At 41.1% G+C, this 288,358-nt stretch overlaps 6 protein-coding genes and 2 long non-coding RNA genes across 23 annotated transcripts; 5 read left to right on the forward strand and 3 right to left on the reverse strand.

Moving 5' to 3' along the window:
- Positions 1-772: 772 nt before the first annotated feature.
- On the reverse strand, positions 773-33,923 carry PKM (pyruvate kinase M1/2). Its single transcript, XM_072627949.1, has 12 exons — positions 33,796-33,923; positions 25,828-25,926; positions 19,737-19,900; positions 18,768-18,859; positions 15,031-15,162; positions 14,272-14,458; positions 13,286-13,556; positions 10,623-10,773; positions 9,777-9,929; positions 6,438-6,601; positions 2,648-2,829; positions 773-1,766 (listed from the first exon to the last, which is right to left on the reverse strand). Exons 1-12 carry the CDS (start codon positions 33,846-33,848, stop codon positions 1,660-1,662), a joined length of 1,755 nt encoding a protein of 584 aa, XP_072484050.1. The 5' UTR covers positions 33,849-33,923; the 3' UTR covers positions 773-1,659.
- Positions 33,924-35,318: 1,395 nt separating this feature from the next.
- LOC140517067 (uncharacterized) lies at positions 35,319-36,381 on the forward strand. The gene is made up of 3 exons (XR_011971463.1): positions 35,319-35,504; positions 35,879-35,950; positions 36,082-36,381. It is a non-coding gene; the product is annotated as an uncharacterized lncRNA (long non-coding RNA).
- Positions 36,382-37,280: 899 nt separating this feature from the next.
- On the forward strand, positions 37,281-43,934 carry LOC140517066 (uncharacterized). 2 transcript variants are annotated; one of them, XR_011971462.1, is made up of 4 exons: positions 37,281-37,360; positions 38,103-38,199; positions 40,358-40,427; positions 43,705-43,934. It is a non-coding gene; the product is annotated as an uncharacterized lncRNA (long non-coding RNA). The 2 variants fall into 2 exon arrangements; XR_011971461.1 differs by lacking the exon at positions 37,281-37,360 and adding an exon at positions 37,488-37,793.
- A 10,851-nt stretch (positions 43,935-54,785) lies between these two features.
- On the forward strand, positions 54,786-79,385 carry PARP6 (poly(ADP-ribose) polymerase family member 6). Of its 4 annotated transcripts, none has more exons than XM_072627950.1 (23): positions 54,786-55,174; positions 58,878-59,068; positions 59,996-60,073; positions 60,722-60,816; positions 61,273-61,333; positions 61,654-61,744; positions 62,198-62,264; positions 63,202-63,351; positions 64,467-64,677; positions 65,283-65,336; positions 67,371-67,466; positions 67,967-68,059; positions 68,208-68,333; positions 69,329-69,394; positions 69,945-70,012; positions 71,540-71,588; positions 71,878-71,990; positions 73,458-73,530; positions 74,275-74,344; positions 77,211-77,290; positions 78,200-78,263; positions 78,505-78,589; positions 78,985-79,385. In XM_072627950.1, the coding sequence occupies exons 2-23, from the start codon at positions 59,066-59,068 to the stop codon at positions 79,085-79,087; spliced, it is 1,896 nt and encodes a 631-aa protein (XP_072484051.1). In that variant the 5' UTR covers positions 54,786-55,174; positions 58,878-59,065; the 3' UTR covers positions 79,088-79,385. The 4 variants fall into 4 exon arrangements, 1 of the variants encoding a protein (XP_072484051.1); XR_011971465.1 differs by lacking the exon at positions 74,275-74,344 and adding an exon at positions 55,631-55,716 and having other exon boundaries at positions 55,060-55,174; XR_011971464.1 differs by lacking the exon at positions 74,275-74,344.
- A 6,400-nt stretch (positions 79,386-85,785) lies between these two features.
- CELF6 (CUGBP Elav-like family member 6) lies at positions 85,786-202,112 on the reverse strand. 7 transcript variants are annotated; one of them, XM_072627957.1, is made up of 13 exons: positions 202,020-202,112; positions 193,543-193,596; positions 168,590-168,672; positions 111,741-111,789; positions 108,439-108,567; positions 108,026-108,105; positions 107,545-107,688; positions 107,095-107,236; positions 106,519-106,668; positions 105,680-105,760; positions 105,365-105,508; positions 103,603-103,755; positions 85,786-92,514 (listed from the first exon to the last, which is right to left on the reverse strand). In XM_072627957.1, exons 4-12 carry the CDS (start codon positions 111,787-111,789, stop codon positions 103,628-103,630), a joined length of 1,047 nt encoding a protein of 348 aa, XP_072484058.1. In that variant the 5' UTR covers positions 168,590-168,672; positions 193,543-193,596; positions 202,020-202,112; the 3' UTR covers positions 85,786-92,514; positions 103,603-103,627. The 7 variants fall into 7 exon arrangements, with proteins under 7 accessions (XP_072484058.1, XP_072484053.1, XP_072484052.1 ...); XM_072627952.1 differs by lacking the exons at positions 193,543-193,596; positions 202,020-202,112 and adding an exon at positions 180,787-181,357 and having other exon boundaries at positions 105,680-105,757; XM_072627951.1 differs by lacking the exons at positions 193,543-193,596; positions 202,020-202,112 and adding an exon at positions 180,787-181,357.
- Positions 202,113-219,933: 17,821 nt separating this feature from the next.
- HEXA (hexosaminidase subunit alpha) lies at positions 219,934-239,648 on the reverse strand. Its single transcript, XM_072627958.1, has 14 exons — positions 239,210-239,648; positions 232,061-232,150; positions 231,017-231,082; positions 229,507-229,553; positions 228,596-228,706; positions 227,643-227,744; positions 227,039-227,171; positions 226,208-226,388; positions 224,944-225,027; positions 224,380-224,452; positions 222,825-223,008; positions 222,500-222,590; positions 221,454-221,558; positions 219,934-220,175 (listed from the first exon to the last, which is right to left on the reverse strand). The coding sequence occupies exons 1-14, from the start codon at positions 239,481-239,483 to the stop codon at positions 220,112-220,114; spliced, it is 1,605 nt and encodes a 534-aa protein (XP_072484059.1). The 5' UTR covers positions 239,484-239,648; the 3' UTR covers positions 219,934-220,111.
- Positions 239,649-243,877: 4,229 nt separating this feature from the next.
- Positions 243,878-258,689, forward strand: LOC140517073 (transmembrane protein 202-like). Of its 5 annotated transcripts, XR_011971469.1 has the most exons (6): positions 245,180-246,902; positions 247,176-247,431; positions 255,218-255,364; positions 256,225-257,286; positions 257,476-257,545; positions 257,893-257,981. XR_011971469.1 is itself a non-coding variant. In XM_072627962.1 (5 exons), exons 2-5 carry the CDS (start codon positions 247,203-247,205, stop codon positions 258,126-258,128), a joined length of 744 nt encoding a protein of 247 aa, XP_072484063.1. In that variant the 5' UTR covers positions 243,878-245,157; positions 247,176-247,202; the 3' UTR covers positions 258,129-258,689. The 5 variants fall into 5 exon arrangements, 2 of the variants coding, with proteins under 2 accessions (XP_072484063.1, XP_072484062.1); XM_072627962.1 differs by lacking the exons at positions 245,180-246,902; positions 257,476-257,545 and adding an exon at positions 243,878-245,157 and having other exon boundaries at positions 256,225-256,356; positions 257,893-258,689; XR_011971468.1 differs by having other exon boundaries at positions 257,476-258,022.
- Positions 258,690-258,788: 99 nt separating this feature from the next.
- Positions 258,789-282,304, forward strand: LRIT1 (leucine rich repeat, Ig-like and transmembrane domains 1). Of its 2 annotated transcripts, none has more exons than XM_072627959.1 (4): positions 258,789-259,036; positions 276,119-276,585; positions 279,332-279,637; positions 280,418-282,304. In XM_072627959.1, the coding sequence occupies exons 1-4, from the start codon at positions 259,017-259,019 to the stop codon at positions 281,428-281,430; spliced, it is 1,806 nt and encodes a 601-aa protein (XP_072484060.1). In that variant the 5' UTR covers positions 258,789-259,016; the 3' UTR covers positions 281,431-282,304. The 2 variants fall into 2 exon arrangements, with proteins under 2 accessions (XP_072484060.1, XP_072484061.1); XM_072627960.1 differs by lacking the exon at positions 258,789-259,036 and adding an exon at positions 270,108-270,258.
- Positions 282,305-288,358: the final 6,054 nt, after the last annotated feature.

Raw genomic sequence — 288,358 nt, forward strand, 5'->3', positions numbered from 1 at the left:
ACACCATAGTCAAAACTTGGTGTGAACCTTGGAAGAAAAATTAAGCAAGGTTTTAAGCTGGCTAGTGGGTTCTTCAGAATACATTTCATACCCATGTTTTACGTTTTGTCTTTAAACTACAAGAATTACCTCACTCAGGTGATAAAGGGAAGTTTGTCACCACCTACACCAAAATTGGTGACAACAATAATTATGAATTGCCACCCTCTAATGACCAGCCATTAGAAGTACATCAAATCTCAAGAAGGGATGGACTTCAATCCTGGATACAGATACCCTTCCTATTTCTAGGTTTTTTATAGGAAATATATAGCAAAGAGTGGAAGAGAAAAAAAGTACATTATCTTGAGAACAGGGAAAAAATAGCCAGTGACATGGAAAACCCACAACATAATCCCGAACAACAGATAATCAAAACTAAACTTTCAAAGATTTAAAAATTTTCCCTATAGATTTGACTTCTGCTTTGCTAGGAAGATAATTTATTAATGAATAATAAACATACCAGGTGTGATACATTTATGATAGTGACTTTCTGGTAAGGGAAAGTCATGACTCATGACACTAAAAATGGAGGTGGTATGTAAGGGAGCATAGTGTGAAAAGAGGCTGAGTTTGTGACAAATTTAGGAAACAGACATCTGGAAAAGACCATACTATCATAGTGTGGCCAGTCATTGTAGTTATGAATCCAAGTTCTCTGATCTGTTCCCTTCCCTACTGCAATACCCCTCCCACCCCAAACCAGATGTTGGAAATCAGACACGAAAGATAGGTCCACCAGTGCTTCAGCTTGTGTTTATTGACAAATGATGTACTCTACAGCCAAATACAGTACAATATGAGTGTGGGTTTGTTCCAGATTGAAAATAGAAGAGAAATATTGGAGGAACACAGACACTCACAATGTGAGAAGGCTGAGGGGCAAGGAGTGTAAGTAAGCCCTGCTGCTTGGGACAGTGGGGACTATTCTGTGAAGAATTTCCTTTCCGTCCTAGGCTCCCTCCTTGAAATGGAGGGAAAAAACTGGCTTATGACTGGAAGCTTCTTCTTCCCCCCAAGATAAGAGTGCCTTACCAGAGGACACCATTGCTTATTCACTAAAATGTATTGGTTTTCAGCAGCTGGATTCAGCTTCTATTTAATTTTTAACTTAATAAGTGTGTGAAACAAAGACACTTTCATTTACAGGATGGAGGCGGGGAAAGGGAGGGTGGTTCCTCTGGTCAGGAAAGATGTAGAGGCCCATATACATTGAGGACTTGTACTTAAAGGGACTGTGGCTAGTGCCTACTTGTGTGTGCATGAAGGATATCTGGATCAATTTAAAACACAATACTGATACATGTTACTTTTTAATCCCCTATGTCAAAGATGATTTGCAGTACCCCAAGCTAAGCCACAGCTGCTCTATCTTTACACACCACCAAGGGTGTGCTAAATTGATACTGATGTCTCTAAGTAGGGAGGAAAAGCAAAGTTTCTTTAAGAAGAGACTTTAATCTTTTTTTTTTTGGGGGGGGGGATGTTTTAGCAGTATAAAGCCTCTAATAGCTAGGAATGGACAACACCAATAATAGCTGCAGATCTAATGGATGCAGGCAGGGAAGGGAAGGGAGGATGCTGAAGTCACCCACAAGAAGGTCTTCAAATGCCCTTTTATGGAACTGGCAGCACACGCATAGTGTTGGTGAAACCTGGACCTGGGCGCCAACCATTCAGTACAATGACCACATCATCTTTCTTGAAAAAGCCACGAGCTTTGCCTAAGAAAATGGATTAGAGAGAAAGTATCATAAATGGAACTCTCAAAGCTGAGGTTTAGGAAAACTCAATCCTTCCCCTCTGGTTAGCTAGCTCAGATCCACAATAAAATTGCCAGCCAACAGTTGTTCAGGAACTATTATTTACAGTTTAAACATGAGTCAAGTTTCCTTCGCCAGCAACATTTTTTGGCCACAAGGTGGCATTAAGCCTGGGGCTCAGGCAAAACCCAAAGAACATACAGGTGACATTTTCTGGTATATGAATGAGATAATCTAAACATAAACTCTTCCCTACATACTTTTTCTTGAATATTCTTGTTTCCTCTTTGGACTATCCAAACTAAGAGGAACCACAGAGATCATCTGGTCCAAACCTAGAGATGCTAAAAGACTAAAAAGTAATGGATCTTATTCTCAATCACTAATCTTCCTGACACCAGGTTTCTCCTTTACTTTTTTGCTCCAGAGTATTAGATAAATATATATGTGAATGTACAAGGTTGTTTCAGTTTGTACTGTTGGACCACCTTACTGTCATTTCTAATCAATATTCCCCTTTATCAAATATCTGATGCTACATTGCTTCAATGAATAAAGAATGGAGACCCAGTTGAGGGATGGCCAGAACGAGCAGAATGGACTCTGAACTGTTCCTGCTCAGTTCCACTCCTACCCCCAAAAGCCACCCTTTAGCTGTGGGATTTTGTTTTGATCTCACTCTAGGAGGCTCCAATTACTGACAGTTGTAGTGTAGTCTCTTTAGAGTCAAAATTAGTTTTAATCTATTTTCATTTAAAATGTTTATGTGACACACACAACTACACCAAGGACAGCAACCATATCAATTATCCTGGTAATGCAAAGCTAATCCTTTTACATACCAACTTCCATGGCAAGGTTAACCCTGAGGTCCACATCTTCAGCCCATGACTCATGAACAGGGTCCTTGCACAGCACAGGAAAGACACCCCGGTGGAGATGAGCTTGACGTGCAGCCTGAGCAGAACGAGTAACAGCTATGATGGGGGCCCGAGGACGGTACCTAGCTACCTGATAAGCAGACCTGGGAGAAAGAAAAGAAGTTAATTAAGATCCTAGGAGCCAAACCAAACTACCTCAAAATTCCCTTCTCCAATATTTATCTTGCTATTATCAATTCATACACATATTGCTCTTTTTTCTAAATAGGTTTCTTGAGGGAAACTGCCTTTTCCTATCTTCCTTGACAGTACTATACCCGATTCTAGGCACAAAAATGCAATAATAGTTCAAGATTGGTGGATTGTTTGAGTTTGGGAGTTCTGAGTGCTAAACCAATCAATGCTTGCATTAAGTCAGCACCAATATATACGGAAGCCCCATTCCCTGCTAGAGTGAGGGGATATCAAGCTACCTAAGTAGAGGCAAACAGGCCCAGGTGACAAATGGGACAGGTCAAAGCACCTGTGTTGATCAGCAATGGGACTGTAGCAGGTGCACTTCAAGCCTGGGCAAGATAGGGAGACCAAGTCTTAAAATGCTACTAGTTAGGGAAATGAATTTTCCTTAATCACTCTCTACATTATAATGGAACCTTATCTTCAGGTCTTTGAAGTCAAAATGAGAAACCATTTAAACCTTTTGTGAATGCCACCCCAAGCTCTTACTAGAGTTCAAAGGGGTGGGAAGTGTATAAGGATGGTGGTCAAAGTGAGTCCCAGGCAAAGCATTTATTCTTTTTCATTCCACATGATGAATATGAAGGTTAAAAAGGTTTTGAAATGTTGTAAGCTACTGAGTTCAGACTACTCCAGTCTTCGGTTCTTCTACCATTCTCTTCCTGTTCTTCCTGAAACTTTCACTAATGCCAAACTGATGATTCAGTAGTCAAGAGGAGGAGGAGGAATGCTTGTAAGTCATCTTGGTTTGCCCCTAGCCTGTGGCCTCATTCACCATACCCTTTCACTCACATAACCGCCAGGCAGAACTTAAACCACAACCTGCTGGGAAGCATGTGAGCAGAACCCAGTTCCTATACTCAGCTTAGTACGCTACCATATATATCAATCTCTGCAGGCAGGAAAAACTCAAAGTCATCGTTTTGACACAGGGCTCATTGCCTCTTTGGACATTTACCTTAACTCCAGTGCTTCACTTAAGCTCCCTGCACTTTCCTCCATCAAAATCAATTTATACAGGTGGCACCACCTGCCCCATAACTGTCTGTAGTACGTCACTACAAGTTATTCCCTGGTGACATATATAGGTATATTTTGTCTGACTTTCCAGCTACTGGGGGAGAAAAGGGTCCCTAAAGCCAATACTTGGCACATAAGAGATGTTGAAATGTGACTGAATGAATGTTCCAAAATCTCAAGTATAGGAGGTACCCAGAGAAACTAGATAAGGTTAGAGTTAGAGTGCTAAGCAGTTTAGCTGGTCAAAAAGATATTCCATAACCTACCCTAAGCATATTTTAAGTGGCCTTATTAGCCATGTATAGAAACAAATCTCCTGACTCTCTGGGGACTTCTGTCCACTAGTACAACGGGAAGTTCTAAGTGGTGATGGAGAAGTCAATGCTTTTCCTGGGGCTAGAGAATAAGCAAGGACTGTCAGCACAGCAAAGTGATTCCATCACTGCTCCTATGCTGGCTCAGCAGCACCAGGCTAAATATAGCCAATCAAGATGCAGGCATCAGTAAAGAACTCAGGGAGGGGCTGAAGTGGAAATCTCAGAAGACTGAACAGCTAAAAATAGTCAAATAGCAAAGTTCAGGCCTCTTCAACAAAGGTCAAATCCAACTTGACCATGGCTAGAATCTCAATAAAAATGGGAAGGCATCAATCATACAGTTGAAAGGAAAAACAAGTATGATTTTCCCCCAGGAGACACATTAGAATGCTCTCCTCTCTCCTGCATTCCCTAAATAGCTCCTTGATCCTTGTGACTGGACCAATGTGGAACCAACCCTGTACAGATCTCCTAACCTATTCTGTTCCCTAACAAGTGGCCAGAAATCATCCTGTTTTGATTGAAGTTTCACTTAGCATTTCCTAAGACTCAGGAATGCTGGGACCAGGAGACATTAGTCCATCACCATACTTCGTATTTCAGATTAATTATAGATTTGAGGTGGAACAGAGACTAATCTAAGTGAAGTGTACATTAGAAAATATTTTTAAAGTACAGTTAGGTTTTAAGTACATAATTTGTTGTTCAGTTGTGTCTGACTTCTCTGTGACCTCATTTGGGGTTTTCTTGGCAAAGATATTGGAGTGGTTTGCAATTTCCTTCTCCGGCTCATTTTACAGATGAAGAGATGGGGGCAAACAGGGTTAACTGGCTTTCCCAGGATCATGTAGCTAAGAAGTGTCTTAACTCAGGTCCTCTTGAATTCAGGCCCCATGCCCAGTGCTCTATCCACTGCACCATGGAGCAGTCTTTAAGTATACTATCTACTGATAGGCTTATCTGAGTTCCTAATATGCCTGATTAAAGAATGCATGATAAGGCGCTATTTTAAATGAATAGAATGGAAGATGTTTTTATGTAAAGAGATGCTTAAAACTATTTTACAGGCAAGGATACAGTGAGTGGTGACATAAAAACAAGAAATAGACATAAAATGCAAACCTCCTCCCCAACAACAAACAAACAAACCTGTTTCCTTCTTTCAAGTAGTTACCAACAAGCATCCCTTCTAATTTGGTAAGCACCATACATATTTTTCAGCCTAGATCCTTTAAGTTCAAAATTTTCACATCCACTGGTTTGTTGCAAAATTGCTCAGCACTGGCAGCCTCTTGTTTTGCCCAAAGCACCGTCAGAAGCATTCACATTATAAAGGACAACCAAGTCTCAGCTTTTCAAACCTTAGTTGAAGATGAAAGCATCCAGTCCTCCAAGGGAACAGCTCAGATGTTATCTTACCTTCCATGAGTTTGAGCTTGAATTATCTTTAATACGTTGGTTACCACACTTCTGAAATTCCTTGAGGACTTTGGCCTCCATCACAAATTTGTTTCCTTTCATCTTGGCCTTCCCCAAATGACCTGCCACCTCCTACCTTCCAGACTTGGTGAGAACGATAATGGCCCCACTGCAACACTTGAAGGAAGCATCTACGGCACCCACGGCAGCAGCTTCAGTGGGATCCTTGGTTACGGGGGCCAGGCGGCGAAGCTCCTCAAACAACTGCGTGTGAAAGATGGCGGCCTCTGCCTCTCGGGCAATCTATAAGAGCAACACCCATCCCATCCAAGGGGACAGAAGAAGGGAGGGACAGACCACATCTTTGTCAGAGCTTCAGTGGCAGAGGAAAGGAGGTATGGTGACACAGGCACAGGTAGTGAGAATTAGGTTTTTACATTCAAGGGGACTCATATCTGAGTCCAGATCAGAGCCTAGAGCAAGCATATATCACATATGCCTGTGATATTGTTTCCTCTACTGTGTTTGTAAGTAATCAATGAATTGTCCTTTAGACCTATATCAAGGGATTCTTGCCCTACTGCAAACTCTCTGGATGTTCTCCTGGCATTTCTGAGCTAAGCCCAAAAATTCAGGGCAGGGAGTAACAAGACATCACTCTGACCTTTTGGAAGGCATGGTCATTATTCTTGAAGACTTTCCTCTTAGGAATAAACAACTTGTTATCTGTAGCTACTACCTTGCCCTTAGGGCCCTACCTGCCACTCTCCGTCAGAACTATCAAAGCTGGGGATAAACACTTATAAGAGGCCTCTACGGCACCCACTGCCATGGCGTCTGCTGTATCTGTGCACGATGAACATCGGAGAAGTGATTCAAAAAGAGGTCGGTGGTATATGGCTGCTTCAGCCTCTCGAGCTATCTGCAGGCCAAAGTGGGGTTGGGAGGGAGAAGGGAGACAAAGAAAGGAGGGAAGAATAAAGGGGGGAAAAACAATAAGAAACCACAGAAGGAAAGATAGAATGAGTTTAGAAAGGAACATAATGCAACTCTAAGTTAAGTGACTAATTTGATCCTCAAAATTACAAGAGGCAGCGTGGTGAAAACAGTCCCAAGAATTCACTGGGTCAGCAAAAAGGTGGTAAATATGGGAGAGCTTTAAATTCTGGTTTTATCTGTTACAAAAACAGTTTCATTTTTTCTTCAAGGACTCCTTTGCAGAGTGACTTAGCCCCAGTCAAATTCTGTTTAATTTGCAGGTTGGAAGTGGATAGGGCAAAGACAATGGATAAAACCAAGATGCTGCTTTGGGACCCATCCTAGCCAGTACACCAGCAACACAGGCTAACTTCTTGCTGGTTTGAAAAGATATACATTTGTTGGAGATGCATGGAGTCCTAGAGCTTAGCTAGGTGTTTCTTTGCTCTGTGACATGTTTCACCACATTGCCTTCAAGACAAAGCATAGTTAACCAGAACAGGGTCTCTTTACATGGCTGTTTTGCTCCCTGCTCAGTTTCCTTTCCAGGGATACATATATATTCAGTTCTGGCCAGCAAACCACTTCCTAGAACCTTTAGAAAACCAACCAAGTAAACTAATAAAATGTTTTCTTATGGTTCCCCAAGGTTTGTGAAGTCTGAGGTTAAACAAGGGCAGTCAGCTCTCAACAGGGCAATAAGAGAATTTTGATGAGGTGGAAAGTCCCCTTGTTTTAATCATAAGTTAAAGATAGGCAGACTCACAGATGTAGTTCAGAATTTTTCTTAATGTCTTCTAGCAAGTAAACAGTCATCTAAAGAGACACCTACGGAGCCATTATGGTAGCAAAGCATGCAGAAGTTTACCATTCCATTTAACTTGAAATTCTTATCTAATGATTAACAAGTCTGAAGCACTGAATGAAAGAGAAGTTTTAGTTTAAATGATTGACTAGACCAAGAATTAAAAAGTAAATTTCAGTTGTAGATTATATTGCTAATAATTAGAAAGACTTTAGGGAATGGAGACCAAGAAGGAAGAATCAGTTCTACTAATTTAACTGGTCACTGCAAGCAGAAGTATTGCTGAGAGTTATTAGACTGATGGACTTCATTCTGCACTAGGAACAAAACATGAAATCCCAAAACATGGAAGATAAATTCATGAGCATCACTACACCTAGCATTCCCTGAGTCCTTAACTCCTGTGTCAGTAACCTTGAACAACTAGAGAAGGAGAAAAAGCAGTATTTAATATTGATTGAAAATAACATTTACTCTTAAATTTGCCAAATCTTAACTACTGAGAAAGCTCAATAATGTCTGGATTGACATTAGCAGTTCATTTATAGGTAAGTAAAATTTTCAGTGAGTACAGATACTTACTAGTCTACCTTACCCCTATAAAAGGAGTTTAAATAATACTGTTAAACAATCACAAAAATATTGCCTTTCAGGAGGTACATGGGGAATCTGAAAATAGGCACAACTGGAATGATTATAGGGCAAGTCAGATCCCAATTCCATCAGGGTGGCACTTTGAAAATGAAAGCTTGTGAGCCATAGTGAGGGAACCATTAGAATACAAACCAGATATACAGTTGCTAAGTTTAGATGAAATCTCAGTCTTAATCAAGCAACTGCCATTCAGACTGGCTCCTTGCACATCCTATAACCTTTTCAGAATTAAAGGCTTAGTTACCTATTCACTTAAATAACTAACATTTTTAATAAGGTGATGATGAACAATTGATATGAGTCCTACCACCTTCTGGCTGTCCCCAAGAAGCATCTGAGAGATCCCAGACACCCTTAATTTCTGTCACCAGATATGTACTATTTATTTGTATAATTTTGTGCTAGACAGAAAGATGGGAGCAGTTAAAAATTAAAAATAAAAACAAGCTTAAGCTGTCAGATGGAAAGGGCAGCAGTTCAAATGATAGGATCTCTGGGGCAGTAAGAAGTTTATCCCTCTATACTTACAGAAGACTATACCTAATGGCTTTGTTTGTGGGGTGGGGAGGCGGCAAGTACTAAAAAGAAGCCACACCCTTACTTTACCTAGACCTGGAATGGAGTCTTTAATATACAACTACAAACACAAGGGTTTCCCTCCTCCCTCCCTACTGCATGCAATTTTAAGATTAGACGAAAGAAATTAACCTAATTTTCAAGGTTTTTAGTATTTAAACTTAGGGCAGTAGCATTAGGAAAAGCAGCATTTATATGCTGCACAGTCCAGAATTTAACTTGTTCTCAATCAAGGGAAGTCTTTGGAAAACAGGCTAATGGTCCATGGTCCAGTTTGAAACTCAAAAGCCCATGATACTGGCTACTAGATGGCATTATATTCAAAGGCCTCAGATAGACATAGTAATTGTCTTAAGTTCATGAGAAAGTTCAAGATCTCTGACATTCACTCAAATGTCCTCAGTCAGTGTCCTCTGCTTTTGCATAGTCACTGAAGTCCTATCACTAACACTGACCCCAGTCCTGTGGGGAAATCACTCACATCACCCCTTAACTCACCACACAATTTAAGAGGGACAAATAATGTCCACCAGGAGAAAAGCAGTTCCTGGCAATCTTGACATGAAACTATTCATCATTAGCTAAGAGAAGACATTCAGTCCCAAATTAAAGTAACTTCCTTCTATCAAGGGGATAGAAGGAGGCAGGTAGTTAACTTGATGAAGTTTGGTATAATAACCTTTCCAAGAAAATATACTAAATATACTAAAGTAAAATAACTTCATCTGTCTGCCCAAGCCCAATAGAGAGATAAGAGGATTAAGTCCCTAGGGAAAGCCATTTTGACAGGTGTCCTGGAGACCCAGAAAATTATCAGTAAAGGAGCACTGTGAGCATCTAAGACAGAAGTGAGAAGGGCAGAAATTAAGAATGGGAGCAGGGCTGTGGAGAAGGAAACATCACTCAAACATTTAAAGAGAACATGGGGGTTATTGGCCTGGGATTGAGTCAGGAATCCATGCGAACCTCTCTTGAGAGTGTCCCTCTTCCATTTAGACTTGCCATCTACAAAGCCCAGGGTGATGGCTAAGTAAGGGCTCTCTAACAACCTTCCCTTGCTCTGAAAAGGACAGGGTTCACTCACCAAGTGTTGCATCCGCACAGCTTCTACTGGATAGTCCCCTTTGGCAGTCTCCCCAGACAGCATGATACAATCAGCTCCATCCAGGACAGCATTGGCTACATCACTGCCTTCAGCCCGTGTGGGGCGTGGCTTCTTAATCATGCTCTCGAGCATCTGAGGAGATATCAGAATGGTGACACTTGTCCCTCTTCTGCCTACCTCCAAACCCCCTTCCCCTAAGTTTGGACATTTAGATAAGGAAAAAAAAAGTTGCACTTGAGATTTCTTTGGTATAGGGAACCACTTGTGAGGACATAGGCTCTAAACAACATAGATTGGTAACTAGTCTGTAACTTATAGTCATAGACCTGTCTATACAGCATGGAGACTTAGTTGTTTCATCAGTGACTTGTCCAGGGTCAAACATCCAGCTTGTGTGGGAAACAAGATTTGTAATCAGCTCTTACTGACACGAAGGCTTGCTTTCTATATGCTATCCCACACTACATCTCCAAAACATGCTAAAGTTAATTTTTTTCATCTGACTTCTAATGTCTAGGATATAAGGAGACCAGAAAGTTAAGTCCATGGGGAAACCCATCTTGACATGCATCCTAAATGTCTAGAAAATTATAAGAGTAGACAGACTGAACCAAATAAAATCAACCCAGCACTCAAAAAGTGCTTCTGTCCTAAACAATTTATTAACCCTGAGATGAGTCAGACAATATCAATAATGTACTATTGCTTTAAGAAAGTCCCACAAATAAGGTCTGTATTTAACCAAAAATCTATTCTTAGAGGTCTCACTGCCACTAAAGGGTGAGGGTGGAAAAGCAAAAAAGAAAAGGGAAATGAGAAGAATACCTGAGTGGCACAAATAACAGGTTTCCCAGCTCTATTACACCTTCCAATCATCATCTTCTGAGCAACAAAGACCTTTTCTGCAGGGATCTCAATACCTAGGTCCCCCCGAGCAACCATGATGCCATCACTGGCTTCCAGGATCTCATCAAATCTGACATCATAAAAAAGAGAAAAAAAGTTATTGTTTTTAAGGCCATAGAGACAATACGAATGTACAATGGTAAAGGACAGTAGAGATCATGCCAAAGCAGGAACTGAGAATGTGAGAAGCCTGTGGCAGTGAAGGCTGTTTATTAAAAGGACGAGATGGGCAGTAGGTCTCATTTTCTGGCTGCATGCCCCTGAACAAGATTAAGGTGACTAAGGTGACTTGGTGCTTGGCAGAATAGTCTTTAAAGGATACAATATTTCTCCCTTAATTGAGGGGTAGGGAGAAAGGAAAGTGTAGACTGGACAGAATCCCTTTAGAAAGTAAAACTAGTCATTAATTCATTCCTTTTATTATCTCAGGTGTCCAACTGGGTCGTTTTCTCCACCACTTCTATGACAGGAAAATAGCCTGATTTCACACTAATACTATGGTAGCTGTCTCTACAGTTGTTTCTAACCCTATTTCACAAAGTATCTTTTAACGCTTTTTCTCTGCTGATTCTAAAGCAAGGGTGGGGGAGCCTGTAACATCAAGGCCACATGAAGCCCTCTGGAGGGCTAAGATCTTCCATTAATAGGTCTAGGTGACCATGTTTTCCCTTTTTCCAGGTCTAAAGGTACACAGGTATTTCAATCATGGGAAATCTTGCTGCTTTGAACCTCAGCTCAGTTAACAGCTGTGACACATCCTGAGTCACACAGAGCCCATCAGGATGGCCCTGAGGAGGAGCTTGCTTTAGGGAGAGGCTTGCTTGCAGGAAGGCTTTCGTACCTTTTGGTACAGAGCCAGTTAGGCACTGAATCCCATGAGTTGTGATGCCTTCTGACTCTGAGCCTATTAGCTGAAAACTATGTATACTGGGAGGTTGGTATTTTACTTTGGGGCTCACTAATGGGAAGAATGTGTCTTCGTGATTTGGTCAGAAGAGACATTGGGTAGCTATTACTAAGGGGACCCCTGGCTTCAAGAACCCAGATGTTAGTGCTATCTGGTATGGAGGATTATGTATTAATTACTTTGTTTAGACAGTTGAAGCCCTATGTTTTGGATTCTTTCTTGGATACTCACTTCTTTCTACATATCTATCTGCATTGTTTAATTAAAGTAAGATTGTTAATTGCTTTGAAACTGTCTTTCCTTTAGAAGAATCTGTGCTAGCAGCCCTCCTGTGTGCTGGTGTTACTGGTCTTACACCTCCACAGCAGCTGTAAGTAGTGTTCCCTCTACACCCTCTAGGTCCCCAAGCGCAGCTTTCTGACTGAATCCAAACTTCACATCATGCTGTAATGTTTGAACTCAGTCAAAAAGCTGCAACCAAGGAACTAGAGGGCCACATGTGGCCCCAAGGCTGCAGGTTCCCCATCCCTTTAGAATCTAAAGGTTATTTAACGATTTCCATCCTTTTTATCACCACTTCCAGGTTCTAATCTGAAGCTAGGTCTGACACCTTGGTCTCATCATCATTCGATCTATCCACTGTCCTGCTCAGGATGGTTCCTTTTGGGATATTAGGCTAGTGAAACAGAGTAAACCTCACACCTGAACCAAGGCAAGTTTTGAGTATCCGTGGGTTATCAAAATGACAGAAAAGATGCTATTAACATAATAAGTAACTGCTTTGTAAGAGATTAAATGATCAAAATCAGGTTTAAATAGTACCATAAATTCTTTTCCTCTGGAACAAATGTGATCTGAACTTTTTCCTATTTGTTAAAACTAGAGGATTTTTTTTTTTTGTTTTTTGCCCTTATCACTCTGACATTACACCTCAGATTTGTGTTTCCTTTTGGGCTCATTTATGAGAAAAGGCAAGCATTTGTCATATGGAGGGGCTAGAGTACGGAGAGTGAATCTAGAACTGGTACTGTGGAAAGAATAATGAATTTGGAGTCAGAAGACCAGGACTCATTTAAGCTCTGCAGTTTACTACACCTATGTGGATTTTGTGGCTAGGCCTTTGTTTTCTCATCTGTAGGAGGCCTATGTTAGACCAGATAATTTCCAAGATCCTTTCCCTTTAAGCTTTAAAATTCTATGATCTTATTATGCCTAAATTAACTAGCCTTTGTAGGAAAGAATTAGGAGGTCCTATGCTTCAGGTTCCTAGAATTGAGGTGAATAAAGTGAAATGCTAGCAGGGATAGCATTAGAATTTTCCTCAGAGGCTGTTCGCTTCCAGGGAAATAGGGGTTGCAGGGAGTGAAGGGGTTTATAAAGACACAAGGGGTCAGAATTTACTACCAGATGTCCTTTCTACCCTATAACAGGGAAGGGCACTATAGTAAATCAGCAACTTCAGGTTAATTATTAGGGCAAGAAAAACCAGCATAATGATATTAATCCTAGCTGCTATTTATATATATTTTCCTTAACAGTCAAACAAAGTCCTCCTTCAGCTAGCAATACATTCTGAGCAAGACAGGAAAGTGAGAGTTAAAACTTCCTCTGACAGGACCAACCATCCTGGGAAGAAAAAGATAGTTTTCTTCTCCTCGGGGTCCCTTCCTCTCACCTTCGGACTCCTTCGTGGTTTTCAATCTTGCTGATGATCTTGATGTTTTTGCCTTTCTCTCCCAGGACCTTTCTGACTGCATGGACATCATCTGCCTTTCGGATGAAAGATGCAAACACCATATCCACCCCTTGCTCTAATCCAAAGTGAAGATCTTGGATATCTTTCTGAGACACAGCAGGCAAGTCGACAGCTGCCCCAGGAAGGTTGACACCCTTCTTGCTGCCCAGCATGCCTCCATTCTCCACCTCAGTGATAAGGTAATTGGCACCTAGCAACCAATCAATAAACGTTTACATCTGCTATGTGCAAGGTGCTGGGGAATCAAAGATGAAAATGAAACAATAGTCCCTGATCTCAAAGAGGCCATATTGTATCAAGAGAGGCAACATGCATAGGTATAAAATAAATACAATGCATCATGGTGAGGAATACAAAATAAGAAGATAGTTCTAATTCCCAATTCACCCATCCCAAATCTAGTCTGCTTTTAGGCCCTTCCTTGAATTAAGTCTAGTAATAAATCCAAGTCAACTGCAAGTCATGTCACACTCCTGATGTCATGGCCCTCTTTGAGAATGAAGGACAAACACAACAACCAGTAAATCTAGTAACAGAATGACCACTGTTTGTTTTTGCTATTCTGCCCAACTGTGAAAACATATCATTTGTACAATAATTTAGCACAAAGATTCTGACACGTTCATCCCTTCCCCTCAGATTCTCTTTATGTTGATAAACAGCAAAGACTGGTATCTCTTATCCTCTCCCAAAGAAGTAGAAGGGCTATGGGGTTAGCCGAGATTAAGTTATATCTCATGGCTTTGTGAAAGAGAAATTGTAGGCTGCCATCTAAATACAGGACAGATTTCATACCACTCAAAAGGGCTTCCCATATACTTGGGTCTACGCTATTTTGGAGGCAAGCATGTTGGGAGCTTATGGCAACAGTATTCTACCAGACTCACACCCCACCCAGAGCATACCTTTCTCCTTCACAAGAAGAGAAATGAGCCCATCATCCACAAAGACTTTGCTACCAACATCCACCACCTTGCAAATGTTTTTGTAGTCTAACCACAGGACATTTTCATCACATTTCTCCATATAGGCTTCATCCAAGGTGACCTTCAGAGTGTTACCCTTCTTTAGCTCTACTTCGGCTGTGCCACTCTGTGTATATAGGAGAAACTGATTCATTAGTCTGCTCATTAATGAATTTCTTATAGTTGGGCCTTATAAAACAAAACCCCACTTTTCCCCTCTACAGGCAGCAATGCTTGTAAGCTAGAGACTGAGAATGCACTTGTAAATTACTGGTCACAAATCTCACCCAGCTTTACAAATGTTTTAAGAATTGTCACAGGCACTACTAAGCTACTAGGAAAATAAAAAAGCCAGTCCCCCTTTCAGGGCATCAGATCCTTAAGAAGAAAAGCCCAAGGATTCTTGGAATAATTTTGACTAAAGCAAAAGGTTCTTAGTGTTCCTTGTGTTTTTCTTTCTTAGAATGATGCTTTTAAATGCATAAAAGAAAATATGTAGGATTGGAAAGGAAGATAAATTGAAATGCAGTTATTATAGTAATATTTAAAAACAAGTCCATAGCACCAGGTTATGAACCCCTAGATTAATGCAAGTACTATCTCTCTCTCTCTCTCTGTATGGGACTGGTTACTCATCGCAGAAACATTCACCAAACTGAATGCCCATTTCAGCCTGCCTTCACATCTCTGGATACTCACGCCCTTGATGAGTCCAGTTCGGATCTCTGGTCCTTTGGTGTCCAAGGCTATAGCAATAGGTCGGTAATGGACAGGGCTAGAAGCAAAGCTCTCTGTGGCTGTTCGAACATTTTTGATGGTTTCAGCATGATACTAAGAAAGATAATGAAAGAAATTCAAATAAGAGCCTTAATAGAGATTATTACCAGCTTTCATTCCTACTCCTCCCCCACCCCCATTGTCTTCATAGGATCCATAAAGGCTATCAAAGTTATGGTCATTTTAGACAGTGTGTATCACTCAGGAATTAGAACATAATGTATAAGACACGTTGTTGCCACTGCCTCTTAAATAACCCTTCCCCAGGACAGATTTTGATATAAGAGATATGGGATTTTTTTTTTAAAACAGAGGCAGGGAGGAAGGAGGGAGACTAGTAAGTACACAGACCTAGATTACTTTTCAGAAGTTACAGAGGGGAAAAAAGATGACCAATTTCAACCTTTTTTTGTGGAACTCTCTAGGGAAATATTAAATATTGTTTCAGTTTACTATAAGGAAAGGCAGTTTATTAAAAGACAGAAATCTTGCTTTGGGGATGAATTCTATATTGACCCAGGGACACAGAATTTTATATCTTGAATAAATCCTATGTCTCTCAAATGCCTTCTATGTCAGCTATCTTTAAAGGAGGTGGAAGGAAAACTAGACATATCCTCTCATATCTTCTAGATTCATGAGTTAGTAACTCAATGGAACAAGAAGCCCTTTAACTGAAAATAAAGAGCTACACGGGAACTAAATTCTATAAATTACAAAACCATGTTCTTACCGTTTTACTAGGAAAACTACAATGGTAGTACTACTGTTATGATTTAAGAAGAAATCTTGTCCCATTCAACCATTTTTATTTATAACTAGAGTTTAATTATCTGTTAGGTATCTTTACCCCCTCACCCTGTAAAGTTGTATATGTTCATAATAAAAAAGTCTGTATGCTAAGACAGTTATCACAAATTGGATATTAAATTCTAGTTCTTGACTTTACTGACTTCATTTTTGATCAAAATGAAGGCATAGTGTTCACTCTGCATAAATCAATGAAGTCACATATACCTGAGTTTAAGAGTAACAGAAAGGTAAATCACACATCCTATGTTGTTCCCATGATTATGTATGTTTAAGAGTTATTTTCTACTCAACAGCCTCTTATTTTGCCTTTTCAGGTCCTCTAACCCCTTTCATTCGAACTTAGATTAGAAAGAGACTCAGAGGCAAAATAAAAGGTTGAAAGAGTCTCTTGAGAATGGAGTCAAAAGCAAACTGTCTGACAAGAACATTTAATTCAGCATTTTCCCACCTGCTAACTTTTATTATTACCATCCATGAAAATATCACATGCAATGAAAATAAACTCCTAATAAGGTTTTATGAACAGAGTCACTGAGTGACCTCAGAGAAGTTTCTGTGGTGGATCCCAAAAATCGATATGCAACTCTGGGCTCAGGTCTTCCTTCTGTTTGATCATTTGATAAGACTGCTTGTTTTGAAGTAGCAGAAGAACTTCACCAAGGGCTCTATTTTTCTCAAAGTTCTACATTTAACTATGTAAAAGCAGACACTTCTTAGACCAACAGGGTGCTAAGCTACACCCAACTTCAGCACTGAAACTGCTCCCATGAACTGAGGGACATGAACTGCAGGGGCAATATGCTACCATATACGTGATCATAACACCAGTTACTCCTTAACATAAGAAGGGGGGGGCACTTCAGTGTGTGCTCAGAAGAGGATTCAAAATTGGCACAGCTCAACGGGTGTTTCTTGGCCTTTATTCTGTGTTGCTTAGTGTTCAGACCCTTGGCAGGGAGTCAGACAAACTGTAAAAGGAACTTAGAGACAGCAGGTGCAGCTTAATTTCCATATTCGATCATAAACTCTAACCCTAGCAACAGCCTTTTCTCCCCCCTTTTGATTTAAAACCTCTTTACATTGAGAGGATAATATTTTAATTTTTATAAAATGAGCAATCAGGGTTCTAGACCCTAAAACATTAATTAGTCTTTAGTTCCATCTCTAAACATTTCTAGTATTTAGTAGAAAGGCAAATTTAAGGCAAATCCTAATACAAAGGGGGAAGGTCTAGGCTCATAGAATAAAACACAAACCAGAGGAGATTCTGAAGTATCATACATTTCAAATCTATTTTAGCTCCTACACTCTACGTGTAAGATATTTGCTAAGACAAAAGTCAAAGCCTCTAGGAGGCAAGGATCTAAGCCTCAGTAAAGCCTTTATAGTTTTCCTTTAAATGCAAAAATAACTTTTATAAGCAGTCAACTCTATTCCTTTGAAAGACTTCATGCAATTTCTCTCTTTCTCTCTGTTAGTAACCCATAACTACTCAGTCTCCATCACTTGAAGCTACAGCTCATAGCTCATGACCTTTACAAGGCCAGATGCCTGCCAAGCCATAAGCTGTTTATGGAATGATCCCACAACGAAAAGCCTCCTATTTCTAGATGGGAGGAGTACTCACTCTTCACTGGTTTCATTTCTTGTGATCTTATTCTTAGCTTGAACTTAATACCAGTTTCTAAATACCAGAGGGTGGCTATGTACAACTCATAGGTCAGTATGATTCTGCTGATCAAGGAGATCAGGAGAGTAAAGGAGAGAAAGAGGGAAAATGAGTTTGCTTTTAGGCTGCTCTGAGCCCCAGAGGTAACCAAAAGGTATGCATTTAGAATGGGTTCTTGGTCCTCCATGACCACCAGCTCCTAAAGATAGACTGAAAATGCACAATCTTTATTTCACTGTCTAAGAACCTTCCAGAGAGGGAAGTATGCTGATCAAGCTAGAAAATTAACTACAAGAGTGTTTTAGTACAAAAAGACACCCAGCATCTAATAATGGTCTTAAGGCTTCATTTTATACACCTCAAAGTGGCAAATATGAGAAAAGATGAAAATAATCAATGATGAAAAGACTATAGAAATGTACTGGAATACTCCCATTCAATAAGAAATAAAGCCTATTAAGGAAGTCAGAGAAAAGTGGGAAGACACATGAACTGCTGCTGAGTGAAGTCATAACATACTGACTCTGAAACCAGAGGACCTGGGTTCAAGTCCTGACTCTGCCATTTATAAACTCTACTCCCAACTTCCATTCCCCAGGTTAATGTTTCCTCACTGAAATTACCTTCCCCTTGCTTGTAAATACCTATTTCATTATAATATGAAGTCCCTGAGAACCAGAGCTGTTTTTCACTTTCTTTATATACTCAGCACTAAGAGTGCCTGGCACACAGCAGTAAACATTTAATAAATGCTTATAAACTAATAACAGGAAAAATATACCCAATGACACTAAAAAAATGTTATACCAAACTCCAAACACTAAAAAAACCCTAAACACGGAACTCTTAATTGTAATGATGAATTTTGGTTTCAGAAGAGATAATGAACCATATCCCCCACACTTTTCAGCAAAAGGTGGGATGGGAAGACTTAACAGATGCAAAAATACTGTATATACTTGTCAAAATCAGTCACTGTTTCAGTTATTTTAAATAGTTTTCTTTGTTAAATGGGAAGGTTTAATGGAAAAGCCAGAAGAGGTGATTATCCAGAAGTGTCATTTTTTATGTAAATCATCACCTTCTTCTTCTTTTTAAAAAAGATCATTGGATGAACTAAGCAGCACAATTTAGGAAGGGACCACTCCTCAGCCCCCCAACCCACTGGTATCCTTACCTCATGAGTTCCATGGGAGAAGTTTAGACGAGCCACATTCATTCCAGCGTGAATCATCTCTTTTAACTTGTCCACAGATCGGGAGGCTGGGCCTACGTGACAAAAATAAATTAAAAAAAAAAATTAAAACCATGAATAGTAACTAATTATATAGTTAAAAGTCATATTTCATAATGCTTTAATGCTTTAAACTTTCTTTGACACATCTCTTTTCTAAACTTTCTATTTCTGTTATCTGCCAATATCAAAGACACTCTGCTTCTTTTGACTCCCAGCCCCCACCTCCTCCCTCCTGCCTCACTTGTACCTTCTTTCTCTCTTTAGTCGGGACCAAAAGCACTGGATAAGGCTTAGTCATAATCTAGAGAAGGAATCTTAGACATCATCTAGTTCAACATTTTCAATTTTACTTATATGGAAAACTTGCTCCCCAGAGAGATGAAGTGATTGTCCAAGGTCATACATCTAGAAAGTGACACAGCTAGGATTCAATGTCTATCCCCTGGCAAACCCAGTGTTCTAATAACATTCTGTGCCATGTTTGCTCTCATTGTAGCCCATCTTGAAAACATCTCCAGGTCCAACCTACTGCTGTACACAGTATCTCCTTCAAGCAGAGTTTTCAGGGCCTCTAGGAAAAGTAACTTGGGAAGGGCAGAATCTACAGGCTGCCTTTCATGTTTAATACTCAAAGGAAGAATAAATCAGCCACTTTCAACACCAATATTCTAAGCTCAACTTCTTCAGGTTTTCAAATTCCCTTTTATTTTCACCAGGTATTTAAAACAAACTCCTTTTGTTACTGAAGTTTGCAATTTTATTTAAATGAGTTGAGAAAATTCCTCTCCCTTTAACAGTACATGCCCTACCAAGCCTTTGTGGCAAAGGGAAGGTAGGTTCTGAGAGTCTGTGGCAGCTGCATTTTAGTCGAGGGACTGGGACTCTTAAGTGTGAATTAAATCCACTCACCAATGGTGCAGATGATACCAGTGTTTCGGGCCATGATGGGCTCTGAGTCGATGTCCAGACGACACATATGTTCCAGAAAGGTGTCAGCCATGGCAGCAAACAGCTGCTGGTTTTGAGGAGTTTTGAAGGTCATTTCACTGCCTACTTTGCCAACCTCCATGTTGCTGAATCAAAAGAAAGCAAAACTGAGTCAATGAGAAGAGAAGTTAGGTACCAGATCCTACGGTGCAGGATTAATTATGCTTGGTGCAGAGCATTCTGGGTTATAATATTAAAAGGAATATGCAATTACACTGCCCAAATTACAACAAATTAAGCCATGTGCTGGGTGTGTGGATACACCTCTCCTTGTACAGCAGTTTTGGTCAAGAAAAATTTTATCTAGTAGGAATGTAGGTTTGGAAAGAACTCTGGATGTTATTTAGGCCAACCTCCCTCGTAACATCCCTGCTGGGTAAGTCATCAATTAGCCTGGTCATTTTACAAAGAGAGTTTGTGACTCTGTAAGGCAAAAGAATTTTGCATATCCAGTCAAAATTGGCCTCCTTTAGCTTATACACCCTACCTTTAAAAATGCAATAATTCTACATGTACTATTGAGGTGGTCTATTAACAGAGAGCCAAAATTCTTCAGTAACAGAAATGAATACTCTGCTACTTTGTTAGTTTTTAATATTTGCATCCATGTGTAGCTTTTTAAAAGTAGAGGCTACAAACAAACCCTTGATACTCCTTAGCTTCCTCCAAAAAATGACAAGTCATTCTGTAGTCTAGCTACCAGCATTAGCAATCCTAGTTATTCTTTTGGCAGCATAGCTCAAACTCATTGTCACAGCTCTAGAATGTCATCACACTTTCTTCCCTGACCTTTACTTTTCTTTTGTTACAACTAAGCTTTCCTGTTGGTTAAGAAGTTGATCAGAGCCAAAAAGCATGCTGCTGTTAAGATAATCTATGGAAGTGCACAGGGATAGTTTTTGTACTACCCAAAGAATCCTTTTTAGCATACAAGTGGAATTGTTTGAGAGATCATGCTGATACAAATTTAATAGAGAAGAGCATTTCTCCAACTGCCTATCTTAATTCTTCCAGAGGTGCAAATTTCAGACCCAAGACACTTGTTCTAAATAAATTATATTTGATCTTCACAACAGGTAGGTAGGTATTATTATGTACTAAATGAAGTAGGTACTATTATTACAGATGAGGAAACTAAGGCAAACAGCCCAAGGTCACACATTGTGACCACATTCAGGTCTGTACTATATCCACTGTACCACCTGGATGACTTAAAATATTTGTGACCTTTTCCTTCCCAATATTAATAAAGTTGAAGTTTATGTCCTTGCATATAGGTCCTTCGAGGCCCCAAAGTCAAATATCCAGAACTGCTCTAATTATATTTGGTCCAAATTCAGCTGCTTTTCCCACCTTTGTTCTCTCAAGTACCACTTCTATCTCTTCTAAAAATCTCAATTTGGACTGTAACATTAGACTTTCACACTTTATTCCTGATGAAGAAATTTGTTAAAATTGCTGGAAGATTTTACAAATCTTTTTATTTTTTCCATTTTTCTTTTTCATTCCTGAATGCACCTGGGATGCTTTGCATAGCTGGATATCCTGTCAATTCTTTAATAGTTACCTCTTTCTCTTTGGCAAGTAAATCAGCACCTTGTTGCTAAGGCACTTTCTGAACACTTTGGGGGTCTCTGTTGTAGCAATTAACTTATGTGAGTAACTTCTGGATGAAATCACTATATTCTGTCAATGTCATTTCTATTGCCCATTTCACTTTTTTCTTTCAATTATGTTTAAATAATTCAGTTGTTTCACTTGTCATGTATTTATCATTATTCTTTATATTTACTTATTGATCTTATTCTAGCTCTGATGAGTTAGACAGTTGACTTGGATAATTCTCACATCAGTAATTAATTTTTTCCTATTAATGTACTTTAATACAGACTTTCATTCTTCAGCGCTATTCAAGGCTCATTATGTCTAGTGCCTAATCCTTTCTTCAAAGAAAGCATTCATGATATAAGCCTAAAGTTTCTATAGGTCTTGGGCCTCTATCATTCCTTCTTCCCAAATCACACTTTGCCATTCACAAAAGTTTTTATTACTATCTTTTGCTTTTTTTACATCATCACCTCTAATATCACCATCACTACCTCTCTCCTCCCAAGTTTTCCCATGTAACAAGTTATTTTTTTTAAAAAGAAAAAAAACACAACTCAACTGATCAAACCACATTTAACAAGTTTCCAAAAATGTGCAATTATGTGTATCACATCTGTGCACCTCCCATGGGGTAGAAGACAAGAGATGTCCTCTCATCTCTTCATTTGAATCATGATTAATCTTTATAATTTTATTAATCTACTTTTGAATTTTGGGTGTGATCATTTTTTCCATTTACATTATTGTTATTGTGTATACTTTTCCTTGGCTTTGTTCGCTTCATGCTGTATCAGTTCAGGTAAAACTTCATGCTTCTCTGTAGTCATCACATACATCACTTCTTATAGCACAGTAAGTAGTAATCCATTACATTCATGTTCCACAATTTGTTTAACCATTTCCCTATCAAAGGGTACCTTCTTTGTTTTCAGTTCTTTGCTACCACAAAATGTATTGTTATAAATCTTTTGGTGTACGTGGGGGCTTTCTTTTGTCAATGGTTTTCATGGGACAAAGTCAGTAATGGAGTCTTTGCCATTTATTTTTTCCCATCCTACCTTTCCCACCAAGTGTTCAAGTCACTAATATCAAGTTCAAGTATGTTGACAGGTTTTGGTGGCAAGTTTTCTGTAGAACTCCTCTATAATTTTATCTGCAGCAACTAATAGTGGCAAACGCTCATCAAATTCCAATGAAAAAAATGTTCCTCATTGCCTCTGGGAGCATAATGAATTCCATTCACCCCATCAACTCTTTTCTTTGCCTCTAGTATCTGTATGTCACCCTTCCATTTACCTACACCTTCCTTCTTCTTGTTTCATTTACTTTAAGAATATCAAGACTGAAATTATTTCAGCTCCTCTTGAAATACTGCCCATTTACTTGACCACTGGACAAGAAGCTCAAATTTAGAGGACACCAAGAGTAAAACTGAAGTTTCAGACTGGCAGTCTACTAAAAACTGATCTTTCCCCAGCACTCTGCCACTATTGCTGCAGAAATAAAAGAATGCTCTAAAGACTTGTTTTTACTTGCTGAAGAATGTTTTTGATTTGCTTTCATTTTGCCTGTAAAGGTAGTAAAAATATACTGCAAGTTTCCTTAATAAAACAATTTGCAAAGTTAGTGACTATATTTCATCATAGGCAGCAGGGACTTATCAATACCTAGCTCTATATTTGCACAAAGTAGATAAGGTACCTTAGACATACGCAGGGTTACATGTCAGTTAGCTTCAGGAGGAGAAGTCTTCTCTCAAGGCTATTTCTCCATATGAGCAGCATTAATCATTTTTATTCCAGTTGTTTCCCCATACTTCTTGGGCAACAATATAGTGGACTAGAACTACTACAGTACAACCACATCTCAATATTTATCAATTTGATTATTCCTATATGTAGTCAGGTCCCAATTTCAGAAAAGAACACTTCAAACCTTCTAAAGCCAGAAGTTTGAAAGTGCTGGGGAGAAAACCTAAGCCATCTTCTACTAGGAAATGTTTCTGTGATTAGTAAGTACTAGCCTCTAACCCCTGAATCTTCCCCTTGTTGTTAGGAGTACAGCACTGTTTCCCCAATGAGTACAATATGATTTTGATTTGTTATAATATTCCAGTTTACTCTGGGGAGGGGGCAAACTTTGTGACTTGCTGGGTTTGAGTGTTAACCATTAAGAGAGGAGAAAAAGGACAGATACATGCATACGTAAATACAATATAGTGGGTGATGGTGAGTCATACACTTTATTCCAGAGAATGAGTCAGAAGAGACCTCAAGTAATCTAGTCCAATTCGTATCTGAATAAAGCTCTTCTACAGCATCAACAAGTTGAGTCATGGAGCCTTAGCTTGAAAACTATTCTTTGACCATCTCCCCAGGCAACCCAGCTCTAATTGTCATTAAGTTTTCCCAAAACATCAAGCATAAACTTGCCTTTGTATAGCTCCTGCACATGATGGCCTTTCAAATACTTTAAGACATCCAGCTATCATGTCCTATCTAAGTCTTCTTTTCTCCAAGCTAAATATCCCAAATTTCTTTATTCTCCTAGCTTGCCTAATTCCATTTTGTCAACTTATTTCCTAAAATGCGGCATCTATAAGTGAACATAATACTCTAGATATGCCTTGACATCAGGGCAGAAGACAGCAAGACTATGGCCTCCCTTCCTCCTTCCTTCAATAGACTCTCTCTTTAATACAGCCTCGCAAGATCTTTTTGGATCCTGATTGCTATTCAGCACATTGGCTATTGTTACCAGCTTTCTGTCATGGAAATTTTACAAGCATGCCATTTATACCTTTATCCAAGTTCTTGATAAAAACATTAAACAGCATTAAAGCTAGACATAGATTCCCAGGACAATCCTTTGAAGCTGATGTTGTCTCATTAATGATGCTTTGGGTCTAACTTTTAAACCCATTCCAAATCTACTTATTATCTTTCTAGGCCTATCTCTTTCTGTGTCTTGTTGACCAAAACACCTAAGAAATGCTTGGCTAAAAATCTAAGTAAAACTCTATCCACAGTATACATGGTAAAGTATCAGGTAAGAAAGAAAACAGTAACAGTAACAATGAGTCACTAAAAATGGAAGAGCAAGAACAACATTACAGCATTTTGACTATTCTGGTGGTATAGAATTCCTTCTGCCAGTAAGACAGTGTGTAGTCTGCTCTTGAACTGAAATGGTCATGTAAGTAACTCTTCTATTTTCATAACAGATTGTGACTATCTGCTCACTTCTAAGACAGCAATTAATTATCTTCTTCCTTACCGTCCAAGGCTAAGCGATTTAACACCTTAGTGTGTTATTCAGGACATTTGTCATATCTCCTTTTCTCCCTCTCCTCCACCCCATTATTTTATGTGTATCTATATACCTATATATTTATCACTTTATTGCATGTCTGGCTCACTTCAATGCACTTAAGTTTTTTTCCCCCAAATCAAAGGTTTGTGGAAATCTTGCATTGAGCAAGTCTATCACCAAATCTGTTATGGTGATCTGTGAACAGTGATCTTTGATGTTAGTATTGTAATTGTTTTGGGGTACCATGAATCACAGCCATGTAAGATGATAAGATTAACAGATAAATGTCTATTAAGTGTGCAATAGCATTATGTATTTAAAAATGTATATACCTTAATTTTAAAATACTTGATTAGCCATCATCTTTTTGTGGGTAGAGGGTCTTGCCTCCACGTTGATGGCTGCTGAGTGATCCAGGTGGTGGTTGCTGAAGGTTGGGGTAGTTGTGGCAATTACTTAAAATAAGACAACAACGAAGTTTGCCACATTGATTGATTCTTCTGTTCACTTGAAGACTTAGAGGCCATCACAGGGTTATCAACTGACCTGTTTCAGTATTTTTGTGTCTTAGGGAATAGGGAGGTCTGAAGAGAGGGCAGATAGATCAATGGGACATTTTAAAAATACTTTACAAATTAAAAAAAAAACATTAAAGTGTTAAAGAGATTTCCAGGGAGGTGCCGAGTAATTTTCTTTTTTTGAAAAGGAGGTGGTAGGTCAAATAGGTTTCGGAACCTCTAGACTAGACAGATACCCCTCCCAACTGTGAAATGTGATTCTGTGAATGGCCTGCACTGATACCCTACCTCCACAGAGATAATGAGCCTACCTATTTCAGTAGTACAGAGGCAAGATTACTAAAGGAATGGTTTAGTATCATTAGGGCTACACATTTGAGATAAATAATTCCATTCTTACAATTTTCCCCCTCACTAGGTTTAAGGTGACTAAGTTCTAGAATGGGCAATGAGATGCAATCTCATTAAAAAAAAACACAACAACCATACTGCCTGATCCTTGCATCTTACTTAGATGACAAAATAACCCATGTGTTGTAGTGGCTGTATATATGCGCAAGGGAAATATTAGATACCTGTGATCTTCTAGATTTTTCTTACTGCTTCTACTTAAACTCTGTGACCCAAACTGTAAAGTATACCTCGCTGAGTAGAATGAGCTGTATCTTGAAGAGCTGTAAAAGGAATGAAGCAATCTTAGTTTCTGAAATGCATTAAAGGTTAGATATTGAGATTGTGAGGGAATTGTCTTACTGATTAGGTGGTCCATGGACTGCAAGAACAACTATCCCTAGGGTATTAAAAAGCTGGACATATTATTGCCTAGTCACCAAGTATTCTGTTAACACTGTCACTTATTACCCTCTCTTCAACTCTATCCCTTATCCTGTTTTTTTTTTCAGATGTAGCAGGAGGATCACAGCACCAGCTGGCTAAGAGCTACACAATATACTTTCCAACTTATTCAATTAAGTAGGACTGTTTACCTACTAACATTATGCTTACAACTCTTTTGTGATATTTTCTTTGGCTGTTTGTCCTATTTCTGACATTTTTGTATTTAATTCCATTAGAGCCATCAGTGACTATTTTAACTATTATCAAATGGTGATTTGATCCCACCAGAGATGGCCCTAAGTAATAATAATTTTAAAAATTCACCTAAGTATTTCAACTTACTCCTTAAACCAAATTCTTATGCTATTAGGAAGGAGGAAAATGGAGGGAGAAATGTTCCTGTTCTTGGTCTCCATCATAGGGACCCCAACAAATGCTTTTCTTAAGGTTTGGTTTCTACAATGTATGCCTAGTATTCAAATTTGTGATTAACCAAACAGCATTCAGTTTCTCATTTGATTTCTATTGTAATTGTCTCCTAAATCAGGACTGGAAAAATCCCATAAACCAGGTCAGCATGGAGACCAGTCACACTTCACCTACTGGCTTTTTTTTTTTTTTTGCACTATACAAGTACATGCCACTTTTCTCACTCATTCATATTTGCTATCACCAAAATAAAGACAAAATATACACAATACTACATCCCATTACCAGCCTAATCTTTCTAAGACAGACATGACTTTCATCATATAGATCTGAAGAGAATTAATAAGCCTGACAGTGATAGGATAAAAAAACATAGGTGAAAAGAACCTTAAGAGGTCTAGAACAACTTCATTTGATAGCTGAGGAGACTGAAGTCTAGAAATGAAATGACTTTCCAAATAAAGGACAAGTCAATGCCAGAATTATGAGTAGAACACAGGTTTTTCAACTCCCATTCTTGTACTCTCTTCTCTACTTCTCCCCATGTCATCCCAGCTTCTAAATACCTCAGTTTCAAACTGCTTCACAATCTTATTTCCATCCAACCTATCCAATTTTATTTTTCACTATTCTCTAACTCTAAGCCATATTAACAGACCCCCTTACTATTTTTAGAACATGTCTGCAAACTCTTTGTCATGCTAGTGTCCCTAACCTAGAATGTCTTTTCCCCTCCCCAAGATCTATCTAAATTCTATCAATATTTTGGAGCTCTAACTCAACTTTCATCTCTCATGAAACTTTCCTCAACCTCTCCAGACTTTTAACTGATGTTCAATAAAGCTGGAAAGGACCCCTTTTCCCCAAATTCTTCTAATATTTATAACTGATTGCAAAATTGAAGCAATAATACATTAGCAAATTAGTGCATTAGCAATAAGTGACAGTACATAATTATCTGAATAGACTGAGTTCTTTGTTTTTTCCATTATCCAACATTAAGTAAATCCCATATAATTTAGCACAGTACTGAATATTCAGGCACTTGCATATTAAGCAGATTAAAATCCAATTTGTCATTACTAAGATGTGTTACTAGATGTGTCTGAAGGATTTCTTCTGGGTTATGGTCTTCTAGCAGTTAACTAGCTTTTTGTGTTTCTAACAGAGAAAAATTACCAAATCCTCCTCTCTCCCTCCACTCCTATGCTTCCCCTGCCCCCAATCAAGTTTTGTGGGAAGCCAGAAATATGCAATATCAGAGAAGTTCCCTCTGTAGTTCACTTCCCCTCTCCATCACCAGGCAAGACTTCAGAATAGCTTCCTACCAGCACATGCAACATGGCTTATCAGGAAGCTGACTCATTACTACACCCTCTTCAAGAGGCAAAGACATGCAGAATCCACCTGCACCTAGCAGTTATCCAACTTCTCCATTTATAATGGCAAAGGATCTTTCCTGATACTGATGCCCTAGTCCGAAGCCTGTGCCACTGCAACAGGATCTTCCTGAAAGTCATGGAGAAGATACCTTTACAAAAAATGAGATTTTTCCATTAGAGCCAGCTTCTATCATATCTGTCATTTTAATCCACAACATATCAAGAATGGGACTGGTTAAACCAGGAGTAGGACAAAAAGGCACTTACTAGGCAATTTTAATCACCTGCCCATTAATTAATTTGTTCCAAAACTTACAAGAACCAGGCTCAGAGCTCTTCAGGAAAAGTAGAAAAGGAATTGGGGGGGGGGGCAAAGGGAGAGTCAATACTCCTTCTGAATCCTTAGTTGATTTAGGAAAAATTGAGGAACATTTACTATATAATGTGGAATAAATTACTAAGTCCAAAGAAAAGCAAATTCCTCCTCTTAAGGGTATCCACAGGTTCCCAAAGTGGGCAATACCACCCCGCAGGAGGTGCTGGAATGATCCAGGCAGGCTACAGTAGCCTTGGATGTAATTGGGGGGTGCTGAATAAAAAATAAAGGGGTGATGGAAGCATAAGGAAAAGTGAAGAAAATTTTGAAAAATCATTCATACAAGTTTCATTTGTTGTGTAACAAGAGTTAAAGTTGTAGTGATTACATTATTTTCCAAATTAACACATAAAATCCAACTTATAACTGATCAGTGGTCAAGTCCATTGATAGGTCTTAACAAGCAAATGTTGGCAAATGTGTTGTGCATTGTCAGGAAGTCCAGAATGCATCAGCAGGAATATGTGACTGTTATGAAAGATGTGTACAATATGATGCTATACAGTTACATGACACAATACGGCATCATCAAAATTTCAATGCAGGAAAAACCCCACAAATTTACAATTATTAAATTTAAGATGCATCATTTAAAAAAATTATATATTTTTTGAAATGACACAAAAAAAACTGTTAAAGGATTTAAGAAAGTAGATTTACAGGGGGGGCACTAAGTAATTTTTTTTTTTAAAAAGGGGGCAGCAGATCAAATAATTTAGGAATCTCTAGTAGACCCTTAAAGATTCTTGGACTCCTGAGGACCCAATATAAATACTTACTACTTTCCCTAATGCACCCCCAAAAATTCCCCTTCAAACCTATGCTTTATAGAAATTACCCAGTCCAGGCTATAAGTGATTATCATTTTGATGCTGTTCGGAACTGTCATTTCCACATTTCCTTCTTTCTCTTATCCCTCCTACACCTACACACACACACACACATTTTATGAAAACACCTACCACAAGGCCAGAGTTAGTCTTAAAGTAGTTAAATCTTAAAGTTTACAGACTTAGAAAACTGCAGAAAATGTAGGTTTTAGAGGTCTTCTCATTCAATCCTTAATTTACAGATAAGGAAACAGAGGTCTAAGGAGGTTATATGTCTAACCCATTGTCACAGAGAATAAGCATCAGAAAAGTCAGTGTTTTTTCCATTGCACCCTATAGGCTAACTTGCCACTTCATTTTTATATACTCCTGGGTTCTCTAAACTATGTTTTCCCTGTTCTTGAATACAAGTAATATTGATTTGCACACCAGTTAAGAATAAATTTTTAAAATTATTGGCATTTTGACCAACATGGAAATGTTTTACATGATTGCACATGTATAACCCATATCAGATTGCTTAGCCATGATGTGAGGAGAGGGGAGGGGAAAGACAGAACTTGGAATTCAAAACTTAAAAAAAAAATGTTTAAAAATATTTTAATATGTAGTTGGGGAAAAAAATAAAATATTTAAAATTATAAGCATTTTGTTTTTTAGATCCTGCATCACTCTGTAAGTTCTAAACCTAACTATGGGTGAGGAATGCTCAGCTCATTATTTGTTCTAACTCAATTTCATCAAGTCCTAAACCCTTCTTCACCAATCAACATGCCTGACTAATCCTGGTTCCAACTTGCAGAAAGTCTTTATCCAACCAGAAATTCTAGACATAATTTATATGGTACCAACCAACCAATCAACCCTAACAGGATCCCCCACCCAATAGATGAGTTACTGGCAGAAATTCTACAAACCATTTGCCAATTACTGGCAATGATCTGGAAATAAGAATTCCCAAGGCATCGTATTTTTAACAGGAAAGATACTTAAGAAAAAAATATATTTCCATCCACTACACTATAATGAACCCCAAGGGGCCAGGATGACACACTCTTTCAGAAATCTGAGGTCCAGCATGGCCTAGTGGAAAGTGTGATAAATTTGTAGGACCTGGTTTTGAATCATGGATCCAAAGGAATTTACAACCTGCCTGACCTTTGACAGGTCACTTAACTTCCCTTGGCTTCAGTTTCCTTATCTGTAAAAGGGGGGAAGGTGGAATAACTGACATTCAAAATCTTTTCCAGCTTTAGACATACCTTAATGGGATGCAGGCAGAATTCTGGTCAGAAACCAGAGGTATATAATAGAATGGATCTGCTCTGGATTTTGGTCAGACAGAAGCTTCACCAAAGGGACAATAAACTGGGAGTTTTAGCTCTGATAACATTTGTAGGAATAAAAATAGATTTTCCTAACTAATCTTAAGCAGAAACTATCTTTGTTCCAGAACTATTTCACACAAGAATAATTCTAAAGAATGTTTTTATCTATAATGTAGGTGGAAATGAAGGCTAAGCCCTCTGAATAATGCAATTCTTTCTTGGAAGAACTACATATCAGATTGTATCAATAAACAGTACATATGTTCCTTCCAGAAGCAACTTTCACAAGTAGTTTTAAGCCCACACTCTGAATTACAGACTTCAGAATTGAATTCAACAGGCCACTCCATTAACCCCCTCTTTCCCTCCCCCCAAAGCAGCATTTTAGCAAATGTTACTAGTCATCTAGCCTTTGCTTGAAGACTTCTGATAAAGGAGATGAGACCATTATTACCACCAGAAGCAGTCCCTTCCACTTCGGGACAGCTCTTAATCAGTATTTCAAGAAAGTGGGACTCAGAAATGAGCCTATGACCTCCCTGATTTGGAAGTTCTCTCCAGTGATGCATATTACAACCCCCTTGCCACTGCATACCCAACCCTTTTACAATATGGCTCTTACCTGTCTTTCCAAACAGTTTTTATATTACTTCCCCCTTCACAATTCATTATTTTTCATCACCTACCTACCTCTCTTGCCTTTGCATAGGTTGTCCCACATGCCTGGAAAGCTCTTCCTTCCCCACCAATGTGCCTTTAGGAATTCCTAGTTCCTAGTCTTTCAAGGGTCAGCACAAGTTCCTCTTCTTTCCTCATCATTTACTTCCTGCCCCCATGAAATTAATGTGTACAGATTTTATGCCTGCACCAGTGGAGCACCTATAGAGAGGGTAAGGACTGTTTCTGTCTTATACAGAGCCTAGCACAGTGCTTGGCAAACTCTTTAATATTTAAAATTCTCATCTAACATGGACATAAACTGACCAAAGAGATTCAAATTGATATTTTCTTGATATCAAGTTTAGGTTTCTCTCTTTGTAACTTCCACCAACTGCTCCTGGTTTTGGTCTATGACCACAATAAATAAAATCAAATAAATTCTTCTTTATGACAGCTGTCCAACTTGAACCTCAAGCTTCTTTTTCCCAGTACTTTCAAATGCTTTTTATATGACATATGCATTCAATTCAATAAAGTAACTTACTCTTTCCTGAAATCTGACCACCATTTTATCACAGCCAGTTCACTACATCTGTCTTTAAAATCATGCCTAACTGGCCCTGTGAACCAGTCTACTTTCTAGCTCTAAGCAAATGGCTTGCCATTCATTTAAAGCTTCTACAGATCAGCTGCCCCATTTCCCCTCTCATTAAATTCTTCCTGGATTGTTTGGCTTCCTGTCTTTGCTGGCCACTGGTGGGTACTGCAGTCTCCCTACGTGCCATCCATCACACCACACTGCAGTTCAGCTGCCAAAAATAACCCTCCAAAGCTGCTCAGTCCTCTCCCCTCTTTGGGAGGCAAAATAGAGCAATCTGTTGTTTCAGGATCCAAGCTTGAAAAGACACTAAAAGGTCACTGAATGAATTTGCACCTCACAAAGTAGTCTAAAATCAAAATTTTTGAATCAATTTTTTTTCTTTAAGCAAATCCAATTGTTCAGAACTCTCAATGAACTGGAATTTCCCAGTAATAAGGTCATTAGAAAAAGGAAAAAGATAAAGTCATGAGAAAATAAGATATTAGATGTTTTGGTAACAGCTATATATGCCCTTTAAAAAGGTTCTAGATTCTATCTAGTCCCTTACAACTTCAAGATCTCTATAAGCAATGTTTTACATTGTTGACTGTGAAAATCTTGCAAGATCATTTATGAAAGACTGACTTGATGCTTTTTATAAAGACATTCAAACAAAGGCTGAAAAACTCCCTCCCCATACCTTAAAGAGGTTATTTGAAAAGTTCAGGAAACCAACAGTAAAACTTGAAATGAAGCATTTTCTTCTATGTTTACCTGATTCTCCTCAATTAAGTCAAATGTACCCTGATTTCCTTTTAGGAGAGATTAAAGTAAAATTAAAATTGAAGCAGGGTGTTACAAGTCAAACTTTGCACAAGCATTTCCCCCCAATGATTCTGCTTCCTCATTTTCTTGTTAAGAAATTAATGTAGTTAAAGGTTCTCTCCATGGACCATGTTTAATGCTATGGGTTCTAGAAAAGTGGAGGCAAACAATTCAAGGTACTGCATGGATTTATATTTTGAAACTTTTAAAGTCATATTATGCACTTCAAAGGGACAATGAAAATTTTAACAGTTGTAATAAACTCCTTTATCAACTAAATTATTTCATTTTAATGCAATAACCAAATTGGAGAAGTATATGCTGGAAGTATTAGGAGAGCAACCCTAATGAATAATCCAAATATCATAATTTAGGCAATTAAATCCTACAATTTCATCCCCTCTCTTTTCAAGTTTAAGTATTGGATGTAAAAAGCTGGTTTTACATAATCATTTCAAATACATGAAAAAATAGTGGGGATGAAACCTAGATACTTTACTTAGTAGAAATAAGAGAGTCATGTCACAGAACAAATGCTTAAGGATTTGTTATGGGTCACATGTGGCCTCAAGGCTGAAGGTCCCCTTACAACCCCGCCCCCAGCATAATCCCTCAATGTTTCCATCATCCAAATGTTTTTACTTATTTCTTTTCCATCTTAATACTTTTAACTTGTTTTCCTTTCTTGTCGTACCATACTGTGAGTTTCTCTAATCTTGTTCTGAATGAAGGCCTTAAGAGTGATCACTATTTTGCATGCCAGGTAAAGTTTTGATTCACTTTTTTTTGATTATTTAAATTCTATTTGTCTTCATAAATCACATTATTCTTCATAATTTGTGGATATGAACACACAAACACATTGTTTAAATAATAATATAATATTCTATACATAATATAAATACTGTTATGTACAATAATAAAAAAAAGAAATAAGAGGGTCACTATCTAAGTCTCAGTTTTCCCCATTTGTAAAATGAGGATATTTGTCCTACCTACCTCACATGGTAGGAAAGCTCTTTAAAAACCCTAAGTATAACATGAAATTGAGTTATTAATAACTATTCCCCATCATCCTATCTTAACTAGCAGGGGCAAAATGTTCTGCTCTCTTATCACTTACTTTACTACATGGAAAGGAATTTGGAATCTAGAACAGAGGTTGAATTTAGTTAGGATGACTATTTTGCTTCAAGAAGTGATTTGGGAAGATAAAACAATTCACTTTGACTCTCTGAAAGAGAATCAGAGGGAAGCTTTTAAATGTGCAAGGGTCATACAAATTTTGCCACTTACCCAACAAAAATGAAAGTTTTCTCATAAGCTGTTATCTTGAATGGATGAGACATCTTGAATAAACATTACTCCTCAAATTTATAATGACAATTAAAAAATCATCCCTTTCCTCTGAGGTAACTTGCTTTATTTCATCATCTCTGATGATTGTGATACTGACAACAATACCTTTGCAACCAACAATCCAGCAGGGAATTTTTAAACCCGCCCTCTTCTGTGCTTTAGGGAACTGGCACACCCTTGGATACCAGAAGGGACTTGGACTCCACTACTCTCATTTTAGTTGTAGCAGGCAAAGTAATTAATTCATTTTATCCACCACCAGAAGCTGCATTACATATGTTATGGAAGCAGGCAAATCTAAGACCCACTATCTTAAAGTCATACTAACATAAAATCAATTTAAATATTTATTTAGTAGCCTAGCACATCTAATGGGATGCCTTAAAGACTGCTCTGGCCCTCAAGGGGTTCACATTCTATTGTACATAGAAAAAGACACATAAAATTATAAAATAATAATTTACCATACTATAGAAAAAATACACATAGAATTGGTAAATGGGGACAGCATGGAGAGAAGTAAAATTCACTTTTGCCAGTTTAAGTGAAGTTATAATTATGGTAATGTAATCTCAAAAAGAGGACAAATCCTGATTCTTATTCTGCCCAAACACAACAGATGCCAGTTCACTAAGAATTTCATGTCCCAATGGAATTTGTACAGATATTTTCCCAATATTATTAGCTGTCTTGTAAACAATGCACACATCAGATTAGTTTTTCCTTCTGAGGTCCCCTAGGGTTTCCAGAAGATATTAGTTAATTGAGATAACACCAAAATAACTTTATTTCACAGAAACTTAAATCCAACAAGCATTTATTAAGCACTACTGTGCCAGGATAGAGATTTAAAGATAGGAAGTAAACAGTCTGTGCCCTGAAGGAGCTTACAATCTCCACAGTTCAAGCTTGAGTTTTTGCCCTAAATCAGAGGAAGATAACAGAGTTCCTTGAACTCTTTTTCAGTTAACAAAAATCATATCTGGAAGCTTCAGTTCTGAGCAACATTAGATTTAACTTTCTGTAACACGCTCAGGGAAATGGTAATAGCTCATTAATTACTACTATGCTGGAAATCATACAGTGTGAGGAATCACCGCATGTATCCATATTTGAGGTTTTTAAAAGAAAAAATATAAATATATCAAAATATACAGGCATTCAGTGGTTATATACAAATCTTCTTTGCCTTCTTGTTATCCTCACCCCCAAAAGGATGCATATGAGTCTTTGCACCAAATGAACATATTCAATATACAAGAGGAAGTAACGGAAAGTAAAGAGAATGAGTGGAAAACTCCACCAACAGATTTGTCTGGGACACAAATGAAAACCTTCCCTCAGAGATTTCATGATCTCTTCCCAACCTAGGAGAAGTGAATCATGAGGTGGAAGTGATGCATAAAACATGAGTAACACTTCCTAAGGCAGCCAATCAGCAAGAGGCAGTCACCCAGTAACCAGAAGCTACGTGCATGGGGAACAGAGAGAGATGGAGAAGTCTGGTCCAGTCAACTCTTACTTAAGCACTATGCAAAAGCCCTATTGTCTGGCTCCAGGGGGAAAGTCCTAGGACCAAATCATATGGATGCCCTTTTCATGTTTCTACAACTTACCTAAAAAGGGAAAGGAGAATTTCAAACCAGGTAAATATAGCCCAGACTAAGTCTCAGATTCTGTGACAAGACATTGGACTCAGTGCTTTCTCCCCATAGAGATCAAAGAAAAAAAAACAGGAAATTATGAAACTTTTAAAGAAAAAAAGTGTTAAGAAAACACACCCACCTTCCCTTCTCTTCCCTAACGGAAAAGATTATGTAATTGTACCCTATTACATCACCGGCAATAATCAGGGGCAATTCTCCTTTCACCTTTTAACATCCCCAACTTTAACGTTCAGCAGGACAGGATGCTTTCTACGGGTGTAACAGTAGCACGTGGTAGAGGTGGGGAGGGGGGGGGAAGAGAAGCTTCTATCTGGTGAATCACAGACTCAGAAGGGCCCAAAACTACTTTATAGTCTGGTGGCTGTTAACACCCAAGAAGAAGGCGAGAAGGGAAAAGTCCTGCCTCATCTTTGCCATTACTGAAGGTAAGGGAGCATTTGTTGGGGGTCTGGATGAGCCAGGCTTCAAAGCTGAGGCAGAGTCTGAGATGCTCTCACACAAGGACCAAAGAGCTTAATTAACCAGGTCACTTGGCTTCAATGTCTGTTATCTCCAGGTCTGCCAGTGCCTTGAGGTCTGTCTGCCTACTTTGGGAAGACTCTTTCCTCTGAAGGAGCCAGTAACCAGCAATGAGATTGCCAAGGGTGGGGACCAAACTAAAAGCTAAAGTGGAAAGAACATTCCTCAGAGATGAGGATGAAAGGGAGGAGGGGAAGGATATGCTCTAAGACAGCGGGGATCGGATGGGATCAAGGGAGGGGGCAGGGGAGTGATCAGATGGGTAAAAGCATGCACCAGGAGGGCAGAGAGGGGATGAAAGGGGAGGGAAAGAGCACGTACCAAGCAAGCTGGGAGGGGGAAGGAGTGGGGGAGGGGAAAAGCACGTATCAAGAGAGCTGGGAGGGCGAGGAGATGGGTAAAAGCAAATACCAAGAGAGTTGGGAGGGGGATAAAAGGAGGGAGAGGGGGAAGAGCATGCACCAAAAGAGCTGAGAGGAGGAAGTAATGGGGGAGGGGAAGAGCACGTACCCAGAGAACTGGGAGGTGGAAGGAATGGGGGAGGGGAAGAGCATATACCAAGAGAGCTGGGAGGGAGGGGTGAGATGGGTAAGAGCATGCACCAGGAGAATTAGGAGGGGGATTAAGGAGAGAGGAGGAGGAGGGGAAAGAGCAGGAGCTGAGTAAAGGGGAAGGGGAAGAACATGTATCTAGAGAACTGGGAGAAGGATGGGAAGGGAAAGAGCATACACCAGGAGAATTGGGAGAGGGATTAAAGGAAGGGGAGAAAGGTTGGGGGGGAAGAGCAAACACCAAGAGCTGGTGAGAAAGGGAGAGGATGGAAACGGAGATGAGACACACTAAAGAAACGGGAGGGAAAGGGTAAGGAAGAGACACACTAGGAAATAGGAGAAAAATCAAGAAAGGAGAGAACACACACGTCAGAAGAGATAGGGTGGGTGATGAAAAGAGTGATGAGATGAGGAATGCAGATGGTGAAAAAATACACCAGAAGGGATGAAACAGGGTGGGAGAGGAAGCATGAAAGGAGTTGAGATGGAATAAGATGAAATCAGGGTAGGAGAGAAGGTGTGGGGGTCAATGTGGGACGGGAAGATATATAGAGTGAGGGGAGTCGCCTAGCCTCCCCTCATTCTCATGGATTTCAAAAATATACATCTCCTGGACAGGTCTGAGTGTAGGTTAGGACAAAGAGGAGATTGTGATAGGGGCCTCACCTCGGGGCGCAGGCGTCTCCTTCTAAAGAGCAGCAAATACGATGTCTCCTACTCTAAAGCGAAGCTCCTTCTGCCGCCTTCCGACGCTGCAGTCTCAAGGTGATTCCAGTGTCGCAGCACCACCGCAGATCCATCCGCAGTCCCCGCCTCCGTTCCCCTCCCCCTCTCTGGGTCCCATCCTCCCTTCCCCATTTTCGCTGCCCTGTGCGTCTTAGACCTTCTTTTGGTAGTGTCCTCTAGCTAGGCGAGTCAAGGACCGGGGAGGGGCAAAGAGAGTAGCTCTTTCCGGAGGGATTTAATTTTCTGGTGGAAGGACATGTTGCAGATTAAATACAACAATGTCCACGACAGCCAATGGAGAGGCCCCTGGGGTTGCGGAACCAGTTCTCCGCCAGCCCTGGGCCGCCCTCCCCTCTGTCCGCAGACCCCTCGAGTTGTACTGATTTTAAACCGGATTACAGTCTGGTGTAGATGAATAAGGAGAAGAAGGAAGTCCTTTTACTTTCAGTCCTTCCACTGCCCTGCCCTGCTAGTGCGTACTATTTCAGAATTTCTCTTCTTTCAAAACTACAAATTCTAATAGCCTAAGGTCACCACATCCCTCCCTGCAGCCCCAGCAGCAATCCTGACCTTCGAGGCTCTGCACCTTGGGCTCGGATCATCCCCACCCCACACTCCTTCTTCCCCCTGAGCAGGTCATAAAGGACATAGTTTTACATCTCACTTCTTTTCTTTCTCCAACATCCATCCCTTCTCCCATTTTAATCTGGGACTCAGTGAATCTAATTGTGTGGACTTTCCCCCCATTCCCTCCACCATCACTCTTCTTCCCATATCCCAGGCAAGAATTCTTTTCTGCAACTTGGAGCCCTGTGTTGGAGGACAGGATGTGACGGAAGGGGATGATGGTGGAGGACAATGACTAAGCAGACAGATAGGTGGGTATCTGAGACCCACATGTTACTCTTATGTATGGACATGGACTGAGTTTCAGTGGGGGAATTTTTCGGAATTAGTGAATATGACCCTGAGAGTGGCTCTCGGATGTCAGAAGGAAACTTGAAGCCCAGAGTTGATAACTGATATTTTTGCTCTTAGGACAACTTCAGTAGTCTCAGTATTTGATTCTCTCCCTATAAGCCAAAGCACGTCTGTCTGTGCCTACGCAAGGAAGTGAGATTTCAACTCTAGAACCTTGAGAATATTTCCTCTTTGCTATAGGGAGGTGGGCGGGGGTGGGGGAAGGGGTGGTGGGTGGTGGTGGAGACTGTGGAGTTCTAATCAGCATGGGAGGGGAGGTTATAAATGAAAAGGATTAAGGTGGTGGAGAAGAGAGAAGAGGGCGGGAGGATGGGAACTGGAAGAATCTGCTTGGTATTGGATCGCATATGTTTATAATGCCTTTGTCCTCGTAGCACAGGGGTTCTTAAACTTTTTGTGTGTGTGTCTTGGACCCCTTTGACAATCTGGTGAAGCCTATTGACTTTTAAATACTTCAAGGAAATGCTGAATTTCATATAGAGGATAGTGAAAATAAAGATTTAATTTATTCCCCCATTCAACTTCACATCCCCATGAAATCTATCCGTGGACCCCAGGTTAATTAAGAATTCCAACTGTACCAGCCTAGATGGCAGAACCTTGAATTAAGCTTGGGAAGGAAGACTACTAAAGAAAAATCCAGAGACCATGGTGTCTATACTGAAGAATCGACATTGCTGGAAGGTTTGGGAAAGGTAGAATCAGAGGCAGATAGATCTGAGATCTGAGATCCCGACAAGCAGGAGCCAGAAAAAGTGATACCACTATAAAGGCCAAGAAGAAAACAAACAGGATAGATAATTGCAATATTTATAGCACTTTGAAAGGATCTTAAGACCCTATTATAGGGTAGGTATTTTATAGATGAAGAAACAGATTCAGAGGGGTTGTAAATGACTAGCTTAGGACTGCAGTGTTAGAGCATGGACTTCAACCCACAGCCTTTTGTCACCATTGTTGGTGCTTTCCTTTGTCAGTCTTCATCCCCAGGTCACAGATGGGACAGAAAGGGCTGGTAGCAATCAAACTACAGGTTCGAAAGAAGCAGCTGATTAAAGATCGAATGAGATTGAAATAATATATGTAAAGCACTATGCAAAACTTAAAGGAATGTAATTTATAGATATTTTTGATACTATTGTGTGTGTGCTGACAATTCTGTTCCTAACCTCATATTCCTTCTAGCACTAATATTCTATTACTTTAATGGATTCTCAATGTAAGGAAGAAGTTAGTTGCTTTCCTTACCAAGAATAATGTATCAATGGAAATAAAAAACAATCAGCCCTGAAAAAAGGCATTAACCCAAATATAGTTCATCCCCCTACACCAGTAGACTCTACCCATTTTAATGCGTTAATAGTATTTAATGAAGGCAGCAATCAGCAGTTGAATAAATAAAACTTGAATCAAAAACAGAACTCACAATACTTCAATTGAAGTTTGAAAGAACTAGCTTGCAGTATGGCATAGTGAATAATCAATAATAGTAGTAATAATAATAAGAATAGCTAACTTTCACATAGCTTTACTATGTGCCAGGCATGGTGGTAGATATTTTGCAGTTATTATCTCATTTGATTCTTACCACAACCTGCTATTAGTATGAGGAAACCAAAGGCAAACAGAGGTAAAGTGATTTGCCCAGTCACTTAGCTAGTGTTTTGGAAAAGAAAATTCTTTGTTCTTGATTTTGTCCTGATTAAGGAGGCAAAAATTTAGGACAAAGAGAATTAGCCCAGCAAGGGATTCAAGGAGTCAGCTTTTATTGATAACTTTTGTAATGAAATAAAGATTATTAGGATAGATACAGTTCAGTAAAAGAGGATGGCATCTTAGTTCTTCATGCTTATGCGTGATTTTTGTCAGGTACAAAGTGGGGTAGCGGGGCGACTTGGTACGTGACAAGGAGCAGGCAATACAAAGCAGCACACTGGGTGACTCCTCCCCCAACAGTGATTGACAAGCAGGTCTGGGAACAATGGATCACTGAGTTAGACTAACTTTCAATAGTGTCTGGAGGTTAGGTTTGAACTCAAGTCTTCCTTTCTGCAGGTCCAAGAAAAGGAACACTAAAGAATTAGGAGACCTAGGTTCTAGTCCCAATTCTGCCGCTATCAAAAAGGTATGTGTCCATCTCCACTAATAACCAAGTCTGTGACACTGGGCAAATCACTGTATCTCTTTCAGGGCCTTAGTGTTTTCATCTATAAAATGGGGGACTAACAATCACCCTGTTCCCAATTGTAAAATAATTGAACTATGCTTTCCTATAGCACATCCTGGTCTTTACTCTGATCTAAACCCCAAACTTATCTATCAGTTATGATTTGAGAATCAGGCACCAGTGTCAACAACAGCCTGTGTGTTGCTGATTAACATGCTCTGGCTAAATCATTTCAGGTGTCTGTTAGCCCAGATAAATTGGGAGAAAGAAAATGAGCAGATTAAAGTAGGAGAAGGAAATACCAGAAAAGCAATTTCCTGTTCCAACTGAGTGGCATTTTCTCCACCCTGCTTTCCTTTTAAAAATCCTTTTGAGTTCCTAAAACTGTACCCTTAGATATTATTCAGAGAGAATTAAGAGTTGGAGGAGTTTGGGAGGTAAGAAGCCTTTAATGTAGGGTTCCTAATTTTCTATCTTGGACACCTTTGACAATTTGATGAAGCCTATGGATCCTTTCTCAGAATAATTGTAAACAATAACAACATATAATTGATCCTAAATTTCAGTTAACAGAGATTCAATTTTTTTTCTCCTTCAGATTCATGGACTCCCTGAAATCTAGCCACAAACCCCTTGGGGATCCATGAATTATAGGTTAAGAACTTCAGTCTTAATATATTTTATCTGAGTAAGGTGTTAGAAAAAAAGAACAGTCAGTTTTCACCTGAGGATTGTTTAGATTCTATCTTCCATGAAGGCAAGAGAATGGATCAGCAGACTAAATGACTTCTTGAGGTTTCCCCTTTCTGTCAACAATTTAACAAATTCATTCCTCCCATAGAACTGTGCTTGCATCCAGCTCCTACTTCCATGTAATTTTTAAGTCATGGCCCCTTTGGAGTGCTTCACTGTTAAAAGGAGACAAAAAGAAATCTATCTGTGAGGGAATAAAAAATCATTCATACACATTGAGGTCTTGCCCTGATTCCACATCAATAAATAGTTTGGTTTCCCTCCCTTTTCCTTGATCCATGATATTATGGTTTGTAGGGAAAAGGGTTGTCTTTGAAATCAACATACTGGTTTAAATCTTGGCAGAAGTCATTTATTTGAGGAATCTTGGACAAGTGACTTTACTTCTCTGTGCCTCAGTTTCTTTGGCTGTAAAATAAGGGGTTTGGAATAGAAGTTCTCTATGGATAATCTCATGATTCCTTTGATTTATAGGCTAATTTCAGGACAATTTACATTATATACCTCAAAGAGATAAAAGAGAAAGGAAAAGGACCTATATGAACAAAAATCTTTATACTAACCCTTTTGGAAGTGGCAAATAATGAGAAACTAAGGGAATGCCCATCATTTGGGGAAAGGCTTAAGGGATGATTTAACTGACACCTAGGAAAACTTGTATGAACTATTGTAGAGTGAAGTGGGTAACCAACAATTTTACAGTAACAACAACATTATAGAGTCAAACAACTTTGAAAGATTTAAGAGCTCTGAATAAAAATGACAATTCTATCTAAATTAATTTACGTAATCAGTGCCATACCAATCAAACCATACCAAAAAATTATTTTATAGAGCTAGAAAAAATAATAACAAAATTCGTCTGGAAGAATAAATGGTCCAGAATATCAAGGGAATTAATGAAAAGAAATGCAAGGGAAGGTAGCCTAGCCATACAGATCTTAAACTGTATAATAAAGCAGCAATCATCAAAACTATTTGGTACTGGCTAAGAAATAGAGTGGTAGATCAGTGGAATAGGTTAAGCACACAAAACACAATAGTCAAAGATTACAGTAATCTACTCTTTGATAAACTCAAAGACTCCAGCTTCTGGAATAAGAGCTTACCATTCAACAAGAACTGCTGGAAAAACTGCAAAATACTATGGCAGAAACTGGGCATAGACTAACATCTTACACCATATACCAAGATAAAGTCAAAATGAGTACATGATTTAGATTTAAAGGCTAATACTATAAATAAACAGAGAGCAAGGAATAGTTTACTGGTCAGATTTATGGAGAAGGGAAGAATTTAGCACCAAACAAGAGACAGAGAACATTATAAAATGCAAAATGGATGATTTTGATTACATTAAATTGAAAAGTTTTTGCACAAACAAAGTCAATATAACCAAGATTAGAAGGTAAGCAGAAAGGTGGGAAACAATTTTTACAAGCAGTATCTCTGATAAAGGCCTCATTTCTAAAATATGTAGAGAACTGAGTCAAATTTAGAAGAACACAAGTCATTCCTCAATTGATAAATGATCAAAGGATAGGAACAAGTAGTTTTCAGATGAAGAAATTAAAGGTATCTATATGATCTAAATAAAAAATGCTCTAACTCACTGTTAATGAAAGAAATGCAAATCAAAACAACTTTGAGGTACCACATCACATCTATCAGACTGGCTAAACATGACAAAACATGGAAATGATAAATGTTGGAGAAGATGTAGGAAAGTAGATATAGAAAAACTAACACAATTTTGGTAAAGTTGTGAACTGATCTAACCATTCTGGAGAGCAATTAAATTGATGGATGCCCAAAGGGCTATCAAACTGTGCTGTGAGAAATGATGAGCAGGCAGACTTCAGAAAAACCTGGAAAGACTTGCATGAACTGATGCCGAGTAAATGAAAAGAACCAGAAGAACATTGTGCACAGTAACAGCAACATTGTGCAATGAACAACTTTGATAGACTCAGCTCTTCTCAGCAATACAATGATTTAAGACAATTCTAAGACTCATGATGGAAAATGTTATCCATATCCAGAGAAAGAACTATGGAGTCTGCAGGTGGAAACTTAACTATTTTCTCTTTTTTTTCTTTCTTGTGGTTTTTCCCTTTTGTTCTGATTCTTTTTTCACAACATGACTAATGTGGAAATACATTTAATATGATTGTATGCATATAAAAAAATAAATACTAAAAATTGTCTGGACATGTAAGTGGAGAAAAAATGCCATTAAGAAAAGAAAAAAATGGCTTAACTGAGACAATTTCAGAACTGGGCATCAGGAGGTACAAAGAATCAGGAAATATTTTAGAGCCACCCTGCCCTGCCTTTGGGGCAAATTATTTTGGTCTTGCCAGCACAGCTGTTATGGTATAACCCATGAGAGACTGGAAAAGAGGAAGAAAAGTTAGCTTTTCAGAGGCTTGCAATGACTTGACTATAGTGACCTAATATTTTCCCCTGTTGTCTTCCCTAGTGTGGTGCTGACTGCCTAAGCTTCCCAGAGGACTGGGGAGCTAGGAACTTCTGTGACTTCCATGTTCCCCTGGGGAGCTCTACCTTCTACAAGAAACCTTTCCTGATCTCCTCATCTGCTACTGCCCTCCCTTTCAAAACTGTCTTGAATTTATTTGGATTTTTTTTTTCTGAATGTGCTTATATATGTACATGGTATCTTGTTCATAGAATATAAACTCATTGAGAACATTTGTTTTGGTTTCTCTGTTATCTGGTATATTTAGTAAGCACATAAAAGGTATTTAACAAATGCTTGCCATTCACTGATCTTGTATAGCCTATGTTGAAGTCCTATACAGTTATCCCTTCCACATTACAGTACCTTCATGATCTGGAAAATCCACATAAAATTTTTTGGCCCTCCCTTCATACCAGAGAAGAAGCCTGAATTATTATGGTATTAAAAGATAAAATATGTTGATATTATATATATAATGCATTTCTGAGTTTCTAAATTTTTTCTGTGTTGTCTGATGGCTTTCAAAAGTCACCTAAAACTCCCCCCAAATTCTCATTTAATTTCTTATGCCAACCTGAAATGTATTGAAACCATGATGGGGAAAGTCTCAATGTGGAAGGGATAGCTGTTCTTGGAGGGAGTAAGGTTGTTTGTAGAGAAAACCCCAAAGCAACTTGGACAGTGACAATGCTTATCTGCTAATTCAGCCTCAGAGTTAGTGTCTAAGTATATTCCTACATCATTATAGAATGATCTGAGTTAGATAGATTGTAGCAGACCCTAACAGACTATGAGGCAGATGAAGAATCTTTCTGTCTTATCCCAGGTAGATTTACTTACTGTTCTCTCCTAAAGCAGCTACCACAGCTAGTGACTTCCTCACTCCCCACCAATCCAGAAATTGTACACATGGCTTTGTGGTACTCCTTTCTTGCTGACTTTTCCAGGAGATGAGGCCCTGCCTTTTCCCTAGCCAGGACTTTCTCTCGTTTGGAAGGACTGACTAACAAAGAAGTTTCGGAGATGGAGTCAAATGAAGCATCCCTTCCTTGAACCCCCCAAATCCTAACTCTTATGTGCTATATAACTAGACTTCAGGTAACTCAATGGATCACTTGCTGCCTCAGTTTTCCTACTTGTTCTTTCATAAAACAGGAAACATGCTTTAGTGTATACTTACTCATGAAAATATGTACAAAGTATGTGAACATATATTCCCAATGCTATTAAGTAGCACACATATACCAACCTTTAAACTTCTTCTGTTTCTTAAAGGTAGCCCTATCAGGAGGACAGAGACTATGTGGCCTTCTATGACCCCAAAGACACAGGGATACAGGGATCTCAATAAGACTTGTTTTTGTTGAATTAAAATAGTCTTGGATCAGGAAAGTTGTTCATGTGATCATTATGCCTCCCTCCAACCTTTCTTTCCTCTCTGTCCTCCCCCTACTTTTTATGCTTTCTAGCTGGGGAACCAAAAGATCTTAGAGCTGGAAGAACCCTCAGAGATTATCTAGCTCGACCCCATAATTTCACAGATGAGGAAAGAGAGATGGGATATCTTGCTCACAGTTACAATGCTACTTAGTGGCAGAACCTGAACCCAAGCCCAAATCTTCTGATTCTGAGGCTGTTTATTCTACTATGCCACATTATGCTACTAGTTTGTGACAGAAGCATATATCGGTCAAGTTTGTCTTAAAGATCCTTTAGCACAACCACCCCTTGCCAAATCAATCTCCATTGCCTAGGATACCTATTAAGGGCCTCCAAAGCAATTATTTCTAGTCCTGTTGATACTTCTAACTGATTGTGGGTTAATGGGTCTATGTGTTTGCTCTCCCATATAATAAGTTTAACAGAAATTCTCTAACAATAATATCTTAACCCAAAGGGTAGAATTTCTGAGAGTGGAGTAGGTGGATATGGGAGATAGTTGTGGCTAGGAGAACCAAATCCTAGAACTTCAGAAAAGCAGATGTCTATACAGATGAGCTGGAGAGAGTCTGCCTCTACTCCTAGCTCTTTATTTTCTTTTTAAAAATATATATAATTCATTTATTTTTCAGCTCTCAACATTCACTTCCACAAGAATTTGAATTCAAAATTTTCTCCCCATCTCTCCTCCACCCCAGGACAGCATGCACCCCATCCATCCCTTCTTCCAGTCTGTCCTCCCTTCTATTTGCCACCCCTCTTCTTCCATCCTCCTCCCCTCTATTTTCCTGAAGGGCAAAATAGATTTCTATACTCCATTGCCTGTACATCTTGTTTTCCAATTGCATGACCTAGCTCTTTTCTTGTGGAAATTCTCTAAGCTGTTTCACCAGAGACTCTCTCTGCCTCACTTGGTATTTCACTGTACTTTCAGGAAACCTGGACCTAAAGTTCCCAGACCCTCAATTTTAAATTCCCTTTAGGAGAAGAGACACTGGAGATCCTTGAAAATGATTTAGCTCTGTGAACAGGAGGCTCCTCACCCCACCCCCATGTCTCTTTACTGAGTCATCTTCACTCAATTCTATTGTTCCTGGATGGAAAACTACCAGGGAGGAGAAGGATAACTATGACTGAGAACTCCTCCCCAATCTAACACTCCTCCCATTCTGCATTATCATCTACTTGAATTTCTGAGAATTCTGGGAAGAAGGAGGACTAGAAAGAGGACAGGAATGTGTAGAACGGCTCAGTGTTCTGCTCTTGTTTTGCTGTAAGGGTGGCAATAATCAATTAAATCCATTGAGCCCAAGGTTTGAGGCTGTGGTTGAAGTGTCATCAAATTTTGCTAGTGTACTAATGCCAGGGGTCACAGTTAAAGAAATAGGCATGCGTAACAGTTTTTCTTGAGCCCTAGATCTGGAGTGTCTGGAGTTTTCAAATCTTATAAAATCATAGATTCACAATAGTGGTAGGGGAGGGAAGGGAAAAGGGCCGTTGAGGAGTCAGAGATCTTCCTGCCATCTAAAAAATAATCTAGACTCTTGAGAGAGCTAGTATGAAGGCAATGGCCTTCAAGGTCTTTGTTTTCTTAGCAATTCTCCTTTTCCATTGGTAAATATTCTTTTACTTGTGGGCAGAGAGAGTGAGCAGTATAGGCAAGAGAGACACTTCTCTCTGAGGTAATCCCTCTCAGGTTGTTTTCTCAGATCATGTAAAGATAATTTCCCTGAGAACATTGAATTTTTTGAGCCTTCTAACCACACCTGAAAAATAGATAGCGAGAAAGCCAGGGGCGAAGAGAGGCAGGACCAGGGGAAGATCAAAGGTGCTTAGTCTAAGGGATTTAAGGGGGGAAGTCTTGGGGGTAGATCCTTGGATTGTTCCCTAGGTTGGTTTGGTAGAATAGTAAGGGTGATCATACAGATTACTGACCTGGAATAAATCCAGACCCATAATTAGATCCCAGAGTATAGCAGAACCCAGGAATGGTCATCTTACCTCACTGACCTTTTCCCTAAAGGAGGCTGGAAAAGAAGGGAAATTCACAGGCTTAAACTCTTGCACACTAGCCTGATAGTCTAGATAGTGACATGGATGGGGGAGGAATGTACTTGCTCTTTCCTGCTTCCTGAGGCACCAACATACCATCAGGCATATTTACTTGGCTCCTAAGACTGCCACTTCCCAGGGACCCATGTCTGTGACTCTTATCTACCATCCATTCCTCCCACTTACCCTCTGGGGCATGTTACTCCAGATGTGTCACCATATTGGGGACTGGAATCATCTGGAAAGGTGGCAAAAGAAGTAGCACTTTCTTTCCTCCATCCTGTAGTACACTCTCTCTTCTAACACTCTGACCTATTTTGTTAGCTTTCTCCACTTCTATGACTTTTATCTCTAAACTACTTTAACCATACAGAAGACTGGCCATACCTTAGCATCTTTCCCTGCCTCTAGTCAATTGAATTTGCCAAAGTTTATATATCCTAGTTATAGCTCTGGCTAGATATTGGGAGTGGTATTGCAAAGAGGTCCCAAGGACCTCTCATAACTCCAGAATTATCCTACTGCTCTTCTAACATATCAGAATCCTTTCAATCAGAACTTTTTTTTTATCAGGACTGAATTAACTAGAAATTTGCCTCATTCACTTCAGTTTTTAGATTAGGAAATCAAGGGTTCCCTAGTAGATAAGTGATCAAAGGATTTAGACAATTTATAGTTTGAAAGAATTACAAATTATCAAAAACCACAAGAAAGATCACTTCAAGTATTTAATAAAGAAATGCAAACTAAAACAACTCTGCAGTTCAACCTCTCACCCTTCAAGTGGGCAAACATGATATAAGATGGAAATAGGCAATGGTTGAAGAATTGAGGAATGGAGACACATTAATATACTCTTGTTGGAATTATGAATTGACCTAACTGTTCTGGAAAACAATTTGGAATTATATTAGAAAAGTCAGTAAACTGTTCATCCCTTTTGACCTGTTAATACTTTTTCTAAATATACACTCCAAAGAAGTCAAAGATAGAAAGGTCCATTTGTACCAAAAATTCATAGCAGTGCTTTTTTTTTTGTGGCAGCAAAAAAAATATCTAGAAACAAAGTGCATGTTTATGTGTTTTCTATGTACATCTACAGATATTTGTATAGATATCTATCTAAAGATATAGCTAGATATCGATTACAGTTTACCTCTATCTATTCATTGATCTCTTTACCAAAGAATCTTCAGTGACTTCCTATAGCCTATAAGATAAAATACAGACTCTGCCATTTGATATTTAAAGCACAATGTGATTCCAAGCTGTTTTTCCAGACATATTTCACATTACTTTCTATCACATATTCCATGTTTTAGTCCAACTGGCCTACTTTCCTGTTCATGATACTTCTTCTCCCATCACTATATTTCGGCAGGTGGTGCTGGAAATGCTCTTGCTCTTCATTACTGCTATAGGAATTCCTAACCATTCAAGGCTTAAGTGCTCCTCCTATTAAATTTTTCTGGATCTTCAGTTGTTTTCATTTCCTCTTACTCTACTATTTTGCAATTACTTTGTATTTAATTTATATATTTTGTATTACCTAATCTGTGTTGTTTTCTTTCAGGAGAAAACAGGACAGGAGGAACTATTTTCATTTTGATCTCTGTATTCCTGGAGTCTTGGCCAGTGACTGTCATCTTGATGATTAATAAAGACTTTTTGATTGAATTGAATAATTGAACAAATTGTGGCATATGGCAGGGACAGTGTGGTTCAGTGCAAATTGCACTGAACTTGGATTCAAAGGACCTGATTTTTACTTTCTTCTCTTTTACTTAATGCCTGTGTGACTTTAGGCAAGTGAATTAACGTTTGTGGGCTTCAGATTCTTCATTTGTAAAACAAGAAAGTTGGCCTAAATCTTTAAGGTCCTTTTCCATTCTGGTTCTCTAATATAAACTCTATATACCTAGAGAACTGGAAGTTTATATACAAATATATAGCTGCTTGAGGGCAGAGGCTATTCCTTTTTTGTTTTTGTATCTTGAGAACCTAGTACGGTGTCTGGAATATAGTAGGTATTTAATTCTTGTTTGCTGATTGGTTGTTGATGATCTCAACATAATGAAAAATTGTTGTGTCATAAATAATAAGGAATATGAAGAATTCAAAGAAACATGTGAAAATTTGAGTGACTTGAGAGTGTGAAGTAAGAACCAGGGGGACAATATACATAATGGCTATGATAGTGTAAATGAAAACAACTTTAAAAAACTGCTGGTATGACTAACTTTCGATTTTTTTGTGAATTTTGTTTAGAGATTTTTTCTTCATTTAAATTTTAGAGTGAAGTTTCAATGAAAGGGCTATAAAGAGGACGTAGAGATTAAAGGGAAAGGATTGTCCATAAAACAAAAGGCATCAATGTAACTTAGCCACAGCTACGTTTACTCCAACATTGTGTTGTCATTTTGGTCCTTTTCAAGTCAAAGGACAAATAACATTAATGTAACTTGGGGGAAAAGGACTAGAAAGTTTAAATAAGATGAATCAAGAATTAGAACTATTCTCCCCTTTGGATACCTTTCCGGTAAAATAGCCAGGGACTGGTTAGACACAAGGAAAGAGTTTGGATGCTCAGGTAACTATCCAGACTGAAACAGACAGTAGCTTTTGAGATCAATCAATATTTATTGCTGGCCTGGGATGAAGGTGTTAGTCTGTGTATACATATGTCTGAGGTTGGGGCAGCTAGGTGGTGCAGTGGATAAAGCACCAGTATAGGAATCAGGAGGACCTGAATTCAGATCTCACATCAGCCATTTAACACTCACTAGCTGTATGACCTTGGACAAGTCACTTAACCCCAATTGCCTCATCCTGGGTCATCTCCAGTCATTCTGATGAATATGTGGTCACTGGATTCAAATGGCTCTGGAAGAGAAGTGAGGCTGGTGACCTTCACAGTCCTCCCTCACTCAAAACAAAGTCAAGTGCAAGTCATGTCATCATTTCTCTGATGGCATGGTCTTCTTTGACAACGAAGGATGAACACACACACGCACACACACATACATGTCTGGGGTCAGTTAGATGCTGAAAGAGGAAAGAAATTATGAAAACATTCTCTGTTAGATCTTACTAACCTGATAAACCCCCAATATGCATGCCATTTGATATCTACTTCAATGTGAAGGGAGTCCCAGGGGAGAAGGGTGGAAGATATATTGAGAAATATGGTTCAGATATGAGAAACAAAAGGGGCCAAAGGTTATGGATAATTCAGAAGACTCATACCTGTATTTCATGAATACTTTATTGTAGAAGAGAAGTATAAAGGTGTTAAACATAGGAACACCCAAAAATATCATAAAAAAATGAAACTGATTGTATCTTAACAGGAAATAGTTTTTTATTGATGTGAAAGGAATTTCAGAATCATCTGTGTGCAGTAGGCCATTGACTAATCAGAGCAAAGGTCAAAATAATATCAAATTAAACAAACACTAAAAATAAGAAAATACTGCAAATAATTGAAATGCTTTATTCTTACCAATTCAAATTAATCAATAATGTTGAAAAGCGGGAAATGGGAAAAAGCAAATATATTGACCTTGATTATCACTATTTCCTATAACAGTTTATCCAGATGTAAAACAGACATCATAAAGAGGAGGGAAGCATATAAGCCAGCAAACACTGATTGCTAAGGGCAATGCTGTTTTAGTATATGAAACCCTTTGTGAAACAACATGGAGAAGGATGGCAGATTATAAATAATATTCCCTTATAAAAGTGAAAAACAGTGGAAACAAAAATTAGTCTATAGAAAACTTGGCATGAAATTCAATTTACATTGTCCCTCTTCTCCCCCAACAATCACATATATAATTATTGGTATAAATCAATAGATAAAAAATGGAATAAACATTTCACAGTCCCTATTATCCATGGGTATTAACTCTGATCACTGTGTCGGTGTTTCTGTAACAATCTATTTTTCAACAATAACAGAGAAACCACAATATTTGAACTCAGTCTCCAAAGGGTTTTATAAAAAGGTAGAAATGGCACTTAAAAAGGCAGAGTCAAAGAGTAGCCAGACCATACCAGTACACTCAAAGGAAATCTGTGTTGGAAACAACATAAACTTGAAGGCCTTCAGTAATATTTTATAAGACTCCAAAAGAATGGGGGGGGGGGCAGAAAGAAGGGAAATCACAGATGATCCTAAAGAATAGTGATTGATAGCAATTGATCCTCATCTCAGGATTTTTTCAAGTAGAAACCAGAGGGTCAAATTTGAGGACATAATATAGTGGAATTGATTGTGGAAGTTGGATCAGATGCCCTTTGAGGGTCCTTCTCACTCTGAGTTTCTTATGATTCTACAAATTCTGAAAATTTCTGAACATGGCATATCTTACTAGCTGTTCAGCTGAATTCCCATTAATCATTTCTGGTGGCTTTTCTGAGATGTGTCACTGCTACCTAATGCTCCTATTGAATAAAACACGGCAAATTAGGAACAAAAAAATAATAGTAATTGAAAGACATTAGTAATTACTTAAGCTAGGATCAGGGGTGAGACTAGGTCCTCAAGAGCAGTCCTTTGACTGAATCCAAACTGAACTGTGAAGTCTGGATTCAGTTACAGGGCCACACTTGAGGACCAAGAGGGTCACATGTTCCCCACTTCTGAAGGTGGTTAGGTAGTGACTTGGGGTCAGGAAGACTTGAGTTTTAATCCAATCTCAGACACGTAGAAATTATGCCTGAAAAAGTCACTTAATTGCAGTTTGTATCCGTTTGCTTATGTGTAAAGAGAGGAAAATAATAGCACCTTCATCTCAGAGTTATTGTGAGAGTAAAATGAGATATTTACAAAGTGCTTTGCAAACCTTAAAGTGCTATATACATACTAGCCGTTTTTATCTCTGTAAAACATACGTAAACGTGATCCATAACCGTGATGAAAATATGAGAAAAGAACAGGCAGACTTTCACAATCTCTGCAACAGATCCTATCTTTTAAAAACAGTCTTCTACAATTTTGTTCTCTTAAAACTGTTGTTTTTATAGCATTGTTATTTCTCCTCTGTAGCATTTCCATTCCAAATCTGAACACTTGTAACAAAGAAAAATAGTTAAACAAAAAGAACTGATATAGTGACAACTTAGGGAGTGTTTTGCCTCTGTTAGTTCATTCTCTGCCCCAACCTAACTCTGTTGAGAAAAGGGGAATATGAAGATATATTTGATTATTTGGTTTTTTTGGAGTTGTTTTCAATTACTCAGAGTTTGGGGTTTACGTTTGTGATCTTTTAATTTACATTGTTCTAGTCATTGTATAATTGACCCTCTGGTTCTTTTTATTCCACTTGCACCATTTGATATAAATCTTACCATGTTTTGCTGAATTCCTGATATTTGTTATTTCTTACTAATACCAAAATGTTCCATCACGTTGCCATATTACAGTTTGTTCAGGCATTACCCAGTTGATGGCCACTTTGTTTCCAGTTCTTTGTTACTAAATATTTGTAGTTCTAAATATTTTGGTATGAAATAAAACTTTGTTTCTGTTTATTTACTTCCTTGGGATACATGGAATTGCAAGTTCAAAAGGATACAAATAATTTAGTTACTTTTACAAGCCAAATCTTTATTGTTACAAAACTTACTAAAATCAAAATCTCACTCTTTTAACGTTCATTGGTTACACGATACACTAAAACACGTTTGAATGCATTAACAAAGACTATCTCAAACATATTTAAAGATAAAATTCCTTGGTAAATGCAACCATAGAGATACCTCTTTTCAAACACAATCTAATTGTTGCCAAGTGAGGCATAAGACAGAGATATATGTACACCAAAGGTGATTAGCACTGTCATGAAAGATGTGTTATGAAAGGGCAAATGGTAATCAGATTCCCTAGGCATGCTTTATGTTAGGATGTTCCTGTTTGGGAATGATAGTGTGCTGCCCTCACCAAAATCCAAATTATAACATGATTCTTCACTGAAAATACATGAATGAAAAACTACACGGATTTTTTAAAAAGCCAGCAAAAACACCTATTTCAGTAATACTGTGTAACTGTGTATTCTTGAAGACGACGATCTCAGAGGAAAGTTGATGGAAGCATGATGAGAGGCTGCAACATATTTTCAAAGATGACCTATATTTAAACCATTGAGGAAATATATCATTTAGCTATATTTCCTTCAAGATATATTTTCTAGATAGAAAAGGAGGTGAGCTAGTCTTATGAAGTGAGCAAGGGTAAAGAGATGACTAGGATGAATAGGTGGAGAATCAAGTATTAGAAATAATAAGCCTAAATAAGTGCTCCAGGGACACTCACAAAAAATAAAATAATCTAGAGCAGAACGTCAAGGTGCTGAACGGATCCTCTGCAGAGGATGTATGGAAGAACACGGACAGGGATCGCTCAAGGGGAAGGCAGGGAGGGGCTGAATTCTCTTCCAAACGAGGGAATGTTCACGTTGATTAGACTTCAGATCCACCGGAGCATCCCTAGCTTTAGGGAGGGAGGGTCCGTGCCATCAGTCTTCCACAGGACCGTGACCCTCACCGGCGCTTGTTTCATGGAGGCAGCGAAGTGTAACCGCAAAGCTTGGATTTGAACGTGGTTTCTCGACAGTCATCATCTCTTTTCCTCATCCGTGGAATGGGGATAATACTTGCACCACCCTACGGCGCGGGGTTGTAGAGAGGAAAACGTGGCGCAAACTGTGCAAAACTAAGGCCGCGTGCGGAACGGCAGCCCCTCGGCCACGATGGTGGGTGGTGTGTGTGTGTGTGTGTGTGTGTGTGTGTGTGTGTGTGTCTGTATGTGTGTGTGTGTCTGTGTCTGTATGTGTGTGTGTGTGTGTCTGTATGTGTGTGTCTGTATGTGTGTGTGTGTCTGTATGTGTGTGTGTCTGTCTGCCTGTGTGTGTGTGTGTCTGTATGTGTGTGTGTCTGTATGTCTGTGTGTGTCTGTATGTGTGTGTGTGTCTGTATGTGTGTGTGTCTGCCTGTGTGTGTGTGTGTCTGTATGTGTGTGTGTCTGTATGTCTGTGTGTGTCTGTATGTCTGTGTGTGTCTGTATGTGTGTGTGTCTGTCTGCCTGTGTGTGTCTGTGTGTGTGTGTCTGTATGTGTGTGTGTGTCTGTATGTGTGGTGTTCGCGCACGCATGAGGGGAGATGCACGAGGCAGGAGGCTGTCCCAGGGGCTGGCAGGCCTAGGGGGTGGCTGTCGGAGGGAGCCAAGCCAGCGCCCATGCCCTACAACCGCGCTCCGCACAAAGATGCCCAGGGTGGCTGTACTGAATGAAGTTCTCCGTGTGCGTGCGCGCGCGCAAACCCCTCCCCCGCAGTAGGACCGCGTGCGCGTCAGCCCGCAGCTCCTCCTCGCCTCCCAAACTAAAGAAAGGCGGGGCTGGACCCCAAAGGAGAAGCTCTTTCGGGTCTGGAGGAGGATGACCTCAGGTGGCCTGAGACGCCTCCCGATGGGCCCCCAACCCTGCCGAGGTCAGCGGCTCCGGCCTCGCCTCCTGCCGCCTCGCGCCAGCCTTGACCTTCCCCTAAACGGAGACCACGTGACCCGAGCGTAGCCGCTGGGAGCATGCGCAAAGCGGCCCTGCCCGGCCCGGCCCGGCCCGGCCAGGCGCGCCTGTGACAGGAACAACGGAACGAGGGAGCGAGGGAGGGCGGCCGCGGGGAGGGAGAGCCGGAGAGCTGGGACTCTCCTGGCCACCGGCTGCCGTCATCGCCACCGCGGCCTCTGCGGTCTCCCCGCCCCGCCCTGCCCCACCTCGCCTCGCCCTCTGTTCTGCCCCCGCCGGCCGACAGCCCGAGCCGAGGAGGAGGGGGCGGGGAGGGCCGGGCCGGGCCGAGGCGCCGCTGCTTTCCCGCCCCCTCGCCCGGGAGCTCCCAGGCCCCGGGCCCCTGGAGCATCCATCCTCCGGGAGCAGCGGCGGAGCCGAGGCCCGGGGTCTTTGGGAGCGAGCGAGTGGTGAGCGCGCGCTGGGGAAGAGGAGGAGGAGGAGAGAGAGGAGGCGGGGGAGGGGGAAGGCATGCCCGATGGTTGCCATGGAGACTGGGCGAGGATGATGGAGACGGGACGGGTGTGTGTGCGTGTGTGTGTGAGTGTGTAAATGTCCGTGGGTGGGGGGGGAGGAGGCACGAGGCCACGGGTGCTGGGGGAGCTCAGGGAGGGGGCCTTCCCTCGCGGGAGGTGAGTGAGGCTCGGATCTGTATTTGCATCTTCCTGTCTAGATGGCACTTCTGCCCCGGCCCTGCTTGCTAAAATCCTTCCCTTTTCTCCAAGGCCCGCTCAGGCACCTTCTCCTCCAGGAGGCCTTCTGGTGACCCCTCCGGTGGAAGGAGGTCCATCCCTCCCCAGGCCTCCATGCTTCTCAGTCTCACCTCTCCTGTGTGCCTTTCTCACTCTGACTTCTGTTATATTTAGGGTAGGGGAAAGAATACACTGGATGTGGAGTTAGAGGACCTGGGTTTGAATCCCAGATCTGCCACCTGCTTCCCACGTGACCTTGGGCAAGTTAACTTATCTTCTTTGGCCTTCAGTTTGCTCATCTATAAAATAATGAGGTTGTATCAGATGACCTCTGGGGTCTTTTTGCCTCTAATTCTCTGCTTCTGTCTGCTTCCCCCAACCCCTCCCCCTTTGTTTTTGTGTAAATACTTGTCTCTTCCTTCTACTGAGTTGTAAGCTCTTTGGGGACAGACTGTCATTTTTCATCTTTGTGTCTAAGTGCTGTATAGCACCATTGCTTTGTTGTTTAATTGAACACAGAGAAATCCAGATCAGGGTTGCTTTTGCTCACTTTAGGGAGACCTTTGTTTTAATATGTCAGAAATAAGGAAGGGCATTTCTAAGGTCCACAGCGAGTGTAGCAGATGAGCACCTTCCCTGACTCCGAGGGATTCAAAGCACTCTTAGATTGCATTTATCCTTTCCTGGAGAAATCTTGAAATGTTCTGTACAGTTGTACCCTGTTAGAAAAAAGGAAACATTTACAGTAGAAGCAATAGTATTGATGGTTAATGCTAGGCCTGAACCCACAGGGCTGACTAATATGAGATAATATATGTAAAGCACTTTGCAAATCTTAAAATGTTATATCGATAGCTATTGTTAGCTATTATTCTAGGGAGTTTAATAATAGGGAAATAGTGATAGATACTTTACAGGTATTTCATTTTGTATACTGAGAACTCTTCTTTGACTGGTATTAGCTTACTGTCCTCACAGGGCAAGTTCTTCTCTATTTTAGGAAGGGACTTTGAGCACAGAATTGAAGATCATAGGATTCCCATGTAGGAATATAAACAGATATACATATGCATAGACACATGGATGGAACATGCTTCCTGCCTTGTCTGGGAATCCTTTTTTTAGCTTCCCTTCCTCTCTCCATTTATCTCTTACTTTTTAGGTCTTACTTGGTGTTGATATGATTTGAACCACCTAAACAATTTCTCCCTCCTCTTGGTCCTTGTCTTCACCTGAATATTTTTCTTGTTCTTTCTCTTAGCCAGTATGTTTATGAAAATACCCTTCCTCTTCTTCTTTCCTTCCTCCCTCCCTCCCTTCCCTCTTTTTCCTCCCTTACTGTCCTCTGCTTTTTCTAGGATGCCTGGGTTCTTTCCTTTTGATCAGTATGGTATACAGAGTTCTTTTCTCTTGGGGGGAATTGCCCTATTATCAGTTTAAACCCCTCTCTCCATTTTTGTTGGAGTTTAAATTTTAAGATTCTAACAATCATTCGTGTAAGACAGTTTAAAAAATAATATATAGAACTTCACATTATTTAGATTTGTTTTGAATTTGTATTTCATTTTGCTTTAGCAAAAGTCCTGATTGTTTCTATTTTCTTTTGGTCTCTCTCTGTCTCCCCCCCACCCCATTTGCAAGATTTCTGTGAGGATCAAATGAGATTATATGTGTGTGTGTGTATATATGTATATGTGTACAATACATATATGTACATACATGTATCTATATGTATATAGAAAAACCCATACACTGTGCCTGGCATATAATAGGCACTATATAAATGCATATTCCCTCCCTCCTCATTTCTTTTGTGTTTTTTTATTTTTCAGGATTCTTATAATTAACTTGTAATATTCCAGAAACTTAGACATCATCCTGGCCTACCCAAGACTTGTTAAATGTTTACATAGATGTCTTTAAGCACCTCTCTGGAAGACCCATGCTATCTTATAGCCTGGTCTTTCTTTGGGCCTGATAACCTATAATCCAAAAAATGGAGGGAGTGATTTAATGTATTCTCCTTTCAGAGGGACTTACATTTTAAAAGAAGAGCTTGGAGAAAAAAATCTTTAAGCCAAAGGAAGAATCTATAAGGCTGGTATTTCAGACAAGGGTGATTTGGGAAATATTAGAACAGGAGGGGCCTTTCTGATGTTTCATCTTCTAAATATCATACGTGGCACCCTTCATCAAGACAGTACTTAGATTGAGTCCTACTTATTATTTACATTTCATTGTAGTTTATAGTTTAAAAATACTTTTATGTAATTATTTCATGGTTATGCCATAGATATCATGCACAGAGGTACATGTATGGGAGTGGAAGGAAGAAGATGGGGTGAGATATTCTCCAAGGTAGAGGGCATATGTTTTTTGGTGGCTTTTGAAATTGATTCAGAAGGCCCTTTTATTAGCCTGAAACATGCTGACCATTTTATAAATCTACTCTAAGGCTAGTTCCATCTTCACTTTACTTCTAGGTATTTAAATAACTGATGGCTTCTGCTCTAAACAGAATTTTAACAAGGCTAGCGCTGTTGTACTCATCAGTTCCTTGGGACCCTATTGGGTAGGGGTAATATGGGTCATAGAGGATCTTCAGGGTCAGTGTGAGCTACACTTGCATCCTAGGAGTAAGTCTTCTGGGGTCTTTGTAGGGACTACCGTTGAGTCCTCTGTTGTCTGAGAGGAGCATCTTCGTAGGTAAGCTTAGGATAGTCTTTTGGCCTGACCTTTTCATGTTCATCAGAGAATGTCCAATGTGATTAGGGTTAGAGTAAGTTAAATTATAAAGAGGTTCGTGGCATTGTTAATATTTATGTGGGAGAAGATATGAAACACTGATCTTCTGGCTAGTTGTGAAGGGTCTGTAGTTTTGGGATAGAGATAGTGAAGATGCAAGAAGATCTAAGTATAAGTTGACTGAGGGATTAGAGTAATAAGACTGACATTGGTCTTATCTATTCTTCCTACTGCACTGTACCCTGCCCTGCCCCGCCCCCCCCTCCCCCCCCGCCCCCGTCTTCCCCCAGCTCCTGAGTTAGTCCTAAAGGGCAGTGGTTCTTTAGAGTATGTCTCAGGATTTGGTATCTAGGCTCATCGAACTGATAGTTATACTAACCTGGTAGAGGGCTAATTATGACCCTTTCCCTGTCTTTTGAGCTCAAATAGGCCACAATGTTTTTCATTTTCATTGCATTTTTATATCTTTCAAAAGAATTTCCTATCCGTTGATAAGTGTTGTTTGCATGTATGTGAGTATATCTGTAAGTGCACATATTGATATGCATACATATAAATGTGCTTGTACTTATACAGTTACAAAGGTGCTTGGAAGTATGTTTGTATTTATACACCTGTTTATGTTGACCCTGGCTATGGGATAGTGATGTAACCAACTGTTGTCTACCTTCTTTAGGACAGTGACTTGGTTGCCACGGTGACAGCAGAGCCCACTCTCCCTGGCAGATAATCAGTCAGCCCATGATAACATCCCTTTCCGTTCCCTGAATGGTCTTCTGGATGTCCATCTTGCTGACCTCAGTTGGTGGCATGGAGGGGCATTGCCTAGTGCTGGTCGGGAAGTGTGTGTGAGCCACTGACCCAATGGTGAGGAACTGCTTTCATGATGCAGATGCACAGACACCTGCCATGGAGGTTTAATTTCTACGTCTAACTTTTTGGGGGATATACAGGCAGAGTGGATACTGTGTAGACCTGATGCCTTTCTGTTATCTTCTCCTTCACTCAGGTGGGGGATGATAGAAGATAGGGTAGATCATGAGAGGAACTTTAACAATTAAGTTGAGAGTGAGAATGGTTACTCTAAGGGGAACTGGAGAAGAGAATGGAAAGGACAAGGGAAGACAGAAGCATTAGGGAAAGGATTTAGATAATTTGGTTGGGGTAGTGGGGAATCTAGGGAATGTCGGATCAGAATTAAGAGAGCCTGGATCTCAGCCTCAGAAAAGGAGATATCTGGTTCCTCCCACCCCTTGCCCCCTTTCATTCCTATTCCTCTTTCTCCCTCTTGTCTCAATTTCTTTACTACTGAGGGTTGGTTGGTTGTTGTGCTTTGTTCTTGAAAAGGACCAAAATGACATCACTATGTTAGAGTTAAGTTACAGTGTGTCTGACTGCAACTAGTCAGACCAGTATGAACTTGGAATACTCTACCACAGGTCGGGCACAAATAGTCTATGTGAACATTTGGGGTGGGTTCTCTACATTTTCACATGTTGTGTTTCTTTTGAGCTACTTCAATTTTGCTTTGCTTATGGAGCACAGCACCTTCTCTGATGTGGGCACGTCATGCTGAGCTGTCCTGTGCCAGTGTCTTCCATGTCATAGAATCAATTCCAGAGTTCTTAAGAGAGACTTTGAGAGTGTTCTTGTATTGTTTTTTTCTCACTACCATGTGAGCAACTTGCCCTGTGTGAGTTCTCCATATCATAGTCTTTTTGGCAAGCATACATACCACCTATATGGGTCTGTCATGTGCCTGCACCTTCTTTGTACCCTTGTTCTTCATTCTAGGACATTAAAAGCCAGTACTGGACTGATGATGATTCAGATGGGGACAATGAGTCAGAGGAATTCCTCTATGGAGTACAGGTGAGGACCTTCCTCAGGCTAACTCATGGCTGAAAGGTATGACTGTGGTAACGTAGTCATATGGTCATGCTTTCCCCACCTCAGGCCTGATGTAGAAGAATTGGGACAGTCTTTATGGAGGTAGCCATGTGCATATTTGTATATAGAAGTAACCAGTCTGTGTTTTGCCAGTCACTTCTCTCACTGGTCACTAACCACAGAGATCAATGATCATCTTGCTACCAGTTACTGAAAATGATCACTGCTCTGAATAGAGTCCAAACCGTGGGAGTGGTAGAGACTTTCTTTATATAGAGCCTGTTTGAATTATTTTCTGTGTTTTTCAGCATATACCCCATATCTCTACCTCTTCCCCTAGGTTATTCCAGGGCCATATAGAGAGATTTAGTTACCAAAAACATGATCTAAGGACTGGGAAGGGAAACCAGGGACTCCTAGAATGTGTGAGGCTTGGACTCAGAGTAGAGTTGATAGCACATCTAGAATACTGGACATCCGGAGGTCCTTCAAGCGGCCTGCCACATTTATATCCCTTATGATCTAAATTGCTAAGCAGATTCTACCTATTCTTGTCCCTAGAGTTACCATTTTCTTGTCTCTTCTTTTGCTTCTTCTTCCTCGTTGTCCCTTTGTATGTCACTCACCTAGGGGAGCTGTGCGGCAGATTTATACCGACATCCCCAGCTTGATGCTGACATTGAAGCTGTGAAAGAGATCTATAGTGAGAACTCAGTGTCCATCAGGTGGGCTGAGTGGGGTTGGGGGGGCAGGAATCTTTTCCTCAAATGATTTCCCTAGAACAGAGATTCTTAACTGTTTTTATGTTTCCTAGATCCTTTTGGCAGTGTAGTGAAACCTATGGACCCCTTCTCAGAATGTTTTTAATTGCATAAAATTCATAGTACTGCAAAGGAAAACAATTATATTGAAACAAAGATGTAATTTTTTTCCCATCCAAATTCACAGACCCCTTGAAACCTATTCACAGACCCCTTGGTTTCTGTAGGACCTGGAGTAAGAACTCCTGCCCTGGAAGAGGTCTTTATCAAATGAGTGACTTGGGGCAGAGAATCCACCCCTTTCTGCCCCCCTCACCATTTGCATTAGTCTCTTAGCCCAAGGCCTTCCCTGTCCCCCAACTTTCCCTCTCACCCCCACCACCCCTAGATTCTTACTTGTAGCCATGTGTGCTTCTGCAGAGAATATGGAACCATTGATGATGTGGACATTGACCTCCACATCAACATCAGCTTCCTTGATGTAAGTGATGCTGATTTTTGTTTAGAGCATGTTGGGAAACATTCCCAAATGGAGAATAGGGGAACGGGGGGAGGGCCACATTACCTGTGTATTCCATGCAGAGTATGTGCTTTGGGCTCTCTCATTCCTTAGACTATCAGAAGATAATGGTGGGTATGTTCATGTGCCTGCATTTATATGCATACACATGTATGTGTGGCAAATACCAAGTTTATTCGTGTGTGTGTCTATGTATGCATATGTAAACGTATAAATCCTTACCCCTTCTGTTGCTACGATCAAGGCTGTGACCAAAGCAATCTTTCTACCCGTCCCCCCAGGAGGAAGTCTCCACAGCTTGGAAGGTCCTTCGGACAGAGCCCATTGTTTTAAGGCTACGGTTTTCACTCTCTCAGTACCTGGATGGGCCTGGTAAAAGTGGTTACTAGGCTGGGTGGGACTTTTTGGTGGGTTCAGTCTACATTTTCCTGTGTTCAGTGTTCCTTTCCTTTTTCAGGCCCTAGGATAATGAAAGTATGGGAGATTTATAATCTCTTAGGTTGTTCCTCTCTCCCACTTTTTAAAAAAATCTTAGTTCTTTTTTTCCCAGTCCTTCTGCTGGAAAGAATTGAGCTATTCCTTTTGGGATTAGTTAACTCACAGACTTTGTTCTAGGTGTATTCCCTTCACTCTCTATTGTCTAAAGGTCCTTGAAGTAGTTTGGCTTAAATGACTGAGAAAGTCCTCTTTACTTAGCTGTACCTTGAGAGCCTTCCCACATCTCTATACTTTTCAGTCCTACCCACTTCATAGTACTTTGCTTAGTTGTGTTTTTGAGACCTCAGGAGGATGTAGATACAGTTTTCAATATTGTTCTCTTTGCAGAACCGTCGATTGAGGTTTTCCAACCATCCAATAAAGAAGGGTTCGGGCTGGGTCTTCAGTTGAAAAAGTAAGAATTCTGACCTTTCCTAGTTGTTACCAGACAGGCGGGTGCTGAGTAGACCATTGGATGAACAGATACACATAAGTGTAGGTGTTTGGGCAGACAGGTAGACCATTTTTTGGTCAAAGATTCTATTCTGAGAAATAATCAAGGATTAGAAGATATCGACTGCATCTTCATCCTTGAAGACAGCAAGAGTTGATGGGATTTTGCAGTAGTTAGGCTTTTGTTCATCTGAGTTGACATTAATCCCAGTAGTTAAGGATGATCTCTGTATTCAGAGTAAGGAATATGGAGTCTGTCTTGGACCATTTCTCTGTCTTCCTTGTGGTTCTCATAGATCCCTTCTCCTTGACTTTGTCCTTAGCTATTTGAAGTATATCACAATCCTAGAGATCAAATGATTGATATGCCAGTTGTTGGTCTTCCCTTAGGGAGATGACCAGGGAGTTTAGATAAGGAAAGAGAATAATATAATGAAAGCTCCTGATGCTTGAATCCCTTTACTTCACTTTTCAGCAGAGTTCAACTTTCTTTCCCATCCCTATTCTTTATGTCCATATTATTCATACACACACTAAGCGATGCAACCTTTCTGGGCTATGTTTCATTTCTACCTTATTTCTCATTGATAATACTTAAGGTATGAATTCCCAATCTCCAGATGCCTTACACAAGAAATTCCACCCTTGGGATCTCTAAACAGTGTAGCTTCCTAAGAGTTGCTCTCATTGGGCAGAAGCTACCAGACTTGGGACCATTAGGGGAGGGTCCCTCTGTTTTCTACTGGGTACTCAGTAAGTAGTATATTTTCTGTGTGCCTGCTGCCAGAGCTGACCTCAAACTGGAAATCCAGGTGTGATTGATTTGAGTTACTCATCCAGTCCTTGATCATCCCTTTTTTATTGAGTGTATTCAAAACTGTTGTTTCTTTTCCCCTGAGGATCCTTGGAATGTTCACATCCCAACAATGGAAGCATCTCAGCAACGACTTCCTGAAGACCCAGCAGGAGAAGCGGCACAGTTGGTTCAAGGCAAGTGGTACCATCAAGAAATTTCGAGCAGGCCTCAGCATCTTTTCGCCTATCCCCAAGTGAGTGTAGCTCTGGAAGCTCCAGGCCTCCTCATGCTTTTTCCTACTTTACTTTCATTTTTCCTATACCTTTTCATGACCCTTATTTCTTAGGCCTATTCATTCCATCTCTTCCTTTGTTTTTTGAATTCTGTCAACCAATAAACAAACATTTATTAAGCATTTACCATGTGCTGGACATCGTGCTAACTGCTGGAGGATACAAAGACAAAAAAAATGAAATTAGCTTTGCTCTTAGGGAACTTATATTTTAACTTATCCACTCCCCCCAGTACCTATTCCTTTGTGTTTTCTTCCCTCTGTTTTGTTGTCCTTTCACCTATAATCTAACATAACCCCCACCTGTCTATATTATGTTCTGTTCCTTCCATTCCTCACCTCTAGTCTCTTACTCTTTCTTCTGGTCCTCTCTCTTCTACCATTTCTCATCCCCCTGATGCTAGGGAAAAAAGAGACTGGAAGGTCCTCAATCCATCCCCTCCCTTGACCTCCTCTTTTATCCTGGAGTATAGAAACTAGTAATTTTGGTTTAACTCACATAGTGTCCCATTTCTTGTTCTCAAGCTCATGTTTCTTTTTGCTTGTACTTTCTGAATGCCCATAAACCAGGCATCCTCTAGGAGCCTGTGAGATGATTATTAAGGCAGTAAACAGATGAATCTTGGTATCATGTTCAATGTAGTTCCTTTAGTCTTACTGTTAGCAAAATTAGAGGCTTAGTCCTTTGGGATGCAAACATTTAGCCCCTGTAGTGTAAGTATTTCTTTTTGTACCTTGCATATGGTAGATATTGACTGAATAAATGCAATAGGTACTATCAGAAATCTCATGGTCATGTGGGGTTAGCTAGGACTAGGCATTCATTACAAAGACCTCGACATGGGCTCTGCTGATCCCGGGTTCCTAGTGTGAGACATATGAACTTATATAGTAAGGTAAGTCAAAGATATATGTGTGACACAGACAGATCTGATTGTCTCAGACTTAGTGAGGCTCTGTTCAGGCTTTGTCATGCCAAACTTTGGCTTCAACTTGGGTCCCTATTGTCTCCATTCTTCTTCTGGGGTTCAGGCAAGTCCCTGTTGTAGCACTTTGCCTTTGCTTCCTTTCTCTAGGTCCCCCAGTTTTCCCATTATCCAGGACTCCATGCTGAAGGGCAAACTGGGTGTGCCAGAGCTTCGTGTTGGGCGCCTCATGAACCGCTCTGTATCTTGTACTATGAAGAACCCCAAAGTAGAAGTGTTTGGCTACCCTCCCAGCCCCCAGGCAGGTCTCCCCTGCCCCCAGCACATGGGCCTCCCTCCCCCAGCACGGACCTCTCCCTTGGTACATGGTATGGGGAAGAATTGGTTGGGGTGTTGGAATGGTGGAAATGGGGAGAATAGCTCCTGGGATTAAGGTTTTTAGGTTCTCATGGCTTTGTGCTATGTAACTGTCTCTTATTGCTGAGGTGCCATGAATTACTGAATGGTGAGGGTTAGGGGTTGAAAGGGTTGAGGGGAAGGGGATATGTTTACATGGAGGTTGAAAAATAGGTTAAATTTTTATTGCTAGTTAATTCCTACCTAGTTAGATTCCAATGGTGCCAGACTATCAGGTAGAAGGGACAGCTTTTGAGGGGTAGTGATATAAAATAGGATATCACTATATGGTGGCGTTAGGATAAAGCTTCATAGTCAGTGGCTTCTGTTTTCTACCTTTTTCTTCCTGGAAGAGGGACAAAGGTAGACAAATCTCCTTTTCCACTAAAGCCATTAACAAATGCAAAGGCCCTCTGAACTGTCAAGTCTGGAATTGTCTCTCATATCTTAGAATTGTACTGATCTGAACTAAGACTATGAACCTGGTGTTCCAAGGGGAGTTCTGTGGAGTTAGAGTAAGTACCCTAAACTGTGGAAAAGACTTACAGGGACCTTCTCTTTCCTTGTCAGGTCAGTGGTCACTGCAAGAACATTCCCACCCTGGAATATGGATTTCTTGTCCAGGTAAACAAGCTCAGGCCCCATCTAAATCCTTCCATGTACTTCTCATTATTGGACTTAATTTTTTTCTACCATATTAGAACTACATACTCCATCATTTAGTTAACTATCTTATATGTTCCCTTATTGCACCTTATCTCTTCCCCCCTTACCTCCTGTACTGGGCTTTTTGGGAAATGAAAAAGAAGGCATGATTCTTGCCCAGTGAGCTTGTGGTGTTGCTGGGGAGACAAAACTCAAACATGAAACAATTAGAAAATAACACAAACTAGTATATGACTCCTTACCCTCCAGGGTCTTTGTGCTTTACCAAAAAACATCATTATATACTTTTATTTTCATCTTTTCCCTTTGAGTTTTCTTGCTTCTATGCCTTTGCTCACACTGTTCCCTTAATTTGGAATTCTCTGCTTAGCAATTTCTGCCTATTAAAATTCTACTTATTTTTCAAGACCAAGCTCAGATATCATTTCCAAATCATGAAAATCAGCTTGAAAAGATCCCATCTTCTTCTGAAGTACTCTAACACTGCCCATATACTTAATGCTTTCTACTGTTACTTACGTATTTCTTTTAATAATGTTAATAATAGCTCACATTTATATGCCTATACTAAAGTAGCGATTCTTCATCATGGAGTAGAGGAGACGCTTGACTCTCAAAGATTATTTCAGTGGGCTGCAAGCTTTGTCGGGTCCTTCTAAGCTGGAAGGGCTTCAAGAATGTGCCTCATGATGAACTTGGTGTCTGTTAGCCATCCAAAGACCAGCTTAGTAGCTGAGTTTGGAGATTCTTGTCACCAGAAGGTTTGCCATCAACGTAATTTTTTTGGACACAGCCATCCATGAAGACCTTTTAGTAATGAATGAAGGGGTTAATGCTCTTCATTGATAGTGGAAATATCCCTACCAACAAAATCGCAGATCTCTAGGAGTAAATAGTGCATTTATATGGTGTTTTAGTGTTAATGAAGTGCTTTTCTTCATGGTATTCCATTTGATTTAAACAGTACCTTATCAAGTAGATGGCAGTAACAACAACATTAGTTAATGTAATAAGATAGCACTTATATTGTGCTTTATTTATCCCCACAACAACCCTGTGCAGCAGGTGCTGTTATTATCCCCATTTTACAGATAAGGTGACTGAGGCAGATAGAAATTAAATGACCTGCCCAGGATAACACAGATATTAAGGGTTAGAGGTCAAATTTGAACTCAAGTCTTCCCAACCTCAGGTCCATTGCCCTTTCTAGCTCACCCCCTAGATATAAATATTGCCTCCATTTTATCTGTGAGGAAACTGAGACTCAGAGAAGTAAAGTCATTTGTCTAATGAGTAGCGAAGTCTGAGCTCCAACTAACATCTTACTTCTATTACATTATATTGTTTCCCCCTACTTGATTGCATGTAACATGAGGGCAAGGATTTATGTCTCACAGTGCTGGCTACCTAGTAGGTATCCAACAATTCCTTCAATAAATTTAGCCTCTTTTCTCTTTCCATGCCAGAGTCTTTCAGAGAAATTGTGAAATCAGTGTATGTTGCTTTTTGGGAAAAGTGCTCTTGATAGGAATAGCAATATTAAAGTAAAAAGCATTTTTGGAAGCACTTTAAGCAAGGAATTTCTCTGTGTTCTGGTGGTTCTGTCATAGTAAGCTTCCTAAGGTATAGGGCCATCTAAAAAACAAAGGTTTTTAGAATAGCTCTTTGTCCATGGAGATTCATAGTCCTAAGTATTAACTGATGAATAGACAAATTGACTTTTCCCCATGGAAATTGAACTGGACTTCTAGGGCAAATGCTGAAGTACTCTGGACAATTACCTGGAATAGACTTATCTCCCCTGGTTATGAGGCCCTGTCCTAGGTGCTAAGTTCATGGGGGGGGTGGGTAGTAGTGTAGGAAAACAAACTTTCCATTTTCAGATTGTTTCCCAAATGTGTAAATGCGTGGGTGGGTATACAGACTTAGGCCTATAGAGGGACATCTCATAGTGCTTTAGCAAGATGTGGTTCTACTCCCTTTACTGTTCAGATTATGAAATATGCAGAACAGAGGATTCCAACCCTGAACGAGTACTGTGTAGTCTGTGACGAGCAGCATGTCTTCCAGAATGGGTCTATGCTCAAGGTATGATCTTCTCTAATTGCTCTGTGCAGCACCCCTCTTCTTGGATAAATGTTGATAACCATACTTGTTTTCATGGAGCCCTAGCCTAAGGACTTTAGGATTTGAGAATGGACTTTCTAGTCTCTAGAGAAACTAGAGTCCATTCTGGAGCTGTCACAAATTTTGTTTATATTGTCCCTTATTTCCCCCCAAGCCCTATTATTCATTGGAGGAACTAGTTTGTCAAGCGTTTTAATGGAACTGAATTGGGATATGTCTTTATGGACCTGGGTCCTAAATTGCATTGTAGTAGAAATCTCTTGTCATTCAGCAGCATTCCTTCTGAACCGTGACTATGAGTCATTCACTTAAATGTGACCATACCCATTTATTGATTACTTGTTGCTGATATTTAAAAGAACCTCAGATTCTTACCCAACTCCAGAGTCAAGATTGAGAGCACCCCCTCCCCTAATTTAGTCTCCCCCCCCACCTGTCTGATATATTCCTTACTCCCTTAGCCAGCTGTTTGTACTCGGGAGCTCTGTGTCTTCTCCTTCTACACACTGGGAGTTATGTCTGGAGCTGCAGAGGAGGTGGCTACAGGAGCAGAGGTAGGAAAGGGTGGAGTGGGTGGGGACAGGGGATGAATAACAGGAAGGACTCAACCTTCAGAAAGTCGAGGAGAGCAGAATGAAATGGATTCCCAATATTGAAAAGTTACCCCATGCTGTCTGGCCCTCTGTTCTTCCTCCTACTGAGGTGGTGGACCTTCTGGTGGCTATGTGCCGGGCAGCATTAGAATCTCCCAGAAAAAGCATCATCTTTGAGCCTTATCCCTCTGTTGTGGATCCCAGTGACCCCAAGACTCTCGCCTTCAATCCCAAGGTAAATGTGACTAGGAACAGGAGGAGAAGACAGGGCAGGGGACATAGGGATTAAAGGATCATGAACCATGGAGATGGGGGGAGGATAGGAGATTCATTGTCCAGGAGGATAGAGGGAAATGGGGCATAGAGGGTATCAGGGGCCTTCTGTGGAAGATCATGGTGTAAGGATCTGAGGATAGAAAGTTTTATGCCCTTAATTTCAAGACCTAGGAACTTGGGGAGCTATGTAACTAGAGCATTGGGGGGAGGCAGGGAGAGAGAGAGAGAGAGAGAGAGAGAGAGAGAGAGAGAGAGAGAGAGAGAGAGAGAGAGAGAGAGAGAGAGAGAGAGTGTTTGACCTCCTCATTGTTGAGAGAATAGGGAAGTGGATAAGTGTAAGAGACTGCTCCTTTAATATGTTTGTGGTAATTGGGGAGGGCATGTGATTTGAGGTCCAGATCCCATTATGGAGAAGATTTGACTTGAACTCCAGGGCTTAGTTACTTGGTAGAATGAATAGGTTAGGCTGTTGTGGATAGCCTGGATGTTATTATATATATACATGTGTATATAGTCTTACAAATATATGCTCGTATATAAAAGGATATAATTTTGATTTAACTTTTTTGAAGAGGCAGTATGGAAAGAGTTTGGATTTGGATTTGGATCAAAAGATCCAAATTTAAAATCCATATTTTTTACTTACTACCTACATGACCTTAAGCAAGGCCCCTTAACCTTTCTAAGCTTCATGTCCTCATCGCTAAAACTGGAGATTAGGTCAGATGATCTTTGAGGTCTCTTTTAGCTCTAAATCTATGATACTTATGTCAGAAGTATCTATTATATGTAGGTACTCAGGGTTGGGTATGGGGAGATAAGTTAAATTTCAAAGAGGATTAAAACATTTTCCTTGCCCCTAAAGCACTTAAATATAATTGAGAATTTTCCTTCCCAACACTTGGTTCTCTTTTTTTCCACATCTGACTCTCCAATTTTCCTTGACATTCACAGAAGAAGAACTATGAGAGGCTTCAGAAAGCCCTGGACAGTGTCATGTCCATCCGGGAGATGACCCAGGTATGCCTGATCCTTTGTTCATATGCATCATTGATCTATATTGTTTTCATCTAGTTCCTGGCATCACCTTGCCTTTCCTTGATTTCTGCCTTGTTGGCTCTATTTCAAATTTTCTTATATTTTATAATTTCCATTTTCTCAGAGTCCTGTATGTTCTTCATTTTCCTCATAACTCGGAGTGTTCAGAATAGGAAATGGAAAGATGAAATTATCTTGTGAGCATTTAGGGAAAATCAGGGGTAATTTTCAGCTTAGGGTAGAGGGAAGAGGTTTAGGTAGATACAGGTCTAGACCCTTTTTCCATGCCTCTGGGAACAGGGTACCCTCAGGAGGCATAAGAAGCCTGTGTTCTGAACTTAACTCCTCTCCTAGGCATGTCATTTAACTTCAATCTCATTTTCCTAATTTGTAAGGTGGAGATGATAATAGTACTTGTAACCAGCTGTATTTAACTACTTGTAACCACTGTTAATGGTTATGGATAGATTCACTGGTGTGAAATGCTTTCCCCTTTCCTTGGGAAATAATCTTTTGAATGCTGTTTCTATAGGGCTCATATCTGGAAATCAAGAAACAGATGGACAAGCTGGATCCTTTGGCCCATCCTCTCCTGCAGTGGTATGGATGCAGTGACCACTCCCTCCTGGGGGGTACGAGAGCAGAGACCACTCCCTTTTGGGGGGTGGATCTAGTCATCATTTTCTTTCTTCTGAGGGTGTGGGTGTGGATGTGTATGAAGGTTTCTTTTTCTTTATGGACCAGCATAAACATATACTTTCTTTTCTCTTGAGACTGGTCAGCTCCCAGCCTTACAGAAATCTTACCTTTATCTCCATTTGATTTACAAAAATTTAGCTCCTATATGGAACTTGCATACTTCTGTAAGTTCCCAAAGGTTCTCAACATAGTTCTGAAACTAATTATGTACAGTAGGTGTTTAAGTACTTGTTATATATAGAAATGAATATTCTTTACTATATATATTTAAAGATCCCACACACTTTGAGAGGTATAGGTCTCCCTTTCCTCCCCTTTCATCACAGGTCTCTTCTCCTCCTATTGGGCCTTTTCCCTAAATGCTGGGGTATGAAGCAGAGTGTCCAGGGGCTTAGGCTGACATTGCTCCTTCCTTTCTAAGAGAGGGCCTACAAGTCAAAGTTCTCTCAAATTCCATCACTTAGAATTGGTCGTGGAAAACCACACATCCCCAAAAGCCTCAGAGTTCCTTCCTCGTTGGTCCCCATAGTGACTTAGTGTTTTTCCCCAACCTCCCCTGTTTTCCTGTTCCTCTCCTCAAAAGTAGCATGATTTAGTACCATATTAGTTTCTCCCTTGAGCATAAAGAGATTTTATCCAGGACTGTGTCACAGGAACAGATCAGAAACAGTCCAGCTGTATTAACTCAGGAGACTAGTCTCCTTTAGAAATTCTCGGTATGCTTGATACCAAGTATCTGGGTGTTTTTATCTGGCCCCTTTTCCAATTTGATCCTTCTCCAAATTTCTAGAAAGTTTGTTTTGTCCTTTCCTTTAGTTCTAATACAGGCTTTCATTCTCTCTCTGTCTTTGTGGCCAGTAAGGGAACAGGTTAATTTGTGATTCTTCATTCTCCTTCCTGGGCTGACTTATTAGTAAATATCCATGGAGCATCTATCATGTGGAAGGCATTTAGACTGAGGCAGAATGGTCCCTAAACCTTTGGGCTTCTGAATCTGAGTCCTAGGTCTAAGAGGTCTCCAGCCTGACAGAGGGCCCTCACTTTGACGTTACCTTTTTAGCCAACCCATCACACCACCTTTTCTTGTGCTCTTCTCAGCCCTGCCCCATTTGTCTGTCTTGATTCATTGTTAGCTTCTTGGCAGTTAGACTCTTGGCTGAGAGTCATGAATGTATTTGAGTATTGCCATTCATAATAGTTAAATTAGCGGTGGCATAGCAGATAGCTTCAGTGTGACCTATTAGTACCTCCAAGCACCACTATTCATATTCATTAAACCTGGCTATTAACACCTGAATTTCCAGATGATCTTTTGCTTGGCCACCCCCTATCAATTTTAGAGGGAATACCTCCTTTACTCCTATGTTTAGGCTGGGCCAGACTCCACATTTGTTCCATGCTCTTTCCTTCACCTCTCTTTCTCCCCAGGATTATCTCCAGCAACAGATCACATATTGTCAAGCTACCTCTCAGCAGGGTAAGTGTCTCCCCACCCCCTTCCCCAGATTTCTTGGAACCCTCTAAGTTGTTTGAGGAATTGGGTAGGGAGTGGCAGGTCAGGGAGCTTCTATCTTTGTTAGTAACTCTGATAGCTCAACAGTCTGTTGTGTCCCACATTGACCATTTTGGCTCCTGAACATTTATTGATCCTATGGAGATCAATACAGGTCTACGCTCCTGTCTTATTTACTTCTTTGCCTCATCATCCCTCCCTCCCTGATCTCAATCTCTGCTCTGTCTCCCCTGATTCCCCCCACCCCGGGCAGCAGCTGAAGTTCATGCACACCTCTCACCAGTTCCTCCTGCTGAGCAGCCCCCCTGCTAAGGAGGCCCGGTTTCGGACGGCTAAGAAACTCTACGGCAGCACCTTCGCCTTCCAGTGAGGGAGAGGAAGTAGGGGCTGGGGAGGGCTGGTGGGGAGTGGGGGGAAATACTAGGGGACATGCAGGGGACTAGGGCTCCCTTGCGCTCATGGATGTCAGGGTTCTGTTTATATGTATATATGTTCTGTACACAAGATTCATCAACTAGGTAATCAAACTGTTATCAGGTGTTTTGTATGTACAAAGCTCTGTGCTATTTTGTGGAAGATACAAGGTATAGTATATGGTCCTTACTCTCAAGGAGTTTATAATTTAGCTGAGAAGACATGAAACATACATAGCTATAGTGCTAGAGAATCTAGAGGCAACATTATGGTGCTAAATAGGCAGGTGCTAGAGGAGTTTAGAAGAGCATGAGACCACTGAAGACTAAGATAGTCAGGGAAGGCTCCACAAAGATAATGGGGCTTAACCTGAGTGTTTAAAATATTGTTTGGATTTATATAGGCATAGAAGAGGAGTGAAGTCATTACAGTAGATTGGAACTATTTGAGTAAAAATACAGAGGCTGAAACTTGTCAGCTTTATTTGAAGGTCAGTGAGTGAGAAAACCAGTCTGACTGGATGAGGGAGTGTTTTGGGGATGGTAGTGGGAAATAAAGACTGAAACAGTACATTGGAGCCAATGGGGTAGAACTTTAAATTCCTGAAGGTAAGTAATTTGTACTTTCCTCTTAGCAGTGGAGAACAATGGAAAAGTTTTTGAGCAGAAATGTAGGGGAATAAAAGCTTTTTAAAGGGAGTGTTAGTTTGGTATGCAAAGTAGATTTGGAGAAGGGAGAGACTGAAGACTGGCAGATCAATTAGTAGACTGTTCAGAGGTAATGAAGTGGACCTGGACTAGGGTGGAATAGTAAGAATAAAAAGGAGATTGCAGAGACCGAGGGAAGAATTAATGGGACTTGGGGTATCTAAAAGAATGGAGTCCAAGATAACCTAGAGGTTTTGAACTTGGGTGACAGGGAGAATGATGGAACCATTATCAGAAATGGGGAAATCAAGATTTTGGATAATAGATTTAGTGCTGGAAAGGACTTGAGAGATCACTGAGTCCAACCTCTTAATTTTATATATGAGTTAAACGACTTCCCCAAGATTACATGGGTAGTAAGTGGTAGAGGCCCAAACTCAGAGTCTTTGACTTCAAATCCGGCATTCTTTCCATTGTACCATATTGCATTTGGTTTAGGCCCCTTGAGATTCAGGTGATAATGGGAGATTAGAGTGGAAATGTCTAGCAGTGGGGCATATGGGTCTGGGCTGAAATTTGAGAAGTAAATTTTAAAGTAATGTAAAACAGGTGCTAGCTGAAACTATGATAATACATGAGTTTATCAATGAGTGCATATGAATCTGTCCATTTCTTTGTGTGTCCTGGGAGGTGAATGGTATTATTAGCTCTGGGGGCTATTCCTAGGACCTTACCACTGTGGGTGTTTGTGTCCTCTATCCCTGCCTTCCAGTGGGTCCCACATTGAAAATTGGCACTCGATCCTGCGCAACGGCTTGGTCAATGCGTCCTACACCAAACTCCAGGTAAGATCAGGCTCTTTCTTCCAACCGCCCTCCCCTCCCCCGCCATCTACCATCCCTGCTTTGTGGTGGTGGTAAGCTCTAGAGCACTCTCCTATCTGTTCCTGCTAATTCCCAAACTGAAACTTGGTACCCTAATTATTCTTGGTGTCTCACCATATCTGCTTAAGAGATTTGGGAGGTCAGGGTCATACAGAGGCTGTGGCTGGTGTGGACTCAATCCTAAGCAGAGTCTGTTGGGGGAAGTTCATGTATTAAGAATGTGTTCTAGGCTTGGGGATTGAAAAGGTAAACTTCTGTAGCAGGGGACAGAACTCTTAAGTGACAGAACTTTTCCTTGTATGTATATTGATTCAGCAGTGACTCGTCTCATGTTAACCGGTCAAATCTCTGCCCCCCAGTGACTCTGGGAAATCATTACAAAGAGTTTGTTTCTTCTTGTTCACCTGCTCAGCCCTGGACTTATTCCCCTATAGTATCCACAGTAGGCACATGAACTGCTTTGGTGTTTTTACTCACTCTAGCCCTATTTCCTAAGACATGGAAGGATTAACTGTTCTCCAATCCAATTAACTCCTGACCAAAGCAGGTGCTTGTAAGCCTAGAATGAGTCAGGAGATAGACAAAGGGACAAACAGGAGGATGAGCTGTGTGGCTAACAGACAGCTACCCTAGGAGGTCCCTTCCCTCCTAGAGAGTCATGGGGGGGGGCAGTTTATGTTGCTCATCCTGGTGTTTCCCTGCAAGCTGCATGGAGCAGCATATGGCAAAGGCATCTACCTGAGCCCCATCTCCAGTATTTCCTTTGGATACTCAGGTAAGTAGTCCATCTCCTTGTATGGCTGCCTGAGCTTTGTTCACGTGTCTGTTTCCCTTTCATGGACATATGGTCTGTGGTGTCACTTCTGCTTACTTTACTCCATGGATACACAATCTGTCATCTGTTCTCTCTATGGGCGCTTGATCTGTTGTTATCTATTTTTAGAAGTATAGATCCTCTCTTTCCCAATGAGCCCATCCCTAGGAAGCCTCTGCCTTCCACTCCCTCTGGTCCTAAGACAGGGGAATGCTGAACAGGCCCAGCTTTGAACCCGTGAGTTTGTGAGGAGTGTGGATGGTGAACTGAGTGAGCTTTTCTCCTGAAGCCGTGTTCCAGTGATACATGTATTGGTGATAACAGTATACCTTGGTATATATACCAAGAAGGGTAGCTTTCCAACAATATCTACCTCTTGTGCTGTTATGTAGACTTCTTTCACCTTTCTGCTACCACCTGAGAGCAAGGTACAGAAACATAGCCCTTAACTTTACTTCCTATGCACCTTCATTATTGCCACATTCTCTCAGATTATGAGTGCAAAATCCCTCTCTTCTACACTTGAGAGGTGATTAGGGCAATGAGTCTATCCATTTAGGAAATCTCAAAGATAAAAAAGAGATGTAGTACCTAGTTTTGTCCTGCCCAGGAGATAAATCTGATTTACTGATCTCTTGTTCCTAGATTTTTCTGTCCCATAGTTCATTTCCTTAGACCAGTTCCTTTTCTACATGATTCTCTCTGAGAAGTCTTTATTATTCTATATCTAGTTTCCTAGTTTCTGCTTGTAGTCCAACCTGACTTGCTTTCTGTCCAGGCTCCCTGGTTCTTAGTATTGATTCCTAGTATTACAGCTATAACCTGAGATGATGATAATTTATGGAGAGACACAGGAAAGCATTATTCAGTGCCCTTCAGGCCCCCACTCCACCTAGTATTGCACATAAGCACAGTCATTGACTATGTCTGACACAGATGGTTTATATGAGGGTATATGTTCATTTACCCAAACTGTGATACTTCCTACTTGCATGTGCTCCTTTCCTTCATCTTCTCAGTTTTTATTCTATGCCCTTAGGCAACTCAAGGCCTATTTGATCCCTAACCTACTGTAGGAAGAGTGCTGGGAGTAAGGGGTTACTATTTGTTAATGGAGCCTTTGCTGACCTAGCCATTTTATGTGGGCATATGCTAGAGATTAGGAAAATACAAACAGATGTGAGGTTTGGGGAATATAAATGGCACAGGACCATAGGTCTGTGTTGTTCCATCTATAGGTATGTTCATTTCTTTTTGGGGGACTCCTGGCAGTGCCTGTCCCAGAATCAAAGCATTAAATAAAATGGCCTTCATGTTTTCATGGATTGATCTTGGGGGAAACTGGCAGAAATAGCATAGATAAATATGAGATGTCTTAGTACAGGTGGAATGCATTAGAATGAAAGGTAGCGTGGGACCTGACTTGTCTCATAGGAATCACTACTAAGGGTCCCCATAGTGAATTAAGTGACCTTGCTCTGAGTTATGTTCTTTGTAATCTCTGGGGTTCAAAAGGGCTTAAGAGGTTGTTTTTATTTTTTTCCAGCAGAATCCAAAACTTGGAACATGAGTAGCTGGTTCATTATTTACTATCCCTATAGGGTTTGGGTATTACTTGTGACCCAGACCTGCTGTCATTGTGCATCTTGTGGATAGCAGTGCTTTATAGGCTCAGTGGGGATTTTGAGATTTGGAGTTAGGGTCTAGATATAACAAAGAAAAGAGGATGACCAAAGATGATGGAAAGGAATGGAAGCCCAGCCAGTGAGGTTTCTGTTGTAGTGGGCTGTATTCAGGTTATGATTATATGATGAGTGAGACATATTGGTCAGGGTGGGAGAGATGGAAGTGATAGTTTTATGTGCCTTTGTAGCCTTTTTATACAGATCTGTTGGCCAAGGTTAGCATGTGAGGGTTGAAGTTAGTTATATGATAACTTAATTTCTTATCTGAAAGAGGAGGATCATAGTACTTGTAATATCTATCTAACGGTTGTTGCAAAGATCTAATGAGATTATATACATATAATACACAGACACAGACACAGACACACACACACATACACATAAAGGGCTTCATGAGCCTTAAAATTCTGTCAACTGTTAACATACAAAAAATTATATCACACTCTGCCTGCTTCCAAGGCCATGACTTATTTCCGAATTCATGTCATAGAGGGAGAAAGAATTTCATGAAGATTTCTTAGGGGTAATAGGGGAGGATCCTAGTAATACCTAACAAGTATCTGTTCTATTGGCACCATTCCCATCCTTACCCTGTTCTGAGCCCTTCTACATGGGCCCTAAGGGCCTTTAGCAAGAACCTTGCATGCCTCACTTTCTTCCTTCCTCTTTCTGTTTTTATTTTCTTACCTTCAGGTAGCTTGAAGGCAATTGGGTCCCATTCCCATAGATTTGGACCCCATCTATAGTGGGGGATGCACAAATATACAGCCCACTTAAGATTCTTGTATAAACTTAGTGTATAATGCTTAGCGGGATAATCAGTGAGGATAGAATGTTAGGTGGTGTGGTGTATTGGAGTTGGGGGAAGGCCTTCTGGATGAGGGATTTATTTATATTTCATGGTCTCCTATGTGGGCCTGGACTTCCTCCTGCTTCTATTGGGTGTTACTGGTCAAACCTGATATTGCCATATCCTGTGACCAGAGACAATTCTTTCCATCCTGTGATCAAAGAGATTGTCCTTGTTCCTTCTGTTCTTGAGCTTGCTCCCATGTCACTCAACCCTAACACTTGACACCCAGGAATTCATGTTCCATTTTCTCATTCTCCTTGGGCTTATTTCACCTGGTATATTGTGGCAGGAATGGGAAAAGGACAGCATAGGATGCCTTCTAAAGATGAGCTAGTCCAGAGATACAACCGGATGAACACCATCCCTCAGGTAATCTATCTAAAACTTTACCGGGGTCAGTTGGGGGTGCATTGGGCTATGCATTGGAAGCTAGATGTTGCTGTGAGTAAATTCAATTCAGTTAAGCATTTATAGGATCATAGAATCATACTTTTAGAGTTAGAAGAGACCTTAGAGGTCATCTGTTCCAATTCCCTCATTTTACAGATGAGCAAGCTGAGGCCCAGAGAGATTAAGGGGCTTGATCAGAATGACAAAGCTAGTAGGGGGTAATCTGAACAAGAGTCTTTGTGATTCCGAGTCTTACACTTTATCCACCATACCATAGTTCTCTAGCCTACAACATCTAATATTTCCATTCAACCTTAGCTTCCAAGATGCAGGTGATATAGTTGTTGACAAATGGGCAAATACTTCAATTATTTCCTGCTTTCCCTTTAGGGCTGGTTTGGAGTTATAAGTATATGGGGGACAAATGGTGGTTATCTTGGGGGTAGTGTGAGGAGTTAGTTCTTCCACAAAGTGTAGAGGCTAGAAGTGGAGTGGGTTGTGTGGAGAGTACAGTTCTAGCCCTTGAAAAATTACTAGTTTGTCTGTGTATCACTAGCACCTAGCACTTAATAATACTTAGTGAATTGAATTGAATTAGGGAGACACAGAGTACTTGCCAAGAACACAAGATATGTAGGCATATGCATACAAGTTAGCAACTTGTATTGTGCATTTGCATATTTAAGCATTGTAAAATGTACATATGTTTATCCACCTAAGTATTTATGTATGGGTTAATGCTACCAAGGTGGTGGTGGTGAGTAGGGGTCATCGGAGGAAGGGAGATTTCAGTGCTAGATTAAGTCCATGTAATCATCACTCCTGAGGGTGCTATTCTTTCCTCCCAGAGAAAGCTTTCCATATTCATATTGGTTTCCTGTTTTCCAGACCCGATCCATCCAGTCCCGTTTTCTTCAGAGTCGGAATCTGAATTGTATAGCACTTTGTGAAGGTGAGTGACTCTGCCCTGCCCCAGGTTCCCTCCAAACCTTTTTGTTCTCCTATTTTCTCATTTTGGTCCCAGGGAAACTCTTTTAGCAGTGCTGTAGGAATCATACTAAGTGGAGGAGTGTGGTTTGTCTGGCAGGATATTTTTCTTTCATGTCTTCCTCTTTACTCCACCCTTCCTTGGGCATGACTAGATCGTGGTCTCTGGGAAGTTTGTGTCTGATTCATGGCCCTTTTCTCCACAGTAATTACGTCCAAGGACCTTCAGAAACATGGAAACATCTGGGTGTGCCCTGTGTCTGACCATGTCTGTACACGGTTCTTCTTTGTGTGAGTTGGAGAGGGTAAATCAGGGAGTATATGGAGGGAATAAGGTTGTTGGATGGTAGGAGACAATGCTGCTGGGAAAATCTGTATCGTGAAGGATTTGAATCTGAGGGAACCCACTTTAGGGTTTTCACCACTGTATGGAGGGGGAAGTACAGAGAGGGAGTTGCCTGCCAAGAGAACTCTTAACATTTCCCTGGATTCACTCCCCATCACACTGGAGAATATCAGATATTTTTGGGAGGAGGGAGGAGTGGGGAGAAGCAGGGTGCCTCACATATTCCATTCTTCTCTTTAAGCATAGCTAATTCACAGTTCCACTCAGTCATGCCTATATACTTCTATACTACCTTGCTTACATTCATACTGATTCATTCTTGCCACCCCTTTTCTGACAGATATGAGGATGGTCAAGTAGGTGATGCCAACATTAATACTCAGGACCCCAAGATCCAGAAGGAAATCATGCGTGTGATCGGAACTCAGGTTTACACAAACTGAGGGGGCCCTGGCCCTCATACCCCTCTTGTTCCCTTCCCTGACATGGAGGAAGGACCAACCCCTCTCACTGTGGGACCCAGGAGCATTGGAGGAGGCCATTCCAAGGAGCCAGAGGAGATATCCCTAAGGGACATGCAAAGAAAAAGGAGAGAAACAACCCATGGGAGAAATTAGTCTGGGATCCATTCCACATCTGGATAGCCCAGACTGACCCTATTTCCTCACCCTTAATCCTTGTATTTCCCTGTTGACTTCACCTTGTTTGTAAATAAACCAATAAAATGGAAGGTGCTGTGGACGGGATGTTGTCCATGTGGTCTGCCTGGCATAGACACTTGGCCGAGTGTTCAGTGTAGTTCAGACAACCATTCCCAAGGACAGTGGCATATTCTTTGTTAATGAAGACTAAGAAAAAGAACACTGAAGATTGGGAGCCCTTGGCATTGAAATAATGGCTTTTCCCCACACTTCCCTTTTGTGAGCCAGTTTATTCATGAGATGTCAAATCCTGCCCCAGATGCAGGGAGTGGGGGCAGGGCTTGTGAACATGTTCCCTAGCCAGTGGGTCATACTGCTCAGAGCTGCCAGGCCAAGTGTCTAGGGTTCAGGTTATTCTCAGTCCCTCCTTTTCCCTCCCAATGAAACATCTTCTCTCTTAGTTCATGAGCCAGTGTTGCCCAGTAATGTGTCTATAGTCCAGGTCGATTAAAATCCCTTCCTTGTAGAATTGTATCTGACTTCTGTTTCATCCAGACCTTAGTCCTCCTTTTCCCCAGAGACATAAATGATACAAATTTTGAGGAAAGTAAGAGAAATCATTGATGAGGATAAAAAGCAGGTTAAAAGGGTTTTTCAAGTTCTTTCTCTTCCCCATCAGAAGTCAAAGCTACACATAGGGTTCACTTGGGCATATGGTAAATTGTCATGTTATTTTTGATAAAAATAATCAAAATTCCTATTTTCTTCATCAAGGAGAATGTTTTTCAAACTGGAAAACATAAAACAAATAAATTATACTCATATAGGTGAGATGATAGTAAGAGCACTTAAAATTAGTTGTCTTCAATCCCAAATAAGATGTAATTTCAGAAATAGTGTCATTGAAATGTTGTGTAGAATGAGGGATACCAGAAAACTCAATATGGATGTATCACCATTTTCAAAAAGGGAAGTGTAAATTGAAGATCAGTAAGCTCCATGTCAGCTGCAACAGACTAGACGATTAAACAGGAAGTTGTAAGTAGAAAAGTGATTTCTAGGAGCTAGCTAAAGGTGAGTGTTGCCAAATAGTTTCCCTTTTCTACTGGGTTACAAGTAGAATGTCTTAAACCAGCATTTCTCAGACTTCCATGGTTTCTGGTGGTCTATTCCTTGTGAAGGAAGGCTAAGGACTATCTTGAAACTCATGAAAACTGAGGGGTGTGGAGGGGAATTCTCAGGAAGCAAAATAAGATCTAGTTTCTGAGGTACTGGTTAAGAAGATAATACTTGAGAAGGGTATTTTGATTTTTGAACCACATTTAAATAAGAATGGCATACTGTTGGACCAGAGGTTACCAACCTAACAAGGGCTGGTAAGACTGTTTCATAATCTTACAAATCTAATCAAGAGAGTTTTAAACTGAAAAAGAAGGGAGAGGGAAAAAAACTTCCTGCATGTATCCACAAAGTTTCATAGAAGCTATGCTATAGTTTCTCTCTCTCTCTCTCTCTCTCTCTCTCTCTCTCTCTCTCTCTCTCTCTCTCTCTTCTCTCTCTCTCTCTCTCCTTCCTCTCTCTCTCTCTCTATTTTTTTCCCCCTATAGGAAGGAAAATAGAAGCACCTACAAATCTATAGGAGGCAAAAATGCAAAGAATGGGGTCAGTATAGACACATGCACAAAATATGGGAGGTAAATTATAGATCTGTAAGTAAGCAAGCAAATTTTGCCATAGCTACTACTGAGATTTGGTGGCACAAGATCTATCCCTAGGCTATTGTGGCTATCAGAAAGGCATATGTTGCCTGTGTGTTCCTGTGTATGCATCACTTAAAAGTAACAGGAGGGCAGAGAACATGTTAGTATTTGTACCTTAAAAGCATAAACTTGTGAGGAAGTCTGGGAAGCATGATGGATACTATTTAAGTGAAAGTCAACAAAGAAACAATTACAGACCACCTAGACAGAAAGAGGAAATAGATGAATTCAGGATATGGACGGATCACAGCACTGGTGTGATGGCATGATATCATAGTGAGGAGAGACTTCAAATATTTGGATATCTTGTAGGGCTCCCTCTCTGCCTGAAGCAGAAGGCAAACAACTTTCTGGGCTGCCTTAATTTCATATTCCAAAATGTGAACCAACCAAGTTAATGGCTATTCTGAGACTTGACTGTTATCATAAAGGAGGAACTGGTTGTTGGGCAAGAAGTAATGGGAAACTTTATAGGGAAGTGACCATTCAATTTCAGAATTTATGACAAAGGAAACCCAGGCATAGTCTGACATTAACCTTATATGACACGTGCAATCCCCATTAATTTGTTCGAATGGTATCTTCCCACATGGAGGAGGCTGGGGAGATGGCTTCTGAGAGAATCATGATAATGGTGAAGGGAAGAGCCCTGGGGAAACTGGAACCAACTTGGACATTCTTTAACTGGTTCCAGTTGGGTGGCCATATGGGTGGGTGGAGCCTTTTTCATTTGGTTTCATAGTCAGAACTGACAACATCCCTAAAAAGGCTTCAGTCATCTCATCATTCATTCCTCCATTTCCATCTTAGGGAGCAAGGGGACTCCTTTACTCACAGTGATTGTACTGTTAAATGAAAGGTTACATGGTCTTCTTCCCCTTCTGAGACTCTGGTCCTTGAGAAATGGGGCTGCATTTGGCCTTTCAATTTGTTATTTTTAATTCTAGGTACAAGAAGTAGTATCACCAACTTGGTGGGGAGAGCAAGCTGTAGGAATCTGGGGGGTTGGAACTCAAGGCTGATGGTTGCCATCAGATCAGAATTGATATTCTAATGTATAAGGAATGATTTTCTGAAATGACTTTCTGGACCTATGCCAGTGAAAGCTGAAACAAAGATTCATCCAGCATTGATGACACCTTTGGATGTGAACTGGGTGGGATCAGTGCTATGTAGGAACTGAGCTAAATTCTGAGCCCAGTTCCCTAGAGACTGAAGTATTGCAGGAGAGAATATATGCTGAAGATACTGGGAAATTTTTTTTACATTTATTTTTGCCACATCTGTGAAGTAAATATTTCTTTGTAAAAGCCAATCTATGTTAAGTGGATTAAATGGACCTGGGGTTCTAGTTCTTGGCCTCCTAACAAATGGAAGAATTCATTGTCAAGGTATATGGTAGTATATACCTCACCAGCATATGGTAGAATAGAAGACATAACCACGAACTCTGGAACCTTGAGTGGTGATGTAACTAGCCTGGCTTTGGGAGAGAGGCCCAGAGCTTACCTTGTTATAACTATATTTTAGAAGTACTAGTTTCTAAAGGTTTAGAAAAATAATAGGATACTATGGACTAAATTCCTTAGAGAGGCACAGAGACAGAGAACTAGCCCCTACATATGGCTTTAAGATTGATCTGTGGAATGAAAAGAATGGGAATGGAACTGCAGTGAGCAAAAGGTGGGGGAGAGGGTATGTGTGGTGCTTAGAGAATAACCTTGTACCTAAGACAAGATAAAGCTCAAAGTCAATAGGACTTTACATATGTCAATTCATTTGATTCTCACAACAACTCTGTGATAGTAATACTGTCCTCATTTTACAGAGGAGAAAACTGAGACTGAGAAACTGAGGTTGTGATTTGCTCAAAGTTACATAACTAGTAGAATTCAAACTCAGGTCCTCCTGACTCTGTGTCCAGCATTCTACCTATCTTACCATCTAGGGGGCATGGTGAGATTAGTCCTTTGTCTGAAAATTATCTGAGGCTTTTTAACAGATAGCAAGTGTCACATGAATCCACAGTCTGACTCAAGATAGCAGCCAAGAAAGCGAACGCAGCTTTAGTTTGCCTTAAGAAAGGCATAATATTTAGCAGTGGTATCAAACTCAAAAGAAACAACAGCCACTAAACTATATGTGATCATATATTGACTTAGAAAACCACATATTGATATTTTCTATGCTTTACTGAATTGTTATTTTTTAAAAAAATATTTCTCAATTACATTTTAATCTGGTTTCGGCCACACAGTGTAGTGTTGTGGGTCACATGTAGCCAGTAGCTGTATGTTTGATACCTCTAGTATTTAAGATTAGGGAGGTTCTGCTTTTACTTTACCCTCATCAGATCTCATCTGAAGTCTTGTGTTGGATGAGGGATTACTTAGACTTGTTCTGCCCAACTCCAGAAGACAGAAATAAGAGCAATGGTAGAAGCTGCCAGGAGGCAAATTCAGGCTTGACAGAAGGAAAAATTTCCTAATTACAGCCTTTCAGAGAAGGAATGGGCTGCTTAGGAGGTATATGATTCTTCATTGAATGTCTTCAAGCTAGATGTCTTCTAGGAATGTCTACCCAATAGGTATTGAGTATGTTATATACAGGGGAATTTTGTTCACAGATTGGATTCAGTGGCCTCCGAGTTGCCTTCTAACTCTTAGGGTTTATAAAACTTGGATTGTTTTCAGGACAACCATTGCATTGGTTTGGGAAGAAACTGGGGTACTATTGACATTGAACTTTCTTTATCTTAAGTTCTGGATGTGAGAAGGATATTCTTTGTCCTCCCCTTTGGCTCACTGCAGATCCATCCCCATCTCTTTCATCCTGCAGCTTAATCTCTGTCTGCCCATTATTTCTTCATATTGTATGTACCTGTTCTTTACCAGTCTCCCTTTTAAATGTTTAATGTTCACTATCACTGCGACCTCCAACACAGATCTGACCACCTCTCTGAAATTTTTCTTAGAGTATATCTGACACATACATCCTCAATTTTCCTGTTTATACCCTATGGAAGATATATTCATTATGGACTTCCATCCATAACCTCCCCATCATTGACACAGGCCTTCTACAGCTTCCTTTTTCATTGTATGATACCCCACTCTCATCATCCTCCCCACTTTTCATGTGGCTGAAAAACTCATAATACATGTTCCTCTCATACCTTATGTCTCTCACAATTCAAAATTGTAAACCCTTATACTTTATTTGACTCATTCCCCATCATCTCCCTCATATCTTCTTATGTCTGATATGTGGACCACAGTCGTTCTTCACATTTTGTCCCCTGGATTTCTGTTTTCCTTTGTAATTTCCCAAATGGCCTTTTATCCCAGTGTCTCCTGGGACCAGTACTTATGGGTTCTCATGCTATATTTCCAGTCCCAAATTGTTCCATGACCAAATTAGTTTGGAAAACTCTGTCATAGATACATATTGAAGGGACAGTTAATATGCTGGATTATAGAATCAAGATTCAAAATTATCTTGGCAGGATAGGAGAATGACAAGTAAGTGAATGACAAAACGAATATTTGCTAAAACCAGTATATGGGACACTGCAGGTACTTGTATGAGCAACTGAATCTGAGCATCTGAAATTTGCCTAGGAACTCCTTTGTTGTAAGTGGCATGGGACTAGAAGAGGCTCTGGGTGTATAGCCTGTCTGTAGTTATTTTTAATACATTTTATTATAGTCATTACTTCTTTGGTCATGAGTAAAGATTAAATATATACTTATAAAATAATAGTGGGATGGAATTCTGGGTCCAAACCAACAAGATGAGATTTAATGGGAATGTTAAAAATCCCCACAGCAAAAAATAGTGGTACAAGCACAAGATGGGGGGAGTCTTAGCTTTGCCACGGTTCCTATGAAAATAGCCCTGCCATCTTTTGTTTCCCAAAAACTTAATGTGGAATAACTGACACAGCTGCTAAGAAGGTGAATTTGACTGTAGGCTGCAACAAGTAGAAGAACCATGTGCAGATTGTAGGAGTTAACAGTTCTACTGATCAGATTATATCTGCAGTATGGAATTCAGTATAAGCATGCTGCTTTTTAAGAGAAATTGACAAAACTGTGTATCCAAAGTGGGGTGATCTGAATGGTGAGGGGTCTGAAACCATGCCATGTAAAGAATGGGTGGAGAGCTAGGGATGTTTCTGGAGAAGACAGAAGGGAACATGATAAAAGTCTTCAAATAGTTGAAAGTCCATTATATGGAAGAAGTAGACTTGTTCTACTTCAGAGCACAGAACCAGGACCAGTGGGTGAAAGTTACAGAGAGGGGTATATATATCCAATCATTAAGAACGTTAATTTCTAAAGCTGTCCTACAATGTATGAAGCTTGGGGGATAATTTCCCTTCACTGGAGGTTTAGAGCTGGAGAGGGTTTTACTTTCATCACTTTCAACTCTGTCATTTTATATATGAAGACACTGAGATCTAGAGATGTGAAATGTGTTTAAGCAGTGGTCAGATGGTATAGAATTGGGCTGTGGGAATCTATGATTTATGTAGGGACATTAAAACCATAGCGTGTTTGAGGAACAGTGCTTGGTGTTTGCCACTCACCCTCTTGTGGCTGCAGCTCTGCTATTGCTGATTACCCAAAGTTTTTCACCAAGTGGAATCTTTGATCCCTGCCCTCCATCATCCTTACTGGGACTCACACCAAAATTTTATTTGTGTAGAGACCAAGGAGATAAAAGAGTCTGTGAATATGAGTTTTGAGATTTTATTTCCAAAACGAAATTGGACCCAGCATAAAAGATAAAAGATGGAATCTCAGTCCCTAATTGTTGGACAAGCAGCATTTCTTCATTTCTTTCCTCTCAATGGTAAAGGAGCAGTGAGGACAGGAGAACCCTTTCCCCCCTCTCCCACTACTGGTACAGACCTAAACTCCTTTTTGATCCCTTAGCTTCCAAAGAAATTGGAGTTGTAGATTTTATTTTTCCTGTAAAAGAGAGGGTAAATCCAACTCTGTTCAGGTTTGGGTAATAACACAAGATAACCCTGGTTCCTTCTCACCATGCCCCGCCTCCAACCTTTCTCCCCCTAGGCTGTCCAGCAAACCCAGGGAAAAGCTTGTTGGTATTTGCAAAAGCCCCTTGAGGTTGGGGATCCAGCTGCCATTCTTATAGGCAGGAACCAGAGACCTTGGTGCCCCAGGGCATCTATCTTTTTCTTTTTCTGGCTAGGAATAGGAATTCTCAGGGAGGGGAGTAGGGACTGACAGGTTGGAATGTCCTACCTTCTTTGTCCCCAAGCTGGATTCCTCTGATAGACTGGATTAGACTGAGCTGGGAGATAAGGGCAGGGGTGGTTGTTCTGTGTCTCCTCTTGATCAGCAGTAATGGAAGGTAGCACATGACTTTACAGATCCCTGGGCAAATGAGTCTCAATTTTCCTCAAGAATTTATGTGTGCCTCTTTGTGTGTTTTTGTCTTTGTGTGTCTACCATTGTATATACTTATATGTCAGAGCTGAATAAAATTGTGAAGTCATTGGAATTTGTGTTGGCTCCTCTTTATCTCCTGGTGGCTTCCTTTCTTCCCTGTCTCCCTTAGAAACTAGCGTCCTCCTGTGGTTACCCACTCTCCTATCTGGAAAGGGTATGATAAATTCATTCACACTCAGGAGTAAATGATTAATAACTTAAAGTTAAACTTAACTTAAAGTTAACTTAAGATAAAGATAACTTAAAGTCTGGTCCACCCTTTCCCATCCACCCAGCTTTCCTCAGGGAATCTCATTTTCACAGAATCAAAACCTCCAATTACTGGAGCAAAGATTGGGGAGATTTTTTTGGGGGAAGTAGATTGCCTTTCTGGTCCCTGAAGTCACACAGTGGCTACCTGGATATGGTGGCTTAATGGCCTGTGCACCGCTATATGTTTATGCAGGCAGGTCTGTCCATGTGGATGCTTGTGAATTGCACCTTCCCTGTTGACATCAATCCCTGGCAAAGTTCTAGAATGGATTGCTAAATAGATGGTTTATGAGCACTTTGACAACCAAGCAGTCATCACTAGGAGTCAGCATAGATTCACTAAGAACAAATCGTACCAAACTGACAATTTCCTTTTTTTAAAAAAAGCAGTTATTAGACTGGTATAATCAGGGAAATACCATCAGTATAGTGCATCTATATTTCAGCAAGGCATTTGACAAAGTTTTTTGAGAAACACTTGTGAACACTTATACTTTTAGGTAGATTTCCAGCTGGCTGAACCACCACAATCAAAATTGTTGGTCAATGGATCATTATCAAGCAGCAAAGACATCTCAAGGAACTTGTCACCAGGTTCTGTCCAGTTTGACATTTTTATCCATGACCTGACTGAATGCGTAGAAGGCATTTTAATCAAGTTTTCAGATGAAAAAAACCCACACAAGGTATGACAGAATCAGTGCCCAAAGAGATCTGAACAGGCTAGAACACTGGGCCAAAATTAAGGTTACATTTGTTGGCATAAATGCAAGGTCCTGCACTTAGGTTCTGCTTTTAGTAAAGGGAGGGAGACATGGCTAGCAGGTTGTCTAAAAAAGATTTGAAGGTGGCATGGGTTAATCAGAGAGCAAATAGTTATGATTTCTTAAGTAGACTGAAGAGCATGGGCTTGGAATAAAAAAAAGGGGGGGTCTTAATAAGACTTTGTCAACACAAATCTTTCTAATGTTCTGTTTTATTTACCTGGCTATCAATGCTCCTTTGTACTCTTGCCCAAGAATGATGCATTTTGTTTACCTGGCTGACAAGGTTGTATCTCTGATCAAGTCTTTTACTTTTGCCCCATACTGGGATACTCTGATACTTAGCTGGAAATTTCCCATTCTTAAACAATAGATGAGGCCAAAAGAGAAGGCTGAAGCTAGAATAAGTTCACTTCCATTTATCATTCATGGATGCATCCCTGACCACCTGGTCTCATTTGCATGGACCAGGTGGAACATGACAGGGGCTTTGCATGGACTATAGATTCAATATGTCAATAATGGCTGCCAAAAAAAGCTAGTATGATCTTAGGTTGCATTGGCATTCAGACTGTCTTATGTCGAGGACAGAAGTGACAATAACCCTGTATTCTGTGCTGGTCAGACCAAATCTGGAGTACTGCGTTTAGTTATAGGTATTATATTTTAAGAGAGATATTAACAAACTGGAACTTGTCCAGAGTGAGTTGATTTGGCAAAAGATTTCAAAATTAAGTTATAGGAGGAATGGTTGAAGGAATTGGGGATGGTTAACTTGGAGAAGAGGTTTTGGGGTGCAAGGGACACAATTCAGCGATTCTAATTTTACCTATATGCATGAGCAAGTGGATTGTCCTTTACTTTCCCTAATTGTATTTCAGCTTTAATTTTTTTAGTGATTTCCTGCTGCTCCCAGAAGAATCATGACAGCAGTACAGGTGGGGAAAGGGTAAAAGTCTTTTAAAAAATGAAAGAGATTGGAGATTCTGTGGTTCCACACATCCTCCTTAAACAATTCTTGGATTGAAGAAAGGGAGATTCCCTTACCCCCTCCTCTGGGACATGTTCTCCCATTTTAGGGTTCAATTAGACATGGAGCATTTGCACAGAGTGAGACTGACCCAGGATTCCAAGCTAAGCCTGGCAAAATGAGGTTAAGGCTGAAACCTCATTTCTTGTAACAGTGGCAACAGTGAGAAGGAAGGGACTGGGGTGAAGGAAAGACAGATCCAAGGAAGACTCTGGGATCCAGCATTATAGAGAGGCCAGAAGGTGTGTGTATATCTGTGTGTGTGTGTGTCTGTGTGAGTTTGAGTGTGTGTGTCTGTGTGAGTTTGAGTGTGTGTGTTTATAAGGGAAAGAGGGAAAGGCACAGAGAGAGAGAGAGAGAGAGAGAGAGAGAGAGAGAGAGAGAGAGAGAGAGAGAGAGAGAGAGTAGGGAGATAGTAGGGTAGATATAGCTGAACTTTTTTTTTTGTAGAGAAAATGTATTTGTGACGGAAAAGGGGGAAGATTTTTGAGGAAGAGTCCGGGGTTTATAGGTAAGGGAAAACATGCCTTAGTTTTTATACCCTGGGAGGATTGGGGAAGAGAAACCTGGGGATGACTCCTCTCCAAAGGCCCCTCTATTATCTAATCAGACTCCTCAGTGTTTGTCCCAGCCTATCAACAGTTGAGAATCAAGGGGATTGACCATCCTAATGCTTCAGCTATCAGGGTAGACAAACCAGTTCTTATGGGGCACTAGCTAGAGCATGGCAAATCTCAACGTTCAGAAAAACACCTGAAAACTCCAGGCTGGCCTGGGAGAGAGGAGGTATTCTCCTAGGTGAGAGGCTGCACTGAGACTAAATATACTGCTATGTAAGCAACCTCCCTATGTTAGCGGATAGTAGCACCTGTCATATATAAGCTGTATACTGTGTCCACCTTCTGTAAGTGGACAGACAGCACCACTGCATATAGGCAGACAGATGGTACTCACTGGACATAAGCTGCAGACTACATCTGCTCTATAGAAATGGACAGATGGCGCAGGCTGTATGTAAGCCATATACTGTGCCTGCTGCATGGAAGCGTACATGGCACTGCCATATATAAGCAAACAGATGGCACCTGCTGTGGATAAGCTATATACTGCAACTCACTGTAGAAAAGCACCATAGAGAAGCACCCATGAGACACTGTTGCATAGGAGAGGTGCCTTTTTTAAAGGAATGAAAAAGTATTTTGGCAAAACATTTACTTCCTTAATGAATCTTGTGTAATGTGGCACTCCCACTTTGAAAAAACCTAATGAAAATTACCTTTTCTTATCAATCGAGATATATAGTATAGAACCTTACTAGCCAGAGGTGCATCCCTTCTCACACATTCTGAGACTATATGACAGGTGGGCAAACTGAGGCCCAGAGAGGAGAGCTGAGAGGAGCAAGGTAGGGTCAAGGTAGGAAAGTGATAGATTCCCAAGGCAGAGGTATGTTCCTCAAAAGGGGCGGGACAAGGTGCTTCATGGCCTGGCTTAACACTGTGGCTTTTTTTTTTTTTTTGGTCCTAGGAGAGAACATATGACCCAATGTGAAGGATGCTAGATTGGAATCAAAGAACCTGGTGTTGAATTCTGGCTTGTTTCTTGTGGGACCATGGGCTTCACCCTCCTGAGCTTCAGCTTTTCCACCTAAAAAGGAGAGTAGGTGCTATGACCTTGAAGGTTATTTAGCTTTAAGTTTTAAGTTTTTAAGTTATTTAGCTTTAAGTCTGAGCAATGACAGGAGAAAAAAAGTCTTTTTTAAGCAGAGCAAAGCTTGGAATCTGCTTGTCAGGTATTTCTGGTCAAATACTGCTTGCCACCTTATTCTCATTTCCTTACCTTAGCTGAGGAGAGAACATAGTAGGTGATCTACAATCAGAGAAGGAACAAACTTTGTTTGATATGAGAAGCTTCCATATAGTAAGGGAGTGTTAAGGGAGATCCTTCCACATTCCCCCTCCATATGCACTTTTACTCCCTGATGGTCAGTAGGCCAAAGCAGCAGGCGATGAGGGACTGAGGTTGCCACCTAGGCCACCTCTTGGACTCATGTAGGGTTGGACAGATATCCATCTTTGACCAGCTAGATTCTGTACTCACAACCCAGCAAATACCTCTTTTCATTTTTTGACAAAGTCACATTTCTGGACTCTGTAGTAGATGAGTTGGACCTGAAGCACTTGGGATGGTAGGGGAGGGAGGGGTTAGAGGGAGAGGAAACCTTCAGAGAAGACTCATCTGCCTAGGGAGTAGGGAGCTTTCCCAAATGCTCTTCTGTTAAGGCTCTACTAGATTAGAAACTCCTTCACAAAATTATTAGCTCGGACAGTTTGGGCTGGGTCTTATTTATCTTTGCCTCTCCTTCAATGTCTAGAGCAGTGCTCTGCACATAGTAGATATTCAATAAATATTTGTTGACTTAAATCGGAGCCAAAGTGTTGCTTTTCCCTCTCTCTAGCCATTCTTCCTTTCTCATAACATGCTAGGCTGGGTGGTAGCTTATAGCTAAGGTTAAAGTCATAGAATTAGCAGTAGCAAGGATATGTAAGCTCAAAGCAGACAATAAAGGAAGGAATTATTCCTGGTGTACAACACAAGTCTGCCTCTGCCAACTCCCTTTACCCAGAAGGCAAAGGCCATGGTGCCAATCTGGCTATAAGTGCCAAGTGGAAGAAACAAGGAGTAGCTCAGTTTGGGACCCCAGACCTGGGAGTAAGATTGGCTTGTGTTCTCAGGGGGCATGAAGCTGGGTCCAGAGGAATCAGGGCTCTGGGGATAGAAAGGGTTCATTTACTGAGCTTTGGAGGGTCATTAGGGTAAGGGGTTGACAATGCATTTGTGGGAGAGTCACTTACCATAGCTCTTCCACCACTTGCACACAAGTCCAATCTCCTTTATTTCATGTAAAAAGTGGGGAGGGGGTAATCAGGGAATGAAATACTCAGCACAAAGTTTCCCTTAGCCTCCCCCTTCCCAGGCCCCTTCAGATCTCTTGCTACCCTTAGGCCTCTAAGGGGTAAGGGAGGTTCCACCCTTTTCTCCCCAGGGCCATCCTTTTCTGTGGTTGTTTCAATGCAGCTTTTCTGAGATTCTGTACTTGACCTTGTTTTGTTTCTCTTTTTGTTTTGTTTTTGAAAATTAATTTATTTATATAGATATATTTTTTTTCTTAAAAAGCAATAGTCCTTTGGTCCCTAAACTCTAAGGAATGATATGACTGAAAGAAGTAAGTCCTGCCTCCCCAATAAGGAGAAGGCAGATAAGCCAGAGGGCCAACAGGCCCCTCTCCCCCGATTTTCTTTCCTTCCCTTTCCCCACACTCACGAGGGCTAGATCTTAATACTTATCTCTTTCTAGAAGTTCAACATCTTGTCCGCCTTGGTTCTTTCCACTCCAGATGTGGAGAGACTCACTTAAAAAAAAAGTAACCCAAGCCATCAAAAAACAAAACACAAGACATTGGCCTTAAGCCCTCACTGGCTTTGGTTTAGATCCTTTTCTTCCTGCAAGACTGGGCAGGAGACCTGCTTCACCGGTCCTGGCAAAACCTCCTCCAGCACTACTGGGCATCAAAGTGCTCCAAGCTGTCTCTTCCCAACAGCTCTGGTTGGCTCAAAGAAACCCAAGACCTCTTGGGTCACTGGCTTCCCTGAAAGCTTGCTTGGTTTCATATGTCCATTTCTGTTGCCTCCCTGTCTTCAGGTTTTTGTTTGTAAGAAAGAAAGCAAAAATCAATTCAGAGTTAAAAAAAAAAAGACCCCACCACAAACCAGGGCGACTCTTTCTCAATTACTCTCCTCTCTCTCTTTCTCTTGAGTGCAGCCAGGACAGGAGCTTCCTCCTCTTCCTCCAGCGTGATATGTTGCAAAGAAAGAGAGTTACAAGTTTGGATACTGTACGTGGGAAAAGGGGAACACTCTTCATACAGGGCAGGGCTTCCAGCCTGCAATAGAGCAAAGGTCAGAGGGAAGGTTAGTAGGAAGGAGGGGACAAGGGTATTCCACCAGGCTGGGGTGGGCATAGGGCAGCAAATCCTAACTCTCAGACCTGGCTAATATGTTGGCCCAAATCTCCCAGTTCTCACCAGCTCTTTCTCCTCAACCCTAGGAACTGCATCTCCATTTCTTTCATTGAAAATAAGGAAACTCATTGCCTCAGATAGGTTCAAGGCTGACATTGTGGAGAAGTGGGAGAAGGGAGGCAGGGAGATGGGGGTGGGGGGTGGGAGAGAGGTATGAGTATGTAAGCTGAGGTATGGCTATATTCTTTTCTAGATTAGAGATTCAGGAGTTCCTGCAAAAGAGAGAAAGGGAGGGTAGAGAATCAAGGGGCAGCATCAGAAAACAGTGTGTGAGTGCTACAATCCATTTAAGACCTCTACCTTGTAAGAATTTGAGGTTTCAGCTTTGAAGCTTTAGAAGTGGAGCTGAAATTTTTGTTTTTAAAATACATAGTTTTTTGTTTTGGGAAGGGGAGAATTTTCACCTCCTGACTTCCTGTCTTTTCATTAGCTGTCTCCCATGCCTGGAATTCTCTCTGTCCCCATTTTGACTCTTGGTTCCCTTGCCTCCTTTAAGACTCAGCTCACATCCCACCTTCTGCAAAGCACCTTCTCAATTTTACCTACTTTACCTCCTTTCCCTCTAAGACTATCTTTCATTTATCTTGTAAATGTCTCTCATATACCTGTTTGTAGTAATTCTTTATTGGAATGTGGTTTTTTTCAAGGAAAAAGACTGTTTTTGCCTTTCCATTGCATCCCCTGTGCTTAGCACAGAATCTGGTATTTAAAACAACAACAACAACTTGTTGATTGACTCGTTAGCGTGCAGCTTTGGATTTCCTCCATCTGTTCCCCTATCTATACCATGACTAGTACTAGCTGTAAAAATCCTTAGAAAAATCAAACAGATTTTGTGTTTACGTGGCAATATGTAAAATATGTAGCAGATCCAAAGTTGGGCTGGGCAATGAACAACCCCCAATTACTAGCACGTGGTGGTGGCCAGGGATTCTGAGTTATATGGGGGGAAGAATGGGTGGAGTGAGTCTCTGTTAGTATAGGCATGGATTTCTGTCCACATCAGGAGTCTGATTTCTGAATTCACACAGTCACTTTATTCATGTCTTTCTGCCTCACTAATCACATTCCTCTTAGTTACTGTTTCAAATCTTTTCCTGAAAGCCCCAGACCCTTCCTTTCTTCTTTTAATCTCAGCAAATGTCTTACCTAGATTGCTAAGAAGATTGAGACCACCTGACATTCCCTCCCTCAATTTCTATTCTCCCCTTCTATCTTAAGAGGAAGATGTGAGCCTCCTTCCTGCCAAGACCATCTCCTCCATCTGGACCCTTTATCTCATTGTCCTCCCATCTGCTTGGAGATCTCACTCCATCCCTCATGTGGTTTCTTTTGAGTATCATCAATTTCTCTCACTCTTCTCTGCCTGTAGATATGCTTGGGCTTCTCATTCGCTAACCCCAAACCCCTCACTGTTGATTTTGCTACCCCAAAGTTCAATTTCTCTCATCTTTTATGTCTAACTTTATACAAAAAGTAGTCTGTACTTACTTCTTCTATTTCTTTACCATTCACTCAGTCCTCAGTTCCTCATAATCTGACTTCTGCTACCAAGTTTCCACTCAAAATACTCTCAGAGGTGACCAATGACAATCTTATCCAATGTTCTTTTCTTTTTTTGTTTTCCAACCCAGCTCTAGCTTGTGACATGGTTGATTGTCTTGTTCTTAATGCTCTTTTCATTCTTGGTTTCTTTAATGCTATATTATCCTGATTTACCTCCTTTCTCTCTAACTGTTCCTTCTCTGTCTCCTTAACTGTTAGTTTTCTTAATATTCTCTAAATAGAAATGTTTCCCCAAATTCTATCCCTGACCATTTTCTCTCACTTTATGTACTTTCCCATAGTAATCTCACCCACTATTATAGTTTCTATTATTATCTATATAGTCATGACTTGGCAGCTAGGTGGTGCAGTGCATAGAGAGCCAGGCTTAGAGTCAGGAAGACTTCTTTCTGAGTTCAAATCTGTCCTCAGATACTTACTAGATGTGTGATCTTGGGCAAGTCACTTAACCCTATTGACCTTGGTCTACTCATCTGTAAAATGAGCTGGAGGAGGAAATGGCAAATCACTTCAGTATCTTTGCAAGAAAATCCCAAATGGGGTCACAAGGAGTCAGACATGACTGAAAAATGACTGAACAACTTTATGATTCTTAAGGCTTTGTGTTTAACTGTTGTCTGAGCTTCAAACACCTATTATGGCTGCTTACTGGACTTCTCCACAAGGATGTTTTGATAATACCTTGATAATAAAGTCATTGTGTCCAAATTGAACCTTATTATTTTCTCCTTGAAAGAGTTCTTTCTGAATGGCTTCCCTATTTCTGTTCATGACCTCACCACATTCCCAGTTACCCAGTCTCAAAATCTGCCATCTTTATTCTCCCTCCTTTTTCTTTATGTCCTCATCTAGTGAGTTGCCAAGTTTTGTTCATTCGTCCTTTACTTCCTTTTATCACTATCTCATCTACTCTGAGCAGCAGAGTCCTATCCTTTCTGTAATCCTTTGCCTGTAAGACAGCTTAAGGGGGAAAAAAACTCTTTTTATTTTTCCTGGTATTCATTGCCAGTCACTTCTGTCTTCTCTTTTTCTGAGCTTTAGTGTTCCAGATATTAATTCTTATAAGTCCTTGACACTACTTTGTATTTAACTCCCTTATTCTTGCTTTTATCCTTTATGCACAACTTTAATAAAAACTAAGCTGGTTGACGAATTCCCTGAGCAACCACCTTAGTCTCTAGGAATCATTTGTTTTTGTATGGTAAAATTTTGATCTTGAGAGCAGTCCATCCTTCCTGAGCCAACTTTTCCTATAGAAACTTAGATGATGAGATTCAATCTACAGTTTCTCTGAGTTCTATGAAATCTCCAATCCCCATATCTAAGGTATCCATATTTGCCTGGTTTTCTTCTCATTATCTATTACAAATTTTAAGATGGTGTGGTCGATTTCTCTGTTTCCACTTTGGCAATAAATTCTTTCCTACTGTCAGGATCAGATTCAGAATAGTTTTTCTCTTGCTTCCCCCAAATTTTTGAAAAATCAAATTATTATCTATGAAAATCATGAATTTATTAGCTACTCTGATTTTGGGAGTGAATAAATTCTAGCAGATATATTGATAGAGTTTTCCATCACAATTATATCCTGCTAACTCAAAGAAGGGATAGAATTGTTGTTTGGGGCTAGCTGAAATGATGATTATGGAAGTTAGAAGGCAAACTATTCAATGCCTTATTTTTTTTCCAATGAAGGAAGATCATCTTCAGACTTGGAAGTATAGAACAAAAATGGTTAACGGAGCACTGGAGCCCATGATTAGTGACGAAATAGTCAAAGAATAACAAACTGTCCTCAATGAGTTCAAGCTACTAGGTCTGGTTGAACTACAACCCTGAGCCTGAGGTGTGACTGTTGAGCTGTAGTTAGTGTCTTTTGAGGTGTTACAGAGAATAGGAGAGAGGCCCTGGCTTTGGAGATGGATGAATGTTGTCTCAGTTTTCAAGAAGGAGAAGATGAATTCTTCAAATTACAGGCCAGTGAGTTTGCTTTGATTTCCTGCCAAAATTTTTGTCCTTGAATAAATAAGGGATGGGTTGTGAGGGAGATCAAAATGGGTTTATTAAGAATAAATCATGCCAGAGTACTCTCATTTCCTTTTCTGACAGATAGATAAGGTAGATCAGGGGAATTATGTAAACAGTTTATACCTAGATTTTAACAAGATATTTGACAAAGTCCCCCATGATATACATGCAGGCAAGATGCAGAGATTTGGGATAGGAATGGATGATGTTATGTATAGTTTATGTGGATTTGGAACTTGTCAAATAACTAGAATCAAAGAGTTTTAATAAATGGATACAAATCATCTTGGAGAGAGGCATGTGGCTCTTTCCTAGGTCCTATTCAGTTACATACTTTTTCAGTGACTTGAATGAAGGCATTAATGCTATGCTTATTAAATTTAATGACATTTAATAAGGAAAAAGGTAAAGGTCTCCAAAATTGGCTACAAGAGCTAGTTGTACAAGTATAGGATGGGGGAGATATGTAGGGCTGATGAATAATGTGAAAAATTGTGGAGCTTTTAGTGGACTAGAAATTCAATATGAGTCAACAGTGTTCCATGGCAGGCAAAAAAGCTAATATGATCTTAAACTATATTTAGAAATGTGGTGCCTAGGAGGAGATGACTGCTCCTCTATACTTTGTCTTCATCCTATCATAGCTGTAGTATTGTGTTGTTCTGGGTGCCACCTATTGGGAAGGATTTTGACAAGGTAGGGTGTGTATAGGAGAATGATACCAGGATGGTGAAGAGCTTTGAAAACTTACCATACAAGGGTTGGTTGAAGGAACAGGGATTGTTTATCCTGGAGAAGAAAAGACTTAGAGGGAACATGTTAACTGTTTTGAAGTACATGAAAGACTGCCATGTGGGGTAAGGATTAAATTCATTTTGCTTGGCTCCAGAAAGCAGAACTAGGTGGAAGCTGAAGAGAAGTGAATTTGGACTTTCTATGAGGAAAAACTTTATGCTTAGATCTTTCTAGAAGCAGCATGGATAACCTGAGGTTTAAGCTGATTCCCTATCATCACAAGTCATTATGGATTTTTGTTGAAGGGATTCCTGCTCAGAAAGGGGTTAGGATGAATGACTTCTAAGGTCCTTCCAACTCTGATATTCCACATTTCTAGTTCAAAAGATTTCATTAATGTGGGTCCTCTTACCACCGAGGCAGCTCATAGTGCCTCCATCTTCAGTAGACATTAGATATTTCATGAATTACTTAGTTCAAAAGAGTTCATTACCAGTTGAGTGCTGTGGTCTCTGTCAACTCTGAGATTCTGACTGTGATTTATGAAAAATATGCTGGATCTTAAAGGAGGATGGAAGCTTTACCTGTTAGGCCATTGTGGTCCCTGTGTCATCAAGAAAGGCCCAGAACCAGGCAGCATTCTGGAGGCATTCTGAGTCATTAATGAGACCTAGTCCCTTACCTACAGAGCACTTCACAGTACACAGCTTTGACCTCTGATTATAGCAGGGTGTTTTGAAGGTGGTTTCCAAATCTCTCAGCCACTCAACTATAAGGTCTGCAGTAAGCAGGGAAGTACAATGTCTAGATGCAGAAAAAGGGGAAGGGTAGAATTAAAAACCATCATTTACATGGAATGAAGTTTTGTGGGTTGATAAACAGAGTGAGTTGTTGTAGTGAACTTCTACTGTAGACCATAATTCCAACCTGTTGTCTTGATTAGTAAATGTGGTATATCACATTCACTAATACTGTCAAGTCAGTCATACCAATCATACCACAAGGTATGATTTGTTATTGCACATGTTTTTTGGGAGTGAGGGTAGTATGTAGTGGTGAGTTGATTATTAAATTAACCTGAGGGCTATGAGATATGAGGTGAGGCAATGAGTAGAGGTGCCTTTTAGAGTAATAGGGGAGTGCCTAGAGTGATCCAAGATATGAAGTAGCCCAACTTTTTGAACTTGTCACTGACTACTCATAGGGTATCTTGTTCTTGAGACAACGGTAAATTAATCACAGAGGCTAAGATATTGCTGTTCATAGAGTCACAACAGTGATGGGAATGGCCAAAGTAACCCTGATAATTTCCTCACAGAAACAACTATTACAATGATCTCATGTAGCAGCTTACATTACTTTGAACCTATGGCCCTTAGAAGTTCCGAGTTCTACGTGCATGATTATAGACAACCCATTGAATAAATAATCAAACTTTTGTTACATAGGCTGATCACCTTTGAATGAGTTACTTTGGCTGGGAGGAAGGGTACAACTGGGAATGGAAGTACAAAGGTCTTTTAGAAAGCGATTCCTACTACAGGTGTTAGGGTAGTACCAGCCTGAAGGGTGACTGGCAGCTGGATCTGGGACCTATTGATCTCCTAGAGGATAGCTCTAATCATGACCTTGAAAATGTTAAACTCCACCATGAAGGGCCAGCATGGTTCTATGTAAATTAAGACAAGACTTAATTTATGCTTGAGCTTGGCAAAAGCAACTGCAACCTCAGATGTCCAATGGAATGTCTTTGGATATCTTAGTATGTCCATCAACGGTGCTATATCACAAGTGTGTGCCCCTGTGTGAATTGGAAGCAGTACTTTATGAGCTGTCAGAATAGATATAGATCCTTGATAGCAGCAACAGTCCCTCTTCCCCGTGCATAACAGCATCCCCTTGGCATAGGTCCATTTTTGACCCCAGACTGCCTGTGAGAGGCTTCAGGAATCCTAGCTCTTTTTTTTATGCACTGGCATTCCCTCTTGCTTAGCAAGTAATAAGTGCTCAAGGGAATTATGCATCAGTTAACTGGACATGCTGTGTGCATTAGGGGGTAAGTCAGAAAATTGTCAAGTAAACTATATTGTGCATTCTATCAAAATGTGAAAAAATAAAATTTGTAGATTGTTTAAAAACCATGGGGGAAGGGGAGTGTAATCAACAATCCAAATGGTTTCACAGACAGTACATTGCACATTGACATTATCTGGAAGGCTGTTTTCTATTCATTGCCCCATTGGTCCTTACCAGGTTTGTAAGTCCCCAGAAAGTCCAGTTTGATGAACAGGGCAAATATGGGTCATTTGATCCAGGAGGTCGTGAATCAGAGGTGGGGGAGGATAATTTCTACAAAAGTATAAATAAACCACTCTTTTTCTGAATGGATAATAGGAAGACCTGAGGAGAGGTTAAGGACTAGATAAACAAATGTATCTAGGCCTCTTTGCAGAATCTAGGTCTTTTTCCCTGTCAGGGATATAGTTAGAGCACTGGAAGGGGGGCATCTGGGATCCCATTAATGGCATGGCCAAATGATTGGTAAGGACACAAAATGTCTACCTTAACTATATTAAAGATGTCTTAAAAATCTTTGAAGTAGGAGAGGAATTTCATATTGGGGGCTAATGACTAGTGATGACAACTCAGTCCTGCCTTGAACTATGTTTTTTACAGTAGGTGGGTTAAACTTGATTAGAACTCTAACCAGTGGTTGGAATTGGGCTGCTCCAGACATTTGATCTCCAGTATAACAAGAAAATATGGAAGACTACATATAACAAGAGACTAGATGAAGACTTCTGTATTGTTTCCTACTCAATAAGTGTTTAGTTTTGTGTTCAATTGGTCAGAACTAGAATAATAATCTATCATTTTTCTTCCTGAAAACCAGGTGAGGTTGAAGGAAGATATGTTACTGGTGTTTCAGGGATGTCTCAGAGGTGCTTAAATCTATAAGAGCAGCAGCTCTAGCATCAAGGGTAGGGAAAAAGTGGGCTGATGGAGAGACTGCATGGTAGGCCCAAGGGAATGTGGGTCCATCAGACGGACTCTCTCTAGATGAGACTTGGGCATTTTTCACCACTTTTGGCACCTGTTGGTGAGTTGGCTGACTGAGTAATATCTAAGCAGTTCATCGTATAAGAACAGTTTCTCTGTTTTTAATCAGATTAATTTGGCTGGGATGAATTGTGGCTGCCATCCCCATGCTGCATAAATTCATCAGTATGAATGGTGACTGAGTTGCTGGGGGATTCAGTGGGCCTCTTAAGTCAATGCAACAGGTTGAGTTGAAAGCAGAACTGAGTCTTGATTCAAGTATATTGGTGGATGCTCACCAGTAGGATATGAAGCTACTTCTCTATGGAACAGTTTGTCTCAAATGGCATCAACCAGCACCCCCAGGAGTGGTTAGTGAAGGTCACTCATTTCAAAGTACAGTAAGTCCTCAGCTTAAGTACCCTGAAGATGCTGGAGTATTTTCCTACTGTGATCTGATGACTGGTAGTTTCCCCTTGTAGCAGTACATGAAAAATCTGAAAAGAGCTTCTGGATAAAATTCAGAAGGGAACTATTTTCAAGGGAGATATAGAGTAGTTCTCAGTGGTCAGTAGAAGCCAATAACTGAAATCTTAGGTACACCACCTTTGCCTGCTTTAAATGGAATGCTTAAGGATAAGTCCATTAGTCTCAACCCCTGTTGAGAAAGCTGAGGAACTCCACAAGTTGTCCAGAGAACTTTTCTAGTAGAAGGTAACTACATTTCTACCTGTTCCCAGAAACTTTTAGTTTCCTCTCAAAAGCAGGTGATTGTTTCCAGGAGTGTGGTATACTCCAGAGCCTGGGATTCTTCTTGGAACTGCTGTTGGAAAGTGGCATTTTGGTTTTGTGAGCAGATTTTGCTGCAAAGTCAGCATGTATCCCCTCTCAATGCTTCATTGCTTGGAACTAAGACTTGAATAGTGGAGAAAGTCCAGAATGTCCTGACCATGCCAGGCTGAGGTAGGTGTTAGGGAAAGTGTAACCAAGCCTACTAAATGGTGGCTTGAACTTGAGTCAATGCTAGCTCCCAATCCAGCAAAGAATGATAGGCAAATGCCAGAGACCTTGGGGCAAATGACAGAGACCCAGGGAGCATCAGAGTGGTTTGCTCATTGGGAGAGAAGGGAATACTTTACAGCTAACAGGTGAACTGGGTAAAGCAAGGTAATACTTATAGAAGAAGTGTAAAGTCAAGGCTGGTGTGCAAGGTAGCAAGGTTCCATTCAGGTGAGAGGAATACAGTTTGAGGCACAGTAACTGAGGGGCATCTAAAATCAGAGGTTCAAGTGGAAACCATTTCTAAGGAAAGAAAGCCAAAACAGGTTAAAGTTGGAGCAGCATGTGATTGAGGACTAGGTAAAGATGACATTTGGTTTAACTTAGTGCTCCCCCCACAGTGCCCCTACCTTGACCACACCCATTGGTAAGATCACACCCACCTTCCTGTGAGCTGCAGATGGTGTTGTCACAAGACCCTGGTGAGAACCTGGATTCCATCAAGGATTCAGTTGAGGATGGTCTGATCCCAGTAAAGACCTCATTGAGGCTGGACTTCCCAGGTTTAAGAAGAGTTTATTTATTTGGCTCAATGAACTTTGCCCTTGGATGGGGGGATAGTTTGAACAGAAGGTGCTGTCTTTCCCTCTTCTTGGATGGATAAGCCTTCAAACACTGGCTTTCTAAGTAAAGATCTTTAGGGCAGAGAAGTCCTATTGTGGGATGCTTCCTAGGAGAGAGGTGCTTTGAAAGTTCTGGTTCTAATGGGTTGAAATCTGTCCTCTCTTAATATTTTGTCAGTCAAAGTGCTTTACTTCTGCCTCATAGAAAGTTTGCTGAACTCCCACTCCTCTCCATGAGTCAGGACTTTGAGACTATGAAGAAACTTAATATATCTCTGATTTTCCTTCATTGCTTAGGAACTTTAGACCTGAGAAATGTGTGCAGAAAGATGGTGGGAAAGCTGGACTAAGGTAGATCCAAGGCCTTGGGCTACATGGATTCTACCTCTAGTGCTTGGAGAATAACCTACACCTGACACATGGGTACTGTCCCAGGGTCCCTTGGGAAAACCAAACTTTAGCTTAATCCCATTGAAAGGGCTCCAAGTGGAATCAACAGCAGAACACCCCCAGGAACACAATAGACTATAAACCATCCTTATCACACAGGACATTGAAGGCAGGCATACATGATCACATTACAACACAAGAAAGAGGGGAAGGTTAGGAAAGAGGAAGATAAGAGGGAGGAAGAGTGATATGAGAGAGGAGGAGGAAAGGAAAGAAGAGATAGAAGAGGAAGAGAAGAGGAGAAAATATATGACAGGATATGGGGAAGAGGAAGAAGAAATGGAGGAAGAGGAGGGGGGAAGAAAAGAAGGAAGGTTGGTACTGAAGAGGAAGAAGAGGGGGAGGAAAAAGAAGAAGCACGGTTCAAAGTTACAACTAATCAAGACAGACCAACTCCAATAACTCTCCACCATGGGCACTAAGGACGGCACTCCACAAAACCCCCAAAGGAAAGACCACTAAGAGTTGGGGAAGGGATAGAGAGCTGAGAGCACAAGATTGAGGACTCAAAGGCACATCATGCAACGACCTCACAACTGGCCACATGATGTCATCAGTGAACAGATGACACCATGCTTAAGAGACTTACAGTTTCAGGTTATTTGGGGAGGGATAGGGTATTTTGGGGTCTCCCATAACAGCTAGAAAGCCACTGTGGGGCCATCTGGTCTGGTGGGTGGTGATTGGGTTGAAAAAAAAAAACAAAACATAAAGAGAAGAGGAATTGGTTTGATGGCCTTTTCTCAGATTTAGGATGTTCAACCTATCTTTTTTTTTTAAACCAGAAACTCCCACCCACTGCAGCCCTTAAAACTGGCCCTTCCATCTCTGGACCCAATGCATCAAACCTCTCAGTATGGGAGAGGCAGGAGAGACTGGATTGAGGGATTTTATTAGAATATTTATATCAATTGAACACAAAATCCAGGACTCACTTCTATCAGGAAAGGCCTGGGCCTTACTGGGAAATGCAGAGATTCTCTCTAGATCGATACTCTTGTTCCTTACCATTCCCTGCTTGGGACTTAACTGACCAGAGCCTCCATCTAGGGTTCCCTTTCCTATAAGACTCCAGACCCTACCTAAATATTGGGCTGTGTCAAAATGTATGGCGACTTTGGCTGCAACCAACATTGGCCTCTGAGGAGGTGGTGACTCTAGTTCAAGACAGGCCATGGAGGCTTTATTTGGGGTGCTGCAAGATAATTTGGTACTTCAAGAACTCAAAGGGACAAGACCTCTAGGGAAAGGATCTCATCTCTGTGGGGAGACTATTCCTCTCTCCTCCTGGTTTCATCAGGAACCAATAAGATGCCCACTCAGCCCCCATTAGCCTAAACTGACATGGTCAGAGCAACATTTCAGACTTGGAGACACTAGTCCAGAGGAGACGGGGTGAGCCAACTGAGAAGGCAGCCCAAACCAGGGCACTGTCTGACCTGCAGTGAAGGTGGCTTTAGATACCAAGTATTTAGGGAACATCCCCTGGTCCTGACTCTGCCCATCTCACCTGTCTGTAGTCAGTCAGGGCTGGGTCAGTAGGGCCGGTTGGCATCCTTTGGCCGCTTCAGCTGAACCTTGAGCCGCTTCATGCCAATCTGAAAGCCATTCATGGCCTGGATGGCCGTCTGCGCACTGGCTGGATTGTCAAAGCTAACGAACCCTGAGGGGAGAAGGCAGATTAGGCTTTTCCACACCTCTAACGCTCTTGTCCCCAGCTTTACCACACAAGGAAGCCCCCTGCCATTGTCCCATCACTCTCCTAAGTTTATCATAGGTTTTCTTTGCCCTCCCACAAAACTTTGTGTTTATAATTTCACATCCCCTTATTCAAGAGTCTTCAGCTTTATAACCTCATAGATGCTTCTTTGTTTAAATTTCATTTTTTCTAATTACATGCAAAAACAATTTTTGGCATTCACTTATTAAACCTCATAGATGTTTCTAAATCAATTATCCACTTCTCTCATCCTTCCTTTCCCCAAACGTACTTCAGTATGGGTACCTAATGGCCAAATTTCATGGAAGTGTAGTTCTTGAGTAGGAGGAGGGGAAGTGTGTGTGTGCGTGAGTGTGTGTGTGTGTATTTGTGTGAGTGTGTGTGAGCTCATGTAGAGCCCGATTTACCATGTCTAGAAGGTCCTGAGGTCTTGATTCAGTAATGTCTTTCCCTTGACTAGTTCACTGACTGGGATAGAAGTGAATCTTATACTAAAGAAGGCTTCATCCCAGCAATGGCTCCCAGGGAGGGAGGTTTGGTGATGGGTCTATTTTTCCTCAATTTTCTATCTTTCCCTGATATCTCCAGTCTTTCACTGGACCTTCTTTCCTCTTCTTCCTTATCTTTTCTCCCATTCCTCCTTCTCTTTCTGCAGGAAGACCATGATTTCAGTTCTAACCCTTCCTTAGATGTTATCACAGTACAATTGTACCCAGGGAGCTTCTACATTCCAAATGACTTCAGGGTCACTTGCAGGCCATTGTGATCCAGGGCTACCCACATTCAGGTTAATACATAAAAAGAAGTGGAGAGTATATACCATCCTTGCCTTGGTATCAGGTTCCCTCTTAGAATACAGATCTTAATATTTTGCTTCTCCTGAGCTCCAGGCTCCTGAATCTATGGTCTATAGGATATACATAGACTATTCCAATCACAGATATTTTGAAATCCTTTATTACTGTCTTAAGTTCTAAGGTTCAAGACCCTTGCTTGCTTGCTTAGGACCTCTAACAACTGGGTGTGTCAGTTCTATATCTATGGGACCTCTTTTGAATTGAAAGCAAGAAGCTTCACCTTCATCTTCATCTTCACCTAATTAATCTGATATAGTGTTACAGAATCTCAAAGTTGGCCAGCAGATCAGAATTCATCGTATCCTAGCCATACTAAATAGGATTTCTCCCTAAAACATCCCTGACTGTCCAATTTGTACTTGAAGACTGCCATGTTTGGAGGCAGTCTATTTCATTTTGGGGCAGCTCAAATTGTCTGAAATGTCCTCAGATTATACCGTTTTTTATCCATCGGAAAGGTTACAGCCTCAGGATGAGGGGTCAAACATTGTCTTGAGACTGGGGTGTCATGGTCATAGGATTTAGGCTTTGGTTCAGATGGTGTGTCAGGTGTCATAGAGTTGAGGGGATTGGATGCCATAGGCTCAAAGTGCAGTTGTCAGGGCTCACAGGTTCAGAGGTGGGGATCACTGGGGTCATAAGCTCAGAGGACCAAAGATCAAGGCCAGGGAAGTGGCTTGAAATAAGAAACTCACCAAAGCATTTGCTCTGGTTCGTGGCACGGTCTACAAAGACTTTGGCAGAGATGACAGTGCCGAAAGGCAGGAACATCTGCATGAGCTCGGCATCTCCGAACTCTTGGGGCAGGTGATAGATGAAGAGGTTACAGCCTTCAGGGCCTGGTTACAGAGGGAAAAGGCAGATTAGTGAGAGGACCTCCGTTAGGGGCCCTCAACACTTCAGCTCCCCTGTTCCTGACAGGGGTGAGAGGAGGAAGAATGGGGAGCTGGAACCCCACTCTACTACTTGTTTGAGATGTTTTCCCCAGTCAAGGAACCATCCCTTCTTACCTTCTCTCTGCTGCTGAGGCAGGATCGGGGGTTGTGGGGGGAAGGCTGTGTTCACAGGGGCATAGGCGGCTGGGTATGCTGCTGGAAACAGAGAAAAGAAGGTTGGGAGTGGGGAGCTCTTTCACCAGTCCTAATCAGGTCTCATTCCCACTCCTTTGCTCAGGACTTCTCTTGGCACATATGGGTCATTTCTGTGTTTCTATCTATGCATTCTACGTCTACATGTAGAATTGTCTCTCCCATGAGTACTCCCAAAGGGTGAAGACAATATGTCTATGATAAGACTGGGGACTCCCCAAGCAGGGAAGCTGTAGAGCCTTCCTCCAGTTGGGAGCTTATGCTATCTCCCCTACCAGTTCAGAGGAGATCACAAGTTCTACAATGGCCAATCCCTTCTACTACCCTTCTCCTCCTCCCCCACCCAGCCTAGAGGAAGTAGGTGGGAAAGAGGGAACAAGAGGAAAGACCATGAGAAGTCTGATGCAAGACCTGCATAGTGCTGCATTCCTGCGTAGGCCTGCTGGAGGGGCTCTGCCACACTGGGGCTCTGAGCTGGTGAGAGACAGAAACAGAGACAGAGAGAGGTGGCAAGGAAGATGGAAACACAGGGTGATAGAGAGGGAGAGAAAGACACACACAGGAGACAGACAGAGAGAAACAATGAGTGTGAAGGAGGAAACAGGATTTCCTCAGGACAGCAGATGACAGTAGATGGGAGAACTCCCTCTCGTAGGACAGAGGAAGCTCCTCCCTCATCATGGGATTTGGGTCTTTTGGGGCCTGGTGTTTCCATGCCTGGGGGTAGTTGGTGGGGAAGGCAAGGGGTGGAGGGTGCCCACCTGGGTAGGGGTGGAGACCGTTGGTGTAGAGGGTGTCCGAGGTTGGCTGCCCATTGGTCTGGGGGGTGAGGGGACTGAATCCATTCACCCCAATGGGAGCAGCAACACTGGGGACAGCGCCGGTGCTGATGCCTGGCGGTGTGCTGGTACCTAGGGGCCATAGGGAAGCCAATGTCAGGCCCTTTCAACCTGGATTGAGCAGGCAGTGATTAGCACTGGCAGCACTTTTTTCCCTCTTCATATAGATCAAGACCAAAACCTCAAGGGAAAAGAGCAGGGCTGGCAACATTTCCCCTTTGGGAGGGGGGCCTATCAGGGAGGAGGTTCCCTGTGGGACCTTTGCCCAGGATGAGAGGATGGGAGCGAAGGAAGCAGTCATGACTTGAGACCCTTGACATGTAGCCTTACAACCTAGTCTTTTAAGAGGGGTCTGGCTAATGCTGGAGAAAGAAGGGCAGGCATGGGGGAAAATGCTGACTTAGAATCACCATTCTTTTTCCACCCATCCTCCTGCCTCCCAGTCATCCTTCTGCTCCAGATGAAGAGGGGGAGCTGTAGGGGAGAAGTGGCCAGTACCTGATGAGGGTGTCACGGGTGTGGCAATGAGGCCACTGACATTGAAGGCAGCCATCTGCTGCATCTGGGCGGCGGCGATGGCTGCCATGGGGTTGAGGCACGTTCCTTGAGCGGCCATCAGGGCTGCCTGCTGCTGCATTATCTTAAAGATGGAAAGAAGGGATTGTAGGGAGGAGAGAGGGCAGAGGAAAGGCAGGATGGGGAGAAAAAAAGGTGGAGAGGAGAAAGATGGGTCACATTGATTAAGGGAGGATGGGATAAAAGATGATGGATGTCCAATGTACCCCATGAACTCCCAGATAAATGGGTGGCTAATGCTCTTTCTAGAGTTTTGTGCCTGACTCCTGTTGGAGTTAAAGCAGCTAAAGGCACCACTTAGGGAAAATGCTATCATTGATGCATATGGGGGAAAGGGGAGACGAGGGATCCCAAAGAGGAGGCATCCCCTACCGCTTGTGTGTACACTCCACAGGCTCCAAACTGTACAGTCATCGGGTGAAAGATGCCCAGCTGCCCAGCCATCTGGTGCATCCTCCTTAGTGTCCGCTCCTTGTCTGTGTCAGCAAACTTCACGACAAGGCTGGAGGAGGCTCCCTGGAGCAGGGGGGATAGAAGGAGGGATTGTATAATCACTGGCTGTCTTTCTCCTTTGGAGAACATAGATACTTTGAACCCCTGTCTCTCCTCCTGCCATTCCACTACCTCCCAAATTTGTAACTGTGTTTATTCTTGTAGGGGAGAAACTGAGGCAGAGGGAAGTAAGAGGGAACATATAATTTGGGATGGAGGTTCATCAAGTAAGATCATGGTAAAGGTGAATAGGGTATAAAGAATGGATCCCATCTCAACCCAGGCTCTTTGTCACCAACATGTGGGATGGGTTTTCAGGGCAATCCCTTTCCTCCCTTGGTCCCCTAGGGCTCCTCCTCACCGGCATAGTCTGGCTGCCATGCAGGCTGTTGATGGCAGCCTGGGCCTCTGCTTGGCTCCCAAACTTCACAAAAGCACAGCCTGGAGCAAGATAAAGTTGAGGTTAGGGCAGTTGTGGGACATAGATAATGTTCTGGGATTAATCCTCATCACATGGTTTTCAAGATGAAAATTGGGGTGTTACTGGGTCAGGGTTGGGATGATAGGGTCAGCTTAGATCACAGGATCCAGACCCAGTCTATTGGGTCAGTCTGGGGCCAAGGGGCTGTGTAGTGGTACAGTCAGGTTGAGGTCATGAAATTCAGGATGGGGTTAGGTTGGAATCATGGGACCATGGGATTAGGATGGGGTTTCAGGGTTAGGATGAGGTTATAGGGTCAAGGTTGGGATCAGCACAGAGTAATGGGCCCACACCTTTGCTAGTTCCATCAGGGCCCCGGAGGATGGTACACTCCTCAATCTGGCCAAAAGGCTCAAACAGCCGCCGGACATCCTCCTCGCTCTGCTGCTTCCCCAGCATCCCCACGAAGAGCTTCCTGTCTTCTGAAGGCAAGCCCCATGTGGTGACCCTAGGGCTGAGTCCTACCTACCTAGCCCTTCTCATGAATCCTAGCCCAGGCTACAAAATCTGAATTTCCCACTTCTCTTACTCCTCCAGGGACCCTGGGGCCAATGAAGGTCCCCACCTAGCCTGCAGCCCAACCTCTTCCCATGCAGTCTCTGAAACAGGGCCTGAATGACAACCCTTTGTCCAACGCGGAGCCCTTCTCCCAATCAATGACCTTCCATGTCTCTCACTGAACTCCCATCTCTGACTCTCAGCCCTACTCTCTTCCTTCCTGAGTTTCTATCGCTAACACCAAGATCTCATTCCCCTCATTAAGCCCCTTCCACTGAGCTCCTGTTCCCATGACTAAGACTAAACTGTTCTTGATGCTCTGTTCCTCAGCTGAACCTTAACACTCCATTTCATCACTGAGACCCTGACACCAAGTTCCCTGAACCTAACTCTGATCCTATCCCACACTAGCCCAGCAAGATCTATGAGAGCAGAAACACCATCTTGTCTAAACTTTGCATCCTTCTCAGGGCCTAGCATAGTGCACAGCATGTGTCTGCTGAATTAAATCCTTGAAATCTTTCTTTCCTTATCTCTGAGCTTCCATCCATCCTTCCCTATGCCTGGGATGGAAGTAACTTCCTCTGTTAGTGTATTGAGGGCTTTGAATCCACCCTTATAACATCTTTAAAGCTGCCCAAACCTGGGGTTACTCCTACCTTTCATTAAGTGCCATACCCCCTTGACCACCCCCCAGCACAGGTCACTTTCCAGACAAGGTGGAGTGTGGAGGGGGTGAAGGGAGGAAGTCTTGTGAGTGACCTTTATTTGTAAAAGAGGAAGGCCATTGAGGAGAGAAAGGGCAACGTAAGATGGTAAGGCGAGATGGACAATGTTGACTCTTCCAAGTCCCAGGAGGATATAGGGTTAGAACCTGAATCTTCTGTGTTCTACATGAGGTTAGGAGTCAGCTCATCTGGAATTCCCTCTGAATCTCCTACCAGGAATTTCTTGAGACTGCTTGGATTCTGTGATGGCCCTTTCTTTCTCCCACTGCTTGGTTGCCCTGAAACCTACCTACCAGTCATTATTTGCACCAAAACCCTCAGGATGCCTCAAGGGGTTGAAGATTCTAAGACTAAGAGGGAGTGTTGGTTGGCTGATAATGGTGTCCCAGCCTGAGGAAATAAAAGACAGGTAGCCAGGGTCCTGGGGTCTAAGGGAGAAAAGAGGCTACCCCAGCCCATCAGAGTGGACCAGGTCCTGAGGTCAAGGCTCCTGTGGGGCTTGAGATCCCTACTACTTACACTGGGGTCTTGGAGTAGGTAATAGATGTTTTCTGCCTGGTCTCCATATTCTCTCTACCAGCAGACTATTGGGAGGCACTTTTGAGAAGGCAGAGCTCTAGGGATGAGTTTTCTCATGATTGGAGGTCTTCCCTCTGACATCATATAGATCTGATCACACTCCCTCTTTGGTTTCACCTAAACCATCATCTGCCACCCCACCTTATTCCTCAAGTTTCCTCCCAGACCTGGAGAAAATATAGTATCTAACCAGGGCTTATGGGGTTCAATACTTGGTGGGTTTTCTCAGTGGTCAGTGATAAAGTTCAAAGTCCCTGGGGTGGGGTAAGCCTACCCCTATTTCAGAGGTACTTTAGTGTAGGGTGAGGAAGGATAGGATAAGCTGTCAGGAGAGGGTACAAAGACCACATTGTTCCTCAAAGCAGGGTTGACCAGCAATACATATAGACTTAGCCGAGGCAGGGGAAGAGTGAGGTATGTAGATAAACATCCTCCCTATCATTTTCTAGGAAATCAGTCTCAGTGAAGACAAGCTTCTTTAAGGCTTGTGTCTCCTTCCAAACACTTGTTCTCATCTAGAGGAATTCTATTTTTTTTTTTAAGTGGGGTAGACTGATCTGTGATTTGATTCATAAAGGCAACTTCCAATGAGGAAATTCCTTCCAAAGCAGATCAGCAAGAGGTCTATATCTTACTGTCTTAGAGCAAGGGTTCTTAATGTGGGGTCCACAGACCCCTGAGAGATTCTAGGGTTTCCATGGATTTGGATGGGAAACAGATCAGATCTTTATTTTTACTAATCTTTAACTAAAATTTAGTATTTCTTTTAATTATTTAAAAATATTATTCTGAAAAGATTTTACCAGATTATCTAAGAAGTCAATAGTGCAAAAAAAAATAAGAACCCCTGTCTTAAAGAGTTTTCCAAGATATTGAGAAGTTAAATAACTTGCTTCGGATCACACTGCTAGTATATGTCAGAGGCAGGATTAGAATCCATGCCTTACTGCCTCTAAGGCACTTTCTCACACTGTCTTATTTTTTTCTTTTGGAGGCAGTCAGGGTTAAGTGACTCGCCCAGGCTCACACAGCTAGTAAGTGTCTGAGGCAGGATTTGAACTTAGATGTGCTCTTGACTCCAGGGCCAGTTCTCTATCCACTGAGCCAACTACCTGTCCTCTGTTATCCCACACTGCCTTTCAAGATGGATCATAGGATCCTAGATTTAGAACCTGAAGTTGCTGAGACCATATATGTTTTCTTCCCTCTCCCCACAAGTTACAAAGGAAGAACCTGAGGATAGTATATCAAGCAACCCTGCGAGGGCAAACTGAGCCCAAATTGATGAAATACTGTAGGAAATCCCTCCCTGGTTGGGTGTTAGGATTATGAGAGGACTGTTACAATTCCCTGCCATTTTGACCAGCACCTAGAAAGCCTGGCTTTGCTCTGGGGAGCAGCATCCATCCTCCACCCTTCTCTCTCTTTCTCTTCCTGGAGGCTGGGTAGAATCAGTGTAGAGGACACACACCTAGGAAGCTTGGGTGGCTGAGACAGCCAGGTCCACAGAGGATCAGGGGCCACCCCAGCTGGGGAGTTGAGGCTCTGACTCCCCCAGAAGGCACTTCTGTGTCATGAGATGATGACTATACTTTTCTGAGGTGCCTATCTTCACCCCATTCCTGACCTCAGGGACATCCTAAAGGAAGTCAGCCAGTCCCAACCCTAGAAGTTCTACCTTTCACTGGGCACACAGATCCTGGACTGGGGGTTGGAGGGAAGATTCTTCTTTCCCCTATTTCCCACCCCCACCCCCCAATCCCAGGGTATGGGAAAGGGCAACGAGCTACCTCCTCGGCCTTCACTGTCAGCAGGCTTCACCTGGATAGGGCGGTTCATCTGAAAAACAAAAGATGAGCACATACAGTTAGGGAAGGAGTCCTGAAGCCCATACCATTCAGGAAAGGAGGCCTAGCTTCTGAGAACCTTTAGCTGAGCCCCCTAGCTATTGACCCATGAGGAATTCCAGTGCTCCTGATCCTCAGGGTCCCTAGCATCCCTGGGGCCTATCTGGCTTGGATCCTTCAAGGTTGGCCAAAACTCTGGCCTGAATAATTTCAGTGGATTCCTATTACCTTTAGGATAAAATTCTGATTCCTTTGGCATTTAAAGCCCTTCACCATCTGGCTATAGTCTATTTTTCCAGGCTTACAGCACAGTGTTCTCCTTCGTATATCCAATAGTTCAGTTAAATTGGTCTCTTTGTAGTTCTTCATATACAATATTCTATCCCCCATCTCCAAGTCCTTGCCTATTCAGAACCCTAGTCCTGAGGTACTATGGGGGGAGAATGGTGCACCATTGTGAGATTAGGTCATTAGTATAGGTTATCACCCAATCTGTTTTTCCCTTGTCATGATGGAGGGTTCACTTCAAGGGGACACATCAAGGGAAGGGATCTCTAGAAACAACTCATATGAAAACAAAAGCCATGAATAAAACTTATTTTTTAAAAAAATACAGGGAGACTGTGAGGAATTTTATGTGATAAGAACCTTAAAAATAATACTGGGGGAGGCAACATAGTTCAGCAAAAAAAAAAAAAACCCCAACAAAACTGGCTGCAATATTGAAAGATTTGGGTTCAAATCCCACCTCAGATGTCAGCTCCCTGCTCTACCTTGGACAGATTCCCACCAAACATTTATCTTCTTGATCTCAACCTCAGAGGTGGGGTTGTAGGGATCGTTGTTAGAGACTTGAACTCTAATTCCCTCCAGTTGCCTCCATCTCTTAACCTGTATACTGCAGGACTTAACTCCAGCCTCACACAATGACCCAGAGCTTCTTCCTTAACCTGAGTGTTCTGTCCTACCCCTAGGAGAAGGTTTGGGATGTCCTCCTACTCACCAAGTGGTCACTTTAAGGATTTCCCTACCAAGATCACTGAGGCTAGAGCAGAGTTATGAGTTGGATGGAGTTCATGCAGTCTCACCTAGAATAAGTTGGCTGTAAGCTTTCAGATTCTCAGGCATAAGAAGTGTGGGAATCTCTTGACTTCTCCTTTTAGGAAGAGCCAATCTCAGATCTTGGGGGAACAGGGATAACTGCCTAAGTTGGATGTGGGGTGGAGAAATGTTTAACGTCCTATGTCCCTGGTGCTTTTTTCTAGCCCTGGCTAGGGAGAGACATTGCATTTGGTAGACACTAGTCACTGAGTACTGAGGTATGCCAGGATGGCCCGACTGCTGGGTGCTACTGGGGAGACAAAAGGAGAAACCACCAGCAATCACCTCCAGAAGCCAGTGTAGTTAGAGAGACAAGACTCACATACTTGAGATAAAATGACACAAGATAGTCTCTGCTAAATATACCAGTGAGTGGGATGTATAGCAAAGGCCAGAGTTGAGAAGAGAGAGGTCAGCATGGTGGCTTCCTAGAGGATAGAAAACTTGATTTAGTCCCCCACCCGTATCCTAGATAAAACATTCTTTAAGAATATGATGGATCTAAATTTCCTTTGACCTGTCTCCAGGCTTTTGTAGCCAATCTGATAATATGGCTCACATTTATAGAGAGATTTATGGTCTACAGAATGCTTTCTTTATAACCTTGCTGAGTAGGTAATACAGATACTGCTGTCCCCATTTTATGGATGCAGATTCTGAGGCTTTGAGACTTTATACCCTGTGTCTCCCCTGCTCCAGAAGTTACAGTGACTTCTATTGTCTCTAGGAAAAAGACAAACTCTTTTGGCATTTAAAACCCTTCATAATCTGGTGACAGCCTACCTTTCCAGACTTACTGCACAATATTCCTCTTTATGAAATACCACACCCTGTAGTTCAGCTAAATCGGTCTACTGCAGTTCTTTACATACACTATTCCATCTCTCATCTCCGTGTCTTTGCACAGGCAGCCCACGTGCCTAGAATACTCTTCCTTCTCACACCTGCTTCTTGGAATTTGTGGCTTTCTTTAAGGCTTATCTCAAGATCCACCTCCCACTGGAGGCATTTCTCAATTTCTCCCCTTTCTCTACATCCCTCCATTTTTATAGCCCTCTACCCATCTCTGAAACTGCTTCATAGGTATTTTGTATTTCCTTATCTGACTTATTTGTGTATATGATGCTTCTCTCCCATAACTCTTTGAGGGCAAGGGCTGCATTTTGTCATTGTAATCCCATTGCCTGGCACAAAGCAGGCACTTAACGCTCATTGAATAAATGAATGACTGAATGAAGTGACTCTCCGAAGGATGAACAGGGAGGTGAGAACCAGGGCTTGAATCCAGGTTCGTATCAATGTGTCTGCTTCTCCAGTACTTTGATCCAGGGAAGATGGTGTCCTGGACCATAAACACAAGGATTTTGGCCATTGAAAGGTACTCTCCCCATTATAAATTAATAAATTGGCTTTCTGCCTTACAAATCTGTTTATGGTGAACTTGTCTAGCACATATCAATTCCTAAGTGTCTTGTGGCTTTTGGGTGAACTAATGAAATTGAGTTTCTGAACTGTGACAGTCTCATTGTGATCATTTCTTTAATCCACAGACAGACAGCAGGAGCTGTCTGCCCCTGAGATAAACTTAATATATTTGCGTGTAGCAAAAGAAGCTCTTGGCCCTCAGAGAGAAGAGTCAGGTTGTATTCTTTCTGAGAAGACGGATGAACTGGGAAAACTGAGAGAGACAAAACGATGAGGATTTGAGGACATTGCTGGCCAGCTCCAGTTGGACAACTTTCACATTGCAGGGGAACTACAGAGTGTGAGAGCTGGAAGGGACCTCAGAGGTCCAGTTGGCTTGAATACTTCCAGCAATGGGAAACTCATTATTTTTCAAAGTAATCCACTAAACTATTGGAAAACTTTAATTATTAGGAAGTTTTTCCTTCTAGTGAACTAACATCTGCTTTTCTTAAATTTTCACCCAGTTCTGCTCTTGTCAGCCAAGCAGAAGATGTCTAATTCAATCTCCACCTTTCTGGTATTTGAAGAAAGTGAGCATATTCCCTTCTCTAGGTTATATATCATGTTACAACAATTGATTCTCATGTAGTGTGGTTCTGAGGTTTTTCACCATCCTGATTAACATTCTCTAGATAACTTGTCTATATCCTTCTTAGAATTGAATCTAGCATTCATATGTGGTCAGAGTACAATGTCACTTGTTTGGGACATTACACTTCTTCTTATACATTTTTATTTTGGAAATTATACTTCTACTAGAGGTCAGCTATTAAATGTCTGTGGCCTAAGAAACAGAATAAAAATCTGAAGGAAGCAGGGCACCCAGATGACTCTGAGAGAAGAGCTACTTTTTAAAATATAATTTTTATTATAAACCTAATTAAAAATTAAGTAAAGAAAGTTATACTAAAATAGACTTGAACAAAAACAATAATGAGGCAGCTATTTCTTCCTTAATATTCTATTCTGGAATACCTGCTCCTTAGGTAACAAATGAGCTTTCATCTGAAACCTTTCCCTTTCCCACTCCTTCTAACCTCTTGCACTCACTAAGTCCTGGTTCTCTGCTGATGACACAGTTTCCGTGGACACCTTTTCCATCATTGGTTGTATTTCCACTCACTTGTGCCCCCTCCCCCAAATCCCACTGGTTTTGGTGGGAGAGTTGGAATACTTCTTGCTCCCTATTGCCACTTCTAAGATTTTTCTCTGCCACCATCACTTGGTAACTTCTTTTCCTCAGAGATTCATTCAATCCATTTTTTGTCACCCAATCAAGATTTCAATGGCTGTCTATCAATCTCCAGTTTATGCTCCTTCCTTCCTTAATAAAGTAGTGCCTGGTTCATGCACATTTTCTCTTCCCTCTTTCTCTTTTCCTGCCTTCTTACTAGGGGAGTTGAATATACATATTGGTATTCTCCTAAACACCCTAAACCCTACTTCCTCAGCTTACTCATTCCCATGAATCATTGTCTACCTCACCTCAGCTATACAGAAAGTTATATCTTTGATCTTACCATCACCCACAGATGCATTACTTCTATGTTCAGGAACTCTGAAATTCATTTATCTGATCACAATCTGTCATTCTACTTCCATGCCTGCTTTGCAACCCCAGAACATGTTCATTGTTCTCCTTATGACCTCTACTCTCTTAAGCCTTCAGTTCTTTCTCAGGCTATCACTCCTGCTTTGGCTATATTCTCCTTCCTTCCCCATTTCTTGGTGAACAAATTCAACTTTGTACTGTCCTCTACTCTTGGGTCCCTTGTCCCCTCAATCTCTTAAAGATCTTGCCCTGTTAAGCATCATCCCTGGATTACTCCCACGATGTGTTGCCTTCCCTTCTACTCACACTGCTAAATGAAGAGGGAGAAAATCATGAAAATGTGCTGAGTCTACTACAAATCTAAATTACATAATCTCAACTGGGCTCTCACTGTTGCAAAGTAACGTTTTTATATCTCCCTAATTGACTTATCATTCAATTCACTACAACAGCTTTTCCAAGCTTTTTTATCCTTTCTCAAATCTCTTATGGCTCCCTTTTTACCCATTCTCTCAGCTGAGAACCTTTCTTCATATTTCACTGAAAAAAAAAGAGAACATTAATGGAAGTTCTTCCTTTTCTTCTCCTCATTTCATATTATTATCCAGCTGCCTTCTACCACTATCTCCTTTTTCACTTCATCTTATACATGAAGACATCAGTCTTTTCCTTGCCAAGGTAAACCATCTCCATGCACAAGTGATACAATTCCATCCTGTCTTTTCTAGCTTCCCCTCTATTTTACTCATTTAACTTCAATATTGGTCTACTGCCTGTTTCCCAACAACCTACAAACATGACTATATCTTCCCCATCCTAAAAAAAATCCTTACTTGATCCATTCATCCCTGCTAGCTATCACCCTACACCTTCTCTCTTTTCTGGTTATTCTATCCTAGAAAGTGATCTACAACTGATATTTCCACTTCCTTCCCTCTGACTGTCTTCTTAACTCTGCATTCCAGCCTCAAGCTCTTCCTTCAACTGAAACTGTTGTGTTCAAATCTCATGGTCTTTTCTCAGTCCTCATCCTTCTTGGCCTCTCCGCAACATTTGAAACTGTTGTCATCCTTTTCTCCTTGATACTTGATAGGTTTTTATGACTCTCCTCTCTCTTAGTTTTCCTTTTACCTGTCTGACCGCTCCATCTCCTCTGCTAGATTTTCATCTTTCTCTGTTATTAACTGTGGCTGTTCCCCAAAGCTCTATTCTAAGCCCTTTTCTCTTTTTCCTCTATTATTTATTTATTGCTCTGGTGAGCTCTTCAATTTCCATTGATTCAACTATCATCTCTATGCAGAAGATTCACAGATTTCTTTGTCCAACTTTCATCTCTTTCCCGACTTCCAGAATGACATCTCTAGCTGCCTCCTGGACACCTCAAACCAAATGGTCTGTAGATATCTTAAACTCAACGTATGTACAATAGAATCCATTATCTTTCTCTCTACCCTTCTTTCCAAACTTTCCTTTTACTGTGAAGGGTAGAATGACTATCCTCCCAGTGACTCAAGATGGCAAACTAGGTATTATCTTTGACCTGCCACCACCATGTATTCTGTGATCCAATGACATTGGCCTCCTTGCTGTTTCTCACCTGTGGCACTCTGTCATCTGACCCTGGGCCTTTTCACTGATTATCCCCTGTGCCTGGACCGTTCTCCCTCTTCTCCATTTTTTTTCTCCTAACTTCCCTTCAAGTTCCACCTTCTGCAAAAAACTTTTTCCTATGATCCTTAATCATCAGGCTTTCTCCTCTGAGACTATCCTCAGTTTATCCTGCATATATCCTGTTTTTACATAGTTGTTTGCCTATTAGATGGAGCACCATCCCTCCCTTAGATGGAGCATCATGAGAGCAGGCACCACCTTTTGCCTTCTTTTGCATTGTCAGCACTTACTCTAACGCGTGACACAGTAGGTGTCTAATAAATACTAGTTGATTGACCGACATTTTTTATTTCTTTGCCCAAATACCATAGATATAGACATGTATATATAATATATATAGATTATATATGCACGTACATCTACATATAAATTATTTAGTTAATGTACACATTAATCTTCTAGTTATATGTCTTCAATTTGTATGATTTCTTCAAAGTCTTTGCTTTTTTAAAAAATATTAGTCATATTCAGGATGTCCCAAATGTCTTAGTGCCACTTTAAACTTCAATAGCTTTTGAAAAACTGTATATGATATTTATTGCTCTTTTGTTCCATTACTTAGATATTGTGTCAGCTAAGCCCTAACTGCTGAAGTAGATTGTTTATAGTTTCACTCCATCAAGAGGACTGTAGCTATACTTTTTCTTTATACAAATAATTCTTTTTGATTACACATGTGTGGGAGAAGTAACCAAGGTCCTCCTAGTGAGGAACACAGGACTGAGTCCAGAGTGCTACCATAACTAAAATAAGCTACATTTCTTTGATGATTAGTGAGGCTGAACATATTTCAAATGGTTACTTATCATTTGTATTTCTTCATTTCTAAATTATCTGTTCATGTCTTTGGAAATGGGGATTGAATTCACAGATTTATATTATTTCCTTGTAAATTTGTATAATTTCCTTGTGAAATAAATAGTGGATATGTTTGCCTCACAGGTTTTACCTTAGTCAGTTCCTTTTTTTTTTTATCTTGGTTATATTGGTTTTTTGTTATATAACTAGTTGATTGAGTTAATTTAAAAATACAATCAAATCCTTTGCACTTCTCCCCAGTGATTTCTTTCATTTGTTTTACAGATAATTTATTATTATCCCTCTGTAGGTAAGATAAATGTTATTTCATATCCTTTTAACCTTCAAAAATGCTTAATTTATGGATACAGATGATTTTTATTGTATGTTGTTGAATAGAACTAATAAATTTTCATCATTTCTAATATTTATTACAATGATTTCTTTTCCATAGATTTACCAAATGCTTAACTTTTGTTTAACTAAATCTCTTTCTGGGATCTCCATTGACTAGTTTTTCTATTTGTTGTCCAATACCAGATGGCTTTGATAATGATCATTTTTATTATGTTTTAAAGTGTGATAAGGCAAATTTCCATTTGTGGGGTCAAAACATCAGTGATGTGTTTGCTTGTTTGTTGGCTTTTGATATGAATTTCATTATCATTTGATCAAATTTTATAAAGCAAGTAATTGGAATTTTGATTGGCATTGTATTAAATCAATAAACTAACATTAGGGTTATTGACATTTTTACTGTGTTCAACTGTCCTGTTCTTTAACATGGACTGTGTCTGCAGTTCAGGTTTTATTTTATTTACGTCAATAAATGTTTCTAGCATTATTTTAATAAGGGGTACATATGAGCCTTGGGAAGTCAATACTCAAAGATCTGATGTTTTTGGTTATTAATGTAAGGTAGTGTAGCCATAGCATAGTGGACTGCACAAATCTTTGTTCTGTGAGATTTGGATTTAAAGGGTCACACCTGATGACCCAGCGGTCAACATGTGGCCTCAAGGCTGCAGGTTCCCATGGTAGAGGGTCAGCTTTGGAATCATTGAGGCCTAAATGTACTCCACATACTAGCTATATAACTCTGTGCAAGTTGTTATACCTCTTTCAACCTATTGTCTTAGCTGTAAAATAAATATAATAGTCACATTTACCTCAGAAGTTTGTGAGGATCAATGAAATAATATATGTAAAATACTTTGCAAGCCATAAATCACGACATAGATGTTAGCTATTAATGAAATAAAATTAAGAATATAAGTTAAAAATAATAATACAATAATATTATCTAGAGATAATAACTCCTCACTGCCTCAAAGTAACTCTCTTAAGAGTATAACTCATGAATGATTTGCAGATTTCTATCAGTGGAGGGAGATTCCATACTGGGAGCTCCCTATACTCATGAAATCAAAAGTACAGACTTAAAAAATACTTAATATTTTTGCACTGATAATCATTATTCAGAATAAAAAATATTTAGAATTAGAATATGGAATTCAAAGTACTGTTATCTTCCTATTTCCTTTTAAGCCTACTATTTGTTTACATCTTAATCGTGTTTTTGTAATTTGTGTATAATTTTAATTTGATAATTTCAAATTAAATTTATGATTTGATCTGAAAATGCAATACCCAGAATTTCTTCCTTTTTTGTTTACCAAGAGCTACTTCTTGCTCAAGCATATTACTGACTTTTATTTCAAGTCCTTTTATATTTAAGGAAAAAAATATATTCTCTGACCTTCTTTAGCAAACTCTACTAATCTTTGATTTCTTTATTGCCTATCTCTTTACGTAACTGACTTTATTTTGATAATGGCTGATAATGAGATTGCCCAGTATTCTGAGGTATTTCTTATTTCTCCTTGTATTGCTATAAACTTCTATAAATATAGGTGTCATCCTCTTTGAGACTACGAGTTTAATATTTAGATGAAGTTTTTACTATTTACTCTTTCTTTTACCAGGATATAATATTCTTGTCTGTCCCTCTTAATGTTTTCTGGTTTGACTTTAATTTGACAGTAGCCTTGTACACAGTTGGTGCTTAACAGATGCTTGTGCAATTGTGTATCCATATTCTTATTACCCATTCACTGGATTTAAGAATTAGAAGGGACCTCAGTGGCCTTCTAATCTAACCCACACTTGACAGTGGGAGTTTGAAGTTGTAGACAGTAAGAGGAAGAGAGAGGAAGAGTCAGTAATCATGAATTCTCCTTGAGTTTAAAAACTGTCAGTCAGGTTTCTGTTGGATGCTGATGTGATAGTCATCATTATAGAGGCTGATCATTCATTTTAATCAATTATCAGCTGTAAAATCTTCTCAGTTCTTTAAAATTACACTAAAATCTTGCTTTTAATGTAAAAAATGTCTGCAATTTGTGCTGTTCTAGTGCAGAATTATTTGCTCAAGTGAAAAGAAAAGGAAAAACTAGGAGGTAGAAACCTTCTGACTTCAACTGCTCCACCTCCGACTCTTGGGGATCGATTGAATTCGAGTTAACAAGCATTTTAAATTACTGTGTAACCATGTGGTACCATTTGTTCTGGTTAGTTCTGGAATTTCCCTTCCCCCAGTTTCTTTGAATATAGCCTCTACATTCTTTTCCTTTTTTATATCTTCTAAATTGCCAATTATTCTGAAGTTTGATTTTCTGGTTCTGTCCTCGAGATCAGTTTTTAAACCCCCAGGCACTGTTATTAGTTGCCTTTTCAATTTTGTTATGTCCTGGTCTTATTTTCACTTAGTTTTCAATATCCACCATCAAAAGTTCCAATTCTTTGACACCCCCCACTTTTTTTTTTGCTAGCTCCAATGATTTTACTTCCTCTGTATTACTTTCTATTTTCATTAACTTTTTTTTTTCATTATCCCCTTCTAAGTTCTTGGGAGCTGAAATTCATACTTTCTTTCATTTCCTTTTGGGTATCTTTCATCTGTTGAAGCTTATTTTGTGGTATATCTTGAGGTGCTGCCAGTGCTAGTATGGTCTGTTTTTCTCCAGTAGTATTACTCCTTCTTTTTCTAATATTGCAGATTTTTTTTACTATGTCATTTTTTTCTTCTTCAATTTACTCATTGTCCCAAATTTTTTTCCTTGTCTAGAGATTTTTTTTTTTAGTAGGAAGACAGGCTGAATTTCATGATATTTGAGGAAGTGGTTGAAGGAATTGTTCTACACAGAGTCCTTTTATTCTCACAACAACTCTTGGTGGTAAATGTTATTATATCCCTTTTTATAGGTGAGGAGATTGAGGCTAAGAGAGGTTAAGGGATTTATTTGGATACCATAGCTAAGAAGTATTTGAGTCAGGATTCACACTCAGGTTTTCTTGACTCCAAGTCCACGTCTCTATTTGCAATCATCCATGTCATTCTCCCTTCCTCTTATACCATTTGTCAGTGAACAAAGTGTACTCTGAGGCTGTGTTCTAGGCCCTCCTCTCTTATAACCTATCTCTTGGTGATCTCATTAGTGGCAGTATGTTCAACTATCATTTCTATGACTCCCAGATTTATATATTCAGCCCATATCTCTCTCATGAACTCTAGTAGCTCATCTATCTGCCTGTTGGGTATTTCAAACTGGACATCCCATAAGCATTTCAAGCTTAGTATGTCCCAAACTAATTACCTTCCCCCTAAGCCCTTCTTCTAACTTTTTGTTGAGGGCATAACTGTTCTTCCATTACCCCGGTTCAGAACCTTAGAGTCATCCTGAATTCTTCACTGCCTTTGGGACTACTACAGTCATCTGCCTTTCCCTTCTCCAAAACATTCCTTCACAGATGTCAAACTGATATCTAAACTTGTGACTTTGCTGCTCAAAAAGCTTCAGTGGTTCCTTATTGCCAAAGGATAAAACATAAACTCCCAATTTTGATGTGGAAGGTCTTTCACAATTTGATTCTTCTCCATTTTTCCAGGTTGACTCCATATTCCTTTCCCTCAAACACTCTACATTCTAGACTCATCTTTACACCTCCCTCTTCCTATCTGCCTCTTGCAATTTTGACACTCCTTTCAAGGCTCAGCTCAGGTGATACTTCCTTCAGAAGATTTTTTTTAAATGACCCTAGTTGTTGGTACTCTCCAATTATCTTATATATTTTTTGCATATATTTACTTGTTTATGAAGATATTGCATCCACAAGCAGAATGCAAGCTCCTTCAGGGAAAGAACAGTTTCATTTTTGTTTTTGTATTTTGACCTGTTCTTGGCACACAGTAGATATCTTATAAATGCTTGTTGATAGACTGGTTGGTTGGGTAGCTTATTTCACCTTTGTTTATTCATTTATGAGGGTGGGGAGGGGCTTGGGGCTGAACCAGTTGCTTTCTAAGGTCTTAATGAGCTCCAAAATTCCAATTTATGAATGCTAAGGGAAAGCAAAAACATAGGAAAGACAAATAAAAATGGAAAATCCCACAGGATGCAAGGTTTGAGGGTTGCCTGAATTCTATTCCTCTATCCGGCTAATCTGATTGAACCTCTGGCTTTTTTGGCAAATTCAGTTCCTCAGCCCTCAGATGATTTTCTGAATCCATTCCAAGAGGTGTGGTTTCTTCCTCTGGATTATTTTGTCTGTAAGTCCTTACTCAGAAATTCTGGGAAGCTTCTTCTTCCGGTCCATGTCAAGTATTTTGGTGACATGCAGAATTATCTGGGATCTTAGGCTGTTTCGGTCATTCACATGTTAGCCACTTTTTACCTTGAAGTTTCTTTTTTATCCTGTAGGAGGAAGTAATTTTCTCCAAGTAAGTCAGCTCTGCCTCACTTAAAACTAGCACTAACAAATCAAGACATCATTCTCATGATGTCATTGATCCTCTCCCAGAAAAGAGGCAAAACAACCACCATTATATTAATTCTAATTATATTAATTAAGCCCAACAATATCATTAAATAGACCCCTACTCTAACTCTCACCCTAATGTTAATTCTGATATGCATCCTTGGAATGTTGGAGTTGTTAGAAACTCTACCCCAAACCACTCCTGTCCAAGTTCCTGGAGTGATGGACCAGGAAAGTTCCTGTGGATGGAAATCATGTCTTCTCCCCTCCTTTCTTGCTTTTTGGAGGCAGTGTGGTACAACAGAAAGAACACTCATTTTGGTCCTCCCTGCTACTAGGGACTTCACTCTGAGATGACCTGTCATCTATTCTGTATAGATTTTACAGTTATTTACATGCTATTTCCCCCATTGAGGACAAGGACAATGCTTTTGCCTTTCTTTGTATCTCCAGTGCTTCGCACACTGCCTGGCATAGAGTACATGCTAAATAAATGCTTTTTCACTGACTGACTCCGGCTCAAGCTCTGTTTCTGAAGCTTGGTACCTTTGTGACCCAGTGCGAGTCACCTAACTGTCCCAGCCTCCAAAACTCCTTCATCTATAAAGCTGGACTAGGTGGCTTCTTTCAGTTCCAGATCCGTGATCGGATAATCCTATTCTAGCCTTCCCTCTCCTCTCTGTGCTAGACTCCAGTAAGCTCTAGCCACTGCCATGTCAGAGAGGAGCAATATGTGGCAGGTTCAGAGAGCAGTCAGTCTAGGGATTTCAGGGCTAGAGTGAGTTGGGGTGGGGAAGTGAGAGTGGAAGATGGTAATCTGTTGTTGGAGATATGGAAGCATGAGGACCAGGGGAGATGAAAGGGAAGGGAATGTTAGGCCCCTAACACAAGAATTCTAGATAGAATCTTCCTGAATTGATGCTAGAAGGAGTGAATTTGAAGATAAACATAAGATTTCCTGACTTCCCCCAGGACAGATTAATTGTTGCCCTAATTCCTTAAGGGGTTGCCTAGGTTTGGAATGCAAATAAGATCAGGAAGAACTTGTCTTTTGAGCTAAGGTATGATGAATCATGGAAGAGTTTTTACACTTTTTTGGGGGTTGAAGGGGGAGATGTCTCTGATCAGTTAGTCCTTTTTTAAGACCTCCCTCAGCATCAAGGGATGAAGGATGGAGGGAACATAATTAATTCCAGGGGTACAAAGTGGAACTTGTAGATCTGGCTGTAAAAAGTGGGAATAATAATCCATTTACATAACACTTTAAAGTTTGTAGAACACTTCACATACATTATTTTGCTTATGAAATATGAAGTAGATGTTATAGTTATCCCCATTTATAGATGAGAAAGCTAAAGCTAAGATTGGTTAAATGGTTTGCCCAAGGTTAATCAATCAATCATTAACCATTTTAGTAAGTGTCCCCTGTGTTTCATGCATGGAAAGATAGTCCCTTTTTCAGGGCGTTTACAATCTAATGGGTCACACAGCTAGTAAATTTCTGAGGTAGGATTTGAACTCAAGTCTTCTTGACTGGAGGGTATAGAAAGCATAGAGTCTAGCACTCTATCCACTATACCACCTACCTGATGCAAATGTCTAGGTAGTTCCAGCTATCCATGTCAAATGTCAGATTCCTTCAAAAAATAGACCAGATATGTGCCCGATGGAAGGAATTTTATACATAAACTACACTGGGGCATTCAGGTTTTGCTTTACAGCTCAGAGCTGCAGATGAAGCCAAGTAATGGAGTGGGAAATAGAATCAGGGATGGAGACTGAGGGGAGGAAGATCACTGGAGCCAGGGAAACCCAAAGGGCATGAGCCAAGGGTGAAATCAGCAAGGACCCAGCTGGGAGAACCAGAAGGAACTTTTCACTGAATTCAAGAATGAGTCTGAGCTTCCCCTGAGTTTGTCACCAGTGCAGTCATGAAGTCATGGCTCTGGGTGTTGGGAGGTTCCAAAGTACATAGAAAAGTCTCCTTCTATTTGAGCAGGTCAGGAGGAGGGCAAAGAAATCTGCCCCTTCAGGCCTCCAAGTGCTAGTCTTAGCCAGACAATCGAAACCTCACAGGTAGGGAGATAGCTTTCTTAAATGGGAACAAGTCAGTGGGACCTTAGGAATCACATAATTATAATAGCCAGCATTTATACAGTAATTTGCAAAGTGCTTTACAAACAGTAACTCATTTGATCTTCACAACAACCTTGTGAGGTAGATGCTCTTATGAGTCTCAGTTTAGAGTGGGCAAATAAGCAGAGGTTAGATGACTTGCTTATGGTTGCACAGATATTAGTATCTGAAGCTGGATTTGAATTCAGCTCTTTCTGACCCCAAGCCAGAGCTCTGTCCACCACACTGCCTAGGTTGCCTGCAAGACTTCTCATTTTATTCCAGGGCTCTGAAAGAACTGGGGGATGTGATTGCTGAGATTTTCGAGGACTGTGGAAAATGAGAGAGGTGCTGCAGGACTGGAGATTAATGAACATTGTCCCCAACTTTCAAATATTTCATAAATATAGGCAAGTGAGCCTTATGTATAAATTCCTGACAAAGATCTAGAATGGATTATAAAAGGGATGGTATGGGAGCACTTAAAACTTTTAAGCTGTGATCACTGCCTCACATAGCTTCATTGAGAACAAATCATTTCAGGTTACCCTCATAGACTTTTCAACACAGTTGTCGCAATAGTAGAGCTATAGATATAATATACCCAGACTTCAGAAAGCATTTCACAAAATCTGTTGTTATATTTATGGCTAAGGTGGAGGGATGTGGATGATAGGATAGATAGAAGTATTTGGAACTGAAATCAGAAAGTGTTGATTTATAAATTGATCAGTTTGCTGGGAAGTTTCCAGTGGAGTGCCTTAGGGCTCCATCCTAGCCTCTATTTTAGTTAACACCGATATCAGTGACTTGGGTGTTGGCATAGATGGTATGCTGATCAAATTCCAAATAAAATTGCAGATAACATAAATCTGAGAAGAACAGTTGTAGACAGGTGGTACTTCAGATAAAGGGATTAGATAGAGTAGAAGAATCTAGTAGCCTGCAGTTTATGTAAAGTCCTATACTAGTGTTCAAAAGATTACTGTGCTGGGGAAATACAGCTAGAAAGCCATTTATATGAAAAGGATCTGAGAATTTCAGTGCACTCAAAGCCCCCATTTTGAGGGGATATCTGAAATTGCTTAGAGGGTACCTTAGTGTGGAAATTCTCCCCACCAATGGTAAGCAACAAGCCTTCTGTAATTATTGTTTTAGGGAATTGCCAGGGCACTCAGGTTAAGCAATTCATCTGTGGTCACACAGCTAGTAGTCACACACAGGTGTGACCTGTTAGATTCAGGATTTAAGTCCAGATCTTCCTGGTTTCAAGACCAGTCCGCTCTATCTACTGCATCACTCGGCTTCTCAAAAGCTCAGTATGAGTCAGCATTGCCATGTGGCAGCCAAAAGAGCTAATGTTTTCTTAGGCTACAGGAATAAAGAGAAAATGAGGTGATAGTCCTGCTGTACTGTGCTCTGGGCAGACCATACCTAGAGTATTGTGTCTAGTTCTGCGGTCTGTATATTAAGAGTGACATTGCCAATCTGGAGTGTATCCAGATCAGGGTTTCCAACATGAGGTGAGGTGTCTGGAAACCAGGCCACAACATAATTAGTTGAAGTCTCTGCATTTGTTTAGCCTACAGAAAGAAGATTTATATGGGGATCTGAGAATTGTCTTCAAATATCTGAGGGGCTGTCATATGGAAGAAAGAATAGATCTGCTTTGCTTAGCTCCAGAGGGTAGAGTTAAGTGCCAGTTATAAGGAGGCAGATTTCAACTGTACTGTAATGAAAAGCTTTACAAAAAATAATTAGAGCTGTTCAGAAATGGAGTGGGCTGCCTTAGTTGGTAATTTCCTATCAATGGTGGTCCTCAAACAGGTGTGATATAGATGGGATTCATGTTTTGGTTACAGTTTAGACTAAATAGTCACTGAGATGCCTTCCTATTATGAACTCTGTGGGCTCCAAGCTCTGTCTCTTGCTCTAGCTCCAGGCTGCCTGGGGACTAGTGTGTGGGGGAGGTGAACACTGGGCTAGGACTGGAGTAGTGGCAACTTGGGCTGCATCATACATCAGGGCCTAAAATTGTCCAATTAGTGTGTCTCCTGCCCTTGTCTGCAGAAGCCAGAACCAGATCTTGAGGCTGAAGAGATGGTTCTATGGGTCAGGGGCACTGGCTATGCTGTGGTTGGATTTTGAGGAAGCAGTGCATCCATAAAGCTATCGATTCATTCATTCAACAACTCTATGTGGAGTATAACTCTATGCAGGGCCAGGAGTGTGTATGTGTGTGTTTGAGGGGGGGTGTGTTTAGATAAGAGACAGATTATTCTTAAATAGCTTGCATTTTATGCTCTGAAGTTTTATGTTTGCATGTCCAAAGTTCAATGCTTTATTTCTTTGTATTTTGTACTGTTTGCCTTGACCAGTAAGTTGAGAATGCAGGGAAAGAGAGGAGTTAATAGATAAACAGGTGGCTTTCCCTGAGAAGACAGTGTCAGACTCTTAATAGGCCAGCAAAGTGGGGTCAACTCATCTTACCCAACAGGGAGAGAACAAAAGTTGTTGGGGTCAAAGAGAAGACCAAGAGCTTTCAAAGGGGTGGAATTGTGTGTGTGTGTGTGTGTGTGTGTGTTTGTGTGTGTGTAATTTATAGTCTTATTTAATGCTGAGAAATCACACTATTTGATCTTTGCTGGGCTGCAACCACACCCACCTATACTGGAGGAGGAAGGAAGAGAGAGTGGTATGTTTTTCTGCAGGTGTTCACCTTCCCCTCCTCCCTCCCCAAATGCACCGTTTCTGCACCAATCCCTGCCCACCCCCTCCTCCTCTAGCTCTACAATTATGCTGGTTGCCAGGACAACAAGCAGCTTCCCTATTACCATAGTGACAGGCCATGTGCTATGGGGTAACCATGGCAATGCCCTGGCAGTCACAGATGAGCAATTTACTTTGGAGCCAAAAAGTGGTGGGGGTGGCAGGGAAAAATGATTTTGATCCAAACAAAACAAAACAAAAAAAAGGGAGAGATCTGACCACAGCTCCCAAAGGCCACCACATGTTCAGCACTTACAGTACGTGTATGTAGAAACACACACATGTAATTCATAGATATAAACAGCTGGCTTATATGAAGATACACAGGCATACCTGATCATACAGAGACAGAGGTATCATCATTCTCTGCACCCCCTCCTCCAACATCCCTCTCACCACACATCTGCTGAGGGTTAATCTGTCCTCCAGTTCCCCATGCCATATGGAAACTTGACCGTTACCTCTTACCTCTTCATCCCTGACCCACCATCTCACATTGTCATAAATTATCTCTGACCTGTTGCCTACACACACACACATCCAATTTCTGACAATATCATCAAAACCAGCAAGGGCACATTTTATTTCCAATCTCTCCCCTTACCCCCAATTCCATAGAGATCCTCCTCATTTACAGCCTCTCAGGGATGTACCTTGAATCTGTTTGTGCTAACCAGCTCAGTCTAAGTCTCTGGTATTTGGTGCCCTGGAGGTGGGAGGTGGGGAGCTCTTCAGCTGAATTATGAGGAGATGAGGGGGCAGGATAGCCCTGCCTTTTTCTCAGGGTTTTGCTGATTGTCTTTTACCTTATTTATCTCAGACCTGCCCCTCTCAAAGACAGGTATGGAAGGCAAAGGGGAGCCACAAAATTCCCTCCATGCATACTTTCTAATTAATTGTTTGATTAGGGAATAGGGCAAAAATGTGGGAGTGAGAACTCAGTGTACTGAAAAAAAGCATGCTCTTTGGCTTTGGAATCAGAGGATCTAGGTTTGAATGCCAGTTTTGCTACTTATTAGCAGGGGAAGTAAGTCACTTCACCTCTCCGGCCTCAGTTTCCTCATTTATAAGATCAGTGGATTGGAACAGATGTTCTCTAAAGTCTCTTACAGCTTGACATCCTTTGATTTTTTTAAAAAATATAATTAGAGAGATATTGGGAAAGAAATACAAATTTTGGGAATAAGAGGAAATAAATTGAGGGAAAGAGAGAGAGAGAAACAGATGGACACAGACAAACAGACAAAAGAGATAAAGATATGATGAAGAGAAGGGAAGGGAAAGGCATCCCCAGAAGTGGCCTTAGGATACTCAGATTCTGTCTGGATTTTGAGGAGGACATTAGGGAATGGGGCAAATGGACAGTGATAGCATGGATGGCTCAGGGATAGGAGAAGGGAGAAGGAACCCTCAGGTGGGAGCCAAAGGGTAGCCAGTAAGGATGATAGCGGGAGAGACTGGGCAACAATGGCGAAGCCTATGAATTTAAAAATAGTCACTGAAAGTTTCTTCCTGGTGACTGGAGGGACAGTTGAGAGCTGTATTCATTTATTTCAATAAATTGATTACCAGTTGCTAAATGTTGTTGTCTTCTTGAAATTGAATTTAAATGCAAACTTAAAAAAGCCTTTCTGTTCTGGAACAGATGAAATTGAGTTATTTGTTCAAGCAAAGATAAGAATTGAAATAGCAGGAGGTAGAAACCCTCTGACTTCAACCCACTTGGCAGAGCCTTCTGTTCTCATCAAAATGGATAACTCATCGTCCTCTGGCTAATTAGAGCCATTTTCTAAAACAACCAATTTCCAATATGTGAGCCTTTAGAACAGGGGAAAAATGAGTGTCATATTGCTTTGAGGGCATGAACTGATTCTTTTAAGGGAAAATTCCTTAACAATGAGAGCTAGTCCAAAGTGGAATGGACAGCCTCAGGAGGCAGCAAATTCCTATCACTAGAGGTCTTTAGTCACATGCAGGATGACCACTTGTAAAGAATATTGTAAAAGAGCTTCCTATTAAAGTAATAATAATAACTATCATTTGTATAGCACTTTAAGGTTTGCAAAATGCTTTACATGCATTATCTCATTTGAGCTGGGAACAGCTCTGGAAAATAGGTGCTGAGGTATTATTATCCCCATTTTACAGATTATAAAAGTGAGGCTCAGAAAGGTTAAAGGATTGACCCAGTGTCACACTGGTAGAAAATGTTAAAGAAGGGTTTGAACTTACATGTTCTTGACTTCAAATTCATCACTCTATCTGCATTTTCATGACTAGATGGTTGCTCAGATCTCTCCTAACACTGAGATTCTGTGGTTCTGATTTTGTGACTTTAATATAGGACCTGAACACAAATTGGGTGCTTTTCAGAAATTAGCTAAATGGAATGCAATTTTACTTGGACCATCTTACTTGAAAATATTTGAGGGATTCTGAAATGAATCACAGAAAGAATACCTAGTTAATTTTCTTTAAATATAGGTGATAACCTATTATAGGAAATTAGAAATACAACTTGTTATATAAGTGGAGATCTATGAAGGTGAAAATTGATTTGTGGCATCCTCAGCTATTTGTGACAGCAAACAGCTTCTGAAAAGACCTTTGGAAAAATATCTCTGGTCTGGAGAACTCAGTTTCCTGAGCTGTAAAATAGGAGAGTTGGACTGCATGATCTCTCAGGTCCCTTCTAGCTTCAAGATTCTATGATGCTCTGACAGGCTTGCAGTCACCCGTTCTGGGAGCAGAAGTTTCCATGGTAACTGCCTCACACTTGGGTCTATCTCCAGGGAGACACAGAATGTCTCTTTGGGAGAGTGACTAGTGAGATTGGGAGAGTGGTGATGGAGCTGTCTCCCATCTGTTCTCTCACTTCTACACCTTTTCTGGGGTACACCTGTGGGGAGGAGGAATACCTATTATCTCAACACCCCCTTAGAACTCTGCCTGCTACTATACTCCCTGCCTCTTTCATGTGACAAACATCACTAGGAGAGTGTATGAAGGTACTTACAGGTGTCTGATATGGAAAATATATTTGCATCAGTGTATGCTCCTTCAGTTTGATCTATTATATATACCCCAGGCAAATCTCTAGGATCCCCAAGCATTCTCTTTATTTTGCATTGAGATTTAAGATTAAAGTCAGAGAGCAACCCCACCCAGCTTAGGACTCAGAACCTAGGGAATCTCTCTTCCACCTATCATACTTCAGTACTACCCAGTACTATTTCCTTTGGTCTCACCAAGCCTTCTTGATTGAAGACTAATAAATTCAAACTTATTTAGCTCTCCGTATCTAGTCAGCTCCTAGACTATGTCTTGTTTCACTTCCCATCTAGCCATCTACCTGGGACATCCTTCTCCTCCTCCTCCCATCTCCTTTCTACAACTTTTGCTGAAGGCAAAAAACAAAATCAATAGTAGCACTGCTTTTGGAAATGATGCTTAATTGATTGAGTGCTCTATAGATCAACTCCCCATCCCTAGAATGCCTCCTGACCACCATTTCCTTACAGTATATAAAATAATACCCACTTGGCATTTCCTTATGTTCACATAAAAAGGGATAACTCGTCTTGCTGTAGTTACTTTCATATAATAATATGGTGTCTCTCCCTATTAGAATAGTCTGTTTTTTGGGGGGGTGGTATTTGTGTCCTCAGTGTTTAGCATAGTGCCTGACACTTAAAAGATGCCTTTTCATTCATTCATTCATTCATTCATTCATTCATTCATTCATTCATTCATTCATTCATCCAATCAATCAATACTCAGCTCAAGCCTGCTTAGACATCCAGTTTTTTTGAACACTATGCTAGCTTTTGGGTTGAGTTTTCCTTTCTCCCCCTTGGATCCTGTTACTACTGAACTATTGACCTATTTTTTTTTCATATCTAGGCAGGCTTCCTGACTTGGCTTCCCACTTGTGTGGCATCTTGCATTAGTGGCTCTGTCAGCTGACAATCTGTACAGTCTACCTGTTGCTTCTGGACACTCATGAATTGAGGTTTTTTTCTCTGCAGATTGTCTCATCCTGAGCAGAAGAGACTTAAGGTGGGTCATGGAGGGCTCTCAGGTATAACCCCTGGCTGGTTCTTCTCCTGGAACTGTACATATGGTTTTCCCTGTTTTGTTGGCCTCATCCCTTCAGATTATGTTCTCCATTGCTGTTCAAGGCTGTTATCCTCATGTTGTTTTGCAGAAACCCCCTCTCCCCCCCAAAAATACACTATCATATTAAGATTTTAAAATTTCACTTAATGATTCTTGATCTTCCTGAAGTTGTTCCTTTTGATTTGATATTTATTGTAGCTTCATTCAATTTCTAATCAATCTAATTTTTGGCTTTCCCAAATGCAGGCTTTTACAACTTTCTGAGCCCTTGTTACACTCTGAAATTAGATTTATAGTAGTATTAATGTATTGGTTTAGATTTCAATTTAAAATAGAAATCAAAATGTTAACACAAAATAGAGTAAAACATCTTCTGTGTTTTAAAAAAATGTTGTGACATTAATTTCCATATGTTACATAGTTGTTGTCTTTTAACATTGTAAATGACAAAGAAAGGTCCTCAAATTTCCTTGAGGCTCAGGGGGTCTAATACACCATTACCTAGAGCCCTTTCAGTTATACATATTCTTCTGAAGAGGAGGAATGGCAATGAATACTTCTGTACAAAGTCTGGGACTAGATTCTGAGTGGAGATGAAGGGAGGAGAAATGGATCTTAACCTAGGGAGCCTCTTATCTAATGGAAGAAGCAAAGCTCCCTTGCTATTGCCTTAGAAACCTCTGGTCTCTTGTTGGAGCTTCTGATCTGATGAGGGAAGATGTCGAGGTTGTCTGGAGTCTGAAAGGACAGATATTCACTGAGTTTTCAGATAGAGAACACAACTTGAAGTTTTGCCCAGAGCTGTCCATTTAAATGGCCCCCGAGAAGACACATTACTCCAGTTTCAGTGCTCCACACTCTATGTAATGACAATTCAGGGAAGATGCTTTAGAATAACATTTCCCAAGTGACTAGATTTCTCTCCTTGGCACTGTAGTTATTAAATGTTATTGATTCTTTGGGCCTGGCTGATGGGCACAAATGTCAGGCTGGCTTTGGAGGTTGAAAAGGTCAATAAAGGATTCCTTGCAGTTACTACTGTGCTCTATCTCTCATTCTCTCTCTCTCTCTCTCTCTCTCTCTCTCTCTCTCTCTCTCTCTCTCTCTCTCTCTCTCCCTCCCTCCCTCTCTCTCTTTCTTTCTCTCTCTCCCTCTCCCTCTCTCTCCCTCCCTCTGTCTCTCTCTCCCTGTCTCTCCCTCCCTCTCTCCCTCCTCTCCCTCCCTCTCTCCCTCCTCTCCCTCCCTCTCTCCCTCTCTCTCATTTATTCTTCCTTTTCCATGGTTATAGTTTGTGTGTATGCCATTCTTTCTGCGGTTATTCACTTTGCGTTATTTCATAACGGTCCTTACAGAACTTTTTTTTATTCCTTAGGTTTGTTGGTCTTAATTGCATTTTAGCATTTCATGTACTACAATTTATTTAATTATCCTATAGTTGAACATTCAGGCAGTTTCCATTTTTTTCAATGACATACAATGTTTCTATAATAATTCCTAAACAGCTTTTTTTAAAAAAAAAAAAAAACAAAAACATTTTCAGTGTATATTTTTAACAGTAGAATTACTGAGTCAAAGGATATAATGATTTTTTTTAAACATTCATTTACAAAAAAATGAGTTCCAAATTCTCTCCCTCCAGCCCAGGATGATTATTTTTTTTAACTTTTACTATGTTTCACCAGACTGCTCTCAAAAAAGATTCTATAGGTTGGCGGTTCCACTAAATGCAGCTCTTTTCTGACAGTATCGCTTAAAGAGCTAAAGGTGCATCTGCCTTTTAGGTTGTAAAAAAAAGAAAGGCACCTCAAACCAGACACAACAACCCACCCTAGAACCTGGCCATATTCCATGATCTTCCCAAGGCACAAAAGAAATATAGTTTAATTCCAAGGGAATACATGGTTCCGGGGTCCTGATTTCCTCCCTCCTAACTTCCATAGCCTCATAGTTGGTTAATACAACTTGAGGGATCAGTGGGACTCGGGAAGAATGTCTCAGCTCATGGGACTTAATGCTCAGAAAGCACTTGTAGGTAACTCATCTCAAGGAAGAAGAGAGCAGGGGATTCTGCTACAGTGGGTTGCTTTGTGACTGAACTTGCTGCTGTCATTCTGAAGCAGCAGGGGGTGGTTTCAGTGGCTTTGAGTATGAGAAAAAGAAATGGAGATGGGATTGATACCCGGACAAAGCAAGGAAGAGATCAGACTGTTGGAAATTCTAGGACTCTCCTTGTTCATGTATCTTTAGAGAGAAGGGTGGGGCACCAGGCTTAGTTGCTGTTTACTGACTATGGCAGTGAAAGATCAGCGTGGGGAAGAGTCAAGGCAGCTGTTCAGGGTGGTGGTGTGGTATAGTGGAGAGAGAATTCAATTTGGAAAGAAAGAAACATGCATTTATTAAGTGCCTACCATATGCCAGGCACTGTGATAAGCATTTTACAGTTATCTCTTTTGATCCTCACAACAACTCAGGGAGGTAGATGCTATTATTACCCGCATTTTACAATCGAGGAAACTGAGGCAGACAGCAGGAAAGTGAAGAGGGAAGTGATCTATGTCAAAGAATACAGGGATCTTCTCTCAGTTATTTTCTCACCTCCTGCTTACCCAAAGTGAATGCTTTGGAAATCTTATTTCTCTTGTTGTCTTTTGCTTTTCTATCATATCTTTCCCCTACTCCTACCCAATGAGCCATCCCTTGTAATAAATATTTAAAAAAAAAAAAGCAGTTTAGCAAAACTAATGAAAACAGCAACTATGTTTGACACAGATCTATATTAAAGTCCTCCACCTCTTCCATAAAAGGAGGGAGGTGCTAGTTACCTCTCTAGTTACTTTATCTCTGTGTTGCTCCCTTCCTCCCGTCTCCCAGGATCATGGAAACATTGCTAGAATCCCATCCCATCCCCTTTCTTCTAAAATCACTGTTTTTATCTTCATCAGGGCTATCAGCAAAAAGACACAGAATTTCATTCAGAAGATCTGGGTTTGAACCCCCATTCAGTCAGTTACTAGTTGTGGGTCCTTGGGCAAATCACTCCCTCCCCCTCCCCGCTGGCCCTCAATTTCCTCATCTGCAGAGACTCAGTCTTTAAAGTTGATTTTGGCTTTAAATTCTATGTCAGAGATCTGGTACCAGCATGGGGGTGGGTGAGAGACAGGGTGTGACTAGGAATGGTTTATCCATGTGTATTCCAGGAGTATAGCGAGTACTGGGGGTGTAGGGTGGGAACAGGCAACCAGTAGATTGGCATTCTCTCCGCCTGAAGCTCTGTGGATGCTGACTTCTGGGATGGCAGAGTCTATTTCCTGGCCACAATTGCACATTCTCATTTTTATGCATCCTCTATCCCTAAATTGTGCCAATAGTGGAGAACACAAGTCAGTACAGGTAATAGGGGCCATGACAGAGAGGAGAGCTTCCTCCAATTCTAGGGAGCCTCTGTCTGTGCACCCTTTGGTGGCACAAGCATCTGGGACCTGAGCTCTTCCAGGGTGGGAAATCTGTGGCCTAGAGGCCACATGTAGCCTTCTAGGTCCTTGGGTGCGGCCTTATTATGACTGAGTCCAAATTTTACAGAACAAATCATTTTATTAAGGTGATTTGTTCAGTGAAGTTTAGGTTCAGTCAAAGGGCCGCACTTGAGGACCTAGAGGGCCACATGTAGCCTTGAGGCCGAAGGTTCCCCGCCCCTGTAGACATTCTCCTCCAGGGTCTGGACTTGAAGGGACCCCCAGAAGGAGGTTTTTCTCTCTTTCTGGTTTCAGACAAAGGAAAATGGGGTCTTGTTTGAGTATTGCTGTTGCCCCAGTTTATGCTGCGATTGTCCAGGAGGTTGTGGTAAGGGAGATAGAGCTGGAAGTCTCTAGCTCAGGCCATCCCTCCTAGGGTATAGAAAGCTGAGACCAGAGGTTATAGGACCAACGGAAATCAGATTTAGAAGGCACTTCAGAGGACAGTTAGTCCAACCTGTACCTGGATAAGAATCCTTGGGACAACATACCTGACAAGTGGTCATCCATTTTTTCCCTAAAGGCCTCCAGAGATGGGGAACCACTATCCTCTGAAGTCAGCTTGATCCACTTTGGGATAGACCTGATTTTTAGGAGTGTTTTCCTTACACCAAGGATAAATGTAGCTTTGCAACTTCTGTGTATTGTTCTTCTTTGGGGCCAGGCAGAAAAAGCAGAAGCCAGGGGTCCTCAATCTTTTTTTGTGCTATGGATCCCTTTGATGAATCCTACAGATCCCTTCTCAGAATAATGTTTTTAAATGCTTAAAATAAAATATGTAGCATTATGAAAGAATTCAATTCCACTGAAATACAGTTATCAAAATATATTAAAAAGAACTAGGTTAAGAGCCCCTAGTCTAAACCCTCATCCATTTGATAGCCTTCAACTCTTTTATGACACATTAGGTCATCAAATTTTCTTTTTTCTAGGCTAAACATCCCCTCTTGCTTAAATCAGTCCTCATATGGCAGGATCCCAAGGTAGTTCACCTTATCTGAAGGTCCCTTCCTCTGTTCATTTTGGGCTTCTAATTTTTAAAATGCATATTCAATTCATTATTCCTTCCCTTTTTATTTTATTAGTCTGTGTTTTTAGGGACATGATTTTTCTCCTGGTACATTAAAATTCTGGTGTGTTGTTTCATCATTATCATTCTTTCACATAATTGTTCTTTCTGTGAGTTGTCCTTTGACATACATAGATGCTGTCCAGTTTTCCAATGTTGCTTTTAAAATGTGAGACCCAGACCTGAACCTAAGACTCCAGACATCTAACTGGAATGGAGTATAGCAGGAGGACTGATGTCTTCTTAGTATCACAAACCATATCTCTTCTATTGTGCCCTAAGCTCATATTTTTGGCTACCATGTTATACTATTGACTTATTGAGACTATAGTGTGTGAGAAAAAATTGATACCTTTTTCAATTGAACTATTGTCTAATGATCCACAACTTCCCCACTTTGTAATTGTGAAGGTTTTTTTTTTTTAAAGTTCATAGGATCATAGATCCAAAGTTGAAAGGATCCTTAGAGACCATTTAGTCTAATGCCCTTATTTTACAGTTGAGGAAACTAAAGCCCAGGAAGATTAAGTGACTTGAAAGGTCATGCAGTTAGTAAATGTCAGAATAGAAATTTGAACCAAGATTCTCTGAATCCAGGGCCAGTGGTCTTTCTATCATGCATCCCTGACTGCTTTAAGCTTAAGTGCATGAATTTATCCCTATTAAATTTCATTTTAGGATCATAGGTTTAGGGCTAGAATGAGCCCTAGAATCCTTATTAGATTCAGCTCAACATTTAGCCTTGTCAAGTCCTTTTAAAATCCTCTCTGTCATCCAAATGCATTAGCTATCTCTTCCAGTTTTGTGTCATTTGCAAATTTTATAAGCTTTACTTTGTCCAAGTTATTGAGAAAAAAATGTCAACCAACACAGGGCCAAGTATAAATCTCTAGGAATATTCTACTCAAAACCTCCTTTGAAGCTGACACCGAAATTTTCCTTGGACCTGGCCATGTAACTATTTCCAAAACCATCAAACTATACTATTGTCTAGCCCACATTTATGCATATTTTCCAAAGAATAAGATGAGAGACTTGGTTATATATTTTGCTAAAATTAAATATATTTATAGGATTCTGGTTCATTTATCTACTGGTTGAATAACTGTACAAAAAGGACACAATGTTAGTCTGGTATCAATTGTTCTTGAAGCAGTGAAACTGGTTCATGATGACTACTGTTTCCTTTTCTAAATGTTCACTAACCATCCCTTCAATAATATATTCTAGAATTTTGCTTCAAATCAAAGTCAAGCTCACTGTCCTATAGTTGACAATTCTATTCTCTTCTCTTTTTTTTTAAATTGAGACAATATTTGTTCTTTTCCAATAAAATGCAAAGAAGAGAAATAAGTTGGAAATGAAAAGGGCAATTGATTTGATAAACAAAACTAAAAGCTAGTTCTTTGAAAAGGCAAACAAAATTGATGAACCTTTAGTCAACCTTTAGTTTATAAAGAGGACACAAAAAAATCAAATCAACAAAACAGAAAATGAACAGGTGAAGTCACAACAAAACCAGAAGAAAAGAATGATATATGCCAGCATAATTGAGAACACAAAAGAAATAAAGGAATACCTTCAAAAGTATGAAATATAAATTCACAGAACATAAAATAGAGATCTTAAAAAATACAATCTCAGAAGAGGAAATAGAACTAGCTTTAAGGAAACTTTGAAAGAAAAAAGCACCTCCTGGTCTCAATACGTTTATAAGAGAAAATTCAACCATTTAAAGAACAATATGAATATTACACAAATTAATAAAGTACTCTACCAGATTCCTTTTATGAGACAAATATAGTCACAAATTCTAAACCAGCGAAGGACAAAACAAAGAAGAACTATATCTCAAAAATCATTAATGTTTGGAGACTATAGTCTAGATAATAATACAGCTGGATAGTTTTGAAACTGATGGAATGTCCTGACCCAAAAAACAGTCATCAATGGGATGTCAATGGAAGGGAGGTCTCTCGTGGGTGACCCAGGATCTTCCTCTGACCCTGTGCTGTTTAATATCTCAATTGATGTTTCAAATTAAACCCTTACTTATCAAATTTACAGATGAGATAAAGTTGGGAGGGTAGCAAATCTTGGATGACAGTGTCAAAATGCAAAAAAAATATTGTTAAGCTAGAGTAATGGGCCAAATATAATAAGGTTACATTTAATGGAATAAAAGTGACATTGCAAGTCTTAGAGTTTTGACCTCTACCTGTTAAAAAAAAATCAATTTCTCCTGTTTACTTTGGGTTTGTTTATTGTTGGGTTTCTAATTTTTAAAATACATATTCAGTTTATTATTCTTTTCCTTTTTATTTTATTACTGAATGTTTTTAGGAACATAATTTTTCTCCTGGGGACTTCTTTTGCTGCATATCTAAAAGTTTGGTATGTTGTTTCCTTATTATCATTGTCATTTACATAATTATTAATTGTTTCTATGATTTGTTCTTTAACCTACATATTATTTAGGATTCCATTATGAAGTCTCTGTTCAACTCTGTCTTTTGTTTGTGCTCCCTGAACTGGTGACTTACTTTTTTATTGCATTTTGCTTTGTAATGATGTGTTTACTCTTTGTACTTTTAAATATTTATTTGCAGACTCTTTGTGCCCTAATACATAGTCAATTGTTGTAAAAGCTTTGTGTAGAGCTGAGAATACAATGTTTGAATAAAAAATGTTTGAGTACATGTTCCCAATGTGTATGTTTATTTATTTATAAATTATATACATGTACTACTGTAGGAACAATTATGTACATTAAAAAGCTATAAAAAGTAGGAATTAAAAATGAATGAGCTAAAGATCATATAACATTTGATCTTGGAGTCACTAGAGCTTATAATAGAGGCATGATATGGTCACACCTGTGCTTTAAGAAAATTACTTTTCCAGTAGTGTGGGGGTTGGATTGGAGAGGGGAGAGACTAATGGGGAGTTGGGGAGACCATATAGGAGGCTATTGAAGGATGTGAGAGGTGATGAGCGTCTGAACTAGATTAATGGCTAGGTGAGGAGATAAAGGGTGTAAATACAAGAGAACTGCGGAGGTAAGAACAATATGACCAGGCATGATTGTAAAATTTACAATATGATTATAAAAGTGGCATGAGGGACTGAGGTTGACACCAAAGTTGTGAATTTTGGTTACTAGAAGAATGGTGATATCCCTGATAGTAATAAGGAAATGTGAAGAGAAGGGGTTTTTTTGGGGGGGAGAAGACAATGTAATGAAATTTGTGATAAATGAATGAATGAAAAGCATTTATTAAGTGCTTACTACATGCAAAACAGTGTGCTAAGTGTTAGTAATTGAAATACAAAAGAAAGGCAGTCCCTAAACTCAAGATGTGTACATCTCAGTGGTGAAGATAACACCCAAAGGGGGTGAGTGGAGCAAAGGAACAGTTGATCGATCATAACTTATCATATGCCTGCTCATATTTGATCGGTCCTCCCCAAAGGAAAAAATGAAAGGGGGAAGACATGGCTCTTACTCTTATTCACTTGTCACTGCCTGAGAGGGCCTACTACAGTCACAAGATGATCTGGAGAGCAAAGATGATCTGGATATGCTGAGGCAGATGGCTGAACATTTTTCCACTGGCACCTGTGCAACTGCTGCTGAGGGGGTGGCTGGGTAGTGTCAAGTTATAACTGCCCTGAGTGGTTTATCCAACTGAAAAGGAAGGAGATTGGGCTCCTCTAGAGTTGAAGAATGAACTGAAGGGGGGCAATGATAAAGGATCAAGGTAGGTATGGTTGTGTTGGAGATAAGTACTATGATAGGCTATGGGGAGGAAAGATGGGATGTGAACCATCATCCCATTCTATGATTAGTTGTCACATGCTCCTTGGCAGCAGGTCTTGGTTCCTGTTTTGGAGAACATTAGTCTAGACATTATCTCTTCATCTTGTTCACAAAGGTTACATAAAAGACTTTGTCAAATCGGAGTATACAATGTATGCAGAAGTTCCCTCATCTACCAATTTTGTAATTCTGTCAGAAAAAAAAAAGTTAGCCTGGTACGATGTATTTGTTCTCACTGAAGTCATGGTGATTCTTAGTGATGACAATTTCCCTTTATAGATCTTTAAGCCATCTCTTTAATAATGCCTTCTAGAATTTTGCCAAGAATTGAAGTCAAGTTCACTGGCCTCTGGGCTGCAGATTATGTGACCTATCCCTTAAAAAAAATAAGAGTATTTGTCCTTTTCCTGTTTTTTGATATGTCTCAGGTTCCCCACCAGTTTTCAAAGATAATTGACACTGGCTCAGCAATCAACAACCATGGCACCAAGGATTCTTTGCCTGACTAAGTGGAACATGAAGGAGAAGGACTACTGAATGACATGGCTAATAGAGCAGGGAACAGAGATACTTGTAAAGTGGCTACTGCTTTGAGACATTAAAGCACCCAAAGAATCATGGTTGGTAAGACTCAACCAGTCAGCCAGTTGGACTGGTAGTCACAAGATATGAATCTGAATTTTATTTGAGGCAGCTAAGTGGCTCAGTGGCTAGAACACTGGAATTGGAGTCAGAAAGACTTGAATTTGAATCCTGTCTCAGAAACTTACTTGCTGCATATTCATAAGTAAGTCACTCAACCTTTATTTGCCTTAATTTCCTCATTTGTAAAATGAAGATAATAATAGCACATCTGCCCCTGGATTGTTGTGAGGCTTAAATGAAATATTTGCAAAGCACTTTACAAACCTTGAAGTACCATATATATGCTAGCTATTATTATTTGAGTTGTGGTGGACAAATCATTTGAATCCTTGGAGCATCAGGTTCTTCTATATAACATAGATAATAATCCTTGCCCTTCTTACTTGTTGAGATTGTTGTGAGAAACAAATGAGATAACGTACATAAAGTACTTTATAACCCTGATATAGTATTTAAATGTGGGATAATAATGATGGTAATAAATAAACTTCTCACTAGTCAAGTCTGAGGTGTCTAAGGTCCTAGATGAAATAGTTTTAACTAACATAGGCTAATGGGAGAATAGAATGGAATTGGTAAGGGATTGGATGATAGAGAAGCTCACTTTTACAACTCCTCCAACTCTAGAAGCTGGGTTAGAAGGAAATTCCCAAAGAGGGTGAGGAGAGCTGACTGATGTAATCATCTATCTGGTTCTTAGCTTTTTATTTCCCTGGCACTTCATTTACAATTGGGGGCCTCTGAAACTAGAAGAACTTGACTATTATTGTAACGATTTACTTTACCAAAACAGGGGGGGAAATGGCAAACTACTCCAATATGTTTGCCAAGAAAATCCTAAACAGGGTCACAAAGAGTTGGACATAACTAAAACGACTGCACAGCAACAACTTTACCAAAAGAGGTGAGAAGTTGGAAAGTACCTTAGAATCAGTAGCTCTGAAACTCAGCAAGTCTATGATTCTGTTTTGAATGCCTTTAATTGCTTTGTTTTCTTTTGAACGTTTAATTTTTTTTTCAGTTAACAAGCATTTATATTTTCTTCCTTCCCTATCCTCCCCTTCCAAAGGAAAAAAGAAGAAAAACAAAACCTTGTAACAATTATGCATCATCAAGCAAAACAAATTCCATCCTCCTCCTGCCCCCCACTGTGAAGTCCAAAAGTATATATCTTCATTGATATTCTGCATCTTGAATATCTTTAATTATGAACATATATTCTTGGTTCTAATTTACTGAGGAATCATAATGGGGACATGCATATACAATCACTGCTGGCAGGTACAAAGTTTCCAGTTTCTCTCTTTAGTTTCCTGGGGAACTGTTCTGATCCTATGACTGTTCTGGCCAAACAGTGTTTGTCAGACAAGCTTTTCTTTCATGAGGAAAAGGAAGGGTGAATGTTTTCAGCCAGCTTCCACTCCATAGCTACCCCAGTCATGCTTTGATGCTCCAATGAGATGGCATCTCTAGCTGAGAGACAGTTGAGATGCTCCATCAGTACTCCCATGAAGAGCATCCACACTGCCCTTTGGCAACCTAGGAGCCAATGCAATTAAAAAAAAATGGATTAAATGTTAACTGTGTGCAAGATAGGGTGATGTTTTATTACATACAGTAGGGCAAAGTGGCTAGAGGGCCACTCTTGGAGAGAGAAAGAACTGAGTTCAATTTAGCCTCTGAGCAAGTCCATGAGGTCACCTAACTTCTCAGTCCACCTCCTCCCCTGCCCTAAATCCTTAGAAATATATTTTGTTGATCTGTATACATGAAAAGAGTTCTCTACTCCAATGAAATCACAGGTCAAGTTTATCTCACCCTCCCTAAAGTATAAATTACTGTGCCAAGCTTTGGGTACAACAGAAAAGAACAAAACAGTCCCTGAACTTAGGGAGCTTATATTCTAACAGAGTTGGGAAAAATAGGGAGAGGATAATTGGTAAGTCTACAAAAAATCCTTCCTGAAAAGGGAATGTAGTTGAAGAGTCTCCCTAGGGGCTGCTTGAAGCTGGAACAGAAGGAAAAAACGAAAGCAAGGGCTATGCTTAGCGACCTGAAGCAGCTGTCATGCCTCCTGGGAGGGGACCTGTGGGATACTGACCTTGCAGCTGTGGGTGATTACTCCTAAGAAGGCAGTGAGATGGGCTCCAGGGATCTTGAATCTAATCCCTTTGCTTCTTCTTCAATGGAGACTGAATATGAATATTTTTTGATTCCTGTGGATTCTCAATTCTGTCCTCCCTTCCCCCAACCCAGAAGCATTTCTGTTTCTCCTCTCTAGTTTCATCTCATGTTAAGCCTTCAAAAGATGCAACCTGATAGATCAATAATACCTGAGATAAGGGAGATTCTGAGAAATTTGAAGAGGCAGCCTTTTCTCTTACTCCCAGGGAAACAGTGTTGAAGGGACAGCTCCCTTTGCTACAGACCAACAACAGTTTGTAGGGGAAGGCTTTGTGAGGTAAGGGTTACTTATGGAAGGAGAGCAATGAAATTTAAAAAGCTTAATGGAACTTACCCACTCAGGCTATTGTCTAGGTCCTCCAAAAAGAGTTGTGACTTTTTGTTACAGTATGAGTCTCTATGTGTGCTTGTATATCCATGTTTGTTTTGTCATGAGTTCTTGACATGTGTTACCTATGTAGGGTGTATACAGGAAGAATCATGTAGTAGACAGGGTGCTGTATTTGGGATCAGGAAGATCTCAATTCAAATACTGTTTGAGACATTTATTATCTGTATGCAAATCACTTTAAATCTCTTGAACTATAGTTAAAATTAGGACAAAGCCTAGATGCCCTCTTAGCTCTAGCCTAGATGCCCTACCAGCTCTAAAACTATGACCCTGTGATGCTGTGACCACAAATGCAACTCAAACTATGACCAAACCATGAGTGACTTTTTCTCAGTCTGATGTTTCTGCATGAGATACTGTCTAGCTGAAGAAAGAGGAGAGTGATAAAAAGCTGCTTGTGGGAATGTTGTAGAATGTAAGACTACCATATTGCACAGCAATGGGCTAATAAAACATTTACTCAGATTCCACAGGACATAATAGAGACAAATGGGAATGGCAGGGGAGCTTATATGCTGCTTATTCAGTCAGTTTCATCCTTTGAATTGCTCTTTGAAAGGATCCTGTCCCTCAGGTGTGGGATCATCAAGTGGGTCTTTGAACAGAGGGCTACAACTTCTGTAATGCCTACAGTATTGTGTATGAGGTGAAAAAAATATAAAAACTGAGTATGTGCCAGGGAATTTCTTCTCAGTTTGAGAGAAATAAGGCAATGTTGCATGGCATAGTGGATAATGAACCAGCTTCAAAGCCAGGAAGACCTGGATTTAAATCCTTCATTGGACAGGTATTCACTATGTGACTCAGGGCAAATCATGGTACTGTGGTAACTCTCTAAGACTCTAAGTTCAGAGAAGGTGCTGATTTATATTGACAGTTTTATCAACTGGAAGTTTCCTTTTCCAGTGAAATCACAGATCTCTTATACCTTGGGAGAAACAAGATCTGGTCTAAGAACTCCCAGATTCTGAAATAACAGGAAGGAGGCTTAGTCATGTCATGCTTATATCTCTGGGCAAACCAACCGAAGGCTGTTGCATGGGACAGTCCCTATGTAATAAGCAAAAAGGACCAAGTTACTTGGGCTCTAACTAGCCCTACAGGAAAGCACAGGTAAGGTTGCATATGCTGATGTGTTGAACCAGGTCATCCATTACTTGGAGGAATTTCTGTGTTAGTGACCTCTTACTCTTATTGAGGAATGGATAATGGTTCAACGTTGGTCTAATTCTCTGAATTCAGTCATGAAGAACTTGAGTCTCTGAAGATAAAAGCATCTTTTGTGAGGATAAGGAGTTAGGAGATTCTTTCTGGGAGAGACAAATTGAGTCACTAACAAAAATAGATGTGGATTCCATCTAGATATTTGCATTTTCTTTAAGTGATTATGCTTTACAAAACACTGCTCCTGGCTCTAGACATTCCTGTATTTTTCTCTAAATCAATCCCTCCAATCACCCTTAATTTTTTCATGATATACTGTTACCCAAATTAGATAAGTGTCAGATTTTTGTATGAACTACAGGAGGTTGAGGGAAATTATTAGGTCTGATGCCCATTCCACGTCCCAGATGGGTGATCTACTGGATTGATCAGTGTCTGCTTAGGCTATTTCTACCCATGGTTATATAAAAAAGGAACAGGTCCTTGAGACTGGGTCAAAGACTACTTTTGTTGCCTCCAGGACTGGTATGAATTTATGGCTGTCCCCTTTAGATTGTTTACAAGCATTGAAGACTGGCATATCTCTCAATTTGTTGATTGGAGTGGAAAAATTTGTAGCTGTATATATATAGATGACATTGCTGTTTTTAGTCCAGATATAGAATTGCATCTGGGACATCTCCAATCTGTCCTCAGGGTGATACAAGATGTAGGGTTAACAATGAATGCTGTGAAGTGTCAATTCAGGTTACTCAAAGTGGTGTACTCAGATGATTTCTTCTCTTCTCTTCTCCCACCCCTGATCCCACCAATTCTGAACAGAGGGACACATGGTTCTCGTACCTACACAGGAAGAGTTACAGCCAAAGAAGCAAGTTCAGATATTCTTGAGACCAGCAGGGTACTCTGGGAAAACTATACCTTAGATCAAAGCCTAATCTTATCTTTGACTGACTAATTAACAATAAGCTAGGAAAGTATCTGGAGTCTTATGACTCCAAATGCTGGTGGCCTTCAATAAACTGAAATACCTTCTCTTAGGAGAGTCTTAGTTACTTTACAGCTGTGGAATAGTTGCACTGGAAGGGAGACTTTAAAGATAACCTAGTCTCTAATGGAGGACCTATGGCTGAGGAAGAGGAAATGCTTTGTTCTAGGTAATTAGTGGTAGAACTGGAACCAAAAATATTTTCCTCACTGCTATCCTTTGAGGTGGGTAAGAAGTATTTTTATCCCTATTTTGTAGATTGAAAAATAGGGATTAAGTGATTTATAGGCTGGAAGGAATTATAGATAGCATGCTGTAGGAAAAGAGCTATAAATGTGAGATCAGAAGACTTGGAAACAAATCTCAACTTTGCTACTTACTATTTGTGTGAAAGTAAAAAAAATTTCTGTGCCTCAGTTTCCTCATCTATAATATGAGTTGGACTAGATGGCCTCTAAAGTCTCTTTCAGCTCTAAATTTATGATCCTATGAAATAGAAAGATTATGTCAGTCAACTATTCTATTGTTGCACTCAATCCCTATGATTTCCTGGGTCAAAATATCCTTCCCTGACCATCACTCCCCTATGTGTGTTGTCTCTTTCTATTACAGGGGTTCTTAACTTTGGGTCAGCATCACTGCCCCCCCCCCCCCCGGACACATGTGAATAAATTCCAAGACATCCATTTGGATAGCAAAGAAATAACATTTCTATTTCAATATAATTGGTTTCCTTTGTTTTCCTATGTATTTTATTTTATACATTTTAAAAACATTGTTCTGTCTATGTAACAACTCTTTTTGTAGTGACAAAGGGAAGCTTGGGGGAAGGATGCTTCAATAATTGGGAAATGGCTGAAAAAGATATAATATATGGATGTGATGGAATACTATTGTGCTGTAAGATATTATGAAAGGGATGATTTCAGAAAAAACTGGGAAGACTTGTATAAACTAACTGATGAAGAATGAAGTGAGCAGAATCAGGAGACTTTTGAAAGACTCAAGAATTCTGATTAACCCAATGATTAACCATGATTCCAGAGGACTAAAGATGAAAAACGCTGCCCACTTCATGAGAGAGAGGTAATATAGAATGAGACATATTTTTGCAAATGGCCAATATGAGATTTTGTTTTGCTTCACTAGGTATATTTATTATGAGTATTTTTTAATAGTGGGAGGGGTGGTGGGAGAAAGAAAAACCAAATGTTTGATAATTGAAAAAATTACAAATAAAAAAGAATGCAATCTCCTTGAGAGTAGGGACTGCTTTGTTTTCATATTTGTATCTTCAGTGCTTTACACAGTGAGGGTTTGCACATAGTGAGTGCTTGTAAGTACTTTCTCATTCAGTTATTGACCTAGTCCAGTGCTCTCATTTTGCTGGGGAGATACCTGAGGTTCAGTGAGGTGAAGAAATGTGTTCAAAGTCTCTCAGTTGGCATGGGGATCCAGATTTTTTACTCACATATCTTTGGGTCCATTTAGTTTTTCACTAAATCAGGCTACTTTTCAATATTACATTAAGAGATTTGATATTATCAAGGGGGCTATTCAGGATGGTGAGACAACCCAGGGGAAACCTAAAGGATTAGTATACTTTAAATTGCTGGTTGTGGTGGTGAACATGCTGGTTCAAGAAGAATCAGATCTGGGGATGATGGTGAGTGAGATCCAGGAGGTAGGGAATTAGGATTGGTTATGGACATTAACCTGCCTGGGCCTCTCTTTTACAGTAAAATGTGACTCCTCAGAAAATCATGTACCTCTTTGATGAATACCTTTGTCCCTAGGATAGGTTGTTCCTTATTTCTTGGATGTGACTGGGGAGGACTGAAGTGTGTCAAGCAAGGGAGTTGGAAGGTCTTGACTTTAAGAGGGAATCACCCTTCATGAGTAGGTGCAGTTGAAAGCTACAGAGAATTTTTAGGGGGAGAGACTGTAAGACCAGTTTAAGAACTCCTGCTATAGAGTAATAGTTGATATTTATAAAGCTCCATGGTCCAGAGACTTCAGGTCACATGATACAACCCAGTCCTGTTGGAAGGTCCAACTCTGTTTTTATATATCTCTCTGAGATTAGCTTGACATTCACCCTGATTGCCTCTATGTATTTCTGGCTACTTTCAGGCCAGTTGGCAAGCTTCGTACTGGTCATGAGTCCCTCTAGCAATGCCATCAGCTTCAGGGGAGGTCAGTAGATCTCCTGTTTCTAGAATTCAGAGCTTCTTATGAGACAAAGGGTTCTTATATTCTCAGTCTTCCAACAGATCACAAGAGTATAGAGTACCAGAGTTTTCGGAAAATCACAGCTGGAAGGGACTCTCATTTTATAAATAAGGGCTCTTAAGTCTAAAAAGGTAAGGTGACATTCAAGTCACATAGCTAATCACAACAGAAGCAGGATGCAAATTCAGGTCTTCTAACTTCTAAGTGCCTTTTCTATAATATTATGCCTTAGGCTCTTTCTTTGTCTCAGGAACATCTAACATTGGCTGCTGGGTCTCCCTATAAGGAACATAGTCATTTCCCCAACCTTTTAGAATCCCTTTTCCAGAGTTCTCATGGTTTTACTAGTACACACACCTTATTGTTTCAGAATATTTGTTGAGGCCTCTGCTTAGAACCAATCTCTCTTGCCTTCGATCTTAATACCACAGTGCCCTTGGGTATCCTACTTAACTTAATCAATTTCATTGTCCTGCCTACTGGCTCCTTCCCCATTGCTTACAGATATGCCCATGTCTCCTCTAATATAAAAAAAACCCAAACCCTCACCTGATCCTTACTAACTCTTATACTATATCTCTATTTTCTGGCTAAATTCTTTTAGAAGGCTATCTTTAATAGGTTCCTCTACTTCCTCTCCTCTCACTCTGTTTTAAAGCCCCTAGAATGTGGCTTGTGATCTCACAATTCTACAGCTGCTTCTCTTTCCAAAGTTACCAATGATTCTAAGTGCCAAATTCAATGGCCTTTTCTCAGTCCTCATTCTTCTTGACCTCTCTGTATCCTTTGATAGTGTTGATCACTCTCTGCTGAATTCTCTCTTCTCTTTAGGTTTTTGGGACACAACTCTATCTATCCTGGTTCTCCTCCTACCTATCAGACCAATCCTTCATAGCCCACTTTATTGAAGCCTCATTCAGATCATGCCCATTAACCACAAGTGTCGCACAGGGCTTTGTCCAGGACCCTCTTCTCTTATATTACTTCACTTGGTGATCTCAACTCCCACTGATTTATTATCTCTAAACTGCCTACCTTCTCTGCTGACCTCCAGTCTCCCATCTCTAGCTATGTTTCAACATATTGAAATGGATGTCCAGTAGACATTTTAAACTCAACATGTTCAAAATTGAACTCATTACCTTTCCCCCTAAACCCTTCCTCCTTCCAAACTTGTCTATAATAGTTGAGGGTACCACCATTCTCCCAGTCCCACTGGCTCACAACCTAGGTATCATCTTTGACTCCTCACTATCTCTCACCTTCCCCCCACCCCTCAATCTATTGCCACAGCCTATCAATTTAACCTTTGCAGTATCTCTCAAATATGGTGCACTTCTGTCCTCTAATATTGTTACTGATACAGGTCCTCATCATCTCATGCTTTGTAGTTGTAGTAGCCTATGGTTGGGTCTTCCTGCCACAAGCCTCTTCTTATACCAATTCATCCTTCATTCAGCCACCAAAGTGAGTTTTCTAAAGTTCAAGTCCAACCATGTCACCTTCCCCCTACTCAATAAACTCCAATTATGCCCCATTATCATCAGGATCAAATATAAAATTCTGTTTAGCATTCAAAGACCCTCTTAACCTAGTGACTCTCCACCTCCAGTTTTCTCATACCTTACTCTGCCATGTAAGTGACATGGCACTTCAGTCAGTGACACTGACCTCCTTGATGTTCCACAAAAAAAGATACTCCATATCTCAGTTCTGGACTTTTTTCTCTGGGTATCACGCATGCCTGGGATATTCTCCCTCCTAATCCCTGCCTACTGGCTTCCCTACTTCCTTCAAGCCCCAACTAAAATTTTGTCTTCTACAGGAAGCCTCCCCCAATCCTTCTTAATGCTAGTGCCTTCTCTCTATTAAATATTTCCTTCTTTTCTGTATATAGCTCATTTTTACATCTTTGTGTGCTTGTTGTTTCTCCCATTAGACTGTGAGTTCCTTGAGGGCAGGGATGGTCTTTTGCCAGCACTTAGCATAGTGTCTGGCAAATAGTAGACAATTAATGCTTATTGACTTACTATTGACTGTGCCTCAGTGGCACACTGAATAGGGCAGACTGGACTGACATAGTTGATGTCATTTTTTATTGCTTTTCTTTGAATCAATGAATGAAAATTAATGAAAAATATTTATTTTAGTGCCTACATGTCAGAAACTATGTAATGTAATTAAAACGTACTGAAGATACAAACACAAAGTTCTCACAAGGAGCTTGCATCTTGATACAGTGACACAACAGGGGAGTGATAGTGATGTTAAAAAACCCAAAACAATATATAAAATATATAAAGCCCTTTATGAGGGCTAAAGTGATTCACCCAAGGTTTCACAGTTATTAAATGGCAGATCTGGAACTTGAACTCAGAGCTGCTGACTGAGTTCAGTGCAGTGGATTTTTCATTACATCAAGTTTTAAGAAAATAAACCAATATCCATATAATGTAGACATGAGACTATAAACAGAACCTCTCAAAGCCCCTCTTAAAATTCAACAGTGAAACCAACAGCCTCTAGGGTAGTAGTCATTGTCTTTTTAAAAGTGAGCAGATTATTGCGGGGAGGTAACAGAGAACAACCAAAAAATGTAGCAGAAAATGAATTAATGGGGAAGAAAATAGTAGAACAAGTAGTTGGTTGTGAGAAGGGGGGAGATAGCACCTTGAAAGTCTGTTAAATGACTCTCCGGTACTGGCTATCCATCTATCAATCAACAAGTATTTCTTGAGTTTTCCTGAGAGTCTTATTATAGGTATCATGAAGGATGAAAGAAGAGAAAATATGATCCCTTGAGGATTTATAGTCTAATTAGAGATAAAAACTAAGACATGACATGTGAGAGAATTAGAGAACAATAGAAGACAGAGTCTGAGATCTTAGAACATATGGCTCAGATCCAAAACGCTGCAGGTCAGAGAGAGGAGATATAAATGACATCTAGAGAGTTGGGGAAGGCTCCATGGAAGAAGTGGAATTTTACCAATATGCATAATTTGATTAGACAAAGTCAAAGGGGGAAGCCCTTCCACTAGAGGTATAATATTGATGTCGAGGAGTGGGTCAGAAACCAATCTAGAAATCCCAGAATATAATCATGGAAAATGAAAGGCAGAGAAGGAGACGTTTAACTGTTAAGAAGTGGCCACACCCAGTAGTCCCTTTATGAAGTGTGTGTGAGTTCCTTTAGTTGTTTAGAAGGGAAGCTTGGCTGTTGGGTAGGAAAAGATTGACAACTTCACCAGGTGACTCCGCAAAATGGAACAGTTCCAGATTAAGTCTGTTCTGATGATTATAGAGTCAAAGCAGCTTTGCAGAGTTGACCAGAAGACAGAAGGGGTAGGGTACTGGTGGGGGTAGGATGGAGTGAGGAGGGGATTTCTCTCTCTTATCCTTTCCTCCCACTTTGGTCATGATATATAGCAGCAGTAGAACTGCTTGTCCAATAGGACATAGCCTAGCTAGCAGTTCAACAATTCATCAGTTCTAAAGAGTTCATAGAATCTTTTGAGGTAGCAGAGGAATATATTTTCTAGTTAGACACAGAAAATCTGCGACTCTAGAAGGATGACTCCTGGCAACACAGAATAATCACTAATTTCTTTAACAAGCAGGTTGGAGTTGAAGAACTCAGCTGAGAGATTTACCTAGCAGAGACAGGGTGCCTAGAGGGAGCAACATAAAGACTTTAAAAGGGGAGAAAGGATATCAGAGCCCTATAGTGCCAGAGTCATGAGTTGCTTTGGCCACGTATGTTCCTTTCTTAATTTAGACATAGGAATGTGTGGGGAATCCCAAATGATAGTACCAAAAAAAGGTAGTAATTTCTCTTAGTGGGACAGGGAGGCTATTGCATTCCTTATAGTGCCTCACAAATGTGTCTCACTATATTATGTAGTTGGATGGACAACCTATGACATATACACATAGCTATACATCCATATATTGGACAGGTATTTCAAGTGCACAATAATATGGGCCTTGCAGTGAACTGAAGAAGCTGAAAAATTCTTTTAATGACCCCAAGATTTTCTCGATGATGAATTCCATCTTTTTAATATCAGTATTCTTTTGAGAATATCGTATGACTTCAAGTCATGAAACACTGAAGTTTACAAAGAATTGAAATTGAGGATCACCCAAAGGCCAATGAAGAGGAACATGGTAGGTACAAACAGGCTGCAACACATTACAAACATGGAATTATACAGGAGATGTGGTATGCAAGATATTATCAAAGAAATGTGCAATCAAAAAATAAGATAGGCTGGTGACATGGCAACAGCAAAGGATGCCAGTGTTGATTTTATACACATTCATGCTCATTCCTCCTGTGGACATTGTTTATATTTATGGAAAATTCACCCCAAGTTTATGGCTTTTATAGTTACTACTCTTACTATGCATTCTTAGTGAAAGGCTTTTTTTGTGAGCTAATTTTATCTATAGGCTGACTGTTAATGCATTCCTACTGATGGGAACTCATGAGCTATAGTTTTAGTAGTAAATATCCAAAGGGTACCCCACCCTCAACCCAATCATTAACCAGAAGGAGGGGATATTATAGTGAGCAAAGTTAGTCATGAGTGAATGTAGGGTATGTTTGTGTGTGTGTGTCTATGTATACAGTGAAGGGATGGGCTTAGCTAGAGGGATAAGTATAGAAATGTAGTGGGAGATAAGGTTGGATGGAGAATTTTTCACATTTTAGAGTAGGAAGGGATCTTAGAAATAATCTAGTGTAACTTCCCATTGGTTACAGGAATCCCTTCTACAATATTTCCAACAGGCAGTCACCCCAGTTTCTATTTGAACACTTCCAGTGACAGAGAGTTTATTATTTTGTGAAATAGCTTTGTTCCATTGGGAACATTTTGAACTGTTCACAGGTAAATTTTTTTTTATTGAGCTGAAATCTGCCTCCTTGTAGCTTCTACCTATTAGTCTTTGTTCTACTTTTTGGAGCTACACAGAATAAGTCTAATATTTTGTTCAAATGACAATGCCTCAACTATTTGAGACTAGTGGTCATGTTTCTACCCAAGTCTTCTCTTCTCCAGGCTAAATAACACTAATTCTTTAACAATATCTCCTATGATGGTTTCCAAACCAAAGAACATCTTGGTAGCTCTCTTCCAGACACATGTAGTTTTTAAATCTCCTTTTTATAATATTGCACCCAGAACTGGGCACACTATTACAGATGTGATCGGATGAATGTAGAATGCATTGGGACTCCTTTGATCTTGCACTATATTTCTACAAATACAGTGTGAGATAATATTCACTTTTTTTCTTTCCCAACATCACAGTGTTGGTACTTACTCAGTCTGTAGTTAAACCTTCAAATATTTTTCACATAAACTATTACTAAATCAGGCCAACCCCTCTTCACCCCCGCTTGTATGTGAGAAATCTATTTTTTAAAAACCTAAATGTTGTACCTTACATTTGTCTTTGTTAATTTTCATATTATAAGTTTTGGCACAGAGTTCTAGCCTATCAAGTTTTTTTGAATTTTAATTTTTGTCATCCAATATGCTGTCTTATCTAAATTGTCCTGAAATTTTGAGCTATCATTTACTCACATCATTGATTAAAAATATTGAAAAATTGCATAGGATCAAACACACAGAGCGAAGGCATGCTACTAGGTTCTATCTTCAGGCTAACATGGTTCCATTAACCTGTTAGACAAGTATTTATTAAATACCTATGCAAGGCACTAGGGATATAAAGATCATGATGGCTTCCTATAGTTTTAACATTCAACACTCTCTAGATGCGGTTAAATGGATAAATTTTCCAGTGAGTCTATGATGTCATTGATATGGGTGTCCCCTCAAGGGATACAGATTGTAACCCCTCCATATTTTATGTCTTCTCATAAGTTTACGCAAATGTGCTCAGGGTTTTCTTCAAATTCTCTTGACATCTCAAGAATATCAACTTAACAATGAACTTGGTATTTGCATAATTTATGAGATAGCATATGTAAAGCCTTATTTTTTCTTGCAAACTTTAAAGAGGTATGTCATCATCTTCATCATTACCATCATCCTTTGCTCTTATCATATCACCAGTTTATCTTATTTTTGATTAAACATTTCTTTGATGATACCTATCACATCTCCTATGTAATTCCTTATTTGTAATGTGTTAAAACCATTCACATCTACCATGTTCCTCTCCATTGACCTTTCAGTGATCACAATTTCAATTCTCTGGAGACTTAGTGTTCTATACTTGACGTCATACAAGATCTTAGAAGAATGTTAATATTAAAAAGAGGGAGCATGTCATAGAGAGATTCTTGGGGTTATCAAAAAAATTTCATGACTTTTCCAGTTCAATACTGCACCCATCTCACTGTGCACCTGTAATACCTATCCACTGTACATGTATGTGCATATACACATACATGTACATATACACATGGATGCACACATATATAAACAGAGACATATTTATGTAAGACATTTATATATAGACATGTACATGTATGCCATATACATACATATATATGTTGTAGATTGTCCATCCAACTATATAATATATTTTGAGCAACATACTTCCTTCCCTTCATTTCTTGTGAGGGGGTAGTCAGACCAACCTCTTTTGTGTGATCATGTGTTTCATTTCAGAGGCTCTATAGTTTTCTTGGGCTTGATGCAATCAGCAAAGTGTCATCTGCAACTAGGAGCATCCAGAGGACATGAACATTTACAGGAGATCTCTCTCTGTCTTCAACTCTGTGCTGAATCTTCTTTACAACAAAGGCAAACTCTTTTGGAGTGTATGTATCTATCTGCTTTACCAGCACTTACCACAGTATATGACACATAGTTGGTGCCTAATAAACACTTCCTGACTTACTTTGCCTTATTCCTTGCTTTGAATTAATGTCCGGAGAGTTGTTGAATGAGATTATTGCTGTTGTCATATCTTTTAAGGAATATTCAACCAGCTACAAATCCACCTAACCATGTTACATATACCACATTACTGAACCTTGTCTACAAGGGCATAATGAGAGACTTTATAAAAAACCTTGTTGAAATAAAAAATCTACAGCATTCTCTGTATTTACTAATCTAGTAGTCCATTAAAAAGGTAACGAGATAGATTTAATATGACTTACTCTGAATGAATCTGTGCTGGATTACTTTTTCTAAGGGCTCAGTGATCTCTTTTCTAAGAGCTCAGAAATCACTTCATCCTTTTTAGAATTCTGCCAGCTATTGATGTCAATCTACTCTTTCCTTCTTTGGAAAAGTGAAGCATTTGCTTCTTCTTCTGGAATCTTCTGGAACCTCTCTCATTCTCCATGATTTTCCCCATATTATCAACAGTGGGTCTGTAGTCATTTTATAAGCTTCTTCTAGTAGCCTGGGATGTAATTGGTCTAGGCCTGGGGACCTCAATTCATGTGAAGTAGCTAAGTGTCCTTTTGCAATCTCATCTATCTTGAACTTCAATTTCTTTAACCATTCTTGTCCTATTTTTTTCTTCCAATTGGAAGATAATTCCTCTTTATGGATAGTACAAGAACAAAAGTATCTGTCAGCTTGGTGGTATAATGCACAGAATGCTGGACTTACAAAAACTGGATTCAAATTCCATGTCTAAAGCGTACTACTTGGTTTCTCTAGACAAGTCATCTGAGCTCTTATCCTTTCAGGCAACTTTTAAAGATTTATCTCCTAAATTCAGAACAGGATATGTGTCTGAAGATATTACAACATCTAGGGAAGATGTATTAACGAATGCAAAGTGAAGTACACAGAAATAGGAAAACAAAACACACAATAACTGCAACACGAAAACAATGTTGGGTAATCTTAATAATCAAGCTGGGACCAGAAGAATAAAAGGGAAAATGAGGCTCCTCTCCTTTCTTTGTGGAGGTTGCAGACTATGGGTGTGGAACATTGTATATACTGTCAGATTCTGTTGATGCCTTTGTTTATTTTACTGAACTGCTTTTTGTCTCTTTAAAAAAATGTTAGAAGAAGTAGCTTTTGGATGGAGGGAGAATGTAAAAAATGATACAAATCAATATAATTTAAAAGAACATATTATACCATTTACACAAAACCTTCAAACAGAAGTTCTTTCTTTTTTAAACAGAAGCCCAATTTTATTGTCTTTATCCAAAATTCAGGCACTCCCTTCACATTCTTCTTTACTGAAGGAGTATATGTGTCGATTTTTTTTCCATTCTCAATTTCTTGGGGGAAGGATGTGGAGGGACAGAGAAGAGGAGCTACTGTTGCCCCTACTTTAGCTATGACTCTGCTCCCATACATAAGATACAATGGGGAGTGTAGAAATGGAGTGCATTTCACAAATAGAAAATGATGCTATTTTCTTCACGGGGATATGGATTTAAAGGCCTTTGGAAGTCGTCTAGGACTAACCCCATCTTTTTACAGATGAAGAGACTGAGATCGATTAAGGAAAAGTGATTTGTCCAAGGTCATACAGGTAATAGGTAGGAGAGGTGGTATGCTAAGCTAGGGTCCTTTGACCCCAATATCTAGCACTCTTTCCAAAACATCACAGACTCCAAGCATTTGTTATGTGACCTTGGGCAAATTGCCACCCTAGCTGAGTACCCCTGTAACCCCAGATGACTGAAGTCTGGAGCAAATAAACCCTCATATCCTCAGACTAAAGATGTTCCTCTGGGCAGAGCCAAGGCATCATTATTAATTAGCCCCAGGGTGGGAGGGGGAGGGGTGGAGACTGTAGTGTTAATTAGACTCAGGCCTCAGGGGAAGGAGCTCCTCTAGGCAGAGTAAAAAGCCTGAGGCTAATATCTTGTGACACCTGTCCTAGGGAGGAAGTACAGGGAGGAGAGGAAAAAAAGAGAAGGGAGGAGAGGAGGGGTGGGAAGAAAAAGACACAAGGGAGGAATGGACTGAGAGAGATAGAGAAGCAGGAACAGACAGAGACAAAAGGAGACCTAGAGACGGGGAGAGGGGAGTCAGGGGAGAGAGAGATAGAAACAGACACAGAGACAGGACAGACAGGTACACAAAGAGAAAGAGAGACAACAGAAAACAGAGAAAGAAGGAAGGGAGAAAGAGAGAGGATGAGAGATGGAAAGAAGAGAGAGAGCTGGAGAGAAATATGGACATAGATGTATCGTCACAGGGGGAAGGGAGATAAAAGAGAAAGTGATACAGAGAGACAAAAAAAGCTATGAAGTGGGAGAGCCTGGCTAGAGCTAGCCCCTTACTGACTGTTAGCCTGGCTCTGGCCCCTTGTTCCCTGAATTAATTCATCACAAACAGTATGATTTACCTTTTATATCAGGATAAAGACAGATTGAAGAATTTATGGGCCAGAGGCGGCTCAGGCAATCAGAGATCCATCTGGTCAGGATGCCCATCATCTAGGAACCGAAAGAGCTAACTAGAACCTTGGCTTTTCCCTTTGCATCTCACCCTGCCCAACTCTCCAGCCACCACCCATCACATGGTGATGTAGGCTTTATGGAATGTAATAAGTAGAGAAACAGGAAGACTTTTGCTTGGATGATTGCTATAGTCTATTTGGATTTCCTATCTCCAATCCACCCTTTCTATAACCCCTATAGTAAATTTTCTAAAGCACAGTTCTGACCACTTTACCCCCACCCTCAATTCCAATGACTTCATATTACCCCTAGGAAAAAATAGAAACTTCTGTTTGGCGTTCAAACCTCTCAGCCTAACCCAAAGATCTTCACAATCTGACTCCTATTTTTCTAGTCTTCTCACAAATAACAACCCTATAGGCACTCTACAATCCAGTTATACCTGCCTTCATGCTGATCTTCATACACAACTCTCCATCTCTCACCACTGTGCCTTTGTATTGACTACGAGTCATGAGTTCCACCAGTAACGGGGAAAGACGTGTAGCAAGTAGAGGGGGACAGGCTTGTAGCTAGGAATTTTCCCAGGTAACCTTAATATTTGGAATCTTAGCTTGTTGAAGGAAATATAGAGGGGAAGCTCACAATTCAGCTCACAATGACCTGAGGCTTATTTGAGTTATCACTGTTAGTTGCTTTACTCAAGAACTTTTTATGATTCCTCATTATCTACTGGAGAAAGTTGAAACTCTTTTGCCTGACGTCCAGGGTTTTCCACAAACACCCTATGTATTTATCCATTCATGACTTTGTCTACTCCCTCAGAAAGAATTTTAAGTCCAGTCAGACCAACTTCTTTGCTTTAAGGTACTATACATGCTGTCCTCATGAATATTCCCCATGACTGCTCATTCTATTTTCTTCATCTAGGAGGCTAAGCATTCTCAACCTATACAAATTCTAAACATTATTTAGGGCCCAGAGAAAATTTACAGTTTCCATGAAGCTTCCCTTGGTCACCCCAGGTCATAGTTATCTCTGGTCCCAACAACCTCTCCAGCACTTAAAGCAGATGATTAATAAATCTGCATTGAATTCTGTTCTGTCTTATATTCTTCTCTAGTTATTTCATTTGTAAGAGTCTTGTCTCCTTATTTAGATTTTGAGCTCTTTGTGGACAGAGACTATATTTTCTTTTTGTTTTCCCCAAAGTACACAGTAGTACACAGCTGAGGATATAATAGGAACAGAGAAAAGACTGATTCATAGTTGATTGAGTAATAGAAATCATGTTTGACTTGTAGTCAGAAGTCCTGAGTTAAATAATGATTCTACAACTTGTCCATGGGCAATTCATTTCACTTCTCTGGAGTAAAGTTTCCTCATCTGCAAAATGGAGGGGTTGTACTAGATGAGATGTCAAATCCCTTCTAATTTTAAATCCTATGGTCCATTTTCATGTGCTTAGAGACTGACTGAGAGATTCTCACTGAGGAGTGGCCAGCACAAGAAATGATCAGTTTTCACAGGGCTACATTTGCCACTTGGGCCATTGGGGTTTGGAATTTGTCTTTGAAGTCATCTCCCTGTGAGTCCATCAGTGGGAAAGACTAAGCAGATGGAATCTTCTCCCTAACAGGACTTGAGGAAATACTGAACTCCCCAGGATCCTGACAAACCCAAACCCCTCTGCATTAGTGCTGTCCTAATTCTTTCCCTCACTATCTTCGAGGGTAGGTTCTGAGTCCTGTGGTAGGTGAAAAATGAAATGACTGAGGAAACAAAGGTTAGATCTTCTGAGCATATTGACTTATTAAGCAACACATGCTAATTGCCTAACAAAATGGGACCAGACCTTCTCAGTTTAGACCTGGACCCCTAATACAGAGGGAGATAGACTTTTATACACAAAAATAATTAGTCAAATAAGGCCAATTAATGGAAACAATTAACCAGGATACAACAGTCCTATCTAGTTTATTGCCTATTGCCTTCCCTGCATAGAGTAGGTTGCTTAATAGATATTTGTTGAATTGAATTGATTGATTGTGCATCTTAGTGGGCTTTGCATCATCCATAGAATTGGGGAGGTGTGTTGGATGCTGTCAAACCCACTTTGAAAAATGTAGTACTAGAGGCTTGGGTCTAATCCGTCACATGTACAGTAATAGGTGATTAAGCATTTCGTTGTTGAATTGTGTTCTCTTGGGAAAGTTTCTTAACCTTTCAAAAACTCATTTTCCTAATCTTTAAAATGCCCTTTTTGACTCAGAGGATGTTTTATTTTTTACCTGAACCCATGATTTCATCAGTTTTGGGAACATTTGGTGCGGAAACCCTCTTGACCAATGCAGCTCAGTAACTTCTGTAACTTCTAGTAATAGCAAGTTTTCATGGGGCAATGAAAACTGTTTGACTTGAAAATAATTGACTTGCTCATTGTCATAGATCCAGTATCTCTTAGATATAGGACTTGAACCCATGTTTACACATATTAAAGCTGTTCTACCCAGTACGTCATGCTACTTCATGGAAGGTGGTTATCAAGACCAAATGGGATCACAGGTTTATAGATTTACAGTAGAAAGGTCCATTAGAGATCATCAAGTTAACACAATTATTTTGCAGATAAGGAAACCAAGTCTCAAGGGGGTTAAGTGACCTGTCCAATGTCCACAAATAATTAGTAGCAAAGCCAGGATTTGAACCAAGGTCCTCTAACTCCAAATTCAGTGCTCTTTCCACTGCTTCAAACACAGATTGCCACATCACACAAATGAAAGGGTTACTATGATTACAATTCCCATTTTCAAAAGCAACAGTATAGAAACTGTAACACCTTCCACTTTCCCCAATCTTTTTATTCCTTTGCAAAGGTGATGATGTAGAATAGTCCCAGAATCCCTAAAAGACCTAGAGAAATATTGATTTAGACTGTAAGGAGCACAATTACATGAAAAAATGAAAACAAAATAATATGTACCAGTAAATAAATGAATACCTTAAAGCAGGAAAATGTAAAAACTCCTTAATCTTTTATCTTTTATAAGCAAGGGTGGAAAATAGACCAGAAGAAGAGGAAGTGAGGTCATAAAATAGTGAAAAGAACATTAGTGAGAAAGGAGTCAGGAGATTGCAATATATAGTCTGCCACTTAGTATTTATACAACTTTGGGCAAACCACTTCTCTGTCTTATTTTCCCCATTTAAAAATAAGGGAAATGGACTAGGTGATCTGTTAAGCTCCCTATTAGCTCTAAATTCTATGATATCATCCCTTCTGTGAATTAGAAGAGACTTCAAAGGCCATCTAATTTAATCCATGTATGAGAAATATTCCTGTTTACAATATCTTTAAAATCATCCAACTTTTGCTTGAAGATCTCCAATGATGGGAAACCTCCTAATACCTATGGCAGCCCATTCTACTTTGGGACAGCTCTGGTTATTAAAGTAATTTTTCCTTGGACCAATACTTGCTATACCTGTCTCTCTACAACTTATTTCAATTACTCCTAGTTCTACTCTCTAGGTGCAAACAGGACAAGTCAAATCCTTCTTTCACATAATAGCCCTTCAAAATCTTAATGACACCTATCAGGTCTTTCCTACATCTTTGCCTGTTCTGGATAAATATTGTCAGTTCCTTCAAATGAACTTCATATAGTATGCTCACTCATCCATTCAACATCCTGATCATCCTCTTTTGTAAACATCTCACCCATATATTTCCTAAAATGTGGAAATCAGAACTTTAAATGTGGCTCACCAAGTACAGAGTAGAGTAGAACTATGAATTCTCTTATCCTGAACTTTATGACACTCAATTACTGTATTAACTTCTGGGGAAGTCATGTCACACTGTTGACTTGTAATGAACTTTCAGTCCACTAAAAATCCCAGGATGCTTTTGCAAGAAATGTCATCTAGCTATGCTATTTTGTGTGTTTATGAAGTTGAATTTTTCAATCCTAAATTTAGAACTTTACATTTATCCACACTAAATACAATCTTATTTGATTTGATTCTTTTTTTCTTTTTGAATTTTGACTCTTATCTTATGTATTGGCTATTCTTCCTAACCTCCTGTCATCTGAAAATTTGAGGCAGCTAGGTGGTACATTGGCTAGAGATCTAGATCTGTTGTCAGGAAGACTAGAGTTCAAATCTGGCATCAGCACTTCCTAGCTGAGTGACTACTTCACAGCGTTGTTGAGACAATCAAATGAGGCATTTGTCAAGTGCTTAGTACTGTCTCTAGCATATAGCTGGCACTTAATAACTACTTATTCCCTTTCTTTAGCAATGTCTTGATCTAAGCCATGGATATGAATATAGCCATCCATGGTCCTGATTTCACTCTCTTGATCTGATGAAGCACCAAGTACAGATCCCTGGGGATTTGCCTTCAAGTTGATATTGACCCCATTAGTGATTACTCTTTTAGGACTGGCTACTCAACTAATTTCAAACCCACCTAATTGTACTTCTATCTACATAAAATTTCTTCACCTTGTTATTAAACAGCTTGAGAGACAGTCTCTCAAAAATGCTTTGCTTAACTATGAATCTAATAATCTCAGCTAAGGTGAGTCCATTTCAACTCAAAAAAACTCCTCATTCCTGGGTCTCTGCATTGTTACAGCAGCATGACCAGCATGCATAAATCCATAGGGCTTTCCACAAAGGCCTCATGTACACAAATGAATACTAGTGAGATGGACAAAATGGACAGTTGGAACCTCCAATACTTATATGGCTTTGAAATAACATCTGGTAAAACACAGCAAGTAAGGATATAAGATGCCTGGGAGGAGTCATCAGGCTTCCTAAACTTAATCATTCCATTTCCAGCATTTGCCAGAAAGTCCTGGTGAGCTTGGATGACAAGCACCAGTTTTATCACACTCCTGATGTGGCAGAGGTACTGGTGTGGAGTAAGAGTTCTAGTACACTAGAGATCTAGGTTGGACTCTGAGCTTTGTCACTCATTAGGTATGTAACCTTGGATAAATCACTCCATCTTTCTGAACTTATCTGTAAATGAGGGTAATAACAATTGTACTACTCTCACAGGGGTTTTGTGAAAATCAAATGAGAAAATGTGTGTGTAGTACTTTGCAACCATAAAGTGCTACACAAATATGAATTATGATTATGAACTACTATTCAGTACAGATGCTCTTCGATTTCATTTTACTTTTTAAATGATTTCTTCCTGGCAGGAATCCTCACTTCATTAAGAGCTAGTTAAACTCCCCATCAATGTGTTCCAGGGCTTTGCTTCGCTAGCTTCTTTCTCTCTCTTCCTCTCTCTCTCAAAGGAAACACCCTGAGCAGCCAATTACCTTTTCTATAACCTAGCCAAAAGACTTATGAATAGGAGATTACTGATAATGATAGGATAATTCCCAGGGATTTGAGACTTAAGGTGTATTCGTCCTTCACTGCCAAAGAAGACCATGCCATCAGAGAAATAATGACATGACTTGCACTTGACTTTGTTTAGAGTGAGGGAAGGCTGTGCAGGTCACCAGCCTCACTTCTCCTCCAGAGTCATCTGAATCCAGTGACCAGATATTCACCAGGATGACTGGAGATGACCCAGGATGAGGCAGTTGGGGTTAAGTGACTTGCCCAAGGTCACACAGCTAGTGAGTGTCAAGTGTCTGAGGTGAGATTTGAACTCAGGTCCTCCTGACTCCAGCACTGGTGCTCTATCCACTGCACCACCTAGCTGCCCCTGAGACTAAAGGAAAGGAAGGAGAAAAGAAGACTCTGAAAGTTGGATGGGAAGGTAAGGAAGAAATTCAGATATTCTCTCTTTCACACAAATAACCACACACACACACACACACACACACACACATACACACACACACTTTCTAAAAGTTAAAGTTGCCCACATTAAGGAATAGGTTACCTTATGAAGTGATGAGCTTCCCCAAAATGAAAGTGTTCAAGAAGAGAATAGATGACTACCTTTCAAGGAATGCTTTAGAAGAGATTCTGCTTTGGGTAGAAGATTGGTCTACATGATTCTAAGATCCCTTTTGACTTGGAATCCACTATTCTTCAGGGAACTTCTGGGAGAGATATTGTGGAAGTAGAAGTAACAAGACTTGGGAACATATTAGATATGTGGGCTAAGGGAGAAAGAAGAACCAAAGGTGATGGGAAGGTTATAAATCTGAGATACTTTTGACACTTTTGTGTCAAAGATATTGTAGAAATGTGTTGCTAGGTTATGTAGATAGTAGCAGATCTATCTAAACCCTGGTAGTAGAAATTTAAACTTTTAGGGCTTTTAGATCAGTGGCAGTAGAGGATAAAACCTATGGAAGTGTTTTCTTGATGCCTTTATGCTAAGGGCTTGACCCCAACAAACTGTACAGTTTCCTAAGTCTGACCTGGGTGATATGGGACACTGTTTGATCTGATGTTCTATGTCACTGACTGTCATTATAACAAAGAACAAAGAGGAAAAGGGCCCACCTGAACTCAAGGTCTCTGGGAACTGTGGGTTCACATGCTCCAGAAGCCCCATCTTTGAGCCTCAGCAGCTATGTCTGTCAAATAGGAAAAGCCAATAATCAGGCCTCCCCTAGCTAAGATAACTGAGTGGTCCAAGGTTATCTCTAGTCCTCAGCATAGGTGAACAGCTAGAAAGAGAAAGGAAGGGGATGACATGGGAGGAAAGGAAATTCTTTTGCCCCTGACTCTGGGGGAGGAACTGCTCTGAGTTCAGTAAGGGGGACCCTAGTACAGGGAAGGGATTCCTTGAAAACCAGACTGGCCTACCTGCTCCCCTCCCACTTTACCTAGGAGGCACTGCTATGAAATTAGTAGCAGTCCCAGACTACACATGGACTCTTATATAGGCATCTGTACATTCCAGTCATTCTCTTACCCACTTATTTAGGATGTCACCTATTCCTCCATTAACATGTTTACAGACAAAGTTATATAAACACCCCCGTCCTATACACATGTGTCCCTCAAATTCATTCCCACTGCCCTAATATGCCTCTAACATATTCAAAATCTGTTAGAAAATGAAGATAGTTCATGATGTCATCTTCCAGATGAAGCAAAATCTGAAAGGTGTGCATAGAATTTGCAATGGCCAGAGAAAAGCCTTGGGCTCAGAGGTCTTCTCAGGGACCAGCTGCTTTCCTCTTTCCTTCCTTCCCCTCCCCATATTTAACTTTTGATTTCCTAGTGCATGGCTTAGTACAACTCCTGCCTGTTCCCATGACTTCCCTCTGGCCAAGCTTGGGAAAGATTGATAGCCCATACCATTTACTCTGCAGACCAGCAGAGCCATCGATTTTTATTTAGGAGAATAATTAAATATTTATTTTCACTTTGTTAAGCTCAGAAGGTTGAAACCCAGATAAATTCAAGTAGAGTGGAGTCCAGAGGGAATCAATGCTACATTTTGGCCCTGGAGAACAGGGGCCTTCAGGCCTGAATAGCCTTATTGGGGAGATGGTGTCTTTTAAGGTAGATACAGCCAGACTCTGCATTTCTCTGTGTTTCTGAGATAACGTTTAGGCCCCAGATTTCTCAACACACAAAGGGAAAGAGCTTCTTTTGCACTCAGGATTCCAGGTCTAAGTCTCTTGGTGGATACTGGAAAATAAGTGAGGAGCTCTGGGCTAAGGAATTTGAGCTTAATTTGTAGACAATAAGTATTCCTTGAAGCTGCTGACTCTAAGGCCCTAGTCCTAGCTGGGGGCTCCTCAGCTCTTGGGTTGTGACAGTGCTGGCATATGCTTTTATGGTCTTGAAGAAGGAAAACATTAGGAGGCACCTATCCAGTTGACCCCTCCTCCCATACCTCTCCAAATCATAAAATATTAGAAGACACCTTAACTCCTTAGAGTTCACCTAAATTCTAAATTAGGAAACTGAGCCCTCAGTTGTGACTTTCCTAAGGTCTCATAGCTAATTAGTGGCAGATCAAACCCAGCATCAAACCTAGATCTTTTTAATTCCAAGTGCTTGGCTCTTTCCAATACAGCATGCCAAGTTGTTCCCAAATCCATTTTAGCTGCTTCCTATATATGATCCATTTTCTTGGAGCTTCAGGATGAGTAGAAACTGTTTCTGACCAAAGGCCAAGCTCCTAACACAATGAATGGTGGTGACAGTAAGAAATCTTAAAAGAAGCGTAGTCCTCACTATTGGACCCCTTCCCTCTGCTTATCCCCTCGTTCATTTGAAGTGGCTCCTTTGCATTGGACATCCCTTCCTAACTCTGAATCCATTCCGTCTTTGTTGCTCTATTGATAATTACTGATCTCTGCAGCCTAGCCAGAAGTAACCTACTCCCAGGGTCCTTGTAGTAGAAAGAAGCTATGGTTCATGCCGATATCATCAAGTGTCCTCTTTAGGTACCAGCCATGTTACAGTGGATATGGAGTCAGAGGACCTGGGTTTGGATCCTGATTCTGCACCTTACTATTTTTGTGGCCTTGGCTAAGTCTCTTCCTTAACTCTTGTTAGGTTTGATTTTTCTCATCTCTAAAATGAGAGGGTTAGGTTATATGACCTCTAAAGTTCCTTCTTATTCTGAATCTATCATACAAGGGTGGTGTTAGGATCAGAGCCAGGAATATTTCTGAACACTGTCGAGCTTAGAACTCCTTTTGCATCTCACAAATCACATGGATCACTCTCTTCTCTATGTATAGATCTGGTCAGTTCACTCCTGCAATGAAGACCCTTTCTGGATCCAAACTTTAGCCTAGTATTCAAGACCTCCATAAACACAGGGAGTGACAGACCCTAAGAGAAAGAAGGCAAGATAAATGTATTCAAAATGTTTCACCTCTCTGAATCTTAGTTCCTTTATCTTTAAAACTAGAGGTTTAGATTAGATAGTCTCTAAGGTCCTTTCTATCTCTGACATTCTAGAATTTGAACACCTTTCAAGCCTTATTTCCTACACTCCCCATATATTCCTTTCATTCCAGTTTGGCTAATCCATTCGTTATATCCTTATGTGCTTCTGCTTCTTTCTTCATGCTGCCTGCTTTACTTGGAACATTCCATATCTTCCTTCCTACCCAGTTCCTATGTATCCTTTGAAGTCTGTGTCCACTAGAAAGCTTCCTTGACTACTCTAGGTTACATCGATCTCTTTTTGTTCTGACTTTCTATAGTATTAGTGTTCATGTTGCTGAATGATCATAAGATCATCTACTTTAAGGTAGGCTGAAAACCAGAGGAAATCCAGTCCAACCTTTTTGTTTTGTTGATGGGGAAACTGAGGCTAAGAAGTTAAGTAGCTCACTCAATGTCATACAGATAGTATGTGACACTTGAAGCAAATTTCCACTGAACTATTACATATATGTTTTGTCTTTCTGACAAGATCATAAACCTCCCCAAGGCCCCGAATCACATCTTCTCTTCTGGTTTCCCTACTAGTATCTAGCCCATGGCTGAGGACACAACAAACAAAGAAGAAAATGATATAGTTCACTCTGTAGGAAACATTTCATCTGAGGGAGTAGGAACATATTAGGGGGAAGAGAGGAACACAAATTTCTGGACCTAGCATGATCAATTCTGGCATATGAATGTCTCATAGAGCCAGAGTCAGACCTCTTGGAGTCTGGCATTCTGTGACCACCCCTACTTGAAGGGAGTGTTCTTGTGCCAGAATCTTTAGTTTTTCACACTTCTCTCTCATACAATAGAAAGATTGTGATATTTGGAGTCAAGGACCTAAATTTGAATCTAATTTCTCTAGCTGTAAAATGATGCTCTCCAAGGTTCCTCCTAGCTCTAAACCTATCATCATAGCTCTGCCACTTCTTACTTACAGTCACTAAGTAAATCACTATAACTCTCTGGGCTTTGGTTTCTTAATCTTTGAAATGAAATCTTAAGATCTTTGAAATGAAGAATTTGGAAGCATAGGTGATCTTTTAAAGTGCCTTCTAGCATTAGATCTTGATTCCATGATCTTGTTCTTCTGGTTCCAGTCAATGGCAGTTTCCTGACTTTCACAAAGGGGATGCCTAATTTTGTGATGAGAGGCATTATTTCCTTGTTACTTGAAACCCAAGTCATTCTATATATTTTGTTTAATATTTTTTGAACTGTTGACCAAATCAGGGCTGGTCACCAATAAAACATACAAGCACTGCCTTACACAGAGAAGGCATCCAACGTTTTTCAGATTGTGGCAAAGGGCCATTCTCAGTGACTTTCACAGGGAGGAGGAAATTGTGATGGGAAGACAAACAGGGTTAGAGAGGCTGGGAATATATCCAGCGGATCTCTCAACCTGTTCTGAGCTCCTTTCTGAGCAAATTCTAAGGCTCTAATCATATCTTCACATCTACCATTAAGTGACTCTTTCAGGGCAACATCCAACATTGGAATCTGAAAGCTAGAGTTCCAAAGGTTCTTCCTCCTCTCTACCCCCAAACTCAGGCCAAGGTGGACAAATCTCAACCTTCATCCCTTCTACCTCTCTGCCACTCCTTCCTACCCCAGTTGCTGCTCTATCACCAGGAAGGTAGGGATTGAATCATGGATACATGATATTTAGGCCATAGGACTGAGATGGCTCTGGTATAGAGTTTCTTAAATTGGGGTGAATGAATTATTTAAAAATATTTTGATACCTGATTTTCAGTATAGTTGGCTTCTTTTCTATAATTCTGTGCATTTTATTGTATGCATTTATTATTCTGAGAAGATGTCTATCGGATTGCCAAAAAGGTTCACACATAATACAAAAATCTGATCTGAAGAAAGCCAAGCACACACACTAACCTCAGGACTCTCAGGGGAAGGGACCAACTTATCCTGTCCCATTATCCTGCCTTCTATCCCCATCTTAACTTAGAACAAGTCCTGAGCCTTCTCAAGGCTCACACACCATCTCCACCCAAGTGCGTGAGGATGGGGACATTCCTGCCCTGAAACGATTGCCCCTTTGACACTCTAGTTCCTTTTCCTGCCCCCAAATGATTTATGACTTACCCCTGGCAGGGTCTTCTGCTCATGCAGTGCACTTTGGGCTTTGAGGGCTGAGTCCCGGGCGCAATATGTGAGGAAGGCACAGCCTGTGGAGGAAAGGATGGGACATGTCAGGGAACACGAAGTCTCCCTAGATGTCTCCATGAAAACCCTGGTTCCTCTTACCTGCCCATGCATGTGGAGTTCTCTTGCAGTCATGTGTATCTTCAACACTACCCACTGAGAGAAGTGGACTCTCTCCCCAGGACACCTGAACTTGGTCTATTCAGTTCCCTCTAGCAGACACGGCCTATTCTGTCACTAAATGTCATCTCCCTTAAAAAAAGACCATCTACTTTAGGAAACCTTCCTTGATACAGCACATACACTTATATGTATAGGGTTTACTCAGGTAGCCAATCCCATCCTAGTCTGCCCTTCCCTATTTCTCTATACTTCTCCAAGGTATAGAGAATATAGAGAACTTCCAAAGTTCTCAGTGAAGGAAACTGTCTTTTGCATTTTCAGTGTTAGCACATAGTAAGTGCTTCATAAAGGCTTGTTGACTGCATACAAGCACCTATTACACACAAGTATTTTAAATAAATATTTTACTTTTCTTCCAATTACTTGTAAAAACAATTTTCAACATTATTTTAAAAGTTTTTTTGAGTTCCAAATTCTCTCCTTCTCTTACTCCCCTTCCCTCTCCTTGAGATGGTAAGTTATAGCTTATATATATATAGGTTATACATGTGTAATCACATCTTACATAAAATATTTTGCTAGACTGAGGATTTTATATGTGTTCTGCCCTCAGTATATAATATAATGGGTCTGGGGAAATACAAGGGACAGTGAGATACAAAGGAGAGATCTAGGTGAATTTACTCTAAGAAATTTGAGCAGGGAGAAATCACTTTGATTTGGTGGTGTAGTATGGAATTAGGGTAAGCTTCATGGAGGAGGTGGTATCTGAGTTCGGTCTTAAAGGAAGGCAAGGATTTCAAGAGATGGAAATTGAGTTGGGATCAGTTCTAAGTGTGGGAAACAGTATGAAAAAGACTAAAGAGATGAGGGGAAAGGATAAGGGTTGGGGATGAAGGGTAATCAACTTTGACTAGAATACAGAATATATGAAAGAGAATAGTAAAAGACTGTACAGTTAAATTAAAACCATATTGTGGAGGACCTTGAATGCCAGAGTTAAAACTTCATACTTTATTCAGTAGATAATAGGAAGTCATTGAAGGTTTGTGAATAGAAGAGAAATAAATGATCACAGTGGTGTGTTAAGAATGTTAACCAGATCATAACATTAATAGCTGTCTTATAAAATACTTTATAGATATTATTTCACTTGATCTTCACAACAATGCTTGGAGGTAGGTGCTATAACTATCCTATTTTATAGATGAGGAAACAGAGACAAATTGTGGTTAAGTAACTTTTATAGGGTCACACAGTAAGTTTCTGAGATAGAATTTAAACCCAAGTCTTTCCGAGTCTGTGTCTATTACAACATAATCAAAGAGCATATAGACTGGAAGCAGAAAGAGCAGGCATAAGGTTATTCTGTTAATCCAAGTATGTAACCTAGACCTCAAGTATGATGGCTACAGTAGGAGTGGAAAGGGGTTGATCACTTGGAGAAATACACAGAGGTGGAAATGATAAGGCTTAGTAACTGATCGGATATATGTATAAGGTAGAGAGAGGAGAAAACTCAGGGAGAATATTATATCTACGCTAAAGTTTTATAAGGGCTATCATATAAAGAAGAGAACAGACTCATTTTGTCTGGTACCAGATGGCAGAACCAGGAGCAACTGGTGGAAATTTCTAACAGCAAATTTAGCCTTGAGGTAGAGAAAACCTTAATTAGAACTGTCCAGAAATGGAAAGGGTTAACAGTGATTGTTTTCCTTTTCTTATAGATCTTCAGGAAGAGTCTAGATTGGGACAGAGCCAAGATGGTGGAGTAGAGGCAGGGACTTATCTGACATCTCTCAAATTTTTCTCCAAACAACTTTAAAGTAATACCTTAAAACAAATTCTGGAGCGACACAACCAATGAAAAGATGGGTGAAACAATTTTCTAGCCCAAGACAACTGAGAAGGTCATTAGGAAAGGTGAGAGTAGAGCATCGACTTGTACAGGCCATGTACCCAGCAAGTCAGCAGCAGGCCTTGGGTACGACTGAATCAGCAGTGACTGCTTTCAGAGTTTTCAGCCCACATACAGTAGGGGGTCAAACAACTGGTCAGGAGATTACAGAGGATGCTTTGCTGGTGCTGGATGCAGGACTCTATCACATTGCCCATAGTTGGTTCTGTGTCACAACCCCAGGGCAAAAAGAAACACTAGCACATTAGGATGTGCAGCCATAGGGTTGACCTTGGTCACAGTTCCAGAGTGGAAAAGAGTGCTTATGGTCACTCACAGACTAGAGCACTGTCCAGGGCAGCAGTGACCACACCTCTCTTTAGGGCATACCACTTTAGAAGAACTGAAAACTTACAGATTCCCCAGAGCTAGCTCTGAAAATAGTAGCATGAAAAACCTGAAGCATGGGACAGCACCCCCTCCACCTCAGGAGCAGAGCCCTACTTTAGTATAAAGTTAAAAGTCAAGGAATAGGCTGGAAAAATGAGAAAACCATCAAAAGAATAATCATACCATAGAAAGTTACGATAGTGACATGGAATATCAAAACACAAACTCAGAAAAAGACAACATTAAGTCCAAATAGCTATACCCAAAGTCTCAAAGAAAAAAAATGTGTATTGGTCTCAGGTCCCAAAAGAATTCCTAGAACTGCTCACAAAGGGTTTTAAAAAATCAAATAAAAGAGGTAGAGGGAAACATAAATAAAGTAATGCAAGAGAATCATAAAAAGAGTCAATAGTTTGGTAAAGGAGGCACACACCTTAGAAAACAGAATAGACCAAATGGTAAAAGAGGCACAAAAATTCACTCATTAAAGCAAGTCCTTAAAAAGTAGATTTGACCAAATGGAAAAGGAGGTAAAAAACTTATTGAAGAAAATAATTCCTTAAAATGAGAATTGGGTAAGTGGAAGCTAATGACTCCATGAGACACCAAGAAATAATATACAAAATAAAAAGAATGAAAAAATAGAAAAACAATTGAGCTGGAAAATACTTCAAGGAGAGATAATTTAAGAATTATTGGACTACCTGAAAGCCACAATAAAAAAAAAAAGAATCTAGACATTGCATTTTAAGAAATTATTAGGAAAACTGCCATGATATCTTAGAACCAGAAGGTAAAATAGAAATTAAAAGAATATACCAATCACCTCCTGAAAGAGATTCCCAAAGGAAAACTCCCAGAAATATTGTACCCCAATTTCAGAGCTCCCAAGTCAAGGAGAAAATAGTGCAAAGCAGCCAGAAAGAAACAATTCATATATTGTGGAGCCAGTCAGGATCACACTAGATTTAGCTGCTTCTACATTAAAGAATTAGAGGACTTGGAATATGATATTCTAGAGGACAAAGGAGTTAGCATTACAATGAAGAATTACCTATCCAGCAAAACTGAGTATAATCCTTTGGGGAGGGGGGGGGAGGGAAATTGATATTCAACGAAATAGAAGACTTTCAAACATTCCTCACAAAAAGACCAGAGCTGAATAGAAAATCTGACTTTCAAATACAAAACTTAAGAGAAGCATAAAAAGGCAAAGCAGAAAGACAAATTATAAGGGATTCAATAAAGTTAAACTGTTTACATTCCTATATGGAAAGATGGTGCTTATAACTCTGCAATTAGAAGGAGTATAAATAGACAGAGGGCATGGGTGTGAGTTGACTATGATGGAATGATATCTAAAAAAAATAAAATTAAGGGGTAAGAACGAGGGATACACAGAAAGAAGAGGGAAAGGAGGGGTAAAATGGGATAAATTGTCTTACATAAAAGAAGCATAAAATAGCATTTACAGTGGAGGGAAAGATGGAGGGCAGCAGACAAGGCTGAACTGTTAGAAGAAAGGGCATGACTGTCAGGTAGTAATCATAATTGTGAAAAAAATTTATAGCAAGTTTCTCTGATAGTTATTATTTCTCAAATATATAGAGAACTGAGTCAAGTTTATAAGAACACAAATCATTCCCCACTTGATATATGAATGGGCAGTTTTCAGATAAAGAAATTAAAGCTATCTACAGTCATATGAAAAATGTTCTAAATTACTATTGATTAAAGAAATGAAAATTAAAACAACTCTGAGGTACCACCTTACACCTATAAAATTGGCTAATATGACAGAAAAGGAAAATGACAAATATTGGAGAGGATGTGGGAAAATTGGGCACTAAAGCATTGTTGATGGCTTTGTCAACTGATCCAATGATTCTGGAGAGCAATTTGGAATTATGCCCAAAAGACTATAAAACCATACATACCATTGACCGTGCAACGCCACGATTAGGTCTTTATCCCAAAAAGATAAAAAAAAATCAAGGAAAAGGACCTATAAATACATAGTTGTCTATAGCAGCTTTTAGTGGTGACAAAGAATTGGAAATTGAGGGGATACCCATCAAATGGGGAATGGCTTAACAAATTGTGGTATGTGATTGCAATAAAATACTATTGTACTATAAGAAATTATGAGCTCTCAGAGAAACCTGAAAAGTCTTAGATAAACTGATGCAAAGTGAAGTGAGCAGAACCAGAAGAGTGTACACAGAAACAGCAATATTGTACAACGATCAATTGTGAATGACTTAGCTATTCTTAGCAATACAATGATCCAAGACAAATCGGAAGGACTTATGAAAAATGCTGTCCACCTCCAGAGAAAGAACTGATAAAATTTGAATGCATCAAAACACACTTAAAAAACTTTCTTTTTCTTTTTTGATCCATGTTTTCTTTCACAATATGGCTAATATTTCATAACCACACCTGTATAACCTATGCCAAATTGCTTGATTTCTCAGTGAGGAGAGAGGGAGAGAATTTGAAATTCAAAATTTTAAAAAATGAATGTTACAATTGTTTTTACATGTAACTGAAAAAAATAAAATACTTAAAAAGCTAAATCATTTGTCAAATATGCTATGGTGAGAATTCTTTTTATGTATAGGTTGGACTAGATGGCTACTGGAGTTCATCTCACCTCAAAATCTGTGATCTTTGAAGGGTCAAAGATAAATCCAAGGTTATTATTTTGAAGCCTGAGAGACTGGGCACATGATAGCACCATCAATACCATTAGAGAAGATGGGGGAGGGGCATTTAAAAAAATGGGAATGATGAATTTAGTTTTAGGTATGTTAAATTTGAGGTATCAACAGGATATTCAGTTATAGATGTTCAACAGGTAGTCTGAAATTTAAGACCAGAGCTTTGATTGGGGCTGGAGATACAGATTTGGGTGTCAAGATCATAGAGGTGATAATTAAAGGCATGGGAGAGGGGTAGATCAGCAATAGTCCAAATACAGAGAAAAAACAAGAGAATTCTTGGAAAAAACCTTGGGGAATACCATATTTAAGGGATGAGAGAAGATATAAGTGGAAAAGAAGAAGTGATCAGAGAAGTAAAAAAAGAACTGTGAGAATTTAGTGTTGGAAAATGAGGGGGAAGAGAGATGTCAAAAAGAAATGGGTAGACTACAATACCAAATACTTCAGAGAGGCTAAAGAAAATGAGGACAACAAATCCATTGGATTTAGTGATTAACATGTCAGTGATCTTAAGGAAAGTAGTTTCAGTAGAGTAGTGGGGAAAGAAACTATATTATAAGGAACTGAGTGAATGAATAGAGAAGTAGGGAAAAGAATCCACATTGATCACTCTTGTGGAATAGATGACTAGGACTATCTTTTATTTTTCTCTTTAGGATATTTCACTTCCTTCCCTGATTCCTGTGAAGGGTTTGTGATGGATAAACATGTATGTAACTGCTCATGATAATATGTGACTGTGTTTACATTTTTGTTGGTGGGTGACTGTCAAATAAATGGAATGATGTCCACTGGGACTGGGGAGAGATTACAGGGTGACTAAAGAAGGTGACTAAATAGTCAACATTTCTTGAACCTTGCTATTAACTTCTTTGTTAAAGAAAAACTATCATCCATAGGTTGTCCGATCTCTTCCAATCTCTGGACTTGAATTTCCTTATCTAAATAATGAGAGGACTAAGATAACCTCTAAGAGCTTTCCAGTTGTAACATTCTAAGACTAGGTACTATGAATCCATGACTTTTTAGGTTTAGGGCACCTGGGTGGTTTAGTGGTGGATTAGAAGACTGAGCCTGGAGTCAGGAAGTCCTGAGTTTACATCTAGCCTCAGATACTTATTAGCTGTGTGACTCTTAATTTCTGCTTGCCTCAGTTTCCTAAGTGTAATATGGGGATAATAACAGTGCCTACCTCCCTGGGTTGTTGTAAGGATCAAATAAGACAATATTTGCATTATTACAATATTTATTTGTAAAAAGTACTTAGCACAGAGGCACATAGTAGGCAGTATATAAATGCTTATTTACCCCTCACCTCTCTCACATTTGATTATGTGTAAGAGAAAGTTCAATTGTATGTTTATGCAACTGTGTGTGTACAATTGTATTCTGCAAGACTGCATATGAATATACTTGTGTGTGTCTCTTTGTGACTGTGCATGTTTCTTAGTCAGTCAATATGCATCTATTAAGTGTCTACTGTGTGCCAGTTACTGCGCTAAGCACTACATGAGAGAGTGAGGGTTTGTGTATGTTCATCTTTGATATCATATGTATACAGATAATAAATAGAGAATTTCTATCATTTCCCTCTCTGTTTTTCTCACACTGGAGTGAAAAGAGCAGGTACTGTTATTCTCTCTCCTTGCTCTCCATTCACATCTACCTCTCCTTGTTCTGTTTTTAGATGTTTTCACTCACTTTCTTCGCTGCCTCTTCTCTGTTAACCAGATAGGTTCCAGAGGCTAAATGTCGGAATTTTTATGCTGGGACCAAGTTGCAGCAGCTGGAGGTGATAAGGTTAACTTCTTCTTCTCTGACTGTGTTTCTCCTTCTACTCTTCCCCCCACCCACCCACTTCCATGATAGAACAAAATCTTCCTGACAATGAAAAATGGAATCTAGGTTGTGTACTGGGGAATCTGATGGATAGCCTATGGCACGCTCTGTAGAAGGCAGATGGAAAGACAGCAAGGAGACATTCCTAGGTTAAGTCTGGCTTTCTTGGGCCTGCTTCCCTATACTTTCTCCTGAAGAGCAGTCACTCAAGTTAGGGAACTCAATATTTAGAAAATGAATTAGGAAGAATGACCTCAAAGGTTCTTTTTCCTCTCAGGTCCAATTTGGCCACATCACTCTCCTCAATGACATCTCGAAAACAAGCTGATCCTGTCATCCTTGATGCCTGCAGTATGGGAGCTCTATTTCCTCTTTTTCATGTTCTATGGGGTCATATTTTGGCCCTTTTAAAATGATATTACAATAGCAAACAACTTCCTTTCAGGATAAGGTAAATATTTAATGAATGAAATTGACATGGATGCATTTTTAATATTGGCACAATTAAAACTGCTAGATGATTAAGTATTAATGACTCTAAATAAATGCAATCAGGTCAACTTCAAACAGAATGAACTCAGTGGTGAGGGGTGACAGATGAGAGCAATTCAGAACAGAGATAACAGACAAGTCAAATACATACAAGCCACCAGGAACTGTCTTACTTGGTGTTTGTTTAACAGTCTTCAGACATTCTTGTGCTTATTTATTTCACTCAGCCAAGGATTGAGGGGGAAAATCATTAGTATGTTCAGCTTTTTTAAATCATGGGGAAGAAAATAGAGACTCTCAAATTGTATCTTACAAGTGTTTGTTCTGATTTCCAGAAATACAATTTGCCATTTCATATCAAAACATTACTTCTTCCCTCAAGACTTTAAGTGTAATGGCATAGAGATCCCTTGATGTGGTTGTCCTCCAAGGGTCTACCCATGGCCTTTTCTGTTCTTGTACAAAAGACTCTGATATTCTAGTTCGGAGTCCCAGACCTTAATAGGTATTTCCACATAGACGTTCCCACCAGCACCTCAAATTCAACATGTTTAAAACCAAACTTTGTGGTTTGTTCCTAAAATCTGATTTTCCTTCTCATTTCATTATTTCTGCCTGTGGCACCATTTACCCCATCACAGCTTTGGTTTTCAGTTCTTACACTGTCTCATATTTCATATCTGTTCAGTTACCAAGGTTTGTCAATTCTGCCCCTGAAATATTCATCTTTTCTTCTTCCTCCCATTGCCATTGTGTAGTTGGACCCCCTCTTTTTTTTTTTTGCCATTTATTTGAACTATTAGCCATAGAACCCTTGCATGTATTTTTCCTTCTACTACATAATCCATCCTTCATATAGCTGCAAGAATAATACTTCTTACTGAGAAATTATCTAGTCATGTTTTTTTCTTTTCAAAAATCTTCAGTGGCTCCCCATTGCCTATTGGGTAAAGTTCATGCTTTGCCTGACATTGAAAACCTTCCACAGTCAGCACTACCTTATCTTTCCAGTCATTTCATTACTAAATTACTTTCCTGCATCAACTCAGTGCTTTAGACAAATTGGACTCCTCTCTGTCTGCTGAATATACCATGTGCTACCATGCTCACCAAGTTTTACTCATGCTGTTTCAAGTGAATGAAATATACTTCCTCCCCTTCTTCTCCTGATGAGTTCTTAACTCCTACTTTAAGGTCTAATTCAAATGTCACCTCCTCCATGAAGCCTACTGTGATCTCTCCAGATTAGGATGACTTTCCCTGTTTGATTCGTGTTTTACACCTCTCTAATACACTAGATTACTATGTAATCATTTGTGTTAAAGAACTATAAGCTCTGTGAGGGCAAAGACCATACCTTATTTAAATTTTGTGTCTCCAGTATCTAGCAAAGTCTTTTGCTGGAAGTAGGTATTTAGGTGTTTGCTGAGAAAATGAAGTGTTAAATAGTTAAAAGAATCTTAGAACTCCAGGGAACCTTAAAAGTCATTTAGTCCAATACTCTCAATTCACAGACAAAGAAACTGAGGTCCAGAAATCTAAGAAGATGTGTATGAGACAACCCAGTTAACTCTTAATTAATAAAAGTGATCATTGATATTCATATAGTCCTTTGTCATTCTTCAAAATGCTTTTTCCATCAAATGTGAAAACTGAGTAAATGCCCAACTCACCTTTAATGAGTTTAGTTTCCACAAAAAGGCAGGCAATAGAATATGATTTCCATTTTACAAGTAAGAAAACTGAGGCTCAGAGAGGAGAACTAACTCACTTAAGATCACATAGCTAAGGAGTGGTCAAACCAATGCCAGAGCCCAGATATCATCACTCCTAGGATTATTTTTTTTCCTGCTATACCTTGGTTCCTCCCCTATATAACCATTTTACTTCAGAATCCAAGAGGGAATAGTAGGTATAAATTAGTATGGGTTTTAGTGCTTGAAAAATGAGGATTTCAAGCGAGTTTTTTTCAGTTTGTCTGACAGACAAGATCTTTCCCAAGCATACTCCTGAAATTAGAAAACAGGAGTTTTGCCCCAGACAGAGCTTGCCTGCATTAGGCAGCTTGAGCAGTGGACTTTATGTCCAATACTATCTGAATCCCTGATCCTAATCAAATGTGTATTAGTTGCCTCCGTGATCATGATCTCAGATATCAGAAAAGGTTCAATGGGGTTCCACCAATACTGAAAAGCAAAGGATAGCTGAAAGTATGTTTCAGCTGAAGTAATCTCTTGTATTTGAATTTCATCAGGAGTCCCAGATGTTTAGTTCCCTTTTTGAAAAAGAAGGTTATATACATATATGTGATAGGGAGACAGAGATAGTGGGATGCATAGATAGAGAGTCAGTTAAGAAGGCAGACAAATAGATAGATATATAATGGGACAGCCAGAAACACAAGCTGGAAGAAGCCATGCTAGATAGAAAGATAATTGGACATATTGAAAAATGGACAAAAAGCCAAATGGAAAGAGAATTAGACAGAAAGATAGATGGATAGAGGAAAATATGAATGGACAGGCAAAGAGAATTAAATGGATAGATGGATGCAAAATGATAAGTATGAATGGATGGATGGAGAGAAGGAGGGAGAATGGGAGAGAAAGAAGAAGGGATGGATGGACAGCAAGACAGGCAGAGAGTCATATAGATATACGTTGACTTTTAGAAGGAACTTGGCTTGGATGAGGAAGGGCACCTCTTACTGCACATTATTATTATTCTATCTTGGAAGCCTGAGGCAGCACAGAAAGGGGAAGAAAGTTATTTCCTTGGGAGGAAAGGAAAGTGAGAGATGCCCCTCCCCTGCCCTGGTCATCCTGTGGTGTCATCACTGCCACTTCTCAGGAGTCTTCCCCCTAAGGGAAGCTCCCCTTTTCCCAAGAGAAGCTGTTTAAGCTGAGTAGGGGGAGGGTCGAAGGCACGGGACTCTGACATACCATTTCCTACCTCAATCAAAGGTTACTTTGCTCATGGCTCACTTGCAGCCCTTGGGCCTCTCTCTCTTTTTGGTCTTTTTTAGAGGAAAAAAGCTCACAAAACACTTTCCCTTTAACATGCTGTCTGAAGAAAACTGTAATGGGTTCCCTCCCACAGTAACTACAGAACTCAAAGGCCACATAGAATGCCAACAACTTGTCTCCCAGGTTCTAGCTCCTCACTCTCCCGATACTGCATTGGCTTGGTGACTTCACACACTTGTTTCCTCTGACTTCCCTGGGCTGACTTTTTCTCTGGATGTAAACAAGTCTCCTTCCTCCCTCCCACATACCCCACCCAGATGAAGGGGTGTGGCCAGGAAGGCAGCCCCAGCCCCCTCTCAACCCATTCCAGCCAAGCTCCCTGGGGCCTGGTGATGGGTCTGGAAGGGAGTGGGGGTTGGGGGAGGAAATGTCATGAGGTGTGACAGGCAGGTGGGCAGGTGTCTGAAGACACAGACCATATGCTTCTTCTTACATGCTCGACCCTTTCTCAACCAAAACCACTGAAGCTAACTCCTTTCACTTTTCCTGGCCCCAAATCCAGCCCCACGAAGAGTTTCTGAGGGAGGTGGGGGAGGGGAGAGGGAGAATCAGGGTGAGATAAAGAGGATTTAGAAGATAGAGAGGGAGGAGCAAGGGGGTGCAGGGAAGAAAGCACAAGGGGAGTAAAGGGAGAGGATAAGGGAGGCATTCAAGGACTGGATTACAAGATAAAAGGAAGTATGAGGGAGTGAGGTAGGTTTAAGGGAAGCTAGGGGCAGTTGATAGAGTTGGGAGTTTGAAGGCGGTAGGGGGTCTGGGTTGGGAGGTCAGTTTTCCAAGTTGGAGTCTGAGGATATTGGGCAAAGGGACTTTGGGGTTTGATCAGGAGTATATCTGTGTCCTGAAAGGGGATTGGAGCTTACACTAAAAAAATTGGGTAGTGGGAAGCAAGGAGTTATGTTAGGTCCCATAAATCTGTAGGTGGGAGCCTTGGGTTTTGGAAATTGTCAGGGTCATATTTTATGTTCGGAAGAGGAAGTTTAGGGCCTGGGTTGGAGGAATTGGAATTGGGAATCCGAAAATCAAAGAAACAGTCTCAAATTGAAGTCCAAGGGTACCAAAGGAGTGGTTTGTACTTGGGGGTCAAAATGGGGTTTTTGAGGGTTCAGAAGGAAGGTTTAAGATTCTAAGTTATTGAGGTCCAGAGGATGTTTGGACCTGAGATGAGAAAGGTGTAAGGGTTGGGATTTGAGAGTATCAAGATCCAAAGGGATATGGAATAGGGGTTGGGAATGTCATGGTTGGTGTAGGTTTCTGGGTTCTAAGGAATCCAGTAAAAGCGTAGCAGGGGAGCATCTGGGGGTTTTAGAGTCCAAAGTAGAGGGTGCAGGATAGGTTTGGATATCCTTGAAGGATCCAAGGCCCTGGAGAAGGGGAGGAATGGGGATTCTTAGGGTGTTAGTAATGGAAAGGGGGCGAGGGATCACGTGTAGGGGTGTCCAGAGTGTGGGGGACAGATTCTGGAGTGGGTGTGATTCAAGGACCGGAGTGGGAAGTTTAGGGGTTTGGAGGGTGCCTAGTGGGATGGATGTCCGGCATCTGGAGTGGAGGGTAGGGTAGTGAGGGATGTGGAGTTGGGGTAGGTTGGAGGTCTGATGTGAGGGGCTCCAGAATGAGTGGAGGTCCGTTTCGGCAGCCCACCTTTGTGCACACCCGTGAACCTGTCCTTCAGCACCGTCAGCTCGTAGATTTTGCCGAACTCCTCAAACAGGGGCTTGAGATCCTTCTCGTCCAGGTTCCGGGGAATCTGCCCCACAAACAGCTTGATGGCGTCGTGGTCCTTCATGGGGATCACGGGGCCGGGGCCGTGCCCAGGGCTGAGCCCGGTCATCCTGCCCGAGACCCCGCCGCCACCTCCAACACCACCACCACCACCACCTCCTCCTCCTCCGCCGCCGCCGCCGCCGCCGCTGTCCGTGGTGCTGAAGCCGGGGCCGGGGCCGGCTGGCGGCGCCGATACTCCGTTGGGCACCGCGGCCATGTCCCCCCTCCCCCCTCCCCGACCCCGCCCCCCACCCCCCCAGCTGCCCGGGGGCCACACGCCCGCCCACCGGGTCCTGCTGCCCTCGCTGCGGGGGGCGGGGGGGGCAAGAGGAAAAGGGGGGCGGGTCCCGCTGTGTTCGCTTTCTCTCTCTCTGGTTCCTTTCCTCTCCCCCGGCTCCCTTCTCGTGCTCTCTCCGAGCCCCCCTCTCCTCCCTCTTCTCTCTCGCTTGGTCTCCCTCAATCCTCCCCGCCTCCTCCCTCCTCCCCCCCACCCCCCTCCCCCAGCAGCTGCTGCTGCCACAGTGCCTGATGACGTCAACCTGCTGGCCCCGGACCCTACGCAAGCGATTAGCATAATGAGGGAGCGTGGTCCAATCAGAAGGGAAGCTAGCAGGGGCCAGGCCCGGGGAGGGCGGGGGAGGCGGGTGGGGAGGTGGGGAAGAGGAGGTGTAGGGAGGGGAGCAGCCTGGCGCACGCTTGCTATGGCAACAGAAGCACGGGGCGGGGGAGACGCTGGGTGTGCGTGAGCCTGTGAGTGTGTTTGAGTGTGTGCCTGAGAGTGTACGTGGGTGTGCCGGTGCTGTGGGGTGGTGGTGGAGGGAGAGAGGACATGGCAGGTAGTTAGAAGGCAGTCCCTGTTTGCATGTTTTCTGATTTAGGAGAAATCACAACTTGCACATTTATTACACAGATACGTGCCAGGGATGGTCATACCAAGTCCCATGCAGAACTGCAAGGTGTTGCACAACATACACACGGGCATTTGCTTTTTTGCTTTGTGTATCTATCTTCTAGCATCCATTTTCACCTGTGGGTTATGTTCATTTGTGTATTTGGGTGTTTTACAGGAACTTGCAGATCATGAATCCCCGTAATTAATAGACTGAATTTCAGCCCAGGGTGAGTGGGTCAGAGCCCATGGAACCTAGCAAATCTTAACAAATGATAAGAAGAGGCAGTTCCTGGGAGCAGTCTGCTGAAACACTCAGACAAGGGGATGGTCAGGGGCAGGAGGGAAAGGATTAGAGTCTTAGAGCAAAAGTGCCCAAGCTATAGAATAATATACCTGATGTAACCATTTTAGAGCTCATACAAACAAGGAAATGGGTCGAGGATTAGGGTGGGCTGGGCATTGTTCCTTTCAAACCCTTCCTGCCCCCCCCCCCCCCCCCCCATCAGATGTGAGTCTAAGCCTTGTAGGCTCTATTAGATTCCCTAAAGCTAACATCCTTGGCTCTTCAGAATCTCCACTCTGCCTTTCTCTGGGTGAAGAGAAAACGCACATAGACATGGAAATTTCAGAGCTGTCTCCACACTTTCTTTCTACATTTCTCTGCCTCTAAATATTAGGCAGAAATAATAGGAGAGGAGTTGAGAATTGAGGAGGGGAGAGACAGAGGCTGCACTTGGGCTTAGGGGAGTTAGAGTCAAATAGTCAAAAGGGGTTAGTTTCTGAGGTTCCTAGATTACTTTCCCTCCCTCACTGACAGAACAGTCCTCTCTCTCTCTCTCTCTCTCTCTCTCTCTCTCTCTCTCTCTCTCTCTCTCTCTCTCTCTCTCTCTCTCTCTCTCTCTGCAGAGAAATTAGGGGAGGGACAAAGGAAGATGAAATGCCGGGGACTTCTTAAAGGTTCAGGAGTGGAATTGGGAAACCAGTGCCAGAATTTCCATTGTTTCCATAAGAAAATATACAGACACACACATACCTATATTTCACTCCACCCCCAAGCACCTGAACTTGAGTACTTGTGCAATCACACAGCTAACTCCATTCACATGCAGACACATGTACATTTATGAAGTGCCCCTTGTATTAACAGTCCAATTGACAGGAATAACTAGAAACTCTGGGATCTGCCAGGATCTGCTGATTCGGGCAGACATAACTCCAAGTGAGAAATTAAGGCAAAGGGAAAGGTGAGAAAATAGGCTGGATTTAACTGTTGCTATGGAGAAGGCAATAAGAATGTTAACCTCTAATGGGAAGGCAGGAACATGTCAAATGATCTTTGGTGGCTACACACAAACCTTTCTTTGTATCTTCAGCACTCATCACAATGTCTGGCATATAGTAAGTATTTAATAAATGTTTGTTTGCTGACTTACTGAAAAGAGCACATATATTTCACATGGATACCCATAAACATATATATCATAGTCCTATGTTCAGAGACATAACTGCAGGTGTGTGAACAGATATTAGTGTTCACATTCTACATACATGAAAGACTTTGATGTCATATAAGAATCATCTGAAGGAACTGGTCATGTTTAAGCTAGAGAATCCTCAAGGGGAACATGATAGCTGACTACAGGTATTTTAAGAACTGTTTTGTGGAGGATTGACTAGACTTGTTCTGTCGACCCAAGAGGGCAGCAGCAGCAGCAATGAGTGGGAGTTGCAAAGAAGTAAATTTAGATTTGATATCAGGAAAACTAACAATTAGAGAGATTGTAATGTGGAATGGGCTGTCTCCAAAGCTTGTGAATCCTCTTTCCTTATGAGTCTTCAAGAAAAGGCTGTGTGACCATTTGCCACATATGTTATACTGAAGATTCCTTTGGTATATTGGTTAGACTAGGTCACTAAAATCCACTTCAGTCCTCATATCCTATGATTCTGTGCTTCTGTATTTCATGTGTTCACATGAGAGAATGTACATCAAGAACATTATATATACTGTTATTTATACAGGGAGAAGTTACCCTGGACCCTATCAGTGAGACATGGGCTTCTGAGCTGTTTCTCTAATAACAGGAACAAGCTATACTGAGCCACTGGTATTCTCTGTCAGTCTCTTGGAGGGAAGAAGAAAGGATTGAGGAGGATGAGGCCAATCTATTGTCAGATTCTAAGGTAACTAGGCTTATAGACTTCATGAATTTCTTGGGATCTTCTCACCTGGGAAATTAGCTGTGGCCTCCACATCAAAAGATGAGAGAAACTACTCTGGATCTAGAAGAGATTAGGTTGTATGCACACATTGTCCGTAAAATTGGGTGCTCCAGATAGCTGCTCTGTGGTACTTTAAGATAAGAGCACACCGAGAGAAATCTGTTCCCTAAGCTACTGGAGCCCATGGTCAGTTGTTCATTCTATTCAGCCCCTTTCTCACTCTCTTATTGTAGGGTCCCTGGAGCTGTGAAATGGGAAAGTTGGGGGTTGTTCCAATAAACACAACTGGGGTATAAAGAAAAGATTTAGTGGATCATTAAGACAAAAGACTTGAAAGAAATTATAACACTCGAGAGAAGTGTTGGTCCAGATATATCCCGGGGTAAATTGAGATACACTGCAAAAGGCTCCCACAGACACTGCTTCAAAGTAGGATACAATGGAGGCAAGACTCCCTAAAGAAGAGAAAGTGGGATAGAGTGAGTTATGGTATAGAGATGTGAGTGGTATATTAAGGGAGGTAGCATAGGGCCAGAGGACCTGGATTCAAAGCCTGTCACTACTTGGTTAAGTGGGAAGTTATACAAGCTCCCAGGGCCTTAGTTACTTTATCTGTAAAATGAATCACTGAGCAAGCTTTGGCAATATATACATCAACCTCTTCATCTATGTGGACATCCCTGGAAAGCATACTGCTAAGGCAAGTGAATATGTCCACAGCATTCAATATTTCTCCATTTGCTGTGACCAATCGTTCCTCATATGGATAGTGTGGTGCTGATTGGTTGAGAATCTGTGTTTTCTTGGTGTAAATTATTAGACCAAAATTAGCCCAAGCAGCAGAGAACTGATCCATACTTTGTTGCATCTCAGCCTCAGAGGCTGCATTGAGTATATCTGTGAACAAAAAGTCATGCATCAACTCTCCCTCCACTTTACTCTTGGCTTGTAGCCTTTTTAAGCTACCATCAGTGTGGTAGCTGATCTTGAAAAAATTTTTGCTTATGTTGAAACAAAAATATGTTTTCTTCATAATGCCCAACAATTAATCCTAGTTCTGTCCTCTAAGAACCAAGTAGAATAAGTCTAATCCATGTACAATAGCAAGACAAGTCTTCATGAGTCTGCATAAACTTCTCTAGGTTAAGCATCCTCCATTTCTTCAACTAGTTTTGGGTCTCCTCACCTTCCTGTTCACTCTCTTGAGTTGATACACTCCAATGAGTTAATGCTTTGATATTCCAATGGGCATTAGATCTCATGGATGTAAGTATTCTTTCCACCAGTGTAGATGGTAACTTTTACATGCCATCTCATTCCATTTAGTCCTTCTTCATGTCTTTCCATAAATCCCACCAAGGATGTACCAAAAATGCTTGGGGACAATGCCAATGCAATACTTGCACTGTCTATTTATTATCTTGTCCTGGAAACATAACCAGCCTACCTTTTCTAGTCACACATGTCATTAATTGTGTACTGCCTCGCCTGTGAAAGTCATTATTGATAATATCCTGCATACTACTTACAGTCACCTTACATCTTTCCATTAACGTTTGGATTATATGCAGTATGGATTTTCTGAGATTATGGTGTTCAATGCTTTGCAGGCACATAGCATCATTAGGAGAATGCTTGAGTTTAAAAGGTAGGCTTTTGTGGCAGGGAGAAAATTATGTGCATGTAGGGAAAATGTAAGCAAAGACAGGTAGTGGATAATGATCTATATCAGGGTATTGTAAGATTGGTATCAAAGGTACCAAAACTCAGAATGAAGTGAGACTGTCAAGGAAGGATAAATATAACAAAATGGTGGGTTTTTAAAAGAGTCATATTAGGGAGAAGAAAAGACTCAAAATAGAGATAGGACTGATTCTTGGAGTGACCAGGATAGTGACAATGCATTGCTGGAAATGATATGTATGTATTACTTTTCTTCTCTTTTCTCTGCCAAGGAAATGATCTCTGTATTTCAAAAGACAGAACAAAAATGACTAATAGGGGATTGATACATAACTTAGGAGATAATAAGAGAGCACTCAGAGATGCCTTTGATGAGTTGGAGTGGTTAGTTAGGTCCAAATGATCTCTATCCTTGGATACTAAAAAAACTGAGAGAACTGCTAAGTAATTGTCAGTGATCTTTAAAAGATAATGTGGATTCAAATATAAAGAAAGAAGGCACTTTACTGAACTTTTCTTTGAGATAAATATGTTCCTGATAACCAAACTACAGAGGGACAAATCAGAGAAAGACAATTATAAATCAATATCATTAATGGATATTGATGCAAACATTTAACAGAATTCAGTAATACATCAAAAAATTCATTATTCTCAAATTTGATTTATGCTAAGGATGCCGTAATAGTTCACTATTAGAAAAACATTTAACATAACTAAATGTAAAAAATAGCTCAAACAACCACATGATCATATTAATAGATTCATTAAAACATTCAACAAAATATACAACTCATCTCTGTTAAAATAGGAATGAAAAGCCTTTCCTTAATATAATAAAAATACTTATCTAAAACCAAGAACTAACATTATTTGTAATGCAGAATTGCTGGAAGTTGTCTCAGTAAGCTCATGACTAAATGAACAATGTTACTTCTCAACTATTATCTGACATAGTCCTACTAATGGTATCTATATTAAAAAGACAAGTAAAAAAATTAAGGGAGTAAGCATTGGCAAAGTGGAGACATTTTTATTCTTATTTTAGATGACACGTTAGCTTACTTGAAAAATCCTACATCATCAAAATAGAAACTAATAGGGATAGTTAATAGCTTTAGTAAAATATAAAGATACCACAAAATCAATCAGAATTTAAGCATATTACTAACAAGAGCTGAGAGGAAAAGATAAATTCTGTTAAAAATGACTATAGAGTGAATGCAAAATACCTGTTGGAGTTAATTTGCCAAGGCATATATGTCTTACGTAAATGCAGCTTCTAACCAGTGTTTACAGAAAAAAATGAAAGATCTTCAATGTTCATGACTGGGGCATGTTAATTAAATAAATATGATGACACTACAATTTCAATGAAACTCTCAAGAGGATACTTCATAGATCCATGAAATAAAAACAATATCCATGTGAGGGGAAAAAAGTTAAAAAATTTCAGGAGAAATAGTGGAATAAATAGACACAAAGGAGGAATGTAGTATTACTTGATCTCAAGTTATATTATAAAACCATCCAATTATTTGGGGGTGGATAAAAAAAGAGAAATGGATCAGTGGAATAGACTAAAAAAGCAGTAACTTGAAGCACATGAGTATAACAGCCCAGTTTTTTATAAATCCAATAACACAAAACAGTGGAGAAGAATTACTGGGAAAACTAGATGGCAGTTTGGTAGAAAATAGGTTGATATTAACACTTGACTTCATTACAAACAGATAAAGATGTAAACATAAAAGGCCATAAACAGAATAGAATGTCATATCTTTCATAAGTATTATTAAGGGAAATTTCATAACCACATAAAGGGACAAAGGAGATTATAAAAGATAGAGACAATTTTGATTATGTAAAGTTAAAAAACTTTCACTTGAATAAAATCAATGTGACTAGAAAAAAAGATTGATTTGGAAAAAAATCTTTGTATAAAACATCTCTGATATTTGACATACAAAATCTATAGGGAATTGATACAAACCTAGAGAGTCATTTCCCAGTAGATAAACAGTCAAAAGATATGAAATTTGTGTAAGAAAAAAAAAGAAATGAAAACATTCATTTGAAAAATTCTCCAATAACAGGAGAAATGAACACTAAAATAATTTGAGATATTACTTCACACCTACCAAGTTGGAAAATATGGTAAAAATATGAAAATTGTAAATGTGGGAGAAACTGTGGGAAGTAAGCACATTAATATACCATCAGTAGAACTGTGAATTGGTACAACTGTTTCAAAAACCATTTGGAATTTTGTGGGGAAAAATTACTAAACAGTTTCTGTCCTTTGATTCAGGGACTTGACTACTAGATTTATACCACAAAGAAGTCACTGACAGAAAGTTTCTACATGTACGAAAGTACTCATAGCAGCACTATTTTTCATAGCAAAAATCTGGAAACAAATTTTGTGGTTACTTATTTAAGAATGGGTGAATAAATTGTGGTATGTGAAATGCAATAGAATATTCTAATGATAACTTACATACATAAAAAAATTTTTTTATATATTTATATAGAAAGCTAAGGTCTACAAAGTACTTTAGATGTGCTATTTCATTTGAATTTCACATAAGTCCTGTGAAGTAGACAATATAGTGTTTTAATCTCCATTTTATAGATGAGGGAACTGAGGCTAAGAGAGGTCAAGTGACTTGGCTAATGTCATACAGATTAAAAAGGTGAAAGTTGGGATTTGAACTCAGGTCTTCCTGATTCCAAGTCTAGTAATCTATTTACTATGACACATTGTCTATTTACTATGACATGAACACAACAATAATAGCATTGTGTTCTAAAGAATGGCAAATATGAAGAATTCAGAAAAGCATGGGAAAACTTCTTTGAACTGATACAGAGTGAGGAAAACTGAACAACATACAATGCATTAAAAACACACACGCACACACACACACACACACACACACACACACACAGACCAGGATTTTGAGTTTATAGGCACAGGGAAATCTTAGTGAGCTAATTGTTGCTACCAATGCAGATCTATATACTTCTAACAACTTTCAGAATCCAAGGGTTGCCTGGAGAGGGTAATTGACTTATCGTAAGAACTTGTCATCCTAATTCTGTGAGGCCCAGTCCTCAAACATTGCCATGCTGTTTCTCCCATAATGATTACAGCAATATAGTGGAAGACAATATTGAAAGAAATCGGAGTTTAGATTAAATACAAAGGTTAATGTTTCCAAATGATTGAGGTTAAAACAAACTTTCTTCCTTCGGTTAAAAAACATCATTTGGGGCAACTAGATATGGTGCAGTAGATAGAGCACTGACCCTGGAGTCAGAAGAACCTGAGTTCAGATCCAGAATCAGATACTTAATAGCTGTGTGACCTGGGCAAGCCACTTAATTCTGATCACCTTGGTTTTCTCATCTGTAAAATGAGCTGGAGAATAGAATGGCAAACCATTACAATATCTTTGCCAAGAAAACCCCAAATGGGGTCATGAAGAGTCAGACACAACTGAAAAAGGAATGACCAAGAACAATATCTACAGGATAAGGAATCTAGTGAAATTAATCCTGAAAACAACAGATCTGTGTACCTAGTCAGCTGGCCCAAGCGACATTTCAAGACATCTGACTAGCACTTTTACATCTAAGTCCCCCTAAATCAAAGTTGCCAACCCCATTCCATCAGAGTAGAATTGTCTTTTTGATGGTGACTCCTATCAAGTTGTAACTTGATAGAACTTTGCTGCAATGGTTGGCTCACTGACTTCCAGTTGTTCTTGCAGCTGCAGCTGGCAACTGAAGACTTGTGGTGGCTGTTCTGCTGCAGACCAGTACTATGAGTGTGTTTCTTGGTAAGTGATTGACTTGTCAAAACAAAATTCATGAAATGCATTTTAAAAAATAGATCTTTTAGTAGAGAATGGGAGAGGGACCATAGGATTAGAGAAGGGGAAAGGTACTGATTTTTAAAAAATAATGGAGAGTTGACTCTGCAAATTATGGAACAATAAGTTTAACTTGGATTCCTGACAAAATTCTAAACTAAATGATCAAAGTGATGGTTAATGAACGTCTAGAAAAGGAAGCAATGAACATAAAATGTCAGCATGACATCATTAAGAACAGGTCATAGAACTTTATTCCTTTTTTTCTATAAGTGGTTTACTAAACTGGTAGATCAAATATAGTTTACTTAGATTTTGGAAAAGTAATTTACAAAAACATTCACATTATTCTTGTGTAAAATATGGAGAGAGCTCAGTAATAGCACGATTAGGGAGATTCAGGGCTACTAGAATGGCTATACCTAAAAAGCAGTGATTAACAATTTGTTGACTACTCAGAAGAGGCTCTCATGTGTGGAGTTCCAGATATCTGTGCTTGGTCTGCTGTTTTTTAACATTTTTATCAATGACTTTGGATAAAGGAAAAAGACGGTATGTTTATTAAATGTAGAAGTTACATAAAGCTGGGATGGATAACTAACAAGTGGGATGATATAGTCAATCCAGAAAAAATAACATTGCCTAGCATTTATGTAGTTCTTTTAAATTTACAAAGCACTTTACAAATATTAGCTCATTTGACCCTCAAAATTACCCTGGGAGACAGGTGATATAATTGTCATCCCTATTTTACGGATGAAGAAACTGAAGCAGACAGAGGTTAAATCACTAGTCCGGTGCCACACTACTGTTTGAGACTGGGTTTGAATTCAGGTATTCTTTATTCCAGTACTGTGCCACCTAGCCAAATAAAATAAGATTAATTTGAACAGGAATAAATCTAAAGTCTTACATCTGAGTTAAAAAAACTTCATAAATTCAGGGTAAGTGAATAAGCGAGGGGAGGCTTGCCTCAATTTGTCTGAAAAAGATCTGGAAGTTTTAGTGAATTAAATAAAAGTTTAATATGAGTCAACTGTGTGGCATAGCAATTAATAAAGCTAATTTGATCTTAGTCTGCTTTAAGAGAGGCATAGTGTTAAGGACTAGGAAGATTGCAGAACCAATAAGCTTTGTCTTTGTTACATTTTGCCTGGAGTATTAGGTTTCATTGTTTAGGGAGGACATTGATAAACTATAGAGCATCCTGAAGAAAACAACCAGGATGTTGAAAGACTGAGATCATGCCATGTAAGAATCAACTGAAGCATCTGTCAATATTTAGTCTGAAGAAGAAAGGATGGGGGAGGGAGGGAACATGATAGTTGTCTTCAAGTATTTAATAGGCTATAATACAAAAGAAAGATGATTTCTTCTACTTGGTTAAAGAAAATAAAACTAGAAGAAATGGCTGGAAATTGGCAAGGGGCAATTTAACCTTAGCATAAAGCAAAACATCCCAACAATTAGAACTATCTAAAGGTGAAACAATCTTCCTCAGGAAGTAGTGGATTCTTTTCACTGGAGGTATTCAAAGAAAATGTGCATAATCATTAGTTTGGTACATAGTAGAGAAAAGTCTTGTTTAGGTATGGGTTTGACTAAATGGCCTTTGAGATCCCTCCCTATTCTGAGATTTTGTCATTTCCCAACTGGGATACAAACCACTCTTCTTTTCTTCAATTCTTGACCCAGTTTCTTTTGCCTTTTATTGCCTCTTCTGTGGTGCCATACAAAGCATATACGCTTTTTTGTTGTTGTTCAGTGATTCAGGTGTGTCTGACCCTTGGTGATCCCAGGGACCATGGCACTCTAGGCAAATTTTAATACTATCCATGGGTTTTTCTTGGCAAAAGTACTGGAGTGGTTTGCCATTTCCTTCTCCAGTGGATCACCTTTGTCAGAACTCTCCAATATAACCTGTTCATCTTAGGTAACTCTGCACGGCTGAGCTATGCAAACCTCTCCACCATGACAAGGCAGTGATCTAGGAAGGGGCAATAATCTTGGCCTGCCCTTTCAACCACATCTCATAATCTGGACAATATGCATTCTTTATGCTCTTGTTTTTATCCCATTGTGGATTGTTAGGTTGATATCTTTTGACTCATCATAAATCTCATTGAAATGGCCCAGTTGTATTTTAAGGTTTGATGTAATTAGCATGTTATCTGCAGACAGAAGGATCTGGAGAACTTCACTATCTATGTGAAATCATTCTTCTATTTAGACTCCATGTATTCTCCATGACTCTAACAAACACTCTGAGCAAGCATCTGTTCTCCTGTTTTATGCTTTATTTGTTATAGATAACCAGAGGAGATCATTGTATAAGGTGGCCTCTAGGATTGTATCTATTAAGAAATACTTTACGATATTAACATATAAGTAGAATATGCTTTGTTAGCGGAGAGCTGTTTTGACTACACTTTGCTTTACCAAGTCATTTTTTTGGTAGTTAAAAAAAAAGCTATATCTTGTGTTCTCTATACCTTTCAATCAGTTATGTAGCTGTAAATATGTGGTTTGCTATGGAAAATTATATTGAAAGTATCTCTGTTTCCTTCTAATATTTTCATCCAGAAAATTTTCCATATGCATACAGATAATTTTCATAAAGACTTTTTAGAGATGAGAAAGGCAGCATATGGGTTCGTAGCTGCTGATGTCTTCTCAGTTGCCTTTTTTGGGTAATAGTACCATCTGTGATATTTTTCATTTTGTGGGGAATGCTTATCAAAATTCCATATGACACAAAATGGAAAGAGATAGCTAACACATTGGATGACAAAATCGGGATCCAAATATATCTTGACACTCTAGAACAATGAGATAAAACGAGTAAAATGAAATCTAATAGGGATAAATGTGAAATCTTATACTTGGATTAAAAAGATAAACTGCATAAGTACAGAATGGGAAAATCTAGAAAATACTTCATGTGAAAATTATCTGGGGGTTTTCAGTTGACTCCAAGCTTCATGTGAAGCAATAGGGTGGAATGATAGCCTCCAAAACTTATGTAACCTTAGGTTGCATTCAGAAAAATGTAGTGAACAGAATGAGGGAGGGGATGGTCCCATTGTTCTCCCTTCTGGTCGGATCCCATCTAGAGTGCTATGCTCCATTGTGCTCTAGGTCTCGGTGCTACATTTTAGGTGCTACATTGTTACAAGTCAGAGTGTATTCAGAGGAGGACAGGCAGAATGTTGAAGGGATTAGAGGATCTTGCTATACAAGGACTGATTCTAGGAAATGATTATGTTTATCCATGAGAAGAGAAGACAGAATTACTGTATTTAAGTATTTTGAAGACCTTTCATGGGAAGAGAAATTTCTCTCCTGCTTGACCCTAGGAAGAGCAATGGATGGAAATAGCAGAGGCAGATATGAGATATCAGAAAAGGTATTTTGTCAGGGGAGCCATGACTACTTCATGCAGAAAATGAAACCATCTTCAAGACTTACTTGATCCATTGCTTAGAGACAGCTTGGTGGCACAGTGGATGGAGGGCTAGACCTGGAGTCAGGAAGACTTGGGTTCAAATCTAGCCTATGACTTTTATTACTGATGTCACTTAATCTTTGTGTTCCTTGGTTTCCTCAACTGTAAAATGGTGATCATAATAAAGGTTATTGTAAGGATCAAATAACATAATATTTATAAAGAGCTTAGCATAATGACTAGCACTTAGTATGCCTTCCTCCCTTCCTGAGGATGAAAGTTAATACCATTGATATAGCTTTCTGGTTGCCTACGTAGAAAAATCCAACCACAAAGAATCAAAGGTTTTTAAGGTTTCATTGAACCTGGATTGATGGGGAACTGTAGTTACTCGAATTAATGCTTAATATCCTTAGTAAAGGAAACTTCCTATCCTGTGCCTGAACCTAAGTTAGGCATGGCCCAGAACAAATTCCTAACAGTTATAGCAGTCCTCAAATGTAATGGGTTACCTTGGGTAGTGGTAGAGGGTTCTCCTTCAGTGGAGGTCTTTAAACAGCCATTTTCTGGAAATGATGAAAGTAGAATAGACTTATTAAGAAACAGTTCTTGAGAAGTGATCCCGTAGTGTCTTTAAAATTATGTTGTCTCCTGCACTTTATATATTTGGCTCTATATGTATTTAGTTGTATTTTGGATTGATATGGAGCTGATCAGGAAGGCTTGGGCTCTGACACATCCTGGTTCTATGACCCTGGGAAATTAATCTCTTAATGATCTGAGCACCTCTGAGAGACTATAACTTGCAGAGAAGGTATTGACCTGCAGTGGTAAAGGAAGTTTCCTCACATGAATGCTCTCTAATCTAATAAAATCACAGGTCTGGTCCCTATCCCTAGCTTCTCTCCTCATGCTTGTTAATATACCTTCTAAAATGCAGAAACTTAAACTGGACACAATACTCCAGATGGGGTCTGACTAAGACATAATACATGAGAAATACCACTTCCCTTGCTCAAAACAATGTTTTTATTAATGTAACCTAAGTTCACAAAAGCCCACTTTTTTGACTGTTATATCATACTGTCTGCTCATATTGAAATAACAGACCAATGGGAAACCTAATACTTTTTTTTTACATGAAGTGCCTTCTAGCCACGTCTCCCTTTCTTCCTATCCCTGCCCTCATCCCACCCCTGCCCAATTCTGTACTCATGTGGTAGATTTAAAAAACAACCAACCAACCAAATGCAGGATTTTCCATTTTCTCATTAAACATCACCTCCTTAGGTTTTTAGCCCACTGTTTCAATCTGTTACAGTCTTCTTAGATTCCAATTTTGTCATTCAGTTTATTAATTCTCCCTGCCAGTTTTGTGGCATTCAAAAATTTGATAAATATTGTATATCTTTATTGCAGTCATTGACTAAAATATTTAAAATACCCCGATCAAGGACAGATTCTTCAGGTGTTCCACTTACTCCAAGTTGACAATGTTTAATTAACTACCATTCTTTGAGTCCTATCTTTCCACCACTTCTATGTCCTTCTAATTTGACTACCACATAGTCCCTATCTATCCATCTTTTCCACTAAATATCATTGAGGGAATTTGTCAAAATGCTTTGCTAAAATCCATGTCCATGGCATTCTTCTGACCAAATAATCCTGTCAAAAGATAATGCACATCATATGTTATACTTTGTTTTCTAGTTGTTTTTAAAAAGTGATATATTTGGTGTTTACATCACCTTCGTTTTTTAACATATACCTTCCTCTACCCCACCCTGGGAGTGATTCTTTGTAACAAAGAATAAACAAGAGAGTGGTCCAGAAGAACCAATCAACACATCAGTCTGATAGTATATGCAGGGTTTCATACCTAGTCTTTTTTGCCTCTTCAAAGAAGAGAGGGAGGTACATTTTCTCAACTCCTATCTAGGGCTAGGCTTCTTGGTCATTATAATTGCATAGAAGTCAGGTATTTTTTTTTTGCTTCTTCCCCCCCATTTATGAATATTGTTTTCCTAGTTCTGTTTATTTTACTCTGCATCAGTTCATGTAAGTCTTCCCATGATTCTTTGAATTCTTATATTCATGGTTTCTTACAGCACAGTAATATTCTATTACGTTCATCTACCATTATTTATTTAACCTTTTCCCAATCAATGGCATCTACTTTTTTTCACTTATGCCAATATTTTGGCATAAATGAGACATTTCTTTCTGTCTTTTAGTTCCTTGAGGTATATGACATTTTTTTGTTTTTAATAATTCTAGGTTGGCTGTTAGAGATCACCTCTTTTCTTTCTAAGCCATTACAAACTGTTCCTTTAATAATCCATTCCAGAATTTTACCAGAACATCAAGCCCACTGGCCTCCAATTTAAAGGAAAAAAGCTTCTCTCTCTTTTTGAAAGTCTCCAGGAGCTTGTCCTATTCTCAGCAGTGACACCTATAATTTGTTTCCTTACCCAGGAATGTAGTTTTTCTGGGCCAAGTGACTTGTACTGACAGAGAGCAGCTAAAGGGTCTCAGCATTATTTGATTTATCTTGAGTTTTTATTGTCTATGAAGCATTTTTGTTTTATTCTTTCTGAGTCTGATGATCATTCTCTTTGGTAGAGAAAACAAGCAAAATTGGAATCAAGTATTTTTGTCTTCTCTTCATCATCCATTGTCATGTTCCCATCCCTCTCAGGCATGACAGGGCTCCTTCCTTTCTTAACCTCAACAAAGTAAAAAACAAAATGAATCCAACACTTTCATTGTTAATATTTATAATAAACTAGCTCATCCTGGGTATTGGCTTTCTTTTCACATTCTTTACAGAAACATTTTTTACAGGAATCTCTTGGCCATAGTCCCAAATGTGACTGTTTTCCTTTGGCTCTCCAAATTAGTTCTCTATCCTTGTTTCTCTGTTTCTGATAATATTACCATTGTTTCACCCAAAATTGGAAGTTCTACTTCCATCATGTTTTTCACAGTCATCTTGTTCCATTGGTCACTATTCTAGTGACCCTCCTTCATTATCTCTTGTCTGGAATCAGACTGAACTCCTTGACTCTCATGTTTTGTCTTCCAATCCTTCCCATGCATCTGTCCTCAGATTAATCCTCCTTAAATATCATTTTGATTAGACACTAGCAGACCTAACTCCTAATGGGAGAAAAAGGGTAGAGCTAAGTGTAAAATGATGAATAATCCCAAGAAAATTTACATTTGGCTTTGGAGTACCTTGTTTCATTGTATTCTTGATAATGTTGTGTTAAACATACATTTGCTTAACTTTGAAAGAAGTATGTCCAAAGGAAGGTGAGTAGGGTGGCCAAGGGGCTGTCAACCATGTTATAAGAGGAGCAGATGAAGGAACTGGGAATGTTAGGCTTGGAGAAGAGAAGATTAAGGAGGGATATAATAGACATCTTCAGTTATTTGAAAGTCTGTCATAGGATGGCTGGATTAACACTTTTTCTGCTTGTCTCAGAGGGTGGAACAAGAAGCAAAGGGTGGAAATTGTCAAGATACGACTTGAGGCTATATTTCAGGAGAAATATCCTAGCAATCAAGCTGTTCAAAAACTTAATGAATGGGCTGCTTTGAGGGCTAGTGGGTCCCCCGCCCCCAACACATATGCTTGGAGAGCTTCATGAAGAGGCAGAATGGCCATTTGGCTTGGGAGGAGGCAGGAGAGGAGATGCATAGTCAGAAACTACAAGATAAGAAGATACTTTCTGCCCTTGAGACTTAATGGCATGAAACATCTAGAAAACAATTTTAAGGGGACATAAAAGGAATGGGAGATAATGTGTTCCAGGCTGTGTCCCTAAATGCCACAGTAATTCATGAAAGATTTTCATGAGATAAGATTAATAGGGAAAGCTTCACAGAACAGATGAGTCTTAAGCTAGGGGAGAGAAAAGGAAGGGGGTGGGCAATGAAGTTAGTGTCGATTCAGGGTTTGGTGATTTGCATCCTCTGTTCAAACCTGAAAAAAATAGAAAACTTGGGTTTCTTTGGGCTGTCTATGTCCTCTCACCTCAGGGTGAAAAAGGTATCAGTCTGAACTCAATTACTTCTGGGGAAATTAGAGCCATTATTTTTTCATTTCACTCCAATTAAGCTTTATTAAACTTTAACTTATTAAATATTTCATCCTAATTTATGGAAATACACTGCTGCTGACCCTGGTAATACTTGGTGGTGCTTCCTAGTTTTCAGTGTCTTGTGGTGGAACACTTTCCAGAACAAAATTCTGAGGATCCCTTCCTCCCTCCTTGTGCCACTCCCCCCACCCCACCCCAGCCCCCCACCAGAGACCATAAAAACTATCCAAAATGCCTCTGGGGTCAGATGTGCTCTGCTAATCTGAGGGTGAACCACACAGATTTCTCAAGCCATTTATGTTTCTGTCCCTGCCTTCTCCATATTCTTATAGGACCCTTTTAGCTTTCCAGATACCCCTTCCCTTTCCACATGTCTTATAACTTCAGAGCCTTCTCCTACCCTGCACCATAGGCTTGAAACATACTGCCCAACATCTTAATCAGCAAATTATTGCCTTTAAAGACCAGACCTCACTCCTATGAAGTTCTGGAATGTTTAGAGGTCATTTCACATCTTCTGGTTTGGAATCTTAAATTCCATCATTCCCTCTGTTTATTTTCTTAATTACGCCCTTAAAACATTTCCTTCCCAGGAACAATGGGGCATGTACAAGGGCAGCTAGGGGGCACAGTGGATAGAATGCCAAGCCAGGAAAACTCATCTTCCCGAGTTCAAATCTGGCCTTAGGCATTTACGAGCTGTGTGATACTGGGCAAGTCATTTAACCCTGTTTGCCTCAGTTTCTTCATCTATAAAATGAGCTAGAGAAGGAAATGGCAAACCACTCCAGTATCTCTGCAAAGAAAACCCCAAATAGAATCATGAAGAGTTGGACACAATTGAGCAACAACATCTTAAAGTGGGGGGGACCCTGTATTGTGAGTCCTTCTGTGAGGGTGTGGGATGGAAGAGTAGATAGTACAGTTCTGAGCTTCTGGAGATGTATCTGTTGATTGAGGAGGTTTCTATCTTTTCCCACTTTCCACTCATAAAAAATTTCATTTATCCTAAAGTTATATACCCCTTTCTTGGAACTTTGAATCAAAAAAGATCCAGGCTGAACTTTATGTGTGCTCTTTACTGTGTGATCATAGACAAATCACTTACCTTCTCTGATCCTCAGTTTCATTGTCTGTAAACAATTTTTGGATAGGACCTAAGATTTCATTGCTTTAGAGAGATCTCATTACCCATGTAGGACAGTACTCACTCCACAAATTATAGTCTTAGAGAGTTGCCTTAGGCACATAGAGGTTAAATGACTTCCTCAGTGTCTTCCTGCCAGCCTCAGAGGCAGGATTTGAACTTCCTGATTTCAAGGGTAGCCCTGTGTGCAACAGACCAGGCTGAATAATCGTGAAATAGGGATAATAACATCAGTAGAGAGGTAATTTGATGGCATAGCATCTATTTTAGAGTCAGGAAGACCTGAGTTCAAGCTCCCCTCTGGCATAGACTAAGTGACCCTGGGCAAATCATAAAATCTCTCAGTGCTCAGCTGGTTCTCAAAGACTTTGCATTTCTAAGCAGGCCAGTCTGCTTTGGTGGAGAGGGTTTCCTCACCAAAAGTTCCCTATATTAATGAAATTACAAGTCTTTGGAGACAAAAAAATATCGATAGCACCTACCTACCTTACTGGGTTTTTGCGATATTCAAATGAAATGAGTGTATTTCTATGCAACTCTTGTTATTATACCTGTTTAAAAGTTATTATTGTATAGGTTCCAAGTGGAATCATGTGATACCAAAATTTTCCAGTAATTATAAAGACTAACTCTCAGCTAGGAGACATGATAGAGCAATGTTAGGATGAATTCTGGCCTAGAGTTGGTGCATTTGCAGCTGAATACCTGTGTGCTCCCATGTAATAGACACCGTTTAGTCTATAGGGGATTTCGTTAACTTGGCCTTTTATGTGTGTCTGTTTCCAGCTTTGGGCTCTGTGCTCTGGGCAGATGGCTGATCAAGCACTTGATTTTAATCCAAGGTTTCCTTCTCAGTCAATAAGATTCCCCATGTAAATTGGGCAGATGGGAACAGATACTGCCTGTTGCTCCCAAGATCACAGTATCTCCCTATCTCCAGGTGGTAGGGTTGGGCACTTGGCAGTCCATGTAGTCAGAGGGTCTGTACTTGGGGTCCCCCTCCTCTGCTCCAGGATATTGCTCCCAGGACGGATGGACTATGGGGTCTTTGGCCAGGTTGAATGCTGAAGAATTATTTAGGAAGAATTTTAGTGGGATGCTAATTTTAGTGGGGACTTAGATCCAATGAGCTCTCACTCAGGTTATGGGGAGTTGTGTTTAGAATTAGTGTGGTGGGGGAGAAAGAACCAAAGTTCTTGATCATAGCAGGGACCTATGGGAGGCCAAGAAGGGAAAGAGAGGAAAGGGTAGCTGCCAGGGAGGGAAGGAAAAGAAGGGGCTCTGGGAGTTGCAGTCTGGAAGACCATTCACAAGACTGACATTGATAGACAAGGCCCTGACCTATCTGGGTTGTTATGGGGAAGGAGAGGATAGATTTACCAGCCTTGATCAAGATTTTGACTCCTTCATCCTTATCTTTCTTTCTCCGCTGTAATAAGATTTTGGTTTAACTAAGAGAAATCAATAGATACAATTCGCTCACTTCCACCTCAGACTGTGGGATTCTAGAAATGGTTTTTCTCAATCTAGCCTGAACACTTCTAAGCAAGCCTTTCTCTTTCCATACTCTACAGATAACTGCCCTCCTGCAGGCAGCCCTAGACTAGCTCAGCTGGTTTCTTCAGTTTCTGTTTGATCCCTCAGTTGAGTAGACTCTTAGTGTCTCTTAGATTCTTGTATACATTTTATATGAGTCCTTCAGACCAGGAACAATTTTATTTCTTTCCACTTTAGGGCCCCCTTGTCTATAAGGATTTGGTCTACGGGGATCAGAGATAGATTCAAATTGGCAACACTGATTTCTATCTGTTTGGTCAATTTCCTATCTGTAAAATGGGGATAAGGATATGTATGAGGATCTAATGAGGAAATCTAAATGAAATGCTTTGTAAACCTTAAAGGGATATGTAAATATTAGTTTTTAGTATTATCGATCAACAGAAGCTCCTTTTACCTCCAGCTGGGGTAAGCAAGTTTCATATTCACGGATTCCCGTCCCCACTTTGTTGGGGTCTCCCTGCTTGGGTCTCTATGGCTGTAGCCATGTGTGCAACTGTGTTCATGTATATTCATGTGTGGCTGTGCCAAGATCTACAGTTGTGTTCCTGTGCCACTGCTGTGCCCCTGTTTGGGGGCCACCTCCAGGGCTGGGAGGTCACGGGGATTGCTGGGGAAAATGTTTCCTTTCTAAAGGGAGTGCTTTCGTAGGGAAAACAAAAACCAACACAAAAAACCAGTTTCCCTGGGTCTGTCTGACCTTGAAGTATTTTCAAGGCAGAGAAGGGCCAGTGATTTAATATGGAAAACACAAATTAATTTACACAAAGGAAGTACCAGCTAATTTACTGCAACCTTAAAGGCAACTTGTACTGAACTTAAGTTGGGAGGTCCCAATCCTTGCTTTTCTAAACCCCAATTTTTCCTGTACCTTCCTCCCAGACTTTGGTGATTACATCTTTAATCTCATTTTTAACATATAAAGATCTGGAGAAAATCATAGAATTTTAAACACACATTATCATTTTCTTTGCCTGCATTTTGTAATTTCCTTTGACACAGGCTGCCCTCCCCTTCTCTCCCCCGCCTCCGCCTTTCCCCCCACCCCCCAGAGACACACCCAGAGACAGTATATGGCCAGGTTATGCAACAGGAGCAGGCTTAGTACTTGGCCTGCCTCCTTCCTCTTTCTACAGCTTGAGGGGCCCTGGGCTGTACCTGGCAGCCAGCCAACAGCTCTGGCCTCCTTCCTGGCCAAAGAGCCTAGTTCCACTCACCCAACTGGCCCACGTGGGGTGAACTTAGAAGGGAAACATGATCCAGGAATGGGAGGAAGTGATTGATAAATGTGAACTGGACGGTCTCTTTTCCATGTCTTCCATGGGGTACTTGTTTACTTTAAATCAACCAACAAGCACTTATTAAGCGCCTACTACGTGCCAGTCACTTGGAACACAACTACAATACAATACCTACTACCAAGAAGTGTCTAAAGGAGATAAGGCCCTTACCTTCCACTCTCATCTAGAGACCCTGAGAAGGGTCTTGATCCTTTCCAGTGCAATTACACACAAACCACCTGCACCACACAAATGTATTCATGGACACCCACAGAGAGCCACATACACATACAGACAGGCCTTGCTCGTCATCATGCGGAAGGGACCGAGGCCACATCAGCTTCTCAAGGTCTGTCATCCATCCACCCAGGAGGATCCCTCCATATCCCTCCCTGCCCCTGCCCTAACTTATTCCTGAAGCAGCCAGATGCCACCTGCTGCAGTTCTCAATCTTAGGGAAAGACCCTTGGGGCCCCGACATCCACGATCGGTCCCTCAGTATCATCCTCGAGTCCAAGACCCCAGCCAGGGCACATCCTGCCTTATCCCCTAAAGGCCGCCTCCTGCCGCCTCCTCATCCCCGGCGAGAAGGGGTCGGGGCTGAGCCCCAGGAAAGAGTGTTACAGTTGGGGGTTGGAGACTGAGCAGGGGAGGGAGGGGGAATGTGTGGGGGAGCAGTTTGACGCAGGAAACATTTCGCTCTGTGGATTCGGGATCAAACAGCCAAGCAAAAGACCTCTCCCCTCTTCGAACACTGGGGTACCAGCCAATGAAGGCGCTGGGGCGGGGCCACAACCACACCCACCTGTAGCCAGTCACCCAGTCTTCCCTCCCCGGGTCCATCCTCTCCCCTTTCCCTGGTGGTCGCGCCCCTTCCCCCACCAGCCCAGGCTTACCTACCAGGGAGATCCTCCTAGGAGCAGGCTTGGGGCTGAGCGGGAGTGGAGGATGGGGCACTACTACCTGGAAAGCTGCTGCTGCTGCAGGGGCGAAGGCAGAGGGGAGCAGAAGGGAGAGAACTACGTCGTGGCCGTGGGCTGGGCTAAGTGGAGGCGCGCGGGAGGGGGGGACTACATCCTAGTGGACACCCTCAGTGTCCACCTCTGTCCCTCACACCATACCCCTTTCGAGCAAGCCTTTCATTCCCCAGCATCCCTTCAGCTCCCAATATCTCTAGAGCACCCCTTCCTCACTCATGAGTGTCCCGTGTCTTCCCAGTATCCTTTCCTTAATTCCCAACCTTTCACCTTTCGGAGCACATCCTCACCCCCAGAGTATCCTCAAGTCTTATCTGCCAGAGCACTCCCTGCCCCCCTCAGCATCTGAGCACCTTCACCCCTGGTAGCACCTTTCTTTTCCATACTCATTCTTATTCCCTCCCTCCATCCCCTTTTTCCTCATTTTTGAGGCCTTCTTCCCGACATGCTCCTTTCTCTGACAGCTTCAGACGCTGGTAAGTGGAGTGGGGAGGGGGAGGGGACCAGCTTTGAAGCTTTTCACAGTTCAGTCCCCTCTTCTGCAGAGAGAGACAGAGACAAAGAGACAGCAGGAAAGACAGAAACAGAGAAATAGAGGCACAAAGAGAGACAGATACATACATACATACATACACATATACATATAGAGAGACATACAGAGAGACAGAGACAAAGACAGACACAGAGAGATACAGAGAGACAGACAGAGACAGAGATATAGGGAGATGCGGTGGCTTCAGGTTGGCTGCCAAGAGATCCCAGAACACCACCAGAGATGAGCCCGCGGGCCTCATGCTTTCTTGGACACCATCAAAGTTCAACAGTCTCTGGGTTTGTTTTTTTTTTAAACCCTGTCTTATAATTGGACCTGGGACTCAAAATCCCCATTCTGGCACTTGTGGCCGCAACTTTGTAAAGAGGAAAATCAAAGAGCTCAAATCAATTCAATATTTTATTAAATCTCTAGCGGGCACAGCACTCTGTCGGGTAGGAAGACTGATAAAATCTGTCTTCGAGGAGTTTACAATCCGCTGGTGGGCAGAGAGGAAGAATTTGTATACATTGACTAGCAATATCAACACTTTGATAAGTGAGAGTGGGAACAAAAGGGAAAACCAAGGAAAATGCTGCAGGCATATTTGAGTAGGGAAAAGATACTTTCAATGGGGAGAATCTGGGAGTGTTTAAGTCTGCAAGGTCATCATGGAAAGCAGTATGTAGCCAATTTCTACATTGTAGAATGAGTAAAAGAGCCAACTCCTTATGTTCTGCTTGCTAAATTCAACTTTTCCTGGGATATCTCCTGTGACTGAATGAACATACAGATAGGAAATGGCTGCGTCCTCTGGGGTTTTTCCCCTTCCAGGATTCCAGACTTTATGTCATGGAAAAATTCTAGTCTTGAAGTTTTGGAAAGATCTGTTAGATTTCCTCTTCTCTTCGTGAGTAAAACTTAACCTTACTGAACCTTATTATGCTCATCTGTAACATGAGAATAATTACATCAGTAGCTTTCTTACAGAGGTATCTTGAAGATAATATATATGTATGTGTATATATATATATATAAATACAATAAAAGATAAGATGTGCGTTCTAGTTTGTATGTATTGTATCTATTCCTACATACAAATAAACATATTTTTGTCTCAGCCCCTTAGACTATAGATGGCATGGTCATCAAGACCCTCCCTTTCTAACATGACAGTAAGGACCAATAAGTAGAAAATTCTGCTTCCCTGAGGCCAAACTCACAAGCTTTTTAAAGGTACAAAAGAAAAATGGTGCTAAGAAACTAATGTTAAGGGTGGAAAAAGTAAAAAGAAACAAAGAAACAAACCCACTATACAAGAAGGGGAAAGCTCAGCCCTGAATCAATTTTTTTCTATTTTACAAGTGAAGCTAACAGAAGCTCAACTACACACAGTGACTTGCCTAGAGTCAAACCTGATTTCAAATCCAGCACAATTGCCACTAAGCCATACAGTCATACTAGTATAGCTCTATCCTGATTACATGTCATCTTATTCTCAAATGAGAAAAGAGTTGCAAAAAGCACATGGGACAGTCTCAGCACATAGTAGGCACTATCTGAATGGTTATTCTCTCCACTTCCGCCCTTTCTGACCCCAGAGCTATTTGATGACTGGTTTTCAACATATCAGGTGCTGACCATGCAGTTTTATCTTTGATCTCTCCTGGATATCTCTGAGGTTGGTAAAAAAAAAAAAAAGTCTTTCTTTGGCTCTGATTTGTTTGTTTCTATATTCACCAGTTTGTTTTTAGCTTTTCTGTAGGGAATTACTTCCCATCCCTAGACAGAAGCAGAGTTTTCTCTTTTCATGTTTCAAACTCTTGCCTCCTTTTGACTGCCCACTGAGCTCCTGTTTCCCATTGGAGGGACACTTCCCAATTCTCAGTTCATTTTTCTTAATATCACAAAAACTCAAAACTCAAAACTAGGCTGTCAACAGCCCAGGTCACGTTGCCTCTACTTGAGAATTTTTGAGGAGAGGACATCCACTATCTCCAGAAGGCGTCCATTCCACTTTGAGACGGCTTGCATTTATCTGTACAATTGTATTTATCTCTACAATTTGAACTTATTCCTAGATTTGTCCTCTAGGGTCCATTCAAATACTTAAACACAGCTTCTTCCCGCCCCCCCCCCTCCCCCCCCAGTCTTCTTTAGGCTAAACATTCCCAGTTCTTTCCGTTGCTCCTTGTATGACATGGCTTCCAGTACCCTTACCTATTGGTCATGGTCTTCTGGACATGTTTTATGTTGTTAATATCCTTCCTAAAATATAATTGTTCTTCCCCTCCACCCCCTACCAACTGACATAGCAGACCTGCCACTCCTCTCGTTTTGGACACAACTATTCAAACTAGTCTAAATAGCAATAGTTTTTTGGGCTGTGTCTACTATTATGTTGAGCTTGTTGTAGTCTATTAAAACCCAATAAAATTGTTGTTTAACCATACCTCTTACCTCCTGTATTTAGGAAATTGATTATTTGAGGCCAAGCATAGAACCTTACATTTTCCTTGATTAAATTTCATTTTTAATTAAAGTTTTATTAACAGAATTCTATTTTCTCTTCCTCCCATTTCTTATTTCAATGGGAAAAGAAAGACAAAAAGCAAATTTGTTTTAATAAGAAACAAATTCCCTTATTGGCCATGCAAAAATTATACACCTGTATTATAATACATGTATGTATATGTACACATTTATGTCTGTGTGTGTGTGTGTGCGTGTGTGTGTGTACACTTCAGTATCAGTCCTCTGGAATCATTGATGGTTATTGCATTGATTACAGTTCAAGCTTTCAAAGCTGTCTTTCTAGTATTGTTGTTATTGCATAAATCGTTTTCCTAGTTCTGATCATTTCATTCTTTGAAATGGTTTATTTTAATAATTATGGTGTCATATAAATTACTGTTTTGGTTCTGCTTACTTTATTCTGCATCAGTTTATACAAATTTTTTCATGTTTGAAGTAATCTATTTCCTTATTTCTTACAGCACAAAAGTATTTTGTAACATTCATATATCACAATTTGTTGTCATTCCCCTGCTGATGGGTACCCTTTTAGTTCCAGGTTTTTGCCATCACAAAACAAGCTGCTATAACCATCTTTGTACATGCAGGATATTTTCTTCCTTCTTTGAACTCTTTTTGGGCATAGGCTTAGCAGTAGTTTAGCTCTGTCTTGAGTATGTTACCTCTTTGTTCAATCTGGCCCCTCATTCTTGCTAGGTCTTCCATTCAAATCATTGATAAAAATGTTCACAGCCCAGGGGTAGAGATACATCTATGGCACTCCACTAAAGACTTTCCTCCAAGTCAACACTGGTCCATTAATGACTCCTAGGGTGCAGTTATTCAATCAATCTGAAATTCACTCAGTTGTACTATCATACAGGCCATGGTATTCCATTCATCCACAAAGATTGCATGAGATTTTTTTTCAGAACAGAGATCAGAGGAATGTGGAATTTAGAGCTCATTTGTACATTAGAGATCATCTATACATTCATTAGTAGATGAACAAACAGGGGCTCAGAGTATTTATGTTACTTGCCCAAATTAACAAAACAGTAAGTAGAAGAAAAGGTTCAAACTCAAGCTTTGTGTCTTATCTAACACCATATGATTGACATCATCTGAGTCCAATAAATAATCAAGTCCAAAGGCTGAAGTTCTAACCCAAATTCCACTTCTACCATTACTACCGTTTCTCTCGAAAGTTTCAACAATCATGCATTTCTAGGGGAGAAATGGAACTTTTCCTAAAGTCATATCATTACATTTAACATGACAGATTGCCAGGCTGGAGTGTAGGTACTCAGTCTTCTCTCCTGTTTGAGGGGAAGGACTTACCTTGTGATCTCATTCTGTCATCAGTTTTGTCCTTCATTAAGGATATAGAATCATAGAGCTGAAAGGGGAGGCCATCTAATCCAAATCTCTCATTTGACTGTCAGCCATCCTGTGGGAAGAGAAGTGCTATCTAGGTGTCATTTGACAGTTCAGGAAACTGAGGCACAGACAAATGGATTTAACCTAAAAGCTCACATAGTCAGTAAATAACTGAGGTAGAAATTGAATTCAGATCCTTTGACTTCAGATCCAGTGGTCTTTCTAGGACAACAGTGGTTCTCAATTTTTTCCCCCTATTAGTACTGTGTTTGCCATAAACAATTGGGGCACAAGAATTGGGGGACTTGAGCATGGGAACATAATTGAAAGCATAAATTCCATACCATTCAGGGTATGCCTAGAGGGAAACACTGGCACACTCTGTGAGAACCACTGCCTTCATCATGCAGTGTTCGGATGAGTGATTAGCCACATTACAGACATAGTGCCTTTTGAAAACAAAGCAAGATTGCTCAAGTTGTTTCCTTATCTCCACCTCCCTCCCCACTCTCCCCATCAATTACCCTCCTCCCCATACAGGTACCATGCTCATTACTCATTTCCTCCTCCATAATATTACTCATGCCTGCCACCTCCCCACTCTAATGCATTTTCCACCATCTCTGTCTTTCCAATTCTATTCATTCTTCAAGAGCCAGCTCAAGTTTACCTCCCCCATACTGTCATCCTAGACCATATCTTCCTTCAGGGATCTCTTCCTTCTAGCAGCTTTTATTGCACAAATTGTCATTTAGTGACTTGCTTGTCACTTAGTGAATAATTCAACAGGCAAAAAGAACTAGTAAGGGTGTTGTCTCCACCAACCCAGATTGTGATTCCTTCATGCCTTTACTAGATGGTCTTGGGAAAAATTCAGCACCTGGTGCCCAACCTTCTCCTTTGAGCAGATCTGTCATCAGATGATGGGCATATACAGTTCACCAATGGGCCTATACTCAAAGCCTCTCCAGCTTGGCCGGACCTGCTAGAGCTTGTACTTAGTATGACCTTCAAGAGCCCAGGGTCATTTCTATTCCTTGAAGAGACATCATAGGAGGGCTTTTAGTAGAAGTATTTACTCTGTCTAGTGGAGGTATTTACATATGTCTAGGTAAGCAAAGGGGATAGGAATAAGATCTGTGGTTTCATTGTTGTTTGTCTTTTGTTCTTGAGGAGGACCATGATGTTGGAAAAATGATGCCATGATCTGCAAACGAACTGGATTGAAGTGAGGCTGTGCAAAGTCGCCAGGAAGCCATCTGGATCCAATGGCAAGATACAGATCAGGACCAGCGGAGATGGCCTCAGTGCAGTGGGAGACCTTGGCCTGTTTAAGCTAAGGTTTGTCTGAGGCGACACCTATTCAGTGATTAAGGCTAGGTAAGAAGAAATGAGGCAAAGAGTGACCTCTTTTACCTCGTCAAAAAAAAAAAAATCAAGTTGGGAGGGGAAATCCCTCAGGATTTTTGGCCCAAAGAGAAACAATTGCCATTTATACTTACTCTGAGCTCTCAGAACCCAAACAGTGACCAAATGAGGCTTGGGCTGAGACCTCTTGTTGGCCAATCAATGAGAGTGATAGTCAGAGTAATTTGGGTTTAAGGCATGGTCCTTAAAAAAGAAATCTTAGCTATAAACCCCAAGATATCTTATGAGGTTTCAGCAATGAAAATTTATATTCCTTTGGGCAGAGCACCCACAGGTAAGGGTATGATATCCTATGTGGACAGAGGGAAAAGGATGGAGGGAGAGTAGGGAGGAGGAGGGAGGAAGGAAGGAAGGCGCTAAGGAGGTGTATTGCGCAACCTGAAGTGTCTAGTTGGGTCTCCAGTGGGGCAGCTCCTGCTGTTCCCAGGGGCCTGTTCATTCTTCCTTCTCGAAAAGGACCCTGACGTCAGGAAGGTGAAGCCTATGATTTCAGTCCTATAGGGAAATGCTGTTTGAGGGAACTGCCTTTGTCAATGCAGATGAGCACTTACTTTCTTTGCAATTTATAGCCTTAGAGATTTTGCCTCTAGAGCATTGAGAGGTTAATGACATAGCTAATGACTCTCTAATTCACACCCTCAGAGCTCACACACACACACACACACACACACACACACACACACACCCCATCACCACCACCAATCACAACAACCACAAACATGCATACATTCAGACTCACGCAAGCTTCTTGACTTTAAGGCTGGCTCTCTATTCACTACACACTTCACTGTTTTTTCTGCTACTGCTCTCCTGTTCATGACATGTGTCTTCCCAATTAGTCTGGGTGCACCTGGGTGCAGTCTGGGAAGGGGAAGACTTGAATGAAACCTTTTTCTATCTCCCCAAAGGGTAGCCAGTCACAGAGAACGGACACCTTGTGACTGCTTAGCAAAACATATTGACTGAGGAGGGAAACTTTCAGTGAAAGAGTCCTGTTCTAAGACCAGGGATTTTCTTTTTGTCTTCCCCTCATCCTCCCAAGAAGGGATTAGAAGCTCTCATTTGGAAACAGAGGGTTAAGATGCTCTGATGTTGCCCCTTTCCTTCTCCAAGGTCCCCAGATGCCCACAGCTAGGCTTCTGCTGTATGTTGCTAGAGAGGGACCTCTTCGGGGAGATATAATGTGGGTTTCATGCGGCTTCAGGGAGGGAGGGCAGTCTTTGCCCCGAGGGACTCTTTATGGGCCATAACTCAGCTCCCTATGTTGTTCTTTTAACAGCAGTTTTCTTTAATGTAGCAAGTAGCCCCTCTGGGCTAGCCTCTCATTGATCCTGGGTATTTGTAAAAATGTCTGTGGCATGGGTTGGGGGTGGGCACCTTTGGGAGGGAACTGGAAATCCACATTTTCCCATGATGAGGTTTACTGAGTTCTGGGGTTTAGGAGGCAGAAGAATGAATACATTCATGCATACACTAATTCACGCGTGCTCATTGCTAAGAGTTTAACGCCTCCACACAGCCAAGCCTGATGGAATCTAGTGCACTGCACAGCTCCCTCCTGCTTGCAGTCAAGCATGTTAGAGCCCCTGAGGCGTTCATACCATTCATCTGTGAGGCCATTGATATGTTTTATTGTGGGGGGATCCTTTGGGGAGAAGTTGTTAGACATAACCAGAAAAGTCCTTCCTGTATTACCTGGGACTCATTTTGGGGAGGGAGAGCTAAAGATAGAGACTAAGATAAAAAAGAAAAGTGAACAGAGCCATGGAGGTGGGTGGGGGGCGGTGAATGAAGAGGAAACATAGGGAAAAACAGAGACAGAGGCAGAAACAGACACAGGGAAAAGAGGGAGAAAGGCCATAAGAAAAAGGACAAGCTTCTTAACCTGGCCCTTCTAAGGCAAGGAAAAGGCATGAGACATAAAGCAAAGACTAGATGACCACTTGTTGAGGATGCTGAAAAGGGCATTCTTGAGTATGAGTTGGACTGGATGACCTCTGACATCCCCTTTAACTCAAGGATTCTGTTCATTGGCTCTAGTGAACAATAAATGTCCTCCTGGATCCTTAATATCTCCTCCTTCTGCCTCAAGGACAAGTTTGATTAACCAACAAGCATTTATTAAATGCCTACTGTGTGCCAGGCATTGTGCTAGGTGATGGATTTCAAATACAACCAAGTAGTGAAGTAGATAGAGTGCTGGGTCTGGAGTCAGGAAGACCTGAGTTCAAATCTATCCTCAGATACTTATATATACTAAACTAATGCTAAGTGACCCTGGGCAACTTCCTTTACTCTGTCAGCCTTAATTTCCTCAACTGCAAAGGAGGAAAATAATAAAAACTTCCTTGTAGGGTTGTTGTGAGGATGAAATGAGTCAGTATTTGTAAAGTTCTTAGTGCAATGCCTGGCACACAGAAGGTGCTTAATAAATGCTTATTCCCTTCCACCACCCTATACTTACAGAGTTTACATTCTAGTGGAAGAGACAAAAAGCACATGTGTAAATATATATAAATGGAAACAAATACAAAATAGTGAGGGAGGAGGATACCAGCAGTTGAGGGAGTCAGGAAAAGACTAACTGTTGAAGGTGTTGCTTGAACAGCTTTTTTAAAGGAAGAGAAGAATTTAATGAGGTGAAGGCAAGAGGGGAGTGAATTACAGTCACAGAGGATTGTCAGTGCAAGGAGGCTGGAGATGGAACGTTTGTATGAGGGACAGAGAAGATCAGTTTATCTAGACCACAGTGTGGGAAGGGGAATAATGGACAAGAATATCAGAAAATTAGCTGGGGGGGCCTGGTTGAAAAGGGCTTAAAAACCAAACATAGAAGCTTCTATATTACCCTAGAGACAATAGGGAATTACAAGAAGTAAACTGGGCATCAGTGTGCGTAGGATGCATTGAAGTAGGGAGAGACTAGAGGCAGGGAGACCAAGCAGGGATCTGCTGCCATAATCCAGGAGAGATGTGATAAGGGCCTAAGATCAAGTCAGAGCTATGTGAGTAGAGAAAATAAGTTGGAGAGATGTTGTGCAGATAGAAATGGCAACTAACTGGGTATGTGCAGTAAAGGAGAGTGAAGAGTTGAGGACAATTTTTTTTCCCTCAGGATAATGTTGAGATGACAAAATAAGGAGACTGTAAGAATGGTGGTACTTTTGACTAAATTAGGAACGTTTGGAAGAGGGTTGGGTTTTATGGGAAAAAAACTGAGTTCTGTTGGACATGTTGGATTCAGGGTTTTGTTGGGGAATTTAGATTGCAATATCCAGTGGGCATTTGGGGATTCAGGACTGAAGTTCAGAGGGGATGCTGTGAGAGAAGGTTTGGAATAACTTCTGTGGGTGAGTGAGATAGTGAATCCGTTAGGGAAAACAGGATAAAATAGGATAAACTTTACTGTTTGGTTTCAAAGCCCTTCACAACACGGTCCCAAACTCTTTTCTAGAATCATTCTACATTTTCCTCTTCCCATATTCCACAGTTCAGGTGAAGTGACTTTTTTAACTGTTCTTCATAGATGACACTATCTCTCATTTCACTCTATTTCCTGTTTCCTTACCTTCACTCTGGCCATCCCTCAGGTCTGGAATGCACTCTCTCCTTATCTCTGCCTCACAGAGTCCCTCTGCAGCTCAAGTACCAACTACCACCTTCTCAATGAAGTCCTTCTTGATTCCCCTTCCTGTCTGTGCCTTCTCTCCCAAACTACCTTGCAACTGTTTTGCCTACTTCTAGCCTACCATATCTAGTATAAGTATGTGGCCCTTAGAGTCCCCTTGTTATGTATAAGCCTTGAGGGGAATGAGGGAAGAAGCTTTGAAGGAAATCCTAAAACTAACTGTAAAAGCTCATTTCCCCCAAGAGCTTTGGGGGAGGGACCCCCAAATACCATTTCCTATTTTAGGGAAGATGAGAGTTGAAAGGTTCAATGGTCTCATTCCTTCCCTTCTCAATGAAAATAGAATGCATTTTCTCCTTCTTATACATACTAAGATGAATACTACTGGGATTGTCTCCAGTATTTGATCCCGCTCTACATCAAGGTGAACACTAGATGTCTTCAAATGAAGGGCATATGAGTCTACTGCAGAATGTCCTCCAGAGGATTCTAGTTCTAGGTTACATTTTGGTTACATGACTTTAGAGGTCCCATCCAAATGGAGATTCCATGATTCAGATTCTGACTATCTCAAAAGAACACCAGGATTCATGATACAGAACAAACATGGCCAGCTTATGTTAGAACTTTAAAACAAGTCAATAACCCAAGACAATCTTTCCATCATTCTCGTGGCTTCTACCAGTAGTAAGTAAATACTACAGTAAACTCCAATAGACTACTGACTGTATGCCTATGATTCAGAGGTTAGGGTATTAGTTTGCTGAAAACCACCTTCTAAAACAGTAATGGGATTGGGGTATGGATGGGGAAAAAGGGAAGGGAGTAAATTTTTATTAAGCATCCACTAGGTGCCTAATATTGTGCTTTACAAATATCATCTCATTTTGACCAGGGAAAGAAAGCTCTTTGGAGATAGTGGTTAGTGATGAAGAAGGAAGAAAAAAGAGCAAATTGATTGTTTATGGAATTGAGAAGGAAAACAAAGGCAGCACAGTAGCTTTTTCTGGGTCTGGCACCCAAAGAACATACTAGGTCAGAAGACCATGGTCCTTTTCCCTCAACCCCTCCATAGGGTCACAGAGCCTTCAGTTTCTGAACCAGGCTAAAGGACTGAGAAGTAACCCATCAATTAATTATTATCAGCTCTGATTTTTGATACTTACTTGTGTTTTACTGAGCTTAGTTTCTACTGTACCTATAGTTAGGGCACAGCTTGGGGATAGGGAAAAGGAGGTGTCATTGGGTTAAATGGGCCCTTTCAAGCAGTTCCCTTCTCCCCCCATTTTTTTTTAAAGAAATGTATCACTTCCTTCAAGGATAAGATCCTACATCACAGGACAGTTTTCCAAGTACTAGCCCTTGGCTTGGACAATATCATAGGATCATAAGTTTAGAGACAAAAGGAACCTTAGAGGCCATCAAATCCAACTCTAGCTAAATTCTAACTCAAGGTATTTAACCCACTAACCTGTTCCCTGAATCTGCTTAAGAAAGTATATACAAGGAAACCACCTGGTACTTAGTAAACAATAACCAGATTTATTCAACTATTCCTACATAGAGTACTTTGGGCCCAGCCGTGCATTGTCTTCATGATTTAGTAAGCTCAGAGTTCATGCTATGGGATTTGATGTACTCCTTCTGGTCCACTTGAGAGTGGCACCTTTTTTTTTTTTTTTTTAACAGAATAGCTGTTTGCTCTGATTCCAGTAGCCTCTGGACATGTCCATGTGGATGGTGCCATGATCCTCCCAGGTTCCTAACCTCCAGTCATCTTTGATTCTTTCAACTGCCTCATGGAGGCTCTTAGACTTAAAGATGGAAGGGAACTTAGAGGCCATCTGCTCTAACTGCCTTTACAGACCAGGAACCTGAGGCCAGAGTGGAGAACCGACTTGTCTAACATTATACTGGTGGTAAATGGTAGAGCTAGAATGTAAATTTAGATCCTTGGTGGCCATAGCTAACATTCTTTCCAAAGTGATAATCTGATATTGCTAAGTATAATTGATTCTGACTCCACAGTCCCCCATCCCTCCCCTCCTCTCTGTTCTCACCGTAAATGTCTTAGTTTTGGTAGTCAGAGTGGGCACCTCTGAGCCCAGGTGCAGAGAGGGAAAGTGGTCCTGGCATTCTCCAGTCTCCCCCAGCTCTCAGCTTCAGTTCTGTGTACATAATTCCAAACTACAAAATCCTGAGCTATTATTGGCACGCCTGCTTTCCCACGGAAAGATTGTCTTTTATCATCTGTCTTTCTGCCTCAGCATGGCCTTGCATACATTGTTTCTTTTCTGGATAGACAAATTAGTTCAGCTCACAAAAGATTATTATGGAGTTTATCATCTTCAAGGACCCAGAGAACAAAGTGTAGCCAGGAGAAGATCCCTGGGAAGATACATTGTGAGCCATATTCTGGTATGGGAATTACAGACTGATCTTGCAGAGTTTCATTTTTACTTTTAAGACATTTTTATTAATAATTTTTCATTCCAGCTTTTGACACATAAGCATTTACATATATGAAGAACAAAAAGCAATAGAAGCAAACACAAGAACATAAATAATCCCCAATCCCAACAATCCTCCTCCCCAAAAAGGACCTTACAATTCAACAACAACAACAAAATCAAAAAAGTGACTTCAAGTGAATGTATAGCTTGCTTCATTCTCCTGGCTGGGCTTTGTTTACTTTTCATTCTATTTGAATGCTGGTTAGAATGAAGGCTTACAACTGTCCATTTAAACAGGTTTTCCCTGTTTGTTGTTCAGTTGTTTCAGACATGTCCTACTCTTCGTGGCCCCACTTGGTTTTCTTGGTGACGATATTGGAGTGGTTTGCCATTTTCTTCTCCAGCTCATTTTACGGAGGAGGAAACTGAGGCAAACAGGGTTATATGATTTGCTAGGCATCACCCAGCTAGTAAGTGTCTGAGGCTGGATTTGAATTCAGGGAGATGAGCGGTTTAATGGTCAACAACTTAAGCATTTATTAAGCATCTACTACGTGCCAGGCCTTAAGGGATACAAAGGAAAGTCAAGAGTTCCTGCTCTCAAAGAACTCACAGTCTAGTGGGGGAGACAACGTGCCAATAACTATGCATAAGCAAGCTATAGGCAGGATTAATTGATGATAATTACAGAGGGAAGGAAGGCCCTTGCATTAAGGGAGGTCATACAGTAGACCTGAGATTAATCAGCTGGGAGTTAGTCCTCTTAAGGAAGAAAAAGAAAGAGGGGCAGTGGTCTTTAGAGAAGTTTTGCCACCAACTTCATGGCTACATCTCCAGTCTTTCTCATTGCTACAAATCTTCTTGAGATAGTTTCAATAATCAGACAAATTCCTCAGGGCTATAATGATGGCTACAGTAGAGCCTTTGAGATCATGGAAAAATCAGAGCTGCTGATAATCAGCTAATGGGTTTCTTGTGAAGACCACTTTTATGCCTTCAGTTTGCATTTTGTGAGCACCTTAGTAAACGTGCCAACGGTGTGACTCTTTTCTTGTTTTTGAGCCTCATGCATGGACAGTCTTCTGCCAGAGTGGGAGGAAGAAGTTAAAAAGGTTGTGAAGCTAGGAAATTGTTGACCATTAATTCCCTATATTAATGCAGCATGCCTTGTCTGCCAGGACTGGGGCGAGGGGGACAGCACCATCACCACTAAAAGGATACTTATATCTCTATTACGCTTTACAATGAGAAAAGAAATCATTGTACACAGGTTCAGACAGAGCTAGGAGGGACTGGAGAGATCACCTCATCCCTTTTATACTGAGGGATGTCGTCACTTGTCCAGAGTGAGCTAGATGGCATAGAGCACTTGTCCTGGAGTCAGGAAGACCTGAATTCAAATCTGGCCTCGGACACTAGGCTGGGTGACCCTGGCCAAGTCATAATGTCTGTTTCCTCAACCATAAAGTGGGGATAATAATAGCACCTACTTCTCAGGGTCATCCTGAGGACCAAATAAGATAATATTTGTAAAATACTTAGCAAAGTGTCCAGCACACAGTAGGCACTTAATAAATGTTTGCTTGCTTTTTTCCTTCCAAGGTGTGACAGCTAGTAAGTATAGCAGGACTAGGGTTTGACTCTAAATTCAGATCAAAGATACTTTTCACTAACGCAGCACTGTTGGCTGGTGATAGCGGAAAGGAGGGGTGTGCTGGTAAATGTTTAATAATTAGCTCTCAGAAATAACATACAAAATATACAAATGACTTTTAAGTTTAATCTGCATTACTGATATTTTTTCCCATCGCTTTCTTAAACCTGGACAATCAACAAAACAATAAATGAAGCTGATTCATAGTGATCGTCAATTTCTGAGGCGTAAATGCTCATACTGAAAAGTCTGCAGTTGGATGGCTTGCTCAAGCTTGTCCAAGCTGGCTTCAGCACACTCCTGGTTTTAGGTTCCTTCCTCCTCTCACACTTGACACTCACTAGCTGTGTGACCTTGGGCAAGTCACAACCCCAACTGCCTCATCCTGGGTCATCCTGACGAATATCTGGTCACTGGATTAGATGGCTCTGGAGAAGTGAGGCTGATGACCTGCACAGCTCTCCCTCACTCAAAACAAAATCAAGTGCAAGTCATATCATCATTTCTCTGATGGCATGGTCTTTTCTGGCAACAAAGGACGAACACACATCTGATCAAGAGTAATTTGTACTGTAATAAAGAACTCTTAGATGCCCCCTCCCCCAATAACTCTTCAGTGGTGGAATTTCAAGCATTATAGCAGGCAGGTAGTGATATTTGGGTGGTCTTATTCTACCCACTCATTGTACTTCTGCTGCCTCTAAAGTCCTTGTCCTAAGGCTGGGGAATATATAGGTGAGCTAAGACACTAAGGAGTCTCATTATGCCCTGTGAAGAAGTCTTATTTTATCCTCACTTTATCAAAGAGCAATCTAACTCCAAGGAGACTTAGTAAGGGGAAAAGCCAGAATGAGACCCTAAGCCTGAGTTCAGTGCTCTTTCCACTGAACCATCTGACTACTAGCATCATCACGAACTCCATTCCCACCCCCATTCCCTCTCCCACCCCATGTAGGTGTCCTTTAGTTCAACAAATATTTATTACAAGTGCCTTCTTTCTGTAAGGGACCTGAGTATTTCTCTGTATGCTCATGTGCTTGTATGGATCTATGCTTTGGTCAAACTCTTTCTGGAATGTTTATTTTTAATTTGCTATTGTATATGATTTGACAGGGATGATGTGAGAGCCAGACAGCAATCTGTGAGGACTTCTGAAATTAAAAAAATATTGTAGTCATTAACACAGGATATACAATACCCTTTTGGTTACATGAAAAGGAAATTAGATTTAGAAATAATGATGGTTCCCAGCATCCTGCCTTGTCTCTGCTTTCCTCACCACTGAAGAAACTCAGGATCCTTTCAAGGAAGTCATTCAGGTATTGAGTGCTATAGAAAGTTCCCCAGTCCCTGCCCACCCAGCCCCGAGCCTCCTCCTCCTCTTCTCTACCTAGACCAGGGATGGGAAACCTGTGGCCTCAAGGACATATGTGGCCCCCTAGGTCCTCAAGCGTGGCCCTTTGACTGAATCCAAACTTCAAAGAACAAATCCCCTTAATAAAAGGATTTGTTCTGTAAAACTTGGACTCAGTCAAAAGGCCACACCCCTGGACCTAGAGGGCCACATATGGCCTCAAGTCTGCAGGTTCCCCACCTCTGATCCTAGATCTTTTCCCCCTAGGATCCCTAATACGTAGGTGTGAAGGTGGTGCGTCTGACAGCTCTGAGATGTCCAGAGAGCTACAGGGGAGACCCTTGTTTTTATGACACTTTGTCTAGTCCCAGAGTAGACTAGGATGGGAGCCATGGCCCAGGGGTGGAGGTGGGGTAGCCAGGTATACGGGAGTTGGGAAGTAGTCTGTCTCCCATGCCAGAGATGTTTGAGGTTAGGGTGCAACCCAAGGCTTCCAGTTATTGTGGGTTGTCCTTGGCTTTCAAGCAAAGGCTGGATGACTCCATGTCAGGTGGCTTGTAGTGGAGATTGTTTTGGGAAGCATGGCATAGACCAGAGAAACCTTTGCAACTCCGAAATTCAGTGACTCCCAAATTATATCACTTTCATTTTCCATGTAAGGAAAGAGAGGAAGCCTAAGCTACCTGTCCCTAACCCCACCCCATGGGACTGTAGGATGTCTAGAGCAGTACTGCCCCCTATTGGCTGCCCTTCAGAAGACAGATAAATATAACGAGACTTGGATATAATGGGCTGATCTATGGGATTGTAGCTGACTGTCCCCCAAATACTGGAATCTGTAAATGCAGAGGAATCACTTTGAAGTCAGACCCCTCCCCCAGTTTGGCGACAGCCCTGTTGGACTGGGGGTTGGGAGGGCTTGGGAGGGCTTTTCCGCCTTCAGGCTTTGGGTGTCCAGTCCATTTCTTTCATGCTTCTCTGTCCTAATGTGTTAAGAAGCATTTATTAAGCTCCTACTCTGCAGGCATGCTACTAAGCACTGGCCTCATAATGGCAAAAAGCAGTCTCTGCCCTTGACTCTAATGAGGGAGACATGTAAATGACTATCTACAAATAGGACATGTATAGAAGTTAGGACAGAAATCTCAGAGAGAAGGCACTAAAGGTAAGGGAGGTTGGTAAGGCTTTATTTATTGGGTGTGAACCCGAGACCTAGAGGAAGCCGGGAGACAGATGAAGAAGAGAATTCCAGGCAATGGGACAGTCGATGAAAATGCCCAGTTGGGAGATGGAGTGCATTTATAGATCTTGGCTTTGTGGGTGGTTGTCTCTACAATCTGAGGCTTGGAGAGTGCCTTTCCCAAGGTCTCAGAGGCAAGGATTCTAATCCAAGCGTTTCCTAATCCCTCTTCCATATGAAGTCCCTCAAATACAAGGCAGATAGTCCAGTTCCTCTCACCTGAGAAAGGTTGGAGGCAGAGAAGTGAACATGTAGAGGAAGAAGGGGAGTCTGGGAAAAATCTTAGAGCTTTGGTGGGGTCTTTGGAGTTATTTGTCCATTTGAATAGCCAAGTTGATCTTGCCACTGGAGTCTCTCCCCAGAAGTCACGGTCTTTGGGGTGCCTGAAAATCTGATGAGGCCTCACTCTAGGGGGCAGGTAGGGGGACAGTACCAACTACCAGGTGGCAAAGGAAACGAGCAGCAGGAGGGAAGAGTGAAGGTGGAAGGGCAGGAATTACTGGCCAGGGTCATCACAGAGGCTCCAAACAGAAGTCAGACTGATGGAGCATTTAGTCTGGGTAGATAGTGCCCCCCAGCCACCAAAGGAGGAATAACTCTCTACACTCTATACCATTCATCAGAAACATCCATAGCCAGTAATAGAAGGCAGTTCATCTTTTTGAATGAGGGTTTCCTGTCTCATTTAGACTGGTCCCTTCCTGAAGGACAAACACTGTATCTTTTATCTCCCTCCCAAACCCAGAGCCAGGTCCCTAAGAAGTCTTCAATAAAATCCCTGGCACTCAGGCACTCCTGGATCAATTGGCAAATAGATCTGGAAGGTTTACTGAGATGGAGGAGAGTTTAAAATAATTATTTTTAGTTTTCAACATTCACTTCCATAAGATTTTGAATTTCAAATTTTCTCCCCCTCCAAGACCACATGCAACCTGATATAGGCTCTCAGCTGAGACAAATTCCTGACAATGCTCCCCAGGGGAAACTAAGATGTTACCAAGTATTCAGGCCTTAAGTTCCCACCTCTTTATCCAAGATAACTGGCATTCTAAATATCCCCAAAGGATTTAATCTTTAATAAAACTGGAAGCATTCTGACAGGCAGGTGTCAAGATAGTTTGTGGGGGAGAGGGGGTATCACCTACTTTACTCAGTTGTTGGGCAAGCTCTGATGCTAGCAGAGACTTGCCCCTGGGGCCAGGGGTTGTGGGCACATCTGCTATGGCATACATTAGGGATATACTTGAGGTCCTGTGGTTCTCCAGCAGCCTTCAACCTTTTAGCCACTGTCCCTATCTCCCCCTAGAGACCACCTAGAGTTCTAGAAAACAGAGACCTGGAGGTCTTTTCCTAATATTTTTAGGAAAGAGGAGCTAGATGCAAGACTTAATACAGACCTTGGGAAGAAGAGTCCCTTTCCCTCAGGGGTTAAAGGTTAAGAATGGCTGGTTTTAACCCATGGCCAGTAATAGAGGGTCAGTCCAAAGACTGGGTAGGGGATTGCTAAAGTTCAGGGGAAGATACATTCTGAGTCACCAAAGTACTCAAATCCAAGTATTGTTAAATGCTTTCCTGGGGTTGGAGGAGAAATAGTAGAATTGCTGTCTGGATTGGAATTACTATGGTTGATTAGTGAGTCAGTCACAGTTGTAGGATTTGTCACAAAATCCTTTAATGGACTTGAATCACAGCATGAACTCCCCCCTCCTCCCCACCAGGGGGCCCTCAGGGATGCACATGGAGGTTTGCTCACCGCTTGGGTTAAGCTAGAGAGCCAGCCTGAGTGACCAACACATCTATGGTGAGTTCCAGGATGACCCTGCTCCATTCAGTGTTGGAAATATTCATGTTCACAATAGCCTACATAGAGAGGCTGGGCCTGGATACCTCGTCTGTAAGAAGACAAAAGGCAGAACCTGGGTCACATGGGAAGGAGGGAGACAGAGGACTAGTGGTGGGGAGGAACAACAAACAGAAAAGATGCTTAAGATTTTCACCATTCTGGCTTCCCTTTCTCCTCCACTTTCTCCAATAAACACTGAACCCAATGACTGTAAGGACCTTGTCCTCTGTACCTGAACACCCTCTGGTGAAGGAAAGGAAGGGGAGCAAGGAATGGCCTTGGAGAATTCCATCAGCTGGATATGTCACCAGTACCCAAGGGCATACTTTGGCATTGAGCCATTCAATTCAATTCAACAATCACTTATTATGTGCCTATGTGCAACAGACTGGGGATACAAATCTAAAACAGTCCCTATCCTCAAGAAACTTATATTCTGCTGTTGGATACAACATGTACGCAGAGAAGGGAAAAACAGGATAATTTCAGGAATGACTGAGCACTAGCTTGGGGGGTGGGGGGAAGGCACCAGGGAAGAGTGTCTGGAGGACAGAGCAATTAAGGTGAGCATGGAAGCAAACTGAAGATCATTGGGGCTCCAACGATCCACTTAGGAGGGGTGGCATTCCAGGCATGGCAGGTGTGAAGACACTGTGATCACAGCCAGGGCTTTAGGATGGGGGGTGATGATGGTTATGCCATGTTTGCCTGAGTCATCACATACATCTCTGGGCACTAGAAGTCTCAGCTTTGAGCAGGAAGGTACTAGAACTTAGTCAGGGGCCACAGTTTCATAGTGACTTGGCGATGTAAAATCTCAGGGCTTCAGTTTCAGATATATAAGATTCAGAGAATTTTAAAACAGGAAGACCTTAAAGATCATTAAGTCTAATCATTATGTTGCATTAGTTGGGAAAGAGGTTCAAGGACAAGCTACGGGCTCAAAACCATAGTGGCTGGATTGAACATCTGATCTTACTCCTGACCTAGTGGGCTTTCCACAATGATCGTCTGTATGGCTAGGTGAACAATCAATCTGAGAAGGAACAAATTATAAAAGAATAACTCTTGGCTCCCTCCTTCTGCAAAAAAATCTTGAAAACAACCTAACAAGACCTAATCTAATAAGACTGTTTGGAGAGAGAGACTGTGGATAGGCTACAAACAGTCTCTTAGGAGTGCTGGCACTATTCTCAATTTACATCTCTGGAATGAAGGCAAAGAAAAAAGGAGACTTTACAAATATCATCTTCCCACCTCCCCAATAATTTGGTTTGGTTAAAAAACCAGAGATAATGGTGCAGGGGACAATTTCTGAGCCTCTTACCTGAGCAGCTCACATCGGAAGTATGCCAGTCGGTTATATGCCAAATCCACATCCTGCACTGACTCGCTGCTCCAAAGCCTCTCTGCCACAGCTCCTGCCCTGGGCCTGAAAGTAGACACAGACCCAGCCCCTGGTCAGACTTCTCATTGTGCACATACCTGGAGCAGGAATGGGCTAAGTTGATGTGCCCCAGATAGCACTGGGGATGAGAGTCCTATGGCTGAACCACTATCATACTATGATCTAAAATGGTTATTTTATTTCTCTAACAAATCCTGCCCTCTCTGTCTCAAGGACAAAAGAAGACAAAAAATCTGAAAAGGGTCATGCAAGAAATGGCATATGAGGAGTTCAGTGGATCACTGGAAGGGATGGCAGAAGCCATCTAATCCAGCCCCCAAATTATATGGATGAGGAAACTGAGATGAAAGGTGTTGAGAGCTGCCCAAGATCAGACACAGTCAGAGGTAGGATTTGAATCCAGATCTCCTGATTCCAGAGCCTGTGAGCTTTCTCCTGCATTAGGATGCCACCTACCATCATGTTCCCCCCGTGGGGTCATGGGGCACAGGGGTGGAGGTGGTGGAACAGAGATGTGGCTCTGGGGTCTTGGGGCTACTAAGCATCCAGAGCAGCAGTAGATAGTCGAGCACAGTCCAACTGGGTGTGAGATATGATGCCCTAGACTTTGGGAGTAACTTTGGAAGTACCCAGGAAAAGCAAAGGGGAATAAACTCCCAGGATTCAAGGTCAGATGCTGCCTTACCTACCAGCCCAGGATGTTAAGATGAGATAGGTTATACAAACTGAAGGGATTGTGAGGCTAACACTTGTTCTGACCCATTGGTCCAGAAGATGAAAGGAGGAGGAAAAAATTATCTGGAGGCCATCAGAAGTCTGGGTCAGCCTAGGCCTGTTGGAAATGATTACACCTTTTCTACTGTGCTGTACTCCATCTCTCTCCTGCACCCAGTGAACACCTTGTTTCCCAGCTGCCCCTTACTGACTCGGAACTATTCCCTTCCCCTTTTCCCCTCACTGCTTACCAGAGTCTGGGGGTCAGATTTGTCACATCCACGTATTCGCCCCACATGCAGGCTTCGCCCCCGATCACCAGTGACTTCTGCTCAGGGCTGCCTGAGGGAACACAAGCTTTCAGCATAAAGGCAACCCCATCAGGAGAAGGTGTCATTCAACAGCTCCACAGCTCCAGGGCATGATGAAAAGATTTATTTGTGGCCAGCTTCCAGAAATGCTGAAAATTTTACTTCCCAACTCCCTCCAGGACCAAACCCTTTGAACTCCCATTCTCTAGATTTCCTTGATCAGGTCGATCCAGGGGCCCATGTCCTCCCTTCCATGCCCTTGAACCTTTAAAGTCCAGGGGCTCCACTCTGTAGGCTTGCTGCCAGTCCTGCCCATAGGAGATGTGGTTCAGGTACCAGGGAGCAGACAACAAGACACGGTACCCTGCGCTGGTGATATTCTGCATTTCCATGGCATACGGCACAGGTTTTACATCTCTCCAGACATGTATCACTGTGTCTGGGCTAAGCTGGTTATAAGAAACAAAAAAAAAGGCATGCTAGGTGGTAATGTTACCTACTGCTAGGGGAAAGTATCTAGTTGTTTTCACAAGAACTCACAGCCTCATACAGGTCAAAACACAAACCTCCAAAAAGAACCAAAACCTATTCAATGTCCTTACTGTTCTTACCTCTATCCCTCACTGCAAAACCACAATCCTAAGAAGGGATTAAGTTAGAGTGCCACTAACAGCCCAAGTTTCCCTTCGGTGCCCCATGGCTATGCCCCTTATATCTCAGCAAAGGCTACCAGATTTCGGACAGGGCAGGGATCTCTCTTTTCCAAATCTCAGACCTAGGATCACTGTGACACTCCTCATCCTACCTGTGCTAAGCTCCCCAAAGTACTGAGGGGCCCCTGTGAACTGGCATGGCTTTGAAGGATACAGGCAGGAAAACAGAAAACACTGATTTTTTTAATCCCACATCAAAACTTGGATGGGGATGTGTGGGGAAAGTGGGGTAGGCTGGGGTCTAAGAAGCAAAGCTAAGTGCCAAAGGGCCAGGCCAACTGCACCCAGAAGTGTACTGGGAATAAGCCAAAGGGTGTGGGTGGTGGGAGACCCCCACCTGGGGCAGCTCAAATGTCCAAGTGTCTCCAAATGCTCCCGGAGACAGGAGGCCGTGACTCTGGGCTATATGGAGCAGACTTGAGCCGGCCCTTTATTCTGAGTACTACGTAAGAGTAACAACAATAGTAGTAGTAGTAACTCACATTTACATAATCCCTTAATTATGTGTCCTCATTCGATACTCAAAAGAACCCTGTGACATGTGCTATTATCATCATCCCAACCTTAGTGATAAGAAAACTAAAGCTGAATGGCTAAATGAGCTGCTGGGTCCTTTAGCCAGATGTGTCTGAGGCTCAAGTTCAGGGCTCCATTCACTGCATCACTTAGGTGTCTCGGAAGACACGGGAAACCTTAGCCCCAGATACAACAGGCAAAGCCCAGCAGCTCTGAGAAGCTCTGTAAGAACAGAAAGTCCTTTAAACTGGAAAGGGAGGCAGAAATAATGTTCCCACGTCTCTGAAATCCAAGGTTTAGATCAAATGGGATCTCGCCTTTGCAAATATCCTAGGAGAAAGGATTCCATGGAAAAGGGTTGTAGGTCTTCCTTTTAACCCATTAAAAATGAAACCCAAGGCATGTGGGAAAATCATTACTGTGGAGGTGTATTGGAGTGAAGGCAAAAACCTCTTTCCAGGGCTTCTGGGGCCCTGAGAGATATTGGGAGAGGCAATGAGCATGGAGGAAAAATGGACCCGTTGACACCTGTCCGAGGTCCTACATGATCAAGAAAACCAACCCGTTTCTTCTTTCTCCTCAATCTCTTACCTTCACGCTATTGTCAAACACCTCCTGCCACACTATGTAGCCCTTTTTATAGGAAGAGACAATATTCAGTAGCCTGAGGAAGAGAGAAATCAACAAACTTAACTTGACGCTGCAGGAAGTGGAGAAAAGGCCAGAGTTCTTCTGGAGATGGCTGGAGTTCCCTGTGCTGCCCAGCAGAGAACACCTGGGATTTCATTTTTGGATGTATGTAGCAAGAGGACCCCCTCCGAAATCCCTGTGACACAACTTTCTCTCCTTGCTCCAGGTTAGGCCACCACAAATTTGGCCAATGATGAGCTGGGGAGCGGAGGGGGGCAGGGAAACTGCTTGGGAAAATGGCAAGAGGCAGAGCCCCAGAGAATTGTTTTGGTGAATGGGGGAGTGGCCAAGGTGGCAAGGCTTTTCACATGTGAAGCCTGGAGGGTCGAGGGAGCCTGGAAGACAATTTATAGTAGGAGACAGGAGATTTGAAAGGGAAGACTGAGGTTTAGGAGGGCCCCAGGTTATTCTCCCCTACTCTCATACTGCAACTTCAGGTAGGAGGTAAACACACCCGATCCTTACCTTTGAATGTAGAAAGATTCCAGTTTCTCATAGGTGTCAAAGCCCTTTTCCTTCATGAAGGCCTGGATATCTGGATTGGATTGCCTGCAAGAAAGAAAACTCATTTCTCCCACTTCTTGCATCTCCAGGACCCCAGAAGGCTAGGGAGATGGGGAATAGTCACCTAGTTTCCTATCACTTCTCTACCCAGCCTGAAAGAGAACCAAAAAGCAGCCCCTGGCCCTGGACTGAAGAGTATAGGAGAGCTGTATAGGAGAGCTATGCCATGGTCGTGCCCAATGTTTTTAGTTGACCTTTTCCAGCATGGCATTTAAGGTCTTCTACAAAATGACTTCAGCCTCCCTTCCCAGCTTTCCCTGGCTTCCCCAAGAGAGGATCAGATGCTGTTCGAACCTGAACTGACCTCAGAGATTGTCTAGTCCCACTGCCTCTTTTAAAGATGAAGCAAATAAAGCTCAGAGAGATGGTTACTTGACCGAAGTTACATGAGGATTACATACATCTGGGTCTTCAGACTCCAAATCCAGTGCTGCTTCTCAATAAGCCTTATGTTGTTACCAGCATAGCCCATGTTCATACCTTCTTTTATTCCTTCCTTCAGTGTTCCTTGTGCCTGGCATGCCTCCCCTACTGCAAGGCCCCAAAGGAGACTTCTTCCACAGAACCTTCCCTTGTTTGCCCAACTAGTTCCCTTCCTCTCTTGGCTTTCTTAAAGCCAAATAGCTTAAATCCTATAACACTGCTCTTAAATATATAAGGGCTTACATTACTTGGAGGTACTGTTAGTTATTTTATCTCAACTAGAATAATAGCAGATCTTTCTCCCCTCTTTGAGGTCAGTAAAGAGTTAGGAACACAGGAGAAGCTCACTTAATATTCTGCTTGGTCCCTCTGGCCTCTAAGATTTGTGGAGGGGAAAAGAGAAGCTAGAGTAAACCATGTGTACTGGATGGGGGAGAGGTATAAGGCTAAATGCCTCTAGGTAGGACGAATAAGGTGCCTGTACAAGTGGGAAGAGAAGAAAAGCCGTGAAGTTATTAATCCTCCTTTCCTTTTGAAGGGGTTCTTTCAGGATTGGAGAGCTGGGTTCTGAGGGGTCAAGGAATTCCAACATCTCAACCCTCCAGTCCCTAAGTAGTATAGGAGAAGAACACAAGTCCTTCTCTAAATATGGCACCCCCGCCCAAGAGCTCAAGATACAGCTATTCCTTGACTCTGACTTGTTAGATCAAAATGGGGATGGGGATGACCTGAGGGTGCATACCAACAGCTGAAGTCAACCTCATCTCCTCCAAGATGAAGGTAAAAGTCAGGGAAAACTGAGCTGATCTCCTGGAAAAATGAAGCCATGAACTCATAGGTCGTGTTGAGGATGGGATTTACGGGTCCATAACTGCCAGAAGGAGTGGCCCCTGAGTAGCAAGGAGTCAGCAATCCAGGAACACCTAGGTCAGGAGAGATGCATACACAGTCACACTGGCCCACAGAGACACCGGTCCTAGTCTGAGAATAGCTCTACTGGTCAACTATTTGGGGTCATACTGTAATAGCTTATTTCTACCTTAAGCAAGATATCAGAACACTCCACCTATTTAGGACTTACACTGATGGGGCACAGAGCTCCCTTGCTGCTGCCTTACAAATAAGATGTCTGTAAAGTGCTTAGCACACTGCTCGGCACATAGTAGGAGCTTACTCAATGCCTATCCCTTCCTAAGAGATTCAAAACTACTGGTCTCCTAGAAAAGTTTTAGGATACAGTCTCGCCTCTGTAATTCCTCTTCTGAGGATACATGGGACTTTGCTTCTTTAATTCTGCAGGCGACCAAAGCTTGAGTTGAGTGAGGATACTCAAGGGGGTGTTCCTAGCAGCATCAGGAGTCTCACTGGCCCAAACCAAATCATCAGGAAAAGAAGAAAAACTGGAGTGAGGCATGTTTTTGCCTATGGGTTACATACTAAAAACATGCCATGTTTCCATCTATTCCCTGCCAGCTTGAAGGATTTGTGTCCTTATAGAGCTTCTCAGAAAGGGCAAGAACTGAAAAGAAAATATTGGGCTTCCCTGTGACCTCCCCCCAACCCCCATTCTTACCTTTCCCCCAAGACAAAGTGTGCCCGGGTGTGTCAAATTCTGCTAGCACTCTGATGCCTCGCAATCGGGCATATTCAATGACTTTCTTTACATCCCCAATTGTGTAGATGTGGGTGACAGGGTTGTAGGATCCCTGAAAGACATAAACAGTCCCTTATTATGCTCTCACTAGAGGGAGATGAACTCTTAATGCTCAATACATAGGCTTACCCCATCCTAACTGTAACTGCCTGAGCAGTAGAAGTTGGACAGGCCAATGCTTTGTACTCTGATAAGAGTGTCAGATGGGATACAAGGGGAGAGTCACTGATCAGTGACAAAAATCAATTAAAATAGCATCTCACAAACTTATAGTCCCTGATCTTTTTCAAAGTGTTTTTCCCATAACATTTAACAAATAAGGAAACTGAGGATCAGAAAGGTGAAATGTTGTCCAAAGACACAGAGTAAGAACTTGAAGATTCATCCAGTCCTCTTTTCACCACCCAAAGCTACATGTGGCCAACATTCGGTTTCTGTTCCCACTATCAGGCCCTGCAAAGGAGCCTGGTGTCCTCCCTTCTCCCGCCCCCAACAAGTATAGAAGGACCAGAAAAAAATGTACCTTTCTGCTGAGCTCAGGGAAAGTCACACTATCATATGGAAAAGAAGGGTCATCGACTATGTGCCAGTGGAACACGTTGAATTTGTTATATGCCATGACATCCTGGGGGCACAACATATATAAAACTTACCTCCCATTCATGGTGAGACTCAGACACACAAACACCCCAAGATAACTCCATTCTACTCACTGAGGATATGGGGACATATTAGAAAACAGCTTCCTGCTACCTGATCCCAGTACTTCAAGAACCCTGCTGGCTCTGTTTTAATTTGGACACAACTCCCTGCCCCTCTTGCTGAGGTATGCTTCTAGGACCCTCTCTCTTATGGCCAAAGCATGTGATTTTATGGTCTTGTAACACAGAAGTAAACACCACAAAAAGGAGAACTGGAAAGAGCCAGCTTTGCCCAAGTGGGGCAAAGAGAACAGTTTTTTCTAGACTCATGAAAACCCAAGAAAATTCCAGGTACTACCACCTTTACACTCTTGTACACAAGAAGATAGCCAACACCAAACCCCAACTTCATCTTGCCAGGTGAGGTATGACAGGACCTCGTATAACTCAGTAGGCTAAGAATAGAGGCAGAACTCCCAAGGTTCCATCTAAGTACAGTATGGAGAAGGCAGAAGTGTGGCCTCAAATAGGACCCTCAGGTGACCCTCAGGACAGTTTGGTCAAAGTCAGTTAAGCAGATCCTTCTAATTGTCAGGAGCAGTCTTTAGTTCTGACTGATTAAGGAATACCAACTTTGACTCCTCCCCACTGATCTGGGCATTGAGCCTAATGGTCATCAAGGTTTGAATTCTGTCCTTCCTTTCCTCTGTCCTTCCTGTCTGTTTTCCAAGTAAATCACCTCTCTGAATCATAAACTCAAATGTTTCAGGAAAGGGTTTTAAAGGCTGCCACACTAACTCCTTGGGATCCCAGTATGGGGAAACATAATTCATACCAGCGTCTCCAGGATGGCTTGCAATGGCAGGTAATGACGAGATGTGTCCAGCAGTAAGCCTCGGTGAGGAAATCGGGGGAAGTCTACAATTTCCGTCTGCTTGACACAGAACTGAGCAGAACGAACATGGAAGGTATCAATGACAGTCACTGCCCTCTACCAAAGTTTATGAATAGTTGCTAAGAAGAGACCCAGGGGGCTAAGTAAAACTGCCAGTGGTGGCAAACCCCTTTTGGACAAGAGCACATCCCTGATCTTCCCGGACTTCCCACGGTCCTTCCTGGTTTACTCTGGTGCTATCTCCAGTGCTTAGTATAGTGCCTGGCACACTGTAGGAGCTTAATAAATGTTTATTGGTTGACTATCTCACAATCACCAGCATGTGAAGCTGTCCTTGGATGTATACTAGAGGCCCAGAACCTAGGCCCTGTGCACTGTCTTCTAGAAATAGTCACTATAAAGCTATATCCTACGCTCAAAGGTTACACAAAAGCAAGCTGACCACTAAGTTTTAGCTTTTCCTTCCATTTAAAAAAATACTTCATTTAAAATTTATTTTTTTCAATTACAAGTAAACAAAACTTTTAAGCATTTTTTTAAAATTTAAGTTCCAAATTCTCTCCCTCCTTCTCCCCACTCCTTGAGAAGGCAAGCAAGTTATACATATGCAGTCATGCAAAACATCCCTCTAGTTTATTTTATTTCTATTTTCTTTGGGTTGCCATGGCTTATTATACCCGTGGGAGTTATCTCAGACAACTTCATTCTGTCAAACAAGGACCTTTGCACTTCCTCCCAAACCCTATCTAGCCGGGAATGCCTCATACCACCCTTGACATCCAGAAAAAACTTATGATAGAAATAAGGCATTACATTGTGAATTTCCTTCAGTCACTTGGACACACACTCACCATACCCTCAGCGGATCTCCAAATGAGCTGGCTAAAAGTCTCTAGGCCTGTAGAGAACCAGAGGGGCAGGGTGAGAGCTGAGGGAAGTGAGGGAAGAAACTGCCCCAACCTAGAATGGTGCCCAGTGTTGGAGGGTGTGATGCTTAGGGAAAGAAAGAGAGGGAGATAAGGTCAATGCTCAATTTTTCTTCAAAATTCAGGAAGACAGATAATTAAACAAGCATTTCTAGGGTATTTAGTTGATCCATAGTGAGAAAAGTTAATTGAAACAAGAGACATCTACTCATTCATTTTATCCATTTTTTCTTTGTCAGACACCACGCATCATTGAATGCTTATGTGGGGCGGACAGGACAGAGGTCTCTAACAAGCCCTAGATGTGGCCTGGGGCCTTTTCCTTCAGGAAACCTGGCAGCCATCTAAGGGTTTTCAAGGCCTGGTATGTTATTTTCCTTAGCCTGCAAGAATGGCCACCTTAGAAAGCTTTGTATTGTCTGGGGTCTCTTCAAATTCTCATATTTCAGCTCTTAGTGAAGAAGACAGTTAAGGGTTAGAATTCCTCTTTGGGGAATTAAAACCATAGAATTTTTAGAGTTAAAAGAGACCTTGTGAGATTCTACAACAATCCTAGCCCTTAGGATACTTTAGAGTTTAAGATATAACTAGACTGCCATCACTAGGGACCATGTGTTTTTCACTTCTCTATCTCTCACAATGCTTAGTGTAAGATCTTGCATCTAAATAGGAAAGTGACAAATAAATATACGCGAATGAATTTGGGTTGTGATCACTCTGAAATGCCACAGATTCAGAAGTTTTATTTTTTACTATATTTTTCTTTTCAAAATAACTAAAAAAAAACTGTTTGTGTCTAGTGCAAGGAGTATAGCACCTCTCCCCATGCTATCCTCCCTCTGCATCTATCCTGATGTTGAACGAGGCCCAGCTTCTCCAAGCCCGTGTGAGGCGAGGCCTCAGGAGGCTCCTGGAAAAGCAATGGATTCAGTGTCACCAGACTTACTCCATGCTTCCAGACCAGCATGTCATAGTTTGAGTCCCTTCAATCTTTTTTAGCCTCTGTTTCCTAATGTGTTAAAGGAGGTAACAATGCTGGCACTACCAAACTGTAAATGCTACAGAAACTTTGTGGCTCATATAAATGGGAACTGCTACTTTTTATTTTTTCACCATTACAAAGGCTCCCTCTATCCAAACAATCCTTAATTGTTTCCACAAGAGGCTTTTCTGGAAGAGAAACTGCTATTGTTGTGTCTGAATTTTGTATATAGAGGGATACATCTCACAGAGAGGAAACCTGTGAATAGCTTATTTGGTCCCCCTGGGAGAGTTGGCTCATTTGCCTTACTCTTAAGAAGCCTTAATTTCCTATCCTCCCAACCACCAGACCTAGCAGTCAGGTACAGAGAATTCCCATTAGAACAAATCAATGAAAAGTGAGATCATCCAACCCCTCATCCTTCCACTTTGTGTGAGTCCCTGCACCATTTACCTCTGAGAGCTCCCCAGACAGTACCAGCTTTCAGGATGAAATCGTCACCATTGAGGGTCAAGGTGTCTGAAATGACAACAAAAAGAGCTTGCAGGCTTAAGGCTTGGAAAAACTGAACTTTGCACCCCAGTCTCAAATGAAAATAAACCCAAACTATTTTTGTTTTTCAAAGGTAAAGCTTCTTCTAGCTCTGGCAGTTATGGACCAGCAGCTTGGCTTCTGGGGGATCTTGCTAGGGAAGGTAGGATCATGGCATTTGGGAAACTGAAACAACATGGCTTCATATGAATGGGTGAGAGAAATATTTAGCCACAGCTTGTAAATATCTGCCACAGCAGTCCCAGAGAGCCTCTGATGAGTAGATGGCTGGGTGTGTGTGTGAGTGAGAGAGATCATGGGTTCTACTAAAATAATCTCTGTTGTCTTTGACAGGTTCTGATGCTTAATAATACCTTAGTTTCCTTTTTGGAGACAAGAGTTCCCACTAAATCTCATTATGGAACATAAAAAGGCTTAGTGCTATAATGGATGAGAAGGATTCAGGATGCACTACCATGCCAGCTCCCCCTCCCCCAACCTCCCCAATTCAATTCTCCCCATTCATTGGGTGCCATGTTTAAAGCTAGATCAGGTTTTTTTGTTTAATTTAGGGACTGAAAACATTCTTATGGCTCAGAGGCATTCTGTGGACTTTGCAATTACTTACAAGAAGACATTTCATCTGGGTGAGCCTGATACTCTGTGCTATGGTTCTTCTACATGGGAGACTCTAAGCCTAAACCTCCTGTAGCATCTAAGTCCACCTACCTTTGGTTCCTTGGCATTTAAGGCAATAGCCTTAAAGGCATGAGCCTTTAAAGAGTGTAAGAATATACTCTGTACACCTGACAGCCCACCTCCATCCCCTCTCTCATGCCTTGACAGTGGAATGGCTAGCTGGTTCAATAGCAGGGAAATCTTTTAGGGGCAGGGCTAAGCTGTCTGCTCCTGCAGTCAAGCTTTCACTTTCACAGGAAAGATATTCAACCCAAGTACTGTGCTTACAATTCTCCACAGAGTTCATTTCAGGAAACTGGTCACACCCAGGGACAGCCACAAAGACTTCCAATGAATTCTTCACTGTTTGCTTCTGTTCTGCAGAGAAAAGAAATTCAGGAATCTCAACCTGAACACAGTATACACAACTGGAAGGACCCTTGGCGGCCACCTAATTTAATCCCCTCATTTTTTATAGATGAGGAGACTGAGACTCAGGGAGATTAAGGTGCCCAGTAAAAGGGCAGTACTTATTGTGGACCATGCATCTTTTTCACTGATCAGCTATATAGACTTAATACCTGCATATTCCCTACACATATGCAGATTACTAATTAAGTGTTTTGTGCACTTTAAATTACTTAAACAAATATCAGTTATGATAATGTTAATAATCCACCTGTGTGTTCTGGATGGAAACTTGTCTATAGCAAAGGTCATATCTGTTTTGTTTTGCCACGTCTAGAGACCAGCTCAGAATGCCAGGCCTCCAAAAGCCTTCCTGGGCAGTATCTGAGAAGATTGCAGGACTGTGCATCTAGAATTTTAAGAGATCTTGGAGCCTGACTAGTTCAATCTCATTTTATAGATGAAGAAACTGTGGCCCAGGGAAGGAGTGACATGGGATTCTAACCAAGGTCTTCTGATTTAAGAGCCTCAAAAAGTGCTTTTCTGCTGCAACACAGTCCAAACCAAAGAGGGCAGCCTACATGTCTGCAACTTAACCCACAGAAGATCCTGATTACACAGGCCACAGCTCAGAAAGTCATTCTCTGTGGTAAAAGGGAGCATAAAACTTTCAATCTAGCCCCTGAAGTCAGCTAAAGAGAAAGGAAGTCTGAAGGAGTGCTCCTCCATCTTCCTGTCAACAATTCTCTCTCTTTTCCCCTCCTCCTCTCTCTCCTCCTCATTTCCTCTTTTCCTCTTTCCCCTCCACTGGATCACAGATGACAGTCTGGCAATCACAGCTACCAGTTGTATCCCAAGACCCTCCACTGTAGTCCATCTGATTTAGTGATTTTAATTCAAAGGTAACAACATAATCTCTTACTTTACCATCTTCCTACTTATCTAGTGTTTCAACTTCCTCATTAGTGCTTTTCATTCTGTCCTCAACTCAGCCTCCACGCCATCTTCCATTTTCATTTTGTCATCTACCTCTCCTAAGAGTGATTCCTTCTTTTTTCTCCAAAATAGATTTTAAAGTCTTTTTGTTCCTTATGAGTTCTAAGAAACTGTGGTTTCTAAGCTTCCGATACTATTGCCATGATTCTGTATTCATTCTTTTGCTTTTCCCTGTGTCTTTGGAGAAATCTGAGCTCCTTTGCATGCATAGTGTCTGATTTTGACCATTTCTTTTCCTCCAAATTGGGATAATTTCTCTTTACATTTTCAGAATTTCATTTGTGAGAAAGAACATATATTCCAGTACATATCATGTGGGGATTATTTCCTCTGCTAAATTTTAATCCGTGGGCATTCGACCTATCTTTTCTCTGAACTCTCTGAAACCTGCTTCCTCCAAATCTAAGATTCATGTTAAGATTCTGCCTAGAATCTCTTTATCTATCAAAAATTCTAAAATTGAGTGATCACTTCCCCACATTGCTTCCATCCTTTCCATTCCAACAACCAGTTCTCCTTGGTGAGATCAGTTACACAGTATAAATTCCCCTTGGTGCTTTTACTACTTTTGAAGGATGAAATTATCATTAAAGCAAGCTGTGAAATATCAGTTGTTTCCCTTTTGCCCAGAGAGGGGACTCTAGGGGATGCGTGCATGACTTAAGGTCTCTCATCACACATTACTACATAACACTTCCATTGGAGGCTTATGAGTTGTTTCCCCAAATCCTTTAAGTACCTCTATGGAGGGGGGATGGTTAGGGTGGTTTTGCTGAGCTTCTCTTATAGCCTTCCTTCCATCATGCTTCCCTTTTCTGTTTCCTGGATTTCCTCATGTGACATTCAAGGATTTAAAGCCACACAGAGCCTTAGAAGAAAAATGACTGTACCACCCTCTGGATGTTTACAGTGGCAGGGATGGAGATGAAGAGATGTACCAAAAAACAATACGGGGATATTTGATGCAAAAGATTTTACTCAGAAGATGGTAGGAAAAGGGTTTTGTCTGTGTTTGCCATACTCCATTTAACAAGACTAAACAGAGCAACCTAACGTCACTAATTTGAAGGAACAGTAGATCTGAAGTCAGAGGGTCTATGTTTAAATCCTGCCTCTAAAGCTTACAGTGGACAAGTTTCGACATTTTTGGGTTTTAATTTCCTCGTCTGTAAAAGGGAGCAATTTGTATTACCCATTATAGAGGCTATTGTGAGGACCAAAAAAAGAACACAATAAGGTGTTCTGTAAATGGTAAAGTGCAAAATGGATGTCAGCTAAAATTGTTATTCTCCTTCACATTTTTGTGGAACCAACTAAATAAAATAATGCTGTAGAGAATAATTAGTCCTATACTACCCTGAAGTGGAAGATACATATTTATAGAGAGCAGAGAAACACAGGGAAAAATACTCCACAAAGCATGGCAAGGCTGCTTGGGCCTGCTTAGAGCTGCAGAAGGTAAAGATGTACATGGCCCCGTGAGGTCTTCAGGGAGTGCATGGCTACTGAAGAAGGGTGTGGGAGAGTGTCATTTGGATGGTGGAGCATCAGAACACAGAATGGAATAGGTGAAGCTGTAGGTAAGCGTACATGGAATCAGACAGTGCAAGGACAAGAGGAGTGGGAAGATGAGTCAACTATCTTCCTCATGAAATGCTTACTCTCTAATTTAAGATCTAGATAGAGATGATAGCTCAGAGGAATCTGGACATTGTTTCTCTAATAAAATAAACTACTATCTATTGCTAGGGATTGAACAACCCATCGCTCCAGGGAAACAGGCCAAAGGAAAGGTGCTAAATTCAAGGAAAGAATATGGAAGTTAGACAATAAATGACTGGAGAGAGAGTCTAGTTCAATTTCTAAATTACTCTGCTCCACCAAGAGCTTGGAGATTACAGCCAACAAGAGGACAGTAGTACCCTGAAGAATCTGGATGACATACAGAAATAAAGTAGCCAAAGGCCAGTGGTACCTCTTTTTCTTTTGTGATCTAGAAGTGGCTGGGTAGAACATTAACTAGATGGCTCCTTGTTATAAATGTGGGTACACTGATAATGGAACTAGACTGAATACTACTAGCCTCTTAGTGAACTATCTGTATACGTGCTAAACATCACTTTGTATTTTTAATGTTACTACCACAGTAGCATTTTTGGGAAGGCTTTTACAACGGAAGGCTTTACAATGTCTATTTACTTGTGTGTGAACAGCTGTTTGCAAGAAACTGCCATTTCATGAAAGAAACTTTCATCTGGATTGACAAGAGTGGCAAACTCGTAAGGCTGAAGAGTATAGAACAAAGATAAAATAGATAGTGGGGTGGTTTCAGGGGACTGGCCAATCTACGTTATAGCTGTATTTATTTCTTACTTAGGGTAATGCTTGGTTATAAAGTGGTTTTTTTAATTATAATATCTTAATGATGTGACAGCACAAATCAAGATAACTATGCAATTACTTCAGTTACCTGTATTTTAACTTGGAAATTGTTGAAATTATTTTTTTCTTTGCTGATTCAGTTGGATTTTTGCAGAAATATGTAGCTGCATCCTGAGGCCACAAGAAAACCAACATAGGAATTATATTCAAAAGGAAAATTAGTGGAAACAGTCATAGCAATATTGTACACTGGAAAAAGTGCTAAGTCTGGAATCCAAACAGCTGCATGTGAATCCCTGGTCCTGTTACTTACTACCTTGTGATGTTGGAAAAATCTTTTATCTCTTTGGGCTATAGTTTCTACATCAGTAAAATAAGGAATTTAGATGAAATGATTTTTCAAGGTTCCTTTGAACTCTAAAATACTCTGATTTTATGATTTTCTGGAGAAGCAGCCTTGTTCAACATCTTGGTCATTCTCATTAAAATCAGTTTTCATCACTTCCTGATAAATAGTAACTCAATCTAACAAAAGAGATGGATAGCAGCAGGAAGTTAAGAGAAGCTGGATTCTGACTTAATTTTGTGTTTCATATGTAATTACGCAGGACACAATGTAGTACTTCTCCACTAACTTTTCCATTTCCAGTTATCTGGTAGAACTATGGAAAAGGAAAAAAATTTTAATCAGAAGTACCACCATCCAAATTTCAAGATTAGACACACATTAATCTTTTGCCTTTATTCCCCTGTGAATTGGTACAAACAATACTAACCGGCAAACTTATGAAAATATATCTGCTTGTCTGTTTTTTCATTGGGAGTTAAAATAGAGGTTAAAGGGAAGAGGAATGCTTGTCGACTAAGTTGTTAAATCATAGAAGTAGAGACCCTATTTTATTTAAAGCTGATCCAGCAGGCTCTTAATATTTGAATCTTTCATATCTCAGAAAGTTAAGGTTCTCCTGACCTTACTATAAATTCTCTTTTGAGCCTTTCTACCTTTAATTCCTTTCATCAAAATCGGACAAACTGTGTGTTTAATTTCATTGATATCCCCTCTAAAGTTTTATGTTTCACATTTGACCTATAATTAATTATTAGGAGTTGTAAAATAGCATTTTTTTCTCTATCTTCATAACTGTCACTTCTCTAAACAAGCTCCTGGGTAGGCTCCTAATATTAGAAATTTACTTATTCAGTATAACAACCGTTAAGGTGTAGCAGGATTTATTAAAAAGAATTCTGGAATTTAAAAGATCAGTCTTCTATTCACCTTTATACTACTAATTCCTCCATCAAACTGACATCTCCTCATTCAAAGCAATGCTCTGTATGGCTGCTGGGATAATATTCCATGAATATAATATCCAGGTAAAATGGTGGATAGAATGGTGGATAGATGGAGTCTGAGAGACAGATCTTGTCCCAGACACTTACTAGCTGCAGGTATACTTGAAATTTCCAACCTTCACTTTTCTCATCTGCAAAATGGGGAGTGCACCTACCCAACAAGGTTGTTATGAAGATTAAAAGAAAAAAGTATGTGTAAAGCACTTTGCAAACCTTAAAGCAGTATGTAAATACTGGCCATTATCATCATCAGTAACTTCTCTCTAGCACTTATGGTCAAACCTTCGCCTCTCCTCTCTTACTTGGTTCCCTCACCTTTTCCCTCCCTATTTCTTCATTATCCTACACCAGTAGCCCATACGACCCAAACCAATTTGCTGGTCATTGCTCAAACTCCTTTTTACCTTCTCATGCCCATTACTTCCTTGAAAAGCAGATCAAAATTCCCTTTCTTCAAATAGTCTTTACTTAATAATTTGACCAGATTTTGATCCCTCATTGCTGTCTGAGAAATTAGGAATTCAATTCACATCAGTCTGCATTTTCATTGCAAATGCTTTGTATTCATTTGGATACACTGTTCTGTAATAATTTTAATATCAATTTGCTATCTTTTCTTCCCCAAGAGATTTTAAATTTCTCAAAACAAAGAGGCCATGTCTTCTATTCCAAAATCCCTATAATGGGGCTGGATACACAGCAAACATTCAGCAAGAACACTGGTCTCTTGGCCATAACAATGTTCTTATGTTCCATGCTATAGGATCACATGTTGTGGATAAAACCATCCCAGAGGAAAGTTCTGCTTGTAAAGTACTTCAGTACATCAGTATTCCAGTATCTAAATACTCCTAGATGGCTCTGTCCTACGGTCAATTCTTCTCTTTTCTACAGCAAGTTGTCCCATGGAGGTTCCATTATCGTATACTAACTTGAACTACAAATTCCAAAGGAACAAGTCTAAGTGGTAGTGTGGAAAAGCTCTTGGGTTGACTATTAGCTGATTACAAAACAGCATGGGACTCAGTATTGTAAAAACATACACTTAAAAGTTCAACAAAGTGTGTCCCTCACATTGGTTAACATCACTTAAGACTCCCAGATGGGTGCAACCACTGAGATAACTGCTCTGTGATTTTTTTACGACCAACTTTAAGCAAGGAAGACACTCACACTGTAAGGGTCTCCCAAAAGTGGCTTGTTTCCCAAGATTTTTTTGGTTGAATGATTTGGCTTCTAGTAGGGAGAAAAAAGCCTGGAGTGTATACTCTGAGTTTTGGTAATTCCAATCTTTCTGGTCCATTTTGCTAGTCAGACAACAAAGGGAAGAGACAGGAGAGGCAGGAACTATAAATGCAGGGGTAGATCCCAGAAGCTAGGAAGGTAGCTGGAAAGGATGAGTATGAATCAGAAGGGGAACAGAGTCAGTGGACACGAGTCTGAAGAACTAGAGTCAGGGTTTCCCGCGATGATTTTGTGTATATGTACATGTGCATGTATGTATGTGTATGTGTGTGTATGTATGTGTGAGAGGTGACCTCTGAGGAGCTCTCTCAGGAGTAAAGCCTCTTGAAGGGGTTAATTGTTTCTTGTCTTGTTGAAACATTTGCAGCAGGTTGATCTTGTAGAAGAAACATTTCAACATATTCTCTACTGTCCCAGACTGCCCGCCTTTATTTTCCCAGCCTTTCCTCCCCTTGTTTTTAGGCACATAGCAGGGAGGAATAACACCTCCCCCCCTCCTTTTTTTAGGGCTAATGTATGAAAACTGTCAGTTCTCTGTGGCTGGGGTAGACTGCCTGGAATAGATTGTACCCTCAAGGCTTGCACCAATGAGCCCTGAGGAAGGGGGGGCTGCGGATAGGGCCTATATAATCTGCTGGGCTAAATACAGCTCTGCTCTCTTCAGTTGGTGCCATCTTTCGGGCACTCTGAGGGAGCCCTTTCTCGAGAAAACGAACTATTCTCTTTGCTAATAACTCTGAGTTTCTGATTCATTGATAAGGGCCTCTGTACCCTACACCTGTGTATATGTGTATATACGTGTGTGAAGGGAGGCGAGGTGTATCTGGGGTCATTCAGGGCCGACCCCAGTACCCTGGGAGCTCTCTCTGTCTCCCCAGCGCCTGGCCCAAAGCAGGTGCTTCATAAATGAAGTCACAGGTGCTCCAGGTGATCTACAGCCTGGGGCGCGGCCAGAGAGAGGCCCTGAAGGTAGAGCTGCCCAAGGGGCACCGACCTCGGAGGCCACGGGGCTGGGGGGGAGATGACAGGCGGGGGGAAGAGCAGGCGGCTCACCTGCTTGGTCGGGGGACAGCCAGGGCCCGGGCCCGAAGATGAGGCCGAGGTAGCGGACGAAGGCCTGATCGAGCACCGAGCAGCCGGGCTGCACTGCCGAGGAGGCCGAGTACTGGAAGCGGAAAGTGCCGGGCTTCAGGGCGAAGGTCTGATTGGGGGACACGGAGATCTTCTGCGGCCACGGCCACACGTAGGTCCCCAACTCCTCCGTCGTCTCCACCGCCAGCAGGGGAAGAAGCAGCAGCAGGACCCCGACGTGTCCCGGCCGGGCCATGGCTGGCGGAGGGCCCGCTGGGAGAGACGAGCGACTGGGAGACAGCCGAGCGCCCTCAGCTTTTCAGCCTTCCGCCAAAAGCTGGAGGCAATCACGTGAGCTCGAAGGTCAGGCGGCTACCCCATCACGCTTCGCCACCGGATTGGAGGACGCCGGGCAGACTGCGTCTGCGCGCCTCGGGAGGCCCGCCTCTCTCGGCCCCGCCTCTCTCGGCCCCGCCTCTCTCGGCCCCTCCTCTCTCGGCCCCGCCTCTCTCGGCCCCGCCTCTCTCGGCCCCGCCTCTCTCGGCCCCGCCTCTCTCGGCCCCGCCTCTCTCGGCCCCGCCTCTCTCGGCCCCGCCTCTCTCGGCCCCGCCTCTCTCGGCCCCGCCTCTCTCGGCCCCGCCTCTCTCGGCCCCGCCCCGGACTGGAGGAGGGGGCGTGTCCTCATCGGGTTACCTGGTGCTCTAATGGAAAGCAGGTTGGGGGCTCTCGGCCGGTGAGTAGTGACTGTGCCCCTCCATGGAGCCGGAAAGGCCTCCACGAGAAGGTGGGGTTTGGGCTGAGTCTCCATAGAAGTCAGGAGGTGGAGGTGAGGAGGGAGAGCGTTCCAGGCGTGGGGGCACTTCAGCACGCTGAGCCGGTCCGTCAGTCCTTCCTTCCTTAGGTGACGTCTGGTGCCGTGAGTTTTGGGTCTTAACACATTAATACACTTGTCGATGGCTCTGGGAAAAAAATGGAATTATGCCGAGAAAGCCAATAAAATGTCCACACTCTCTGACCCCAGAGATTCCCAAGGAGATTAAAGTTTAAAAATAAAAAAGATGTGTGTATACATATATATGTATATGTATGTAGATATATATGTTTATGTGTGTGTATATGTAAATGTAGTATTTTCTGTAGCAGCAAAGAGTGGTAAACAAATTAGATTTCCATTGATTGGGGAATGGCTAAATAAATTGTGTTACACATGGCTGTACTATAAGAAGTGATGAATATGAGGAATAGGGAGAAAAATTGGAAAGTCCATATGAAGTGAGGCAAAGAAGGATGAATGAATGAAAATACATTTATTAATTAACCACTTAATTAAGAGGCAGGTAGGTGTCAAAGTGGATAGAATCCCAGACCTGGAGTCAGGAAGACCCTGGTTCAAATTTGAACATAGACATGTTAACTTTGTAACCTTGGGTAAGTCACTTCACTGCTGCCTGCCTCAGTTTCCTCATCTGTGAAATGGGGATAATAATAACGCTTTCCTTCAAGGGTTGTTGTGAAGATAAAATGAGATTATATTTGTAAAGCATTTGGCAAACTTTAAAGCATTATCTAAATGGTAGCTATTAATCAGTCAATAAGCCTTGATTAAGTGCCTCCTCTGGGCCATTCACTGTGCTAAGTGCTGGCTTGAAGCTGAGAGATGGAGTGTCTTATTTGCACAACAGTCAGGAGGCCAGTGTCTCTGGACTGAAGAATACATATCAGGGACTAAGGTATGAAAAGAATGGAAAGGTAGGAGGAGGCTAGGTTATGAAGGACTTTGAATACCAACCAGAACATTTTCTATTTGATCTTAGAGGCATAGGGACTCGTTATTACTGTGTATCATGCTGTGTACCATGTGCTAATATATATATAGAGAGATAGAGAGATAGATAGATAGATGTAGATATATGTATGTGTATATATATGTATGTATATACAAACACATACATAAACAGACATATACACACACACACATATATATATATGTATAGTTAAGGACTGTTAAGGGGTCTCCTGATCTTGTCTTTTTGAGTTGCCATATTTTCCAGAAACTTTGGACCAGATCATGCAGGAGGAACTGAATGTGTCAAGGATGAAACTCCCCCCCCACCTCCTCCCCCACTGACATAATTTGTTGTTTGCATCCCAAACCTGACTCCCTATGTGTCCTTGAGAGTCAAGACAGGCTAGGCTAGTGCAGCTGAGACTCTTGTAGATAAAGAGACCCAAAATATCTTCATGATCTAGCAGTTCCCAAGGGAACAGAATGTGGCTTTTGCCATCACCTTGCTCCTCCCCTTTGGGTCCCCACTCATACATCTTTCCTGTACCTTTCCACTCCCATGCCATGCCCCTAGCTGATTTTTGTAGTTCCTTCCAGCTCTAAAAATCTGTTATTCTATTTCTGTATGTTCATAGGGAATAGATTTAGTTCCTTATCAAACGTAATAGGCATGACCTTTGCATTGAAGCTGGTGTCAAGGAAATTCACCATGCGGCCTCTGGCCATGAACTTACCTTGTTATCATGTTTCTGGTTAAAGTTTCTGATATCTGTTGATTTATAGGTACCTTGAACATTTTGATTGGACAGCGGCGTGGCACAGTGGATAGCATTCCTGGCCTGAAGTCAGGAAGACTCATCTTTCTGAGTTCAAATCTGACCTCAGACACTACTGTGTGACCCTGAGCAAATCGCCCTCTTTTTGCCTCAGTTTCCTTATCTGTAAAATGAACTGGAGAAGAAAATGGCGAACCATTCTAGCATCTTTGCCAAGAAAACCCCAAAAAGGGTCACAGAGAATTAGACACTAATGATAAATGGCTGAATAACAGTAACAAATGTTTTGATTGTTAATTTCATTAGTAGTATATTTTGCCTCACAGGGCAATTACTCTAATATTAACTGGGCCACTTTTTATCCACTTCTGTCACAAGAAGGTTGTATATGGGTCTGGTTCAGATTAATGATTGTTCCATGTCAGTGCTTGTGTCTTTGAACCGTAGACGTGAGACCACATGTAAGAGGAGAGTAATTGAAATATTTCGGAAGATCCATGTTACTCTTTCTGCTGAGGTACATCTCATCTTCTCTAGTCCTTGAGTTGCTTTACCAAAAAAGAATTCATTATCTGGTTGTAAAATATGTAGATCTAAGCTCCTTAAGGACTTGGATTTTCCCACATTTGTTTTTGTGTCCCTAGCTCCTAGCATGGTGCCTGACGCATAGTAGAGAGAGAGATATGAAAAAAAAAATTTTATTAAGTTGTTTTAGTCATGTCTGACTCTTTGTAACCCCATTTGGGATTATCTTGACAAAGGTACTGGAATGGTTTACCATTTCTTTCTCCAGCTCATTTTACAGATGAGGAAACTGAGGCAAATAGGGTTAGGTGACTTGCCCAGGGTCATACAGCTAGTATGTGTCTGAAGCTGGATTTGAAATCAGTTCTTCCTGACTCCAAGTCCAGTATTCTATCCATTGTGCCATCTAGCTGCAGTAAGTGCATACCATGTGTTAGGTATATTGTAAACACTTGTCATACAATTACAAGCAGAAAACAATCTCTCTGTTCAAGGATTTTAAATCCTAGTGTGGAACACAACACATAAAAAGGGAGTTGGAAAGTGAGAGGAGAGGAAAAGTACAGTGAGTGAAGGAGTGGAGCTAGGAGAAGAATGAATATGTATGGCCTGGACACCTCATGAAATCATAATTGTGACTACAGATTTAGCAGTCAGAGAAAAGTGCCTCAAGGCTTGGAGGCATCCCCAGGTTGCAAAGGCTGCTGGAGAGAGGAGAAAATTCTGGAGTGTAGGAATGGAGTGAAGAGCAGCACATAATTCATGCTTATTGATTGATTGGGTGATGCTGAACCTCCATACACCAGTCAGATAAGCCTCCGACTATGGGTACATGGTCCATCATGAGGTACAACGTATAGCCTTTCCAGCTTGGTTCTGTCTGCCAGAGGATATAACCTTCAAGAGCCCAGAGTGTTAAGGTGCCAGTGCCATGATGGTTTTAAGAGGTCCCCTGAACTTGACTTTTTGAGTTGCCATATTTTCCAGAGACGCTGGACCCAGAGTATGCAAGAGGCCCTGAATATATCAAGGATGTCCACTTTGTGATGACATAATGTGTTGTTTGCATCTCAAGCTGGACTCTCTGTGTGTCCTTGGGAGTGAGGACAGGCGTCAGTCATTCTGCACCAAACTGATAAACTGTGTAACTTGGACCCTTGTAGACAAGCAGACCATCCTATCTTCATAGTCTAGTAGTTCCCAAAGGAAAAGAATGTTGCTTTTGCCATCTCATTCATGACTTCTCCTCCCCTTTGGCAGGGAATTAGTCCTTTCCCCATCCCTACTGCTCTTTTCCTCTTGCCATGCCACTCCCATTTAGGAGGGGATCATTTGTCTCTCCTCCCTTCTTTGTTGTAATCTCATAAATATGCAGACTTCTGTTTGGATTGTGAACTCTGCACTGGCTTAGGGTTCCACATGCATGCTCATTTGTCTTGTAATAAACCCAGATTTTTCACATATGCTTCATGAAGTTTTGATTTGCTATTGACAATGGGACATTAGAATAAGACTTTAGTAGAATATGACTACTACTATAATACTTTTTTATAACTTTATAATTTATCGAATGATTTTGCATCTATTATCTTATTTGATCCTCATAATAATCATGTAATCTGAGTCACTATTATCATTTTACAGATGATGAAATGAACTAAGTTAGGTGATTTGTCCAGGGTTACAAAATTAATGAGCCACAGAAAGTGACATTTGAAACAGTTCTTTAATGAAAAAGTCATTATAAACATTTAAAGTTAACCTTCCTTAGAAGAACCCAGTACGTTGCTGAGAACCTTTGCCAATGCTCCATTTGCATTATTATTTAAATCTGTTTTGGTTACCAGTTATCAGATGTGAAAATGTCACACTAAAGGAAAGCATTACAGATTATCATCGTTTTTGAAGATGGCCAATGACTTAGCAAGAAAAGGTTTTACATGGTGTTTGTGTAGGAGGAAACAGTCATGACTGGCATGGCAAGCAAAGCCAGAGGATGGCTATCCAGGACCCAGAGAAAAGACACACAGGGGTAGGACAAATGATTGGCAGTGATATATGTTCAAGTAGGCAGGTATTTGGCCTCATGCCCTCTAACTGTGGGGGCTCCTCAGGAGCCCTCTTCTTTTCTTTCTCTTCCTTCTCTGCTGATCTGATTAGCTTTCATAGGTTTAATTATCTCTGCAGATGATGCACCTATCTACATGTCCAGCTCCATTATCTCATCTGAGCTCCAGCCTTTCATCACCAACTGCCTACTGGACATTTCAAACTGAATTTCCTAAAGACATCTTAAACTCAAAGTGTCAGAACTCATTTTTTCCCCTCTAAAATCAATTCCTCTTCCAAACTTCCCTATCTCCCCACCCTGCAGTCTCTTAGGTTTATAACCAAAGTGCCAGGCTTGACTCCTTACTCTTCTTTGCACATATCCAATCACTTGCCAAATTTTTCTGTTTCTGATATCCATAATGTTTTTTGCATCTGACCCTTTCTCTCTTCTCATATAGCTACCACCTTAGTTCAGGCCCTGATCTACTCTTAGGCTGCTGTTTGTCCTTTGTTTTTGAATAAAACCAATGACATCATGGGTGATGTTTTAACTTGTACATAAATTGAATTTCAGCAAAGCACAGTTGCACAAAGTCATCAGCCTCACTCTCTTCTTGACTCATTGAAATCCAGTGGCAGAACAGAAGTCAAGACTACTGCTGATGACTCAGGATGCAGCGGATGGCCTTGGTATCTTCGGTGCCTGACCATGCTCTCATCCGCCTATTCTGCCAAGGGACGTCTTCACATGCTTGGGGTAGACATCCCCCTAACTCACCCTCAGGTTGGAGGTTAGTTGGTTATCCTCACCCTGGTTTAACTATCTGCCAAGATGGTTTACTGGGGTGTGGCTGCTGCAAGCTACAGTTTCTTGGAGCCACTGGTGAGAGTTGGGTGAATCAGGTGAACACCAAAGGTGGAGGAGCAGCCCTGAAAAAGGTTTGGCAAATGCTCACACCAGAGTTCCTCCTGAACACCCCATGTACCCCAGTGTCCTAATTGGTCTTATTGCCTCAAGTCTCTCTCTGCTCCAATCCATTTTCTACAAAGTGACCAAAATTATTTTCATTAAGGACAAATCTTATCCTGTCACTCCTCTACTCAGTAAACTTCAGTTACTCCCTATTGCTTCTAGAATAAAATGTAAATTCCTCTTTTTGGGCTTTTACAGCTCTTCACAACTTTGTGCCAACCTTTCTTTCCAGTCTCATCTATTACTCCCCTTCCTGTACTTTTTGATCAGACAGACTTTCTCTCTACTCCTCCATATCTTGTCTTTGTGCCTTTATGCTGGCAGTTGCCTATGCCTAGAATGTATGCCTTCCTAATTTCTGCTTCAGAGTCCTCCTTTTTCTTCATGATATAGCCCAAGTGCCATCTCCTCTATGAAGTCTTTCCTAATGTTCCCCAATGCTAGCGTCCTCCTCCCCAACTGACTTCTATTTATTTCATATTTATTCCTTATATGTTTATTTTGTGTATACTTTATGTATGTACAGTATACATAGCTTCCTTGAGAGTAGATAGTGTTTCACTATTACGTATCTATATTTCTGGTGCTTGGTATGTATTAGGGGCTTAATAAATCCTTGTTTACTGATGGATATTGGAAGCTAGACAAAAGTCCTGAAGAGTGGGCTTTTGGCATCAGAGAAGTCTACTAGGAGCAACTGGGGACCTAACCAGGGAGATTGGGGTGTAGGAACAGATTCTAATCATTGGCATCCAAAAGTGGCATTGGCTACCTTAAGGTAGTAGGTGCCCCTCCATTGGAGATCAGAAAGCAAATTCTTCTTAGGTATATTGTGGGAGAGATTCTTGTTAAGTTATAAGTTGGGCTCCATGACCTCTGAAGTCCCTGCTAAGAGGAGAGTCTGTGCTTAGGTGATTCTGGTGGACTGATAGTGTAAGAGTCAAAGGATCCACAAGAAGAAGTCAAACATGCCATGAGATCAGAGTGGGCCACCAGCAAGTTTGCCTTGAAACTAAGGGGGAAGGGAAAGGGGACAAGCATTTTCTTTTTTAAGCACATATTACATGCTTAGGCATTGTGCTTAGTGCTTTACAAACATTTGGAAGTCTTCAAAGTAGGTTCAGAACTTTTTGTGAATTTTGTTAATAATCTCTTGCTATACCACTGGCTTAAAAAAAATTCTCTCCTCTGAGGCAAGAGATGAGAAGAATTCCTAGAATTAAGGAAGCCTTTATAAAATGGCTGAGGAGACAGGAGGATAGAGCTTTATGGACTACCACTGGTAGTAGATAGTAACCTTTGGGTGGTAAATGTGTGAGGATTAGAGAGAGAGGATTGGACACCTGAGTTCTACAAGCTTAGTAAAAGGTGGCAGTGTCCTTAGCGTGGGGGGTCCTGGAGAAGGAATAGAGAACTTGAACTTGCTCTCAGCAAGTTCCATGTCAGTTAGGAGATATGATGGAAGGCCCTCAGCCAGGCACAGAAGAGCCATCTGGACCCACGGTCCTGACCTTCCACACCCCTCGCACTCAGAAGATTAAAGGAGATCACTCCTACCAGAGGGTGAGAAGGCCCTTTGGGGAAGGTGTTTGCTTTGAGGGGAAGTTGAAATTAGGCAGGGGCTGTTAGAGGTTGGGTGACTGAAGATTTTTTTTTCTTCAAATATACATTTTTCTCCTCCCCATGGGAGAAGGGGGTATGGAGGCCTTGGAACCCTGGAGTCTAAGGAGTTTCTGAGAGGGGCCCTAGGAGTTGTGTCTTTATGGGCAGGTGTGTGGGGATTGATTTTATTTGAATGGGCAGGTGAATCATTCTCAATGATGTTCACTTCTACAGCCAGTTCTACCTACCCAGAAACACTGGATGGCCTTGTTGTCCCCACGGGAGCAGCAGCATCTCCTGAAGCAGACCCATCTCTATATCCGAATGTTCTGTGCTGGATTGTGTGGGTTCACTTTAGTCCTGCTCCTTTGCATCTCCCCGATGCCCTGGGTGCAGTTCCTCTTGGCAACGAGTGGCCTTGAGCTCCATGCAGGGCTCTGGACCCTATGTGAACACAAACTCTGCTGGACCCATGTACCTAGTCGACCCTGTGAGTTTTCCCAGGGTCTCTGGACCCCTCACCCAACACCCCTGATCCATTCCCTACAATACCGGGCCTCCATTTTCCCTTAGTACACTCATTGCTCCTTCTAAGGTCTTCCTGCCCCTTCCTCCTCAGTGTTCAGCATGTTTCTTTTTAAATTGGCCAATTTTTTCTTGGCAGGCAGTACAATACAGTGAGTAGAGTGATTGATGATATATGTCAGGAAGACCTGGGTTCACATCCTGACTGTGTGTTTTGGGATGAACCCTTTCTGGGCCTCAGTTTCCTGATCTGTAAAATAAGGGGAGGGGTGGGCTTGATGACTTCCCGCAGATCCTTCCAACCTCTAAATCTATTCTGCCCCTCCAGAATATGCCCTGCTGTCTTTTAGGCAATTAGGGCCTAATTTTCTCTGTTTCAATCTCTTATCACTTGCTCTTAGTGAAGATCTGATACAAGTTGTAGAGTAAGCAGATTGGTTTGTTGAAGTTGGGGAGGCATAATCATAGCAGGGATATGCTTTCCAAGAATAAGCTTTATTGATGCTTTTTCTTTTTACAACACAGTCATTTTTGGACATACCTACCCCGTTAATAAACTCTCCCTATCACAAAGAAAAACCAAGGGACATAGTGTCTATATTGGATTGTGTATGCAGCATTTCACACCCTTAGTTTCCCACCTGTCTAGCAAAACGAGGGAGGTAGTTCATCTTTTTTCTAGGACTAAGATTGGTCCTCATGGTTATTCAGCTTTCCACTTTATATAGGTATTATTATCATCTTCCCAACTCTACTGATTTGGTATGTCTATTGTTCTCTAGTTATGTTTGCTTCACTCTGCATTTAGGTCTTTCCATATTGCTTTCAATTCCTCTAATATTCCATTACGTTCACAGATCACAGTTTATTCAGCCATTCCCCAACTGATGGGCACTCCATTTGTTTCCGATTTTTTACAGCAGGAATGTGTTGCAATATATTTCTGCTTGTGGAGGAACACTTTCCAAGTGGAAGGTCCTGTGATTATATGTAACATTGGTATATGTGATGTTAAACTCTATCCTTTGTTCCTACTCAACATATCTGCCCAGATTTTGCATATGGATCTCAATTTAATTAAGCCAGTGGTGTAGTGAATAATGTCCTGGATCTGAAATCAGGAAAACCTGAGTTCAAATCCAGCCACAGACATTTGCTAGCTTTGTGACCTTGGGCAAGTAACTTAACCTCTGTTTGCCTGAGTTTTCTCATCTGTAAAAGCTGGAGAAGGAAATGGCAAACCACTCCAGTATCTTTGCCAAGAAAACTCCAAAAGGGGTCACAAAGAATGAGACTTGACTGAAATGACTAAACAACAAAAACAAAGGGTCAAAGGGAGGCAGTTAGATGACTCAGTGGATAGAATGCTGGGCCTGGAGTCAGGAAGACCTGAATTCAAATGTCCGACCAGCCTTGGACATTTACTAACTTTGTGATGCTGGGTAACTGTCTTAGTTTACTCAACTGTAAAATGGGGATAATAACAGCACCTACCTTGGAGGGCTGTTCGGAGGATCAAATGAGATAATATTTGTAAATAAGAATTATTTATATAAATTTCCCTTTCCTTTTTTCCCTTTCTCTTCTTTCCCCTTCTTCCTAAAACCCTTCTCATATTTAGCTATTTTCCTATGATTAGCCTCTCTTTAATATACTTTCTGATGGCTAAATGGAAAATCCTTTCTCAAAGCTCCCAAGAGCACTAGGTTTCATCTCATGGCCTCATGTTGGAAAATATCATGCCTCTGACCTGTTCATGTTAGAAAAATCTTGCCACTTCCCCTCGTGATATTCACTGGGACTTGGGGGTGAGATAGGTGAAGAAAAGGGGAGAGTGCCCACGAGGTTACATAGGACAGTTTGCAATGTCCCAGGGCTGTCAAGAAGTCAGTAGGCATTGTCTATTGACTTAAAGGCAACAATGGGGGTGACCTGGAGTTCATCAGAACAGGCTAAAGTTTTTATGGACTTCTAGTCCTAGGAATCAAAGAGGAGGGATGTGTATTGGAAGGAACTGGGAGGAATTTCATGGATCATATGTGCAGAGCTGGAAGGGTCATAGAGATCACCTAGTTCAACCCCCTTTTACTTTATAGTGGAGGAAGCCAAGGCCTAGAGAGTTTTAGTGACTTATCCAAGACACACCGCTAGTTAGTGGCACAGTGAGAGTTTGAACTCAGGTCCTTTGACTCCAGAATGGTAGGGAGAGGTCCAGGGGTATGTTGGTAAAATGTTCAAGAACAGGTTCTCTGAAAAAAAAAAATGTAGTCATGAGACACTTTTAAGTTTAATCTGCATTATTAATACTTTCTTAAGTCTAGAATATCAACAGAATGATAAATCATGCCCTGATTTTGTAGTGTTTGCTGATTTATGAGGTGCAAATGCTTACACTGAAAACTTCATGATAGCTTCCTGGAGCCAGTTTGAGTTGGCTCCAGCACATCTCTGGACCTTGTCTTTTAGCTGCGGCTTCTGGGTTTCTGATCCAGAGTGCTTTGAAGTAGTTTTCACATCCTCTCCTTAAGGAATTCTGCCTATTTCCCATCAGCCCTTCAATTATTCCATTCACACCTTTGTATCATCTTCGCAGTGATCCTAAGACAACTTGTTTACTCCTTCCTAAAGCCAGGTGGAGACCCTGGCCTTGGTAGCATATCATAAGAAATGCTTCTAGAAAAGCAGAGCTTATGAGATAAGATGGTGATGATGAGCTCACTATCTTACACAGGACACAGATCTGGTTTTTTAAATAAACAGTTTCACTGGGAGCTCAGTGGCTTAGGGGATGAATTTAGAGGAATGCATTCATTGTGAGGGAAAACTTGAAGATGAGGGAAGCTTCTGGGCAGGTTGTATTGAGCACTGAGGGATGAATGGAGACCCTGAAGGTGTCATTCTTTCTGATTTTTCTGGGGACCTCCACAGTTTTGAGGAAACAGTTAATAGTGATGTACTATTTCCAGTAAGGTCCAAAATCAAAGCGTCAAAGTCTGCAGTGGAAAAATTCTCAAATCCCTAAAACCCATGAAAGCATGCATTGCCACCACTAGCCTTGTCCTGAAAGCTGAATTCATTCACAGGGTCAGAGATTTGATCAGGCCTATAATTTCATAGCTTTTGTGGGGGAGGAGGAGCAGGGGAAGGGCTCTTCAAATCTAGCATCAGTCATGGCTATTCTACTGACATTGCATTCTGCACGGAGTTACTTGCCAAATCCAAAGGCCATTTTTCTCCATTTTCTTCTCTGTTCTTATCCTCCTTGACCTCTTGGTAGCATTTAATGCTGCTGAACACTCTCTCCTTGATTCCTTCTCCTCTTGTGTCTTCTGTTGCATCATCCTTCCTTGGTTATCCAGTCCTAACCACTCCTAATTCTCCTTTACTAGCAGAGGAAACATCTTCACTCTTTCCCCCATCCTCTAAATAGTAGTGTCCCACAAACTAGGCTGTGTGAACTGGTAGAAAAAATGTTGGGTTTGGAGTTGGACGACCTGTCTTCTCATCCTGGCTTTGTCACTTACTATCTATGTAACTGAAGACAAATCATTTCCTCTCTGGGCCTCAGCTTGCTTGCTCATCTGTAAAATGAAGGAGCTGAATCTCTTTTGACTCTTGTAACTCTAAATCTAAAATCCTGTGATCTTGTAGCCTTTTGTGTCTTACTGAGTATAGCCTTGAGATTGAAGGTGAAAACGAAAGGGAGGAGCATTCCCTCTTTCCTCTAAAATGTATGCGTTGTGGGACAGGTTGCATCTTTCTTTCTTCCATCACCTCTTAGTACTTTCCAGTCTTGGCTCCGAGTTCTATCAATGTTGGTAGAGAGCTTTTTCTGTGTATACATGGGGAGAGATAATGAATGAATGAAGAAACATGATTCTTCTAGCCTTGGACCAGAGAGCAGATGATTCTCAATCTCATTTTAACCTAAGGGCAGACCACCTCCCCAATCCAGTTTAATTCTGCCTTTTGGGAAGCTATATAAATTATTAACTACCAAACCCCTAAGATGCTCTCTAATTTTTAGTTCAAACTCCCCTCCCCCCAGTTTGCTATTGATAGATACAGACCTCAAATCAGTTAAAAAGCAATCTTATTTTTATCTAGAGAAAGTTGGTTTGATACTTTTAAAACAAGATATAAACATAGCTTTGAAGAACTGAAAAACTTTAGGGTAAATGTCTTCCATTTCAGTCAGCAAGAAGGAGAGCAGAGGAAAAAACCCACTTTTCTGTTGATACCTATTTAATCAAACAGAAAATTGGAGAGCAGTGACTTTGACCCTGACTCTGACTGCTGGAAGTGGAGAAAATGGTATTGCCAGTCAGGACAGTGGCCTTCTACTTCCCAGGTCCTAGGCTCCCACTGCTCCAACATTTCGTCTCCTCTACATACCATCTTCTTGACTGCTTAGAAACATGCAGCTGCCTCTCTTGCTGCTGCCTTCACCCACTGCCTTTTCCATTTGTCACCTTTCCCTTGAGACTTTCCTAGTTTTTTCCTGGCTGTGAAGAAATCAGTGCTGACTCTTTGAAAACTACCTCCCCCAGAAACTCACACAGCTAGCTTCTGAACACTTCTCCTTGCTTGCAGGTTACACTATTACGTTTTTAAGATTTGGAAAAAAGGTTTTTTCCTTTTTATGCAAATTTTATTTTTAAAAAATCAACAAGCATTTGTTTTCTTTCCCTCTCACCTATTCCCCTTTTAAGAAAAAAAAGAAAAGAAAAACCAAACCCTTATAATAAATTATGCATAGTCAAGAAAAAAAAACAAATTCCCGCATTGGTCACATCTAAAAATGTTTCTCATTATGCATGTTAAATCTGTCGCTTCTCTAGCAGATGGTAGCCTTTTTTATCATCAGTCTGCTGAAATCATTAGTCATTGCTATGATCAGAATTCTTAAGTTTTCAAAATTGTTTGTTGTTATTGGATAAATGATTCTTCTGATTCTGCTTATTTCACTCTGTATCAGTTCTTTAAAGTCTTCCTAGTCTTCTCTGAAAGTATCTTTCACAGTTTCTTATGTCACAGTAGCGTTCCATTACATCCTTGCAACATAATTTGTTCAGTCATTCTGCAATTGATAGCACCCTCTTAGTTCCAGTTCTTTGCCAAGCTGGTTACCTTCTTATGAACTGTCCTGTCACTTCCTCTGTCTGTACTCAATGCCTGAGTATTCTCATCCACTTGTCTAGATTCAGTTATCACCTCTCTGCTGAAGACTCCAGAATCTTTTATCTATTTTAAGCCCCAATATTTCTCCTGAGCTCTAGTCCTTTCACAGATGCTTGTAGTTCATCTTCACATGGATATCCCACTGACTTCCTACACAGCAAGATGGGTGGAGTGCTGGATTTGGAGTCAGGATGACATGTTGAAATTCTGCTTCAGACCCTCATTAGATGTGTGGCCTGGACAAATCATTTAACCTTCATGCACCTCAGTTTCCTTATATGTGTGAGGGAAGTGGACTCGAGAGGTGTTTAAAATCTCTTCCAGCTCTAATCCCATGGTCTCAAATTCATTGCATTCCAAACTAAACTAATTTTTCTTTTAAAATCCATTCCTTCTTTTAAGTACTCTATTTCTCTTGATGGAATCTCCATTGTTGCCAGGACCTAGATTCAAAGTGCTAGACACCACCCCTCTCCCCCACCATTCCTATATCTTTGTTGCTAAACTTTGTCAATTCTGCCTTCATGATTCTTCTTAGATTTCTGTTTCCACTCCCACAGCCAACCCCTCCCCCCTTGTTTAGATTCTTATCTCTTGGGTGAATTATTGTACCAGTCTCCGGACCAGTTTCCCTCCTTTCAGTCTCTCCCCTTTCTGTCTTTCACATCTTTGCCAAAGTAATCTCTCTAATGCTTTGATTACATAATTTCTGTGCTCAAAAAGCTCTCCTTGTTTCTCCTTGCCTATTGAGTCTAACAGTCAGTGTCCTGACCACATTATTCCATTTCACTTGTTTCTGTTTTAGCTGAGCTCCTCACCATTCCCTCCATGTTCCTCTGCATGTCATCCTCAGGCCTTCCTTCTGTTAAAGACCAATTCAGGTGCCACTTTTCAAAATTCAGTTTTAGTTTTCAGTGATCAAACTTCTATTTTTTTCTCCCTCTTCCCTTTCCTTTCCCTCCTGGAGGAATTATTTTCCTCTTCTGGGTTTGTGTTGTGGGCATTCTTGGCATCACAGTAGCTTGTTTTTTTTTTTTGTGTGTGTGTTTACATGTTATTCCAGCAGTTTGTCCCAGATAACTTTGTTCATGTACCTGGAAGCTTTGTAGGCTGAGCCTGCAATCCTGGCCCCTCAGGGTGATTTTTCCTTGCCATTCCTTGGTAGGGGACCAAGTCCAATATCTGTTTTCTTTTGCCTCTCTCTCCACTATACTGGGGAGGTTTTGGGTGTTGAGTTCTTTCTGCAGGCCCCTCTGGGAAACTCCCCTGCACCACACCGCTGTTGACCTGGGTCCTTGGCTGAGACTCTGCTATTTCTCCACTGCTGACGTAGCTCAGAGCTCTGGGCACTGAATCTCAACCTGCCTCCATTCCCCAAACTCTGTTCCTAATTTCTGCCCTGGTCACTTATCTGTAGGTGGAATTTATGATCTTAAACTATTAAGATGATCCACTGTAGTTTTTCCTTTGATTTCCCAATCACTCCTCGGTATGGCATTCTTGGATTGTTGTTGGGACAGCAGTGGGGGGAGCTAGGATATACTGCTTCTTCCTGTTCTGACATCTTGATTTGGTCAAACTCTGATGTCATTTCCTCCATGAAACCTGCCCTGATTCCCCGTGCTGCAATGATCCCTTTCTTCTCAAGCGACAAAATATCCTTAAGTGACAAAAGAGATGTCCCCTAGGCACTTGTATCATTCTGACCTGTATTATTTGTGTGTCTCTTTCTCCACTGCATCCCTCCCTCTCCTTTCCCCCAACTAGATTGTACAATACTTGAGGACAGGGCAAGGATTGCATTGTTTTTCATTTTTGTATCCCTAGAACCTACATGTGTTGAATTGATTTCTGTGGCTTACAAAAAGGTGGTCTAGAGGTTGACTTCTTCACTATGATAATGTTTCTAGCTCACAGTGAAATTTGTCTGAAATAATTTTTAGACCAAAAATGAAATTACCTAGCTTGATTACCTTAATCATCAAAGTTGGTGCTTACTGACTTAGGAACATTTCCAAAAAATAAATCTATACTTTGAATATTTGTGACTCTGGGAGATATCAAAAAGTGTCATAGATTCTGAAGGCAGTTCCCAAATACAGAGTTCCCCAAATATTTCAACAATGGCAGCCAAATTGTGCCCAGTTAGTGCCAGCCAAGGTCAGTTCTTGTTCAGGGTCAGGCTTGTTCTGTCAGGCTCACTGAAATGCCAGTCTCCTTATTTTATAGTCACACTCATATGCTGTAATGTGAGTCTACATCATTCTGCTTCCCATCCCAGAGGTATTCATGCTTTTATCCTTGCATTGTGAATGAAAGGAAGGCACTGTTCTCCATTTTTAGGCATTCATGGGTATTTGGGAGAATGCTGGAGTACTTTGCTAATGTTCCTGAGGCAGGGGGGCCATCTATTCTGGCTATGAGTATAGCTGGTCCTGCCTCTGTCCCTCTTTGCCCCTCTCTTCCCTAGCCCCTGAACATTCCTTGGGGTGGGAATGGGGGCTGTCTTGTGTCATTGTCCCCTGTCCCAAGTCCCCAGCCTGGCCTCTTGTTTCTTCTTCACCCTTTAGACTACCTCCAGATCTCCAGGATCTTCTTTCTCCTCTCTGCCTTCACTGCCTTCATTATCCTCGCCTGGGTCATCAGTTCCTGCCGGCACGGGAAAGAGCCCAGTACTCACTTGGATCGGGGGGTAGCCATCCTTTCTTTGATTTCAGGTACAGACCCATGGTAGAAGTCTTAAGAGTTGCCTCTGATGTTCTCCCCTAGTCCCTTCTTTCCACCATGCTCTTTTTCACAACTGGCTTTTCTAGCCCCCGAGTCCCTCTAACAAACTCATTCATATAGAAGGGTTACCCAGTCCCGATTTGGAGCAGGGAGGCATCAGAATGGCAAGAGGAGCCTAAGGAGGGCAATGTTCATTCCAAAAGAATGAAGTTCCAGTGGTGAAATGTCAAACTGCTGGCAGGCCATTGCTGGTGATAATGTAGGCAAGGAAATTTTCCTGGAGAATAACAAGGTAGGAGAAAAAGCCCTGGGCTAAAAGCCAGGAAATCTGTGTTGTCATTTCAGTACACTGTAAAGTATCTGAGCAAGTCACTTAGCTCCTCTGAGCCTCAGTTTCCTCAGCTATAAAGTGAGGATATTGGACTAGTCTCTGTGGTCCCTCCCAGCTCTGCCATTCCATAGTTCTATGATGCCAGAGGACTTATAATTGAGCTTCCTTGGATCAGAGATTTGCCCTGAACTCATAATAAGAATCCTTTCCATTTGTAAAGTGTTTTCAGTTGACAAAGCACTTTTACAAGAGACAGACCCTGAGATAAGTAGAGCAAGTATTGCTGCCCCAAAGGATAACTGACTTACCCAAAGTCAAACAGCTGGTAGGTTGCAGAGAGCTGGCCCTGGAACCAGATCTGATCGTCTCTGAGTACAGTCTCACTGTTTTCTGCTACACCATTTTCTGTACAAGTAACTCCTAGCGTGGGACACAGTCAGGGGTGAGGGCAGGAGGAAAGTGTGAGAGACAATGGGACAGTAGCTCCAAAGAATAATCCCTCTCTGCTCTTGCTCCTAGGAGCCAGCCTGTTCCTCTGCCTTGTGTTTTTTGTGATGCAAGTCAAAAAGTACACTAACTACGTCATGGGGTCTTCTTACCTGTGGATCTTCCACTTCAACTGGTGGGGTAGCTTCTTCTACATAGTGGCTGGTGAGTTAGACCTGCACCATGGAGTGGCAGAGGGAGAGGAGATGGAAACCCTTCTGGGGAGACAAAGACAAGTGGCAGTATGAGAGATGACTGCATTTAGAGACCAAGAATTCCAGCTCACCCACTGGTACCTGTGTGACCTTCTGGGCCTGTTTCCTCATCTCTAAAATGAAGGGGTTGGATTAGATGCCTAGCTCTAAATTCACCATCCTGAGGAATGGTCCTACTCTGGGTCTTCCTGCTGTGCAGGGAAAAAAAAAAATCCTATGATTCATAAGTCCTTTGTATCACAAATGATTTCCATGTTAGCAAATGATCCTTTACAACAAACAGTTGTAGATTCCAAGTGGTAAGAAACTTCAAGGGCCTTCTTGTTTATAAGAGGAAACATTTTGTTTCTGTAAGAGAAAACAGAGTTTTAGTGACTTGTCCAAGGTTACCTGGGTAGTTGAGCCACAGAGCTGTGGTTGAAGGCAGGTCCTTGACTTGTAACCTGCTACCTTCCTTTTTGCTTCCCGTGAATTCTGCCAGTGCGATGGTTTCTATGATGAAAATTTCTGCTTGTATATAGGCAGCAAGTGTCTACACTCCTCACAACTCTTTTGTCCTACTAAAGGATAGCAGTTATTCTTGTATGTCCTTCCCATATCAAACATCCCTTTCATCTCTGCTACTATATCCTGGGCAGCTAGGTGGCACAGTGGCTTCCTGAAGTCATGAAGACTCATCTCCATGAGTTCAAATCTGACTTCTGACACTAGCTGTGTGACCCTAGGCAAGTCATTTAACTCTGTTTTGCCTCAGTTTCCTCATCTGTAAAATGAACTGGAGAAAGAAATGGCAAAGTGCTCCACTATCTGTGCCAAGAAAACCCTAAATGGGGTCACAAAGAGCTGGATCCGACTGAAAATGATTGAACAACAAAAGCAGGTACAAAATTCTCCTGGTGACTGTGATTTTCAGGACGAGCCACATTACTTCGGGAGAGCCAGGTGAATTAGGTTAAAAGGGTGCTGAGGGAACAGAGGGGCTTCCATGCCTTTGGATGTATTGGGTTTTGCTCTGTCTCTTATCTCATGGGTGAGTTTTGTGTGTGATTCCTTGTGTTTTTTTGTGTAGAAGTCCAATGCTGATGAGTCTTGTTCTCTGGGATGCTTCACCTTTTATTGGGATCCATGACATCACAGAAGTGAGCGGGGCACTTATCCTCAGTGGGAGAGACTACTATAGAAACTGGCTCGTGGGGTTGATCAGCCTCCTGGCTTTGTAGATTAGTGGGTAGCTGTGAGTATTATCCGTGATATTCTCCCTTTCAAAGAAAGCACAGAAGTGGTCATTAACAGAAAGGCCGAGAGCATTATCAGCATTTTATCTCTAGATCCTGAAGGTTGGGCACACAATTCTTAGCAGTGAAAAAAATTTCCTGTCAACAAAATCATCCAGAGGCCCTGTGGAATTCCTTGGATTTCACCTGTAACTGATATTGACTTTAACCCACCACCTGAACCTTACACTGACCTTTTCCTCTTTCTTTAGGGCTTATCTCCTTCTTCAACTACAAAACCTTTGGGATTTTGCCCTCTGATTTGGTTGTCACTGAAGTTATCCTGACAAGGAGAAGATTAGGGATTAATCCAAAGATGTGGTCAACACCAAAAACAGAAGAAGAGGAGGAAGAATCAGAGATGGCTGTGGATCCAGTAGTGGACATAGAGTCCATAGTAACTTCTTTGGGGAAGAAGGATGGCCACAAGACCAACAATAATAAATAGGGATGGGAAAATCCACTTCTAGTTTACCTTAGGGATAGAGCTTAAGGGTGGAGGAAAGGGGCCAAAAAGTGAGAGATATTCTGTCCTTTTCATAGCTTTTTCAAACTACATACATAGTTTGTATTAGAAGTAACTCTGAGGTCACATAAGAAGGATCCTGCCCCAGATTACACTGTAACCCACTGAAAAAGATAACATTAATGCTTATAAAATAGCATTTATATTGTCTAAGGTACTTATAATTTATTGGTCACAAAGCAAATTATTAAAGCAGAGATTATCCCAAAGAAAAGTATTCAGGACCATGAATGGCAGAGACTGGTAACAAATATAGAGTGAGGACCAAGAAATTTCTAGGGATGCTATCCATAACAGGTTGGATGGAGAGGAAGAGCATGCATGATTGTCTGGGAATACTCATTTTTTCCTAGTGGTCCTCAGGGAGAGAGCTCATTTTGGGAAAACAGCTAAGTAAGGTCCGTTCTCATCTTTATGACTTTTTTTTTAACGTTTAATTTTTAAAATTCTTAAATGCCAAGAAGTAAAACAAAACTAAAACCATGTGCATTTCTGTATTTCTGGTACCTAAAAGTAGGATCACTTGTGAAACATTGTATTCTTGTGTGACTGGACAAAATGCTTAGTCTCTCTATCCTTTAGATTTCTCATGGAAAATGGCAATGATCCCTGCCCTTCAGTCAATTCAACAATCTTTTATTAAGGGCCTATTATGTGTAACATAATCAACCCTGGAGAGTGGGAAGGAATATTGACTATAAAAGTCTTAGATTTCCTGCTAATGTTTTTACAGGAAGTCCTCTTTCTTTATGGATTTGTGGTTTATGATTTGGTTCTGATCACCAGTACCTCTCAAACTGCTGGCTCTCCATGGAGCCTCTCCCCTGCAGGTACGTTGTCTGGGTGCCACGTTCTGGGCACCTGTTCACTCAGCTGCTTTTGATCATGTCTTTGCCTGCTGAGCAAGTCCTCAGAAACATGCCATATAGCAATCTAAATATGCTTATGTAAACGATTTTATTGATACCGATTTTAATCTACCTATAAGCAGTAAATTCACATGTTTTCCCACCCCTATCCACATACCCATACACATATCTCGCTCAGCCTCCACTTTCCTTGGTCACCCTTTCTTTTCCTGTGTGTGTGTGTGTGTGTGTGTGTGTGTGTGTGTGTGTGTGTGTGTGTGTGTGTATGTGTGTGTGATTCCTGTGGCTATTAGATTGCCTCTGATCTGGGACTGTGCCTATGAGTTTGGTAGGTTCCCTGAGAGCCAGGAAGTATCATGGCACTCACTCCACAGAAAAAATGATCAGGTCCCTAGGCAATTGTGGCATTGGGAAATTGCTGACAGGATTCATGAAGCCTGGGATATTTGAGAATTCATTTCAATTCAGCAAGTTCCCATGGCAAGTCAGGCATGAAGAAAGTTGTTGGCACATACAAGACAAAAGTGAAACAGCACCTGCCTTCATTGAGTTTGCCGTCTGCTCTTTGGGGAGGTATCTAAATTGTGACGGCTACAGTCAATTTCAGAGTGTCTGATCTCTGCTTTTTATGATTCTTTGTGCAATACTTAAAGTATATATTTATGCCTTAGAATGTTATTCTTTCTCACTCTGGGGGATATAAGTCAAGTCAGTCAACAAGCATTTTTTAAGTGCTTACTTTATGTGCTTACTAAAGTAAGCAGTGAAGTGATTACTTTATTTTTTAAGTACTTAACACAGTGTTAAGTACCAGGGATACATAGAAAGATAAAGCCCCTCCTCCCCACAGTCCCTGGCCTCAAGAGCTTACGTTCAAATAGGGGAGTCAGTGTACAAATAAGTAGGTTCATACACAATATATACAGAGAGATGGAAGGCAATCTAAAAGGGAAGGAAGGCATTAATAGTTGGAGGAGACAGTGTGATTTCTGCAGAAGGTGGAATTTGATTTTAGTCCTGAAGGAGCCTTTACCCAAACTTCATAGATGTGTGGGCCCAAACATTGAAATCATCGATAAGGTCCTTCCTATCACCCTTAATATCCTACTCTGGGTAACTGGGAAACAGTCATATTCCATACACGTCTCACCCCTCACCCACACAACTTCTGTGCTCAAAGATCCTTAAATCTACAACTGGAAATGGAGGTAGCAGATAATACCTTGCTCCCCATAAGCTTTAATACTAGAGCGTCTGAAAAGGAGGGGCCATCTCTATTGTACCAGAGATGGATACAAAAAGGGAGAGCTGTGAAGGCACCGTTGGACCCTCTGTCCCATCACCCCAATCTGGCCAGAGATTTGGATAATTGCAGCATCTTACTCCCTTCTCTAGCTGTCCTGAGGACTTGGTTGGCTGTAGAGCATATATCCTTTAATACATTTCTTTGGGACACCTAATTCTAGGAAATAGGTTTCCTCCTTTCTCTCTTCCTTAGTGTGTAAACTGAGTTACAACGTAAACACTTATTCCGACAGGCCTTTGCAGCCAAATGTAGGAGCTCTCTTAGAGAATCCTCAGCTGCAGCAAGTAGAACTAATTTAGGGGACACAACATAGGCACAGAGAAGTAAGTTTAAATTACACAAAGTAATTTTAAGAGAAAAGGAGCATTAACAACAGTGGGGATTGAGAAAGGCTGCCAGCAGAGGTAGCACTTAGCTGCCCTTTGCAGGTGGTCGGGATTCTAAGAGAGGGCAGTAAGAAGGGAGTGCATTCTAGATACAGGGACTGATTGTGCCAAGTCACAGAGGTTCAGGGTAGAATGTTGTAAACCGGAATACAGAGAGCCAGTGAGTTGGACTAAAACTGAGCTTGTGTGAGAAAGACTCACACGAATAAGCGGACAAAGACATATGAGTACTATATCATAGAGGGATTTAAAAGCCACGCTGAGGATTTTGTAGTTTAAACTACAGGTAAAAGTGAGCCACTGAAGAATTTAGGGGAAAGACATAGTTGGATCTGTGACAGCCATCCTACCCTGTCTATGCCTGGATATTCAGATTCCTTTATTTCCAAATCACCTACTCATGTGTGTCTGGGATTGTAAAGATTTTTTTCTTCTTTCCTTATGTGGTAAATCTAGGAGAGTACATGACTTCCCCTGACTACTTCTTTCTACTGGATATCTGGGAAAGCAGCCTGGGGTAATTTTAAATACCTGTGCCCTCAAATTGTGAGAAACTGGCATGTTTTGTCATGATTCTGGGGCAGTGAAAAGTGATCATGTAGGCAAGAAACACATCATTCAGGACTAGGCTAAAGAGGTGTTGGGAACGTTAAGGAGAGGATTTTTATTCAAGTATGGGTTGGACTAGAAGGTCTTTAAGATCCTCCCCTGTTTTGGGCTGAGACTCAGTCTGGTAGTTTAGTTTCAATATTAGAACAAAACGAGATATTCTTGTCATTCAACAGTTAACTAAGAGATTTAACAGCAGGCTATTCAACAATGATAAATATGGAGGACACCGCTTGTTGATTCAGCTGAGTTAAGCTTTCTTGTTTGCTTTATGATCATAATCCATCAGCCAAACCTTAGAGATGGTCTACCCTTCCAAGTCCTTTTGACTGATTTGTAATAAGATGAAGAGCAAGTGAAATTGGCTCTCATCATTGGCTCTTAGTCCCATCAGCCAATAAAGTCTTGAGGAATGTCCCAAAATTTTTAAAGGAAAAACTAGTCCAACTCTCATGGGGAAGAGATTAAGGTGATTTTACTTTCACTATAGTTCACTCCTTGGTGGTGAGGTCATTAATATTTCCTAGAAGACCTTCTAACGCTTAAATGATGGTGGTCTGTTCCTGGGCAGCTTTGATGTCCAGCATTAAAGAAATGCTTTATAGGTAGTACTAAAGGAGAAAAAGATAAAATGAATGGAAGTAAAGTAATAATTCTCTGAGAGAGTGACTAAATCTGGTAGATTCCTAGGAAAGAATGAATCTCAGGTATGTGTGAAAGGTGTCACCAAGACTTTCCAATTTGTAGTAGGTCTTAATGAAAAAAAAAGTGATCATAAGCATGAGCAGTACCAATTATAGCAGGGCTGCAGCAAAGACAGTGATACTTTTTGCATCATCACTAATCAGGGAAAATTGCCCTGTGCTGGCACTCACTTAGTGTTCTCTGGCCCTCCATCCAGAATCTCCCCATTTCCAGAGTTTTGTGGAGTGGGAGGTAGAATAAAAACTCTATGCCCCATGAGAGGCCCCTAAAGGGGCTGCTCCCTTCTTCTTTGGGGGTTGGTTAGACTATTTAATCTTTATCTTGTTTCCACAAAGCAAGGTGCCCCCTGAACTCCTTGGTCCTTTAAGCCCTCTGTAGGGAGGAGTTGTACCATAGAATCTTAAATCTCACAATAATTCCCTCTATTTATTTTCTTTATTATGCCCTTAACATTTTATTCCCAGGAACAAAAGAATATGTACAATGACAGCTAGGTGGCACAGTGGATAGCGTGCTAGGCCGAGACTCAGGAAGACTTATCTTCCTGAATTCAAATTTGGCCTCAGAAATTTACTAGCTATGTAACCCCGGGCAAGTCACCTAACCCTGACTCTTCATCTGTAAAATGAGCTGGAGAAGGAAATGGCAAACAACTCCAGTATCTTTGCCAAGAAAACCCCAAATGGAGTCACAAAGAGTTTGAAGTGACCTAACAACAAACATTTCTGAAGGACATGAAGCGTAGTCATGTGGGTTTTTTCCTTCTTACTTTCTAAATGGCCCTGAGCAGTTTGCTCTTATCTTCTACAGGGATTAGCTCACAGCAAGGAGCCACCATCTCTAGAAGCATCACAAAAAAGTACTATCAGAAACATAAAGGTCCATTTGGGCTGAACTTCCTGTGGATTGTCTACTTCATGAGCTCATAAGCTCCAGCCCTGAAAGCATATGTCAATCGTTTTGGGCTTGATGTGACCCTGACCAGTCTCCCAGTAGTTTAGGTTGAATATTCAGTCAAAATGAGGCATTTGGAAGTTTTCTGAAAGTTAGCTAATGAAGATATGTTTAGCCATAGTAGAAGGCTATTCATTAAGGATAGGAACTTAGGATACCTTGAGTTGAGTCAGCTGAGTGATGTTTCCTTGCCAGTGTTATCCATCTTGATCTACTAGCCATGAAATCTCAGGCACTCATGGAAGTGATATTGACTTAACCAAGTGTCTAGCTATATCTCTGCACCTTTTAAGGAAAAACTAGCCTAACCTGAAAGAGCAGAGGGTTAGGTTATTGCTCCAACTACCACCTCCCAATTTTGAGACTCTGTGGTTATTCCTTTAGAATATAATCAAATTTGAGGGGCAGAGCCAAGATGATGGAGTAGAAAGATGCATATACTCTAGTGCTTCCCCCACAGCCCACAAAATACATGTAAAAAAATGACTCTCAACAAATTGTAGAGCAGCAGAAGCCACAGAACAACAGAGTGAAAGAGATCTCCAGCCAAAGGTAGTCTGGAAGGCTGACAGGAAAGGTCTATGTCATAGGATGCTGAGTGGAGTGGGATAGAGCCCAGCCCTGGCCGCGTGGCAGTGGGAGAAACAGGGCCTGAACAGACCTCTGGGGGAGAATTCCCAGCAGGGAGGGTCCTAAATCCCTCAACCCACAAGCGACAAAGAAAGCTCCAAAGGTCAGTGTGGGAAGGCTTTCCCAGCTAGGCAAGGGGAATGGGTCCCCCCAGCACTGATTGGCAAAGGCGGAGGCAATAGCAGCAGCAGGCAGTTGGCAGCTATGGTGGCCACAGAAGCAGCCTGGATTCATTGTCCAGTCAGCTCAGTTTAAAGCCCCTACGGGAATTGAGCAGCTGATCTGAATCTCAGCCTTGAGCATGGTACTGGGGGGAGGAGGAGCACTAGGACCCTCCTCTTTACAAAGGATTCAGAAGTCAAGTCACTGCCTGGGAAAATGACCCAAAAAAGGAAAAAAAATACCACAGAAGGTTACTTCCTTGGTGAATAGGTATCTCCTTCCATCCTTTTGGATGAGGAAGAACAAGGCATACTGTCAGAGAAAGTCAAGGCTTCTGCCTCCAATACCTTCAAAATGAATATGAAATGGGCCCAGGCCATAGAAGAGCTTGAAAAGTGAGCCAGCAGCTTGCTGAAGGAGAACCAAAAAAATGCTGAGGAAAATAACACCTTTAAAAAGAGGCTAAGTCAATTGGAAAAAGAGGTCCAAAAAGTCAATAAGGAGAAGGAGGCTTTAAAAAGCAGAATTAGCCCAATGAAAAAGGAGGTTCAAAGGCTCACTGAGAACAAAATAGTTCTTTAAAAGAGAGAGTGGCGTTCAGGGAAGCTAATGACCATGAGATAAACCAAGAAGTTAGAAAACAAAACCAAAAGATTGAAAAAATAGAAGATAATGTGAACCAGAGGGCAAAATAAATATTGAAAGAATTCACCAGTCACCTCTTGGAAGAGACCCGAAAAGATAAACTCCTAGGAATATTGTGGCCAAGTTTCAGAGCTCCCAGGTCAAGGAGAAAATATTGCAAGCAGCTAGAAAGAAACAATTCAAGTATTGTGGAAATACAATCAGGATAAAACAGGATCTGGCAGCTTCTATGTTAAGGAATTGAAGGGTTTGAAATAGGATATTCCAGAAGTCAAAGGAACTGAGATTAAAACCAAGAATCACCTGCCTAGCAAAACTGAGTATCATACTTCAAGGGAATAAATGGTCATTCGATGATTTAGAGGACTTTCAAGCATTCATGATGAAACAACCAGAACTGAATAGAAAATTTGACGTTCAAACACAAGAATCAAGAGAAGCATGAAAAGGTAACCAAGAAAGAGGAATCATAAAGGACTTTCTAAAACTGAACTGTTTACATTCCTACATGGAAAGATAATATTTGTAACTCTTTAGACTTTTTTCAGTATTTGGTTAGGTGGAGGGATTTCACACACACACACACACACACACACACACACACAGAATACAGCTTGAGTTGAATCAGAAGAGATGATATCCACAAAAAAATAAAATAAAATTAAGGGGTGAGGGAGGAAAATATTGGGAGGAGAAAGGGAGAAATGGAATGGGGCAGGCTATCACTCATAAAAGAGGTAAGAAAAATCTTGTTCAATGGAGGAGAAAAGGGATGAGGTGAGAGGGGAAAAGTGAAGCTTACTCTCTTCACATATGGATTAAGGAGGGAATAACATGCTCACTAAATTTGGTATGAAAATCTATCTTACACTCCAGGAAAGTAGGGGAGAAGGGGACAAGTGGGGTGGGGGGGATGATAGAAGGGAGGGCAAATGGGAGAAGGGAGTAACTAGAAGTAAACACTTTTGGGAAGGGACAAGGTCAAATGAGAGAACAGAAAAAAAGGGGGAGACAGGGTAGGATGGAGGGAAATATAGTTAGTCTTACACAACATGACTATTATGGAAGTCTTTTGAAAGACGACACAAATATAGCCTGTATTGAATTGCTTACCTTCTCAGTGGGGATGGGTAGGGAGGGAGGGAGGGAGAGAGGGAGAGAAGTTAGAATTCAAAATATTAGAAATGAATGTTGAGAATTATTATTGCATATAACTGGGAAATAAGAAATACAGATAATGGGGTATAGAAATTAATCTTGCCTTACAAGAAAAGAGAGAAGATGGGGATAAGGGAAGGGTGGGGTGTGATAGAAGGGAGGGTACATTGAGGGAAGAGGTAATCATAATGCAAGGTATTTTGAGGTGGGGGAGGGGAGAGATGGGGAGAAAAATTGGAACTCAAAATTTTGTGAAAATGAATGTTGAAATCTAAAAATAAATAAAATTTTAAAAAAGAATATAATCAAATTCTAGAATTAGGAGGGACCTTGGAAATCATATAGTTTAGTGGTTTTTACTATGAGATCCATGAGCCCCCAAGGGATCTGTGGATGGAATTCAAAGGGTTCATGAATTTGGATGAGAAGAAATTTTTTCTGTATTTCCACTCAACTCTAACTGAAATTAAACATTTCCTTAAATTGTTTAAAAATATTACTCTGAGAAAGTGCCCATAGGCTTCACCAGATGGCCAGAGGTCCATGACACAAAAAGGGTTAGGAACCCTTGATATAATTCATCCCTTCCATTTTATAGATAAGGAAACTAGGACCGAAGAGAAATGCAGAAATTCTCGGTTTAAATATTGTAATTTTTACCTATGTTGGCTGGAGATCAGAGCAAAGCCTCTCAGTTTTTCCTGCTGCTCCCATTTTTGCACTACCATGAGGGGAGTACTGAAGGCAAATACTTCAAGTTCCCCAAAACTACAGTCTGCCTCACCAATTCACTGAGAGGCAGTGGCCTCTCAGGCTTCTTTCTCTTTTCCCAGGACACTAGACTAACTTCCTTGTCAAAGAACCAGTTCATATGCAGACACACAAACCTTAGATTTTATTATCTCTCTCCCATGCCCTGTAGATGGTGATGTCCCCAGTACAAACTGGGAAGTCCACACATGTTCATTGCATAAAGCATCTCTTTAACAGAAGGAACCACTCACTGAGTTGATACTATGCCATTTGCGGGAATGGACAGAAGAATGATGGTTCATTTTATTCCTATTGGGCAGAGGACTGGGGACAGGAATCCAAGAACCATATTGGTAAAGAATTAGGACTGAGTTGGGTAACTAAAGTAAAGTGAGTCTATTCCTCACTGGAAAGGGAGGAGGAAAAACGAGGTCTTCAAACTTGAGTTATCTCTTGAGGCCTGGGGATTTACTTGTCTTTTATAGAGATAACATTAGTGGAAAGTCTGCTGCCTAGAGATAGATGTTGCAAAGGAACAAAAGAGGGCTGTTCTTAAGAGCTGTTCTGGTAGATTGGACCCAGAGGAAGCTGAAAGACACTTGACTGCGTGTATCTGCTTGACACTGACTGCAGCAAATTGAGACAACCCTTGGCTCCTTGTCTTCCTTCTACTAAATCCCTGTAGTTGGACTCTGTACCCTGTCTCTTCATTGGCCCCCTCTACTTGATGAATTCTGGCTTTGACCTTGCTTTTACTCTCCACAGTTTTCTGTCTCTGGACCATCAGCTCCATAACTCATATCCCAGTGACAGATGTTGCCTTATTTATATGAAGCTTCAGACCTTTCTCAGAATGAGAGCTTTGTGGTTGTGTCATTCCAGAATCACGGAACTGGAGAATTGGAAGGGACCTCAGTGGCCACCTATCCAACTGATTCACAGACGGAGTCTAACATAATTGGTCAAGTGGTTGTCCAACCTCTTTTTGAAGCCCTCTAAGGAGGGGGCCCCTACCACCTTTCAAGGTCTCCTGGTCCACCTGGACAGCTCTGATTGATAGAAAGCTTCTCCTCTCAACAAGTCTAAATTGCCTTCTTTCATTCCACCCATTGCTCTGGGTTTTACTCTCTGGGATCAAACAGAATACACCTGATCCTTGTACTTTCTGTACTCTTTTGAATCAAGAAGACTTCCACCTTTGAAACCAGCCCAGCCATAGATCTTGGTCACTGATTCTTGTGCATTAGTATGGGAGGAATTTCAGCATGGGAACTCCATCCTCCATTGCATATCACAAACTCTTTATGACAGTTGATAAGTTTCTATGCATTTCTATGAAATGCATAGAAATTAAGTGACTAGTCTGGAGTTGCCCAGTTAGTAAGGATAGGGAATGGGATTTGACTCCTGGGCTTCCTGACTCCATGCACAGGATGCTATCCATTGTACTGTGCTGCTTTTGGCCATGGCATGGGAGTAGTTCCTATGATCACTCCTGGTACTTGTAGACTTGATGTGAACTTTGACTGATCTATTTGGTACAAAGCTATATGGCATTCCATGGTCATAGAGTGTGTGTGTGTATACATATATGTATATATAATACACATATGTATTTTCATTCAGTCTTTATAACACATAGTATGCACTGTTCTGGATATTATACATTAAGACAATGATCCTGAGAATAGAGGATGGTAGCTGCTGTATGAAGACTAGAGGGCCAGTGTTCATTCCCCCATACCAGGTGTGGGGAACTTTTGGCCTCAAGGCTGCATGTCGCCCTCTAGGCCCTCAAATGCAGCGCTTTGACTAAATTCAAACTTCACAGAACAAATCCCCTTAATAAAAAGATTGTTCTGTAAAACTTGGGCCCAAGGAGTATGCCTAAATACCTAGAAGGCCACATGTAGCCTTGAGGCCACAGGTTCCCCACCTCTGCTACGCCATGCTATCATTTATGAAATATGGCCTTCATAATGTGATTTTTTTTTTTGTGGTTCTTTTTCAGGACTGGCTAGGCTTGATTACATTTATAATAATGCTTCACCCATCTGTATACATAATAACATATATTTGCATGCTTTATCTTTTCAGACTGGGTTATTTTTAAATTAATTTTTTAAACTGTCTTATGTGATTCTTGTAATAATTCTGTGAGGACCAGGGTGAGGTGAGAATTATTATCCCCATTCTATAGATGGGGAAGATGAGTCTCAGGAAGAATGCTAGGTGTGCTCAGAGCTTGGGTGGGGCCATCTGTTGCTCAGATAATCGCATTATGTGCAGTAGTTCCAGAAAGTGAATAAACTCTGGAAATAATCCTGAATCATATTACTGTATCATATTACTGAAATGTTAAGTCCTTCAGTATTTATGGAATGCTGTAAGTATTTTGATAATTGTGCTATGTAGAAAAACGTTCATGATTGATATGTAATAATACACTTCTGTTGTCTCGTATCAATTTCATATGCCCTCAATGAGTTGTCCATTGAGTCAAGCCTGGAGCATTTTGCATGAAATTCTCCTGACTGATGGAGAGAATACTGAAGTCTTCCTATCTGACTGTGTAAGGGGCAGAGTTGGTGTGAACTTTGGAGATGAGAGACTTCCTTTATTCTTTCAACTAAGGGAGGCCCTGAACTTACCCAATGGGAAACTCCCCAAAGTCTCTAGGGAGACAGTATGGAAATCAGTCACATGTTGAAGAGCTGGCTTCCTCTACATGTTTGAAAGAGTCTTTCTCTTTCACCTCTTTGAAGTCACTTCCAAAGAGAGTCTGGAACCGCGTATTGTCTGCCTGTCTTTCTCTCAGAATGTCTTTTCAAAACTCTTATGCTAATTCCACTCCTCACAATAGTGTTGGTTCAACATTCTCTTAAGGGGAAATTTTATTCAAAATGTTTCAGGCTTGGCAGGAAACTCGAATTACATATCATTTAAAAAAACTTTTAATATCCCTGGTACATAGTACAAGACCCTATACCTACTAGATGCTTAATAAAATTTTTTGCATTGAATCAAATGGTGGAATGTCACTGCCCTATTCAAAAACTTTTAGTGATTCCCTATTGCCCCCAGCATAAAATGTAAGCTACTCCGGCTGACCACGTGGCTCGAACGTGATTCCCACCTTATCTAAGAGTATTCCTTTTCATCTATGTTAGTAGCTGCTGCCTGAACTTGACCCACCATCTCTATGCACTTGTACAGGTTTTCACCCTTGGAAAGCACTCCCTCATTTTTGTGGCAAGTCATTTCTCCTTTCTAAGCCTCGGAATGATTATTTTGCAAAATAAAAGAGTTGGACTGGATGATCTCAAAAGTCCCATCCAGCAATAAGTCAGTCCTACGATGTCATGAGGTTTCCCTGCTTGAGGAACTATGAAGCCAATGGTCCCTGTCACCTTCTACTTGCCTCCCTCAAGACTGAGAGTCTTCAAATCTCTATGGGGATCTCTGTTTGAAGTTGTTTGCTGGGAGGAGGGACCCCCCCCCCCTCCCCGCCCCCACTCCATAGTTGGGATATTCCAGGAAGCAGTAAGCACCCACGTGAAAATAGCTCGAGTCTCTCTCCTTAATCCCAAGCCTATCCTTTTATCTGATGGCATCAGCCAGAGAGGAGGGAGGGGGAAGGGAAACTGTGTTAGCTGGGCTGAAAGGACTTTGACTTCACAGGATGGGAGCAACCCTGGGGAAGATACATTAGGGGACCCTCTGTCCAGGGCCTGAATCTGGGAGGTTGGAGCCATGTGGCTGGCCATGGGAGTATTCTGGTGCTTGGCCCTCAGGGATCTTCCCCACGCTCTTGGCTCCTGTCCCTCCCAATGTAGCTGTAGCCTACACAGCCTCAGCGATGGCACCAAAAACAGGTAAGAGGAATGCCCAGGCACTGCCTTCTGTTCTCAGACTAGGGGCCTAGGAAGGGGCAGAATAGAGGGGTCCCTTCTTTCTTGGTTGTGTTACTTTGTGTATGACTAGGTTCACATTTCTGTTTGTTTCATACCTGTTTGACTTTGGGCAAATTGCTGAACCTCTCTGGGTCTCAGTCTCCTCATTCATAAAATGGAAGAGTTAGTCCCTAAGGTCCCTTATAGCTCTATATCGAATAACCTTTGATTTCATATTGGAGACCCTAACACCTAGGAAGCATTTCATGATAATCAAATTTCATGATGAGTAAATGAGGTACTATTTGTAAAGCACTTAGCATAGTGTCTGGCACATATTAAGTGCTTAACAAATGCGTGATTCCTCCCTCTCCCATCTGTGTTGGCAAGAATGTAAGAGAACCCTGGATCCGAGTAAGATTGGGAGTCTGGTTAGAATATAGCAAAGCATCTGGATCTTTTCTGCTCCCTTTCCTAGGGTTAGAATTCTTCCTTCCTTTTCCTCTCCACCCTGGGCATCCTTGTTTTATGGAGGAGCTGCCATCTTGGGGCCCCTTGGGAAATTCTTCATATTTCCATACAATCAGTTCCACAAATACGGTCTCTGGCGAGAACAGTTGAAGCAGTCAGGGAGAAATCTCCTTGGGAGCAACATTTCACATATTCTGGAAACCAGAGACTGTATTTTAGGGTAAGCCTCTGGCCCTTATCAACTCCTCAAGCAAGGAGGGCAAAGGGAAGATCATGAAATCCTAGATGCTGAAATTCAGGAGGCATATTTGGGGTGATCTGTCCTGTCTTTCTCCCATTCACTCCATGAAGTAATCTCCTGTACAGTAGCTTTCTGAACAGATGGCCAGCTAGCCCCTACTTAAATGCTTCTGGTGATTGGGAGCTCACTCAGGAGGCAGCCTGTTCCATTTTTGTACAATTCTATTTCTCAGGCTCAATTTTGTTAATACCCCCATTTCACTATGAAACTAAACTGCAATCATTTCTTTTTTAACTAAATGTTTGCTAGAACATCACAAATAAGGAGTGCTTTGGTATTCTTATTGATTGCAGCAGAGGATCAGACTAGTGTTCCCTGCCTCTCCCTGGAAGTTCCCTAGGGCAGAGAAGCTTCTTTATTAAAGCAGAGTAACAGCTTTTACTTTAATGCAACTTCCTGAAAGAGTTATGAAACCTAGAGACATAATTCTATCAGGGTACCTGGTTGCCAGACCTAGAGGCCTGTGGGCTACCCGAGTCTGCTTACCTCACCTCCCGAGGTCTTCGGTTGGCCAAACCAGATGCTCGTATGAGAGAAAGGACGTTCCAGAGTCGAACAAGGGTTGAGCTTTATTTCAGGGTCTAGTTACAAGTGCAGGGGAATTCTTCCTTAGGAGGGAAAGAGAAAGATCTCCCAAGGAGGCAAAGATCTTACAATAAGAGATTGGAAGTAGAAGTACAAGCGGGGAGAGAGGGGGAGGGGAGAGAGGAGAGAGGAAAAGCGGAGCCTTGTGTCCTGTCCGCTCCGCGCCCCTCCGCCCAAGAGCACTTTCAGGCTTTCCTGATCCTACCTAAACTCTCCAGCAGCAAAGTTTGCATCTGAATACCGTGCCTGTTAGGTAACTAGGTGTGCTCCAATCCGGGACAATCTCGAGGGCGGGGAGAGCTCTCTCCCATCACGTTTCTCACGGGAAGAGGCAGAAATACACGAGATAGCTCGGTTCACCTCGATTCCCAGCCGTTTCCTGGGGGGTCTCGTGAGAATTCTAAGATTTAGAAGTTCCCACCTTTACCCACCCGAGACTGTCCACATGGAATTGAGCTTCCAACCCTAGCACCTGGTACTTTTTCCCAGAGTGCAGAAATTTAGAGGTGCCAAAATATAGCCTAACAATTTAAGTTTAAAAGATTGTGCAGTTTTATAATATGCTCCATTTACATTTTGATGGCCCCTTTGTTCCCTCACTAGCCTAGAAACTAGTTAGCAAGTTAGCAAGGTAATTAGCTAAACTAGAAGTTATCAGCTGGCCCAACCCTGTCCTATTCTTTCTCAGACAGTGAGAAAGCAGCAGAAACAGCTTTTTGGTGTCCTAGGATGGGAGCCTATATCCTGGGATCTCTCTTTTACACAAAGTTCCATGTTCCAGGGATGATTTGAATGGGCACATAGTGCTGCTTGCCCAAAATTGCTAGTTATTGCTCTGATGATAGCGATTCTTACTGCTTATACATCTAATATGTCCCTTTGGAACTAATTTGCTTTAGGAAAATTACTTTAAGTACTCTTGGGGTGGGCTAGGAAATGTTTAACAACCAGCTCTTTGGGGGGAAGGGGATAATATCCCCTTGACATATTTTTAAGTTTAATCTGAATTGACATTTCCTCCACCATCTTCTTAAGTCTAGAAATGAACAAAACAAAAAACCAGGGAGGGGAACTAAAGGAAGGGATGGAATATGTAGCTGTGATGTTGAGAATCTTTCCAGCCTGGCCTGAAGAAAGCTAGGCAAAAGTACTCAGGCAGGTGGTTTACAAAAAACCTTTGATTCATTTGTTGCATAGGGATAGCCAGAATGAGCAAGTGTGAGCCCTCAGAGGACCCAAGAAGCTGATGCTCTTAATCATTCATATGTACATGGAACACTTAAATGGTCCTAATCATGTCAGATATTTTTTAGTTCTTATTTGACAGATAAATAAAACGAGGCTGAAAGCTACTAAGCTCATAGTCACATAATTAGTGAGAGGAAGGAACTGGGACTGAGTCTGACTTTTGGTGTTTAGGAGAGTATTACTGGGAGATATTTCCTTCATGGAATTTTAGGATTACAGATTTTTATATGTGAAAAATTCCTTAGATTCAATTCAATGTAATTCAATCCAAACAACATATGTTTAGTACACACTATGTGTAAGGCACTATGCTGAAGATAGAATAGACTGACTTGTCCTCAAGGAGCTTATAGTCTACTGGTAGCAGAGAAGTTACAATCTGGACACAGATAAGTAAACACAAAGTATGTATAAAATAGCTAATGATATCAGGAAAGGCTTTGAGGGAAATGGGATTCCAAGAGGGGGATGTGAAGAGAAAGAACATTCTAGACACAAGGGAACTACTTTGTTTGAAGATGCTCAGGGAGAAGATAGAGAAGATATTGTACATGGATAGTAGTAATACGCCAGTTTGATTGAAACTGAGCTCAAACTGGTTCCAAGAAATGATTGTTAAATTCTCAGTGTGAGCATCTACGTCTACATCGTCACATTGGCAAGTGCTACACATTATGGTTTGGTTTTTTGTTTTGTTCATTTCTAGACTTAAGAAGATGGTGGAGGAAATGTCAATTCAGATTAAACTTAAAAATATGTCAAGGGGATATTATCCCCTTCCCCCCAAAGAGCTGGTTGTTAAACATTTACTAGCCCACCCCAAGAGTACTTAAAGTAAGACTTGAAAAGAAGGTGAGTGACAGTTTACATGGTGTTTTAAATATCCTAGAGATATTTTTTGAGTAGGGGAGCGACATGGCCAGATCCTCACTTTAGGTGTATTAGTTTAAACATGTTGAGTTTGACTAAGGGGCATCTAGGTGGAGTTGTTCAACAGGCAATTGGTAATGAGAGGCTGGAGTTGAGGCTGGAGTTTAGAGCTAAATATATTGATCTGGGAGTCATTTGCATAGGGATGATGATTAAGCCCATTGTAGATAATGAGATGTTCAAGGGAGAGAAGAGAACAGAACTTTAGGGGACACCCCCACTTAGTTAGTGAGAGAAGGATGATGATCCATCCGAGGAGACTAAGAAAGAGTCATCAGACAGGTGGGAAGGGAGCCAAGCGAGAGTAGTGTCATGGATACCATGGGTAGAGAGTACACCTAGGAGAAGGGAGTATAGTTGAGAGAAATCACTGAGTTCAACCCCTTGTTTTTATAAAGGAGTGAATTAAGACCCAGAAAAGTGAAATGACTTATCTAGTGTCACACAGCTGATTAGTGCCAGAGCTAAAACTAAAATCTGGGTCTGCTTATTTCTAGTCAAATTTTATGTTCTTATGTCATGTGGCTACCAAGATATGAAAATCTAGGAGAAGTTCTGTATGGGCATAATGACTCTTGAATGTTATATAGCTGAAGGATTGAAGTGACATGATTGCAAGCTAGGTAAGGACCCCACAGAGATAGCCCAGAGAACAGTGATAGCTTTAAGATCCCTAGCCCAAGTGGTTTCTCTTTCTTTGAAATTCCTGTAGCACATCTTATCTGTTCTACTCACTTGACATTTAGCATGTTGGAAGCTCTTTGAATGGTATTTTACCATTATGCAACTTTTCATGTAGACATCTTGAACATATTCATTCCTTCACAAAATAAAATTTATTAAGCACCTACTGTGTATACCATATGTACAACCCATATCTTGCTATTAAGGATTGAGATGATTTTGGTATGAAAACCTATCTTACAATACAGGAAAGTGGGGGATAAGGGGATAAGCAGGGTGGGGGGGATGATGGATGGGGGGATATGGGGAGGAGGGAGCAATTTGAGGTCGACACTCATGGGGAGGGACAGGATCAAAAGAGAATAGAAGTAATGGGGGACAGGATAGGATGGAGGGAAATATAGTTAGTCTTATACAACACAACTATTATGGAAGTCATTTGCAAAACTGCACAGATTTGGCCTATATTGAATTGCTTGCCTTCTAAAAGGAGAGGGGTGGGGAGGAAGGGAGGAAAAGAAGTTGGAACTCAAAGTTTTAGGAACAACTGTCGAGTAATGTTCTTGCCACTAGGAAATAAGAAATACAGGTAGAGGGGTACAGAAAGTTATCTGGCCCTACAGGACAAAAGAGAAGATGGAGACAAGGGCAGAGAGGGATGATAGAAGAGAGAGCAGATTGGTCATAGGGGCAATTAGAATGCTTGGGGTTTTGGGGTGGGGGGAGGGGACAAAAAGGGAGAAAATTTGGAACCCAAAATTTTGTTAAAATGAATGTTAAAAGTTAAATAAATAAATTAATTTAAAAAAAAAAAGGATTGAGATGAAAGTCTTGATGTGCTTTGGCCAGGTCAAACTACACAGGAACTGCTTTGTGCATACATATTTTAGGAAGGGCATGGGTAATGTGGATGGTGTCCAGAAGAGAGTGAGCAGGATAGAATGAAAGGATTGGCTAAAGGAGATAGGAATGTTTATGTGGAAGAAGAGAAGACAGGGATGACATGATAACTGTCTCTAGGTATTTGAAGGCTCTTATGTGGAAGAGAGATTTGATTTATTCTGTTTGGCCCCAAAGGGCTGGGAACTGGGAACAGTGGTCAGATAGGGCAGAGAGGCACATGTGGGATTAATGATAGGAAGAACTTCCACTATTTGGAGGTGTTCAAAAGTGGAATAATGGTTTCCCTTGGGAGGTCATGACTTCCTTTTCTCTGGAGATCGTAAAGTTAAGACTTGTTGAAGTTTGCTGGAGAAGGGATTCTTATAAAGGTAAGATTTGGACTAGATAGATGGCCTTAAATGTCCTTTCTATCTCTGAGATTCTGTGATTCTGTTAGCTCCAGAGGGACTATTTGCTCCTTGAGGGAAGGGCCTTTGTGTTATTTCTTTGAATCCTACATTACCAAATGGTAAGTGTTTTATAAATGTTTGCAGAATTAATCGAATGGTTGAAACTATTTACACCTTTTGTGCATACTCTTAACGAGAAGAATAAATGAATCGAGATAATATATTGACTATGTCTTTGGAAGCTAGTGGTGATGGTATATGAAGCTAGGATGGCATGGGATTATCACTAAATCTTGGTATTTTGGTCTTTTCTTTTTTATATCTGACCCAGGGTAGTAGTGTGCAATGACCCTGAGATGACCCTCCCTCCCATGATGATCCCATCAGACACCTCCAAGCTCCGAATAGAGAAGACATCCATCCGGAGAGTACCAGGGGATGCCCTCCACCAGCTCACTTGCCTTGAGTACCTATGGCTGCCCTATAATTCCATGACCAGTGTCAGTTCTGTCATGCTGCAGGGCCTGCGGAGTCTTCGAGAGCTGCGTCTCCCTGGGAATCACTTGGTATCCTTCCCCTGGGGAGCTCTTGGGGATACCCCACAGCTACGGCTGCTCGATCTGCATGGGAACCGCCTTTCAGCTGTGTCTGCAGAGGCTGCCCGCTATATAAGGAACCTCACTTTCCTGGACCTCTCCAGCAATCAGCTGATGCGTCTCCCCCAGCAGCTTCTTACCACATGGTCTCACCTGCAGGCTGGTCCTTATTCCTCCAGTGATAACTCCAAGATCATCCTGGGTAAGAGAGGTCAAGCTGTCTGGCCCAACATCTGAGAATAACATTCAGAGGCACTCAGGGATTTTCAAACACATAAAGGGACAGAACTAGGAGAAAAGCACCATGCTTGGTAGTTCTGTGGTAAATGTTCATCAAATGTAGGAATTCAGCTAGTTTTTTCTTAATTAGTCAATTGACATGTCTGTGTTTAGCACCTGTTACTGTATGTCTTTCTTTGTACTAGGTGCTTTGGGGGATGCAGGCAAAGCATAAAACAATCCATGCTCACGTAATTTAGAATAGGAAAAGGCCTTAGTGATCATCTAGTCTCAGGCTTCTTAACCCTATTTTAGGTCATAAACACTTTGAATAGTTGGGTGAAGCAAAATTCCTTTAAATACATAAAATACATAGTATTACAAAACAAACCAGTTATGTTGAAATATAGCTATATTAAAATAAATACTCTTTTTTTAAAGTCCACAGATTCCAGGTTAAGACCCCTTGATTTAGACCAAACCTTTCACTTTTCAGAGGAAGAACCTGAGACCCAGACTACTTAAGTGACTTGCCCAAAGTCATACAGCTATTTAACCTAGTCAGGACTGGAACCCAGGACTTGAGATGTTTTTCTTACTGCATCATACTATCTCTTGAAAAGTATCCCTCTCATTCATAGGCTCATGGGACTTAGAATAAGAAGGATCTTCAGAGACGATTTTTTATTTTGATAGAAGTGAGGCCCAGAAGTAACTGGCCTTCTGAAGGTCACACCAGTGGTATGTTTACTGTCTGTGCATAACTGGCATTTGAACCTGGGTTCCCTTACTCCTAAACTAGTAGCCTTTCTATTATAGCACAATCAATGCCTTCCATAGAGTTTCAATCTAGTCAGAGAATATGGAGTATCACAGAACCTATTTTTAAGTTCTAGATTAATTTAGGGAGCTTGAGTCCTCTGTGCTGGAGGAAGAAGGCGATCCCAGTTTGGGCTGGAGTAACCAGGGAAGAAAGAAGAGCCTGAAAAGGGTCAGATGTTCCAGCTTGGTGACCTAGAGGTCTGACCTGTGGATGCTGACCATAAGAGTTAGGAAATGCTGGACTGTACTATGAAGATGTTGCTGAATCCTGTGACCTTTCATAATAGAATGCATAGATTAGCCTGGAGTGGTTTGAGGTCAGGGTTTGCACAAGTAGCTTCCCTTAAAAGCCCCATCTAGATCCATTATTCTGCAGTCATATGATCTTTCTCATCCATAGTCCTTACTTTGCAATGCTAGTTTGCACTGTCTCACATGGTTTAAAGACCAGCTTTGCTACTTATTATGTGTGACCCTAGGCAAATCACTCTCCCCTCTTACGGGGGCATTTTTGCCACAGTTTCCTCCCTTTGCTTGGGTAGTTTTTAGCACAAAGGTATTGAGGAGAAGTACTGGCTCTTTTCATTCACCTGTTGTTGTGGCATTTGGGCCAGTTAGCTTTGTGGATTAGATCATCATGTCTGTAAAACCCCGGTCTCTGGATCCTAGGGAATGGTGAAAAGGTATGTGAGATTCCTGACTGGCAGAAGAACAGTGACCGGGGGAAACTCTTGCTAAGGGAGTAGGCCAAGGTTCTTTCAGTAGTTGTTAAATGAGGCCTGAAGTTCATTCATGACAAATCAGCCTCTAACACCCATCACTATCCTGAAATCAAAACATTTTCGTCCCACCGTAACTCACCATCCTTGCTTCTGCATGTACTTTTTAGGTAGCATGTTGCCACATCTTGATTCTTTTCTCTCTTAAGTCTGCTTATAATGTCCATTTTAATTTGATTTCTTCTCATTATAAAAGTTTGTACTATGAAGGTTGGGCTGAAGGGTTGAAATGTAGGGTGGGGGTATAACTTCACTAAGACTTTTGGGGAACTCTACATAACAGTAATGATAATAATGCATACACCTATGATAGAATTATACAGAATTTATGTTATTTAAATATACATATATGTCCACATATGTATATATTTACATATACAAATATGTATATAAAGTGTATATATATATATATATATATATGTACATATGTATATATATTTCACAAATTGGAACCAACTCTAATCTCAGACAGTCATTTGGCAAATCCACTCTCTTGGGAGGAAGAATGTGGATGGTTCAGTACTGCTCTAGGGATGGAGAAACACTAAAAAGGACAAATTCTATAAGTGTGCACTTTGGGTTGAGTGTCTTATAGAATAAAGGGCACATAGGTATAGTGAATGGAGCATGGGATTTGGAGTCAGTAAGACTTTGAGTTCCCAATCTGCTATTTACTAGTTATGTGGCTTTTAGAAAGTCACTTAACCTCTCTGAGGCTTAGTTTCCTCATCTGTAAGATGGGCATAACAATTCTACTTACCTCACAGCAAATTTTGTGATATTTAAATGGGATACTGTATATAAAGTGTTTTTCAAATCTTAAAAAATTATATATAAATGTCAGTTGCAACTACTACCACCACCACCACTACCACCACCATTACTACCACCACCACCATCACCACCACTACTACTACTACTACTACTACTACTACTACTACTACTACTACTACTACTACTACTACTACTACTACTACTACTACTACTATAACAATGCTTGGAGCTCAGTCAGAGACTTGAAAAGGTGACTGTGACTCCTTCAAGCTCTCACCTTTCAAAAGTGTGTTGAATGAAGGGGATAGGAGGTTGGAAAGAAGATGGGATGCTCATGGCATTTTCTCTTTCCAGGTCTGCAGGATAACCCCTGGGTGTGTGACTGTAGCCTGTATGAAATGGTCCAGATCCTAAACTTCCCAACTCCAAATATGGCCTTCATTGATCCAAGGTTGAAGTGTTCTACTCCTTGGAGCCTGGCTGGAGTTGCCTTCAGCCAGCTGGAACTCAGAAAATGCCAGCGTCCTGAGGTTTATACTTCAGTGGCCAAGGTCAAGACCCTTCTGGGTAGCACTGTGTTTCTGCGCTGTGGGGCCACTGGGGTACCCAGTCCAGAGCTCAGCTGGAGGAGAGCTGATGGGCATCAGCTCAATGGGACAGGTGAGTTACATTAGCCAGGTCATTCTATGTTCTGAGATCTCTAGCCTTGGAAAGTGACCAATGCCAGGTTCAGTAAGTTCTCAGGCTGAACTTCAGTAAGGATCAAGTCTACCAATTAGGGAAATGGAACCTTGTGCTAGATATACCCCATGTACCTGGAAAGGGTTTGGAAACAATCTTACCAGGAGACATATAGGTTCCAGGAATTCCATGAAATCTGGCTATGACAATTATGGCCCAGATGTGACATCCATTATGGTCCAAGATGATGTCTAGTTAAGCATGGCTCTGAGACAATGTAAGTGGTGAGAATGACAAAAAAAATTGACTTTCTAATTACAATAATAAAAGCTCTTCTTTACATTAACTTGATAGTTTATAACATATTGCACTACTGTTATTCAGTTTATATGCATTATCTCATTTGATCCTCCCAGCTCTTCAAGGTAGATGGGATGGGTATTACTATTGCTGAGGAAACTGAGACTCAGAGAGGTTAAATAACTTGGCCAAGGTCACCTGGATAGCAAATGATGGAGCTGGGACTAGAACCCAAGTCTTCTCTTTAGCTCTCTAACACCTTAGGTTTGTGCTGGGCTTTCTGATTTTCCTGTTCACCAGCTCATGATGCGTGACATCCCAGGGTGGTGCCACTTAGGGATGGGTCTCACCTGGCAGTAATCCAGATTGCTCTTGAATGAATTCCTCTACAGAGTGGGCAAAGATCAAATTACCTTAGTTTTCTATGGGCCTCCTATGCATGTCTCTTTTGTTTTTCAGTGCATCAAGAAACCTCCAATGATGGCATGAGCTGGTCTCTTCTGGGCTTGCCTGAAGTATCCCACCATGACTCTGGAGAGTATGTCTGCAAAGCCAAAAATTCTTTGGGGGCCACTGAAGCATTTGTGTCCCTCATCATCACTGAGGCCCAGACCACTGCTGAGCCCCAAGGGCCTACAACCAGACCGTGGCCAGGGAAGGCTGAGGCAGTAGAAGCTGCTGCTTACAATGAGCTCTTGGCAAGATATGCCTCCACTACCTCTGGTCTCTCTTCTGTGGTGGCCAGGCCCACCCTCCCCAGCTATGAGAAGAATCCTGCTTTACAACATTTTCACATTAATGCCCTGGGAGAACTCTCTGTGGGAAACCTTGGGGCAGAGCAGGCTGATAGAGCCAAGGACCAGCCATTGAATCAGCTGGAACCAGCCCAAATGGTGAGATCAGTTAAGGTGGTGGGGGACACTTACCACAGTGTGACGTTGGTATGGAAAGCCCCCCAAGCTGGAAACACCACCATGTTCAGTGTACTCTATGCCATCTTTGGAGAGAAGGATATGAAAAGGGTCAGTGTAGACCCTGGGAAAACTAGGGTCACCATTGAAGGTCTTATGCCAAAAACCAAGTATGTAGCTTGTGTCTGTGTGCGTGGTCTGGTCCCCAAGAAGGAACAGTGTATCATCTTCTCCACAGATGAGGTGGTTGATGCTGAAGGCACCCAGAGACTCATCAACATTGTGGTGATTAGCATAGCAGCCGTTATTGCTGTCCCCTTGACCTTGCTTGTCTGTTGTGGGTCCCTAAAGAGGCGTTACCAGAAATTCCGGTTGAGGAAGAATGAGGAGAACCAGAGTTCATACGTCACATTTGAGAGGCTGGGCCCTGGTGAAGACGGAGTGGAGGATTCGGCTAGGGACAGCCCTGAGGAGGGAGACAGGCTACTCTCATCCCGTTCTAGCGTGGATTCACATGCACTATCTAAGGTAGAAGGCCCAGCCAATGAGTACTTCTGCTAAGATAAGCTCCAGAAATCACTGGTGGCTCACATAAGCACTCTCCTTCACACACTGATGTTTACACACTCTCCTATCCTCAGATCCACACAAGGGTTCTCATGAACTCATATGTAAGCATACACACGCTGGTGTTTCTCTTTTCTTCACTTTCTGTCTTACCCTTTTCACGTGCACGCAGACAAAGCTTGCTTGTCATTGAGTGGTTTTTCCTTGCAGGTCATCTTTTAAGTTCCAACAGATTCCAAGAAGTTTTGGTAAATCTCATGAGAAACTAACTTTTGACTTAGAGAATATTAAGCCTAGAGGGAACCTTGGGAGGATATTAAGTCGACCCTCTGGCCTTATATCTGATTCACATTTAGTTTTCTGTCAGAATCTGTCTTTTAAAAAAAGAGGATTCCACAGCCTCCCTTGGTGACCCTCTCCATTGTTTACAAGGGCATTTTCAATGTAAACAAATTCTCTCTGATATTTAACCTGAATCAAACATGTCACACTGTAAGTCCAGTTCTTCTTGCATCTGCCTTGGAGATGGAGAACAGATGATTACATCTCTCATTTAATAACTGTTACATTGGCTAGCATTGGTAAGCCTGTTATCGATGAGGTAAGCCACCCTCCAAGCTCAGCTGCAAGGCTCATGGTTTCCATGTGAGTTGGAGTGGTGACAAATTGATGGCAGCTCCGTAAATGATGGGGCACCCCACACAGAAGTGACCTTGTACTAGTTATACAAGACTAATGTGCTGTGTGTGGGACATAAGCCAGGGTGTTCAAGGCAGAGCCTTTGAATGACACCCAGAAAAATGGTCAGACAACTGGGGAACATAAAGAAGTCATTTTTTATTGTTATGTGTCAAATAAAGCCACTTTATGCGGGGCATTGAGCCTTCTGCTAAGGTTAATGATTCTTTATTTGAATAGCAGTTTTCATTGAACAAGGTTTCTTCATCCACATTAAATCCTTTGATCTTCATAGCATCCCTGAATAATTAGCCAGAACAGGCACTCTTACTCCTCAGGGAGGTTAATTGACTTGTCCTTTGTCAACATGGCTAGGATTAAGCATAGTCATAGTCATAGAACCCAGATATCCTCATTCTCATTTCTATATTCTTTCCTCAGTATCATCTTATATCTCCATCAATGGATGACAGAGAAATAGGCAGTTAAATGGTTTGACTTAGACCAGGAAATATTCATGTGTGATGTTCATCCTAATGTGTTCTGCACAGGAAGTTTCTTGACATGCTTGTGGAAGGAAGGTTTATTTTACTGCTTGAGCATGTGACTGCTCAGTGTATAGCATTCTCAGTGACAGTGTAGTGGTAAAGGAGGCCATATGCTGGTCTGAAGATGGTTTGGGAGGAAGGGGAGAGAGAGAGAGAGAGAGAGAGAGAGAGAGAGAGGCAGAGAGACAGAGAGAGAAAGACAGAGAGACAGAGAGAGAGAGAGACAGAGAGAGAGAGAGACAGAGAGAGACAGAGAGAGAGAGACAGAGAGAGAGAGACAGAGAGACAGAGAGAAAGAGAGAGACAGAGACAGAGACAGAGACAGAGAGAGAGAGACAGAGAGAGAGAGAGAGACAGAGACACACACACACAGAGAGAGAGAGAGAGAGAGAGAGAGAGAGAGAGAGAGAGAGAGAGAGAGAACTTTTTTTGATAAAACCTTGGAGAGGACTTCAGGGAAAGGATTTCCCCAACTAGTCTAATAATGGTTAGGCTATAGACAGGGATAAAGTACTTGTCTGATCCGATCCAATCCAACAAGTATTTATTAAATATCTACTATGTACAAGGCACTGTGCTAAACATGGGGGATACAAAGACACAGTGAAAACTTCAAGAAGGTGAATTAGTGAGCTTAGGTCTAAGAAGCACTGCTTAAAAGACCCTAATAAGCAAAATGCTACCTCCCTTTCAGAATTCAATGAATAATTTCTATTTGAGCCTGAGAAACAGAAATGGAGAAGGAGGTACTTTAGGCAAGAATATTGAAGCTGAGAATGTAAAAGGGAATTATCTGGCAATGACATTACCAGTTGTTCTTTATCCCTCTATCTGAATTCGCAAATCCTAGCCTTGGGACCTGGCACTGAAAATACTATACATAATGATGTGGGTGCAGAGCGACACACCACTAATGGATGCAACAAAATCTTTTCCTGGCATTCTTAAAGAATCAGAGCATCACACGTGTAATGGTTGAGAGCTCATTTGCTTGGGAGTCAGGAGAGCTGACATCTGATCCTTACTTTGCCACTAATTCTGTGACCTTGAGATGCAACCTCACCTTTACATTGATAGGATTAGACCCAGGGGTTCCTAACCTGAGGTTCTGTGAAGTTATTTAAATTATTTTGATAAATGTATTTCAGTATAATTGGTTTCCTTTGTAGTCTTATGTATTTTGTTTTATGTACAGCATTTAAAAGCATTATTCTGAAGAGCCCATAGATTGTACCAGATTGCCAAAGGAGTACATTATTACTCAAAATTAAGAATGCCTGGCATTAGATCATCTCTTAATGTTCCTTCCTACTTCTATTTTTCTATAATTTTTCTTTAGGAGTAACTTGGATTCTGTCTTTTTTGGGCATCCGAACAGCCCTTGAAATTTATTCTAAGCTGGTGATCTTAAAACTTTCAAGATGTCCCCTCAGGACTACCCTACATTAAAAGCCCTTAGCTATTCTAGTGACAAGGCTCTCTGACAGATTATGAAGAATAAGAAAGTTACTGCATGACTGGAGAAAGAAAAACACTGTCTTGAATATAAAAAAAAAAAGAATGAGAATGAAGTCAGCATACTATGAGCTTGATTGATTCCTGGCAAAATTCTAGAATGTATCAAAGAGAAGTTTCATGATCATTTAGAGAAAGAAACCATGATCACAAAGAACCATCATGCTTCGTTGAGAAAGGTCATGTTAAATTAATCTGACATTCTTTGGGAGGGCTATTAGACGGGTAGATGAAGAGCAGAACTTATCTAGACATTTGTCAGACTTTTACTTTCCTTCCCCTTCCCCGCCATTGACAAGCATTCATTTTCTTTTCTTCTTCCCCTCATGAAAAAAGAAAAATAAAACTCTTGTTTACCTATATTATCTTGAGGCATCTGGAAATCATGCTATCCTTGTGGACAGAATTGAGAGAGGCAGTCTAGATAATAGTACAGTTAGATGGATTTAAAACTTGTTTAGTAAACCTAAATAGTAATAGTTTGATGTCAATTTGGAATGAGTTCTTTGGTGGAGTTCCCTTGGAAGCTGTTTTTGACCCTGTGCTAATATAAATGCACACACGTATTTATGTCATATATATGTATACATACAGATATTCATATATCTATATATAAATCTAGATCTAAATAAAAAATCTAGATCTAGACCTTGCCACTGTATATATACCATATATACACACTATATTTATATGTTCATCTATTTCTATATCCACATTTTAATCTATATCTGTATTTTACCAATGACTTGAATAAAGATCTAGATAGCATGCTTATCAGATTTATGGTGGCCCAGAGATAGGAGGAATAACCAACATGCCAAATGACAGAACCAGGATTTTAAAAAAAAGTCTTAACAGTCTAGAATTCTGGGATGAATCTAACAAGGTGTTATTTAATAGGAACAAATGTAAAATCTTACACTTGAATTTAAAAAAGCAAACTTATACTTATCTCAGGGCATCTGATAATGATATAGGGGTTTTAGTGGACTGCAAGTTCAATATGAGTTAATGTAACATCTCAGCCAAGGAATTCAAGATAACTTTAGTCTGCAACAAGAGAGTCCTAGTTTTTAAAACTGGTGAGATAATAATTTCCTGTTACCCTGCCCTGGCTGGATTGCATGTGGAGTATCTTTTGTTCAGTTTAGGAGAGAACAAGAATCCATATGGGATTGTTGAGTAACTGCAAGGGTTCAGTCAAGGTTCTTGACTATGGGTTTATAGTAGGTGAAGTTAGTTTGACTGAGCCCTCTTCTGTGTGTATAAAAATTAGATTTCTTTTTCTTCATATGATTTTTGGAAACCATTTTTTCCTTACAGCAATTCATCTTTTAAGATACATATGCAATAGAGGTCCTAGAGCTGGGACAAACCTTAGGAAACATCTACTCCAATCATTTCATTTTACATATGAGGAAACTGAGGTTCAGAGTTATAAAGTCAGTTGTTGAAGGTCTCATGGCAAGAAGCTGATGGAGCCAGGCCTGGGGACCAGGTCTTCTGAAAACCAGTCCCCTGGTCTATCTGCTATATCACCCAGCTTCCTCCCATCTGCCTACTGTCTTTTCCCCATCACCCAGAGGGTCAAGAGAGAAGCACTGCACAAGGTTGGGACTAGCTACCAGCCAGGGCAGCTGGGTAGTGTAGTGAAAAGAGTACCAGCCCTGGAGTCAGGTAAACCTGAGTTCAAATTCAGCCTCAGACACTTACTAGCTGTGTGACCCTGGGCAAGTCACTTAACCCTGTTTACTTCAGTTTCCTCACCTGTGAAAGGAGCTGGAGAAGGACATGGCAAACCTCTAGTCTCTGCCAAGAAAATTTCAAATGGGATTGGACATGACTGAATAACACCAACAATAACCTGCACTAATATTAATGCTGAACAAGAGACGCATTCAATATATTTGATAAGGGGCAAACAACATCATTTTATTGAGGAGGAAATTGGGATGTAGGGAGGTTAAGTGATTTGCTCAGGCTTACACAGTAAGCAGAGATGGGATCGGAACCAAGGTTCTGTGCCTTTAAGGCCAGTGCCCTTTCTACACTGCCTCCCTTTGGTTTAATAATAAACAAACAAATAAAAGGCAAACTCATGGGATAATGATATGGGGGAAGGCTGTACCAAGGCTTTAATCCTCACCAGCCTCAACATCCTTCCTAATATTTGTAGAACTTTTTAAAGCAATCTATTGTGTGTTTGTCCTTTGTTGCTGAAGAAGACCATGCCATCAGAGAAATGGTGACATGACTTGCACTTGACTTTGTTTTGAGTGAGGGAGGGCTGTGCAGGTCACCAGCCTCACTTCTCCCCCAGAGCCATTTGAATCCAGTGACCAGATACTCATCAGGATGACTGGAGATGACCCAGGAGGAGGCAATTGGGGTTAAGTGACTTGCTCAAGGTCACACAGCTTGTGCATGTCAAGTGTCTGAGGTGAGATTTGAACTTAGGTCCTCCTGACTCCTGCACTGGTGCTCTATCCGCTGCACCACCTAGCTGCCCCTAAAGCAATCTATTAGCTCTTTTTCTAATGGCCAGTAATGACCTTGCCAGAAATAAAGTTCTGGGGCACTTGCTTCTGATCTTAGCTTTGCCTGGATCCACATTTTTTGCCCAATAATTTTTCAACAAGACAGGTTCCTCTTTTTAAATTCAACCTCTTGATAAAAAGAATCTCAGATTATCAAAGCATTTGGTCCAACTCTCTTGCTAACAGGGTGATTCTAGTTACTCTTCGTTTAAGGAGTTTCATTTGGGTAAGTGTGTAGTCAAGGGAAACTCTTCTGGTGGTGGGTTGGAGATTTAGGACCAAGAGGAGTTGGTAATGGTGTCTGATCCTATTGTCAGTGTCCTGTTCACCTTAGAGGGGATTTGAATTTTCTAAGGTCACGCAACAAGCAGTGAAGTGATATGGTGGAGAGAATCGGAGCTAGAGTAAAGAAACGACTCCTTCCTCAGACATTTATTAGCTCTGTGACCCTGGTTAAATCACTTAACCTTGATTTGCCTCAGTTTTCTCATCTGTAAAACAGGGATGATAACCATAGCACCGATCTCACAGGGTTGTTGTGAGGATCCAATGCGATGATATATGTAAAGCACTTTACAAACCTTCACTTCATGACAGCAGCATTCTTGGGCATATTTCTTTTAACATGCTCCTCTAATGTTCAGAGCCAGGGATAATGACAAGAAAATGGGACCCCTCAGGAGAATTTTTAAAAGTCTCAGTTTGTATAGACTCCACAGGCAGCTAGATCCTTGAACTATAGTGTATAACTTTTCCCTTAGTGAATTTTCTCTGTCTACTTAATACATATAAGCATTCCTAGCCTTTCCCAAAATGCACTGGGGAGGGACATATAGATACAGGATGTCCATATAAGTTGTCCATCTCAGTGCTATTATATGACATTACATTTCTACAGCATCTTAGGGTTTAAAGTATGTTCTATCCTTTGATCTTCCCAGCTATGCTCTGAGGTTGGGGAGAAATTACTATTGTCAGAGGCAGTATAGTTTAGTGCAGAGAGCCCTCAATTTGCAGTCAGAAGATTTGGGTTCAAAATTCTCACCTGCTACTAACTTATTATTATACTGTTTATGTCACCTTGGCAAGCATTTCGCCTTTGGGGAACTCATTTTTCCTTTCCTCTAACATGAGGGGGTATGTCTAGATAATTTCTACGGTTTCTTCCAGCTCTAAATGTACGATGTTGTGATCTCTATTTGACAGATAAGAAAACGGAGACATAGAGAGGCTGTACCTTACTCAAGTTTGCTCTGCTGGTTCTTGGTGGTGTGGTAATTTGAACGCAGGTAGCTCTTTCCAAGCTGTGTATCTCTAGCATCTCTATGGCTGGGGTGGTAGTTCACACGTCTAGCCCAGACATCCATCTTTTTGTGAGCTACATTTGCTGCCTTGGTGCCAGCTGTTAGACTTCAGTAAAGGAGAGCTCAGGCCTCAGCATTTCTTGTCCTGTAGGCATTGTGGATAAAAATCTGGATGGTGGGACTACATTAGCTATAGGCCATGCTCCTTTCTCAGAAAAGATCCTTTGCCACTTTTCCAAATCCCCTTTATCAGCACCTTCTCCTAGAGCTCCCCTTTACTGCCTCTGGGTTCCCATTGAATGAAAAGCAGATTTTAAGTCATCTAGTTCAAGGACCTTCT

Source organism: Notamacropus eugenii, chromosome 1 (genome assembly GCF_028372415.1).
Source record: "Notamacropus eugenii isolate mMacEug1 chromosome 1, mMacEug1.pri_v2, whole genome shotgun sequence".
NCBI classification, from domain to species: domain Eukaryota; kingdom Metazoa; phylum Chordata; class Mammalia; order Diprotodontia; family Macropodidae; genus Notamacropus; species Notamacropus eugenii.

Excerpts from the sequence above, each read along its gene's own strand:
- PARP6 (XM_072627950.1), top strand. Across the intron at positions 61,745-62,197 it reads TCAGTACCTGGATGGGCCTG|AACCGTCGATTGAGGTTTTC; the intron begins GTAAAAGTGGTT and ends TTCTCTTTGCAG. Across the intron at positions 70,013-71,539 it reads GCCCATCCTCTCCTGCAGTG|GATTATCTCCAGCAACAGAT; the intron begins GTATGGATGCAG and ends CTTTCTCCCCAG.
- HEXA (XM_072627958.1), bottom strand. The coding sequence starts at position 239,483 with ATGGCCCGGCCGGGACACGTCGGGGTCCTGCTGCTGCTTCTTCCCCTG. Across the intron at positions 221,559-222,499 it reads AATCTGACCCCCAGACTCTG|GCCCAGGGCAGGAGCTGTGG; the intron begins GTAAGCAGTGAG and ends GTCTACTTTCAG. Across the intron at positions 220,176-221,453 it reads TTCCGATGTGAGCTGCTCAG|ACGAGGTATCCAGGCCCAGC; the intron begins GTAAGAGGCTCA and ends GTCTTCTTACAG.
- CELF6 (XM_072627951.1), bottom strand. The coding sequence starts at position 181,126 with ATGGCCGCGGTGCCCAACGGAGTATCGGCGCCGCCAGCCGGCCCCGGC. Across the intron at positions 111,790-168,589 it reads AGCAGAAGACCCTGCCAGGG|ATGAACCGCCCTATCCAGGT; the intron begins GTAAGTCATAAA and ends TTTGTTTTTCAG. Across the intron at positions 108,106-108,438 it reads CCCTGATGGAACTAGCAAAG|GCTGTGCTTTTGTGAAGTTT; the intron begins GTGTGGGCCCAT and ends ATCTTGCTCCAG.
- LRIT1 (XM_072627960.1), top strand. The coding sequence starts at position 270,137 with ATGTGGCTGGCCATGGGAGTATTCTGGTGCTTGGCCCTCAGGGATCTT. Across the intron at positions 270,259-276,118 it reads AGCGATGGCACCAAAAACAG|GGTAGTAGTGTGCAATGACC; the intron begins GTAAGAGGAATG and ends TATCTGACCCAG. Across the intron at positions 276,586-279,331 it reads TAACTCCAAGATCATCCTGG|GTCTGCAGGATAACCCCTGG; the intron begins GTAAGAGAGGTC and ends TTCTCTTTCCAG.
- PKM (XM_072627949.1), bottom strand. The coding sequence starts at position 33,848 with ATGTCTCATCCATTCAAGATAACAGCTTATGAGAAAACTTTCATTTTT. Across the intron at positions 14,459-15,030 it reads GAACTGGACTCATCAAGGGC|AGTGGCACAGCCGAAGTAGA; the intron begins GTGAGTATCCAG and ends CTATATACACAG. Across the intron at positions 2,830-6,437 it reads GTTCTGACGGAGAGTGGCAG|GTCTGCTTATCAGGTAGCTA; the intron begins GTAGGGCCCTAA and ends TCTTTCTCCCAG.
- LOC140517073 (XM_072627961.1), top strand. The coding sequence starts at position 246,795 with ATGATGGAAGGCCCTCAGCCAGGCACAGAAGAGCCATCTGGACCCACG. Across the intron at positions 247,432-255,217 it reads CCATGTACCTAGTCGACCCT|ACTACCTCCAGATCTCCAGG; the intron begins GTGAGTTTTCCC and ends TTCACCCTTTAG. Across the intron at positions 255,365-256,224 it reads CATCCTTTCTTTGATTTCAG|GAGCCAGCCTGTTCCTCTGC; the intron begins GTACAGACCCAT and ends TCTTGCTCCTAG.